General features: G+C 45.1%; 7 protein-coding genes, 3 long non-coding RNA genes and 1 pseudogene across 20 annotated transcripts; 8 read left to right on the forward strand and 3 right to left on the reverse strand.

Moving 5' to 3' along the window:
- Window positions 1–3,392: 3,392 nt before the first annotated feature.
- On the reverse strand, window positions 3,393–151,733 carry SEMA5A (semaphorin 5A). Of its 5 annotated transcripts, none has more exons than XM_081205962.1 (22): window positions 151,443–151,656; window positions 91,907–92,104; window positions 85,527–85,626; window positions 81,875–81,920; window positions 72,351–72,413; window positions 68,158–68,256; window positions 65,109–65,322; window positions 63,799–64,084; window positions 61,293–61,428; window positions 57,621–57,825; window positions 43,016–43,223; window positions 41,666–41,783; window positions 39,591–39,772; window positions 39,132–39,275; window positions 35,483–35,630; window positions 32,614–32,839; window positions 17,663–17,872; window positions 16,256–16,426; window positions 14,884–15,039; window positions 14,398–14,445; window positions 5,089–5,300; window positions 3,393–4,459 (listed from the first exon to the last, which is right to left on the reverse strand). In XM_081205962.1, exons 2-22 carry the CDS (start codon window positions 92,034–92,036, stop codon window positions 4,340–4,342), a joined length of 3,222 nt encoding a protein of 1,073 aa, XP_081062088.1. In that variant the 5' UTR covers window positions 92,037–92,104; window positions 151,443–151,656; the 3' UTR covers window positions 3,393–4,339. The 5 variants fall into 5 exon arrangements, with proteins under 5 accessions (XP_081062088.1, XP_081062089.1, XP_081062092.1 ...); XM_081205963.1 differs by lacking the exon at window positions 151,443–151,656 and adding an exon at window positions 137,589–137,718; XM_081205966.1 differs by lacking the exons at window positions 3,393–4,459; window positions 5,089–5,300 and adding exons at window positions 5,308–5,532; window positions 12,593–12,706 and having other exon boundaries at window positions 151,443–151,730.
- LOC308593555 (putative CENPB DNA-binding domain-containing protein 1) lies at window positions 69,283–71,194 on the forward strand. 2 transcript variants are annotated; one of them, XM_081206031.1, is made up of 3 exons: window positions 69,283–69,588; window positions 70,062–70,129; window positions 70,313–71,194. In XM_081206031.1, exon 3 carries the CDS (start codon window positions 70,326–70,328, stop codon window positions 70,845–70,847), a length of 522 nt encoding a protein of 173 aa, XP_081062157.1. In that variant the 5' UTR covers window positions 69,283–69,588; window positions 70,062–70,129; window positions 70,313–70,325; the 3' UTR covers window positions 70,848–71,194. The 2 variants fall into 2 exon arrangements, with proteins under 2 accessions (XP_081062157.1, XP_081062158.1); XM_081206032.1 differs by lacking the exon at window positions 70,062–70,129 and having other exon boundaries at window positions 70,309–71,194.
- Window positions 72,583–75,671, forward strand: LOC308593252 (histone H3.3A pseudogene; annotated as a pseudogene). Its single transcript has 2 exons — window positions 72,583–72,715; window positions 75,214–75,671. The product of its transcript is annotated as a histone H3.3A pseudogene (transcript).
- A 13,974-nt stretch (window positions 151,734–165,707) lies between the features above and the next one.
- On the reverse strand, window positions 165,708–181,717 carry ATPSCKMT (ATP synthase c subunit lysine N-methyltransferase). Of its 5 annotated transcripts, none has more exons than XM_081206027.1 (5): window positions 181,616–181,717; window positions 173,619–173,914; window positions 169,663–169,800; window positions 167,382–167,432; window positions 165,708–166,288 (listed from the first exon to the last, which is right to left on the reverse strand). In XM_081206027.1, exons 2-5 carry the CDS (start codon window positions 173,901–173,903, stop codon window positions 166,088–166,090), a joined length of 675 nt encoding a protein of 224 aa, XP_081062153.1. In that variant the 5' UTR covers window positions 173,904–173,914; window positions 181,616–181,717; the 3' UTR covers window positions 165,708–166,087. The 5 variants fall into 5 exon arrangements, with proteins under 5 accessions (XP_081062153.1, XP_081062154.1, XP_081062150.1 ...); XM_081206028.1 differs by lacking the exons at window positions 167,382–167,432; window positions 181,616–181,717 and adding exons at window positions 174,994–175,145; window positions 180,844–181,264; XM_081206024.1 differs by lacking the exon at window positions 181,616–181,717 and adding an exon at window positions 174,994–175,391.
- Window positions 167,445–169,583, forward strand: LOC308593564. The gene is made up of 2 exons (XR_014011009.1): window positions 167,445–168,682; window positions 168,713–169,583. It is a non-coding gene; the product is annotated as an uncharacterized lncRNA (long non-coding RNA).
- Window positions 181,718–182,511: 794 nt separating the features above from the next.
- CCT5 (chaperonin containing TCP1 subunit 5) lies at window positions 182,512–196,298 on the forward strand. The gene is made up of 11 exons (XM_081206006.1): window positions 182,512–182,728; window positions 183,679–183,739; window positions 183,830–183,994; window positions 186,730–186,928; window positions 188,745–188,937; window positions 189,367–189,516; window positions 191,122–191,241; window positions 191,324–191,509; window positions 193,187–193,324; window positions 195,191–195,371; window positions 196,048–196,298. The coding sequence occupies exons 1-11, from the start codon at window positions 182,624–182,626 to the stop codon at window positions 196,173–196,175; spliced, it is 1,626 nt and encodes a 541-aa protein (XP_081062132.1). The 5' UTR covers window positions 182,512–182,623; the 3' UTR covers window positions 196,176–196,298.
- Window positions 196,299–199,434: 3,136 nt separating this feature from the next.
- CST3 (cystatin C) lies at window positions 199,435–207,050 on the forward strand. Its single transcript, XM_081205723.1, has 3 exons — window positions 199,435–199,702; window positions 203,072–203,185; window positions 206,652–207,050. Exons 1-3 carry the CDS (start codon window positions 199,481–199,483, stop codon window positions 206,727–206,729), a joined length of 414 nt encoding a protein of 137 aa, XP_081061849.1. The 5' UTR covers window positions 199,435–199,480; the 3' UTR covers window positions 206,730–207,050.
- A 15,166-nt stretch (window positions 207,051–222,216) lies between these two features.
- CD93 (CD93 molecule) lies at window positions 222,217–226,299 on the forward strand. Its single transcript, XM_081206000.1, has one exon. It carries the CDS (start codon window positions 223,363–223,365, stop codon window positions 225,115–225,117), a length of 1,755 nt encoding a protein of 584 aa, XP_081062126.1. The 5' UTR covers window positions 222,217–223,362; the 3' UTR covers window positions 225,118–226,299.
- A 2,668-nt stretch (window positions 226,300–228,967) lies between these two features.
- On the forward strand, window positions 228,968–235,096 carry LOC308593561. Its single transcript, XR_014011006.1, has 2 exons — window positions 228,968–229,325; window positions 234,652–235,096. It is a non-coding gene; the product is annotated as an uncharacterized lncRNA (long non-coding RNA).
- Window positions 235,097–246,265: 11,169 nt separating this feature from the next.
- LOC308593557 lies at window positions 246,266–256,171 on the reverse strand. The gene is made up of 2 exons (XR_014011002.1): window positions 256,076–256,171; window positions 246,266–247,880 (listed from the first exon to the last, which is right to left on the reverse strand). It is a non-coding gene; the product is annotated as an uncharacterized lncRNA (long non-coding RNA).
- A 68-nt stretch (window positions 256,172–256,239) lies between these two features.
- THBD (thrombomodulin) lies at window positions 256,240–258,413 on the forward strand (the record flags this gene model as incomplete). Its single annotated transcript, XM_081206036.1, is given in 2 exon segments — window positions 256,240–256,294; window positions 256,297–258,413. Coding segments are annotated over 2 exon segments (1,770 nt in total), but the record flags the coding sequence as incomplete, so codon positions are not given.
- Window positions 258,414–287,728: the final 29,315 nt, after the last annotated feature.

Here is a 287,728-nt window from a genome sequence, read left to right on the forward strand (position 1 = left end):
TACAAGGTTGTCCTTAGACCAGGAAGCAAACAAACAAAGCAGATTCTTCTTTTAACACCTGCTTGAAATTCTTTGTGGCAGAACATTTTGATGTTAAAAGCAAAGGAGCAGTGCAAAAACTGGCAACTCCCTTGGATCTACCGTGATACTTCCTATAATTATTTCAAATGTGAGTAACTTCTGAAGATATTAAGGGAACAGCTCAGTCACCCCTGCAAAGAATTCTGTAGTTTCATTTCCCTTTTAGCATTGCTCTTAAAATGTTGCTGACACTCAGTTTAGGTGGTTTATGGATCTCTTATGCTAAAGCTGATGGATTTCTGATGACCTCTAGTTTTTATAGATGCTGATTACTGCATCTGTTAAGAACTCATAGAATTTTAAAAATGGAAGTGCTGTTGTGGGTTTTTTGGGCTTTCACTGGGTGATCAGTTTGTTTCCAGCTGCCACATGTTCCTTCTGTAGTTTATTGCCGTAGGTTTTCATCTTCCACCTTTGCTACTTACCAGGGTAGCACTCAGTGGAGCTATCACCATTCAAAGAATAATTTGAAAAAATGAAGCAGTGAACTCCCCACCCCAAGTTTAAAATGTGGAAGTTAACACACGCCACCCACATGTTTTCACCAGGTACCTTCCCAAGGAGAGTGTTCCATAACACTGGAATGTAGTGTAGTGTTCCTTCTCCCTGTGTTAGAGAAATGTGACTTGAGAGAAAGAGGACTTAAAGACTTGGGATAACTTTGTTAATAATCTGTTTATTTACAAATGTACAAGTTGACTGTGATGGAGGCACAGCAGTCCACAAAGGCAGTGTCACTTCCAAAGCAACCACAGGCTCCCCAGCCAGCCAGCTCTAAACAATCAAGACCAAGTCAAGGCTCTCTCCAGCGTCTCTCTTAGTTCCAGGCAAAGCAGCCTCCATCCTTGCACCGTCCTGGGCATTGCTGTCACTGTGCATGCTGTGTGCACAAGGCCAAGACAAATGTTCTAGGGGGGATTTTTAATTGGTAGTTGTGTATATACACACAGACACCTGCTCCAGGAAGGAGACAGTTGTCCTTTTCGTGACAATCGAGCTGTTCACATACTTGAAGGCACTGCTCAGCTGGCTTCAAATGTCCTAGGCAGGTTGTGGGAGAGACTCACCTTGCCCCACGCTGGTTTTATCGTAGAAAACATTCCAATAGAAACAACAGGAATTAAATGCTTATCTGCACACCTAGCAGCTATGTGCCAATGGGGAAGAGCACACTGGGCTGTACAAAACTCGATGGTGCATTGATACCGAAAGGCTTCCTAATGGCAACACAATCAAATGCACTGTTGTGTGTCCACCCTTTCACACTGCCCTGTGCCAGTCTTATGAGAAGGGGCTCTTGGGAAGGAGCCTTTCCCCAGAGGGTGGCAAGAGGAACACGCTTTGTGGCTTCTGCAGGCAGTGGGTGGGTTGAGAGCTGACTTCTAAACACAAAACAACCCTAAGCATGGGTGTAAAACATGAGTATTCCTTGATGGAGAGAAGGGAGGATGCAGTAAAGAAGCAGCATGAGATGGAAGGAACAGGAAACAAGGGCGGGGAGAACTGATGAGCAGAGGAAGGTGAGGCAAGCAGAGCAAGCACTGCATTTTCAGGTAGGAAAGAGCTTCTGCCTTGTTTTTTCATCCAACACATTTGAGGCATGTCTGTTTCTTTTTAAGGCCAGTTCTATGCCCAAAGACTTGTGGACAGTATCCAGCAAGAAAAGCATGTCCCAGGTTAGACAATGGAAGAATTCTGTTGGCTGAAGGAAAGTTCTGTCAATTCATGGATCTGGGGAGGTTAGGTGAGCAGAAAGAGGCAGGCAACCCCTTTTGCCACCGCAGAAATGGGCTTCCAAATCCCACAGTTGCATCACCACAGGAAGCACCAGCACAATCCAAGCAAGAGCGAGGAGTTTAAATACACTGAAATCCATGGCTGAAGGCACAGCTAACTCTGGCCCATAACAGGTATGACATTTCCTGTTCACTTAAAGTAAGCCATGGTTAAAAGTTCAAAAATTCCCATTAACCCTGGACAGGAATGTAAAATAGATAAGATAGGAATAGAGCCTGAAAAACTCAACCAGTCTTGCTAAAGGAATGGAAAATGTTAGTGGCCTCAGATCACTAATTCCCTCAGATGGAGGGAATCAGCAAAGTCGGGATATGATGAGAAGAGAAACGAGGCCAGAACTATAGTCATGGTACCTGCGTTTTGTGTGAAGAAGAAAAATCTCTCGGGAATCAATACTGCAAGATGGGGAATGCCCATAAATGAATATAAGGTTAAATACTGTAAATTAAGGGGTAGAAGTGGTTCCCTTTTGCAAAAGGGTTGGGTGGTGGTGGGCAGTAGGAAGGAACCCTATAAAAACGCCTTGAGCTTTCAGGCTTTTTATGCAATACAAGGGGTAATTGGCTATTCTTTGACAACAAAATGACAATGTGCATCCTATTGAACTACTTGACTCGCCAAGGCATTTTTGCATGGCTGCAGTCCTACAGCCACCCATCATGTCCCCCAGTAATCTCACCTGAGATTTTAGATGCTCTTTGCTCCCCAATACAGAGGAATCCTTTGCAGCTGCAGAGGGGTGGGGAACCCCAGAGGCAGAAAAGGACAGCTGCGGGAGGGGAGCCAATTCCCAACTTGTTTTAAGAAAACCATCAAGGGAAATTGTGTTACGTTTAACAAAAAAGGTGTACTGCAACTGTAAGCTCATCTCAAGCAGTGCCGATTAAGAAACCATTTGTGCAGCTGCCTCTGTGTGTTTACTCCCTCAAACGGTTTGGCTCTTAGGGAAGAAATGTGTTCTCAGGACCAGGTATGAAAAACAGGAAGGAAAAACACGAAAGAAACACAGTGTCTTCTACAGAGGCACAGAAAAAAATATCCACTATGCTTTGTGTTTCCACGCTGTAGCTCTTGCATTTCCTCTTAAGGCCTGACTACCGCCTTGTGAGTGTCAGTGGCCAATGGTCTCTTGCTTCAAAATAAGAGACCATTTCCATTGAGCCAATGCTCTCCGTTGCTCAAGACAAGCATGGGGTTGCTAGCTCAAGGTGAGACACTGAGCTTCAAATTTGTGTGCTTTGAGGGAGGGCAAAAGCAGAGCTAAAGAATCAAGCGCACATCCAAAGAGCCCTGGCTTGCGCTCTCCTTTTTCACTACCATGAAATGTTACATCATATTTGGTATTTACTTTAGCAAATAGAACATATACACCTGAGCTATACATGCTGTGAAACCAGCTGGCTGAAGCATTTAATGTAATAACTCTGACATTCCTTGCAACAGAATAGTAGTTTTTCTTTGAAAAAAGGCAAATCTATCATTATTGATAAAAGCAAGCAACAGCAAGAGGGCAGTGAAACTGGTACAAAATTTGGAGCCCCAATTTATTTCCTCTAGTTTGTCAACAAGCACTTCCACTATTTACATAACCAGGCATGATGAGAAATCTCACTTGGTGCATCAAAACTATTGCAATAATGCTTTGCTTAATACACTTTATGCTGTTTTTAACTTCATGAATATTAAAAAAGAGCCATTAAAAATAGAAGCATTTGTGCTTTCCATCTCCTTTCCATCCTAAGGGAGGCAGGCAAAGGGTGTGATGGATCTGCAAGCCAGTCCCGGGCCATCTTTCTGCTCTGGTGGCTTTGTGAATGTCCTAATGAACAGTCCAGGTGGAGTCCATGCAGATACATTGCAGGGGCCACCCATCAGGCAGAAGTAGATCCTTAGTAACATGTGAAAATAGTTTGACATGTCTTGTTTCACAGATACATGCCGGCAGATTGAAACAGACAAAGCATGCACATTTCTGATCGGTTCTATCACTCAATGGCTCCATTTCTCTAGCACCTCTTTTACCAGCTTCCCTTGTGCCAGAGGTAGCTTGTAGTCCTGCCATAAACTATTCCCAGTTTCCACAAGGTCCAAAACAAGTTCATGAGTCCCAAGTATCCATCCAAGAAGGTGCCAATGACCCTTGAAGGTGAGAAGGACTTGCTTCCATACAAATCAGGATCATTCCTTTCAATAATCTTATTTGTGGCAGGGAGGAGGCCTCCCAGTTGTATAAAAGTTTTCTCCTAGGCGGTCTCTAGCAATTAGGAGGATGGCAGCATGTTGACCAAAACAGATTGGCCAATGCAAAAGGACCCCATGATCTAATTCTACAGTACAAATATTGTACTGAAATGCAACATTTTAGAAAGTGAAACCTTTTACCCACACAAGTCAATGTTTTGTTGACGATGGCAGCAACATGATGTCTGAGGACGAATGTGAGTTATACAGATTTCCCCTCTTAATACTCATCATAGTGGTTCAGATCTGTAAAATAGGCATTGGAATATGCCTTTGCAGTGAGATGTGGATTAAAGTACTTGTTTTGCTCTTCTAGTATCAGGTTATTTTTGTTAAATGCCTGGGAATAAGAAAAGGGAGGGGGAGGAAGAGTTTAGAAAACACATCATTCAAACTGAAATAATAAAATGCAAAGCAGGGCAACTGATCACTAAAAGATATGCACACTTATAACATTCTCTAGGAGGAGGAGGGGTAGGGATGGCAAAAGCAACACCAGAGGTTGAAATTGGAGAGATAGCAAGAGGAAACTATTGGAAGAAATATAGATTTAAATGGATAAGGAAGGAGGTTGAAAAAGAGAACTGAAGTAGCAAGAAGATGTTCAGGACAAGAAGACCGGGAAGAACACAAGAGGAGGAGGAAACCCAAAAGGTATGACTTTGTAAATGCGTAACACCTTTGCAGCAGACACTGCCATGGTCACTCTTATTCACACAAGAATGACAAGGAAGTCTTCATGTGGAAATCTTTTCCTGTAGTCTCCGTGTGAGTAAAATAATGTGTGTGGTTTTTTGTTTTGTATTTTTGCCTCTCCCCCCCCCCTCAGTAAAAGTTTTGACCCATTAGAATACTGGTTCCATAAATCTGAAACATAACAGCAGCAGTCCCTTTTGGGACCACAGTAATTGTCCAGAGTATCTGCACATCTAACACCTTTAAAGAGCACCAGCCCTATCCATTCCTTACCTTGATGGCTTCTACAGAGTCGTACTTGTCCAGCTTGTTGATGTGATTAGTGATGTTGGTATTCAGAGGAGCCGGTGATACTGGGTGGATGACAGTTGCATCGTGCGACTGCTGCTGGTACCGTTGGCAGTAAGTGTAAACCAAAAGAGTCAGAAGGCACCCGAGAATGCAGCTGCTCAGCCCCACAGCAGTCATATGGAACATATTAAACTCTACAGGGTGGAAGAGGCAAAGCAGAGTTGGCAGGTTTTGCTTACATTTGATTGATTTCTAGACAACCTGCTTATGCATCGCTATGTCAGCACTTTGTATGCACCATGCAAAACAGGCCCAGCAGGGGAAATAGACAGAGTAAAACTACATACAGGTCTTTCTTTTTTAGTAGGCATGGCTGGGCAGTTCTCTCTCTTCATTCTTCATGCAACTTTCTGAGAATCTAGCATTCTTTTTAAAAAACAACAAAAGAACAAATATGTTTCTTGTCCTCATGATTGGGAAAGGCTGTGGTGTGGGATTAGGAGTTCCTGTGGTCATAAGCTGCTCTCATTGGAGAACTAGAAGAGTGTTACTATTCTTATCATTTATATACTTCAATTTATCCAAAGATCCCAGGGTGCTCTACAACATTAAGAACAGCCCCCCCCCCCCATATTTAACAGGCCATACATTATCTAACGGCCAAAGGCCTGGGGAAGGAGAAATGTGTTCACCTAAAGATATGCACGCCTCTCTGGGGAGAGCATTTCACAGTTGGGAGCCACCACAGAAAAGGCCCATTCTCATGTTGCCACCCTCCAAACCTCTCCGGGAGGGAGGACATAGAGAAGGGCCCCGTTGTGTCTTCTTGCCCGCTTTGTCTTCCCCCTGAAAAACTCTGCTGGAGAGCCTCCAGAACAACATGGGAGGGAGCACAGGAGGGGGAAGGGGGAAGTATTTCCTCCTGTGGGAGCCTCAGCTTGACTGCAGTGTCTTCCGCGAAGGGGAGGAGTGAAATCTCGAAGATTTTTTTTTTAAGTGGTGGAGGAAATAGCTTACCTATTTTACCAGCATTTTTAAAAGTAGAGAACTAGTGCAAAAGGAGTAAAAAGCTACAGGGAAAACAGTTCCCAAGAATACTGGGGAAAAGAACAAGCCAGTATTAAACTTAAATCTACTGCTGCTTCCTCTGGAACCCCTTTATTCACTCACTTTTTACAGTATAGCTAAATGATATTGCCATCAAACTGTTGTTCTCTTGTGTTTCCCCCATGCTGCTTTGTCTCTTTGGGGACAGACATTAATCCAACTTTTTTCTTTTTTATAGACAAACGGAACAGCAGAGCAATCTCTGCAAGTGGAGATAGCCTTTCCGTCCCTGGTGCTTTCTAGATGTTGTGGACTCTTAATAGTCCCAAAACATCTGGAGGGCACCTGGTTGGCAAAGGCTGTCTTCATGTTACTCTTCTGTCTGCTTAGAGGGGCATTTACAGTCACATTTTGGGGTGTTTAAACCAGGCCCTGAGAACCCACCTTTCCCATGATTGCCATTGTCGGAGGTGGGGGTGTTCCTTTTTTCATTCAATTGATGATGATAAACACTGCTACAATGTAGGTTTGCTTCATTTTCTTTTTAATTATTAAAATATTCATACAATACCACTTGAACATAGTTAATCGCTTTGGAATAAGTCCACAAATTAAAACAGAAGAATGGGGAAATGGTGGTAGCTAAGGGAAAAGCAATTAAAGGAGATGGGGCCAGAGAAGACCATTTCAGGAAATGGCCAGTTAAGGAGCCGGTTGCATCGCTGCTGGGAGAAGCAGGAGCTACCGTACTTTTCTGTGTATAAGACTAGGTTTTTTTACTTTAAAATAAGGTTAAAAATATGGGGGTGTCTTATACATGGATAGTGCATATGTCCATTTTCTAAATTTGGGGTCCCCAAAAGTAGGGAGTGTCTTATACATGGAAAAATACGGTACTTTCAGCCGCATCAGAGAAGATGCCTTCACGGACCAAAGGCTACAGTTCTAAGCACACCTTATATAATAATAATAATAATAATAATTTATTATTTGTACCCCGCCCATCTGGCTGGGTTTCCCCAGCCACTCTGGGCGGCTTCCACAGAAACCCAAAAACACTAAAATATCATACATTAAAAGCTTCCCTGAATAGGGCCGCCTTAAGATGTTTTCTGAATGTCAGGTAGTTGTCCATCACCTTGACATCCGATGGGAGGGCATTCCACAGGGCGGGCGCCACCACCGAAAAGGCCCTCTGCCTGGTTCCCTGTAGCTTCGCTTCTCGCAATGAGGGAACCGCCAGAAGGCCCTCGGCGCTGGACCTCAGTGTCCGGGCAGAACGATGGGGGTGGAGACGCTCCTTCAGGTATACTGGGCCGAAGCCGTTTAGGGCTTTAAAGGTCAACACCAACACTTTGAATTGTGCTCGGAAACGTACTGGGAGCCAATGTAGGTCTTTCAAGACCGGTGTTATGTGGTCTCGGCGGCCGCCCCCAGTCACCAGTCTAGCTGCCGCATTCTGGATTAGTTGTAGTTTCCGAGTCACCTTCAAAGGTAGCCCCACGTAGAGCGCATTGCAGTAGTCCAAGCGGGAGATAACTAGAGCATGCACCACTCTGGCGAGACAGTCAGCGGGCAGGTAGGGTCTCAGCCTGCGTACCAGGTGGAGTTGGTAGACAGCTGCCTTGGATACAGAATTGACCTGCGCCTCCATGGACAGCTGTGAGTCCAAAATGACTCCCAGGCTACGCACCTGGTCCTTCAGGGGCACAGTTACCCCATTCAGGACCAGGGAGTTCTCCACACCAGCCCGCCCCCTGTCCCCCAAAAACAGTACTTCTGTCTTGTCAGGATTCAACTTCAATCCATTAGCCACCATCCATCCTCCAACCGCCTCCAGGCACTCACACAGGACCTTCACCGCCTTCACTGGTTCTGATTTGAAAGAAAGGTAGAGCTGGGTATCATCTGCATATTGATGGACACCCAGTCCAAACCCCCTGATGATCTCTCCCAGCGGCTTCATATAGATGTTAAAAAGCATGGGGGAGAGGACGGAACCCTGAGGCACCCCACAAGTGAGGGCCCAAGGGTCTGAACACTCATCCCCCACCACCACTTTCTGAACACGGCCCAGGAGAAAGGAGCGAAACCACTGTATAACAGTGCCCCCAGCTCCCAACCCCTCTAGACGGTCCAGAAGGATGTTATGGTCGATTGTATCAAAGGCCGCTGAGAGATCCAGCAGAACTAGGAAACAACTCTCACCTTTGTCCCTAGCTCGCCGGAGATCATCAACCAGTGCGACCAAGGCAGTTTCAGTCCCATGATGAGGCCTGAACCCTGATTGGAAGGGATCCAAATGGTCCGCATCCTCCAGGCGTGCCTGGAGTTGTTCAGCAACCACACGCTCAATCACCTTGCCCAAGAATGGAAGATTTGAAACTGGGCGATAGTTGGCCATACTGGCCGGGTCTAAAGATGGTTTTTTAAGAAGCGGTTTAATGACCGCCTCTTTCAGCGGATCTGGGAATGTTCCCTCACAGAGGGAAGCATTCACCACCCCGCAGAGCCCATCGCCCAGCCCTTCCCGGCTAGCTTTTATAAGCCAGGATGGGCAAGGATCAAGGAGACAGGTGGTTGGTTTCACTCGTCCAAGCAGCCTGTCCACATCCTCGGGGGTAACGGATTGAAATTGATTCCATGCAACTTGACCAGACAGGGCTCTAGCACTCTCCCGCCCCAGCCCTGCTCCCACGGTGGTGTCTAGCTCCTTCCGAATATGAGTGATTTTATCTGCAAAAAACTTTGCAAAATTGTTGCAGGAGATCTTGGGGTCTTTACAAGGCCCCGATGGTAAAGGTGGTTCCGTTAAATATAGAGAGGGTTCATCCACACTTCCGCTTATCCCATCGCTTTCCCCTGGGAAAACCTGCTCTTTACCACTGAATTGGAGCAAATATCAATCGAGTTTCCCACAGATTGACGTTTGCTCTGATTCAGCGGTAAAGAGTGGGTTTTCCCAGGAGAAAGTGGTGGCGCAAATGGAAAGCCGCACGGGACAAGCAAAGTGCGGACGAGCCCTAAGTCCCATTAAACAGAAGGAGCAAAGATACTTTTAGGGAACTTGCTACAAAGCTGCCGGTCCCATCTCAGTACTGCTAGTCCACTTTTGCCTTTGCTGTGGTGGCAGAGCAGCGGAAAATTTCCATGGGAATAAAGCGCTAAGGTCCCAAGAACAATGCTCCAGCATCACTAAATGGCTCAGAGGAACATTCTGCAGAGAACACCTGGGGCTTCAGAGGAATCCTAGAACTGTAGAGTTGGATCTAGTACCTTTTGGTGTGTTTTATTGTTTATGACTTTTGTTATGTTGGTAATTATGTAAATCTTGTCGTGTTGTAAGCCGCCTTGAGCGTTGTTTTAACTATGGAAAGGCAGCATACAGATGATGATAATGATCTAGTCCAACCTCCTGCAGTGCAGGAATCTCAACTAGGTTGTCCATGACAGATTACAAGACAGCCATCCAAGCTCTGATTAAAAACCTCCAAGGAAAGAGAGTCCACCGCCTCTTGTGGAGGTCTGTTCCACTGTCAAACAACTCTTATTCTGGTTTGCTTCACTGCTGCAGTGCCCCCAGGCAGCAGCAAGGCAGCGCTGAGAAAACAGGACAAACTGCAGCAGAATGAATCCACCACTGCTGCAGCCTTTTTGGGTTAAGACCATGTTGCCAATTACACCCACAATAAAACACCAGTCCGGGGTGGTGGTTAATGTCATGCAAGAACAACAGCCTTAAAATTCTGATTTCAGGATTCTGCTTCACACGAATCTCAGTTTTCACTGTATTTTTTAAAAAAGCATGTTTCTAACGCTGTGGGTTAAACCACGGAGCCTAGGACTTGCCGATCAGAAGGTCGGCGGTTCGAATCCCAGCAATGGGGTGAGCTCCCGTTGCTCAGTCCCAGCTCCTGCCAACCTAGCAGTTCGAAAGCACGTCAAAGTGCAAGTAGATAAATAGGTACCGCTCTGGCGGGAAGGTAAACGGCGTTTCCGTGCGCTGCTCTGATTCGCCAGAACCATTTAGTCATGCTGGCCACATGACCTGGAAGGTGTATGCCAGCTCCCTCGGCCAATAAAGCGAGATGAACACCGCAGCCCCAGAGTCAGTCACGACTGGACCTAATGGTCAGGGGTCCCTTTACCTTTACCCCTGATTCTTATTTATACATGCTGTGAAGCCTGCGTTCCTCCAGTGAAACCTCCAGCCAGCACAAGGCAATAAGAGGCCTTCCTGTCCTTACCTTTCAGCGCCAAAAGGCAGCAGTGGAGACAGTGGGGGCTGCAGCCAACCCTTTCCAAGAGTGCAGTTGCCAAGTGAATGGCCCCATGCCAAGGTGACCATCCACTGGCGTGGGGACACCCTTGAGCAAAACTCCAGGAAGCCACACCCTCCCTCTCGTGTTGTGGTGTCTGGTATTCATCTGCAGCCACCAAATGTATTCTTTAAAGTGTAAAAATAATGTTTGCCAGAACCTTGGAAGTCAGTGTAGTTTCTCAGTAAGATTTGGCCCACAGAGCTCTTTGCCCTCCCCCTGACTAAGAGAAGCAGAATGAATGCTTCAAGCTAAGAAAACTCAATGTCACTGTTTTCCATAATTGACTCTTTTCACTTTGCATAACTGCTCCTGATAACATAAATCCAGCGTTCATTGGCTTTTGTAGATATGGTGCACACTTTAAATTTTAACACTGAATGCACACGATTTATAGTACAAATCTGACCCAACTTCCTCTTGAAAGGAAACTGAGTACTCTTTGAGGTATCAAGGACCCTTATGGAGAAGAAAGTTCTTTTCTGGCTTCCTTGTTTCAACCCATAATTTAGAAAATAGTGGTGTATGGATCTGTACATGGATTGAAAACAAACACTCTCCTTATATGGTTGAAATACCCCATTTCCTTCACTGACAATATACAGGCACCAATTCTGAGACATTGTAAATACTGTTTCCGGAGCTCAAGTCAGCAATTACATGCCTATTTTCAGACTCTCATTTAAGAACTTTCCTAGTCTCATCTGAGATGCACAAATCCCTGGGTTAAGTACTCAAAATGGGTATTGATGGTTTCTCTGATGATAAGGATGATGGCAACTTATGAGTGGGAAGATTCGTCCTTTCGGGACTCTGGAGGTGAACTGAAGATGATCTCTGGACTAGTCCTGCCTTGGAGAGTCTTCTTTTGCCATTCCTCCCCTCTTTGCTTTAAACAAATCACAGTCAAGTTGTTGTAATAGGCCACTGAAGGACCTTTCTCCTGTAAGGCTCTGTGCTCCCTGGACTTTTTTTTAAAATCCTGCTTTAAGTATAACATATGCACGGTAAGCAGCTGTGCCTAGTTACTCTTATTTTTACTATTTTTCAAAATGTATTCTGCTTCTGTTAGTCACAAGGAGGAAGGAGTGAGGAGATTTCAGCAGGCATTGTTTTAGGACTCCTGCATAGATTGCCACTTATTTATTTAAATTGTTTTATTTATGTATTCCTGATTTAAATTTGTACCCTGCATTTCCAATCAAAGCAATTTATACTGATCAATCTGCAAATGTACTAGTAAATAATATTATCTCAGACAAATGCCAAATAATAAAAGGTACTAGACAAGGCTGTCCCTTATCTCCGTTGTTCATTTTGACATTAGAAATATTGCAGCAGAATATAAGGAGAAACAAGGAACTCAAAGGAATAGAGGTGGGACTCAGAGCCTATAAATTAAGGCCATTTGCTGATGATGTGGTATTAACATTGGAACAGCATATGGTAAGCATTCTCAAAGCATTAGAAAAAATTAAAAGGTTTGGAGAAGTGGCAGGTTTCAAAATAAATACAGATAAAACCAAAATGTTGGTTAAAAACATGGATGAGCAGCCAAAAAAGGCCTTAGAAAAAATCTCTGGCCTAAAGAGGTTAAAAAGTAAAATATTTCAGGATTTGGCTGTGGGTGAGAAATCTCAACTTATTTATATTAAACTGTGGGAAGAGATTAAGAAAGAATTGGAGATTTGGGAAAGGATGAATAAAGTTTTCACTGTTAGGCAGAATTTCAGCCATTAAAATGAATGTACTACCTAATATGTTGTTTTTATTCCAATCTATTCCGATTGTAAATAAGTTGCCTCAAAGAATGGAAGATGGCTTTTTCTGGCAGGGGAAAAAAGCCATGAATCAAACAAAATCTTGATAGATGTAAAGAAAGAGGAGACTTTGCCTTGCCAGACCTATGAGGCAGCCTGTTTGTGTTGGCTAAAGCAATGGATCATATTGTAAAATGCAGGCATGTTGGATTTTGGAAGGCCATGATATAAAATTTGGCTGGCATGCATGTCTTTGGTATGAGAAAGCTAAAATTTATAAGAGTTTTACAAACCACATCATTAGGAAGAATTTATATAGAGTTTGGGAGAAAAACAAAATTTTGTTGGAAAGAAAAATACCTTTGTGGTTATCCCCTATTGAAGCAATTACAATTAATAAAATTAATATGGAAAGACAATGGGTGACAAATAGGGAACTGCTGGATTTTACAGGTAGGGAACCCAGACTGAAACCTATGGAGGAATTAAGGAGCCATGTTACGGGTTGATTACAGTACCACCAGTTACTTGATACGTTTAAGATAGATTCAAAAAATGGATTCCTGGACCAAAGTTCACAATTTGAAAAACAATTATTACAGAATAAGGGCAAGCCATTATCTAAAAACTATAACTTTTTATTAGAATGGGAAACAAAATACGAGCTAGTCAAAGCTTCAATGACACATTGGGCAATAGATGTAGGACACAATATAGACTTAAACGTCTGGGAGAAACTCTGGAAAAACAATTCGAAATTTACTGCATGCTATTAACTGAAAGAGAACTTTATGAAAATGATTCATAGATGGTATTTAACTTCAAGTAAGTTGGCTAAAATGCTTAAAGTCGAATCAGATATGTGTTGGAAATGTAAAGAAATGGAGGAAACTTTTTTTCATGTGTGGTGGACATGTAAAAAGGTAAAAGAATATTGGGAAATTATTTATAACAAGTTGAAAAAAATGTTCAAAACAACTTTTTCAAAAAGACTGTAGTCCTTTTTGATGGAAATAATTCAGACAGAAGTTCCTAGGTGTCAGGAAAAAAATATTTATGTACAGCATAATTATGTACAGCAGCTTGGGTTTGGTTGCTCAAAAATGGAAAGTGAGGGAGTTTCCAAGCAAAGAGGACTGGCAACTTAAGATGTTAGAATATGCATAACTTGTAGGTTTAACATATAGAATAAGAGAGCAAGAAGAACGTATATTTAAAGAAGAGTGGAAAATATTTATTGAGTATATGGAAAATAACTGTACACAGCTGAAAACGCTGGCAGCATTAAGATAAAATCAACAGTGTAAGTAATTTTGAGTGTTGTAAAAGTGGAGAACTGATTAAAATGGCTAGAGTAAAATATGCAGGAACGAAAGATAAACAGAATGAACCATGGAAGGAGAAGGAGAGAAGTTGTTGGATATTTAACAGTATGTAAAATGTTTATTTTGAACTGAATTAATTGAAAACTTAATTCAAAAAATGAAAAAAAAAATTGTACCCTGCATTTCCAAACAATCACTGGTGGACGAAGGTGAGGGGTCTGCCCCGGGTGCCATCACAGCTGTCCCTGGGATGCGTGCCACACCCCCGCGGGTGGCACACCACACCCCCGGGAATCTGTGCCAGCCACGCCCCCGCCTGTTCTCCGCTCCCGGGGCCAGAGCATGTAGCTCCGCCACGGCATGCAATATAAAATGATCCTAAAGCAAGAAGGTAAAAAACAAAACAACGACAACTGCCAGTTTTACTGAGTTGCAGACTTAATGTCTGCACATTCAAGGCTCAAATTCTGTATCATTCTACGATTCTTCCCCCCCCCTCACTTTTTTTAAAAACCCAAAGCAGCCTGAGCAGGTTGTGAATCTGGGCAGAAGAAGAATGGATGGAGAATTACCCTTCCCAAACGGCTTCTTCATCTGGGGTCATCTTCCCACCCCAGGCGGAAATGCAGCTTGGGGAGGTTGAACTGAGCACCATCCAGGCTCTTGCCTGATTGGACTTTCTTCCATGCAGGTTTATTGCTTTACATTTAAAAAGCAAGGAGAATGGAGGAAAGCATCACGTCCAGGGTAGCAGAAAACAGCACAGAAAGAATCAGGGAAAGAATGCAGAAAAATAATCAGGGATGGAAAGAAACCTGGGGAGGGGGGAGGAACACTTACCGCCACATCGTTGTTCTTTGATGCTGCTGGTCCTTGCTACTGTTATGTCTGCAACAGCAAATAATTCAATTATGCAGAAGTCATAAAGAAAAACAGCCCAATGTAATTCTTTAACATTTCTGTTCAAGTGTGAACAATATAAATATCAGTCTGGTATGAATAATTCTTAACTCAGCAAGAATGCTCTTCACTATCAATCACACACTTTGCTAATTTGCTGTGGAAAAAGAAAACATGCTTCATTCTGCAAACATAGCTGCTGGTGCCACATCTCCTGTGGCCCCAGTTATTTCCAGTAAATGCTAGCAGGACCCCCGTTTGTGAGACTTCATTGTGAAGCTCTACACACCTCCCCTTCCCACAAAGTGTTGGCAGAGCCCCACACACTGTAGGCAGCTTACGATTTTGTAAAATGATTTGTAAAAATTACACACTTGCTGGATTCCCGATTAGAAGACAGGAGAAAGAGATAAGCAATACCCTTACCTGGTATGAAATTGGAATCGGAAATACATGGGTGACTCTCAGTGGTATTTCCAGAACACTGGTTACCCACAGGAAATAAAACATTGCACTGGCGGGTGCGGAACTGGACGCCGGATGAATCGCAGCCAGACCACTCTGACCAGTCCGACCAGCTATCTGTGACAGCCAAAAAATAAAGAGGCACATGAAGGGGTAGCTCACACAGCAAATTGTTTTTAAGTGTTTTGTATACTTTTCCTACGAAATAATCCATTTTTATCGCAAAGTTGTCTTAGAAGACATCTGATTTTAGAAGACATCTGAAGGCAGCCCTGTTTAGGGAAGCTTTTAATGTTTGATGTATCACAGTATTTTAATATTCTTTTGGAAGCCGCCCAGAGTGGCTGGGGAAACCCAGCCAGATGGGCGGGGTATAAATAATAAATTTATTATTATTATTATTATTATTATTATTATTATTATTATTATTATTATTATCCTGATTCTGCAAGGAAAATCCATGCACACACAAAAGGGATTGCCTAACTTGAGGTGGTTACCATGCACAAAGGATGCTGTGAATGTTCAAGAAATGCACATCTAGACCTTGAGACTGCATGTGGGGTTTCCTCAGATGGACCAGGACTGAGTCAAAGCCAATCACCAGCTTGGAGGGCTGGGGGCGGGGGATGAATCCAGCTATTCCCTCCTTCAACCAATAGCAAGTCATCCAAGAGTACAGTGTACTGACAATTTGTACAATGAAGAGATGCTCACATCCAGCAACAAGCAAGGAAGCCACTGCTATGCAGGAGGTCACAGAGCCTGAGGCCCAAATGTGCATATTCTTTTGATTCTTGCTTTGAATAAGCAAGGCAGGCGGCATCTCTTACAAATCCTGTGGCTGCATAGCTGACCTACAGCGAAACCAGGGCTGGCACCACATCTCACATTCAGTACAGGAGGGCTGCTGTCACAAAAGGTACCTCTGTGTCAAGTTCTCATCCAGAAAGAATACGACCACAGACCCTACGACCTGACATCGGCACACAAAGTTTCATGGCCACTTCTTTGCATCACTAGCAGAGGCTCAACGCATGATGTGACAACATCACAATGCAATGTAAATGAGCCCATCTCTATAGGGGAGCACTGAACCTGAGGATGCTCTTTGTGGTGGCAGCTCTTAGTGATGTGTGGGGTCGGTCTAGGACATTGCCGGTATCAAGGCAGAGATTGTTTTACAGCCTGGTGTGGAGACTTGGCACCACCACGGAGCACCTGGGGGCCTCAGCCTCACCATTTTCACAGGGTTGTGGAGATAAAATGGGGGCAGGGAGCTATTTTGTTCTGCAGAAAAGCAAGTGAATGAATGAGCTGAGCTTTCCTGTACCTGGGCATTGCTGTGTATTGCAGAGTGCTTCTTCGGTGTGGAGTCCTAGGCAGATATCACCTCCGTAAGCTGGTGCTGGATTGCTGCACGAGCGAGTCCTCATATAATGGCCACTTCCACAAGTAGTGGAGCACTTAGACCACGATGACCAGCAGGACCAACCTCCATCAACTGGGAAATGACAAAACTACATTGTTTCTTTCCTCTCAATATGGAGATAAATAGTTGAATTAAGAACACAAGAAGAGTTTGGCAGACCAGGGGCCTTTGGGAACCCCATAAGCATGAGGGCTTCAGCACTCTTCCCCTGGTAATTTCCTGCAACTGGTATTCTGTGACATGCCACCTCAGACACTGGAGGTAGTCCACCAGGGGTCAGCAAACTTTTTCAGCAGGGGGCTGGTCCACTGTCCCTCAGACACTGGGGGGGGGGGGCAGACTGTATTTTGAAAAAATAATAACAAACAAATTCCTATGCCCCACAAATAATCCAGAGATGCATTTTAAATAAAAGGACACATTCTACTCATGTAAAAACACGCTGATTCCCAGACCGTCCGCGGGCCGGATTGAGAAGGCCGCATCCGGCCCCCGGGCCTTAGTTTGCCTGTCCATGTAGTACAAACTCATCATGGCCAACAGCCAATTAGAATCAAGGGTCATCTAGTTCAGTTCCCTGCAATGAAGGGATCCTCTCCACAGCCACCCCTGGGTGGGCTCAAACCACCAACCTTCCAATTCACAGCCAGATACACTGACCCACTGAATTATTTTCATAGCCAAAACCCCCATAAGTAATGGCAAGAGTCTTCAAGCAAAGAGTTTCAGGCATTTTTCTAGATTCCGAAAATTCAATGTTTTAAAATAGCCCCTCTAGAAAGAGATCACAATATTTTTATTGATATAGGACAGAGGGACAAAAGCCCATCCCAATGGTACATTTTCCAAAGTGGAGGATGATGGGCCTAGTGGCATCTGACAGAAAAATCAAGGAAATTTGAAGCCCTTTCAAAAGTAACTTTTGTGCATTCTTTCTACATTTCACTTAAAAAAAACACCCCAAAGAAACCACCACCACCAAAACCATCACAATTTAAATAATAAAGCAAAAGGAACAGTAAAACAAGTCAGCAATCCAACTGTAAAAATTAATATTTACACTGATTAAAAGACAGCAGAGACAACAAAGATACATCTCCTAATTAAAAGTCAATTGAAATAAAATGCTAAGCAGTTAGCTTGCAGTCCTATACACTCTTAGCTTGGAGTAAGTCCCACTGAAGTCAATGAGGCTTACTCCTGCGTAGACATGCATAGGATTACACTATGTGTATTAAATCTCTACTACTGTCCTTAGAAACTTTTTTAAAAAAAGAAACCCTTTTGTTCATTTCCTTGGCCACTTACCTGGGCAAGGGAGAATGTTGCATTCCTGGTATTCCAGGGATGGTCCCAGACACGGCAGCCCCCCGTACTTTGGCTCAGGGTTGTTGCAAATACGCTTGCGGTTTCGAATGCCTCTGCTGCAATCGCGGCTGCACTGGGACCAGGGAGACCAAGGGGACCAGGCACCATTAATGGTGTGAGCTGAGTGACGCCCAGAATGCAGGAATTCACCTGCAAGAAACGGATGCACATGGTACACAAAAATGTGCCTACTAAGGAACACAATGATGGTGTTTTGTTTTTTTTTAAATACTGTTCTGATTTAATTTGAATTCTCCCACCAGTAATTTTACTACTGAGATATTTAAAAAGTGTACACAAAAAATATAATTTGGTATCAAATCTGACTGTAGTGCAAAGCTGACAGTGGCATAGACCCAAAGTGGCCTTGCCAAAGTCATGGAAAACAGCAATCTGGAGGCAATTAAACAGGGCAGGGATAAATACTGAAAAAACCAACTGAAGCCCAACAAAAGCAGAATAGATATATAAAATTCAAGAGAGTTAATTTTAGTCAAATTGATTCTTTTCCAACAATCTACTGGGCGGAGTATACAACAAATATGGGGACCTGCAAGGCATATTTAATGAACCCAAAGTCCAGTCTACATTTATAATCAATTCTGTGCCCTTTTTATGAGATATTTCTGATGATTATTTTTGTGTAGCATGATTTGTGTATGACTCTTATGAAATGTGAAATAAGTTTTATTTAAAAAAAGGTTATTAACTGATTGATTGACTGATGCAGTGCTACCTCGAGTTACAAACGCTTCAGGTTACAAACTCCGCTAACCTGGAATAATTACCTCGAGTTGAGAACTTGCCCCAGGATGAGAACGGAAATCATGTGCTGGTGGCGCAGTGGCAGCAGCAAGAGGCCCATTAGCAAAAGAACGCCTCTAGTTAAGAACAGTTTCAGGTTAAGAACAGACCTCTGGAACAAATTAAGTTTGTAACTAGAGGTACAGCTGTAGATAGGAAACCATTTTTTATCACAGCCCTGTATACCTGTTTGCTTAGGGGCAAATCTCATTCCTCTCAGTAAGGTTAAAGGTAAAGGGACCCCTGACCATTAGGTCCAGTCGTGGCCGACTCTGGGGTTGTGCACTCATCTCGCTCTATAGGCCGAGAGAGCCGCCATTTGTTCGCAGACAGCTACTGGGTCATGTGGCCAGCATGACTAAGCCGCTTCTGGCGAACCAGAGCAGCGCATGGAAACGCCGTTTACCTTCTGGCTGGAGCAGTCCCTATTTATCTATTGGCACATGACGTGCTTTCAAACTGCTAGGTTTGCAGGAGTCATAGCGGTCAAGTGTCCCTTATTTGAAGGGACAGTCCCTTATTCCAGCGCCATGTCCCGCTGCTGTCCCTTATTGATGGATGTCCCTTAAATGTCCCTTAAATGATGTCCCTTAAATTTCAAAGGAAGCAGCTCCTCTCCCTCCCTCCCTGCCGGCCAGGGAGGAGGGAGGCTCCAACTGTGTTGCTTGGCTGTGTTGCTCACCTAATAAGAAGTCTAAGAACGACTGGGGGGGTGGAGCTTGCATGCCTTGTGTGTGGCTAGTTAATGCAAGCTGAGGAGGTTTTTGAATGCTGGACGCCATTTTGTTGCACGTGCTGCTGCAAAGTTTGCAGTGCAAAGCCAGGCCGGGGAGCCATCTTAAGTTGAGGCTGCATAGGCCTTGTGGTGCATGTGATTCAGATTCTATTCAGTTGAACCTCTGGTTACAAAGTTGGTTAGACAGTGTTCTCGAAGCTACCCAGGCTGAGTTTGACCAGACTGCAGGAGGACAGGAAGACTGGAGTGCCTGGAACAGGTGAGGTTGCAGGCCCCTTATTTTGGCTGCAGGTCCCTTATTTTCAAGGCTGCTGGTCCCTTATTTTCAAACCTGTAAGTTGACAGCTATGGCAGGAGTAAGGTTACTCCTATGTAAGTGTGCATAGAATTGCAGCCTTATGTATCAGATCAACCCCCCCCCCCGAACCTCTCTGAATGTATCTGTGGTCTGTACAGCGACATCCCTCCCTCTCATAGGAAACTCCCCCAGGGCCAGACTTAGGGTAGCACAGGTGGTTCCCCCACACAGGGCGCCAAGCTGAGGGGGTGCAAAATTGGGAAGATCCATTTGAGGGTGCCAAATTTTTGTACAGGGTGTCGTATTACGAAAGATAATCAAAGTTCCCACATGACACTTCCCAAAACTGGGCCTCTGAGAAACAAGAGGGCGGTACTGTCTTGTTCAAGGAAACACCAAGATTTGCAGAAGTCAACGTGTTTAAAGGAAAAGGACCCTAAAGATGCAACCCAAGAGTCCAGCAGGGACTGAGCTTGCTTCCTGGACACAGAATGCTGACCGGACAAGGAGAAGAAGGGCCTGGCTGGCTGACAGGAAACCTGAACAAGATCAGTTCACAGCATTAGCCTTTTGTTGCAGGCCCCAGTTGTGTGGACATTCACATATAGCAGATAAGAGATGTTCCAAGTATCTCATGAACTTTATCTCAATAATCCGTACAAAAAATCAGCAAGGTAGGCCAATAGTATTTCTCCATATTGTAAATGCTGGACGAAAAGAGTAGCTAGACTGAGACCACCTAGTGAGTTAATGACAGAGGCAAGATTTGAATCTTGGTTTCTTGGCTCAGTCTCCTAACCTGCACACTGGTTCTTTTTTGCTCTCTTCCCTCAATCTTAGAACTACTTTCATTTGCAGACTCTCAACCGTTGCAATTACCAGGCCATTTTTAATTAAGAAAAAAATCAAAGTTAAGGGAGACAATGATAAAAGCCTTTGGATATTTGGGATGCTGCCAGAAAAAGGAGCGTCTGCTGTTGTTGTCTCCTGGCCCAGAGTCAAGGATGAGCTGGAGTAATGGACAAGTTGTAACAACGTAAGTTTGGTGGAGCCTTAGGAAATGCTGCACAATGGCTACAATGTTGCTGCAGTGAAAGATCTGTCCTTGGGAGATTGTTTAAAAATGGGGCAGGAAGGCACTGAGATGAAGAATGTGGCAAGAAATGGCGCCGCAAGCATTTCAAAGCAGCCATATTTCCGCCTTGTACTTAAGAACTAGGTGAGAAGGAATTCCATGTGGGCAAGAGTGGAAGCGCTCCGTTCTCCTCTGGGCTCAGCTAAGAAACCCAAAGGACTGTCAGAGAAGGAAAGCCCCCTTCTCTGGGCTCCTTTTGGCAACCTATCTATTGAGCATTCATTCTTATTTACTTGCACAAAGCTTTTGCAGAGGTCATATTATATCAAACATTCGTTCTGATTTGTTTTCAGGGAAGTTAAGACAACAATGAGCCGCCATCCTGCGCTGCTCACACGGCGGTTATACATCTTCCCATTAATCATTTGTTCATTCCACACTTTTCAATGCCTGTTCCGAGCAGCAAAAGGGTGCCAGAGAGAGTCCAAACCTATATTTCCCAGAATGTGCTTGGATTCATCCCACAAAATAGTGACAGTCTTGAAGGGACCTCTGTTTGCAAGCTGCTATACTATATTCTGAATTTTGCTTCACAGACACATCATGCTTCCATTTTCACCAGAAATTCACCTGCCTACCTCTACACACATGCAAACAAGAATCAGAGAGCAAGGGAGCTCTAGCCAACACCGGCATGTCCTGTGGCAAGCTGCACTACAGCAATAAAAAACTGAGGGAAAACAGTGAGGATAGACTAAGCCCATTCACTTCACCTGTCTCAGTCTCTGGCTTTTAATAGCACAAAAAAGTACTACAGCTGTGTCTGATTTCAAAGGAGGGTTTGGTTGAGGGATAACCTGGCTGAATTGCACCTGGCAGTATTGCCACAGCTTCCAAAATGGAAACTACACCAATGCAATTCTGGGCTGCATCCATAGGAGTATAGCATCCAGATCAAAGGAAGTAATAGTGCCACTGTATTCTGCTCTGGTCAGACCTTACCTGGAGTACTGTGTCCAGTTCTGGGCACCACAATTCAAGAAGGACACTGACAAACTGGAACGTGTCCAGAGGAGGGCAACCAAAATGGTCAAAGGCCTGGAAACGATGCCTTATGAGGAACGGCTAAGGGAGCTGGGCATGTTTAGCCTGGAGAAGAGGAGGTTAAGGGGTGATATGATAGCCATGTTCAAATATATAAAAGGATGTCACATAGAGGAGGGAGAAAGGTTGTTTTCTGCTGCTCCAGAGAAGCGGACACGGAGCAATGGATCCAAACTACAAGAAAGAAGATTCCACCTAAACATTAGGAAGAACTTCCTGACAGTAAGAGCTGTTCGACAGTGGAATTTGCTGCCAAGGAGTGTGGTGGAGTCTCCTACTTTGGAGGTCTTTAAGCAGAGGCTTGACAACCATATGTCAGGAGTGCTCTGATGGTGTTTCCTGCTTGGCAGGGGGTTGGACTCGATGGCCCTTGTGGTCTATTCCAACTCTATGATTCTATGATTCTACACATTATCTCAGGTTCCCAAACTGAAGGGGAAGCTTGAAATCAGTGGTTGGGGGCAAAGGGTGATTGTTCTTCCTCTCTCCTATCTTCCCAACTGTTGTCCCCTCAGGCTTATTTAATATTTTGCCATCCAGCAGGAGATATGTGATTTTTAAACTCCAGGCAAGGAGCACTGGTGACTCTCCTAGAAATCTTTTTTAAAAGGTAGACTTCATGAAGCTAAGATTAGGTGGACACATGACATGCAGCTGACTGACAAGCTACCAAAATATTGGACTGGAACTAGGTACCAAATGCTATTTTGCAGGGATTTGTGGTGGGTGAAGCAGAATGTGAAAGAATGGGCTGCACACTCATCAAAGGAAAGGATGATATAAAAAACGGGGGAACTGCCAACTTTTTAGAGGTTAAGATACAAGTTCAATCCAATCTCAGACTTTCCAGCTGGGCAGACAGTATTAAGATGAAACCTATTAAGGGAAAATATAAAGTATTACTCACAGGGAGCAAAAATCAAATGCATGAGATGGGACATAACTGGAAAAACTTTTAAGTTTGCCAAGAGGGGTTTGGGATAAATAATGAATTACCAGGAGGCTGATGTTGTGGCAAAAATGGAATATGCCACTTTAACTGGGAAGCACCATCATCTCTGAATTCTGAGAAATTTCAATACGATTCTATGAAGTACTGGCAAATTGGCACACAATGTAAAGTTCTGGGTGCCACAACAGAAAGAAGCAGAAAAAACATTGAAAAAAATGCCCCTTTCAGATGAGAGCAATGAAGATGATTAAGGGGGAAAAAATCTAGACTGAAAATTCTAAGAATGAAATCAGAAGCCTGGTTATATTTAGCTGCAAGGAAGGAGACTGAAAGTTGAGAGGTTTCAAATATGTAAAAGATGTCAGGAAATGAGGAAGAGCTATAGCTTTCTACCAGTTTCAATGTTAGGAAAAATGTCCCAATGATAAGAGCTGTTCAGCAATCAATTCAGCTACCTGGGAAGGTTACAGAATCTTCTGTGAGATTTCCAAGGAGAGGCTGAGCAGGCACGAAGGCTTCCAGTGCATGATATATTGCATTACGGAAGGAGGCTGGGGAAAGGAAGGCACCAGATTCTGCCCAAAGTTCCTACTGTATATCACCACACTTTGGGACATGGTCTCCCCCGCAGCAGCATGTTCTCCTTTGCCACAGAAAGGAACGGCACCCGTTGACTGTGCAGTGCACGCGGGAGAGATGTATGTGCCACAGGAGTCAATAGCTAATTTACTTTCTTAATCCAAGAGCACAATGTCAAAGGGGAGCCACTAGAGATGGGCAAATTCTGCCACACTACTGATACTGGAATCATCAGTATCTGACAGAGGCAGTATGTTTGATCCTCACCTGAACTTTGTCCTTGAGAACAGCATGTGGTCCCTTAATCAGGATGCGCAGTAACAGATTTCCTGCAGTAGCAGGAAAGGTCTCAGCTGATGACCTTTGAGGACCCTTTTATGCCTAGGGACCCAATTCAGGCTGATGGCAAAGTTGGTGACTTCTTGGGGCGGGGGAGGTTGCTCCTGGACTGACGATATTATTGGACGCACCTCATTATGATCTTCCACAAAGCGTGTCCTGCTTTTGCCCACTGTGGCAATAGGTGCTTTGCTAGTGGTTCTATCAGTACCAACAAAACGAAAGTCACCTCCAGCCATAGCAATGGCAAGAAACCTAAGATTCTGGGACTTCTGGGGTGGCGCCCCCGGCAATGGCGGACTCCCTCTGAACTGGAGGGACTAGCTCCGCGGGAAACGGGTCTTCTCCGCTACGGCGAAGCGGGGACCCTTTTAAAAATCACAGGCGGATGAAGCCTGTGACCATGGGACTCGGCGGGCACCTTTAGCGCCCCCCAACCCGCTAAGGAACCCACTAACGGGCTCCGAAGTGAAGAGGGGGAAGTGGCGCGGTGCTGTGAGTCAACTGCTATTTCCATGGAGCGAAGCCGCATAGCCGTTGCCGGAGAGCGCTGCCTTTTTCCTGGGACAATTTGGACTTTAAAATAAGCACCCGTGAGTACTTAGACTTTGAATAATTGGACATCAAATAAGGACTAGTGAGCAGGAAAGAATTGGATTTTAAAAACCTACTCTAATTTGGTACGGAACGGGAAGGTCTAAACAGGAAGTCAGCCTTCCGTTCATTTGTAAACAGAATAAAGCAAAGACAATTTAAACTAGAGCTCAGAAAATCGCTTTTAAAAGATTGGATTTCACCATTTAAAATTGTGGAACCCCCCTTCGACAGCAGGAGAAGGGGGGAAAATCTTTTTGGACTGTTTAAAGTGACTTTAAAGTAAAGTATCTTTCCTCCATCCTGATCCTGGAGCGGGGTATCAGGACTGACGTTTCAAGTTCATTGACCAAAGACAAGTGTTTTTGACAGATAGCTAAAAGAAGAGAAACATAGGGATTCCACTGTTCCCTTTCGCATTTCAAAGGAATATATATGGACAAAGTATCTTAAAAAGGGAAACTTTGTCGCAAGAACAAATAGAAGTTTTCCCCCTAGAGGGAGTCTGTGAAACTGTAACTAACTCCAGGGAGCCGGCAGCTGTTACAGATTACAACCGTGGGAACAGGCATCTGACCTTGCAGGACAATGTATTCAGAAGCTTTGTTGTGTGCTCTCTATAAAACAAACGCCCTACTGGAACAATTACATGAGAAGGTGAATTGGATGGCGACTTCGACTAGAAATTTTGAACAGGCAGTGGGAAAATATGTGGAGCCCACTCAGGAATTAAATCAGGAGTGTGTCTTGACAGAACAGGCCCAACAGGAATATGATTTTTCGGATTTGACAAATGAACTTGGAAAAAGCCAGATTTGGAAAGGAAAAGTTTGGTTTGGCTTGGAAATGGGGGGCTGGATTGACCCCCCTATGATGGGATGTTTGGACTTTTCAAATATGGCAATGGGCCGTGAGATGTTTGGGACTGTGGGGGCTCTTAATTTTGGAGGGTCTTTGAAACATGCTGTCAGGGGTTCAGGAGCAGAGACGCAGAGAAGGGAGGAGACAGAGAGCGAGGGGGAGGAATACGAAGGAAAGATGAGTGGGGATGACGAACCGAGATCGCCGAGCTTATCCAGTGAGTCCGAGGATTCCCAGAAGGGAGCGCCAGCGGTCAGAGCAAGGGGGGAAAACAGGGGGACACCCCAGGAAGAAGGGTCCAGAGAGGAATCAGAGAGCAGCAGTTGGAGATCGGGACCCACGTACCCAGCCGGGAGCAGCGGGGAGAAAGGGGACCAGATATCGGGTTCCGGAGGCTTTCAGAAGGAGGGAGGGCATGAGTCAGGAGTAGTCACGCCCACCTCGGGGAGCGACGAAACGATCAAGAGGAAGGTTGAGAGTTGGGCGCGCGCGCCAAGTTCAAATGTAGCGGAAGCTGGCGCAGTAAGCAGCCCAGAGAGTGAGCCAGGTCCCAAAGCCCGCCGCAAGGAGGCGGAAGGGTCAGGGGGGTCCGCGTCAGAAGAGAGTAGGAAAGAAGAGACCCCGGGGGGCAGAAGGACCCAGAGACGGAAGGAAAGGCGCAGGAGGTGGAGCAAGGCTAGGGTATTAAGCTGGTGTGCTAGAGGCGGAGACTCAGACGGGTCTTCGCCGGTCTGACCTAGAAGAAGTAGGGCTGCACGTTGCAGTTTGGAAATGGAACCTGTAATCCAATAAAGACTCTTTTAACCTGAACGCTGGCTAACGTGGTCCTATGTGAGCTGGGACTGAGTGGCAGCCCTGACAGTAAGACCCGTCTCCTTAAAGCTTCGGACACCTGATACCTCGCAGCGGAGGCAGAAGCAGCGAGAGGAGGAAATTGGTGTTTGGGAGCGAGCTCACAACGGTTGGCAGAGACGACGGAAGCAGAGAAAATTTCAGCGCTGCAACAGGCAGTGACCCAATTGAACGCGGAGGTACAGGCATCCAAGAAAAGGGAGGAGGATGCGGCAGCCGCCTACAGAGATCTCCACGCCAGGTTTGAAGCATTGGTTAAGCATGGGCAGCCAGGACCCAGACCGGAGGGGGTTGGGTTGGCATGGAGAGCAGGAGGGCTTGTGGCTCACTTCGATGGGAATTTACAACAGTACCCCAATTTTCGAGCAGACGTAATGTGCGCACTGCAACTGCTGGCGAAAGACTTTAGGGATGAGGAAGAGAAAGTGGGGTTTATACTATCCCATTTGCATGGGGATGCTAAAGCGTGGCTACGCAATTTGTGGAGGGATAAAGATCCGGCGCTTCAGAATGCAGATGCCTTTATCAAAGCGATGGATGCGTGCTTTTTATCTACCATTGACGTGGATCTTGCCCGACGGGAGATTCATGGACTGAAACAAGGGAGGGCGAGCGTACGCCAGTATCACGCCCGCTTTTTTGCGCTGGTCAGTGCCTTGGAATGGGACCGGGATTCGCCCCCAGTCAGAGACCTATTCTGGGAGGGTTTGAGCAGTGCTGTTAAAGACGAAATTGCGAGGGGGGAGAGGCCCCGGAGCACGCAGGAGGTGGTCCAAAGGGCGCTGACTGTGGGGGTGAGGCTGGAAGAACGTCCGTGGTGCAGAGACGAAGGACGTGGAGGGCGCGAAGCAGCGAGAAGTTTCTCTTTCGTTCCCAGGGAAGCTGCGCGTGCGCAATCCACACCTCCGCCAGGAGGGGGAGTGGAACCTATGGAGGTGGGAGGCGCCCGGGCTCAGTCAGCTACCAGAGCCCCTGCACCGGCGGCAGTCAAGACTAAACCTCCTAGAGGGACCAGGAAGTGTTATATATGCGACAGCTCTCAACACTTGGCGAAAGAGTGTCCCCAGAGGAGCTCCAAGCACACTGCAGCCTCCGCAACGGTGAAAGCGGCCACGCAACACAGCGAACACCAGCAGGGAAACGACGATGTCTGGCTGGAGACAGAGGCACTGGGGCCCAGCCAGACGCATCACTGAAGCAGTCCCCAGCGATCTTGCAACCCACGGACCCCCTCCCACCCAAACCAGTAGTGCAACTCACAGCATCTCTCCAGCTGCCCGATGGCGTCACTATCGAAGTGCCGCTTTCTGTGGATTCTGGAAGCAACGCAGACTTTATAGCACAGGATTTTGTGGAGCAGCACGCTATACAGCTATTACCGGCCACTCTGCCCCTGCAAGTCGTCACAGTGGATGGCAGGGAGTTGCTGGGGGGGCAGGTGGTGAAGCAAACGCCGCCAATGGTGATGCGCCTTGGCAACCACAGGGAAGTCATCAGTTTTAACGTCACCCGACTGTCGGACACACCCATTGTGTTGGGCATGAGTTGGCTGGACAGGCACAGTCCGACACTGGCTTGGTACCAGCGACAGCTGATCTTCGGCTCCTCTTACTGCGCAGAACACTGCATCCTGCCCGGCCAGGAGGGAGAGGAGGAGGAATCACAACTGCAGTTGGGAACGTTGCAAGCAGTCCCCCACAAATACGCAGACTTTCTGGAGGTCTTCTGCGAGAAGGAGGCAGACAAGTTACCACCGCACAGGCAATATGACTGCAAGATTGACCTCCTACCAGGGGCGACGCTACCGAAGGGGAAGCTGTATTCCATGTCTGAGGATGAACTACAGGAACTCAAACAGTTCATAGATCACAATTTGGAGCGCGGTTTCATCCGGGAGTCCAGAGCAGTAGGGGGCAGTCCTGTTTTCTTTGTGAAGAAGAAGGACACGCCCCAAAAAAGGCTGGTGGTGGATTTTCGCCTCTTGAACAAGATGACCAAGCCCTCTGATTTCCCCATGCCCAGGATTGACGACCTACTGGCGACGGTGCGCAAGGGACGCGTGTTTACCAAGTTGGACCTGCGAGGGGCGTACAATCTCATCCGCATGAGGGAGGGCGATGAGTGGAAGACAGCCATGTTCACGCCTCTGGGCACCTACGAGTACAGAGTGATGCCGTTTGGATTGCAAAACGGTTCTCACTGTTTTCAAGCTTTCATGCATCATGTGTTGGCGGGACTCCTCTACAAGAAGTGCGTCTGCTTTCTGGATGACATCCTGATATTCTCCGAGTCGCAGCAAGCGCATGACCGAGACGTTCGGGAGGTGCTGGAGAGGTTGCAGCAGCATAGACTGTACGCCAAACTGGAGAAGTGCCAGTTCGACACGACGGAGGTGGATTTCTTGGGTTACAAGTTGTCGGACAAGGGGCTAGCCATGGACAGCGCCAAGGTGCGAGCGGTGTTGGATTGGAAGAGCCCGCGCAACCGGAAGGAGGTCCAGCGGTTTGTCGGCTTCGCCAACTTCTATCGCAAGTTTATCAAAGGGTTTGCGATGCAGACGGCGGCTATTACGGACACGCTAAGCTCCAAGAAAAAGAAATTCATCTGGACGGAGCAGGCGGAGCAGTCCTTTCAAGCACTCAAGCGTCTCTTCGCGTCGGAAGAGCAACTGCTGCATATCGACCCCAGCAGACCGATGCGGGTAGAGACGGACGCGTCCGATAGAGCAGTGGGAGCTGTCCTGCTGCAGAGGGACTCACAGGGGGTCTGGAGGCCGGGAGCGTTCTACTCCAGAAAGCTCAGCAAGTCGGAGCAGAACTACACCATCTGGGACAGGGAGTTGCTTGCCATTCATGCAGCCTTCAAGGCGTGGAGACACTTCCTGATCGGCGCCAAGCACACGGTGCAGGTCTGCACGGACCACAAGAATCTGGAGCACTGGCGCACGGCGAAGTTCCTGAACCAGAGGCAGATACGTTGGGCGGAGTTCTTTGCTGACTTCGATTTCCGAATAGAGTACGTCCCAGGCAACACCAACATCATGGCGGATGCACTGTCCCGAAAACCGCAATAACTCGAAGAGGCGACGCCAGCGGCAGCCATGCACATCTTCGCGCCAACAGCGTGGGCGTGCGCTTCAGCCACAGTAGACCTGGATGCGGTGCGGCGGGCGTTGCAGGACGACTCATTCGCGCAGGCGAAGATGGCCGAGGTGCACAAGGGCACGGCGAAGAGCGACGAGTTCCAGATACGGGACGGCTTGCTCTTACGTAAAGGGGCCATCTACGTGCCGGGAGATGAACTTCGCGCCAAGGTACTGCAGCAGTTGCACGACGCACCCACGGCCGGGCACTTTGGCACGGAAAAAACGGTGGAATTAGTCGCAAGGGACTTTTGGTGGCCCAGACTGAGAGGGGAAGTCGCGGACTACGTCGCGAGGTGCGACACCTGCCAGAGGGCCAAGCCGGTGCACAAACCACCGGCGGGACTGCTGGAACCGCTGCAAACGCCGTTTGAACCGTGGGAGAGGGTGGCCCTGGACTTTGTCACGGATCTACCCAGCTCGAGAGGCAAGACAGCTGTACTAGTGGTGGTGGACTTGTTCACCAAGATGGCACACTTCATACCGTGTGCGAAGGTGGCCACGGCAGAACAAACAGCCAAACTGTTCATAGATCACGTGTTCAAAGTGCACGGGCTGCCGCGGTCTATACTGTCCGACCGCGGTCGCCAGTTCATCTCGAATTTCTGGCAGAAGCTGATGGGCTTCCTGAACGTCAAGATCAACCTGACATCAGCGAGACACCCACAGACCAACGGGCAAGCGGAGAGGGTCAATGCCATCATGCAGCAGTACCTGAGATGCTATGCCAATCAACAGCCGGCGACGTGGGTGGATTACCTGCCGCTCGCCGAGTTCGCCTACAACAACACGAAGCACGTGTCCACAGGGGTGACGCCGTTCTTCGCCAACAATGGGAGGAATCCCAGAACCTTCCCGGGACTGGACAGAGTGGGGGAAGGGGAACCGCAGACGGCGGACGCTTTCGCGTCTGAGTTGCAGGAGGTCCACGATCAACTCCGACGGCAGCTGGAGCTAGCGAAGCACGCATACAAGGTGCAAGCAGACAAGCACAGGCGGGTTGGCGAAGAGATCCGAGTGGGAGACTGGGTCTGGTTGGCAGCCCACGCAGTGCCGACCAGATCGTTAGCCAAAAAGAAGTTGGGGCACAAGCAACTCGGTCCATACCAAGTCGAAGCGCAGATCAACCCAGTAGCTTTCAGGCTGGTGCTACCGGAGGGTTCCAGGATGCATCCGGTGTTCCACAGGTCGGTGCTCACTCCCTACAGGACACCTCACAGGTTCCAGGAACCAGGAACAGCACCGAGTCCGTCTCAGGAGCGGACGGAGGCGGGAAGATTGCCACAGCAGGACCCCATCAACGAAGTCACGGAGATTTTGGACTCCAGATGGGGGGAAGACGGAGTGGAATACCTCCTAGCCAGAGAGGGCACCCGGGCCAGTGCTAATAGCTGGGTGCCAGACTACGCTTTGGAGGAACCCCTGCTCAAGGACGAGTTTCATGCCCTTTTCCCACACAGACCCATGCCAGCAGGCTTCTTCGACGACTGGTTGTTCACGCCCACACTTTCCTCCAGCACGTTCCATGGCTTCGACTCGGACGGGGAGCCCGCACAGCGCGCACGTTCCCCAGAGGGGTCACCGGAGGGTTCGGCGTCCGACACCTCGTATTGGTGGGACGATCGGCCAGAGGAGCAGTGGCGCCGGAGGTGGCTGGGGATGCCAGGTCCAGCGACCGACGCAGAGACTGACATGGACGTGTGCGGGGAGGATCTCGGTTTCGAGCACGGCGGCACTGAAATGGAGGCGGAGCAGCTCAACGTTGACGAACGCGAGGAAGAAGACTCGGAGGTCTTCAGCTGGCGGCCAGCGACGAGGAGCGAACTGTATCCGGCATTCACTCCTGTGATGATGGAGCACCCAGCAACCACCCTTGAAAGTGGGGAGGGGGGAAGGGGGGGCTTCGAGGGGGGGATGGATGTCAGGGGTTCAGGAGCAGAGACGCAGAGAAGGGAGGAGACAGAGAGCGAGGGGGAGGAATACGAAGGAAAGATGAGTGGGGATGACGAACCGAGATCGCCGAGCTTATCCAGTGAGTCCGAGGATTCCCAGAAGGGAGCGCCAGCGGTCAGAGCAAGGGGGGAAAACAGGGGGACACCCCAGGAAGAAGGGTCCAGAGAGGAATCAGAGAGCAGCAGTTGGAGATCGGGACCCACGTACCCAGCCGGGAGCAGCGGGGAGAAAGGGGACCAGATATCGGGTTCCGGAGGCTTTCAGAAGGAGGGAGGGCATGAGTCAGGAGTAGTCACGCCCACCTCGGGGAGCGACGAAACGATCAAGAGGAAGGTTGAGAGTTGGGCGCGCGCACCAAGTTCAAATGTAGCGGAAGCTGGCGCAGTAAGCAGCCCAGAGAGTGAGCCAGGTCCCAAAGCCCGCCGCAAGGAGGCGGAAGGGTCAGGGGGGTCCGCGTCAGAAGAGAGTAGGAAAGAAGAGACCCCGGGGGGCAGAAGGACCCAGAGACGGAAGGAAAGGCGCAGGAGGTGGAGCAAGGCTAGGGTATTAAGCTGGTGTGCTAGAGGCGGAGACTCAGACGGGTCTTCGCCGGTCTGACCTAGAAGAAGTAGGGCTGCACGTTGCAGTTTGGAAATGGAACCTGTAATCCAATAAAGACTCTTTTAACCTGAACGCTGGCTAACGTGGTCCTATGTGAGCTGGGACTGAGTGGCAGCCCTGACACATGCTTTTAAATACTACATGGAACTCAGTGTTGAACATGGAAAAGGGGCTGATCTGTCGAGAAGGGTTAAAAACATTGTCTAGCTGGAGTTACCACGAGTAGGAGACAAGGGAAAATACAGTTACAAATATGAAGAAGAGCCGCGGAATGGACATGGAAGAGACTTGAGGGCCTCGAATATAAGGTTGCCAGGTTAATGGGCTAGATCGACAGGATAATAAGGACTGACAAAACCCAGAACCAGGAGGAAGGGACACTGGATGAAGATTGGATTTGTTTGTATCTCTTTTCTCTACCATTAGAACTGTTTTATAAAATTGATGAATGTTAGAAAAATGTTGGAATGAAATTACTTGGCTTTAGCAAAGATGTTTAAAGAATTATGAAAGAATATTATGGTTATGAGAAGTTGGTAAGGATAAGATTTAAGTTTTAAGCTTTAAGGTTTCTTTTATTATAGAAAGATAAGATTAAAACAGTTTAGGGTAACGCAATGACAGAATATTATGAAACATGGAAAGGATTTGCTGGGATAATTAATAACTAGGATACAAAGAAAGGGAGGAGGAGGAGGTCTAAGAAAGAAGGCAATGACAGTTAAGGATCTGAAAATAATGAATTTGTTTTTAAATGTTTTTAACGGTTTGTGATGTATTTTTGTATTTTTCTTTTTTTTCTGTCACTTTTTCTTATTTTGAATTTTTATTCATATGGTGGGAAGGGGTTTGGTTTTTTTCCCCTACTTTGTCAACTATTTTTATTTTGTACTTTCTTCTGCTTCTATTTTATTTTTTATTTTTTGTAACATTTTGAAAATTTCAATAAATATCTTAAAAAAAAAAAAGAAACCTAAGATTCTGATGCAAATGGCTGCTTACCATCTGTTGAGCATCCAGTGGTCCCGTCGCTGGAACAGTAACGCATTTCAATCCTCTGCCTTCCCACGTCTAACAAATTTGCATCAGGCAGCCGTGCCTTGCAGGTATATCGGAATCGTTGTTCATAGTGCCCCCCATTGTCGGAGATGTTCACCGGAGTCCATGGGGTCCAAGGAGTTGTCTTTTTCAACTCTGGGCAGGGGCTGGTGTTGCAGCCTTGATACTCCTGAAGGAAAGGGGTTGATTACCTCTATTTAGTGTCTAGCATGGCCCACAAACACCTTGAAACTTTGCATACACTCTCTGGGCCAAAGGGGTTTAGAAACTATAATACAATTGTTTAAACATGGAAATTAAGGTTATTTGGGTGCTCCTATACTCACAATGCCTGCATTAATAAAGCACAACCTTACTATAATATTCATTATGAGACAAACCCAAGAACTAGACCGTAGGATTCCGAGGCAGCAGCTGCTACTTTTGATGATTTTTAGTTGGTTTATTTCTTTATTGGATTTTGTTGGTGGTGGTGCTCCCAGAACAGCTTTTAGAATTTTTCTTGGCACCTGTCTGTCTCGAGGGACAACAGAGTGCATCCCCAGTGTGTGTGTGTGTGTGTGTGAAATCACAGCACCTGCTGTGGCTGCAGAAACTGGTAACTCATAACTGTTGCCTCCTGTGTTGTTTTTGCTGCATTACCAGCACTGAAGTGACCTCCCTGGGGTGCAAGACTGGGCAGTGTATATGAAAGTTCTGGGCTGCCCAGACGACAAGACCCTTCTCTTGGCCTCACCGATGGGGTCCAAAGGAAAGCAGAGCAATATGTTTGGCACCAGCTTGGCTGCAGGAATTGCCGGAAGGAGGCGTACAATACGCCATCCAACTGTCTTAGGGACTCAATACGCCATCCAACTGTCTTAGGGACTCCACTCTGAATTTGTGTAGGATTTACTCCTTAGCGAGGCTCCGAAAGGTTGGCTGACTCTTTTCTAGATTCCCATCCCCAAAAAGAGTTGTTTTATCGGGAAACAATGGATGCCACATCTTTCGTAAGCTCAGCCTGCCCCAATCTGGTGCCCTCCAAATGTTGTGGACTACAGTTCTATCAGCTCAGGGTTCTGCTGGCTGGGACTGATGGGATTTGCAGTCCAAAACATCTGCAGGGCACCAGGTTGGCAAAGGCTGCAAACCACTTTGTTCAAACCAGCAGCCACTGAACCACTCACATTTTACTACAAAGTCTTTTCATTTTTAGGGCCTCGGGTTCATGCTGCTCAGCACATAATCTCTGGCTTTTCCTTCTAAATATACAGTTAGCACGAACAAGCTATAACACAGCTTCAAACGAGAGTCATAATTACAGCAGCTAAAAAGAGAAGCATTTCCCCCCTTCTACCCTGTGCACTGCCATTGACTTTTCATGGGTAAATGCCAAATCACACCCTTCAATATAAAAAGCCACTTCAGGTCAACACAGGTCTTTGCTTGCGCTGTCTTATGACATTGTGCGCTCGCTCTCTCCGACCTTTTTTTTTTTTTAACCATTTGGAATTAAAGGTTCTCCAAGGAAGGTCAAAGTAACCCTTTCCACTCTGAAGACTGAAAGGGCACCATTCCAAAAGCCTGAATCTGTCATTCCCAGAGGCCACTGAGAAGAAGCGAGGGGATTGGGAGCAGGAGACACAGGTTGATCTCAGTTTTATTTATTTAATTTATGGGTCACACTTTAGTAAAGCTACGAGGAAAACATGCAAGTGAAACAACAATGAAAACAAGGACACAGAGTAGATCAACACAGCAGTGAAACTCAACAGAGCAGATCAAACAAACATTAAATCCAGCTTGCATTACATGCTAGAATGCCTGGACAAATGAAAACATCTTTCCCTTGGGCTTGAATGACGTCACGGTTGGCACCAGTTGAGCCTCCCTAAGGAGGGCATTCCAGAAGCAGGGGGCCATGACCAAAAAGTCCTTCTCCTTGGTAATCACCCAGCTCGCCTCAGGAGCAAAACAGAGTCGGTGCCGAGGTCTCAGGCCACTCCAGATGTTAGAGGGAAGCGTCAGGGCTTTGTGTTGTGCCCTGAAATGGACACGCAGCTACCAGCATTGTTTAAGAGCAGGTTTTGAATCATCAGTCCCAGTTAGTAATCCAGGCTGCATTCCTTGCCCTCACTCCCCTCCAGTGAGACTTTGCAGGTGGGGGAGTCACTGGAGCAACCACAGCCCAGCTGTTAATCGTGGCTGCTATGGAGGGTGCTGCTGCGGAGAATGACCAGGCCAAATCAGTGCCAGATCCTGGCTGATACAGTGATCAGCTCTAGGTTGGTCCCAGTGCCTCACCCAACAGCCAGGAGATCAGCTTAAGAGCCATGGGATCCTGGGCCAGCTCAGCCCCAACCCTCCTCCCCACCCTGGATAACCCCAGCATGTGTCCCTCCTACACAGTTGAGCAGAAAGACATCTCTGCTCAATACACATACACCGTCCGAGACAAAGGAAGTTTGGGTTGTTCTGCCAGTTGCTGCATTGTGTACCAACTGAAGTTTCTAAGAAGTCTTCAAAGGCAGCCCAACAAGCAAGGAATTGCAGTAGTTTAACCCAAGAGGTTTCCACACCTGGTCAACACAGGCCAGGCTCTGACTGTCAGTATACATCTATCTATTTATCTATCTATATATCTGTATCTATAGGTAGGTTGCTTGGTTGGTAGGTAGGTAGGTAGGTATTAGTTTTCACCATTACCAGTTTGTGTCAGTATCTCTGTCACAGCTTAGTATGCTACAAAATCACCTCATGAATACATATTAAGGTCATAAAAATATAAAATATGCATACACACATTTAGAGCAATTAATGTGTGACTCACCACGCTGCAGCCGGGGCAGTCAGGGCCATTCTCACAGGTTCTGTGGCGGGCCTGGATCCCGCCTCCACACTGGGATGTACAACGTTCCCAGGCACCCCAGCCAGTCCAGAACATGTGTGGAGAGCACAGCAGGTGCTCATTGCAATACCTGTGAGAAGGGAAGCAAAAGAGAAAAGAAACCGTATACCTGGTCACAGCTATTTGCATTATTTAAGAACAGGGTTTAGTGCTTTCACTATCAAGAAGGTACACATACATTTCTGAAGACCAATGTGAAGCCGAATATGATTGTGGTCTTACCATAATATTTTGTGGTAATATATAGGACTGGTCTCTGCCTCAAAAAGGTTACATTCAGAATTTTGAAAAAAAGGGCAAGATGGAGGATGGGGAGAGGCATTGTAACAATAAGGGATGCATATGAACAAGTGTGAGTAAAAGAACCTACATACACACATGGTGGGACTGTCGTCTTTTGAGAAAACACTGTGTAGTTATTTTACATATTTTATGTGCCATAACAAGGAACTTATTACCACATGTACCAGTGGTACCTCGGGTTACATACGCTTCAGGTTACAGACTCCGCTAACCCAGAAATAGTGCTTCAGGTTAAGAACTTTGCTTCAGGATAAGAACAGAAATTGTGTGGCGGTGGCACGGCGGCAGCGGGAGGCCCCATTAGCTAAAGTGGTGCTTCAGGTTAAGAACAGTTTCAGGTTAAGAACGGACCTCCAGAACGAATTAAGTACGTAACCAGAGGTATCACTGTATTCCTGTCAGGATATATTCCAGAGACCGTGACCCATCTTGATTTAGTTAAATTTTTGCTGGTAGCAGCTAAGATCTGACTTGCTAGATTTTTGAAACATGCAAATAGACCAACAATTTTAAAAGGTTGTCTGAGTTCTAGGCTATTGCAGCTATGGAAAAGAGGGAGTCTGTTCCGCTGTCAAACAGCTCTTACTGTCAGAAAGTTCTTTTTGATGTTTAGTCAGAATCTCCTGTCTTGTAACTTGAATCCATTGGTTCAAGCCCTACCCTCAAAGCAGGGGAAAACAAACTTGTTCCATTGTCTATGTGACAGCCCTTGAGATATTTGAAGATGGCTCTCATATCTCCTCTCAGTCTCCTCTTTACAGGCTAAACATACACAATTCCCTCCCCCGTTCCCCATAAGGCTTTGTTTCCAGAACCTTTATCATCTGGATTGCACACGTTCCAGCTTGTCAAAATTGACTATGAAGGCCTTTTCAGTTGTGGATTTTTCAGCTGCCAAAGTTTTTGCTGCTTCCCCCCCCCTGCTTTTTTCTATGTATTGTTGTTTGTTGTATGGCTTTTATTGTAAAGCATTGTTCTTTTCTCCTGGTGCTATGTTATGCTTTATTTTCTTATAGTTTTGTAAGTTGCTTAGATACTTTTTCTGTAGCAACCAACTTATAAAAATTAATAACATGATACCTGTCAGATGCGGGTGGTGCTTGCTCGTGAGTAACCAGGCAGGACTCTAACCTGTCTTTTACAGGTTTTATTGGTGCAAACTATTTGCAGTGCAGAACCAACAAGTTCATGTCCGTCTTAGTCACTTGCAGGATCTGGGGGTGGCCTCTTCTGGCTTCTCCCCAACATAAGAACTTAATCACCCCAAATCTCCACCTCCTCTCCTTGCGTTTCACCCCTCCCCCCCCCCCCGCGCAGGCTGGGCGATGGAAGTGGCGTGTCTGCCTCCTGGCCAGCCGGGCTAGGTGAGGCGCTTGGGCTCTCTGCAGCATCTTCCAGCCCCCTCCTCGCTTGGCTGCCCCCTTCCCTCTCTGCTCCACTGGAGGGGTGGCTTTCCTCACTGCTGGAGAGGAGCTGCTCCTCAGAAGCCTCATAGGCTCTCTGTATTCCCCTGCCTCCCTCCCCTCTTCCGATGGCAGTCCCCTGACAATACCCAACCGAAAATTGCCCCATATCAAGCACTACAAGTTCAAGGATATTGTCCCTACTGGCAGCTATGGAACTTCTCTCTCTCTCTCTCTCTCTCTCTCTCTCTCTCTCTCTCTCTCACACACACACACACACACACACACAAGCACAGCAGACAACTGAAGCCCAGTACATGCACAGGACTCTCGACTGCAGCCAGAGAGTTTGTAAAAACTGCTTTGCTTTTAATAAAACAAAACGAGACATGAAGCCAACTTCACATTTTCCTCCCAGTCAGAATGAGCCACAGCACACATGTTAAATTGCTGCACCAAGCAGACAAGCCCCAGGAGCCTCCAAGTCTCATTGTGGGGGTGATTCTGCTGGAACGCAGGATTTTGAGCAAAGTCTGATTAATCCTCTTTCTGGAAGCATTTCAAGCTAGCAGGAAGTGCTTTTCCCCAGATGCTCTTCCCCTGCCTGTTAATTTCTTCTTTTCTCAGGACCCAGAGGGCTTATGTTTTGCAGCGATTCTGCAAAACAAGCAATGCAAGGGTTTTAGATCTGTGAAACTGGAGACCTCTGCACTGACCCTGCGTCTGGAAGTGATGAGGGCAGAAGTGAGAGGGTGACATGGAAAAATTGCCAGGCCAGTGACACGACCCTCGATGCATCGACTGAGGCCACAGTCAATCTCCCCAAAGATAGCAATTGCTATTTGAAGGTGTGGAAGGGAGAGGGGGAGGAGCGACAGATGATTAAAAACACGCACACAAGCTGGTCCCTTCCCCCCCCCCAGCGACTCCAAACTCAAGCTTGTTTCCTGGAAAAGAATTCATTGTGCTCCCACAGACTTCATATTTCCCTCCATAGAATGGGAACAGGTGCTCGTTTTTATGGTGACTGAGCACCTCACAAACGCAACACCAGCACACTTACAGGGTTGGGGGCAGCAATCCTGGCGGTATTTGGTGATGGAGGCTCCCCTCCTTCTGAGAACTCAGCAAGAGTGGACAGCCTCCCCAAAGGGCAGCTCTTCCTCCATTATTACAGATCTTCCCTTGCAAGGAAGCCTTGGGCGTGTTCTGGGTTGCTTCCCCTGAAAACAGAAGATTTTGCAATGCCCCAGATTTTTGTGTCAGATGTGCTGGGGTCCGGAAGCAGACAGGTCAAGTTGTAAAGAGTATCCTGACAGCAGGAAATTTTAAAACCTCTGCTTTAAAGTGTGATGGAGCCTGTGTGGTGGAAGCATGAGGAACCCCAGCTCTGCCAAGCTGGAAGAGGTGAGCTTTATATAGCAATTAAAATACTTTTTAAGAATAGTCTGCTTTAATGTAACATAGATTGTTAGGCAGCTACAACCTTGAAAGCATTCTCTAGGGCTTTACAGAGCCTTAGAATACTCAGTGAAGAAATCAAAAACCAGCTGGCTAACAATCCAGTGCAGAGATCATACACTTTCCCCTGAATTGCAGGTTTCGAAGGCAGTCATGTGGCAGGCTAAAGGCACTGCAGGGAGAGGCAGAACTATGTGACAATGCTGATTTGGGGAGATCCCAACTAAGTGAAAACTGCAACTGAATTCCCCCCCCCCCCAGTAACAATAAGGATGCTACAAGCAGAAATAGCAGAAATTGGAGGAGCAAAGGCTGATTGACACAAAGGAGGAGAAATGAAAGAGGTTGATAGAATCAAGGAGACACCCAAAGGTTAAGTCAATGACGAGGAGAAAGCAGCTTACCTTTCTTCCCGGTTCTGTCCCACACACACGCGGCCTCCATGCCGAGGGCTTGGGTTGGTGCAAGAGCGCTGGCGGACTTGGAAGCCCATCCCACAGGAAGTGCTGCAAGGGGACCAGGATGTCCAAGGAGTCCAGCCTCCATTTCTAGAAGAACAAGGGAGCAGAACTCTGAACCTGCGTGGGAAACAGCTGTTTGGAAGGGATTGTGGAAATGTGGACTGAGGGGAAAGGACAGGCAAGGAAAGAGTTAAGCACCCCTTTCTCCCACTACTCCAGTGATTTTTTTCTTTTAAAAATTGCATCCTATACACGTCCATAGTTGACATTTTAAGGTTTATACCTAAAAGATCCTACATTTACACCTAAAACATGTATGGAGTGGCCCAAAGTGCGACATCAATACCCATTTGCAGAAACGTTCCCCACCCCTTCAGGTCCCCTCCTCTTTCTTTGGCTCACCTGGAGCAGTTGGCCACTTCTAGACTTGGCCCTTCACACTGCCGCCCTCCGCATTTTGGAACTGGGCTGTCACACGAGCGTCTTCTGCAGAGGCAAAAGCCCACACTGGAGCCGTCCACGTGGGAGCAAGACTTCCACTCTGACCAGGCTCCAAAACGGCCATCCACAGTCAGATTCCTTACCTAGAAAGCAAAAGGCAAAAAGACAAGCTCTGGTTGCCGTAGTTAAGGTAATAATCACAGCAGTCATGGAGCTCAGCTCTTGAATTATACTGCTTTCATATGCTTGAATATTTCTCACTAAAAAAACAAAAAACACTTCTGCATTTCAAAAATTAGCATGCCTGGGGAAAAGGGCTTTATTTCCCTGATGTGACAGCTTTCCATACGCAGGGAGTTTTTGCATATGGGGGAAATTTAAAGACACGGGACTTCCTCACTTTCATTATGAAGTGATACAGTCCTATGAGGACTGTACTATGATGCGATTATGCCGGCAATGTGTGTCAATCGCTGTCATTTTACCATTTCCTCAAAATTCTAGACCAAAAGGCTTTCTCCATCTTTTCTACAAAAGGGGAAATTATCTCATTGCACACAATACATTTTTCATTATGCATGTTGAGTATTTTTGCCTCTTCAAGACCCAACATGTACAACTGGAGCTGCTGGATCATGGCCACAGCGTGCCCAGAACTTATTACCAGCTGTCTCACACACCAGCTGTCTCTTAGCAGAGGCAGCCAGGGTTCATCAAGCCATTCAACACCCCGAACAGCTGTGCGATATGCAGCAATCTGCAGATACTATGATTGTGTATCAAAAAGACTGGCTTCCTGCTGCCATCAACATTACCTTAGGTTCTTCGGGGAAATTGTTCAGTTCACAGTTTTGCAATTCAGTTCATACATATAGACCAGAAATAAATTGAAGTAGATACTCGGTGCATTGAGTTGAAACACAGTCTTAAAAATAAATAGGCTGAAAGTAGACAGCCATTTTAAGTGTTGTGGAAGTTGTTTCAATACACAATCTCTACCTTAAAAACCAAACACCTTGGAAGGCAGTGAATGCATGTCAGAAACCCTTCAACCACCCAACAGCATGCCTGTCTCCCTTCATCGATAGTCCACTAGCTGTAATCATTGATGATATATGATTATGTGAATGACATTGGTCACCAATGCAACATACCTCAAGCTTAGAGAAAAGCAGTTGGATAACTAGCATTGACACAGATAGAAGGCTATCATGCAGTGCAAAGGTGTAAGAATGAAAGAAAATTAGTCTGGACTCAACAAACCTATCAGGCAGATCACCGGGAGCAAGTGTGACATGACCAAGTCCCATGAGCAAGTTAAACAAGGCTGGGAGCAACAGGCTCAGGAGTCCTCCAGCCTTCCTCCCATTTGCCTAGCCTGGCATTCCTGCCTCTCCAACCACAGCCCTCTGGGGCCAGCTTACAGCATCACTTGTCACTGGGCCCCATGGGAGGCTTCTTGGCAGTCTTCCTCCTTATCAACCTCTCCTGTCACTGAGCCCCTTTTCCTCAGACTCGGGCCCGCCTACCTAACTTGCTAGATTTTGACTGCTTAGCCCCCTGCTTCCTGTCTGAACTCTTCTGCCTCAAGACCCCCTTCTTCCCACTCTGCTCCAAACCTGCATTTCCCTGAGTGCCCTGCAGCACAGCCCTGGATTCCTTCCCACTTCCTGCCAACAGCACACATCTCTTGGGATGTCCCAATCCCTGTGCCAGGCTTCCGCAGCCAGCCTGACGTTCCACTTCTCTGCAACAACTGCAATTGCCAGCATCCTACAGCTGCAACAGACGGATCTTCTCTTGTTATGCATGTGAGACTGTTGGTGGGTAACTTAATGACTCAGACATACAAATCATGCTGTGTAACAGCTTGCAGAGGAAAGAAGAAAGGTTCAGCCTGTAGCTCAGATCAGAGAGACAAGAAGGCTTGAACTGACATTATTTGTGCATAATCACTTCCTTGACCCAAATGCTCAGACTTACTTCTGCGGGAATCACTTGGACTCAGGGAAAAGAAGAATCTGAATTGAACTTACTGGACACAATGAGATGCTTTGCTCCCACTGACTCATGCTCAGGCTTTCTTCCAGTGGTGTGCACTTCTTGAGCACCAGGTCCCAGCCGCAGTAAGGATCCTGGGATCCAACACATGCGCTGGAAACACAAACCCAAAACATCAGACTGCAGTATAATCGTGTACCAGGAAGGGCTTCAAGTGGGTCCACCCTCAAGAAGGCATGTGCTGTAGAGGGGCACAGAGGACTTGTCAACCTGGGAAGGGAGCCCATCTAGGAGAAGGAAAACTCTGATCCTAAATCTCTGCTGCCTTGTGACTATATTCATTCACGAGAAAGGCTTTGGGAGTAGACCTTGAGGAAAAACCTGTACCACCTGCCTTGTGGGACACATTAAGGAGAAGAAAAGGCTCAGGAGTGAACCCTGCACAAATCCAGAGTGGAGTCCCGAAGGCAGCTGGGTGGCGCCTTGTACACCCCCTTCCGGCAACTCCTGCAGCCAAGCTGGGGCCAAGCCTTTTGCTCTGCTTCCGCCTGGACATCAGCAAGGCTGAGAGAGGGGTCTTGTCATCTGGGCAGCCCAGGACCTTCATACATGCTGCCCAGCCTTGCCCCCCTGAGGTCACTTCAGTGCTGCTAACACAGCAGTTTGACTTTACCCCCGGACTTTACTCCATTGTCCCTCGAGACAGATGGATACCAACAACCTGTGCTTGAGAAAGAGCTGCTGTTTCTAGCAAAAGACCTATCACACGTGGCAAGTAGGGCAGAGTAGGAGGGAGAATTCTAGCCCTTCCCCAACTCTCCTCCCCATTCAGCAGAGAGGTCTCAGAGGTTGAATTTCCCTACAGATAATCTCCATTTGTTGGAGCAATTAATAGTTTTCTGGAGATGTTCTACTTTGTCCCAAAAGGAAAAGCACTGTGGATTATATTACTGAGAATAGATAATTATTAAACCTTTTAATTGGAATGTTAAACAACTAAAGCTTCAGCTGATTAATTGATAGGAGGCTATTTTGGATGGGTGCAATGGACCCCAACTGTCCTTGAGCACATGTGCAAACCAGAGAAACTGTGGCAACCATGCACATACCACAACTACATGCACATACCACACCACTTTCTCCTCAGCTAGCAGTAAGTCTTGAATTTTTGTTTTTTCCAAAACTCTTTATTTTGTGGGGGTTGATCTTCATAGATAATGCATCTTGGAGGAACCCCAACCCCCATTCAATTAATAGATTAAGTGGAAGTTGAATGATCAACTAAAATTCTTTAGGATTTGGCTGGTGGCCCCAACAGTAATGCGCTTTTACAAATCCCTGATATCTTTGAATTCTGCACTTCTCACAGTCAGCCAGCCAGATACCTGTGTGTTTTGTAAAACAGACATCTCTTCAGTGGGATCTTCACCACACTTCTCTGCAGGCCCACATACAGAGAACTCTGGCTGTGTGAAATCTGCAGACTCCTGATGGGCTCCCACTGCTTCTTTGGGAATATGTCAATCTCCTCCAGCAAGCAGCTGCTCGATGTTTGATTAACTGGAGCAAGTACTTTCTTAATAGTGCCATGATCTGTAACGGCAAGAGAAGGGAGTTATTTGTGAAAACAATGATGCAAGTAGAGGATGCATGCATTCCTTGCAACTCAAAGGAGACCTACGTTGCATGAAACTGACTGATACTGAATTGGCCAAATGGCCCATCTTGCAAGGTGTTGTGTAATCTGACTGGAAACAGCTCTCCAGGATTTGGACTTTTAGGCAGATTTCACTCCCAGTTCTGCGGCTTTCCGGTGCTAATTTAAGATGGATGGAGATGATGGGAGCCATAATCCAACAACATCTGGGGATCCAAGGTTGAAGAACACTGTTTCAGGTGATCTAGCAGCGAATTATTGCATCCTCACATATGCAATAATTGCTGTGCTGCGCAGGAGTGTAACTGTGCTCCAGAGCACTGATTGGCAACTAGTTTCAACCCAGGGCCTCTTAGAAGAAGGGATGGGCAATGGCTGACCAGGGTACTGCCCCAACTGGATAACCAGTAAATCTCACTCCTATGGCCACTATTCAATCCTTATTCTCCTCTTGCCCCAGGCTTCCAGTTGCTGATCCATGGGGTGGTGAACCTGCAGCACGGGTGCCACAAGTGATACTGGTATCATAGAATTGTAGAGTTCCAACTATAGAGTTGGAAGGGACCCCGAGGGTCATCTAGTCCAACCCTCTGCAATACAGGAATCTTTTGCCCAATGTGGGGCTCGAACCCATGACCCAGAGATGAAGAGTCTTTTGCCCCAGTGGCTGAGCTATCCCGGCTGTGACAGAATCAGGCCTGCACTTCTGCCTGCCTCTCCTGATGGATGCTCTCTAGATCAACAGACTACAGGCAAAATCACCTCAAGGCATTGAAATGATTCAGTGTACACTAAAGTATGCGTTAGAATGCTGCTCTCCCACCCTTTGGACCGGCAGCACACTTGACCAAAAGGTTAATCACAACTCAGGAGGCCTGAGAGCATCTCCTGTCCAGCGCCTCTTGTTGCCCAGTTAGGCCTGCAATTGTTGGATAAAATACCATGGGAATCATCTAGTCCAGTGAACAGGGACATAGACATAGATTAACTCCCACTCTTCTCTTTCCCAGCGCTTCCTTTGTATTGTGTGGAGGCCTAGATACCTAAGCTTAAGTCAAGGAAACATTCTGTTTGTTCTAATATCCCATTCTGTTCATTTCTGTTTCTGTAATTATTACCATAGATCATATTCTGTCTGGGGCTTGGAGGGAAAACTGCACTTTTTATGATTTTTTGATCGCTCAGATATGCTATCCTTAGACTATTACAAAGGAAAAGTTAATTTAAAATTAAATCAAAATGTAACACTGTGAAGATTAAATCTTTGTCAAGAAAACGCAACAGGTCTGGGCTGGAAGCAAAGTCATGAAGAAACACTGGAGTTCAGAGCCAGGGATTTTAGCAGCAGCCACAAAAAGGTGCAAGGTCAGCACACGATATCTAAAAATGGAAGGCAGGATGGGAGGCATTCAGACACACACCAAAGTGTCCAGAGTTAGAAAGCATCTTCTTGACTTTTCCTCTGTATTAAATGTCTGGTAAGCTTTTGTCAACAGACCAATGAAGGCAGATGCTGTGGGGGTTTCTAGCTCTGAAAAATGTACCTTTCTTTTTCTTCTTCTTCTTCTTAATAATAATAATAATAATAATAATAATAATTTTTTATTTGTATCCCGCCCTCCCCTGCCGGAGCTGGGCTCAGAGCGGCTAACATCATATTAATAACACAATATACATAAAAACAAGCAATCAACTGATTAAAATGCATCCCAAAATTAATTCAAATAAATTAAAATTAAAATCAAACTAAACAAATGGCAGTCCTCAGGTTAAATTGAAAGCGGTTAATTCTCACCAGGACCAACTGTTTCCACTGATATTATAAGGACCTGTGAGCAGGCTGGGAAACCTCCTTTGTGCTTGTTCTTATACAAAGAGAAAATGAGTCAGACTGAACCCTGACCAAAGGCCTGGCGGGACAGCTCTGTCTTGCAGGCCCTGCGAAAAGATGTCAAATCTCGCAGGGCCCTGGTCTCTTTTGAGTGAGTGTTCCACCAGGCCGGGGCCATGACTGAAAAGGCCCTGGCTCTGGTCGAGGCCAGTCTGACCACCCTGGGGCCCGGGATCTTCAGGGTGTTGTTATTAGCAGACCATAGGGTCCTCCCTGGGACATACTAGGAGAGGCAGTCCCATAGGTATGAGGGTCCTAGGCCGTATAGGGCAGGCTTCCTCAACCTCGGCCCTCCAGATGTTTTGGGCCTACAACTCCCATGATCCCTAGCTAGCAGGACCAGCGGTCAGGGATGATGGGAATTGTAGTCTCAAAACATCTGAAGGGCCGAGGTTGAGGAAGCCTGGTATAGGGCTTTAAAGGTTAAAACCAGCACCTTAAACCTGACCCCGTACTCCACCAGGAAACAGTGTAGCTGGTGTAGCACCGGGTGAATGTGATCTTGCGGCGAAGACCCCGTAAGGAGTCTTGCTGTGGCATTCTGCACCCGCTGGAGTTTCTGGGTCAGTCTCAAGGGCAGCTCCACATAGAGTGAGTTACAATAATCCAGTCTGGAGGTGACCGTCGTGTGGATCACAGTGGCTAGGTCCGGGCGAGAGAGTTAAGGGGCCAACTGCTTAGCTTGGCGGAGATGAAAAAATGCCGCCTTTGTTGTAGCTGCAACCTGTACCTCCATAGAAAGGGAGGCGTCAAAGGTTACACCAAACTCTTGACGGAAGGTGCTGGCACTAGTTGTGCCCCCAGCAAGGGATAGGAGTTGGCCCCCCAAGCCCATACCATCTCGACTGAGCCAAAGGACCTCTGTCTTCAAAGGATTTAACTTCAACCGGATCCCATGCAGCCATCCAGCCACGGCTTCCAGTCATCTGAACAGTGTCGTCGTCGTCGTCTTCTTCTTCTTCTTCTTCTTCTTCTTCTTCTTCTTCTTCTTCTTCTTCTTCTCCTCCTCCTCCTCCTCCTCCTCCTCCTCCTCCTCCTCCTCCTCCTCCTCCTAAAACAGCTTTATGTAGCCACTTAGTATGGCCTCCACTATTGCTCTCTTTCCCCACAACACATTGTATCATAAGTGTCTGGTGTTGGTAACAGGGAAGTTTATAGAGGGAGAATGCTACAAGTCTATATATAGTCTCGGAGGCTAATCAGATATAATCTTTGTCAATTTCACTCCTGCAGCAAAGGTTCTTGCCAGTTTCACTGCTGCTCTTTTCAGCCTTTGCAATGGGACTCGATAATGTGCAGCTGGCACTGAATTATCCAGGACTAGCAGCTAGGAACACAAGCCTTTGCTCGAGGCAGCTGGAAGGAGAACAGCCTTTTAAAGGCGGGAGACAGGCGTGTACATATTCTGTGGACAGAACTGAAAACAGCACCAAACTTCTGAGAAAACCAGGGGACAAAGTTCTACATATCTCTGCCTGGATCCAAAAAGTGATGAGTGGAAGGAAATAGTGCTCTTTTGCACACGTGCTAAGAGAGAGGACGCCACACTAACTATAAGGGGTAATGGCTCTAGAGCAATCCTCTTGTGAAAGGAGAACATGGATTTAGTTTTCCTCTTCTCATTCAGTGCTCTGAACAGCTCTTCCACACAAGGAAGAAGGGCATTTTGGGATCCATCCCTCCACTGCAGATCCCTTGCTTGTTGCAACCTTCCATGGGTCTCCACTTGCACACATTATAAGCTGGATCCTGAACACAAACTGGTTCTGACCTGATCTTCTAAAGAGAGAATTCTGAGTCTTCTGCTATGCTGCCATAGAAATTAAATCTGATGAGGACAGGAATGTTAGCATTGCAGCTGTACTGCTGCTGTAACTAGTTAATACCTAGAGTATTTCAGATGTAGTTATAGTCCCTTAGAAAGAGCTAATATGAAATATTTCAGTTAATTTCTTTCCTTATGCAACAGCATCAGGCCAGAGAAGCTGCGGTGAAGGAGGAGTAGAATTTGCAGTCTAGGAGCAGCAGTCTGGAACAGCCAACCGTTTCCCCTCTGCACCTCCCCGGCTCCACTTAAGAAGCAAGCTTACTTGTGGGTGTCCTGGCTGGAGGGGCAAAGGTGTGGGGGAGGAAAAGTGGCTGATGAGAGAAGTAGGCAGAGAAAGATTTATGCACGTGATGATCGATTAAAAATGTGCCGATAAGTGAATTCATTTGCAAACTCCTCAGATACATTAAAAGGCACCATCCAAAATGATAATTCATTTGAGTTCCTTGAGTCTATCTTGAGGACGCCATGAGACAATCCGCTGTACATTTTCAGAATCAAGTAAGTATTTTGACAATTGCTTGTCATGCTGTCCAAATGCTTATTCTACAGCAATAGGATAATTATGGTTATCTTTTCACATCCCTCTGAATGAGACCTCCCTCATCCAGCCTTGTCAGACTTGTGCTTTTAATGGCTTCATCTCTACACCCGGTGATTATTCAAAAGAAAAGGCTGTGCCTCAGTCAAAACAAAGAGTTTTGATGAAGAACAAAAGAATCAGGGAACAAAAAATTCTGTTTTCCTAACCACTCTATCATCAGACAAACCTGTTTCTGAATGGGATGTGACTGCCTGGGTTTCCTCCCCAAAATCAGGCAATGCACATGCTCATGAAACCAAACCCAGTCCAAGCACCACATCTCACATACCTAAGGACACCTCCCTCTTCTGGCGCACTATATCAGGCCTCCTGGAGAACGATCGCAACGTGTCAGTCTGCGCTATCAAACCTCTTGAATGGATGCAGTCCTATCACTCACTTGACCGAGACCAGGATGCTGAGTCCAATCAGCTAACAGTATCCCCAGAAAATTTCCCAGCCTGGCCTCCAGTAACTATAAATGAGGTCAAAAACCTCATTATGCAGCTTAAAAAGCAATAAAGCACCAGGCATTGATCACTTGCCTCTGGAACTCTTGAAATCCAATATTGATTGGTGGGCACCCCTGCTTGTGGTAATCTTCTCACTTGACTCATCTGGTCTACTCCCAGATGCCTGGGCCACAGCGGTATATTCAAAAAGGGCCTCACATCTGATCTGGCTAGCTACAGACCAAACTATTTAATTGCTCTTCGTCTAACATTGTGTATGCCATCAAATGCCAACAGTGTCCTTCAGCTCTCTATATTGGACAAACAGGCCAAACCTTACGCCAAAGAATAAATGGACATAAATCTGACATCAAGAATCACAAAACAGAGAAACCAGTAGGAGAACACTTCAATCTCCCAGGACATTCTATACAAGATCTCAAAGTAGCTGTTTTACTACAAAGGAATTTCAGAAATAGACTGGAAAGAGAAGCTGCTGAATTGCAACTCATTACCAAACTTAAAACCATGGAGAGACCTGGTTTGAACAAAGACATTGGATTCTTATCCCATTATACATGACTAAGCCATTTTTCACCTTCTCACCCCTTGCCTTTTCCTGTAAGACCTATTGCAGTCGTTAAGAGCCGTCAACAGGCTCATCTCAGCTATCTGCCAATCTCCCATTCCCACCACCCTCCTGAGTAATACCCCTCCCCACCTTCTCACTATATAGAAGGATCTGGCAACTTCTGTTTCAGTGTATCTGAAGAAGTGTGCATGCACATGAAAGCTCATACCAAGAACTAACTTAGTTGGTCTTTAAGATGCTACTGGAAGGAATTTTTTTATACAGACCAAACAGTTTGTTACCTATAACTAGTAAACTATATGCAAAGCACTCCTTTTTTAAAAAATAAATATTTATTAAAGTTTTCACAGTATTACATAATGAAAAAGAAAAAATACAAAATAAAAAACAGTTAAAAATAATTCCATCTTTTCCTATAACAAACTAGCCGACTGGATAGACGATGAGGCTATTCTCACCGAAGAGCAAGCAGGATTTAGGCAAGGCAGATCCACTCTAGATCATTGCTTTGTTCTAGCACATCTCATAGACAAGTAAGCTAAGAAACCACGTGGTGTGCTTTACACAGTTTTCATCAATTTGAAAGCTGCATTTGACTCAATTTCGCGAATAAGACTCTGGGATAAGCTGAACTCCTCAAGTATAGACAAAAGACTACTGTACTTGATCAAATGCTTATATGAAGATACAGTGTTGAAAGTGTGCTGCTCCACAAATGGACAACTTACAGCATCTATACAAGCCACAAAGGGAGTCAAGCAAGGGTATATCCTAGCCCCGGCACTGTTCAACTTGTATATAAATGACATTGTCCAATGTCTAACATCTCCACCCCTAAATTGGCCACAAAACCCATCTCAATACTATTATATGCAGATGATGTGGTTCTTCTATCCCAAACAAAAGTAGGCCTAAAAAGACTAATCAGAGCATTTTCAGGATATTGCCAGAGAGAACAGCTGGCCATGAATTATTGTATTTTTCGCCCTATAAGACGCACCAGACCATAAGACGCACCTAGTTTTTGGAGGAGGACAACAAGAAAGAAAAAATATTCTGAATCCCATAAGCCAGGACAGCAAGCGGGATCTCAGCTCAGTGATCCCGCTTGCTGTCCCGGCTTATGGGATAGCTGCGCGCAGCCTCTCCCGGGTAGCGGCATGAATTCTCTCCCTGCCCGGGAGAGGCTGCGAGCGGCTAGGGCTCCACCAAGAGCCACGCTCCCTTTAAAGAGCGCGTGGAGCGTGTGTGCGGCTCTTTAAAGGGAGCACTAAGCAGAGCCTCCCGCCTGCATTTGCTCCATAAGATGCACACACATTTCCCCTTACTTTTTAGGAGGGGAAAAGTGCATCTTATAGAGCAAAAATTACGATACAAGAAAACAAAAGTCATGGTTTTCTGAAGAAACTATAGGGCCCATAGATGGTGCATGGACAACCAGCTAATTGAAAGTTTTCAAATATCTTGGCCTTATTTTCCAGTCTACAGGGTCATGGGGAGCACACCAGAAATGTGCAAAGGAAAAAGTGTCCCAAAGCGCCAAAATTCTGACACGCTTTTCTCACACAAAATGTGGTAAACATATACTATCAGTCCTGGAAGTGTTCCAAGCTAAACCCCTAGCACAGTTGTTACATGGGGCTCAGATCTGGACAGGCACTCACCTTGCCTCTACGGAACCTGTCCAATCAAAGTTCTTAAGGCAAATTTTCTCTGTACCACCCTGTGTCCCAAGCACATCATTGCGCACAGAGGCTAATTTTCCCTCAGTAGAATTACGGATCTGGCCTGGGACACTTAACTCTTGGCTTCACCTAAACTCAAATCCCCCCAGTCTAATATCCCTAGTGCTGCAAGGTTGTCACCTGGACTAAAATTGTCTATCAAAAACTTCACTTTGGGTTTTAGTAAAGCAAACAGTCTAATTTGTCAGCGCCTAAACGATATCGAACGCCAGAACAACTTGGCCACAATAAGGAAATTTTGCCCATGGTATGAATATTTTCCACCTTCCTGTTTCGACTCTCTGGCCCCCTATCTGCATAACCTAGCAATTCTAAAATATAGACACACTTTTACTCTCACAAGATTGAATATATTGCCCTTGGCTGTACTTGAGAGACGATTCCAACAGATTCCACATGAAAAACTCTTATGTCCCTGTGGAGATAGCAGTCCCGAGTTGGTGGCGCGTGCCCTTCTGGCGTGCACTCTCAATTAAGACTTGAGGAATGAGATTATCACCCCTCTTTTATTGTCCATTCTAGGTCGCTCAAGCACTGCCACAGGGTCCTTTCTCTTGGCAGATCAAGATGAGCAGGTGACAGCAAAGGTTGCAAGGTTTTTAGCTGGGGCAATCAGAATAGGATCCACTATTTGACTATTGATTCAAAACCCTAAAATGTATTTTAGATAACTGACTTTTTCTTTCTATTCTTTGTATATTGTATTGTTGTTTTATTGCTATGGCCAATGGCTGACGCAAATAAAGATTCATTCATTCATACCCCAGAAGCTTTTGCTCCTTACAGCCTTCTAAAACAGGTTGCTAGAAGCAAGCAGCCAAGTGGGGGCCCTTTCTTGATTGATTTTGTCATTCTACAGTACCGAGGGAGAAGGCATTTTAAGACTGGTTAGGGTAAGTTTAAGACTGGTTAGGGTAAGTTTACTGGTTGTGGGAGTTTACTATAGATCCCCAAGCCAAACGGAGGACATAGATGATGCCTTCCTGGAACAGATGGCCAAGCATGCAAAAGGAAGGGAGATAGTAGTAATGGGGGACTTCAATTACCCAGATATTTGTTGGACGTCAAACTCAGCCAAGAGCATAAGGTCAAACAGATTCCTCACTGGCCTTGCAGACAACTTCATTGTCCAGAAAGTGGGAGAAGCAACAAGAGGAACAGCCATTTTAGATCTGGTCCTAACCAATGTTGATGACCTGGTTAGTGGGGTAGATGTGGAAGGATCATTAGGCGCGAGTGATCATGCTCTTCTGAAGTTTACTATACAGCGGAAAGGAGCAGCCAAGCATACTAGGACTCAATTTCTTGACTTTAAGAAACCCGACTTCATAAAACTTAGGGAAGTGCTGGGTGAGATCCCATGGACAGCAATACTAAAAGGAAAGGGAGTTCATGATGGCTGGGAGTTTGTTAAGAGGGAGATAGTAAAAGCTTCTATGGGTATGTTCGTAGCAAAAGGAAGAGCAAAGAAACAGTGGGGTCACTCAGAGGAGAAGATGGTGAAATGCAAACAGGGGACACAGAAAGGGCTGAACTCCACAATGCCTTCTTTGCCTCAGTCTTCTCCGATAAAGAAAACAATGCCCGACCTGAAGAATTTGGAGTAAATGATTCAGCAAAGCAAACACAGCCCAGAATAACTAAGGAGATAGTACAAGAATATTTGGCTAGTCTAGATGTATTCAAGTCTCCAGGGCCAGATGAACTGCATCCAAGAGTATTAAAAGAACTGGCAGATGTGATCTCAGAACCACTGGCAGTCATCTTTGAGAATTCCTGGAGAACAGGCGAAGTCCCGGCAGACTGGAGGAGGGCAAATGTTGTCCCTATTTTCAAAAAGGGGAAAAGAGAGGACCCAAATAATTACCGCCCAGTCAGTCTGACATCAATAGCAGGGAAGATTCTGGAGCAGATCATTAAGCAAACAGTCTGTGAGCACCTAGAAAGGAATGCGGTGATCACCAATAGTCAGCATGGATTTCTGAAAAATAAGTCATGTCAGACTAACCTGATCTCGTTTTTTGACAGAATTACAAGCCTGGTAGATGAAGGGAACGCAGTGGATGTAGCCTACCTAGATTTCAGCAAGGCATTTGACAAGGTGCCCCATGATATTCTTGTAAAGAAGCTGGTAAAATGCGGTCTTGACTATGCTACCACTCAGTGGATTTGTAACTGGCTGACTGACCGAACCCAAAGGGTGCTCATCAATGGTTCCTCTTCATCCTGGAGAAGAGTGACTAGTGGGGTGCCACAGGGTTCTGTCTTGGGCCCGGTCTTATTCAACATCTTTATCAACGACTTGGAGGATGGACTCAAGGGCATCCTGATCAAATTTGCAGATGACACCAAACTGGGAGGGGTGGCTAACACCCCAGAGGACAGGATCACACTTCAAAACGACCTTGACAGATTAGAGAACTGGGCAAAAACAAACAAGATGAATTTTAACAGGGAGAAATGTAAAGTATTGCACTTGGGCAAAAAAAATGAGAGGCACAAATACAAGATGGGTGACACCTGGCTTGAGAGCAGTACATGTGAAAAGGATCTAGGAGTCTTGGTTGACCACAAACTTGACATGAGCCAACAGTGTGACGTGGCAGCTAAAAAAGCCAATGCAATTCTGGGCTGCATCAATAGGAGTATAGCATCTAGATCAAGGGAAGTAATAGTGCCACTGTATTCTGCTCTGGTCAGACCACACCTGGAGTACTGTGTCCAGTTCTGGGCACCACAATTCAAGAAGGACACTGACAAACTGGAACGTGTCCAGAGGAGGGCAACCAAAATGGTCAAAGGCCTGGAAACGATGCCTTATGAGGAACGGCTAAGGGAGCTGGGCATGTTTAGCCTGGAGAAGGGGAGGTTAAGGGGTGATATGATAGCCATGTTCAAATATATAAAAGGATGACACATAGAGGAGGGAGAAAGGTTGTTTTCTGCTGCTCCAGAGAAGCGGACACGGAGCAATGGATCCAAACTACAAGAAAGCAGATTCCACCTAAACATTAGGAAGAACTTCCTGACAGTAAGAGCTGTTTGACAGTGGAATTTGCTGCCAAGGAGTGTGGTGGAGTCTCCTTCTTTGGAGGTCTTTAAGCAGAGGCTTGACAACCATATGTCAGGAGTGCTCTGATGGTGTTTCCTGCTTGGCAGGGGGTTGGACTCGATGGCCCTTGTGGTCTCTTCCAACTCTATGATTCTATGATTCTATGATTCTATGATTCTAAGGCAGAGGGAGCCAATGTGATACATTCGAGACATTATATTGGACTCCAGTTTCCACATCTTCCCCAGCCAGCATGGTCAATGCCCAGGGAAGACGTGAGCTATGGTCCAACAATATCTGGAGGACCCCACACTGGGGTATGGGCAAGGGGATGATGACCTCTGTGACACTGAGGTATTCCTCCAAAAGAAACCTTCTCCCTGCAAATAATGGGCTTCGGCAAGGCAAGGTGCAGCCTGTTCGTCTTCTGCTGCCAACCACAGATACAGGGCCCTTTGCCCATTCCCCAAACCACATGAGAGCCACTGTCCCATGGGGCTTCCATGGGGCAGGGATAATGTTCAAGTGACCCAAACACATAGACATGGACGGACGCCATAGTGACTTTAGCTTCCTATGGAGTTTCTGAACAGTACTCACGCACTGTCCAGCTATGGCATGTTTAAAACTGCTTTTAATACTTCCTTCATTTTCAAATGTGATTTGCTCAGTGGCCCACGAGGTCTCGGGTGAGAAACACTGGACCAGAGGTTATGAGCACAAAGTGCTGCTTTGTAGCCATGCCATGTATACTGATGCAGAAAGAAAGAGGGTGCAACTCCACAAAGAGCTGATGCAAGTATATATACTGATGCTTCAAAAGTAATTACTATGCACCTTTATGGAAAACTGGAGACTACAGGATAAATCTCTACAAGAAAATGTGATACTTAATTTTCTTATTTTAAAAAATCCTACGAGACTGTATTTGAGCACTTGGAAGGAGAGGGAGAGAGCAAGTGAGGAACAAGGCAAGACAGATAGAAATAGAGAAACCGCTAGTAGTGGCTCTTTCAAGATTTTTGTCAGCTCAAAGGTTCACTTCTGGTTCCTGCCCTGAGACCACACACAGACTAGAAACATCCCTGAGCCACATATCCAGACTTGCACATGAACTTACGGTAAGTATGCACAGTCCAAGCACAGAGAGATTTATTCTGCTGGACTGCGTGATAAATTGCTAATGGGCCAAGGCACAGATTTATATAGCATGGCAAACAAGTACAGTGGTACCTCTGGTTACGTACTTAATTTGTTCCGGAGGTCCGTTCTTAACCTGAAACTGTTCTTAACCTGAAGCACCACTTCAGCTAATGGGGCCTCCCGCTGCTGCTGCTGCGTGATTTCTGTTCTCATCCTAACGCAAAATTCTTAACCCAAGGTACTACTTCCAGGTTAGCGGAGTCTGTAACCTGAAGTGTTTGCAGCATCTGTAACCCGAGGTACCACTGTATATGTATTTGTGGCTGCAGAGGTGAACAATGGGAACCTGTCTCATTTTACCTACTGTATTTTTCGCCCTATAGGACGCACTTTTTCCCCTCCAAAAATGAAGGGAAAATGTGTGTGCGTCCTATGGGGCGAATGCAGGCTTTCGCTGAAGCCAACCGACCCCTCTTGCTCTCCAGGCTTCAGGAGAGCCCGACCGCCAGCCCCACAAGCTCGGGGGACAGCAGGGAGGCGGAACGCCGCCACCCCGCTGTCCCCCGACTTGGTTAGAAGGCTGGCGGGGGGGAGAAGCCTGCTCCTCCCAGTCGCCAGCCCCGCAAACTCGGGGGACAGCGGGAGAGGCGCAGCACGCCATCCCGCTGTCTCCCGACCTGGTTTGGGGGCTGGCGGAGGGCTTCCCCCTCCCCCAGCCCCGCAAGCTCCCAGAGCGATGCCAAAGCTGCATGCAGCTTCGGCATGGCTCTGGGTCCCGTTCTGGGGGCTGGGGGAGGGGGAAGCTCGGGCTTCCCCTGCCCCAGCCCAGCGCCTGGGGGGCGGGAAATAATTTTTCCCCTTTATCCCCCCCCCCAAATCTAGGTACGTCCTATAGGGCGAAAATACGGTAAGTCTGGCACTAACACCTTCCAAGCTTACCTCTTCAGGGTTAATTTCTCTTTTTTTGCTGCAACTCCCAGCCCCCCCCCCCCCGGCTGTTAGCCATGCTGGCTGGGGCTGATAATGGGAGCCACAGTCCAACAACAACTGGAGGGTAAGGTGTCGGCTACAGAGGCAGTTTTAGCTCAACAACTTTGGGTCTTCCTCCCTCCCAAAAAAAAGCTCAACAACTTTGGCCAATCCTATGGGTAGATCACTGATCACAGTCTCTTGGGAGCTGGACACCCCTGTTGTAAAGAATTATTGCTATCCAGAGTGTAAACGACACACCACTGTGTCTCCAGTTACTATGGGCAAGGACACGGTGGTTCTCCTAAACAAAAAACATACCCGTATACGAGGGTCAGGGAACATTCCTATATGATACAATGGATGAACATTCTTGAGCTCTGTCTGCAATTAACAGCAGCCAAGTTGAAAGAAATCCACATAATTACAACCTTGCTGCTGAAAAGACTTCTGCTACAGACACACTTTCCCAACTAAACACTTGTTGTGCAGCTCACTGTTAGTTATAAATAAAAATGAATGGAGGGAGAATTTCTGTACACTACAGTGGTACCTCGGGTTACATATGCTTCAGGTTACAGACACCGCTAACCCAGAAATAGTACCTCGGGTTAAGAACTTTGCTTCAGGGTGAGAACAGAAATCGTGCTCCGGCGGCACGGCAGCAGCAGGAGGCCCCGTTAGCTAAAGTGGTGCTTCAGGTTAAGAACGGACCTCTGGAACAAATCAAGTACGTAACCAGAAGTACCACTGTATTAGTGTTTTTAAAATCTTCAGAACTCAAAAGACATACAAAAGATCATGAGTTGCATCTGAGTAATTTCTGTCTCTTAGCTTTTTCCTGGTTCATACTGCATCCCTTGGCCCTGTTTCACTTGCTTCCTTTGCTTCCCATACTATTTAATGTTTCGAGGAATACATGCAATATGCAGATTCAAGGCTCTCCACTATAAGTCCTGACTCCATTAGTGCTGCCAGGTAGGAGGGTAAATATCTGCAACATTACACTGTCTGAAAGTGAATAACTCTGCAGGGTAAAATCTGGTTTAAAACTACTAAGCTGTAAATTATATATGACATTGTATTTTTAAAGCCCTGTTTTATGTATGCACACAAAGTGTGATGCATCTACAGTTATGTACTCATCATCTTTATGAATGTTATTTTATGAGTCATTTAGTGTGCATTTTGAACAGCTGGTTTTAAATTGTTGTGTTTTTATCATTTCATAAGCTATGTTGAAGGAGGGGGGTTGTATATCCTATGAAGAAGAATTTAAATGGGAAATAAATAAGTAAGATAAGATAAGGTACCACGTGGTTGCTTTGAATGAAGCACTTCAAAATTGTAAAAATATAAAAGCTGCAGCACACAGATAAACATGTAAAATTTGAAATAATATGTGATCCACATCTACCTGTCACAAGCAATGCCATGAAATTCCTATGGGGATTTTGAGATGGATAATGAAATCAAGGAGACTGCAGTAATGGAAGACTTCGATTACTCCAATATAGGCTGGGTACATATGTGTTCTAGTCACAACACAGAGAATTTTTTATTTGTAAGATACCCTAAATGAATGTACCCAGAACTTTTGGTGAAGGAACTGGCCAAGTAGGTGCACGTGTGTCAGGGTGGAGCACACAATCCTGGACTTAAGTGGTGTCTGGAACCTGGTGTGAGATTTAAGCGTTGTTGTACCAACAGGGAACAGTGACTATGCGCTATCAAATGCAACATGTATGAAAGTGGGTATTTGCTGGGAAGGTCAAACATGGTCACAAGTGATTTGAAAAGAGGAACTTGGTAAAAAGGACATTGAAAGGCAAAAACAAGGGAGTGAAGTTTCTCCAAAAAGCTTGGGGGTTATTTAAAACCATGGTAATAGAAGCTCCATTAACATGTATTCCACAACAGATCAGAAAAGGTACACTGGGGCCAAGAAGATTAACAAGCAGAGTCAGACTGGTTAATGAGCAGTCCCTCCCATCAAACACCTCCACCACCTCTCCCCCCCCCCCCACAAAAAATATCTGAAGCAGGGGATTTCCCAGTGCTGTTAACAAAGCATTTACCTGTGGCCAAATAGATGATGTGAAAAAGCATGTCCTTGCCTTGGACCACATCCACCACCACGTGGGAAAAACGGCTGTTGTCTTCCATGAAGTAAGGAAAGGGTGAGATGGGCTGGATCACTTCGTGCATCAAAATAAATTTCTGGGCATCTTGGAGATTCCTCTCTGTCAGATTCAGATATGCGCCCTGGTCCATGGTGCCACACTGAAAAGGCACAGGTTTTCTACTATTGTCATAATAAAAGATTTAGCGAATGAAGACAAACCCTTCATATCCCTAGATAAGAGAATCCCCAAGCTAGTTCTTACATAAATTTGTGCAGTAATGACTGTTATTGAGCTACACAATGTACTTCAAAGAAAAATGTTTTTCCACATTGGCAAGTCATTCATACTTCCTCTGCAAATATATGACAAAATAAATATAGCAAATAATACAATTAAGGGCAATGGAAGAAAAAAGGCAGGAGGAGGTTTTTTTGGTGGCCATATACACGTATCCCAAATATATGGGAAGAGAATGCAGGGTTTTGACAGATGCCGCCTCCTCCTGCAGCTGCAGCAGCAACTCCTCAAGGGCCTCTTCTCTGCCATGGGGCCTCGCCTGAGACAAAAGCCAGGGTGGAACAGGAAATTCCTTGCCAAGCTCCATCTTGCCAGACCAAAGAGCGCTGGCCGGAGGCAGACCGTCTTGCTGTTCTCTCAGGCTGATTAGGAAGAGGATGACCTACATATCCTCAAATTCCAAAGGGTCTAAAATCATGCTCAGGTTGAGGGTAGATTTGTCTACATGTTTCCACACCACCTTTCTCCTGCCTGTAGAAAGTTGCCTCCTTCCTTTCCACACAAGAGGCATGGAGGAGGATAACAAGAAGAAATAATTGTCCCCCCCCCCCTCCTGTTGAGCAACCTCAAGGTTTCCCTGCCTTCATGTTGCCTCTGGCACTTGTACTTAACAGCCAATTAGTCACTGATGACTCTGATGGCTCAGATAGGCCATCTTCCTTTTTTATTTTTCAAAACTGTTACTGGTGAGTTAGTTTAAAGTTATTTTTTAAGAATAAAATGCTGCATGTGGTTACATTTAAGCAATCTTTTCTTTTTTTAAAAAAAACCCCAACAACCTACTTTAAAGAACAAAATCAAGTTGCGTTGTTCTGAGGAGGGTTGGGGTTCATGATGTCATAAGGCAGCAGCCAACCCACAGTTTGAAACAAGACAACTGTTTCATAAAATAAAGTCTTTAAGTTCTCTTTGGCTTTTAATGCTCAATCATTTTGTTCTTTAAATGAGGACTGGGTGTCTTGTTAGACATCTGAAGGGGAGAAATTATCCAGTTCTGTATCCACTTGTGACTTCACTTGTGTTTGGACAGAATAATTTTGTCTCCACAGAGATGAAGTTGGGGAGAACTTGCTAAAGCCTCCATAATAAAAATGGGCATTCTGTGTTTGCACACTGCCTACTCAGATTCAATGATATTTTTCTAAGGACATTCCAAGAGTACCATGTCCTTTCAAAGTTTTTCTTGCATTCCTGAGTGGGGGCTGGGAGACACTTGCAGAGAAAGAGTTGTACTACTGGTCTCATCAAGCCTCATTCTGTTGCTCTTAACCTTCCTTAGAGGCTTCTCCAAAACAGGAATTTCCAAGATTACCTCAAGATTTTAGGTGACTTTTGATGGCAATTCTAACCCCAGGTCTTACCAACGTTGGCCACTGTTTTACCAATCCAAGACTTCCCAACCAGACGCCCAGTGTATATAAGAAGCAGATCCTGAAAGGGCCACCGGTAGGCAACCTAGGGCCCGTGGGCCAGATCCGGCCCAATTGCCTTCTCAATCTGGCCCACAGACGGTCCAGGAATCAGCGTGTTTTTACATGAGTACAATGTGTACTTTTATTTAAAATGCATCTCTGGGTTATTTGAGAGGCATTGGAATTCGTTCATATTTTCCCCACAATATAGTACAACCCCCCCCCCCACAAGGTCTGAGGGACAGTGGACCGGCCCCCTGCTGAAAAAGTCTGCTGACCCTGTGCGAGGCAGTGCTTTTTTCAGGAGGTACTCAAGTGTACACAGTCCTGGCACCTCTTTTTAGTTGTTAAAAAGTGTGGCACTTAGTGTAGCAACTTCATGGTGAGTGAAGTTTTTCTAGAAAAAAGCACTGCTGATAGAGCTATGCCACAACTTGACCCATTTAAACCTTTGGGGTCAAAAATAGTGCTTTTGGTGAGACAGAGCTTTTTTCTTCAGTTGTGAGCATGTTCACCCCTTCCCAACCCATTAACTATAATTGTTTCTCTGATTTTCTGTTACTTTGGATTGATTTTTTTATTTAAACATGTTTTCTTCCTGAGGACTGTTTTGAGGCTCTTAAATATACCTATATTGTTTCATTGGCTTCAAAGCTTAGCTCTAAAGAGAACTACACAACATTGCAACTTTTCAAACAGATTCTATTGAAAATTAATGGATTTGGTTCCTGACCTCAACTCAGGATAGATATGAGAAACAAGAATATGGCAAGTACACTGATGGAGAACAGTGGCTCCTCTTTTTAGGGCCATTTGTATGCACCCACACAGATGTCAATGTGTGACACATGTCACTCAAAATACCCAAATGAAGCTGTTTTTTAGCAGCATGTTATCATTAGAGGTGTACATCAATGCATGGTAAGGACAGAGATCACAATTGCAGTTGGACAGAAATATTTCCCTGTAGTCATAATGAGTACAGGGATATCTCCACTCTTGCAAAACAACTAATCCCATTTTAAATATCTTTTTTTATGAATTTATTCCCCCTTATTTTTTATCTCTGGAGTACACTATAGTTCAGAGTTAAAACTGGATGCACATTTCCAATTTAATGAAAAGATGTACTTGCAGGGTATTAAGGGTAATTAATATAACTAATGAATAAACTGAAGTGATGCAAACCAGTAGTTTTTGCTGCTCTAATCTTGCTCCCCTGATCACACGCTCCATAATGCCCAAGTTGAAACATGGCAAAATCACCAACCCTCGGGGTGGTCACCTGCCATGTGCGATGTGCTGCTTTGGGCGTGCTTCCTTCTTAGTGCAGAAATGCCCTCAGTGATCTCTGAGGATGGGACATTCTGGAGCTTGTTTGTATCAGGTGATAACATATCATTCATTCAACCCCTACCAATGTAGAGGCATGGAAGGTAATTACAAGACCTCAGAGGATGCTGCTTGGAAGGCCATTTGCTTAGAGCCTCGCAGAATATTCATCCATTTATCACTGTACACTAACACACACTCTCAAGTCACATTAGTGGGAATGATGGCTCGATCTGCTCATGTTTTATTCAGTCCACAGCCACATTGCCTGTGAGGGTCTGCTTTATTCCCTGGTCTAGATTAATGTCACCCATTACCAAGTGGCTGCTTAGGAAGATTTCTGCCCATTGGCTCAAAGTGAAGTTGGGCACACTTTGAAGCCTCACAGGCGCATTCCTATAGCAGTTTAGATAGAGCTTGTTCCTAATCATCCCATCATGACAAGGAAACTGGAAGTATGCTGGGCTGAGACACAACAATCCGCCCATCATCTCAGCTACTTTTTAAAATGCAACAGCAATTTAAAGACAATTCATATGATTCAGTACCTCCCCCCTGCCCCCACCCATTTCCCTCCAAGTACCTGAAAGTTGGGGTTAGGGTTGGGGTAAGGCAGCCATGCAGAGCGGGAGTTCTCTTGGAACTTAAATGGCCCACTGAAGACCTGAGTTATTGCAGTCATGTTGAATACACAAACGGCTGAAACTGCTATGCTGTTCCTTAAAAAAGAAGAAGACACACACACAAGCAACACCACACACAAACAAAAGATGAAGTACTTCCAGCAACCCTCTGAAATGCAACTCTTTCCCTTCATAGCTATAAAAGGGCACTGCTAGCATGTTAACAAAGAGGTGGGAAACCCAAGGTCCTCCGTGTGCTGCTGGACTACAGCTCCTGATCAACAGCTGGTTGGCAGGTGCTGATGTGAGTTGGAGTCCAACAATATCTGAAGGGCCACAGGCCACCCCTGTGCTAATAGCCACATGTAATTCATCTGTGAAAGAAAGAGGCAAGAATGATGTGGTTTGCTCATTGTCAATTTAGGGGTTGGCAGGGAGAAAAGGCATGCTTGCAGGTGCAACATCTTACTTCATTTGTTTGTCCAAACACGTCAAAATTCTGGATCTAAGGAGGGCTGAAAGCTCTCTCTACTTATCCAGGATTTTTTTAAACAACTATCACCCACTAACATAAATTGAAATAATGAAATCTGCCACTCTGAAACTAATAAAAAACTGTCTAGGTGGTGAGTTGTTCGATAAGAGATTGAGTGTTTTTTTTTGGGTGGGAGGCTTGTTTAATTTCATTTTACACAGGTTGTACAATGACAATAAAGCTGGTATTATTATTATTATTATTATTATTATTATTATTATTATTATTATTATTATTATTATTATTATTATTATTATCTTCCATTTAGTTCCGCGTCACTGCAGAGCAGCATCTCTATGCTTCTTGACTGACTAGCCTGTGTGTATCTTAAAACACATTAAACATTTGTTTAAGATCATCATTGCCCTGGGTCGGCTAATTACCCAAAGGTTCTGCCCTCCAGGGAAAGAAATGGCACAATGCAGAGCTCCTAAGCAGGAGCGCTTTCAGTTGAGTGGCTCAGATACAGGAGCAAATTACAAGCTGGTGCTGTCAGAAAAGCACAAGGAAAACTAGCTCAGCAGAACAGCAGATTGAATTGGAAGTTTTAAGAATATTGATAAAAAGTTTAGCTGAAGCAAGATAAAAGATCTTCAGTGCTGAGTGGAAGCAGATACGGAAGTACTTCAACTAAATAATTCATGGGGTAAAACACCAGCATTATATTTCTTTCTAAGAAAAGATGTAGACAGGAGTTGGTAGACTTTTACACAAAACATTCTGTTTAAGTGAAACTGTTAGAGCAATCCTACTCCCTAAAAAAAGTATTCCACTACCAACACTGGGGCTACCACAACTACCAGAAAGAAGTTGATTTATATAAATTGCATTGGCTTCCAATTCAATTCAACATGTTGTTCATTGCCTTTAAAGCCCCTCCCCCCAACCCCCAACTTAGGACCAAACTTCTTTAAAGGACTGCCTTCTCCTGCATGACCTTGCCTGGACACTCAGATCTTGGAGGACGGTCCTGTTATTACAGAAAAGGTCCTGTGCTGCATTCTCAGCAGGTGAAGCTCAGCTGGTGGGAACAGAGGACGAGGTCTTCTCCTTTGCAGGCTCTGGAACTTTGCACCCTGCCTTGAGAGGCCCTCATGGCTCCTCCTTGATGACATCTGAACAGTATTGCTCTTTAGGGCCTTTGGCCTATTATCAACTGCTCTCCCACAAAACGATAAACAACTACCTGACATTCAGAAGACATCTTAAGGCAGCCCTGTTCAGGGAAGTTTTTAATGTATGATATTTTAGTGTTTTTTTGGTTTCTATGGAAGCCGCCCAGAGTGGCTGGGGAAACCCAGCCAGATGGGCGGGGTACAAATAATAAATTATTATTATTACATGATCTTGATGCTGCGCTGTGGTGACTATAGGTGCTTCCTTGCCTGCTTGTTTTTATGCTTCTTTTGTTTTTAAAAAAGGATCTCATGATTGTTTTTAATGGACTTGTTAGTAGCACTGAAGATTCTTGATGAAGCAGAAAGCACAGGAGACAAATATTTCAATTAATAAATAACTGCTCCCTTAGACATATGGAATCATAGAATCATAGAATTGCAGAGTTGGAAGGGACCCCTGCGGTCATCTAGTCCAACCCTGCAATGAGGGGATCTCAACTAGATCATACATGACAGGTGGCCATCCAATCTCTGCTTAAGGAAGGAAGTTTCCATTTAGTTGTGTTAAACTAAAAACTCCATCAACAAAAGTTTTCTGGTTTGAGAAGTTTGCCTGCCCTCAGGTATCTGCACTTCTATAAGCAATGGACGGATGTATTTCCGTCAACACTTCCTATTCCGTTCCTCCAAGAGCCCTTGTCTCAGTTTTTCCCCAGTATCAACTCTATTTCCCAGGAGGAGCAGGCAGCACAACTCTTTTCTCTAATTCATTCTGAATATTCTAGAAATAAAAATATTTCATAAACTACATACATATTAGTGGTAAAGATCCCGTAGATTAAGTCCAGTTCTGGCAGGAAGAACGTACTCTGTAATTCATTGTAGTAAAATGGGATTTCTCCAGGGCGGGAGCAGTTCAAGCGAGCTTTCATGAAGGTGGTCCAGGTGTCCTCCAGCAGGAACCTGCCTCCAATGTCATTCTTGCAAACTCGAGCAGCTCGGGAAAAGACTATTTTGCCACAGTCATACTCCACTGCATTCTCTCGGAAGAAGAAATAGACGAAGTTCCCAATGTCATAAGAAGACACAAAATTTGGTTCTGAAATGCATCGATAGACAAAATATCAGAAAACAACTATTTTCAAAAGGAGAAACAAATGTTACACTGGACTGCTGTTGCTGTTTAAAAGCCACATCTACTTGTGATTGTGACAGTACCTATCTGTACATTTAAATTGTTGATGCTTTATTTATTATTTTATCCCTGTTTAGGGAAGCTTTTAATGTTCAATGCATCATTGTATTTTAATATTTAGTTGGAAGCCGCCCAGAGTGGTTGGGGAAGCCCAGCCAGATGGGCAGGGTATAAATAAATTATTGTTATTGCTATTGTTGTTGTTGTTATATCGTGCCCTTCCTCCTAAAGAAGCCTAGGGCATGACTTGAGAATATTCCAGCAGGGTGGTGCTTACTCCTCCACGCTCAGCTGCCTTACAGACACCTGCTCTTTTAACTGGTTCCATCCATTCACTCTTCAGGTCCTTCCTTTGGAAAGGTCTTCCGCTGAACCTCTTAGTCCTCATCCCCAATCGTAATCAAGCTGAAGCACAGCTGACGCATTTGTACACGTTCGTCCCTTGCCATCTTTGTCTCTCTCACCATGTTGTATTCCTCCATTTCCAGTTCCTTGGGGATCAAAGCCTGTCTTTTTTGCTTTTGCTCACTCAGCTCTGTAAATTGCCATGTGCATTAAAATAATAGTAATGAATTTAATGATGCAGTCCAAAGACTGAGAAGGAGTCCATGTGCCAAGGATCTTTATAGCTGATGGTGCAGGAGACTGAACCCATGACCTTCTGCTCACAAAACAAGCCCTCTGTGACTGAGCTGTGGACGTGTCCCTGCCTCTTCTTACACTCTCTCACCTCCTCTCTATGTTTTCCTCTCCTTTTCCTCCCCACTCACCCCCTCCTTCTATGCTGAACTGCCAACTTTAAACCATCAGTGGTTGAAGACTTTCCCAGAGAAACGGGCAACAACCTTTTCAAAAGCACCAAGAAAGGACTTGTGCTCCTTCAGAACAATATTTACTCACGTAAACAACCAGTTGTCTCTGCACTCACCATTAAGCCACTTAGAGTTGTACTGTGCAGTCCGGAGAGGAGGAAACACCCCCAAGCTGCGATAAATTGCAGGATCCCTTCCTGGGAAGTCCATGACTGTTGCTGCATATAGCTCACCAGTGCTTGCAAGCAGAGCGGTGGAGTTGTGCTGGGGGCTGTATGGACAGCGAGCCATGCCGCTGATCTGATCATGCGTCTCTTCCAGGTTATTTAGCTGCAGCGGAGGGAATTAAAACCATATTACTGAGCAGGAAACCATAAATCAATCTACAACATTACGTGCCACAACAGAGCGTGCATCTCTCAGTCCTCTCACACAGAGCAACAACCACTTTCTAGCTCTGTGGTGAGTATCTGAAAACAGAAGGCGGCACTCCCACTTGCACACTTTGCAATCGAAAGAAATCTAATAGAAAATCACTAGCATTAACTCTAATTGCATTGCATGGTTTCCCTGTTAATGATACCATCTGTGCATCAAATTCAAACAGTAAGAATGCAAAGAAAGGTGTTCTAAAAGGAACCTGCCCCATTAACTGGAGTACACTAATCTCAGCAGCCTTGTGGGACTAGCCTGTTTCCAGAGTTAACCCAGCAGAGATATGATGGGATATGGTTCTCTTTTGCTAGAATTCTTTTGCTTTCATTACCAGTCTCAAGCCTTCAGAATACAAGCAGCTTATAAATGAATACATAAATGAGCACAAAAATAAATAATTTCTAGCAGAAAATAAAACCAGGGGCAGAGTGATAAATCTCTTGGTGTAGGAAGGCTCTGCCATCAAACATGCATTCAGAATCTATGTTCTGCTATGTTATTTTTCTTCCCAAGTTCTAGACATTGCTCAAAGCGAGAGGCACAGTAGTGTAGGAAGCCCCCAAAGGACTTTTTTAAAGCTCCAAAAAAGTTACATGTTGCATTTAATATGCGATTTCTAGTGGATCCAGGGACTAGCAAATCATCACAGGTACTGAAAATATGAGAGGAGATGCTATACCGGGCCATCCTTAGAGTACTTATTTTTCCACTCTTGCTTCATGCCTGTCAATTTTCTGACTTCTGCAACATATTCAGACAAAATATGACTATTTATGCACTTTTCAACCTGATACCTAAAAACATTTGCCTTGTTAACTGCCAGTCCTGTACAGACATTCTGGATACTTACAACATGGTTGTTGGATCAACTAACTGCTCTTACTTAATATCCTCACAGGTATATAGAAAGAACCGCACACAATTCTGCTCCTTGTCTCTGAGCAGGTATAATTCTGCAAGGCATACGCACATCATGACCAAATGCTTCTAGATAGCATAAAGACTCCATTTGGTTGCAATCCAAAATGACTTAATTGTGATAGAAAGCAACTATAAATACAGGAACTTCAAAAACGGGAAATCTTAATTTAAATTGGCCTTATTTCTCGATTATTATTTTAAAATAATCTAAATTTATTTAATTTAAATTAACTAATTCTGACAACAATCAAACTCAGGGTCCTTCTCACCATCCCAACAGAACAAAATTTCAGTCCCTTTCCCTTTACATAACTTGCATAAAGACTCCTCCCCACGACTCATGAAACTCAGTGCTGGCTTGCAGGCTGAGGCTCAAGTGGGGTTGTAACCAACTGCACAGCCAGGGAAGGGGTTGATAATAATAAAAATGAAATTGCATGAATAGTATTGAGGTTAGCCCCAATATTAAAGCAAGCTCTCCCACAGATTTCATCTAATTTCAACCTATGAATTGCCATGAACAGCATCAGCTAAGCAACCTCCAGATATTTCCAGTTACCTCTGCATCTTTCCTCCAGCTGGCAGCAATAATCATGACTGCTTACCTACTTTGTCTCTATTTATTATATTTTATTCTATTTCTATAGAAGCAACACCTCCCTTTTTATGGATGCACAGGTTGCAGCTACAGCAAAGCGGCATTTTCCCACCTCCGGCGTGCTAAGCAGCTGGTCCCTTACCTTTCCCACCCTGACCTGGCCACAGTGATCCATGTGACGGTCACCTCCAGGCTTGATTATTGTAACTCGCTCTACGTGGGGCTGCCCTTGAAGCTGACCCAGAAACTCCAGCGGGTGCAGAACGCTGCGGCGAGGCTCCTTATGGGGCTCTCGCCGTGGGATCACATTCATTCAGTGCTTTACCAGCTGCACTAGCTCCTGGTAGAGTACAGGGTCGGGTTTAAAGTGCTGGTTTTAACCTTTAAAGCCCTATACGGCCTAGGACCCTCATACTTACAGGACTGCCTCTCCTGGTATGTCCCACAGAGGACCCTATACGGTCCACAAAGAATAACACCTTGGAGGTCCCAGGTCTGAAGGAGGTTAGACCAGGGCCAGAGCCTTTTCAGCTGTGGCCCCAGCCTGGTGGAATGCTCTGTCACAAGAGACATCATTCCGCAGGGCCTGCAAGACGGAGCTGTTCCGCCGAGCCTTTGGTCTGGGCCCAGTCTGACCCCCTTCTTTCTATGGGACCCTGTATGTAAGTGGCCTCCTTGGCTCTTTCTATCGGCCCATATGGGACCAGCACGGATGGCTGGGCCTGGTGAACTTTTAATTTTATTTTGATTTTAAATGTGATTTCGAATTGTATTTTAACTAATCATTTGATTTTGTGTTTTTAATGTATTAATATATTTGGTGTTAGTCACCATGAGCCCGATCTTGGCCGGGGAGGGCAGGGTATTAATAATAATAATAATAATAATAATAATAATAATAATAATAATAATAATAATAATAATAATATTTCAAATTAACTTTTATATTGCCACCATGCCCTCCTCCTATCTTGGAAACTGTAGTTTGGTACACACGCTGAAAATCTTCTCTTAACTTGCCAACAGGACCAGAGCCTAGCATGTAAAGAACTGCAAAAAGGGCCAGGTGGATCTCCCCAGAAAGGGCGTTCTCCCAGGCAGCCCTATCACCCTTCCGCCCCACACAATCCCAGTATCCAGGGCTCCCGGAGAAGAAGGAATGAGTTCTGATCCAGTTTAATTCTGCAGTGTGGATTTGTCCATATTCTTACCGTCCGATTAGTGCAAATGGGCGTAAACGCATTAGTTCCACATGCAAAGAGTCTGTCCCCACCAATGAGAAGGACACGGATATAATTCTGGCACTCTTCCTAACATCAAAAAAGAAAGAGAAAACAGGATCATCAATGTCCCATAAGCAGCGTATGCTAAGCAAAACCTGACCTGCTCTTCAGTATCCTATGGTATGAAACTATGTATGAAAAAAAGAGATAAACTATACCTGAAGGTGTGTGCAGATTATATTTACAATCAGTTCCTAATTACAAGAAACCCGTTGATCCTTTTGAGAAGCTCTGCTGCATCACTTTCTCTATGCTTTGTTGTAGCAGTTGACTCAACTGTGGCAAGGGCCACTAAAAAAATTAATGCAAGTAATTCAGGCTCTTTTTTCCTCCAACCTCCAACAAACAATGCAGTACCCCATTCTTTGCTGCATTGCACATTGAATTTTCTAAATACTAAAATGTCACAATGGTCTTTTCTAATTCTACGATTCCTTTCTTTACATGCGCTCACATTTTGCACCCTGTAACTCTTCCAGGCATTTTGGATTTGGTATAACTCTTTGGGGCCATACTATCTCAGGTTCATAAAGGAAGCTGTATGAAGCCCACCCTTCCCCATGAAAGAGGGAGGGAGGGGGAGGGAGAAAGGGAGTATTGTGGCAAACTCAGTTATTGATATGTGGGGGTAATTTCAGAGGAACAGACACTCCTTGGAGCAGGCACTGCACCATCCACACCTGGCGATGTAGAAACCGTCAAACATTCATAGAGTTGGTTAGAGGAATCAATCAATCTCCAAGTTTTTCTGCCTCTTTCAAAAGTATGATTCAAGGGTGCCTTGGCTGTGACTGTCAGTGGCGTAGTGTGGGGGGTGCAGGGGGGCCGGCCGCACCGGGTGCAACATCTGGGGGTTAGGGTTAGGGGGCGCAAATCCATGGGTTAGGGGGCGCAAATTACTTGCCTTGCCCCGGGTGCTGACAACCCACGCTACGCCACTGGTGACTGTGCTCATAATTGTGCAGCTGAACATTTTTGTGGAGATCAGCTTGTCCATACAAGAGCTGTGTGCGTTGTGGGCAATGCCAAGGCAACCCTTTGTGGTCTATACAGTGGTGCCCCGCAAGACGAATGCCTCACAAGATGAAAAACTCGCTAGACGAAAGGGTTTTGCGGTTTTTGAGCTGCTTCGCAAGACGAATTTCCCTATGGGCTTGCTTCGCAAGACGAAAATGTCTTGAAAGTTTGTTTCCTTTTTCTTAAAACCGTTAATACCCAGGGTGCATTGCTTGAAGAGGTGCAGTTGCGACTTGACTTCGAGGAGCAACTCATAGCACGCGGTGTGGTAGCCTTTTTTGAGGTTTTTGAAGACTTTGGTGATTTTTGAAGCTTTTCCAAAACTTCTTTTGCAGCCATTTGGTAAGTTAAACTTTTAAAACTTTTGGGGGGGGTGGATTTTGGGTTGGGGTGTTTGGAATTCAAGGACTTGGTGTTGGGGAGGGGTTTGCAAGAATCTGGAGGCTTGTGTGTTTTTTTTCTGCATTTTTATGATTTTTTGTGACCATTGGGCCACTCTGCTGTTTTTTTAAAAAAAAATCTGGGTTTGAATTTCTGTGTGGTGGGTGGCTGGGGGAACAGTTGAGGAGGGGTTTGCAAGAATCTGGGAGCTTGTGTGGGGTTTTCTTGTTTTTTTTTATTTTCTGTGACCATTGGGCCATGTTGTGTTTTTTTTTAAAAAAAATCTGGATTTGAATTTCTGTGTGGTGGCTGGCTGGGGGAACAGTTGAGGAGGGGTTTGCAATTTCTGTGTGGTGGCTGGGTGGCTGGGGAAACAGTTGAGGTTTTTGAAGACTTTGGTGATTTTTGAAGCTTTTCCAAAACTTCTTTTGCAGCCATTTGAGGTTTTAGAAGACTTTGCTGATTTTTGAAGCTTTTGCAAAACTTCTTTTGCAGCCATTTGGTAAGTTAAACTTTTAAAACTTTTTTGGGGGTTTTTGGATTTTGGGTTGGGTGTTTGGCATTCAAGGACTTGGTTCTGGGTTTGAATTTCTGTGTGGTGGGTGGCTGGGTGCTTTTGAATTTTTTGGATGTGAAGCACTGATTTTTTTTTTTGATTTTATTTTTTTTGAGTTTGCGAAGGTAGGAGCTGTGCTGCCATGGGACCCAAGAAAACTGCTGCTGCAGAGGCCGGCGAGAGGAAGAAGGAGAAGGTGACGCTGGAAATGAAGGAGATCATCCGGAAGCATGACGGTGGAATGCGTGTGACAGACCTCGCCAGGGAGTACGGGAGGAATCCATCGACCATCGGCACCATCCTGAAGATGAGGGAGAAGATCATGGCGACTGATGCAGCCAAGGGAGTCACCAGGATTGTGAAGAACCGCCCAGCTGTTCTGGAGGAGGTCGAGAAGTTGCTGCTCATCTGGTTAGAAGAGAAGCAGCGTGTAGGGGACACAGTGACTGAGGCCGTCATTTGTGAGAAGGCCAAGGCCTTGCACGCAGACCTCGTCCGGGAACAGCCAGGAACCTCAGGCGAGCCAGAAGTCTTCAAGGCAAGCAGAGGTTGGTTTGACCGGTTCAAGGCAAGATCTGGAATCCACAGCGTGGTCAGGCATGGAGAGGCTGCCAGTTCTGATGTTCCTGCGGCTGAAGAACTGAGGGACATTTGCCAGAAGTGAAAAGATGTGCAGGCTTTTGCACAGCGGCACCACCCTGACAAGGACCTGACACGTGACCTTGCGAACACTTTTGACACGAGGGTCATGTCGCCTTTCAGGGAGGTGCTGAAAAGGCGGATGAAGCAGCAGACCATGGACAGGTTCTTCAGCAAGAAGCAAAGAGTGGAAGAGGAACCTTCTTCGAGTTGTCCCCCAGAGTCTTAGAAAATGTACTGTACACTTTGTTGATTTTTAAATGTTTTTCTGTCATGTTTAGAAACTTAATTTATTGTTCCTTCAGTTTTTGAAATGCTCTTTACAGTATGTGTGACTTTAAAGAGCACTTAATAAACTCTTGTTGTACCAAATTTGGCTTTGTTTGGACTTTTTTTGACCATAGGAACGCATTAATTGAATTTCAATGCATTCCTATGGGATTTCGTGCTTCGCAAGACGAAAAATTCGCTAGACGAAAAAACTCACAGAACGAATTAATTTCGTCTTGCGAGGCACCACTGTATATGCAGCTGCCATTATATGTGGCATGAAACAGACCGACTGCAGTCACAGAATGCATCCAGCCCATAGCTTTGGGGTATGCAGAACAAAGAGTATTCAGATTTCTACCTTGAAGTACTATCTCAATGGGAATTATGGATTTTATAAGATTTGTAAACACCAAATAATCTCTGGTGTCTGTACTATATGTTGTCATGCAAGCAGGAAACAAATTTGGTAAGGCTTGTTTCTATTTTCATAGTCCTAGTGTTTTAAAATTGCATCTGCAGATTTTTAAACCTCCAGCCTGACTTTTTCCGGATGTAAAAATGCATTATGATTGGTTGTTATAACTGCAAAGATATGCTTCCTGCTTTTATCACTCTACCCCCCCTCAAAGGACTGAATTTGGAAACAACAACAAAGGTCTATTTGCTGTACCGTCCAGGTGCTTCCAGCAACCCAGAAAGTCTGCAGACAAGGCTGAGTGAAATTCAGTCTGGTTACCGACTTCGTCCCAGGACCAAAGAACAAAGCCTAAGGAGTTCACTGTAACTCAAAAACATGCACCCAACATGGTAAACATTAGCAGATTCCCATAATAATACAGCTCCAACTGTTCTGCTGTGGCATGAGAGCAACCACAGTACAAAGACTCTTGAGTGGGACTTTAAGCATGCATGCACAAAGGCGAACCCTCCAGTTCCTAAGCCTGGCAAGTGTCCATGCACTGGATGCAATATCTGCATGAGGTCTGTGTGTGGGGGTCCAAACTGGAGTTAACTCACATAGGACACTGCACAAATGTGCAATCCAGTAAGCAGATCCCAACAGGTCTTTAGGCAGGAAAGATGCAGTGTGGTCTTGTTCCTTCACTATGTACAGATGCTAACTTGGTTAGAACCTTGCTTGAATGAGTCTGCAATCCTGTGAACATTTTCAAGTAAACATGCATAGGCACAAGTGGACAGATGAACTTTCTCACTCGGATCTAGGAAATTAATTGTTTAAGAAGGAGCTACTCACCTTTGATTTGCCTTTACTGTAACAAGCCTTTGTAGTAGCTTCATCACAAGACCACTCCACTCCCTAGCACACAGAAAGAAATAAAGATTAGATGCAGAAAACAACAAGCCAAATGCCCAGGAGCAAGCATAGAGATCACTGTGTTTCCACTGAAATAAACAACAATGATTTAAAATTGCATGGGAGATAAAACATAATGGCTGTATTTGGGCATCACGGTAAACCATAAGTCATGGCTTGCTGGGCCCGAGTGAATCATGCCTGTTTCGCTTCTCCACGCTGGCACCGGGAGCAAGCAAACCACAAGCCCCGGCTCAGCGCGGCTTTTGAACCCGAAGTCGTGGGTTGTTTTGCTCCAAATGATGGTAACTCACAGTTTGCTTTTGTCTTAACAATCATGGTGTGCTTCTTCTGCACGCAAGAGGCAAGGAGTGAAGCAAGTAAATTCATTCACGCACAGGATGACAAAAGACCAAAATATAACTATGGAGAAATTAATTCAGGGCCACACGTAGCCACATTTGTTCACCTGTTTCCCTTGTTCATGTATGAGGTGTGGCTGGGGTGGGTGTGCGGTTCAGGGTCTTGTTTCAACATCAAAACCCTTAGTGTGCTGAACAAGCACATTAAGAAATAAACATTTTTTTATTATTTAGAATGGCCAAAATGTTTATGTGTTTATTTAAAAAATCTGTATGCTGCCATTCACCAAATGATTTCAAGACAGTCCAGGACAGCATACTAAAAACCATGAAATACTATAAATATCAAATAAACACCATAAGGGACTAAAACAAAACATGAGGATGCAGGATGGATAAAGATGCACATTAAAATCAAAGACATTTTAAAGACCCAGGTGGAAAAAAGCAGTACCTTGAAAGCCAAGGAGATGACGGCAATTTAGGTCCCAGGCTATATAGGGCATTGCTGGGAAACCTCCAACGGGTCATTTTCCCCAAACCACGTCCCCCTGCTCTACATCTGACATCATATAAGGTAAGGCTCCCTGTTGAAAGGAGAATTTGCAGGAGCCTCTGATCAGCTGATGCCTGCAAATCTTTGCCTGTGCAGTATATTGATTTCTGCAGTACTGCTGTTGAAGTCACAGAGTAGGGCATTTACCTCCCTGTTCTATGGACAACCTTTGAACATTCATTCCCTGCGTTCCTTGCAACCAAGACAGCGTTCATGTGAACCTAACCAGTGTGGTGTCATAGTTAGAGCACCAAATGAGGACTGAGGAGAACGGTGTTCAATTCTCTCTCTCCTGAACCATGAAGCTCACTGAGTACCTTTGGAGCGGCCAGCAACACTCACCCCACTTCACTGGGTTGTGAGGATAAGATAGGGAGAAGATAGTATGTGTTGCCCGGAGGATATAAATATTATATTTATATTTATATATTTATTTTCAGGGTTTCATTTTCCTCTCTAAAAAACCTTACACTATTCAGTCAGATATTAAAAGTACATAAAATTAGTATATTATTAATTATTTATCAATAATGCATTATTAATGTATCATTCTATATGATTAGAACTTCCAAATTATACTAAAGATTATTATACTAATAATCCAAATTATACTAAATCCCTATGTGGGACTGACATACCACTGTACTGCTCCAAAGGGTTCCTCCCTTGACAAAGGGGAGGGTTGAAGGAAGAGTTGAAGTCATCAATTCTTTGTCTGCTGAGGGACCAGTTTCCATGGAGACACAGCCGTCAGCTGAGACAGACTGGAAGAGGGAGGGAGACCCACAAGATGCTTTTCCTTTCCAGGCATGGGCTGGAAATCTGTAGAACCTTTGCAAGTTTTCACTTGACTTGGCTAGTACAATTGCCTCTACCTGACTTCAGCAACCCTACAATTGGCACAGAAACTAGAGCTGTGACTCCTTGATTCTTGTTTAAATAAATTCCCAAAGCCAAGAATCAACACTTGGCAGGTAGCATCATGCAAGCAGCTTTTCTTGGAACCTGTACTTAGTTTGCTGTGAAATAATAGGCGGGGGGGGGGGAGTATTTAACAGCAGGGATAATAGCTCAAAGATAATGTGGTTTTCCAAACTTTCTACTGTCAAGGAACCTTGTTCACATTGACTCGCATGCAAAGTAATCAAGCTGTGATTGTCCCATGTGTTGGAGAAACTGCCCCATAATATTCCACATTTCAGAAGGAATTGGTCCTGATTGATAAAGAAACTCATTGATGTACTGCATCTGAAAGAAACTCATTGATGTATTTCATTGTAAGTCGGGGAAAGTGTTTCCTGGGGTTTGGAGAGGGCTCGCCCTGAAATGTCAGCGCATCATTTTTAAAAAGTCTCCTTGAATCAGGGAGGGGAACAGCAAATTCTGGAAGCATATAAAAAGCAGACTTTCGGATAAAAGTCAACAAATTCACAGTTGCGGGTTCATCGGGGAAGGAGTAGGACGTGTACCTTGCGGCTGATAGGAGCGGAATTGTTTTTAAAGGCTCCGCTCCTGAAAGTGTAAAAAAGTAAAGGGAAATGGCCAAGCATACCAAGCAGCATAGCTGTCAAGCATCCCTTATTTGGCGGGACAGTCCCTTATCCCTGCGCCATGTCCCGCTGCTGTCCCTTATTGATGATGTCCCTTAAATAAGCTACTGAAGGTAATGAGGCCCTTTCTATGTCCAGCTGTGCTTTGTCAACAACAAATTGTTGCTTTTTTGTGTTGAATATATGCTATATGGTAATTTATGGACCTAATAGGTATCTAAAGCCATTTGCACGCAACAAAATATGTATTTTATCAAAGTAATTGTTGATCCCTTATTTTGGCTGCTGATCCCTTATTTTCGAGGCTGCTGGTCCCTTATTTTCAAATCTGTAAGTTGACAGCTATGCCAAGCAGACTGCCCATACGTCCACTGGTGGCAAAGCTCCACGTAAACAGCTGGCTACCAAAGCTGCTCGGAAAAGCGCTCCCTCTACTGGTGGAGTCAAGAAACCTCATCGCTACAGGCCTGGTACTGTGGCGCTGCGAGAGATTCGTCGTTACCAAAAGTCCACAGAACTTTTGACGCGCAAGCTTCCGTTCCAGAGGCTGGTAAGGGAGATGGCTCAAGACTTCAAGTCAGACTTGAGGTTCCAGAGTGCAGTCATTGGTGCTCTGCAAGAGGCTAGCGAAGCATATCTGGTGGGTCTCTTTGAAGACACGAACCTGTGTGCCATCCATGCCAAGAGAGTCACCATCATGCCCAAAGACATCCAATTGGCTCGTAGGATATGGGGGGAGAGGGCTTAAGAGGAGGAAGTTTTTATGGTGTTTTGTAGTAAATTCTGTAAAATACTTTGGTTTCAATTTGTGACTTTTTTTGTATGAAATTGTTTATAATATGTTACATTTGTACATAAATCATTCCATCTTTCACTCAGGATGAATGCTAAAAGTGACTGTTCACATAAAAACGCAGTGATGTGAGCTTTGTTGCTCAACAGTGACAAGTTGCTAATATGCAGATGGGATGGGTGATCTTTCTTGCTTTTCATGCATGTTTCTGTATGTTAATGACTTGTTGGGTAGCTAAAATTGTAAGGTACTAAAATTGATATAAATGTGTACAGGGTCTTTTTGCAATAAAACTGGTTATAAGGTAAATGGACCCCTGACCATTAGGTCCAGTTGTGACCGACTCTGGGGTTGCAGCGCTCATCTCGCTCCATAGGCAGAGGGAGCCGGCGTACAGCTTCCGGGTCATGTGGCCAGCATGACTAAGCCGCTTCTGGCAAACCAGAGCAGCACACGGAAACGCTGTTTACCTTCCCACCGGAGTGGTACCTATTTATCTGCTTGCACTTTGACGTGCTTTCAAACTGCTAGGTTGGCAGGAGCAGGGACCGAGCAACGGGAGCTCACCCCGTCGCGGGGATTCGAACCACCGACCTTCTGATTGGTAAGTCCTAGGCTCTGTGGTTTAACCCACAGTGCCACCCGCATCCCTAAAACTGGTTACAACTTGATCCAAAAAAAAAAAAAAGGCAACAAATTCTTAATTCAGGGCAAGCATACAAATAACCAGATTTAAACAATTATTAAATTCTGGTTCTTTTATTTTCTTGATTATGATTACTGGATTATTTATACAGTGGTACCTCATGTTACAGACGCTTCAGGTTCCAGACGCTTCAAGTTCCAGACTCCGCTAACCCAGAAATAGTACTTCAGGTTAAGAACTTTGCTTCAGGATGAGAACAGAAATCATGCTCCGGCGGCACAGCAGCAGCAGCAGGAGGCCCCATTAGCTAAAGTGGTGCTTCAGGTTAAGAACAGTTTCAGGTTAAGAATGGACTACCGGAATGAATTAAGTTCTTAACCCGAGGTACCAATGTACAGTCAAACCTTGGTTGTCGAATGTAATCTGTTCCGGAAGACCTTTCGACTTCCGAAACGTTTGACAACCGAGGCGCGGCTTCCGATTGGCTGCCACAGCTTCTTGCACTCAAGCAGCAAAAAACATGTGTGTGGGAGGCAGACCCCAGAGACAGCTCTTGAGGTTTGTTACAGTCTTCAACTGGCCTTTGTCTTTGCTTTGATCTGCAGCAATTAGCAGGTGATAGCATGTATCTCCATGCTATGAAAATGTTCACCTGCTAATTGCTGAAGATCAAACACTTTTAAAAGACACAGGAACCAGGGCTGGTTGAAAAGTTGACAACCCTGCCCTGTTCTGTTTCAGGACTTCTGATCTTCACTGTTCCACGTGGTTAGGACTAGAAATCAGAGAGATTGGCTTTTTCCTGCTTAACCTGCTTCCCAATTCAGTGAATGGTTCTATTGCCTTGAAATGCCAGATTTCAACATGAAAAGTTTGGTCCAGCTCTAGTATAAACTCTTGCCTTCTGTCTCCTGCTTTTCCCCAAACCCCTGCCTGCTCTAAGCACCAAATTCAGTTAACAGCAAGCCTGGTTTGTTTCTTTGTTTTTTGGTTTTTTTACCACCAGAAAAATACACATTTTACAGAGTAACATAAAGAAAAGGAGGGGGGGGGGAGACAGAAGCAGATCTCTGCCCCAAGGAGCTTACAATCTCAGTTTAGACAGAGGAGAAATGAAGGAAGGAAAGAAAAAGGTAACTGGATGAATGGAAGAATATAACTGAAGGCAGTTCAGTGGGTGGAGTCCAGCAAGTGGAGGCTATTTATTTATTTTTATTTAATTTTTACAATACACTTATACTGAAGTATACAACACCACCACACTTAAACTTATAAGTATTGTTTAGGCACCTACTTAGGAGAAACATCAGTCATGTCAAAGGTGTCGCTGACCCCTCTGCCGCACAGCAGCTCAATACAATACGTAACACAATATTTTAATTTAAGAGTTAATTTCGCGTGCATAGCGCCGTTGAGTCTGACAAGCCCCACTGTTGTGAATGACAAGCGCTGCCGCTGGCACGGCGTGTCTTTGGTAAATGACCGCAGAAAGACGAAAGTCTTTTGGTGAAACAGTAGGTATACATTTCAGTAATACCTAGGTATATATGTATTTTGTTTTTCTAGCTTAATCAAAATTATTTATTACTTCATAACAGGTAGATAGTTAAGAGCTTAGGCGGCTTCAGCGGCAGGTGTCCCCCAGAATTCAGCGCCCGGGTGCCCCGCATCCCTTGCACCCTGGGTAAAGACAGCCCTGCCCATAGGAGCTTTGGAGGAAGAAAAAGGAGGAGTTTGTGTATGGATGAAGTATTGCGCTGTTACACCCATTATGACACACACCAGACAGATACAGCAAGAACCTCTACCATCGCAGCTACTTCATACCAACAGAAATACATCTCTTTTGAGCCCCTTCCAACTCCACAATTCTGTGATTCTATGAACTTCTATAAACTAAAAACAGAAAACAAACAGAAAAGAACAAAACAAAATTCCAGACAGATGGCAGAGAATGCCTTAGGCAGATGGCTCTGGTAATTAGACACTGGCAAAATATAATATTTCCAAAGGTGGTTTGATTACACCGCCTCAGAAAACAGCTACATAATTTCATAATTCCATTTAGTTGCGTTTTTACTATTGTTATCTGTTTGCCTTCACATTTTATGCCATGTATTCAAACACCATGTTTTTCAAAGGTGCAATGCAACCAAGAATATAATTTGACAGAACCAAATGACAGTAATCAGTGCAGGCTTCAGGTCTGCAGGGCTGGTGAGGGGGGGGGCTCTGGCCAAAACCGTCATCCTCCACCCCAGGAGTTTGCTAGCTGATCAGGGAGAGAGAGGCAGTGGGGAAGCAGCTTCTCCCTCGCTGCCATTGCTACTCACTTGCCCCCCCCCCTAGGCCTGGGTTTGGTGAGCACGTGGGCAACGACAGCAAAAGGAGGAGAAGCATCAGGGGCATAAGGTCCTTGGCAGAGAGCCTCTGCCAACCTCTGACAGACACAGATTGACCGTACCCATGCGACAATGGAATAGCATCACTGTGCATCGTTCCAAGATGTGTTAGTTGTTGTAGCTACTGAATCATAGTCAGCGAACGGGGTTTATTGCTTACTGAAGGAACCAGGGGCGTTTTACCCACAGAGGCTAGTGGTGCGGGGCACCAGGGCACCAGGTTCTGGAGGGTGCCAGGGAAGAGGCGGAGGCTGGACGCAGCACCTCCCAGCATCAGCTCACCGCCAAAGCAGTGCCGCTCCCGGCGCCTTCTTCTGCCGTGGCCACCGCAGCACCAAGCGGCCAGTTGAGCCGGGAGGCACCGTGTCCAGCCTCTTCCCTGGCGCCCTCCAGAACTTGGCGCCCTGGTGCCACCCTCCAGCCGCTGCCTGCCACCTCCAGCCCCACCGGCAGCGCCATTCTCCCTAAACGGGGAGGGGGGAGCGGGCGCCGGAGGGAGCTTTGCACCATGGCGCCGGATATGCTTAAGACGGCCCTGGAAGGAACACACGTGAACATGAGAACTGCCTTGCTAGATCAACTCCAGTCATTTCTCCAACAACTGCAAGACAAGACAGCTCTGGAAACTTACAAGCAGAGCACAAGGGTTATGGCCAAGCCGAGGTTTAATTTAGCAGTAGTGGTTAACAGCAGCAACAGCCTCATCCTCCATTTAAAGCCATTCTGCTGCCTCCTGTGGTGCCTCTCATGGGGACAGAAGATTCTTCAATCCAGTGGAGGTTTTACTCAGTGAGTTTTGTCAATTCGTTCTCTCCTCTGCAGGTCCCCCTTCCCTCTGAATCTTATGTGCTGTTCTGAAGGGTCCCCCATTCAGGAATAGATGGGGGCTGCAGTGAGGACAAACTGGAGAAAATCTCCTCCTTCCTGGTTCTGCTAAAGCCTCTGCTGGATCAAAGTGTCTTCTGTCAGCAGACGGTCACCAGTGGATGCAACCCAATTAGCTAGTGGTGACTGTCACATCTAGCCAGACCCCCAAAAGGAGTTATGCACTTGAGACTGGTGAGACTTTGCAAAATAGGGTGGCCTGAGCAAGTTCTTTTTACCAGTTGAGAAGCAATTATGAGAAAATTCTTCAAGCTGTGTCAAAATGTGCTCAAACAAATTTGGCATTTATTTCCAGCCGTACCCTTTAGCAATGCTTGGCAGGATTTTTGGAATAATGCTGTCAAACTGGTAACATGTACTGTGGTCTTCTGTCAGACAAATTCTGTAATCAAACTGAGGCAGAACTGAAAGGATAGTGGTACATGCTTTAAAATAAAAGCTGATAAAAGCCAGAGTGTGTATGATATCAATAGCTGAAGAATCTATATGGATGGCTGTAGAGAAAGGTTAGTGAAATATATAATGTGTTGTGCTTTGCAAGCAGTCTTGCAGGGAACCTGGCATTACAGCAGATAAATAACTGTCAGGCCAAAAATACTATGAATTGTAGTTTCAATATTTCTGTTTTTTACAATTATAATTTCAACCTCTTTGAACTTCAGTCCTTGGTGAAGTAGCACATAGCTGCATTTGTTCTTACCTGTGCACACATTTAAAAGACATGTGGACATGCATGAATATTACCCATAGATTTATAACTCAGTCTTGTGCATGCCTAATCTCCAGTAATACCCATTAATTTCGCTCGTCTCTCTCCTAGGCAAGTATCCATGGGAAGCTCTGGTAACCACACAACAAAAATATTTGCCTGGCAAAGGGTGAAGCCGCCCTCAATAAATACCCCATATATGCTAGTATTTCAACTTCACTCACCATTAACCTCATTAATGCAGGGAGTAAAACACCTGCACGGCTATAGTGCGTGACCGTATGCCTCCTTCTCCCCCTTTCTTTAAAAAATTGTAGGTGGTTAATTTGGACACATTGTGCCCCAAGAGCACAGTGAAAATGGCCCTGAGTAGGTAGACAGACCAAGTTCCTCTTGTAGCGGGGTGGCTTCTAATTGGCTTTTCTGGCTGCAATAAAGGCCTTTGGCTGCCAAGGCAAGTAGGTGTTTTGTATGTTTTTTAAAGGCATCTTTACAAGATGGACTATAAAGGCAATTCAGTAACAGCTGAAACCCTCTGTGCAATAGGAATACAAAATACAAACTGCAGACTCAGGTAGGGATCATACGCACAATTAGTTTCCATGATTATGCTTAGCTTATGGGGAATTTCTGTTTCCCACAAGCAAAGAGTTGAATGCCATCCACGTCATGGCTTCACAAATTAAGAGCCAATTTATATGTTAGATTTTGAAGATAATTCACACATGACCTTTTTAGGTTAAGAGGAACATGTTTGGGAAAGTATTAGACACAAGGGCGTATTAGCAAAGAGCCAGGATTGGCTATAGTTCTCTCTGACATACTTGCTTGCCAGCCCAGGTTTTCTGTCAAATAATGGGTGGCAGAGGTGCTAAGTTGCGCCTAACATGGGGGGGGGGCACATAATACAGGTGCGCTGGGCTTCTCAAAGGGTTGCGTGCACACACACACACACACACACACACACACACACCTTACCTGGCTGCATAACATATGGAGCTAAGACATAACTAAACCTTATCTATCTATAAGAAATGTAAATACAAACCATCAGCAGTAGCAACCATATTGAGCATGTACAAGTCATGGTAGATACATTTGTCTATAGATCACTGTAGGTTGTACCCACTTCAGACTGCAGGTGGGAATTCACTTGATGAAATGCCCTTCCGTACCAGAGAGAGAGAGAAAACCCTCTGCATAGAAAACTAGCTATCAAGGACAGAAGGCAGCAGAACCACCTGCTCATAGTCCCTGAAATGCTAAGTGCTAGAAGAAAGATGCATTAAAATAAGCCTACACAACTTGTCCCAAAAAGCTGTTCTGAGATTTATTTTAAAATACTGTATAGTGAGAAATAAAATATACAAGAGAAGCCAATTGTGCGGATAAAATTCAATAAAAATGCTTTAAAGGGGATAAAAGAAGGGGGGAAAGAAACAAAAGTCAGTTGCACCATTTGACATCCTGAAGCTTTTTCACATCTTCACTGAAAACTTTTTAATGTCCATTTGTTTTGCTTTTTTTTTTAAAGAAGGAGGGGTAAAAGTTAACTGCTTACCTGGATGAGAGAAAGATCCTCACTATGTAGCCTGAAGAGGTAGTTTCTAAAAGAGGGAAAGGAGAAATGGCATCAGTTATGCAGGTGAACCAGGAGACCATGGCTCTTGGATATTCTTGATTTAGAAGCTTAAAAGCCTTCCACACTTTTTGTCACAGTAAACCTGGATTTGCCACTGAGAGTGCACTTGACAAATAGCCTAGCTCTTCAATAAGGAGTAAACCTATATAATGTATCTGTTAACTACACATTGTGTTTAGCTTAGCAGAACCAGGAGTTTGGAAGATTTCCTATTGAAATCAAACAAGCCCCTGCAATTTTGGAAATCTACTGCCTGCTGAAAACGTTTCTATTCTGTGAAGAAGTGTTGGCCACTTGTTCTGTATTTCATTATTTTATAGTTTTATGATGTTTCATGATTTTATTGTACACTGCCATGGTATTTTTCAATGAGTTGTCAATTTAGAAATACTCTGACAGAGAAATAAAACGTTTCAAAACTTGTTTGTCTTGTTAGGCGTTTCTAAGTGTACACTGAAACTTGTCAAAAGCAGAGAGATGTTTGATAATTTTACTGTAGGTATCTTACCTTAAGCAACTTAGGATATGAGATCTACATTTTCTTTCTTAGTTTCTCTAAAGTTTACTCCCACTGGCATTTTGAGTGACTAGGAGGAGGATATACAAATATCTGTGTGTCTGTTATATATCAAATATTTAACTCTATAGACTCTTGACATGTGGAGCATAGACAGAGAGGAAGTCCCAGAGCCCAGGGCTGTATTCAAGCAGCACTAAGTAGGAATAACCTAGGCTGGTACAATGTGACTCTCCTCCCCTACATCTTCCCCTTCAGGAGCAGTTTTGGGGGACAATGGGGGGTGCAGGGGGAGAAGGGGAAGGGAAGGGGAAGTCCCACTGCACAAGCAGAAGTCACTCTGCGCAATTATTTGGTTGAATACTGCAAAAGTCCTTTAAGGACCTTCCTTCTTTTCTTTCTTAATCTACAGGAGCTCATCTTTTCATACATTTTACATGAATATTTCTGTAGACTTTCCTGCAGCAAGCACAAAAATAAAATATTCCTCTAGTCAGCAACTAGATTTGCAGGAGAAGCTTGATAAAGATGGGATGAAAGTTGTTGGAGCAGCTTCCTCTCTCCAAAGTGGACTGTCAATGACTATCGGCTCAACCTTACATATCTTGTTTCTGAGTTGGCCAGATAATAGTCCTCAGAGAAGGGCAGTTTGGCCTATGGGCCTTCAGCGGCTTATCCCTAATTTATGCAGAATGGAAACACCGTTTTAGGAATTGCAAGGCTGAAGGTGTTTTTTTCAGTTGGACAGCCTCTCTCAGATTGCCTTCCTGTAGCAGCAGAGCATCTGCTGTTTTCTATTTGAGAAAAATGAAGAGCCAGCCAGGAAGTAATGACCTTCCTTTCCTACAGTAGCTCATTGTCAAAAACTTCTTTGAAATTTTCACCCTCCCGACTGTGGTCTCCATTATTAAAACTCCTATCTCTCTCTCACACACACACATTTACTCTGACAGCATCAGATCCGCAATGTGTAAAGACAGGACATCTCCAATGCAGCCATGAAGACCTTCTTATACCGGCATCCATATTCCAGTGGCACTTTGGATCTCCCATTTCCAAATCTCACTCGATCTTGGTTACAAACTTTAATGAAACATCATAAAAATAAATGTACTGTTGTGGCTGCTGGCTAACCATTATTTTTGTTAGGTGGTTGCTGGGTAACAGCCCAAGATAATCTGTTCAAGTTTCATTAATTAACATGAGTATCAGAAGGTGGTCTTTGATGCAGTCCAGTCATATAGATATTTATAAAATCTGTAATAGGAGTTAGGGAGGTTTTTTCTGACTTTGAAAACAATTCAAATTCAGGTTTGGCCATCATCTTGAACAACTGTGGCAATGATTAATGAGAGGAATTATTGCTATCTCAGTACCTATGAAACCAAATCTGAATTCATAAATTATTTTAAAGAGGCACTGCAATAACCTAAAATATTCCTTCACCTTCTGATGAGCAGCTGTTCCATTGCTTGAAGCCGTAAGGATTTAGAAACAAAAAACCAAAGCAACCTGCTTCAGCCCAGATCTGAAACACCATATTTTTCTTCTCTGCAGAACCAAACCACCACCACCTCCACAGATCTCTTTTGGTTGTTTATACAGCCAGGGCATGGGTGGTAGAGCTATATCAAAGGCAAACCAGGAGAGTACAAGCTGGGTAGGATTCATGGAGTATCAGGGCAGAGCAGGCGGAAAAATCAGCACGCAGGTTCATGGCACATTCCAGGAGTTCCAAGTGAGAGCTTTTCAGCAGCCTGCTAACATTCTCTTTCTACTTTCTTCTAGAGGGGCTGGTAGGAGCATAGCTGTCAACTTTTCCCTTTTCTTGCGAGGAATCCTATTCGGAATAAGGGAATTTCCCTTTAAAAAAGGGAAACGTTGACAGCTATGGGTAGGAAGCTCAAATGAACTGGCACTGAAAGGCAGGACTGGGCTAAGGAGCAATGTTCACCAATTTGATCAGAACTGAATTTTAACAAACATAAGAAAGAACTTTCATCCATGCACACTGCAGGTGGTGACATGACATGTTTTATTTAAGTTGCATTGCTTCATCAAAACAAAAACAACACTTTGGGGGTTAGCTGTTTATTTTTTTTGGGCAACTAATAAAACAAACCACCAGTCATCATCTAAGCCACTTCCTTAAAGCAGTATTATTATAGCTCAGTCTGACCCCAGAAACCGAGGACAGTCAACATCTGTAGATAGAGCCAGTGTGGTGTAGTGGTTAAGAGCGGTAGTCTCGTAATCTGGGGAACCGGGTTCGCTTCCCCGCTCCTCCACATGCAGCTGCTGGGTGACCTTGGGCTAGTCACACTTTTCTGAAGTCTCTCAGCCCCACTCACCTCACAGAGTGTTTGTTGTGGGGGAGGAAGGGAAAGGAGATTGTTAGCTGCTTTGAGACTCCTTAAAGGGAGTGAAAGGCGGGATATCAAATCCAAACTCTTCTTAGATAGCTGGAATCAAAAGCAGGATAATAAAAAGGGCAAGAATATTGCATGCTTAGGGCCACAACAGTTGTATCCCAAATTAAGATATTGCTGGGCAAGTTTAAGCATGTCTGACTCTTAACTGTTTGCAAGATTTGTTCGTTGGGATGATTTGAAACTAGTAAAAGTCTAGGCTCATAGCAGAGTGTCAAGATGCACTCTACTGCTAAAAAAATCCACTCTTGACAGAAATACAAAGAGCAGTAACAGACAGTGCTTTAACCTGTTGTGAGTCAGCTTCACAATTTGCATGAAAGGGAGAAACACCCACAAATCAAATGCTAATTCAGCCACTCCTTCCTTACTGTGACAGTCTAACCAGAACTGTATAATATGATTCTCTTGGCTGCATCACTGAGCTTCAAGTCCTAAACACTGCAAGGATTGCAGAATCTAGTTTTCTTAGAAAAGTGGTTACCAAGTATCACAGCTAATTTTGAAGTCCATAGCTTGTTGGCATGTTACATGGATATAAATGATGTATTTTAATCAAATATGCAATCAAACAAGAAAAATTAACCATCTGATAAGAGAGAATTTTTAAAAAGCATTATCTCACCTTGCTCCAACAACAAGTTCTTTTTGTCTTGGATCAAATGTTATCTGAGAGAAGTCGACAGCATTTTCTGCTCTGAATACATGTAACCAAGGAGCAATCTCTATACAAACATAAATTTGATAAATACATAAATTCAGATTATTAGCATTAAAAATATTTAGCATTTACATAGATTTTTCAATGCTATCAAGGAACTCTGCCTATCTTATTTCATGAAAACTTACAACAGCCTTGTAAGCTGCTGTTTCTTTAGCATAGTGCTAGCCTAAGGCAGTCCTCTGACTGAGAGGTTTCCAGGCACAGACTCATGTGCTTCTTTCTGTCCATTTCTCCTCAGAAGAACTGGAGGTGGTTTCAAGATCCACACGTTTCCTGGTTTTGCATGAACCTGGTCCCCTTATATAGCTACCTGGAAAAGCAACTTCAAGCTATGGTTGCCAACTGTGTGGTTTAGGGTGGATTTATGCTTCATGTAGGTGCACATGCATTGTGAAAATATGGTGTCATGGTTAGGGTTATCAGACATCCCCGTTTCCCGGGGACAGTTCCCAGATTTACAAATCTGTCCCCAGACAAAATCCATCCCCGGATTTCATTTAATGTCCCTGGATTTATATTTTAAGTGTTGCAGATTTATTAGTAGGGAATGAATGTTGCGTGATTGGTTCAACGGCACAAGACACATCATATGGGGACTTCTGGAAAGGCAAAATGGCGGGCACCTCGGCAGCGAGCAGCTCCAGAAGCCAGCCAGAGCCGACTGCGCTACTGCTGCTGCCACCACTGCCAAGCGGGAACTGGGGACGCCGGGCGCATCAACTGGGGGAGCCACTGACACACACACCCCGCAACCCAAATCGAGCCGGGAGAGAGAGAGCCCGGCCAACTGTCCAGAGGCACTCCGGGGCCAGGAAAACCATGGAGCCGACGCAGGGAGAAGGGGGAAAGGAGAAGGAGAAGGAAGAGAGAGAAAGAAGAAGGAGAAAGAAGAGGGGACCCCTGCTCTTGCCGCACCACCGCCGCTGCTGAGGAGGAGAGGTAGGAGAGAGCACCGGGAGGGCAAGGGCACGTGACCAAGCCCAGACCCGACCCGAGAGAGCAGGCAGGGGCCCCGAGGAAGGCCATGCAACAGAGGAGAAATATTACATTTTTATAATGTTAACGAAGAAGAAGCCATTTGCGTTCATGTAAATGCAATGCAGTCCAGAGTTAATACAGATTGGTGTTCCTGCTTTCCTTCAGTTGCCCAAGGCAATATTTGCTTTTGTTGTTCTTATTATGAGTTTTGTATTCCAACTGAAGTTGAAAAGTGTCCCCGGATTCACTGGGGAAAAATCTGGTAACCTTAGTCATGGTTCTCACACACCCTTTAGGCAATTCAATGAGAATGCAAGGAACTGGGTTTTCATTTTATAAATGGAAAGGCTAACCATGTAACAATCAGAGGAGAGAATAAGAACAGACAAAACCCCCTGTAATTTAGCAAGAGGACATTGTTTGTAAAATTACAGTCAGCAGGTTTTGGAGGGGTGTAAATAATAAAAGCAACACTAGTAGAGATGAAACAGAAGTTGCAGCTGAAGACTGTGACCAGTCAAGACATTCAATAAATTTAGATGAAAGAGAGGGGAAGATAGCAAGAATGAAAGGATCAATGAAACCAGGGAATATTGAAGATTGCTTACAGTTAAAAGGCACCCAAACAGACAAAAAGAGAAAAGGTTAAAATATAAGAGGAGAGCAGCAGGGTCAACTGACACCAAAAAATCAATAGGATTCAGAACATAGGAAGAGCCCTGCTAGATCTGACCGGGCACATCCTGCCCATTCTTCGCTTCTCACAGTGGCCAGTCCCTGGAACGCCTCAAGAGAACAAGGAATGAGCTGACCATTACTTTTAAGAAAGGAAAGAGGAGGAGACATCAATGGAAGGTAAGTGGTGGGGGTGATAAGGGAGGCAAGAAGATGAGACACATGAAGATGATGATGAAGAAGAAGAAACAAGAGATGAGTCAAGAGTGTGGTAGACATCATTGCTATCTTCCTGCATCCAGCTACATTCCTAGGTTATTCAACTGAGTTTTTTTCTGTTTTGTTTTTGTTTATTTGCTGGGCCTGCTGTTTTTTTCTGTCTTTCGTGAAACTAAAAACAAATATTTTTTTAAAAAAAGAAAGGAAGGAAGGAAGGAAGGAAACTTCATGCATAAAATAGTCAGCAGACAGGGGGAGAAAATTACATGGAAGAAGAAGGGCTGGGAAAGGAGATGAGAATTAATGTGGGGGAAGCAGGAATACAAGAAAGAGGAAAGGATTGATGAAGGAGGGGGGGAAACAGTGAAAGAAAAAAATGCAGATGAGGGAAACGCAGAGATTAAAAATGAAGAAAAAGCAAATGAGAACAAGGTTTCTGCCAAAGATGCTCAAAACTGCAAGAGATCACAATGGGTGAGGCAGTCATGAGCAGAACCTTGAATTGTGCTCTGCAGGATGCATTTATTCAGTGCATTGACAAAATAGTTAAGACACCCCCCACCCCCCGGAGATGAGCTGGTGATGCTCTGCCCCAGCTGAAGCTTCTAAGCAATCTTTGAGGCATGTGGTACTTGAAGAGTATGTGGACGCAATCTTCTCAATCTGCTGTTTCCCCCTCTAATTTTCTTGTGGCATCCATTTATATTCCACTCCTGCTTTATCTGTTATTGTTGTTATTGTGTTTTTTGGTTGTTTTTAAAATAAAGCTGGAAATTGAGTGCAGATGTTCTGTAACGCCAAGAAACTGAAGTGAAGTGGAAAGCTAATGCTTGGCACTCAGAGGATATGCCAACCCCCTTCCAATATAAAAGAATGTTCTGCAACTACAACATGAAGAGTCTAATTTATCATCTTCGTTAAGTCTATGTGCGCAATCAAAAATTCTGTTTCAAAAGGACAATGAAACAAGACACACAGAACCGCATTTCAAGCTACTCTCCCTTTCCATATGTCACTAGGGCAATTCCAGGAGGCTTGTAAAAGTTTTGCTACATTTGTTCTGCCTTCTGTTGCCGGATATGCTTATTCAATTAATCTTCATTTATGACAGACTGCAATCAGCCCATTTGTTGTGGACTTCATAAGGATCAGAGACCTGAGAGAACCTTTCCCCCCCAAAGGCCTTCTGTTTCTGCAAACTAGGATAATGCAAGTTGATTTACAGCTCACAGAGGAGTCTAATAGGGCTTCCTCAAGGTAAGTGTGCACAAGATTGTAGCCTGTCCGGTTTAAAGGGAGATGATTGAATGATATAAAACTCTGAATGAAAACTTCAAATTATAAATTCAAGGTGACTAAATGGGAAATCATTCTTTTAGGATTCTGGCCACAGCCCCTGATCCTGTGTTGGAAGCTGCACCGGAGGTTGTTCTGGTCCTTAAGAGTAGCTTTGGGAGAAAGATATGGGAAGATGCTGTAGGGAGGAAGAGCCAAACAGGTCCTGGTGCATGCAGAAGCAGCCTTGCGGTTCTCCAGATCCCAGCCAGAACCTGCCCTTCAGAAAATATTGTTCTTGTGCTGAATTTCAGATGGCACAATCAGTGGCTCCATTGTTCTTCCACAAACCCTTTTTTAACCCTTGCCTGGCCTGTGCCCTCCACTGAATTTTACAGAGCTGATTTCAGCAACTATAATTGCCAAGTAAGTAAATGAATCTATTTCAGCAGATCGTCATTACAGTTGCAGCAAGCAAGGGAACTCAGCTGTGTTTAGCAGTTACTTGCATCAGATTGTTGTGGTTTAATTCCTTGGGGTGTATGCTAGTTACGCAAAAAAAAAAAAAAATACTGCAAGAAGAAATTGGGGCATTATTTATTTGTTCGCCCTGCTGACTTCCTATCGTCCCACTGAGTAATCACTGTTTACTTTTAACAACATCTGTGCTGGTTAGTCCCCTCATTCATACATTCTAGTATGCCCCTTCTCCCGTCTGTAGCACCATTGCTAACTTTCGTAGCTGCTCAAATTGCCAATATGTTCACTGCTGGTACCCTGAAAGAACACTGGCAATTATGGCAGTCCCTGTGGAGAAAAGGAGGCTGATTAGCAGCAAAACCCACAAAGACATCTTTAAGTCTGGTCATTAAGCAGTCGTACGTCTGATCAGAATCAATCAGAAAGAAGAACAAGGAGTCTCAAGTACGAAGAATAAGGCCTCACACCTGAAAGCAGCTTACAATCACAAGTAAACACCACCTTTAAGTTTATGCAATGTTCTTTCTCTAGCTCCCTTTCATCAGGATTTAAAAGAGGTCATGGAATCATTTTCAGCTCCCTGCAAATGGTGGGAATGCAAAAAGCAAGTGGTTGTCATGAGGAGCAGTAGGTGAGTGGGCTGATGAATGCCAGCATTATTCTCCCTTGGTTTTGCCCTATTTTTGCTTCTTTGAGCCCCTACCTCATCCTACTCTCTGCCCCTTAGGATCAGATCTCTGTCTGCTTCCCCATGTTCCTCTGGCACTATCACTTAGTTGCATTTCCAGAAAGCAGTTGTGCTGTTTCTTGCTTTCATAGCCCTGCCTTAAACCTCAACATTTGGTTTCTAAGTCTGTTAAGTATGGCAGTCTGTCCCAGCATGAAGTGGGCTGGTTGCTAGGCATGCAAATAGGTGTGAAACGGGGGGGGGGGGGTGTGTGTGTGAGGATCAGAGTAATGGCTGCTGATGTCACAAAGTAAAAGTGCTGTTCCCATATGCAATCCCTTTAAAAAAAAAGTCCTTTGACATCTCAAATGAAAGCTTGCTAGTTTCTCACATACAAGTCTATCATCTTCCGCTTCCTCCTAAATTTCAAATGGTCTTGGGTCTTTCCTGACCACACCAGCAAAGAGGTTCAGGAAGAAAATGCAGTTAGGTTCATAAAGGTGTGAAATGCTATGAGTGTGTGCCATTTTCTTGGCCTAACAGAACGTCAGTGATTTTTGGCTACTGCTAAACTTAAATAGAACTATCATAATTAAACACAGTAATTTTGAAAATATAATAGTAGTGTTTCCTTTTTATAGCATTATGGGTTAAATTCAGATGTAGTACCCCAAAATTTCCACTCTCTGTTGACTCCCCTTCTTTGTGGAGTAAAAACAGGCTGTAGCTTGGCCTATGAATATATATTTGCATAACTTTTCTTGCAATATCTTTGGGGAGAAGCAGCTTCAGGACAAATAGATAGAGCTTTCTTTCCTGGTGCAGCAAAGCTCTGGTGCTTGGCTTTCAAAACCTGCTGGCATTTGGTCTTTTGCCTTTTTTGCTCACCCCATAGGTGCCCCCTTTCCACCCAACTGAACAAGAAGGCTGCAGAACGACAGGTAAGATTCAACGTAAGGGAATGAAAAGTGATGGTTGCTGAAGCAAAGAGTCATAACTCCACATATATACTAAAGTCAAAATTGGCTATAGCTCCACAGGAGATGGAGGTCTTGGGATCATATACAGATACAGATATAGGCACAGGCACACACGCACACCACACCAGGAAATAATGAAATCATTCAATTCAAACCCGGAAATGGTGAGAGAGAAATGGAGAGTTCTTGTGGCTCGTGAGGAGACCCTCCCTGGAGCCCGAAGAGGACGTCAGTTTTGCCTGACCTTGTTCATCTGAACTTACCCTCTGCTGGGTTTGACCTTGCCTCACCGGAACCTAACCCATGCTTGACAAGGCTCTGCTTCTTGGGTTTGGAAAGGATGCTAGCAGTATGTGATCTAGAGTCCCTGGACTCTGTGCTTGGGATAGGTCTCCCTTTGGCTAGAACCCCATTTGCTAGCTGGGGCTACTTTCCCGGACAAAACAATAGCAGCCTTTTAACAATGCTGGCTTGAGAGATAATGACTGTTCTTGGGAAAATAGTGCGCCAAACATTTTGTGGACTCACAGCAGTCGTTGCCCCCCCTTGGTGAGCATTTATGAACTAGCCCACTGATTCAAAGGAGTGAAAATTAAAATGCAGGTCAATTATGAGCAGAGATTTCCAACCAATCTGTTGCAATCTCAGATTTTCTTAATACAGACAGAGGTCTATAAGGCAACTAGCCAAGGAACAACAAATCAGTGCCAATTTTGCTATTCTTTGCCAGTGTGGTGTAGTGGTTAAGAGCGGTGGACTCGTAATCTGGTGAACTGGGTTCGCGTCTCCGCTCCTCCACCTGCAGCTGCTGGGTGACCTTGGGCCAGTCACACTTCTTTGAATTCTCTCAGCCCCACTCACCTCACAGAGTGTTTGTTGTGGGGGAGGAAGGGAAAGGAGATTGTGAGCTGCTTTGAGACTCCTGAAGGGGAATGAAATGCGGGGTATCAAGTCCAAACACTTCTTCTCTTCTTCTTTATTTGGAAATCGCCTTCTCAATCACTTACCTTCACTTGTAACAACAGGGTGCTCTACCCGCTGGCACTGGGAATCCTCTGTGGACACCGTTCCGAAGTATATCATCCCCAGACCTGTGACCAGTATCACCATCCAAATGCCATCCTGCACGTTAGCCATGTTTTCCTGTGCACCGGTCACATCTCTCTTAGCCGGGAACACTTCTTGTCTTCAGATGCGAAAAGGCCCTAGAGAATGTCACAACATAATTACAACTAAACCAACAATGACCAATCTTTGGTGACAGTTTACTCCTCAGATGTTGGCCCAAGGATCCAAAGTGTCTTTTGCCACTTGACTCAACCTCTTCAAGGGTGATCACCTGACACCTCCAAGTGTTAAGTGGTCCCTAATTTAGGCTACTCAAAGACAGGACAACAATTTATCTTCCCCTCTTATAGGAACTAATTATTCTTATTTTAAGAGATTTGTAGTCTGCTTTTTTAGGAGGAAGTCCTCTCAAAAGTGGTTTACTACATGCGTAAAATACAAATCCAACTCATAAAATGTTCTTAAAATATACTATCAACAGTAACAGCAGAATCAAACACAACAAAGTAGCAACAATAAAACTTAGCCATGACCCAATAAGCAGCCACTATTTATGACCTTGTGGAGAAGAAATCAGCATAAGGCCCACTTTAAAAATGTGAAGGATGGTCTCTGTAGAATGACCGCTCTTCCCATCAACCGGAGGGCGCCCTTTGCGTGGCCACGTGCAGCACCCCCAATCCTTTGAGACTCCCGGCAGAACGCTCCTGGTCCACCTCCCCACGTCACAGCCCTTGAGGTTCCCGCCAAACCTCAGTTCAGAATGAACCCATTGTGACGGGCGGAGGCGCAGCCAGGAGAGCTGACCAAGAAGGGGTAGCCGTCACTCCTTTGCATATGAAGGGGGGTGGAGCCTACTTGGGAGCCCCCAGTCGGCTCCAGAGCTTCACCCTCCCTACCCTCCTTTGTTTATGCTCTTTATTTCAGGTTAACCTCTTTACAGGTATGCGGGCGCTGCTATGGTTGTTCGATGGTTGCTGTTAAAGGACTGGGAAGGGATTTCCCCCGCACTGGCAGGTTTCTCCTTCCCCGTAGCAAAATGTCACAAATTTGGTGGTTTTAGGCCTTGGGTGGAATCCTTTAGTCTATCTTCCCTAAGTGCAGGGGGGAGGGGGTGTGTGTGAAGCGGTGACACATGCCTTCCCCCCCCCCACAGTGGTGATCCCATGGTTCCCTGTTAAAGGGGGTGTGTTGATGGGAGTCACTGGCCATATGCTGAAAGGTTGTCAGTGGACTCCCCTGTGTTGTGGCGAAATGGGGGTGGGCTCTCTGCTTAAATCCCCAGACAGATCTGTTAACCCTGATGTGCCCCAGATCCCCGGCTGGGGACTGGGAGCGATAAACGCCCAATGCCAAGGTCTAAGCTAGCTCTCAGAGTATGGGCTGGAAATATGGGTGCAGTCCTTTGAGTAAACTGGTCCCAAACATATAAAAATGTAAATATATGAGTTAAGTTTCTATTTTCATCATGTATTTAGGTAAGAGCACAGCGAATAATGCTGCCTGCAGTGGGAGAACCAGAAGAGGAAGGAAACATCCATGCAGCCTTTTTCTCCAAGAAACAAGTTATGGAAGCAGTAGCGAAAAAAAGTGTTGCGTTTATACAAGTATCACTCTTCTTTTAAAATAGTCTATAGAGGTCTTTCAGAATGCATGTGTTCCAGGGCAGCGCATCTCTGCTATGAATATTCTATGAATCCGTGCTCAGAGTTTCTATGTGAGAGCTTTGTTTCATGCATCTCTGTTATATATGTAGCAATGTTGTCATCCTTTTTATATAGATTGCCCAAGAGGAATATAAGAATAAATGAGACCTATTAGAGAATGCTGCTATTTGCACCAAGGCAAAGCTCCGTTTTATCTCTTAGCAGGAAATGATTCAATGTACTTTTCGTTTCTTTTTCTTTTTTCTTAGCCATGGCAATTGCTATGAACAGTGGCTTTGGGGCAGCGTCCTGGGAACCCTGGAGCTGCTTGGATGACAGGATGAGCGTGGAAAGCAAGCTTCTCCAAAAGACACAATCCCTTACAATGTGCAGGTGCACAAGGAACAATGGTGGGCCCCCCCTCACCATGAGGTGGCATGCACCCCTGCTGCTTCCCAAAGGGTGCCAGGACTGAGGTGCAGTGCCAGTGCAGTGCCAGGAGCAGTGGCTTGGCTCTGATGCTTGCTCCCATGCTTTGTCCCTTCTCCTGTCAGTGAGCGGCAGCAGTGCCTGCCACTGGGAACCCACAGCCAGAATTGTCCAAAGTGACTGGCAGCAGCTCTCCAGGGTTCATGGAAAGGGGCATTCGCTGCCCTCCAAATGTCAGTGAGATTTGTTTTACCCTATACATATCAAACCTGCCTCCATCACCCAGCCCCAAAGAAAAAGCCTCTATCCCCATGGCTTCAATATTTCTGGGAATTTTGTATCTCTGCAAGACTATTCTCAGTTTGGCAATTATATAACATTCCAGCTTTACATGATACGGACACGACATTCACTGCACTGTACTGAAGATGACTTAACAGCCAGCAAGTTCTTTCACCCACGCATCCAGGGCAGCCTCTGCTTGGAAATAAAAGGCCACTCAGACTGATAAACAGAACAGGGCAATCCCATAAAGCAGCATGGAAAAAGTCATGAGGCAAATAATGCTTTCAACAAATGCTGATTACCAAACATAATTGTTTTATCAAGCAGCAGTCAAGGAAAGATTAATTGCTATGGTCTTCCTAGAACTGATGTGCTAAACTCATAAAGTCTTCATTCCCCACCCCAAAAAGGTTAAATCAGATAAAATATATGGGCTGAGAGGTGGGGGGAAAGAAAGGGGAGAGGGAGAGGGAGAGGGAGAGGGAGAGGGAGAGGGAGAGGGAGAGAGAGAGAGAGAGAGAGAGAGAGAGAGAGAGAGAGAGCGCTAATAGCCTTGGAAAGCTATTTCCAAGATGTCAACTTATTCTTTAATTATACACAATAGGTTGACAGCCTGAGGAAACATTATGAGTTGCCTGTGAGAGCCTTATGACGGAAAGTTTACTTCTGAGAAAACTCCACTGACTTCTTCCTAAGCCTTCCACAGGAAGTGCTCAAAAAGTGCAGGGTCATCTAAGAGAGACCAGTCCTCTCCAGTCCTCTCCCTGAATTATGACAACTCTCTTAATGTCACCTGAGTTTACTGGCACCTGAGTTTATTTGCTTTCCTCTTTCCTCTTCATCCCTTTTTTTCCTTTTGTGTAACATATTTTATTTTATAAGCCTGAGAGCAGGGACCATTTTTGGGTTGGTTTTTTTTTATCTGTAAGCTGCTCTGGGAGTCCTGTCTGCTGAAGAAGGAGATAAAATACTTTCAGTAATTTATGTGCGCACAGAACTGCAATTTGACTGTCTCCATTCCACCAAGTATTACATTAAAAACAGAAGGTCTGGCGACACCGTTCCCGAGAGTCTGCCTTCCTCTGAATGCCACACCAGTCCCTGGGAATCACGTGTCCGGTTACAGTCCGGTTCTGCTTGCAGGGTCTCCGTGTGAGAACCAGGTGCTGGAGCAGACAGGGCTCATCTTTTGCTATGTTCTCAAAGCAACCTTTGAGACCAGGTATTTGTTCTGGAGCAGGTAAGAGGAACAGGAGTCCACAAACGCAGCTGCCCAGCCACCAGTGGCAACCACAAGATGAATTCTGCCAACGGCTAATACTGAATGTCCACGCACAGACAACATACCCCTTCCAAAGGAGCCTCACCAAAATTTGGGGCAAAGTGGGGAAACGTAGGAAAAGGTGTTAGAAATTAGCCAGGTGCCAGGCGCATTTTGCACACGCATCTCCTTTCCCAGGGCAGGAGCAATAAAACACAATACCAAAATGTGTGGATTTCTGAATAGGCAAGACTCCTGGGGGGCTCCAAAAGTTTGATTTAGGGTGAAGAGACCATCAAATGCTTATTTTCTATTCAGTTATTTTATAAACCACTTAACAGACGGTATCTCTAAACATTGCATATATCCTCAGCATCTATATATTGAACCAAGAGTTTGGAACTGGAAACTGATTTCAGCCATGCTTTTGACTTCTGGGGGGTTTTATTTCTCTGTGTCAGGCAGGGTTCAAATGGGACCCTCCAGGTCTCTCTCTCTGCCCAGGGCACACACCTTCTTCAACTGCTTTTGTGTGGCTGGAATGTATCAGAGAACTACAAAATAATAATGCCTCTTGCTTGCCAGGATGGAGAGACGTGCAAAGATTGTGTGGGGCTGGACTGCAGCCTAGTGCACAAATGAAAGAGCTGCACCTGTTGCTCTCCCCACTTTTGTCCATGGCTCCACCCACCGGGGGCATGCGGCCCCCAGGAAGTTTGCCCATGAATCCTGGCCAGTGGCTACTAAATATATAGGCTGTGGAAAAGTCAGCGAATTTCCCTCTTGCACTGGACAAACATGCACTACAGTTCCATGCACGTACGGCACCAAAATAATTCCACCTCTGCTCCCCCAGCCTCTACTATCTGTGCACATTTGGCATCAAGATGGAGTGCAGACATAGCAAGCAGGGCTGGCTCCCTCTAACCTCCACTCCCTATTTGTCTGTTTCCACTGTCTTCCCAGTTGATTTTGTACTCCTTCCAGCTGGAATTAATTCTCCATATAAGACACAATTAGATAGTTTACAGTTTATGCTATGAAAACTGAATAGAGAATATGAGCAACCTCAGGCAAATCAGTCATTATCATCTATTAATCTGGAAGGCCACACAGAATGACTAAATCAATGAAGAGGCATTGAATGGTTATTTAACTCCTTCTATTCTCTTTAACAGCATTTCACCCTCTTCTGAGTATGAATCACCCCTCCTGGTCAACATTTAATCACGAGATCAGTAAAGAACATATTTGTAACCCTAATGTGCAGAAGAGGTTCACAAAACAAGAGGCACTCAAGCTTTGACTCGGGAAATTCGTTTCTAAAAAGCTTTCTCATTTACATTCTCTCTGCCTGCACTCCTCTCGGGATTATATTGATGGTAGGTGGAGAGATGCAGTAGTTAGCAAAGCAAAGTGGACAACACAACCTTAACTAGTCATTCCTTATGCACAATTTCCCTAATCTCTTGAGAGACAGGTCAAAGTTATACTTCTAAAAATTTATAATCTATCAATTTGCGCACAGATTTTAACTATGGCCACAACTGATAACTCACTATAGAGCAGCCCCATTAAAATGGAAAATTCTGGAGAAAGTTGTGAATTCATCCTCTGCTGTTGCAAGCATTTGATGTCTTGTTTTTATTCACAAAATCATTTGTTCTCCACCTTTCTGGTTCAAAATGAACCACCAAAGGCCGCTAAAGAATAAGATAAATGCACGAGAATAATACAATTGAAAACACAAATGGCATAGAATCATAGAATCATAGAATCCTAGAGTTGGAAGAGACCACAAGGGCCATCGAGTCCAACCCCCTGCCAAGCAGGAAACACCATCAGAGCACTCCTGACATATGGTTGTCAAGCCTCTGCTTAAAGACCTCCAAAGTAGGAGACTCCACCACACTCCTTGGCAGCAAATTCCACTGTCGAACAGCTCTTACTGTCAGGAAGTTCTTCCTCATGTTTAGGTGGAATCTTCTTTCTTGTAGTTTGGATCCATTGCTCCGTGTCCGCTTCTCTGGAGCAGCAGAAAACAACCTTTCTCCCTCCTCTATGTGACATCCTTTTATATATTTGAACATGGCTATCATATCACCCCTTAACCTCCTCTTCTCCAGGCTAAACATGCCCAGCTCCCTTAGCCGTTCCTCATAAGGCATCGTTTCCAGGCCTTTGACCATTTTGGTTGCCCTCCTCTGGACACGTTCCAGTTTGTCAGTGTCCTTCTTGAACTGTGGTGCCCAGAACTGGACACAGTACTCCAGGTGAGGTCTGACCAGAGCAGAATACAGTGGCACTATTACTTCCCTTGATCTAGATGCTATACTATTGATGCAGCCCAGAATTGCATTGGCTTTTTTAGCTGCTGCGTCACACTGTTGGCTCATGTCAAGTTTGTGGTCAACCAAGACTCCTAGATCCTTTTCACATGTACTGCTCTCAAGCCAGGTGTCACCCATCTTGTATTTGTGTCTCTCATTTTTTTTGCCCAAGTGCAATACTTTACATTTCTCCCTGTTAAAATTCATCTTGTTTGTTTTTGCCCAGTTCTCTAATCTGTCAAGGTCGTTTTGAAGTGTGATCCTGTCCTCTGGGGTGTTAGCCACCCCTCCCAGTTTGGTGTCATCTGCAAATTTGATCAGGATGCCCTTGAGTCCATCATCCAAGTCGTTGATAAAGATGTTGAATAAGACCGGGCCCAAGACAGAACCCTGTGGCACCCCACTAGTCACTCTTCTCCAGGATGAAGAGGAACCATTGATGAGCACTCTTTGGGTTCGGTCAGTCAGCCAGTTACAAATCCACTGAGTGGTAGCATAGTCAAGACCGCATTTTACCAGCTTCTTTACAAGAATATCATGGGGCACCTTGTCAAATGCCTTGCTGAAATCAAGGTAGGCTACATCCACTGCGTTCCCTTCATCTACCAGGCTTGTAATTCTGTCAAAAAACAAGATCAGGTTAGTCTGACATGACTTATTTTTCAGAAATCCATGCTGACTGTTGGTGATCACAGCATTCCTTTCTAGGTGCTCACAGACTGTTTGCTTAATGATCTGCTCCAGAATCTTCCCTGGTATTGATGTCAGACTGACTGGGCGGTAATTATTTGGGTCCTCTCTTTTCCCCTTTTTGAAAATAGGGACAACATTTGCCCTCCTCCAGTCTGCCGGGACTTCGCCTGTTCTCCAGGAATTCTCAAAGATGACTGCCAGTGGTTCTGAGATCACATCTGCCAGTTCTTTTAATACTCTTGGATGCAGTTCATCTGGCCCTGGAGACTTGAATACATCTAAACTGGCCAAGTATTCTTGTACTATCTCCTTAGTTATTCTGGGCTGTGTTTCCTCTGCTGAATCATTTGCTCCAAATTCTTCAGGTCGGGCATTGTTTTCCTTATCGGAAAAGACTGAGGCAAAGAAGGCATTGAGGAGTTCAGCCCTTTCTGTGTCCCCTGTTTGCATTTCACCATCTTCTCCTCTGAGTGACCCCACTGTTTCTTTGTTCTTCCTTTTGCTACGAACATACCCATAGAAGCCTTTTTTGTTGCTTTTAACCTCTCTAGCAAGCCTGAGTTCATTCTGTGCTTTAGCTTTTCTGACTTTGTGTCTACACGTGCTGGCTATTTGTTTGAATTCCTCTTTGGTGGTTTCCCCCCTTTTCCATTTTCTGTACACATCCTTTTTTAATCTTAACTCAGTTAAAAGTTCTTTAGATAGCCACCCTGGCTTCTTTAGGTACCTTCCATGTTTCTGTCTCATTGGTATTGCCTGACGTTGTGCTTTTAGTATCTCCCTCTTAACAAACTCCCAGCCATCATGAACTCCCTTTCCTTTTAGTATTACTGTCCATGGGATCTCACCCAGCACTTCCCTAAGTTTTATGAAGTCAGCTTTCTTAAAGTCAAGAAATTGAGTCCTAGTATGCTTGGCTGCTCCCTTCCGCTGTATTGTAAACTTCAGAAGAGCATGATCACTCGCGCCTAATGATCCTTCCACTTCTACCCCACTAACCAGGTCATCAACATTGGTTAGGACCAGATCTAAAATGGCTGTTCCTCTTGTTGCTTCTCCCACTTTCTGGACAATGAAGTTGTCTGCAAGGCCAGTGAGGAATCTGTTTGACCTTATGCTCTTGGCTGAGTTTGACATCCAACAAATATCCGGGTAATTGAAGTCCCCCATTACTACTATCTCCCTTCCTTTTGCATGCTTGGCCATCTGTTCCAGGAAGGCATCATCTATGTCCTCCGTTTGGCTTGGGGATCTATAGTAAACTCCCACAATGAGGTCCCTGTTATTCTTCTCTCCCTTAATTTTGACCCAAATGCTCTCACTTTGGCTTTGATGTTCTAAATCTTGGATCTCTTCACAGGTATACACATCCCTGACATATAACGCCACTCCTCCTCCTTTCTTGTCTGGTCTGTTTCTCTGAAATAGATTGTATCCCCCCATTATTACATTCCAATCGTGGGACTTATCCCACCAGGTTTCAGTGATGCCTATTATGTCATATTTAGTTTGCTGTACCAAGAGCTCAAGCTCATCTTGTTTATTTCCCATGCTTTGCGCATTAGTGTACAGACCTGGCTTTTCATTGAGAGCAAAACCACATCTAATATAGGCGGCAGCCCTATTGCTGAAGCAAAAGTTTTCCTGACTGAAAGCATTTCAGCCTTGTTTAGAATGTGTCTTTGGTACTCTGTGTTGCACTCCAGGAAGGACTGGAGGCCCCCATCTCCATTCTTGTCAGGTGATCTAAAAGAAAGTCATAGGCAATGGTGTTAAAGCCACTGAGAGAGAAAGCGGAACAGAAGCACACTTCTCTTGCCCAGCTCCCAGGGCACATCATAAGCCAGGACAACCAAAGTTGTCCCAATCCCAAACCTGGGAAAGAAACCAGACTGAAACAGAACTAGCTAATCAGTATCGTCCAGAAATACCTGAAAACTGGGTCACCAGCCCTCACTTTAACTCCTTGCCCCGTGTTGGAATACTGGCGACTGGGTGGTGATTATCCAATAGAGCACCATCAAGAAAGGTCTTTTTAAAGCAACTATCTTACTCTTGCTTCTCTGCTGCCTTCATAAGCAGAAATGTACACTTGCTCTTTCGGTTATTTAATAACAGGAGACATGCACACCCATGCTTCAGGTCTGCACAATGAACAATCAAAGCAAAAGCCAAGCAAAGATGGAAAGATTTAAAGGAATTTTGTCCTAACGAATCAGTTCAAGCAAACCAGCAGAAATCAAAATCCGGCTATCCATTTTTGTTGAGATGTTATTATCACTCTTTTAAAAAACAAAACAAAAAACCCCAATAAAAATAGGAAGGGGTAATGTCAGATTCTTTCATTTAACCCATTTGTATGAACGATTGTTAAAAAGCAATATGAATTCCACACACACTGAAACATGTTTAGCCCCATAAAGTATAATGACATTTACCACACTAATATCATTCACATCAATGGATGGCCCATAAATTCCACAACTCCCCCTCCCCATTTTGACAACCTTCTCCAAGGAAGCTCATAAAAGAAGCTGATTGTTCTCTCCCCCAGCCCTTTCCAATATCACTTAATAGGTCTCTAAGGACTTTTACAGTCTTATTAAAGGACCACCTGGGCTTTACCATAACCGAGATGTAACCTGTGATTGATTAAGAACCCAGAATGTGGAAAGCCCTTTCTTTCTGCAGTGTAGTACAACTTCTGATCTCCAACAGAAAAAATACATAACATTTTTTTAAATTCATCTAAAAATACAGTAAACTAATTTTGTGTTTCAACACAGGAGCATTTAAGCAACATAAAGAGCCCATCAGACAATCCAATCCAGGGTTTAACAGCCAAATACTTATTCCTCTGGAATTTCCCCCTCACACACAAAATATAATATATTTAAAGCAGCTCTATCCATGCTACCATTAAGAGGTGAGACAGCTACAGTGATGTTTTTAAGATTGTGCTCCCATATTTCATCTTGAAGATTTTAAAAATGGTTTTGGTTTCACAGTCCCCAACCCACCCCATAGTTCCTGGGGCAAACATCAAAAGATGTCGTGGTTTTACTTCTCCATCTTTCCTTACGAATACAAAACAATGTACAGTGATACCTCAAGTTACATACGCTTCAAGTTACAGACTCCGCTAACCCAGAAATACTACCTCGGGTTAAGAACTTTGCTTCAGGATGAGAACAGAAATCATGCTCTGGCGGCGCAGCGGCAGCAGGAGGCCCCATTAGCTAAAGTGGTGCTTCAGGTTAAGAAAAGTTTCAGGTTAAGTATGGACCTCCAGAACAAATTAAGTACTTAACCTGAGGTACCACTGTAATTCACAAGGAGTAACAAGGCCAGATCAGGAGTGCCAAGCCTAATGAGCAGGCCAACTCTTCTCGGTAGGTCTTGCCCCCATGAGGCAGTTGTGGAGACTGAAGGTCTCCCACAGCTGCCTAAGCTTCCTCCTCTCCCACGTCCTTCCCAAGCAATCTGAGGCTGTGCCGGCATGCTTGTCTCTGCTCCTCCCGTTTCATGCCTCTCCTGGTCCTGGGAGACCAGGGGAAGAGCAGCTTGTCACAGCAGGAGGGGAAGACACCCTGCCTTGTTCATCAGTCGGACTCATCTCTGCCTTTTGGCTTCCCTCCTCTCCTGCTTCTGGACTTCCCTCTGCCACAGACTCTCCACCGTCTCGGCTTCAGACCCCTCCTCCTCCCAGGCGTCTCCTTCTTCTCCCTAGGATCACTTATAGTTGCGTCCTATCACCAATCCCTGGGCTCAGAGCCTTGGTTCCTGGGTGGGTCTCCAGCTGTTGCCTCCCACTATTCCACAGTGTCCAGCCAGTTCGTGACATTCGGCACTAATGGAACAATCTGGTTAGCACTATGTTGAATTCCTCCTACTATATTTTATGGTTAGCTGAGGTTTTGCTGAAGCAAGGATGTGCAGTATAATGGATGGACCCGGGACTGAAGGCGTGTTGCAAGAATAAAATTAGAGCAAAACCGTTTTATGCGGATGTGAACTCCCTGCAGGAAGCAAGAAGCATGAATGAACCAGCCAACCAGCCCTCGGATATCTACTGTATTTTTCCATGTATAAGACACCCCCATGTATAAGACTACCCTTGTTTTTTTGAAACCAAAATTAAGAAAATAAAACCCTAAAATAAAAGTGAAAATCTGGATGATTTGCGGTGGGACAAAGTTTCCTGAATGAGGAGCATGCAGAGCACCGTGGTGCAGCGGCAGAGGCAGCAGCTGGGGCACCCCACGCTCAGGGGCGTAGGGAGGGGGGGCGGTCCGCCCCAGGTTCCATCATGGAGGGGGGTGACAAATTATCAAGGAACAATTACTGCCCTACTAGGGCGGTTCATAGAAAACTTTTTTTTAAAAAAAAAAAAATGCATGCTCCAAAGGTCTTATCTTACTAAACTAGGGATTACCGTATTTTTCACTCCATAGGGCGCACCTGGCCATAGGGCGCACCTAGTTTTTTTGGGGGGGGAATAAATATATATATATCCCCCCCCAGCCTCAAAGAGCAAAGAAGCCTCAGCCTGCCCAAGCCAAAATCCCAGACATATGCTTAAATATTTAAAAAAATCCCCCTGGATGCCCATGTTCTGTGTACAAGATGACCCCCAATTTTTTACTAATTTTTTTAGCAAAAAACCTTGTCTTATACATGGAAAAATACGGTATATCCTTGATATACAGACTCATTTAGCATTATGCCAAGCCATACACAATCTTAACAATGGTTTGGCATGGGTCTGAACTGAAAAAGCAGTAGTTAAGATTGCTCTTTCTCCCAAGGCTGTTGCACTATAAAAATAAGAGCTGACTTAGGAAGCTAAACACTGCAAGGATGAAAAACAAGCTGAGAAGCTGCTGTAAGCCAAGGTTTGCCCATTGTGCATTTGGAAACTCAAACCATGATGTGGTTCTAAGCAAAAACAACCAACCCCATAATTTAGCATGGCAATTGTCTGAAATGCACCAGTGCTGCTATCAGAATGACTTGGGCTGATGTCAACCATACAGATCTTTCAGAAAAGTCCCTTTTCTATTGTTTGCATATGTAGGAGCACAAGTTCATATTCTAGCCATAGCTGGCATAATTGTATAGACTGACTGGAGCAATGGAATCAAGCCTTGTATTGCACTGGCAGTATCCTTAGTGATTTCGGGATGCGTTTTTAAAGTTCAAAGGCTAGGAAATTGGAGGGTGTGTTTTCAGTGTGGTAACACAGTACTTAAAATAGAAGGGCTGCACAAACACCCAAGATAATTGCTCTCTGAAATAACAGTGGCAGAAAACAACAGCTGCTGTTTGGACACATCAATGTTCAGTTTTTCTAGGATGTCCTCAATCTATGAAATGTTGAAATCAGCATTGCCCCTTCCCAACAACATAAAAAATAATCAACTTTTTCTTGTCCTGTGATCAACAGCCATCTCTGCCTTGGTTTTCATTTTTTTTAAAAAATAATTTTTTATTGCTTTTTTTCCAAGGTCAGAAAACATCGTCAATAACACAACAAAAGCGATTTTACAGAAAAAAGAAGAAATTATAAAAGAAAATTCACTTTTCCAGATCTATTTTCATAATCAACTGGACTTCCCCAGATCTTCCATCCCCTGCTTTCTTTACAATGGGAATAAACAGCAAATTGATACCTTATTTTATGTGTTTTTGTGCTTTCATTTAGTTATATAATCTGTAATTTATACTTTTCAAAATCATAACTTAATTTCCATCATTTATAAATCTCAATGCTGAAGCATGTTTTTCCCAAGAACTTAGCAAATTCTCAACATTCATATAACTTATAGTGTTTTTGTAAATAGTCCTTAAATTTTTTCCAATCCTCTTCCACTGCCTCTTCTCCCAGATCTCGGATTCTGCCGGTCATTTCGGCTAATTCCATGTAGTCCATCAGCTGCGAATGCCACTCTTCCAGGGTGGGTAGCTCCTGTGCCTTCCAATGTTTGGCTATAAGGATTCTTGCTGCTGTAGTTGCATATAAAAAGAAAGTTCTATCTTTCTTTGACACTCTCTGGCCCACAATGCCCAGGAGGAAGGCCTCTGGTTTCTTATGAAAGGTGTACTTAAACACCTTTTTCAACTCATTGTAAATCATTTCCCAAAAAGCCTTCACCCTCGGGCATGTCCACCAGAGGTGAAAGAATGTTCCTTCAGCCTCCTTACATTTCCAGCATTTATTGTCAGACAGATGGTATATCTTTGCAAGTTTGACTGGGGTCATGTACCACCTGTATACCATTTTCATAATGTTTTCTTTTAAGGCACTACATGCCGTGAATTTCATACCGGTGGTCCATAACCTTTCCCAGTCTTCAGACATAATGTTGTACCCAATGTCTTGTGCCCATTTTATCATAGCTGATTTAACTGTCTCATCTTGAGTATTCCATTTAAGCAACAAGTTATACATTCTTGAAAGCACTTTCGTCTTAGGTTCAAGTAGTTCTGTCTCTAGTTTTGATTTTTCCACCTGGAAACCAATTTTTTTATCCTTTTTAAAAACCTCTAGAATTTGGGCATAATGAAACCAGTCTCGCACCTTTCCCTTCAATTTTTCGAAACTCTGCAACCTCCAAGTATCACCAACTCTTTCTATTAACTCACAGTATTTTGCCCAGCCACTCTCCATGTTACGTAGTTTAATGGCCTTAGCCTCCGTCGGTGATAACCACCTCGGGGTCTTATTTTCAAGTAAGTCCTTATATTTAGTCCAGACAATAAATAGAGCTTTCCTGACAATATGGTTTTTAAACAGTTTATGAAACTTTACCTTGTCGTACCACAAATATGCATGCCACCCAAAAGCATTGCTGTGCCCTTCCAGATCTAGGACATCAGTGTTTTCTAACAGAAACCAATCCTTCATCCAGCAGAAGGATGCAGCTTCGTAGTACAATCTTAAGTCCGGCAGGGCAAATCCCCCTCTTTCCTTTGCATCTGTTAGTATCTTAAATTTTATTCGGGGCTTTTTGCCCTGCCAGACAAACTTTGTGATGTCCTTCTGCCACTTTCCAAAACACTCCACTCTGTCCACGATCTGGAGGGTTTGAAACAAAAATAACATTCTTGGCAGTACATTCATTTTAACTGCTGCAATCCTTCCCAACAAGGAAAGTTTCAATCTTGACCAAATTTCTAAGTCCCTTTTAATTTCAGACCAACATTTTTCATAATTGTCTTTGAACAAATTCAAGTTTCTCCCGGTCAAGTTAACCCCCAGGTATTTCACTTTTGTTACCACGTTCTCTGCCTTGGTTTTCAATTGAAAAACGTTTAAGATGAATAGTGCATTATAGAGCTAAAAGCAAACATATTTTAATATGGGAAAATTTCATGAAAATGAATCCACATTTTTTGAATTGAGTAGAATTAAAGGAATTTCCCACTTAAAAAAATAAATCAGAATTCCACACCTGTATTCATGAAACTATTTTCCTTTGAAATGAAGGACATTAAATGGAAGGTATTTTTGTTGTGCCAAGTAAAGAGAAAATCACTCTAGATGCTGTACAGCTAATAACTAAAGATATTCATTTCCCCCATCAATAGGAAAACTGACTGCAGCAATGTGGAATTGAGATCAAATGCAAAATACCGGGTGGAAGCTATTAGGCATGACTCCACTTGCAAGAAATCATCCCTTTGCTGAGACCTTCTCTTTTTCCAGTAGAGCAAAAGGTCAACAAGGTCAGCACAACCCCACAACATAAAACCTACTAGTTGTTAAGATTTTAAGAAAGGCATGACCATTATTGTGCATATAGCCAAAGTTTAACAAGGCAATAATGTTGTGAATGACTGGTAACTGCTTAGATTCAGTAGGTTGGTCTGACACAGTCAAAATATATATAAAAAATAAAAAAAATGTCCAGTAGCACCTTAGAGACCAACAAAGTTTGTTTTTGGTACAGTGGTACCTCGGGTTAAGTACTTAATTCATTCTGGAGGTCTGTTCTTAACCTGAAACTGTTCTTAACCTGAAGCACCACTTTAGCTAATGGGGCCTCCTGCTGCCGCCGCTGCACAATTTCTGCTCTCATCCTGAAGCAAAGTTCTTAACCTGTGGTACTATTTCTGGGTTAGCGGAGTCTGTAACCTGAAGCGTCTGTAACCCCAAGTACCACTGTATAAGCTTTCATGTGCATGCATACTTCTTCAGATACCAATGGTAAGTGCTTAGTTTATAAGCCCACAGGCAGAGACAGCTTTGTTTTAATTGACTGTATGCAAGTCACCCTGGGAGCAGGATATGAACAAACACCAAACAAATCTCACACTAACTACTTGTGCAGTTTATGCACAATCACTGTGCAGAACAGGCAAAACAGTTTTAATTGACTGTATGCAAGTCACCCTGGGAGCAGGATATGAACAAACACCAAACAAATCTCACACTAACTACTTGTGCAGTTTATGCACAATCACTGTGCAGAACAGGCAAAACAGTTACATGAAGCACAACACTGCTGTGATTTTCCACCTTTGTGTTAACCACAGAGAACACACAGTCCCCTTTTCTTGGTGTTATATTTTTGGTCATTACTGTGTTACGTATTTTTGTGCTTTTATATTGTAAGCTGCCCTGTAATCCTCGGATGAAGGGTGGTACAGAAATTTAACAATAATTTTAAAACCTAACATTTCCAAGACTGCCTCTCTTGGTGTTCCAGACGAGCTGGCCATGTGTCCAGACTCAAGCCTGGGCCTGATCAACTCGAGACCCAGGCCACCTAGGAAGAAACATTCTTGGGCGCACATTGTAGACAGCAATGCCCACCACATTTGGGGTGGGGGGGTGGGGACACAATTCATCAATATTTGACAATGAGTTTGGAAATGTGTCCAAGATCTTGAAAACCAAAAAATGCTGCAGCCCACACTTCTGGGTTTGTGGGCAAGGAACTCGGGGAGGGCGGTTCTGATTGTTGTTTCAATGTTAACAACCACAATCTGATTTTTCTTAGCTAATTTCCTGGCAAAGGAGTTATCAGGCGTTATATTCAATCCAGCAAACGTGCTGTTGTTTTCTCAGTGTCCAGATTCTGAGCACATTTTGGCAGCGCAAGATAGCTAAATATGCACTAGAATCATAGAACTGTAGAGAGTCCTTAGGGTCATCTAGTCCAACCCTGCAATGCCGGAATCTCAGCTAAATCATACATGACAGATGACCATACAAGCTCTGCTAAAAAAGAAAACCCAGTTAGAAATTCAACAACATGTTAGAATTACTTCTGCTTATCTAACGCTCCCTCATCCAGCAGGTATATAAATCCCATTGATTTATGTAGTGCCACTAGCACATGACATTTTACAGAGTCTTAAACAAAAGGAAGTCTGGTCTCTGCCCATGAAGCTTACAATCCAAACTAAATTTCAGTAAACTACCAATATAATCAGAAACAAGTTGTAGGATCCATTGTATATTGCATTACACTTCACTGCTCACCAATTATATAAGACATCTTACTCGTTACCTATTCATTAAATGTCTTCTGGGTCAGGGGGATAATGAGGAAAATGTCACAGGAAGAAAGGTGAGTTCCTCCTCCCCTCCTTGAAAGGCTCAAACGTAATTCCCAGAACAAATTGCCCGCACAGGAACATATATAGGATGGAACGGGATAGCATAGGATGCTCTGTTCTTGCAAACAGCAATCTGTTATTCACATTTTAATATCTTTAGTGTCACCCTCCAGCATAACATGTACAATTAAGAAGAAATAGAAAGATAACTTCCCCCCTATGCAAACGTTAAGATGCACACAGCACCAGAAGAAATTGCGTCAACCACTCAACCAACTTTAAACATTTTCATTAATCTTCAACACCTTCCGTCACTATTCAAATGCTAATTATGTGCAGTCTTTGTTTTTCCCAGCTAGCAGCAATTTCATCTGGAAATAGAAATGGAGTAATTATGAGAAGGGTAGCTCAGAAATGTGAGACTTAATACTTCTTGAGGACATGCATAGACCCCAAGACTGAAACGCAAAGCCCAACCCCACCTGCAACACATCTCTGTGTGTCTGTCTCAAACAACTTTCTTTTTCAACACAAAACACCCACCCAGGGACTTCAATCTTGAGTGGGGAACCAGTCAATTTGACGCTCAAAGTCTCTACTCCCCAAAGCTGCTTTTTGACTAACAGGAGGAAAGATGAAAATACCCAAATCTTTTTTTTATAAAAAAAACGTTCTCAAAGAGAAGCCGAGAACAAACCAAAAAAGGGGGGTTCTGAGTGGGAAAGCAGCCAGAGTACAAAGGGTTATGGAGTGCCCCTGCAGTCTCCTCCTCAAGACGGCAGCCTCCTATGGTTGCTTTTAAAGTCGGGGAAGCATAGGTGGAATCCACACACATATAAAAAAATGCTGTGAAAATGATTTTTTAAAAAAGTTTTGGAAAATATATTGAATTTGCCATAGCTCACCATCGCCATCTAGTGTCACATTTGTATATTATACTTTACAACACACTTAAAACATTTTATTCGCAGCTGTATAGCTGAGTCCATAGTTTCAACCTGAGAGGCTGTACTAAAATGGTTCTTTTTAAATCACTGTTCATGGACAGAATCAGCAAAGCATAAAGGATCCGAAAATTATTCCGTCCAATCCCTAAAGCCGACCCCATCAAATATCGATCAGTATTTGCTCCTCACTAAGCCCGTTACAGATTATAATCAGGGTGATTTGGGGGTAAAGAGTGCCTAGATTGGACAAGGCATCCAGCTGCCTCAGGTTCCTATAGGGATGTTATTCTCAGGAGACAATGAAGTGCACCTCTGGGGATGAAGTCAAACGTCTGGCGAATCGCAGCGCCTGCTGTGGCTGCAGAGACTGGTAACTCGTAACTGCCGCCTCCTGTGTTGTTCTTGCTGTGTTAGCAGCACCAAAGTGGCCTCCCAGGGACGCAAGCGTGTCGTGAGGTCCTGGGGTGCCCCCCTCTCGGCTTCACTGATGTGCTTGGCTGCAGGGGTTGCCAGAAGGAGGCGGACAAAACACCTCTCCAAATTTGTGCTGGGCTTACTCCTTCGCCTTTTCTTCTCCCAAAGGTGTCCCACAAGGCAGTGGGTGATCTATCCTATGGGGATAGTGTAGGTAAATAAACATGGCAGGCAAGTCACACGCAGCGTGTGCACCGTGGGATGTAATCCATTGGTGCAGTCAAATGCGACATTCCTTATTTCCCTAGCATGGGCACAGGCAGGCGGACATCCAGTCAGGGTAACACCCTCTTCCACTGGTCTGGAGCATCCTCCCCCTGCATGTGACCTGGGAGATGCGTCTGGCTCTGGCTGACTCCACAAAAGAGCCGGGTCACGCAGCCATTTTCTCACTTGCAGTTTTGTCTTGTCCTGTCTTGTGCTCTCTTTTGAGCCATGCTGCTTTCCTGCAGCCACTTTGTATTCTTAATGTAATTTTTCTGTCTGCTGGCTCTTAGCCAGTCTCCATACAGTGGCGGACCAAGGGGGTGCAGTGGGAGCGGAAAGCCCCAGGTGTCATCCCTAAGGGGCGTGCCACGCGCCCGCTGCACAAGCCGCCAGAGGAAGGGGGGAGCTGCGCCACTTTGCCAGCGGCCTTCTTGGCAGTTTGGGAGTCGCGGGTGGGATGTGTGTGGCACTCCCGGCTGGAGGCAGGCAGGCAGGGGAGAGGACGGGAAGGAGTTAGTTCCAGTAGTTCCAGGAATGAAACTGCTTGGAAGCAAATGGGTCTTCAAAGCGAAGACTGATCAAAATGGCAAGATAGTCAGACACAAAGCCAGATTGGTAGCCAGAGGTTTTTCACAGGTACCAGGAGAAGACTATCACAAGACCTACTCACCCACCGTGAGGTATGAGAGCATTAGGCTTATGCTCAAGCTTGCTGCAGAGGAGAATCTACACGTTTCTCACCACGACGTGAATACAGCATTTTTGTACGGATCTCTAGGTGAATCACTTTTTATGCTTCCACCTGATGGCATACAGGTAAAACAGGGATTTTTTTGTTCTCTGAAGAAGTCCCTTTATGGTCTCAAACAGAGTGCACGGTGCTGGCACACAAAACTCACTGAAGTATTGTTTTCTCTAGGTTTTCAGCAAGGGAAATCTGATCCATGTGTATTTGTCAAAGAGGAGGGGCAAAAGAAGCTGTATTGCTTGTTTTATGTTGATGATATTTTGTTCTTTTGGAAGGATGTCACAATGTACAATAACGCCCTAGCTCAACTGAAAGAGCACTTTGACATGAAAGATCTTGGTGAGGTAAACAACTACCTATCTCTGGAAATAGAGAGAGATCAAGATGGTAATATTCTAGTACACCAGGTAGATGACACTGAAGGAGCATTTTCTGACACTACACTGTACAGAAGTATGCTAGGCAAACTAAACTTTATTGCCAGATGTTCAAGACCTGACATTGCTTTAGCTGTAATTTGCTAAGCAGACAGGTCAATAATCCTACTGTTAAGGATTGGAAAGCTCTGAAACGCATAGCTCGCTATTTGAAAGGCACTATGCATTACAGACTGAGATCTAACAATCAGAAGTCTGGTGGTCTTGAGATATTTACAGATGCAAGTTTTGGAAGTGACACTACAGACAGGAAAAGTACGTCTGGAGTTTGCTATATGGGTCTGTTTGATTGGTCATGCAAGAAGCAAACAACAGTTAGCTTAAGTACTTGTGAAGCTGAACTGAATGCACTGTCTTATTCACTTAAGGATTGTGAATGGTTGTTACAATTGTGCAAAGATATGAAAATTCCTGTCAAATGTCCAATCCAGGTTTACCAGGACAACAAAGCATGTTTGGCTTTGCTGAATTCTGAAGGTTGTTAGCAAAGCACGAAGCATTTGCAATTGAAACTGCAACATGCTAGGGAATGTGTTCAGAAGGGACTCGTAACGGTGTCCTATATGCCAGGTAATGAAATTCCTGCTGATGTATTGTCCAAGATTGTATCAAGGGATCAACACTGTACCTATGTGCAGAAGTTGGGTTTGTACTGATATTGTACGAACATGCTGCCCAGTGATGTACACAGAAAGGGGGAGGATGTTGGTTTCTATTTCCTCACTGAGCAGCAAATGCTTGTCACAAGACATTGTTTACATTCCACAGTCAGAGTTACTGTTGGGTTCCCACGGGAATGGGAGACTGGATGTGACGTACACTGGTTTCCTGTTTTTCAGTGTTCTCTCGGTTTCTTTGTGTCGAGAGGAGTTGCTTCTCTGCTCTCACAGAGGCAAGATGTATGTTTGTATGCTCTCAGCATAGCTTGTAAATAAACTTCAGCATGTAGCACATTACCTGCTTATCCTTTCGTCTGCGGGACTACGCTCTGCTTGGGCTCAAGATAAGACGAGCCTGTACCAGCTCCAGATGGGCCGGAGCTGGTCAAATCTCACACCCGGGACACAGTCCAACACTGAACTGCATTAGAGTGGGGGGCTGCAAGGGGAGAATAGGCAGCCTTTCAAGGCAAGGAAAGAGAGCGTATTTCAAACAGAAACCCTGAGCATTTTTTAAGTACAAAATGATGTTATTTGGACATCACTCAATTTTTAATTGTGGCAGCTTAGCATTTTTTTTCTTGCACACCTGACATGGATTCAGGTAGGGTTGCCATACGTTCGGGTTTTCCTAGACATGTGTGTGGGGGACTTCAGGGAATATGGCAACCCTAATTCAGCGTTATAAATTAACCCCACAATCTCCAAATCAAATACATACAGGATTAAATAATAATTATTATAAAAACGGTCCATTTCCTTCCCACCCACTCATTGCTATTTTCAGCTTCCAGGCTCCCCTCCAGCTCCCCCACCCCCGTTCTCCAGGGATCATTCGTAAATCAAAAGTATATTGAAAGGAAAGTTACTATAATCACTGGGGGGGTGTGTGGATTTGCATAACATCTGCTCTATATAATACACAAATTGTTGTGCTGTTTTTCAGTTGCAGTGAAGGGCCCAAAAAGAAATTGGTTGTCTGTCTGTCTGTCTGTCTGTCTGTCTGTCTGTCTGTCTCTCTCTCTCTCTCTCTCTCTCTCACACACACACACACACACACACACACACACACATGCCTGAAAGGTGAAGCTTTCCCAATGTGAACAGCTGAAGCTTTCCCCATAATTGCATTTCCATGGGAGAAAAGGGCTTAACCTGTTGAATTTCTGCCTGCCACACATTCTAATAGGCACAAGAACCTCAGCTGTTTTTGTGCAACTCCCACCATCCCTAGCGAGCAGGGCCAGTGGTCAGGGAGGATGGGAATTATAGTCCAAAAACAGTTGGCAACCCAAGTTTGGGAAACACTGAGTAAACCATTGTACTGTAAGTTAAGGATACTGTACAGTGAATTCTTAATAGCATCCTGTTTGCTAGGAAAAAAGGAAGCACATACTCCTGAGACAGAAGGGGAGGGGCATCCCAAGGACCCCCAGGGAGCAGCAGTTCCCTGTCTGTGGAATGCCCAGCCTGACCCCTGGGGAAACTGGGCTGACTTTGGGTAGATGGGAGGGGGTAGTCAGACATCCCACTGGTGGGAGTGGGAAGTTGGGGGCTGGGAGGGTAGGACTGACCGACTGTCCCAGGGCCAAAACTAGGCTTTCTGTAAGTATCTTATTTTTCCTTCTTTTAATAATTTCCGGGGGGGGGGTTGACAAGAAATTTTCCGCACCGGGTACCACCTGACCTTGCTACACCACTGTCTCCATATGAGATGAACTCACAGTTTATTGCTTAACTACTAAGAAAAGCCTGCCTTTCAGGGATCAAATTGTGAACTGAAATGTGAGTAAACTTTCGTTACTTTACTCAGACTCTTGTGCCTTTATTCTTTTATGAGGAATTAAAGGGGACACCAGGAAATAATCTTAACTAAGAGATTCAAACAAATCTGCAAACTAGCTTCCAGCTATATTGAGGGGAATTTGCTCTGCTACTTCACTAGCCTGAGTGAAGGAAGGATAATACTTATTCAATATATCCTTTCCTACTATCTTTAACATTCCCACATGTACACCGTTACTAGCCAATCTGACAATGATAATTTTCCAAAGCAGTTCATTAAAGAAAAGGCACAAGGTTGGTTTCTTTATCAAGCACATCTGTATCTCACCTTTCCTTGTCAATGTAGTTGACATTATTCCCTATTTAAATAGCCAGAGTAGACCAAGGCCCCAGGTCCAACATCAATATTCTGCCAAGGACCCTGGGGCCTGTACTAGGGATCTTGGCCTCCAAGGCGGAGGACGCAGCCTACTAAGCCCTCCGAGATGGATGCCAAGTGCTCTTCAAGAACATGTGCCACCAGTTTCTCTGAGTGGTGTCCAGGTGGAAGCTTCTCGGCTGGCCGGACTCTCTCCTTTGGACATTCTGCCTGCTGCATTTCAGCACCCAGTAACTGACCTCTCAGGGATCCTGGTCTGGAAGCCAGATGCAAGTACCACTGCCAGTGATGCAGATATGTATTTTAGGCTCTGGATGCAGCGGTTTTGCTTGGGGTGTATGTGAACTCTTTAGATGGCAATGTGTACTGCTTATCTCACTTTGAGAGATAGTGTGGTGCAGTGGTTAGAGTGTGTCTAGGACCTGGGAGACCAGAGTTCAACTCCCAACTCAGCTGTGAAGCTCACTGGGCAATCTTCGGCCACCTTCATGGGATTGTCTGAGGGTAATATGTGGGGGGACAGAACTACATATGCCAGCTTGAGCTCCTTGAAGGAAAGGTGAGATACCAAAGTAATTAGACAGACAGATGTTTTATTTATTCAGACTCTTTTAATGGCGAGAGAGAGAGGTGGTGGGGGGGGTAACATTTTGCTGAGTGGGGCCCAGGATCCCAAAGCTCTTCCCTGATGGCACCAGTGACCACGGTTCTGGTCCTCCTCCATCATCCCTCCTCCTCCTCCCCCTCCTTTTTATTCTTGCCCATCATTTCCCAGCCCACTCTCATGCCAAGCAATCAAATGTCAGTCTAGGCCAGTCCAGGCAGTAGGCAGATCTACAGAGAACACTTGCGAAACAAAACACTGTCCTCAAAGGGCGGGCAAGCAAGCATGACAAGGTGGCAGGCGATTTCGCCTCCTTCCAGGCTGGACCCTGAATACAAAGGCAGCCACCTCAGGTGTGCTGAATTCATAATAAAATGCACTAATGAGACGGATTTCAGAACCCTCGGTAGGGTTACGTTCCCCGAGAAAAAGAAGAGCAGAAAGAGGCATGAGGAGAAAAGGGAAACTGAAGGGCACAGAAACGTCCTCTAGCAATTATAATGATCTCAGAAATTAAACGGAATGCTTTTCATCACAGAAATCAGTATGTAGATGGACGTGTGACCCCAGAGCTCTGTGGGTGCTTCTCTCCACTGACTGCAGGAGGTGGGGAGAACAAAGACTGGAGGCAATCGTTTAATTCAGATGTGTAAGAACGATACCCGCCAACAAAAAGAGAAAATCAATCCACCACAATTTTCCCAATTATTCCTGGTTTTAAAGGTCTTTGGATAGCACACCTCAAACTACTACGATGCCTTCGGCTTTTCACTGCTGTCTCCACAGCTAGCCAGAAATGTTACACGTGTATCGGAGCTATGTAAAGACATTACTAGAATTTTACTGCTGTATCTGGTAATTTCTGTGCCTGGACCTGGCTCTTAATTGCACCAGCCATTGGGAACTGTCCAAAACGCTGGTAGACCATAGAATCATAGAATAGAATCATAGAATCATAGAGTTGGAATAGACCACAAGGGCCATCGAGTCCAACCCCCTGCCAAGCAGGAAATCCCAATTTCTTGCTGCTCAGCAGCTTTAGAACAGTGTGGTGGGTGTTGTAGTTCAAAACATCTGGAGGGCACCAGGTTGGAAAATGGTGGTGCAGAACATCTGTAAGTTTTGAATCCAGCTGTTCTGTTAGGTTGCAGCCACCAGGCCAATGAACGAGGGCAACTGTGCCACTCTTGCCTTCCATGCTGCTTTCACTGTGCCTCTAAGTTGACAATGAATTTTTCACCCAACATCTTGAAGACAATCATTCCACACTCTAGATAAAACATCACACAGCATAGTGTACCCTTGTCCAGTTTTCAGCCAGAGGAGGTGGCCCTTTTATCCTGGCCTAATTACGTAGATTTTCATATTTTTTTGTACAATTACAGGAATTTTAGATGACAAAGCTCTACATTCGGGCTATGGGAGTCATGGCCCTCCAGATGTGGTTGAAGCACAATTCCCAATTCCTTCCCCCTTGGGCCAGGCTGACTCAACAGCACAGGTTCCTCACCCCTGCTCGACATCACCTTAAATTCTTTTCTAACGCTGTTTTTACACACTTGTCACTCCTTGCATATCAAGCGTTTCTTGCTGGAATTTTCTTAAGTGTTGATCTTATTTAAGTAGATAAAATACCTTGGTGTATTTCAGACTCCAAGCAGTACCAGTAATCTCATTTCTTGCTGCCAAAGCCTGGTTCTTAATTAAAATAAAATCCTCTTAGGTTTCAAGTTGAAACTTTAAGAGCCATTTCACTGCTCTCCGTGTTCCAATTAAAATATCTTCTCTGCTGCCTGCTATTCTGCTTTTTCAACTGTGTCTAACAGAACAGTATATAAGTAAAAGCAAGTAATTATTCCATGGGCTCCCTAGAAATGTGGAATGTTGTATGAAGTACTCAGCAATTCTCAACCACATTCCAAATGTTTACTCTGCCTATCCAGATCTCTTCAAGTACGGCCACTCAAACAATTACACCAGACTGTGCTAACAAACACTTACGATAAATAGTTGACTATACTGGTACAGTGGTGCCTCGCAAGACGAAATTAATTCGTTCCGCAAGTCTCTTCGTCTTGCGGTTTTTTCGTCTTGCGATGCACGGTTTCCCATAGGAATGCATTGAAAATCAATTAATGCGTTCCTAGGGAAACCGCCTTCAGACCAGGTCCGGGGACAGTCTGTCCCCGGACCTCTTCTGAAGGCTGGGGGGGGGGACAAGGGCTTTTCTTCCCACCCCCAGCATTTTAAAAAACCCTGGGACAGCGGAGGACTTCTCCGCTGTCCGGGCGATCTTAAAATGCTGGCGGGCGGCATTTTAAAATCGCCCGGGACAGCGGAGGACTTCTCCGCTGTCCGGGGCGATTTAAAAGCCCCTGGGAAGGCAGGCAGGGGGGACAAAGACTTTCGCCCCCCGCCCGCCTTCAGAAGGTGTTCCCGCCCCCCGCCCCGCTTCGGAGCAGCGTTCCGAAGCGGGGTGGCTGGGGTAGGTGTTCCCACCCCCCCGCCCGGCTTCGCAGCAGCGCTCCGGAGCCCGGCGGCTGGGGCAGGTGTTCCCGCCCCCCCGCCCCGCTTCGGAGCAGCGTTCCGAAGCGGGGTGGCTGGGGCAGGTGTTCCCGTCCCCCCGCCCGGCTTCGCAGCAGCGCTCCGGAGCCCGGCGGCTGGGGCAGGTGTTCCCGCCCCCCCGCCCGGCTTCGGAGCACCGGGAGAAGCGATCTCCCCGCAGCCCCTTGCTTCAAAAGAGGTCCGGGGGCAGCGCTTCCCGGAGCAGGGCAATTGTTAGTCATACCAGCGCTTCCCGGAGGCAATTGTTAGTCATACCAGCAAAGAGGTGAGTCTCTTTTGAAGCAAGGGGCGGTGGGGAGAAGCGATCTCCCCGCAGCCGCTTGCTTCAAAAGAGGTCCGGGCCTCTTTTGAAGCAAGCGGCTGCGGAGAGAAGCGATCTCCCGCAGCCGCTTGCTTCAAAAGAGGTCCGGGACCTCTTTTGAAGCAAGCGGCTGCGGAGAGAAGCGATCTCCCCGCAGCCGCTTGCTTCAAAAGAGAAGACCCGCTGTCCCCGGGGCAAGCTTCGTTTTGCGAAGCAAGCCCATAGGGAAATTCGTCTTGCGAGGCAACTCGAAAACGAAAAAACCTTTCGTTTTGCGAGTTTTTCGTCTCGCGAGGCGTTCGTCTTGCGGGGTACCACTGTATTTTGGTTACTGGGGGGTTTTCAAACCAGTTTCTCAGAAAACAGAGAATATGCTCCAACCTTGGGTCACTTTTCTGTAGCTGCGCTCCTCAGGCACTGGAGTCTTCCAACTCATGCTAATAAAGCTAAAAGATTTGTCTTTTCAATTTCTTTTATTGAGCTGGCAACAGATAGACCTCCAATGGGGAAGTTCCTGGTTAGAATCTGGCCTCTGCCATGAAAGCACTAGGTGGCATGAGGCAAGCTACTCAGCCGGTGCTCTTCTACAGCCTGAAGGTGTCCCACCTGGCAGGGTTGTTGTAGTCCCTGGCTTGCACTAGCCATTGAAAACGCCAGTGTTTGTGTGTCTGCAGGAACAAGTGGTCAGTTCAAGCATGGTTCCAGCTCACTCGCTTACAATTCAGATCAAGGCAAACCAAACTGAGATCATAAATGCAGCCCTGAAGCACCACAAAAGACAAAAGCCCACAACAATTTTTACTAGCTTACTTATTTGTCAGTCAGTCATACATGTCACTGATAGCCCCAAAGAACCACAATTGGTCCAGTTTACCAAAAAGTTCCCTTTCAGTTTGCTTGGAGGCAATTGTTAGTCATACCAGCAAAGAGGTGAGTCTCTATTTAATAGTCTGTACAGCAGTCTCTAGCTCCCTGTAAACATTACCTTGATGTATTTTCATGTAAAAAACTGGGGGCTTTTAAACTTTCTGATTAAGACAGCCAATTGGCAAAAGGAGATCAGAACGCACACATTAACTGTCAAATGTGTCCAACTCAGTCATGGCACCCTGCTAAGAAGCCAGCCATAAATGGCTATTCTTTCAGAAGTCAGTTTCCAGAACTACCAGTGTGGGTGGCGATGTAGGTTTCCTTGGGCCCTTGCAAACTCTCTTGACGCCCTGCATTTACATGGCTGGAAAAAGACCAGTTTCTGCAGTATAAACAACATCACCTCTTTTTTTAAATTATGTGTCCATGCATCAGTTACGAGGACAAGGGCAGCTTTGTGCAAGAGCCCCCTCGGCCAAACACGGTTTTACCTGTATCCACAGCAACCATGAAATCTGCACACAACTTTAATTTCAATAGGAGCCAAAGGCCAGGCAAACATTCATTTAACACATCTGAGAATGGAGCAGGGGGTCTCTTTGGTTTGTTTCTCTTTGCTGAGAAACAAATAACTCTCTGGCACATTTCACAAACAATGCAGAAATTAATTTGTTTTCCAACCAGGAAACAAAATTATCTGCAATTTATTTATTTATTTTGCAACTTTTGTATTAGTCACGGGAAGACTGCAATAGGTGTCAGAGGCCCTTCTGCAGCCACATTAGCAGTGATGGCATGCTGGAGGGGGGGGAGAGAGAGGGAGGGAAATCAGTATTTTCTAAGCAACACCATGACACTGTTTAAGGGAGCCATCCCACCCACTGGGATGAGCAAACTAGGGTCCAGCAGATCTGCTATTCTGTCTTAATTTAACCACATAGTTTAACCATAGTAGGAGCAAGTTGGGGTTTTTTTTGAAAATTTACCCTACATACCTTAACAACTACGTTCCTAGCCTAGGAACACTCTTCAAGCTATGCCAGCTTAACTCCCTCACCCTCTGCCCAGGAAGATGCTCTGGTCTATCTCCTCTATCCTGGCTCAGCTGCAAGCCTGTCCACGGGGCAGACTGAAGTGGTCGCCTCAAGCGGCAGAATCCCATGAAGCAGGGACATCCCATCTGCCTCTGCCACTGCTGGGTTGGCACAGTGGCGGCTTCCGGCAAGATCTCACAAAAGATCTGAGAGATCTCTCAAAATCTCACCAGAAGCTGCCACCTCACGGGCACCTTCTCATTTTAGAGTTGGAAGGGACCCCAAGGGTCATCTAGTCCAACCCCTGCAATGCAGGAATATGCAGCTGTCCCAGACGGGGATCGAACCTGCAACCTTGGCACCATAGAACCACACTCTCACCAACTGATCTAGTGCAACTTTGCTCCAGCTTACCTGACACTGGTTTGCTTAATGCCAGCTTATTGTGTATAGGACTGCTCCTTTTGTGTAGGTAAAATGCAGCAGTCCCTAGAACAGAAGGCACCTGAGAATTCCACAACAAATGTGCATTTGCTGCATTAAGGAAATGGTCACACTGCAAAGGCGTAGTGTCCAGAAAGAAAGAGAAAAAAGAATAGTCTAAACCACAAAGCCTAGGACTTGCCAATCAGAAGGTCGGCAGTTCGAATCCCCGCCACGGGGTGAGCTCCCGTTGCTCGGTCCCTGCTCCTGCTAACCTAGCAAAGTGCAAGTAGATAAATAGGTACTGCTCCGGCAGGAAGGTAAACGGCATTTCCGTGCGCTGCTCTGGTCATGCTGGCCACATGACCCGGAAGCTGGCTCCCTCTGCCTATAGAGCGAGATGAGCGCCCCAACCCCAGAGTCGTCCATGACTGGACCTAACGGTCAGGGGTCCCTTTACCTTTATGCTCTCAGAATATCAAAGGAAATGGTCTGCACTAATATAAACATGTGATCCATATACAGTGGTGCCCCGCAAGACGAATGCCTCGCAAGACAAAAAACTCGCTAGACGAAAGGTTTTTCCGTTTTCGATTTGCCTCGCAAGGCGAATTTCCCTATGGGTTTGCTTCGCAAGACGAAAACGTCTCGCGACTTTGTTAAACCGTTAAAACTGTGCTTCGCAAGACGAAAAATTCGCTAGACGGCAAAACTTGCGGAACGAATTAATTTCGTCTTGCGAGGCACCACTGTACATTATCTCAGTCATTTTTAATACAGTACTGACTTACTCTTTCACAGTTCTTGTCATGTGCCCATACTGCGGTGGAAGGCTGACAGCATAAAATATGGGAAGGTTGACAGCTATGCCCAAGGGTCATCTAGTCCAGCCCCCTGCAATGCAGGGATCTCGGCTAAAGCATCCATGGCAGATGGTGCTCAGTGCAGGGCCCCATGAAAAAGCCTTTTGAGTGTTGGCCCCGCCACTAAGAAGTGACTTGCCTCTGCATTTTGGTGACAGTTGCAGACACACCACTTTCATCAGGCTTTTTATTGGTGGAGAGTTGTGATTAGTGGAGTCAGTTTTCAGTACAAAGCTGTTACTCTGTTAGTTATGTAGCAGTTTTGTACAAATTGACTTAAATTGGCTGTATTATGTTTTGTTTTGTTGTATTTTATTTTGCTACACATTGCCCTTTCTCTGACTGTTATGGAGAAGGGCACTATAAAACTAAGTACAGTGGTGCCCCACAAGACGAATGCCTCGCAAGACGAAAAACTCGCTAGACGAAAGGGTTTTCCGTTTTTGCGTTGCTTCGCTAGATGAATTTCCCTATGGGCTTGCTTCGCCAGACGAAAACGCCTTGCGCTTTTTAAAAAAAGCCGCTTGAAGAGGCACAGTTGCGATGGACCGTGCTTCGCAAGACGAAAAACATCGCAAGACGAAAAGACTCGCAGAACAAATTCTTTTCGTCTTGCGAGGCACCACTGTAACTACACAAATTAATGGAAATAATGCCTTCTTTTTATTGGAACCCCCCCCCCCCGGCAAAATGTACAATAGGATGCAGTTATTCCTACAAGCAGCTATAGTAATGAAATCTGCACTGTGTGGTATAGTTGGCAGAAAGGCATATATATGCACAGGACTCAAAAAGTTAGCTTGCAGTCACAAAATCATTCTTTTCAACCAACAAAACAAAAGTTGCATAGTTCAAAAATCATCCACAACAGCTTCTTTAACGAAACTGAATGCTTAGTGGGTGGGTTTCTAGAGCCATAAATTCCAGTCTTGTCCCGAAACAGTAAACAACAACCTGACAGTGTGTTTCATCAAAACTACATCCATTATTAAGCAAGGGGGAGCACTCTCCTGCCCTGCTCTTCCACGAGCCCCTCTCCTCTCAGATGGCTCAGCTACATTCTAGAAGAATAGCAGAGCAAAATCAATATGGAATGGATGCACCTGCCCCAATCTGCTTCTAATTTGCCATTATCCCTCTCTAGTTATAATTAATTTTGTGCAGCCCCTTTTTGAGACTTTAATCTTTGCAAGGGAAAGGGGACAGGGAAGGTAATTTGCTTCCACTGAACGTGCATTTTTCATACCCCAGAGGCACATTTTAAAAAAAATCATCTCAATAGGTTCTGAAAACTTACAGGGGGGTTGCAAGATTGCTAAAATTCAAACCAAAAGAATATCCTCTAAGATTAGGCGATACTCAATGACTATGATAAAAGTTTCCGAGTCAGGCTTGCTTGCTGGCACTTTTGGACTGTTGCTATTTGGGATTCAATCACATGCCAGCAAATTCAGCTCACCCAGTTAAGTGGATTTTGAGCTCTTGCACAACAAATCCTCTTCCCTCCTAAAATTAGACTTTCTGTGACAAGGGAAGTAATAAATCGAAGCAACAAGTAATTTTAGAACTTCTTGGCTCTAGCTGGCCACTGCTGAACTAGAATGTAAAAATCACAAAATCAAACCAAAATAAGTAACTCTTGCTGGTAGACTTCTGTGGCTGAGCTCTAATGGGCTTCAGGCCACTTCAGAAGGAGAAAGGCACCAACTTCAGGCCACCAATAACATCAGTGAGAAGATATTTCTAATGCTTCTGCGGCTTCTGATCCCATTGGCCATGGAATCCTTCTGGAGTAGGTCAAGGAGGAGGTGCTTGGGGACATGGTCATAGGGATCATACTATTAATAGTGTTGACATCTTTTAGGAGGGAAAGAAATTGAGAGTCCCAATTAAGTCCACATTGAACAGAATCAAATTTTCTAATGTTTTAGCGGAGCGATGTCAAACTGGGTTCCCTCTGAAGTCTTCTTGCTGAATCATTCAGATCAGCAGCAGAGTATTCTGGGAGACTCAAATGTTTCTCACTAACAAAAAAAACCACAACTCACCCTCCAAAAGACACCTTGAATAATTTTGAATAATTGAATAATTAAGTCATCTGAAATCATAAGGTATTTTCTAAAGATATAAATCAATAGAAATAATGTAGCGTTGATAATGCAATAGACAAGCTTACACATTCTGCTGCATGCTTCTTTTGCTTTCTGTTTTGCAAAACAGTTTTCCTCCAGGAAAACAGATCAATATATTTTTATTACCTTGATTTCACGGCTCCCTTTTCTTGGGCCAATAGGATTTTTATATGCCTTCTCTGAAATTCAGATAAGGCTAGTTTCTAAAATGTTTTACTGATGCACTTTAATTTGCCCCATTCACTATATATTCAATTTTATAGAACAGACAACAAGGTCTAAATATCAATTTAATAGAAGTCATTACAAAATACCTGTGTTGCAGGTATCTGTTCATGAGAAACAGATGAGCAAGCACCAACGCAAACCCTCAGCAGGACATTGTGACTTATTTGCAAAACCCTGCCAATAAAATAGCTCACATCCCTTCCAACTTGGATCACATAATGGATAAAGGTCAAGTGCAGGAGGTTTCCTTAGACACCGTTGTCATCATTTTATGGGAGAGGTTCAGTTATTGCAGCCTGAAGATATGGGCAGGATATGGTCCAAAATTTGCCCTTCTTGGCTAATAGTGTCCGGCAAAGGAGGAGTGCCCAGCTGGGTTCAGCGAGGGGTTAATGACCTAGCAACTTGTAGGCCCCAGTTGGATTCAGTTTTGCTTCCTGACTCAGGTGGAGCATCTTTTAGAAAATAGTTCCACTGTTCTATAAGCAGTGGGCCACATACATCAATACTTTAAGTTACTAACATAAGTCAGCGTTATTTTGCCCACTTCTATTAATACCCCGGTATTATTATTATTAATGCCTCTCCTGGATAACAATAGTCCTGCCACAGTTATCCTTTGGAAACATCCAAGTTAAGAGTACTGTAACTTGTTGGCACTGGAACAGCCCATGAAAGCATTGGAACGCAGGAGCCAAGATTTTAACTGGGAGTCATGAAATCATAGCGCTAGAAAGGACCTTAAAAGGCATGAAACCCGCCCACCAACAAGTGATGCAGCAAATGTGTTGCTACATCATCCAAAATGGGAGGCCATCGAGACTCTGCTTAAAAACCTCTAACAAAGGGGAGTCCTTCCTGGTCGAGGCAGTCTATTCCATTATCCAACAGCTGCGCAGTCAGGAAGACCTTCCTAACATTTATTTGAAAACCACTTCTTTGCAATTCACTGTGTGGAATATTTCACCAAGACAGAAATAAATCCTCACTGGCTTGCAGCTTGTTTCCAAGCACAATTAATTGGCAGGCCTGCTTTCAACCCACAAAGCCCTAAATGACCTGGGATCCAAGTATCTGTAGGACCATCCTTCCCCACATCTGTCTGCTGGTGCCTGGAGAGACTAGCCAGGACCCTGTGGCATTCTGCCGAGGGAAGCCACCCCCACCTCCAGATGCACTCGCCTACTTCACCTTCCTTTAGGCATTGGCTGGAAAGGGTGTCATTCATGATTTCCGTTTTCATTTTCTGCTTTTGCAGGAACAGCGCTGAGCTGAAAGCAGTTCAACAACAATAATATTCAAATTTAGTAAACGTTAAAAGTAGGTAAACATTACCATCACTAAAAGCATATCAAAAACACAACAGCAAATAATACAATTCAATACAAGCTCATTGTGATTCAAAATATCATAAATGGGTGCTGAGCACCAACCCTGTGCTAGCTGACATCTTTCTCTCTGGAAAGAGGATTCCCTCAAGCTTTTGGCACCGTTTCATTTGGAGCTGCCCTAATACTGGGGTGTTCTGTAGTCAATTTATATTGTTTGTTTTGATCTATGTGATGCTATTTATGCAAAGTTGCAAGTCAACCTAGAGGCCACTGGGGTTCAGGGGGTTAAATGTCTTTAAAAATAAACACTACTACGAATCCTGATACACAAATTCCAAAAGCAATTCACTGTTAAAAGATCAACAAGCAAATGAAGAGATAAACCCACACCATGTTGCCAGAAAAGGAAAAGAAAAAGTTTTACAGCAAACAGTTTGCCTGAAGTATGGGAGAGGTCTACGGCTGAGCCAAGATTCAGTTTGCTCATATGCATATCTGATATTTCAGTTGCAAAACGGCCCTCTCCGCAACTCAGGAACATGCGGAATACACTCAGGCACAAGCTTTATCGTGATGAGCACAAGCAGCAGTAGCCAGGGTCTGGGAGATCAGGGTTCAAATCCTGATTCAGTCCTGAAGCTCACTGGGCGCCCTTGGGCCAGTCAGCCTAACCCACCTTCACAGGGCTGTTGTGAGGAGAACTTTGGAAAGGAATCATGCATGTTGTACTGAGCTCTTTGAAGGAACAGCATGAAAAAGCTATCATCTACTATATGTCTTTCTGTCTGCCCATCTGTTCTCTATGGGTTTGGCACCTCTTGAGATGGCACAAAATGTTCCCAAGGTGGAGGTAGTGGTCTTTGTTGACATTTGGGTGCCAGTTGCCATTTTGAATCAAGATAGTGGATTGAAATGTACTTTCTGTTGGCTATTTGCAGTATAGTAACGCTGCAGAGAGCTTGCTGGGGAGACCATGCATTAAAAAGGGACTCAAAAAGTACTTAAAGAAGGTTTTAATAAGAAAAACAAAAACTCCATTTACACTAAATACATCAACAAACCAGACCCAACCACCAACCCATCCCCCAGGGTAATGGGAGAGCTAGGTGCCTCTCCTTATATACTACACCCAAATGCTGACACAGCTTAATCAATACAACTCAGCAGGACCTGCTATGTTTCACAGCTGTAAAGCTGGCCCTTGTTAGTTTGTTCTGGCCCTTGCTCTGGCCCCTTAAAGACATACACATCGGGTGGAACAATGATGAACCTTTACATTTAAAGAAACCATTCAACACTTTCGGTATGGCTTTGTCTCCTTTCCTGGCACAGGCTAGATACCATCGCAAAACTTAGCAGGAGGGTTTCCAAAGGCGGGTGGCCCTCTCCTTTGATGTTTGGATGCCAGGAACCATTTTGAATCAGGATGGTGGACTAAAGGATGACTTTGGTATGATGGGTCCGAATTCACAAATCACAGTATTTGGGGGTTTCTACAAATTCCTGGGCAGCATCGAGAACTCCCCGCCAGCACACAAATAATGATTTTGGCAGCAGTGTTGTTAACGGATGTGTGCTTGCAACATCCTGTTAACTACAGTATTGTCAGGATTTAAAGTTTAGGGGGGGGGGGTGGAGATCACATTGTAAAGATGCTGAGTTAACAAAATAGAAGGGTTATCAAATACCAATAACTGTTACAGAAACTCTCAAGACTATAAAATGTATACAAGCTGACATTATATAGGGCACACGCTATCCAGGCAAATGTGAGCCGTTTTCAGGTCCCACTGATTGCTCCGGAACAGAATTAAGCTGCTGTTAATTCTCCTCCTGAAATGCATAGAGGAGAAAAGTGCTCAATATTGGCTGCATCATTTCCATAGTGTATACTTTAGTCCATTTATGCAAGCTTCATCCTGCCCCACAAGCATTCCTCTTCCTCTCTTTTAACATTCCCTGATATGCCGTTTATATAACCCATGGTTTCTTTCTCCGCAGAGAAAGCCACCCAAAGTTCCAAAACTCTAAAAATCCCACAGCTTTAAGTGGGGGGGAATTTAAGCACGTTTTCCCACTGAAATCATGAAAGCATTTAACTTAGACATGCATCACATGTTTTGTGTAGTAAGTTTTATTTAATGAATAATAATTTTTAAAAAGCATAGGAAGAGCCCTGCTGGATCCGACCCAAGGCCCATCGGCCGCAGCATTCTCTTCTCCCGGTGGCCAACCAGTTCGCTGTGGAAAGACCAAAACAGGACCTGCGGGCAACTGCTCTCCCCTCACTTTTGATTTCCAGCCCCTGGGCACAGATGGGCCCACTGCCTCTGACAAGGAGAACACAGCCATCCTGGCTACTGCCTCTGACAGCCCTGAAAATAGTTTTTAAAAACCGACAAGCCACCTCCTTTCAGTGCAGTATTTGCGATTCGTTAATCTTGCTCACCCAATAGCCTTCTTTTAATTGCCATTAATTTGAGCTGAAGTGGCTGAGTCCAGCTTGGAAAAGCATTTCCAATTCCTAAGTGCCCACTCACTTTTTTGGGGGGCGGGGATTACAAACTGGAGAATAAGCAGGTTTTTTTTTTAATGCACAAGCTGCAAATTTTGGGGTGCCAGGGAGACCAGGCACTCGGTTTTCCTCCAGCCTGAGATCTTAAGCCATCCTACATTTCCAAATTCCATTAAGCTGTTTGATGCCAGCCTGTCTTCAAATGTTAAAATGCATGTAACAGGTTGCGGTCTCAACTTACCGCCCTGCCCTGTTTCATGTTACCACAATATTAAAAATAACACACATGTAGAAGAATGCTTTTGTATACGGAAGTGTTAAAACCATTCCCGGCATAGATTCATTATTGATTCAGACATACGCCTGCAAAAAGTTAACCTTTGTGGAGCTTTACGCTGAAAAAGAGGCATGGTGGTTTCACTGCTTTTCTAATGTTACTGACAGATATATGTCCCCCAGATTATCCCAACAAATAACTCTACTTACTGCACTGTACTGTGTATATAGACATTGCTTCATATGACAATAAGCTCAGGAGAAATGAACTGTATCATTCATTTCCTGATGAATTCAGGAGTCCTGAGAACAATTAAAGACTTGGTAGAAGTAAAACAAAAGTCCCCAACACCAAATCTAATTCTTAGCATTTGGGTGCACTAACTGTAACACTTCATCTGTCTCCTGAGAAATCTCTGTGTTGGACAAGTAGCTACAGTTAGAACTGGATATGGACTTCCGGGTTGGCGCGATCGGGAAATGGCGGATTCCCTCCGAGCTCCGGAGGGAATCGGCTCAGCGGTGGATGGGTCTTTGCCGTGCCGGCGACACGGGGACCCTTAAAAACCGCAGGCGCGGAAGCCTGCGGACTGAAGACTCGGCGGGTGCCTTAAGCGCCCCCCCTGATTCGCAATGAGCCTTTTTAAAGGCTACGGAGGGGATACAGGGGACGGCGTGGCACTGAGAGTCGACCGCTACCGCCGCTGAGCGAAGCCGCGAGCCATAACTGGAGAGCGCTGACTTCCTTCCTTGAAATTCGGACTGAAAAAAGAACCCGTGAGTAATTTGGAACTGAACTTTAAAATTTTTACCTTCTGAATTTGAGACGACCGGGGGGTGTGTTAAAAGGAAGTCCCCACACCCCCCCCTTGCAGACGATCCAGAGCAACGAAATAAGAGCTAAGCTGGAGTGCCTACCCTGTAAAGGGTGAGTTTTAAAAAGACAGTAACTTCCAAGATTTAGAAAGGTAAATTTGAGCAGGAGAGTCGAGTGTTGGAAGAGTCTTTGTTTTGTGGCAAACAACCCTCCCTCCCGGGCCCGGGAGCGACCTGCTTTGGAGCCTGTATAGAGGAGCAGAATTTGACAGCTGTCAAAAGCTGTCAAATGGACTATTAATAGTGAAAAAAATTGCTGTTTAAGACCTCTCCGGATTAAAAGGAGTTACAATTGAACTAAAATTTTGGGAAACAAAGAAACAATAATAGGACAGAGGATTGTTGGAGAAAAGGTTACTCAGTAACCAGATTCCCTCTAGGGGGAAATCTGTGGAATTACAATGGCTGTGGGTGGAAAGATACTGAGAGAAATCGAAAGGATGTTCTCACTGGTGGGAACCTTACAGGAGCAGACTACAGCTATGAGTAAACAATTGACGACCTTGGATTTGGAAACAAGTAGTTCTGCTGAAAGTAATGAGGCTCTGAGTGAGAAAGAACCCACAGCTGAATTTGAAACAATAAACAAAGAAGAGGAGAAGACAAAACAAGAAAGAGAACAAGTTATCTGGGAAAGTACTAACCAGAAGCCGACATCTGGAGAATATAAGCAAGGAGACTATTGGATTAAATCCACTTTAAGCCTACGAAAGATACAGAAGACGAAAGTGGAGGCCCTGGGACTTTATGGAATTCAGGAACTCGAAATAAAGAAGTACAATTGGGGCCTCCACATAGACTTTGATTTTGACTATCAGCAAGACTTAGGCCTTGTGGAAATTCCTCAGCAGTTGCCTTTAAATATGGGAAGAGACTATGGACTGATTGGATTGATTGTTAAGGAAATCTTTCGAGACTCGATGACAGACAAAAAGGACTACCAACAAAACCGGCGGAGAGGGACTGAAAGAGAATTGAGAGCCTCGGATGTGCGGAATCCAGGCTAAAAACTGTTATTTTGGACATGTCTTGGGAAAGGACGCAAAGCGGGGATGGGAGGGAGGGAAGTATTAAATTTAAACAACACTCAAGAACAGGGGGTTTAGTAATAAGAAAATTATGTAAGAAAAAATGAGAAATCGAGGGAAGAGAATTGGGGTCCAACTTAGGGAAAATTTATTTTTGTTTTTTATAAAAGGACTAATATTAAGACGGAAGAAATGCCAACTTGCTGACATAAATTTGGGAATAGGGATGCAGGGGAGGGGGTGGGGGGAAGTCAAGGACTAGGGTTAGAAAATAAGATTTTCGGGAACTATTCATGTTCGTTGTTTTTTATGTTTGTTTTGGTGTGCTGTTTGTGTTTATATAAAATGTGAAAACCCAATAAAAATATTAAAAAAAAAAAAAATACAGTTAGAACTGGATATGAAACAACTGATTGGTTCAAAATTGGGAAAGGAGTATGACAAGGCTGTATATTGTCTCCCTGCTTATTTAACTTATATGCAGAATTCATCATGAGAAAGGCTGGACTGGATGAATCCCAAACCGGAATTAAGATTGCCGGAAGAAATATCAACCACCTCAGATATGCAAGTGACACAACCTTGATGGCAGAAAGTGAGGAGGAATTAAATAACTTCTTAAAGAGGGTGAAAGAGGAGAGCGCAAAATATGGTCTGAAGCTCAACATCAAAAAAACAAAGAACATGGCCACTTGTCCCATCACCTCCTGGCAAATAGAAGGGGAAGAAATGGAGGCAGTGAGAGATTTTACTTTCTTGGGCTCCATGATCACTGCAGATGGTGACAGCAGCCACGAAATTAAAAGACGCCTGCATCTTGGGAGAAAAGCAATGACAAACCTAGACAGCATCTTAAGCAAAGACATCACCTTGCCAACAAAGGTCCGTATAGTAAAAGCCATGGTTTTCCCAGTAGTGATGTATGGAAGTGAGAGCTGGACCATAAAGAAGGCTGATCGCCGAAGAATTGATGCTTTTCAATTGTGGTGCTGGAGGAGACTCTTGAGAGTCCCATGGACTGCAAGAAGATCAAACCTCTCCATTCTGAAGGAAATCAGCCCTGAGTGCTCACTGGAAGGACAGATCCTGAAGCTGAGGCTCCAATACTTTGGCCACCTCATGAGAAGAGAAGACTCCCTGGAAAAGACCCTGATGTTGGGAAAGATGGAGGGCACAAGGAGAAGGGGACGACAGAGGACGAGATGGTTGGGCAGTGTTCTCGAAGCTACCAGCATGAGTTTGACCAAACTGCGGGAGGCAGTGGAAGACAGGAGTGCCTGGCGTGCTCTGGTCCATCGGGGTCATGAGGAGTCGGACACAACTAAACAACAACGAACTGTAGAACAGATATGGGATTGTTATTGAGAGCGAAAAATTAACTCTGAAACAAAAAAATGGGGATTGTAGGCCACATTGCAGGAGTAGAAGGCAAGCTCACAGAGCATACTACCTTTCCCTCTTGCTGCTGCAGGGATAGCCCTCCAGAAAACTCCCTTGCAAGATTCCTTGTGCTCTGGGATAACACAGCGTGAAAAGGTTCCGAGACGAGACACATAAACCCAGTTGTATATTCATAGGGAGGGTAGGAATGCACCAGAACAATCTATCCTACTTCTGATCAAATACTCATACAAGAAGCAAGCAGTTCTAGGAGATGTGGTTATCTTTTTAAAAATAATATTTTTATTAATTTTCACAATAAATAAAATCATTACATTAAAGAAAAACATAAGACATAAGATAAAACATTTAAAACAACTGTGTACACACTTAATATTAAATCCACATTATGGGATTATTTGAAGAAGAAAAAAACCCGATTTCCCTCCCCTGGTTCCTTTGTATTATCTTCATTTATGCATGTCAATAAAGTCTTTATTTCTAATTACCTCCAAATTGAAACATTATCCATAACATTACAAGTGTTTTAAAAATCCTGCTAATGCATTCACTTCCTTGCAATGCTTTTATAAATATACAATAAACATTTCCCATTCTTTTTTATATTTGTTATTGTCTTGATTTCTTAGTTTCCCAGTTAGTTTAGCCGCATATTCCATTAACTTCCTCATATTCCATTAACTTAATTTGGCAATTTTCCTTAGTGGGGACTTTGTCTTCTTTCCAGTGTTGGGCTAGCAATATTTGAGCAGCCGTTGTTGCATACATAAACAAATTATTGTACTCTTAAGGTAGATCCATTCCTGTAATTCCTAATAGAAAAGTTTCAGATTTTTTAAAAAAGATTATTTTAAAACTTTTTTTTCAGTTTGTTATATTTCATTTCCCATTTTTTTAGATAACCTTACATTGCCACCACATATGACAAAACTTATCTTCCAATTCTTTACATTTCCAACACTTATTTTCCCTTGTTTTGTACATTTTTGCCAATTTAACCAGTGTTAAATACCACCTATACATCATTTTCATAAAATTCTCCTTAAGTAAAGCACAGGCAGTAAATTTTATATCATTCTTCCATAGTCTTTCCCAATCTGCCATTTGAATATTATGTCCCACATCTATTGCCCGCTTTATCATAACACACGTGACCTCTTCATCCTTAGTTTCCCATTCCAACAATACATCATACATTTCTGATAATAATTTATTATCATTTTCTATTATTTCTCACTGGAAATTTGAAATTTCATAGGGGAATCCTTTCTTTTTAACATTTTTAAATACTTCATTTAACTGAAAATATTGTAACCAATCTGTTACCTTCCCTTGTATTTCTTGAAATTCCTTCAATTTTAGTTGATTATCAATTTCCGTTAACAGCTCTCTATATGTTGCCCAATTAGTTTTCATATTTAATTTTTTCATGGATATCACTTACTATTACATGTTCAATTCTGTTCCTTTTTCTTTTATTGTTTAATCCATTTACATTGCAGTTTAATATCCTCAAGTCAGCCATATTTAGTTTAGTTATTAAAGTCTTGTCTTGTCTTGTCTTTTTTCTTTTTCTTTTTCTTTTTACTCCCTTTCTCTTCTTCTTCTGTGCTATTATCTGATATTTCTTGCTCCTGCCCTCCTACTGCTCCCTCTCATAAAGGTTCAACTCCTCCTAATTCTTTGTTATATCTCCTCCAAAATTTATCAGCTTCAACTGCGTCTCTAAATCTGAACTTTTTCTCTTTATATGTAGAGTCCTTCTGGAAACTCCCATCTGTACCGTGTGTTATTTCTTCTTAAAGCATCAGTTAGGATTTTATAATGAATGCATTTCTTGAGAAGGCAAGCAGGAATCTATTTAAGAAAAATGATATTTTGGCCTTCAGTCTCTTACTATAATTGGTCTGAAAAATTCTGTCTTTAATGGATCCAGATTTTAAAAATACCAGGCAATCCCCTGGCATCTTCTTTGCCAATTTAGATCTAATTCTAAAAATCCTGTCCATTGAATTTCCCAGGATTTCTTTGTCGATTTCCAACCAGGTTGCTAAATCCTCAATTAAATATTCTTTTAAATCCTGCTCACCTTCTTCTGGTACTCCTCTCAGACGGCTCACCAGTTCTTTCTGTTTCATCTCAACCACCAAAGCATCCCACGCCAATCCCTGAGATGTGGAGACTGTCCACATCTACCTTTAGTTTTTCCTGTTTTCTTTTCACACCTTTCACCTCTTCCTGCATTCGTTTAGTTTTCTCTTCTACCCTTTTTAGGACAGTTTAAACTTTCGTAGTTCTCACATTTAATTCCTTCATTTGTCCCATCACCTCTAGGACCGTCTTTGGTTTTTTTCACTTTGGGTAGCTAATGCGCCTACAGTTTCTTTTAAAGCCTTGCCTATTTCATTTTAAATTCTGAAAAAAAGATCAGCAAGTTCAGATCTAGTACCTTCTTTCAAGTAGGCTTTTCTGCTTGGTGTTGGCGTTAGGACTTTCTTTGCTGCCATTCCTACTCTTAAATTCTACACCAATAATTTCTCAAACTTGACCACTTCCTTTCAATTTCCTATTCTCCCTTAACAGTAAGTTTCAAAACAAATAGCCTCTACCACCAAGTGCCAAGCAGTTTGGCCTTATCAACACTTTGTCAAGGTGTTTCCATGGAGGCTGGAAAAATACTGTACAGCTTTTTGCTAGTTTCTCTTTGTTCTAGCCCCTTTACCAACCCCAGGTTCTTAGCCTGAGTACTATAAATGATTTACAAATCAAAATTTAAAAGAAATAAAAACCTTACATACATATATACTTTGTCTTATTTTAAAGATATAAAAAATAAATATGAAAGTATGATATGTAGAGAGAATAAATCAAGAAGAGGAAGAGATGCGTAAGTAGCAGTCTTTTCACACAGAGCTATTTAGTACAGTGGTATGTCTGGATGCGAACGGGATCCATTCCGGAGCCCCGTTCGCATCCAGAATAGAATGCAACCTGCGACTGCGCATGCCATGATTCGCCACTTCCGCGCATGCGCGTAACGTCATTTTGAGCGTCTGCGCATGCGCGAGTGGCGAAACCCGGAAGTAACGCGTTCCGTTACTTCCGGGTCGCCGCGGAGCATAACCTGAAAACGCTCAACCTAAAGCATATTTAACCCAAGGTATGACTGTATATAAAATAATGTAATCCAACAGTAGAGTTTATCTCAATTCCAGATGATTTAAAAAATAAAATAAAAAATAAACCAAGGAGTTAGTTCCACTTGTTGTTGCTTCAATGTCCAGTAGAAATAAATTTAGGTATTTCAATATAGTTTTAATTCTATAATAATCCAAAGTAATTTTGCCAGAATATAGCTATGATCCACTTTTTTATTCTTGAAACTTGACACAATGTTTAGTCTCAGTTGTTTTCTCCAATATCTCAAGCTTCTTTGAATATGAAAGTATTAATAACTTCCCAAATTAATCAGAGTCAATTAATTCCACCAGGTTTGTTCCAAAAATCAAATATATATGTCCAAGTTCAATACTGATGTAACTATAATCACAGGTCAAGGTCAAGTTTAAATACAGTCTCAAGTTCAGGTCAAATTTAATTCAAGTTAAAAGTTTTAAAAATCCATAAAATATCCAGATTGGTATTTTAAAAGCTATGTAGATTCCTTGTCCATTAGCTGGCTTTAACTCCAAAAATTAATCCACAGTTTTTTCCACTTGTAAAGGTTCTCATGTGCTATAAAATACCCACAGACAGGAGTAGACTTCCTTTTTAGCCTCCTGTTTTTTGCTGGATTAATTAAATTAAAAGTATTATTGAGAGATTGTTCTCCTCACCTTTGTAATTTGGCTTGGCGTTATTTGGAATGATAGTCTGCTGCTGGCTGGTTCAGAGGCTTCGCTCTGCAGAGTCGCGCTGGTGCCTAAACCACTGGCGTTTTGCTCAGCTCCCCCCCCCCCCACTTCCCGCACCTTTCGGTACAGGGGCAGAGACCAGAGCTACCGAGCTGCCGTTTGCGGTCTGCAGGATCCCTCGACACCTCAAACACCCTTTTGAGGCTTTTGGGGGGATACACTTTGCCTCAGAGCTTCCCCCGATCCTCTGCAGAGTCCGAGTTTGACAGAGCTGTCAAATTCGTGGTCCATCCGCCATTTCACAGCTATCTGGAAGTCTAGAAGATATGATTATCAATGTTCCCTGTCCTGGGGCCCTCCAGATGTTTTGCACTGCAGCTCAGATTCTGAACCACAGGTAATGCCGAATGGGGCTAATAAAAGTGATAATCCAAAACATCTGGAAGGCGCCAGGTTGGGGAATGCAGCTCTAAATGCCCCTTCACCATATACAAAAATGTGTGAGTGCAGTAAGCAAATGTAGCAGAATATGTAAACACATGGAAAGCACGATTAATGTTTGGGTCTGATTAAAATAGTGACTGCACTAATAAATTCAGCACTTGTGATGCATCAATTAAATGGGAATTAAAAACATGCATGCATGATAATTTGTTTAAAACTAATTATACTGGTTGTCGTTTATACTGAAATTAATAAAGCATAATGGGAAGGGGATGCTTATTTGATAAAGGGTGCATAGACCATTATCTTTGCCTGCGTATAAAAGGACTCATCTGTCCTTAAATATGGCCATGATGAAACCAGAAATCAAACCAAAGTAGCCACAGGGAGGCATATACGGAAGATGGCTCCTGCCTGGGCCTCCGAGTGTGGGGCCAGCAGATAAGCCAGCGCTGGGCGACCCATTTATCATACGTGTAGAAAGGTAAATGTCATAAAATGGAAGCGGCCGTCTCCCAAGAAAACAGGTTTACACTGCTTATTAATGGCTCTCAGGAATTCATTCACGTGTGGTTAATTAAATCCTGACACCAACAAGCTCTTTAAAGAAATGAATGGATTCAGTATAAACACAGATAGTTTAGCACCACAGGGATCTCTAACATTCATCTTCCATGAAAAAGATGTGCTAATTGCTCCCTTAATCATCAGGTTCTTAATGATATTTTGACACAAGGAAAATCAGTGTGTCTTCACAAAGACATCTGCAGTAAAAAGAATAGTCAATGAAGAAACTGAAAGCCTACAGAAGACACTTTCCAATTGCCTCTTATGCTGCAGCACAGCAGAGCACACCTGGCTCCATCGAGGTCCCACAAACCCCGCCAGTCAAGGCCTTAGCATCTCCTGAGGACCCCTCTCTCCCAGCTGGAGAGCTGTGGAACAGGCTGACACAGTGCAAGACTAAGGGCAATGCTCAGTCATTCTGGACACACTTCCACGGGAAGTAAACCCCAATGAAGTCATAGAACTGCAGTGTAAAGCAGTATCTTCAGCAGGTGTATCTCCAAACAAGCCTCTTCATCTGCAAAAAAGCACTGGGTTGCCCTAAGGCGAACAAATCACAGATTCCCTCTCTTCTATTAGCTACATTCACACTATTTAACCATTTTTTCCAGCCTCCAACCTGTCATTCTCAGCTGGCCACCAGTGCCCTTCAGCACTGCAATCAAGCTACACAAAAGCCTAAAGAGATGAAAATCTCTTCCCTTGAAGCAACACAATAGCATTCAGAATAATGTAACAACCTAGTACTCTAGCGCAGCCCTGCAATCAGGGAGGGAGAGCAAAGAAACCTCAACTCAGGAAGCCATTTAAAGACCCGAGGGGGACAAGAGACCAAAAGGAGCATACACAATTTCAAGCACGATAAGGAGGACTTTGGAATCTTTCTCCACTTCAGTTACTATGAATTGTTGCTTTTTCCTTCTTCAAACATCACCACCACATCTCTGCTTCCTGCAGGTGAAGACACTCCCTCGCCTACCTGCCTCCCTTGGCAGTTCAGCTGCCTGAGGCTAGAACTCTAGGCAACGCCGTCAGAGAAGCATAAAACTGTAGAGTTGGAAGGGACCCCCAAGGTTCATCTAGCAGGATGGATTTGATTTAAATCAAATTGATTTAAATCACTAGTCAGTAAGACTTGATTTAAATCATTTTTTACAGGAATCTTTTGCCCAACATGGGGCCCAAAGACCCTGAGATAGAAGTCTCAATCTGACAATGTTTAACTCTTCCCCTTTGGGATTCTACATAAACACACAAACAGTCAAGTGAAGCAGAAATTTTGTCCATTTCACCAGTGTAGATTCTCACCCTCCCCGACATTCTCTCTCTCTCTCTCTCTTCTTCAAAAGGGCGGGTGTCTGCACTGGTGCACATGCTAACGTTTTGATGAAGAATGACACAGATGAGGAACTGGGGAGATTGACCTTAAAAGTTTCACCCTGTGGAGACCAGAAAGAGGGAAAGTAGAGAAAGTGGCCTTGCTGTAAATGCTCATGGAATGGAGGAGAAAGGGCATGAAAGGGAGCAATGCTCAGTCAAGAGGCCTTTAGAGCAAGGAGGCATTTCTATACAGGAAGAAGAGTTTAAAATGTGAAAAGAACTTCCCCAAATGTGTCAAACTCTAACTTACAAACCTGATTTAAGCACATTTAAAACTGTATTTAAAACTGTGGCAGGTGTGAAATTGGTGGCAGCACACTGTTCACGCAGCCCTGATGCCATTGCATTGTATCGCTGGGATCTACCAATCAGGGGGCAGGGGGGGGCATACAGACTTTCTTCATCTCTAGGAGTGGTGGTGTAAGCCCCCCCGAAAGAGCTGGACATGGATCTCAGAATTCCCCGAGTCATTGCTATGTATTTTTAGCTATCTGGTGCCTTAAGCTCTGGTTTCAAACCAAGTTGCTCGAAGAAGAAGAAGAAGAAGAAGAAGAAGAAGAAGAGAGGAGGAAGAAGAGAGGAGGAAGAAGAAGAGGAGCAGCAGCCAGGAAAAGCGACTTAGGGAGCAGGTCTACCACTCCGTGGGCCAGTAGGGCGAGGATGCTCCCCTACTTTCCTTGGGGACCCATTTGCCTTATCTCGGGTGTTGGCGGGACCAGAAGGAGATCCTCTGAAATGGAAGGGGGAACCTGGGAGATGCATCCCCATCCCTAACCATTTCAGAGGTATGTACTGTAAGGGGAAGAACTCTGTGGATCAAGGTCAATTTTTCTCAGGCAATGTTGTAGCACAACATTTTGAGATTCCCGTTTTGCAGGGGGTTGGACTAGATAACTCTCAGGGTCTCTTCCAACTCCACAATTCTATGAATCTATGTAAAACAGCTCTCCTGTGAGTGGAAGTTGCCTTCCACATACACAAGGATGGCTTTGGACAAAAGTCTGCTTCCAATTTCACATTCCATTTCGTTCTCTCCCCCCACCCCCCATAAACACACACTTGCAGAATCGAAGCATACTCACAGCCTGAAATATATCTTTTCTCTGCACTGCTGGCAATACTGAGATCGCTTCCCTCTGGGGTCCCCTGTTTGTGCTGTTTCTAACATTACGCATGTCTAGAAATGACAAAAGCGCAGGCACCAAAACGCCACAGAAGCGAGTCACAACAGCAGCACTATTCCATGGAGATCATAACTCTTGATGGTGTGTGCGTGAGCCTCAGCTGCATAAATTAGCCTTCTCAATGCAACTTTGTTTTTTTCTCCCACTCCAACTTGTCTAATCAGATTCCAATCATACAAAGAAAATTACACAGCTGCTTAACATTCCTGCTTCCATTGACTTCAATGCAGACAAGGCGTCCGCTGGCTAAATATCTTCCCTGTTGGTTTATGTTGGATCAGGGCATTAGGTCAGTGTCAGCCTCTCTGAAAGAAAGGGGACTATCAGCTCTCTGCGTGTGCACAATAGACCAATCCATGCTGATAGAGATCCTGGCATAAGCAACCAGACACTGAGACCGCCTTTAACTCCTGCCATTGTTACATAGGTGTCACTGACAGATATTAAAGCTGACGGGAAAGGTCACAAAACCTCCTCAAAGCTGGCTGCATTTGCAAGAACTAAAGGGGCCTGTAGTCTAGACACACCAACTTCTAGTTTAGGAGCTCACATCTGCCTTTTCATTTTTCTTCCATTTGGGCCAGGCATGTTCAGAATCCAAGAAGTCTCTTACATGGACACAAGTTGAAGCACCCCACTTGTGGGCAAGCCTTAACCATGCCGAAATAGACTCTACCCTGAAAAGTCACGTAACCAGGACGTTTTCCAGCTGGAACTCAGTTCTGGCACTTCTCATGTGGGCGCCATTGTCTTTATAAGAGAGCAAGGGAAACCTTCATGGTGAGTTTCGGAACCTCTTTTTCTTTTCTTTCTTTTCTTCTTCTTTTTCCTGCAATCAGATGTTATTATTAAAGTTTTCTTGGTTTACAAAGGTATGCGCAATGTCTCTTTTTCAAGCTAGGAACCTCTTTTCTCTCTCTAGAAAAATAGCACTGTGTGTAACCAGAGACCATCCTCTGCTGTGAAGTGACACATTTGTTTGTGAAATTTGTATCTTACATTTCCACCATAAGACGATCAAGGCAGCTTACAAATATAAAAAAGGGAAGTGAAAAACCAAGCAAATCAAACAAAGCCATCCAGAATTGTCCCTGGAAAGTCACTTTTCTTCTTTAAGTTTTCAAAGTTTTTAACCTACCTCAAGGTTGTCACCTGAACTAGCCAGATGTTTAACTGATAATCAATCTGAGTCAGTTCATCATTTGTAAAATAAGACTTGAGAGCTGTCTTGCTCCAAAATGTCAACTGGACATTCTGCTTTGCCAACTGTAACCTTGGTTTAAGGAACCATTTGGCCCCTTGCTTATATATCGGAGTTTCTAACTCTGTGCATCAACCTTTTTATATATACTTCTTGCAAATTAATCTTATTAAACATTTGTTTGGGGTCTTAAATTTTTTTTTGGGGGGGTAATGTTCGGATGTCACAAAGGCACTCCAATCTGTGCTGAGCCAAGCTACCTTCTGCTGGAAAAGAGCTGCATTGGTTTTTTCCTAAGCCAAGTCCTGCAGGAATCATTGTGGGCTTGGCCAAAGCAAAACTGAGTGCAGCTCCACAGCAACCTGACTGCTGTCCCTGTGCATGTCTTTATACGCCCCCAGTTTTCAACAGAACAACTCCAGCCCACGAATGCATTTGCAAACAAAGACGTTGAGTCCTACACAGTTAATATTAGGACTTTAAAATACTGTGGAAACTGATAAGCCGATAACAGTGTTTACAACAGATAGCACTGTAATTTTTGCAATTAAAATGAATACTTCTGTTCTATTGTGTCCTTTCACAAAGAACGTTTCTGTATATAGAGTGATATCTTCTGCACTGGCTTGCCTACCATCAGACAGGGTCTGTTCTTAAATACAAAATAACCCAATAACTTTAACAGCTGCTGATGTTATCACAGTACTGGATAGGTCTTATCTTGATTTCATGTCTGCTTAAATTTTAACTATTCTTCTGGAGCAACTAGGGGGACAAATATTGGCACATTTATGTGAAATTTCAGAAACCTGGTTCTGGATCCAACCCTCTCATTTTGAAATATACTATTATTGGCATGTTCACCTCTGGGCAGATCCCCCAGGGACAACAGAACTGTGGCAGGCGTCCTCCCTTCAGAGGCTGCCCAAAGAATTCCAAAAGAAGGTGTAACCTCTTGCCAATAAATAGGTGCAGCAATTTTAGGATTAGCCAGGACTTGAACTGGGAGCCTCCTGATCTATGCCCTGGTGTCCCTTGGGATGAATGAGTGACCTCCCAAGTCTCTGTGTGGCTCCCACCCCGCCTGCCCAATCAAGTTAATAGTTGGACAAATCTATCCATTTGGGTTTCTCTCAGATTATCACTTCTCCGATCTCAAATTCAATTTGTCACATTTCCACATCAATTTGCCATTTTCAAAAAAAAGTTTGCATGAAAATTTGCATGCTAAAATGCATTTTGGTATGTTATTTTAACTAATTATACATTTGTGTATGAGCTTTCCCCTATTATTATAAAAACGTAACTGATAGAATTCTACAGGATGTGGTATTAGTGTGTGAAAACAGTCCCAATCTGATGATTCCCCAGATGCTGGAGATATCAGGTGCCATCCTGGCGCCCAGGCATCTTCGCTTGGTCACAGGTGCCTAATGCTCCGGGCGCCTGGCTAATTTCGACACTGGCTGCACAGCAGCAATACATGTTCACAGTTAAACATAAAGCGCCAATGAAAACAGTAGAAAATAATCATTCAAGTGGCAGGCTGCAACAGCTGCAAAGGCCTCTTGGCCTAAAAAAGTCTTCCAGAGACACCTGAAAGTCGAAAGGCAGAGTGCCTGCCATTTCTCTGCTGGAAGAGTGTTCCACAGCATGGGATCAGTGGCAATAAATGCCTGGTTTCTTGCTGAGCCAAATTGGGCCTCTGTAACTTTGAGATGACTAACAGCTCTCCTCTGGATGATCTCCAGGATCTGGCTGGGATGTCAGAGCTGGGATTCAAACCCCAAAATCTTGGCACTAGAACTCCCGGCGAGGTTTGGAGCTTTGCCTCTGGCCTTACCTAGGTGCCACATAACTCAGCTTCATTAGGGGGATGAAATGCCCCATACTGGCATTTCCAGAGGAAGGTCTCCTTTAAAACCCCCACTAAATTTGGCATAACATTGAAGGGGGAAAAGAAGGAAAATGGAGAGCAGGGATTCCTCATACCCCAACAGCTTATAGTCAGTGTCCTGAAGTGGTACCTGCAATGAGGCTGGGGTGGGGCAGGAACCCTTCCCTGCATTAAGTGGGGAACGTTCAAGAGGGAGGAAAGTAACAAGGAAACATTTCCCCCTTCTACTCTCCACAAACCTTCTCTACCCATAATTTACATTGCTATCCGAACACAGCAGGGAGAGGGGATGTGGGGAAAGTGATTTTTCCCTCTGTCCACATGCCTCGCTTCTCCTGAGCACCAAAACCAGGGTGGCGTAATGGTTGGAGTGTCTGATGAGGACCTAGAATAGAATCATAGAATCATTGAATCCTAGAGTTGGAAGAGACCACAAGGGCCATCGAGTCCAACCCCCTGCCAAGCAGGAAACACCATCAGAGCACTCCTGACATATGGTTGTCAAGCCTCTGCTTAAAGACCTCCAAAGAAGGAGACTCCACCACACTCCTTGGCAGCAAATTCCACTGTCAAACAGCTCTTACTGTCAGGAAGTTCTTCCTAATGTTCTTCCTGAGAGAGCAGCGTTGGAATCCCCACTCAGCCATGGAGCCCACGGGGGAACCTGGGGCCAGTCACCACCTCTCAGCCTAATCTACCTCACAGGGTTGTTGCGAGGATGAAATGGGGAGGAGGAGAACCATGTACACCACCTCAAACTCCTCGGAAGATAAAGTCTACAAATGGAAGAAGCCCTACTGAAAGCCTCATGTTCCAGACTAACTGGGTCCTTGAGGAGGAACACACCTGTTTTTTGAATGGATGGGGAACCCTTTTCATTCCCATCTGCACTACCTGCCAGGGGTGTGGCCAGGGCAAAAGAGGGTGGAGCAAGGAAGGTAAATCCCACCTTTGTTTCTACACACCTCCTCCAGGCAGATAAGCAAGGGCATCATCATCCAGCAAAGAAATGAAACAAAACAAACTCAGGGTGAGGGGGGAGCATGGCCTGGGGAGACTGCTGAGGGCCAGTTAGGGAGGCTTGGAGGGCCACATCCAGCACTAGGTTGCCCACTTCTGTGTTAGGGATAGGAGTACACTGCAAAACATTGTCAGAGGTCAGCACCTGTAGCTAAAAATAACCACAGATAGGGGTGCTCCTGAGAAACGAAACCACATGTCACCTGCATTATTTGCACACATTATTTTGCAACAGAAATAAGAGGGATAGCACATTAAAAAAGAAACATATTGATAGATTCCACAGTAAAAAGAAAAAGAAAAAAGAATGGTGCACAAATTCATCACATTTCAACCACAAGCATTATCATTCCCATTTCAACTGTGTCGCTAAAGTTCCATCAAATATTATATGCAGAGGCTGGGATCAATGAAACCACAAGAAGAAATCCATACTCATCTCTGCCCACAAAAAAAGGTGTCCAAACAAGATTTGCCCTCCCCGTCCGCTTGCCTGCTTGAGTGTTGGTGGCCTGGAGGCAGCCTAGATCAGCCTTCCTCATCCTGCTGCCCCTCCAGATGTTTTGAACTACAACTCCCATCAGCCCAAGCTGGAGGGCACCAGGTTGAGGAAAGGCCAGCAGAGAGCAAATGTACTACAGGAGAACATGTTTCTTACCAGCTTGTCTGCCAAGGAAACTCTATTGTGGCTGCAGAGGCTTCTAATACATCCAGGGGAAGTTGTTCCCAAGCTTTTCCCCCTCATGGACCCCTCTGAAAATTGCTGACTGTCTTTGGAGGGGCACTTAATTCTTTTTCTGCCTGTTGCAGCAATTCTAATGTGCTGTGCGAGATGCTGTATGATTTTTAATTGTATTTTTATTGCTTCTCTGTTATCTATTGTATTTTATTGCATTACAATCAATGCAACGCAATTCATGAAATAAAAGCAGCAATAAAAATACAATTCAAATCAATATGAATATTGGATGCAATGGATGTGCCACCCCGTCTTCAGCTACAAATCCCACAACATGCTGTGCACCACCTGAATGAAGTTCACAGAACCAACACCCTGTGTGAAATGAGAATGCCCCAACCGAGAGCAAACCTCACACTTCTCTGAACTGCAGCTAAACCCTAGAGAAGGAAAACTGGTGAGCAAACCATTTTCCCGGGAAATTTGTCTGCTGTTACTGATCTTCCAATCCATAACCTTGCAGATGAGCAATGGCGCAGTCAGGTAATTTTAGCCTCTGGAACCCATGGTCTCATGACAGGAGGGAATGTATATTACCACACTTACTTCAAAATGTGGCCAGCCACCCCTGCTACATTTTGAGAACTCTCTTGTTGGTTCTGCCAGGACCCTGGCCCCAAAGACCTGCTCCGATGGAGTCACTGTGGATCAGTCTCCAAACAGCCCTGGCATTTACCAGAGCAGTTTGAAAGCGGCTGAAGTAAACAAAGTTCACAGCTGAGAAGAATCAAGAGCATGGTCTTAGTCGTAAGAGCATAAAGGGACAGAGCAACCGCCCACAAGCAATCTTCAAGGGCCATGTCTGAACCAAAACTCCTCCGTCGCCTCCCTCACTCCATGGCAGCACCTGATCCCACTGCTACCCTCCAGTTTTCTTCTCATATCCATAACTAATTTCCTTTCCCCACATTTTATTCACCCTTCCCTCAGGCTACCAGGACCTTTTGTCTGCCTTTGCTTTTTAAAAGGTGTGGGGGTTTTCCTAGCTGTAATTATAAAACAATTAAGATATTATATTACTTTTGAAAAAACAGCATGAGACCAGCTGCCTTTTGCTCTGTCAGCTAGCAGCAGCTTCCTGAACTATCCCATCCTAGCTAGTCATTATAAGAACTGTAACTTGAAGAGTTGGCGGCCAAGTTTCTTTTTTTCTTTCTCCACCGCCATTCCCCTTTCCTTTTGTGCTATGTATTTTAGATTGCAAGCCAGGAACACTCTTGGTTTTTATTGATCTGTGAATGTGAGAAAGCTTTAAATAAATCATAAACAACTATAAAGGCACAATAATCAAGATGCAATTAACATTGCCAATTAGGAGAAAGGCATGCATTTATAAGTTACATGGACCACTGGAAATTGCAGAATGCACAAAAAAGTATACATTTCCTACGACAGAGACACAAAACCTTTGACCAAAGAGAGACCCAAATGTACAGAAATCCCCATCTGCCTGCATAGCTTCACACCTAATTTTTACAAAGAACTACCGGTAATTTTCAGCGTCAATTGAGGATATTTTTAAACAAATGCATGTCTTTTTTTCTGTTTCCCTGGAGCATTTGGGCCTTCCTTCGCCACTTGCTTTTCAAGAACAGCAAAAGCCCATCTGCCCAGGAAGTGTACCAGCAGCTCCTGCAGTCAAGGATTCCTTGGGGCAGCTTTCCAAAGCTGTATAGGGCTGTTTGCTGAGGGGCACAAGAGAATGAGCTTATCAGGCAGGGTGGGGAACTTGGCGAAAGGCTGTGTCTTCAGTACCTAATTTTACCTGCAAAGGCCTGTTTGGGCTCCAAGATTCCTCAGATTTTTGGAGGGATTCAGAAGAGCAGACTGCCACCTGTTCCTGGCTGGTCAATCCTGCAACGCTCCAGGCTAGATGTTTAAAACTAGTCTACCATGAACAGCTGGCAAAAACTATATGTCACAGAGAGGTCAGTTTGAAATATGTTTTGGCACGCCTGATAGAACACTCATTCTTTCAAGTCAGCAATACTTTGCAGAGACAAATTGGAAAAGACAAAACCTATGAGCCTTGTGTTTTATAGCCGATTTCACAAGAGAATGTAAAGGAGAGTAGCATGGAAGAGAAAAAGCCAATTGATTCTCTCTAGCATATTTTTATCTTATTATCATTATTTGTTAAATTAGTTTGTGACTTTATCTTGCCCAATGCCATATTAAAGAAATACAAATACATATACTGAGGCATTTGAGAGTGTGGGAGGATAAGAATCATGACTCTTCTTTAGCAATATATTTTAATGCCTTGCTCATGTGACAATACAACAAGCGCTCATAATGTTGATCAGACACTCAGCTTAACTGCTAGACTTTGTCAAGACCTGCCAGGACTCAAATCAGGAGCCTCCTGCTCTATTGGCTGATGCTGCCTGCTGAGCTGGTCCTGGAAAATCCTGAGGTCTGCAGTTCCAGAATGGGGGTTGTCCTCTGTGACGGAAGAGGCAATGCTCGGACGTTGAGATGGAGGGCAAATAAGGCTACACTGCAGACTGCAGCATGGGATCATTCACAAAAGCCACAGGCTCTCCCTAAGCTGGTTTGGAGATAAAAGCTCATGGAAATGGCTTTCTGGCCTGAGAAACGGGCTACCTTTGTCCCTCGCCCATCTGGCTCACTGTCTCCTTGCGCTGCCTCCAGCCTGCTTGCTCCACTGCCCATCCCTACAACCTCCCTTCATCCCACTCAGCTCAGACCAAACTGTGTCTTCTGCCTTTGCCAGTGCATGGCATGGCCTCTGGGCACCCCTTTCCATGGGATGCCTTGAGCTTCTCCTATGGGATGCCTGACTCTGCCATGGTTGCCTGCATGGGAGTGAGGAACCTTCAGACCGCAAGTCCAATTCACTGGTGCCGTCAGCAGATGGCCAGGAGCGCAGGGTTACATCCTGCCTTGGCTGCACACATCTTTTTCCATGATGGAACAGGCATGCTCAGCCAAGGTGGCAGGATTTAATAGCTGCTCATCAAATGTTTTGATCTCATCTCATCAGTAGCAGGTTTTTGAGAATGAGGGAATGAGTCTTTGGACCAAGGTAGCAGCATGCAAGTGCTTGGCCAGCTAATGCAGTCTTGCACAGAAGCACAGCATCCAGATCCAGATGGAAAGTAAGTCATCACTCAATGCTGCAGTCACTTAGACACATCAGCGCATGTGTGATCTGGCCCTTAACCCTACTTCAGAAATTATATGTCTGACCAAGCCCATGCGGAAACAAAGTGCTGCTTGCTTGTTGGTTATTTATTTACTTGCTTGAAACATTTATGCCCCACTGATTGAGTAAAAGCCTCCCATAGCAGTTAACATAATTGCACATTTAAAATAACAACTCCCTCCAAAAGCAAACTTGAGTGCAGAGTGCCTGCAGTTTTGTGATGAACAGTACTGAGGAACAAGAGGAAGGTATCAGCATGTTCAGAGTAACTCCAATGTCTACAGGAGATTAAAAAAAATATTTAGGAGGGAAAATCTAAGGGAGCAAAGAACTTGCCCAAGAGCTCAGTTGCCTAGAACAGTGTTTCCCAAACTTTTTTGGGCAACGGCACACCTGTTTACTGAAAAAAAATCTCGCGGCACACCACCATTAAAGCCCCGCCCCGTGACGTCAGCGCGCAGCGTCACGCCGGGAGGGACGCACGAAAGTGAAAGTTTTTTCCCTCCCCCCTCAGTCCCTCGCTCGGAATTCAGCTCGTTTGGGGCATCGCTCCGGCTGCTCCCTCTCCCGCCGCGCAGGAGCGATGCCTCTCTCTGGCTCTCCCTCCGCGCAGGCTGAGGGAGGGAGGGAGGTGCGCGTGTGACCCGTCTCTGCTGGGAGACCAAACCCAGCGAGGCAGAGTCGCGCGGAGGCGCCCAGGCAGCGCTGCCGGCTGCGAGGAGGAGCGCCAGGCAGCAGCAGGAGGCGCGGCCTCTCCTCGCCGCCCCCGCCCCGCCTCTCGCCGCCCGACTCGCCCGCCTCCCTCCAGGCATCTCGCGGCACACCAGCCGATGTCTCACGGCACACTCGTGTGCCGCGGAACACCGGTTGGGAAACACTGGCCTAGAACATGGTGTTGATAATGCCAAGGTTTCAGGTTCAATCCCAGGAAGGGGCAGCTGCAAATTCCTGCCTTGCAAGGGGGTTGGACTAGATGATCCTCAGGGTCCCTTCCAATTCTACGATTCTAAAAAAGAAAAGAAAAGAAACCACCCATCCCAAATAGCCGAATGAGGCCTGAGTACACTCAGTGACCATGAAATAGTGAGACTCTGTTGGGGAAACAAGAAAGAAAACTGGAAGAGATGGAGAATATGCTGCAGTGCCCTGAAGGAAAGGATTTCTGGAAGAAACCCTAAAATGGAATGCTTCACACTGCAACAGTTAGTTGCAGTTCCCACTTGTAGTGATATAAAAGGGATGTAAAACAGAAGTAGCAGAGGAATCAGCCAAAACCATGGGTGGCAGGCAACTATGTCTTACTCAGAGTAGGCCTATTGAAATTAATGGCCCCAACCGAGTCATGTTCCCTTCAGTGGGTCTGCTCTGAATAAAACATAATTGAATATGTTGACAGTGTTCGACAGTGGAATTTGCTGCCAAGGAGTGTGGTGGAGTCTCCTTCTTTGGAGGTCTTTAAGCAGAGGCTTGACAACCATCTGTCAGGAGTGCTCTGATGGTGTTTCCTGCTTGGCAGGGGGTTGGACTCGATGGCCCTTGTGGTCTCTTCCAACTCTAGGATTCTATGATTCTATGAATACGACCTACAGAAAATTCAGCATTTTAAAAAAATATCCACTCTGCTCAAATAAGAGAATAAAAGGTGACACTGTTTATTTGTAAAACAAATTTGTCCCATTTGTAATCTTTGAGGAGATCCTACTGAACATGCGCACAGTTTGTACTTTGCATCTCTGAGGTGCTTCAGAGAAAGAAGGAGCGCACATAATACAGTGGTTTTCTCATCAGCTAATTCAAAGAACTGCAAGAATATATGCCCAGAAGGAGGGAAATTATAAAATTTAAATTACCACCTATCCAAAAACTCAAGCACCATCTCCAAATGCGTGAGCCTCATGTTTCATGGAATTTACTAATGGGCTGTTTGAATTATACAGCTTGACATTTAAAAAAATAAAAATCATTCTGCCCCAAGCATGTATGCTTTAATAGAATGCTATTTAAATCTGAACACTTCAGAAATATGTGGTTCTTATAACCACCCCTTAAAAAAACCACAACCACTTGTTTCTTAAAGGTTCAATTATTTGCTTCTAGAAAACGTTAGGATATTGGCTAGATATAAACTTATAAATCTAGCTAATCAAGTTGTTTTCTGGGATATGCGAACCAGCACATTTTCTGTCAATTAAAATGCCATAAGGATTCTTTTCTGTTTAAATTTAGCATTTACACTTGGCAACAAACCGATACTCATTTATCAGTTCAGTACTCGGCACAATAAGGACCATTTGCACAATACGTCAGGTTATTCTCTGAAGATTTAAAGGCCAATAAATCAAAACAGTCTTTGGGGCCTCTTACACAAGGAGATACCTATTTTATGAGCAAGCAGAACCCAGCTGGTATTCTGGCTTCAGATGGTGTATAATAAAAGTTATTTCCCACATTACACAGAAACAAAATTGTGCGCTGGTAGTAAGTATTTACTCAAACAAAGTCCTGCATGCAGACACAACTCCATGACAAGAGTTCACAAGCAGTTGTTTGTCAAAGCCACACATGGACAATATCTATATGGGCATCTTCAACTGAACCCACCGAGGGAGAATACAGGAATCAAGCGTAAAGCCAGCCACTGGGACGCATGCATGCATGCGCTAACACATGTGCTTGGTGACACAAGATACATAGGCTTGAAACTCCACAGCATAATATGCAAGCAGTAATTCACTATTATAATATTAATAATAATTTATCATTTATACCCCCGCCCATCTGGCTGAGTTTCCCCAGCCTCTCTGGGCGGCTCCCAATCGAGTATTAAAAACAATACAGCATTAACTATTAAAAACGTCCCTAAACAGGGCTGCCTTCAGATGTCTTTTGCTCGAGGGTCACACAACTAGTTAGCATGTATATTAAACTTCACAATACATGTAAACAATGAAGCATGGCTTTTAAAATGCCAGCACCCAAATCCCATCTAGTCCACCCAAGCAGTGTTTGAAATTAGCCAGGTGCCGGGGGCATTTTGCCCTGGCTCTTAGCCGCCTGCAACCAAGCGAAGATGCCTGGGCGCCAGGAAGACACCTGACATCTGGAGGTGCCTGCCTGGGGATCCTTGGATCTGGACTGTTTTCACACACTAGGACCACATTCTGTAGAATTCTCTCGGTTATATTTTATCTGCACAATCAGAATGAATTTCAGGAAACAAAATGCTTCTTCTGTGCAGCCTGAACAGAAGCACTGAACGACGTTATAGTTAATTGTTGTCACTTGTCTTCACTTACCCTGCTCACAGTTGTGAAGAATATTTATACATGATGAAAGGTCTGTATCAACGTTAAGAAAAAGAGGTCAGAACAGGCCGATATATATGTGGACTGTCCCTGGATCAAGTGACTTTTCTTCTTTGAGTTCTCAAAGCTCTTAACTGAGCTCAAGGTTGTCCTCTGAACTGGTGAGATGTTTAACTGAGAATCAATCACAGTCAGACCATCATTTGAAAAATAAGACTTTAGAGCCGTCATGCCCCCAAAGGGCAACTAGACATTCCGTTTTGGAGACTGTAACCTTGGTTTGAGGAGCCATTTATTGCCTAGCTCATATATCTTGGTTTCTAACCCTGCACCCAAGACCAAAAAAATGCAGCCAGGAAAGGCCTGCCTGAGTCTTTGCCTGTTGACTGATCAAAAGTATGCTGCTTTAAGGATAAATGGACTCTTGATAAAAGGATTCTTCTTTCTAGAGTTATTAATTTCATGCTACTGTGATAGTTTTTCATAAACAGTAATGTCTTCTTATTTAATGTTTGATGCAAGTTCCCCAATGAATCATTTTAGTTAAAAGGAAACAAACACAAGTGTGGCGGAATCAGGTGTAACTAACCTATTGTGTTTTTAATATTCAGTTGGGAGCCACCCAGGGTGGCTGGGGAATAAACAATAAATTTATTTTTATTGTTTTTATTATCATCATCATCATCATCATTATTATTATTATTATTATTATTATTATTATTATTATTATTACTACCCTCCAGATTACAGCTCCTACAACCCCTGGCAATTGGCTTACCTGGAGGTCCTCTGTGCTACGCCTGTTTTCAAGAAAGGACTATCAAATGGGCCAGAGTCAACCTGCAAACGGAAAGGGCTTTGAATTTTATGGAATTGTTATAATAGCAACATATGCCCTCTGATTCCTCTAGAGCAGGAAGGGCCAGAGCTCAGTGCATCTGCTTTGCATGTCAAGGGCCCCAGGTTCAAACTCCCAGACAGGTAGTGGATTCCAGGTAAGAGAAGGCTGGAAAAGGCTCCCTGTCTGAAACTAGGGGCAGCTGCTGCCAGCCTGTGTAAACGCCACTCCGCTAGATGGGCCAGTGATGGGACTTGCTCTAAGGCACTTTGCTATGTCAGACTGAAGTAAATAGGACAGGATTTTAGGTGCTGGTTGTCTTAGACCGCAACACTAGGAACAAGCCCCAAAGAGCCTAAGCTTACTAACTTCTTTTAAACTGTCTTGTAGGTGGGTTCACAAAAGTTACAAGGCTGAAAAATAAAAACTTCCAGAGAAAAGAAGCTCCATTGCCTGCGGTCAGCATAGAAACATAGGCTAGTAGGCTCTTAGTAGGGTAGTAAAAAGAAAATAAATTTGCCTTCTCCCAAGTGGATCCCTCAGTTGCCTGCAAGGAATTTAGCAATTCCAGTTGCTAAATGCAAGGCACAGGTTTCTATCCTTTTGCTTAATGAGCGCAGCATTATAGAAGCCAAGTCAGAAATTTAACTTGATTCTTCAAAGGCAATTTAGCCAGCCAAAATCTCCCTTCTCCTCAAAGATCAGAAGTGCCAGATAACATCAAGGACGGTTCTGCATAATGGAGAACATCTGCGCAAACCCTTTGGCTTTTGACTCCACCACCTTCCCTCTCAAATCAATCTGGGTTTTTGGCGTGTGTTTCCCCCCCCCACACACACACACAAGGTGCCCAAGGAACCTTTTCTGGAGCCTTCCTTGGGGCGCCCCCTGCCGGTCAGGGCGCAGACTCCCACAGCGAGAGTCCAGAATGTGCAGGAAATGGTAAAGTGAAAAGAACACCGACGGCGCGACCTCCGAAGCCTCCGCGGAGCGCAGGGCACAAACACGCCGCCTCGCCTCCCCCCCCCCCCATCGCGAGCAGCTCCCCTCTGCTCCGACGTGCTCTCCCGCCAAGAGGAACCGGCCACACAAGGGCCCCTAGTCACCGCGCAACATCCGCGGCCAGAGACCGCTCCTCGCGCAACGCAGACGCCCCTTGCTTCCCGCCCCTCCTTCCCCCGCCCCGTCGGGAGCAGGTTTGCACTGGGAACGCCAAGTTTCCTTTCCACACGAGAGCCCCCCGCCCCGCCCCGCGCGCTCCTTCACCTGGCAACGCCATCCAAGCTTGCAAGCCCAGCCAACTCGGTGGGGCTTCCGGAGCGGGAACACTCGCCCGATCAAGCGAGCCTCGGAAAGGGCTACTCACGAGTAAACCCCGCGGAAATCTACCGGGCTTGCCTTGCGAGCAATCAAGGAAGGTAACTGAAATGGTCCGACGCCGCTTCCCGCGAAGAAGACCCCGGCCCCCAGGAAATTGCCTGCATTGCAGGGGGTTGGACTAGATGACCCCGGGGACCCTCCCCACTCTACCATTCTCTAATCCCAAGGATGTACTGAGACGGGGGTACGGACGGGGTACTTACCCCAGGGGAAGCACCATAGCGGGGCCCGCGCCGCGTGGTTGTCGCCGAAGGGCAGATCCGACGGCAGCTGCGGAGAGCCCCGGGGGCAGCCCCGGCAGCGGCAGCAGCAACGGCGGCGGCGGCGGCGCTTTCCGGACCTCCGCGCTCATAAAGCGCCCGGCGGGGATCCTGGCGAGGCTCGGCGGGTGGAAGGGTCGAGGCGGAGCAGCGGCGGGAGGCGCCGTCCGGAGCGGGATCCGCGGGGCGCGAGCGAGCGGCAGCGCAGGACCAGGCGCGCCCGCAGCAGGTCCCGGCGGAGGCGGCAGGGAGGCTGAGGCTGAGGCTGCTGCTGCCGCGGATGCCGCTCCTCCTCCTCCTCCTCCCCCTCGGGGAAGCTGGAGCCGGCGGAGCCCCTTCCCGCCCCTCCCTCGGGCTCGCCCACAGGGGCGGCCCGGCCCGCCCTCCCGCTCCGCCTCCGCGCCCGAGGTCCGCGCCGCGCGCTGCTCAGAGACCTCCCTCCCTCTCTCCCTCTCTCCGGCTAGGAGCCAGTGACGTCTGCCTTTCGTGCCCGTCGCGGCTGCCGCCTGCTTCCCCGGGAGACCGGGCGTCTCTCCCACGTGCAGCGCGCCCGCGGGCTTCAGACGTGCTGCGGGTTACGGAGTAGGGTTGCCCCGTTTCAGGGCGTGAAGGAAACTTTCGCGGGGAGGGGTAGCCTTCTCCCCAGAGGAGGAGCCGGGGCGCTGACAGACGGCGGAGGGGAGACAAGGCCACCAACACATCCAGATACTTAGCTGTCATTTAAAAAGAAAGTCAATCAGACATTTCTGAAGAAAGTTAGAGCAGACCCCGTGGAGAGACAGCGCGAGGGCTTTGGCGCTGGCCAGAGGGCGCCGTTGCTAAGGACACTTGATCGCGGTTGCTAGGCAATCGGAGGATGGGATGCTGACACTCCTACCTGGAGTCCCTCCCAGAGCACCAGGAGAAGCTGGATGGATGGAGGGGGGGGGGGAACATGTTTGTTAAAGCACTTTCCTGGTGTCAGCATGATTTAATTCACTCCCAAGTGTGCTTCTTTCTTTACAGAATGAAGCACAGTTGACTGGATTTTATTTGTTTTACTTTTCCAAAGTAACTCCCTGGAAATAAATGGTTTCCTTCTTACTGGCATTGCCTCTGATTTTCCATAACAGATTGGCTGTCTGTCGTGGATGCTCTGGTTGAGATTCCAGCATTGCAGGGAGTTGGGCTAGATGACCCTTGAGGTCCCATCTACCTCTCCACAACCACTACTGGTCTGCTTGTCATCAGTGGGCTGTTATTTATTTATATACAGAGAGAGGTGTGTGTACTTAGGAGGGGGGGGGTAAGAATAATGCAAAATGAATTGGCAAATGCACCTATAAAATAATGAAATACCTTACAGCTGCAGCAAGTTAACATTCCTAAAAGCTGTACTTTAATACAAGGGGTTTTTGTTTTGTTTTTTTGAGGTGGACAAAATGTTTTGCATGTATATATGTGTTTTGCTGAGAGTTGTGAAACTGCACAAATTTGTTGCAACTTGCTGTATATTCTTGATTTTCTTGATTTCCCACCCAGCTTGCTTGCTTGTGTCAAGCTTGCTTGTGTTTCCCCCCACTCCCCACTCTTATATTTGCAACAGCCCTGTGAGGTAGGCTGGGCTCAGTTAATATATGTCCATAAGCATCAGGTCTCATCACTCAGTAGGTTGTGGGATGTGGGGATGCAGGCAGCCCAATCCATATGTAGCGCAGCCGGCCCAGGAAATCCAGCTGACGTCCCTGGGAAGCAGTTTGTTTCCCCCTGTCTTATGTGGTGGGCGGGTAGCTCAGCTGGCAGAGCACGAGACTCTTAATCTGGGGGATGTGAGTTCGAGCCCCGTGTTGGGTGAACTATTCCTGCATTGAAAGGGGTTGGACTGGATAATCCTTGTGGCCCCTTCCAACCCTATGATTCTGCGTATGGTGGTGGGAACTCTTAGGCAACTCCACCAGGTTGCAGCCCCTGCTAGGTGCCCCCTTTTAGCTCCAGACTCCAGCCAGCATCTCAGGCTCTGGGGCTCAGGAGAGGGAGCAGTCATACCTCCTCTCTCCCACCCTCACATCCCCTCTTGTCCAGGGCCCTGAGATGGAGCCCGGGGACCAATTTAGTGGCAAATCATCCAGGAAGGAGCATAAACTGACTCTCTTGTCTGCTTCCACAGGTAAATATAATGTGAATGACATGGATGAAGGTAAATGCCCTTCTGACCCTGCATTAGTGTCAGAGAAGAGATAACGGAAATTGGGAATCTTGTGAAATCTTCCGTCTTGTTTCACCCAGTTATTCAGCTTTTTGTTCACTTGTTAGATAAAGTGCTGTATCTGTTTCCCAGCTTCCCTGCAGGTCCCATGGATATTAATTTCTGTCAACAAGGAGAGCTGTTCCCAATTATTTTGTTACTTGAAAAATTCCAGCCCTCTTAGTATCATGAGAATCCTCAGTCTGTGTGTTTGGATGGCAATGCCTATGTAGTCCAGTCAGTTGTAGGCATTACTTGGCCCTATTTTACGCTTTTAAAAATACCAGCCATCTAACAGCCCTAAATCTTACATTGGACACTTGGGACTGATCACTCTGGAATATAGCTGTTATGGAGAAAATCTCACATTATTTTGAGATTTCATAGAATCGTAGAATCGTTGAACTGTAGAGTTGGAAGGGACCCCCAAGGGTCATCTAGTCGAACCGCCTGCAGTGCAGGAATCTCAATTAAAGCATTCATGGCAGATGGACAAGGACCTCCAGACACTTTTTATATGATTTTGGCATCATTTCCAAGACAACCCTCGTCACAAGGCTGGCAAATCTGGAACTAGACTTGAGGATCTGATAACGTCTTTACTTAGACTTTGTTAAAATATGTGCAACTACTCATTCTATGTGCCTATTTTATAGTTTTGTTTTTCATCTTTCATTTTTTGTCTGTGATAATTGTTCTCTCTGTTTTATATACATTATAAAATGAAATAATAATAAAAACCTTTGCCAAAAAACATCTGTCTCAGGATATCCATGGATGGAACGAGGGTTGGTGGAATCAATTAAGAACCTGGTGGACGCTGACTAAGTTTTCTGGTTTTTTAGATCTCAGTAATAGTTATCTGATGAAAGATAACTTTATTGGTCAGACAATATATTTGAATTCAATAAATCTGAATGAGCTTTTGCAAGTCAGAACATCTTTAATCTGACACCATTATGCTTAAGGGGCCTTGCAAGGAAAAAGAATCAGATTGGTGCAGTTTTATTATTCTGATACTCTCATGACAGAGTTTCCCACATTTGGGTCTCCAGCTGTTTTTGGACTACAACTCCCATCCTCCCTAGCCAGCAAGGACCAGTAGTCAGGGATGATGGGAATTGTAGTCCAAAAACAGCTGCTGTATGTTATTGTCTTTTACTCTCTACAGAGGACGGACAGAGAGATTGTAAACAAAGCTTTCCCTGAAGATTTTTGTCAGTGAAGAGGGGGCTAAACCATTCTTCTTAAACAAGATTGACGCATTTTATGTGCGGACTCTGCAGTGCAACACAGCTACCAGGAGTCCAAAGCATTTCTTTGTCCCACCTTGAAACTTCTTGCATAATGCAACCAAGAATTCCATTCAAACTTTGTGCAGCTAACTGAATCACAATAGCTTCTTCTACCCATTGTATACTCACTATGCTACACTCACACTTGTTATATTTGACCAGCATACTCTACTTTTAGTGAAACTGTGAATACCTACATCTGTTAGCTTTATCTTGGAAAAAACGTAGTATGAAAACTAGAGCTCATACAACATTTTGCAAACATTAGAAGTTTGGGAGTGGGATTCAAACCATGCAATTTTTCCTTTAATTTACACATTTGAATGTTAGAAATTGGTATTTAACATCATAATTCAAAATTCATCAGACCTGGTTTTTCCATCTATATTCAATGAGATGTTTCCTGGTTGGTTGAATGAAGATATGAAGCTGGTTGTGTTGCAAGGCAGCTGCCAGACACTGCCAAACACGAGAGGAATGCAAGTTTCCCAGATGACTTGTTGCCCTGAAGAGCACCAGCAGGCTTGGAAATCGTTATAGGTAGAAGGGAATGGTTGAAGGTCTCATCCAGAGAAGCTTCTGCTTGTTGCCTTAAAGAGCCCCCCATTTTCCCCACCCTGAAAGCACAGTGGTAAAGGAGGATGGTTGACTCCTGGGATAGCTCAGTCAGAAGAACACTAATTTCAGGGTCCTGGGTTCAAGTCCCACTTTGAGCAAAAAAATCCTGCATTTCTGACCCTTGTGATCCCTCCCAACACTAGGATTCCTCCTGCTCTTCCAGGGTTTTCTTGCTGCAGTGAATGGTGAGGGAGGACCATCCTCTGCGTACCAGGATATTAATATTATCCTGCTGTCTTGATATTCTCTCTCCTCTTGGCAAAGCAGGAAAAGTCAAGAGCATCCTTAAAGCCACTTCAGTGAATGGAATTTAATATGTATGCAAAGCATTTATCTCTCCCCCCCACCAGTTCATTGTTAGCTCTTAAAATACTAAACCTATGCCAATACAGATACACACTCTTCAGATTAATACATTTATAAGCACTTCCCTCTCATCAGAGCTGTCAGCTGTTTCTGACATGTTGCTGCAGGGCTATCTAGTTTATGTCAGAAAACTAACTGATGCACTCTAGGTGAAGCAGATGCAATATTCCCCCCAGGAAAGCATAAAGACATAAACAAAGTAATCCTATACTTTGGTGGTGGGGGCGGTGTGTGTGTGTGTGTCCAGATATACACCACTGCTAAAGGCAACGAGAGCTCAGCCCATGGCAGAAAAGGAAAATGTGGCAGAAATATTTTTTTCAAAGATGCTGCTAAAATACCGGTCAGACCTCCAGCATCCTTGACATCCACACAGTACCCAGCCCATTTGGATAATCTGTGGGAGTGGCCACAACACCCACAGTGCCCCCATCAAAGGAGTCCTAGTGTTGCCCTAGTATTGCAGGCAACACACACACAGCTCCCAAGCGACCCCAGGAAGAGGTCCAAGACCCCAACTGCCCTACCTCACCCTCAGGCAGAAGGATCCAGCCTCAAGGGCCAATCGGCTCCCCCCTGGAAATCCTCACCCACCCCACAGCCACTGGGCTTCTTTTCCTCCTAGCAGTCCAGCCCTCTACGGGGCTGCAGAACACAGGCCAGTTCCAGGCATTTTGACCAATAACACTTCCGTGCTGCATATCAAGAAGTATGGATTTCCAACCGGCAACCAGTGACTGAAAAATTAATAATGTCACATGATTCTGTGAGGATTATCCCTAAACTTTAAGCCAGTAGAGGCTTAATGAAGAAGGCTCTGTCAGCAGGATGAGGTCCACGGCCAGCTGTACAAGTGCATAAAGCAAACACATTAGCAGTTGAATCAAACAAAATATTCGGGTTCTCTTTGGAGCTCAATATTCAAAATTTGCAGGCCCTACACTTCTCATTCTTTAATTTGCAATATTTGCATTTGGTATCATTTTTCACATCTGCTTTCCACACAAGAAGCACACAGGAGCAAGAGATCAGTTGTCCAAAGCAAAACCTGCAATACAGAACTTCTGTCCGTGGTGCTGGGTCTATAGAGGGTCCTTGGCAACTCGGGTACAGTGGTGCCTCGCAAGACGAACGCCTCGCAAAACGAAAAACTCGCAAGACGAAAGAGTTTTCCGTTTTTGAGTCGTTCCGCAAGACGAATTTCCCTATAGGCTTGCTTCGCAAGAAGAAAGCCCATAGGGAAATCTCCGGGGACCTCTTTTAAAATGCTGGCGGTCGGGAGCAAAGACTTTTGCCCCCCGCCGGCCTTCAGAAGAGGTCCAGGACCTCTTCTGAAGGCCGGCGGGGGGCAAAAGTCTTTGCTCCCCCCCCCCCGCCTGCCTTCCCGGGACAGCGGAGACTTCTCCGCTGTGCCGGGCGATCTTAAAATGCTGGCGGGCGGCAGCGAAGCCTTCGCTGCCGCCCGCCAGCATTTTAAAATCGTCCCAGAACAGCGGGGGCTTTTAAAATGCTGGCGGTTGGCAGCAAAGCGCTCCTGTCCCCGGAGCTTGCGGGGCGGGAGGTGGGGAGAAGAGCTTTTCTTCCCACCGCCAGCCTTCAGAACAGCCTTCTGAAGGCTGGCGGTGGGAAGAAAACCCTTGTCCCCCCCCCCCAGCCTTCAGAAGAGGTCGAGGGACAGACTGTCCCCGGACCTGGTCTGAAGGCGGTTTCCATAGCAACGCATTGATTGATTTTCAATGCATTCCTATGGGAAAGCGTGCTTCGCAAGACAAAAAACTCCCAAGAAGAAAAAACTTGCGGAACGAATTAATTTCGTCTTGCGAGGCACCACTGTATATTGCCACTTGCTGCAACAATTGTCAAATGATGAACAAAGACAACAGACTTAGGCAACTCATCCAAGGTGGGGAACCTTCTGTGTAACCTTGGGAGTGCCATACCTTGTTTTCTGGCACTGCATTGGTGTAACCAGAATGGCACCTCTACCTAAGTACCTGTGTGTTTGTTGTGGAAGTTTCAGGGTTGTGTCAGGTGTTCTACTACCAGGATCAGTTTCCATGAAAGTTTGATCCACTTTTCTGTGCTGCCTTCCTGGTCTGCTTCCTGGAGGCTTCCTGGTGGGGGGCTCCCCATGGACATCATGTGGGGAGAACTGGGTGCTGGACCAGATGGGTCCCTGGTCTGGTCCAGCTGGACGCTTCTTGCATTCTTAAGGAACCTGCTCATGCCTGATGACCCTTGGTTGGATCCAGCAAGGCTCTTCTGGTTTTCTTAGTTAATCTAACAACTCAACCCTAGTATTTATTTTTTATTTTTTTAAAAAAAACCTAATAAAAGCTAAGGAGTGTGAATAAAGCAAAGAGTGAGCATATTTCTATAAAACCTACTCTATTGGTCAGAAAGAATACCATCCAGTAGATATATGAATGGTAAATTCCGTTACATTTTTCTCACATCCTCAATCAAAATGATTAATGAATTAATAAACTAATTATTGTTACATCTCTCTCTCACGTCCTCAGGCTCCCTCCCTTATGACATACCTCTTGGCTGTAAACTTGTGTGGTTTCGTAATCTCTTATTTAACCATAACTCTTATTTTTGAAAGCAAATGAATAGCTATAAGTATATGTTCATAAATAAGCCCAGTTCAATTCAGTGGGACTTATTGCCACCTAAACAGGTACAGGAGTCATAGCTAAGGCTACCTATTGCATGCACACCTACCTAGGAACAAGGGCACTTTGAACTCAAAAGAACTTATTTATAAACAGGCACCTGCAAAATTACACAGTAAGTGAATTTTATAGGTGGTCTCAAGTGAAGCTATACTCGGAGTAGACTAACTGAAATCAAAGGACTAAAGTCATGACTTACTGTACTTAAATCTATTGATTTCAACGGATCTATTCTGCGTATGACTTACATACGACCAATTGTTTCATGTCCTTTGCCAATTGCAACTCCAGACTCTAAACTATTTCAGACTCCTTATCATACTGGCAATTCATAACATGCTGCTCTTAATTTCCTGCAATGAAACGGCATTGATCTGGCTTAAACATGGGGAACAAATGGACTCTGAAATATTAAGATTCCTTTGAGATAGCTGAACACTTTATTCACTGCATTTTCCACACTCCACTCAATCACTGCAGATAATTCTTCACTCTCTAGGGCAGGGGTGTCAAACGCAAATTCATCGGGGGCCGCATCAGCAGTTTGGTCACCCTCAAAGGGCCAGTTGTATCTATAGGACTCATTATGCGCTCAATATAAAACCAAGTGGAGGTTTCCTGAATGCATGTAAAGTGGAGGTTTCCTGTGTAGAACGGCCGGCGCCGCTAGAGGGCAGACGTTCTCTGGCTTGTAGGCTGCTGCGCATGCGCTGTAGAGGCGGCTTTCTTGTGTAAAAAAAAAAAAAAGCGAGAATAAAAGGTGAAGGCTGGCGGCTGGCGGCGGCTACACGGGCCACATGACGAGGTCTGGTGGGCCGGATTCGGCCCACGGGCCTTGTGTTTGACACCCGTGCTCTAGGGTTAGAAGTAACTCCAAATGCACATACTTTATCTACTAGCAGGGCCAGCCTGATAAGGAATAAACAGCAGCAGGGGACGGAGATCTACAGTGGGGACAAGGGTGGGAGGAGACCAGCAGCACCTCCGATTTGCCAAGAGGTTGCTTTGAGGTGGCATGAGGGGGGGGGGCTGAGGAGGAGGCAGGTCCAGCCTTCAGGGGGCAATGCATTCCTTGGAGACAGGATCTGCTGCCCCTGTGAATCCTGCCTCCTTAGGTAATCTCCTCACCTTTCCTCAAGGCTGTGTGCGTGGTTTTCCACCCTCATTTTATCCTCACAACAACCTGAAATAGGTTGTTCCTGAGAGAAAGAGTAACTGGGCCAAGATCATCCAGTGAAGTGAGGATTTGAACCCAGATCTCCCCAGGCCTAGTCCAAAATTGTAACTACTACACCAAATGTTTTGCCCGTCAGGGAGTTGAACCATCAGCCTTCTAAGCTTTAACTGACATGGATACTTAGCATTTGAGTAGCACCTTTTCTAGGGCTCAGAGTACTTCACAAACATCATCTTTTGGCCTGATGACTACACTGTAAGCTAGACCAGACTTATTACCCTAATATTGCAGTTCTGAGGGTGAGATACAATGGCTTGCCGAAAGTCACCTAATAAATTCAGAGCAGAGGTAAGATTAGAACCAGGGGGTTCTTATTAATGGTTTTAAATGGTTTTAAATACACCTGGTAAACACACTTGCCCCATCAAACAAAATGAGACTTCTGAGAAACATGCCCAGGAATGTGCCATCAGTCACAACACTATGCTGTGTCTGCAAAGTGTTATCTGGTGACAGTTTCAAGTCATCACCTGGTCAGATTAATCACTGAACACTGTCACAACAACGCAAAGTAAAGAGACAATCATCTCAAGAATTGTATTATTGAAAAGTACACAAAAGAGGAAAGTACAAATGTACATAGAAACACATTAAAGTGCACAAGATTTTTTAAAAAGCATCATGGGTAAAGGAATTTGCAGCAAAATCCATTTGATGTGTCTGTAACCTGGAAAGGAGGCCATGTGAGAGAAAAGAGCCAGTCTGAATTTTGGCCATTTGAATTTGGGCAAATACTTCTTTGGGGCTTGCTGGCAAGAAGCAGGTGTGTGTGTATGAGGGGGTTTGTGAATGCTGTTGTTGTTATTTTGGGATCGATGTTATTAGTGCAGCTGCCTGCCATATATTCCTCCTTGCTTCCCACCTGCTCTTTCCGTACACGTCCAGTATTTTTGCATTGCAAAGAAACTGGCACTGGAAAGCTGCCTTGGAACTTCTTAGCACTCAGGGAGCAGGAAACAATGCAACACACTCCTCTGAGAGGCTCTGCTGGTAGCAAATTCCTGGGGAATGAGAGCAAACACAGAAAGAGGAAGGGGGAAATCACTGCCCCCACACTGGCTTTCTTTTTCTCAAATGCAGCCCCCTTTCATGGACTGCACAAGCCTTCCAGAGGTCACTTTTCTCAAAACTGTTTCAGAACTAATAGCACAAACCTAACCATACCAGAAATAAGTCCAGCTGAATTCAGTGGGGCTGCTGCCAAAGCAAACAGCGTTAGGATTACAACCTAAGTTGTTACGTCCTTTGATATCCTTTTTCTTTTTAATGCCCACAAGTATAAAGTCCAGCAAACATAAACCCGTCATTGTAGGCATTAATATTGTTGTTGGTGGTGTTGTTTAGTCGTTTAGTCATGTCTGACTCTCCGTGACCCCATGGACCAGAGCACGCCAGGCACTCCTGTCTTCCACTGCCTCCCGCAGTTTGGTCAGACTCATGCTGGTAGCTTCGAGAACACTGTCCAACCATCTCATCATCTGTCGTCCCCTTCTCCTTGTGCCCTCCATCTTTCCCAGCATCAGGGTCTTTTCCAGGGAGTCTTCTCTTTTCATGAGATGGCCAAAGTATTGGAGTCTCAGCTTCAGGATCTGTCCTTCCAGTGAGCACTCAGGGCTGATTTCCTTAAGAATGGATAGTTTTGATCTTCTTGCAGTCCATGGGACTCTCAAGAGTCTCCTCCAGCACCAGAATTCAAAAGCATCAATTCTTCGGCGATCAGCCTTCTTGATGGTCCAGCTCTCACTTCCATACATCACTACAGGGGAAACCATGGCTTTAACTATACGGACCTTTGTTGGCAAGGTGATGTCTCTGCTTTTTAAGATGTTGTCTAGGTTTGTCATTGCTTTTCTCCCAAGAAGCAGGCGTCTTTTAATTTCGTGGGTGCTGTCACCATCTGCAGTGATCATGGAGCCCAAGAAAATAAAATCTCTCACTGCCTCCATTTCTTCCCCTTCTATTTGCCAGGAGGTGATGGGACCAGTGGCCATGATCTTTGTTTTTTTGATGTTGAGCTTCAGACCATATTTTGTGCTCTCCTCTTTCACCCTCATTAAAAGGTTCTTTAATTCCTCCTCACTTTCTGCCATCAAGGTTGTGTCATCTGCATATCTGAGGTTGTTGATATTTCTTCCAGCAATCTTAATTCCGGCTTGGGGTTCATCCAGCCCAGCCTTTCACATGATGAATTCTGCATATAAGTTAAATAAGCATGGAGACAATATACAGCCTTGCCGTACTCCTTTCCCAATTTTGAACAAATCAGTTGTTCCATATCCAGTTCTAACTGTAGCTTCTTGTTTCTCAGAAACTGAAAGATTTCTCAGAAGACAGATGAGGTGATCAGGCACTCCCATTTCTTTAAGAACTTGCCATAGTTTGCTGTGGTCGACACAGTCAAAGGCTTTTGCATAGTCAATGAAGCAGAAGTAGATGTCTTTCTGCAACTCTCTAGCTTTCTCCATAATCCAGCGCATGTTTGCAATTTGGTCTCTGGTTCCTCTGCCTCTTCTAAATCCAGCTTGCACTTCTGGGAGTTCTCGGTCCACATACTGCTTGAGCCTGCCTTGTAGAATTTTAAGCATAACTTTGCTAGCGTGTGAAATGAGTGCAATTGTGTGGTAGTTGGAGCATTCTTTGGCACTGCCTTTCTTTGGGATTGGGATGTAGACTGATCTTCTCCAATCCTCTGGCCACTGCTGAGTTTTCCAAACTTGCTGGCATATTGAGTGTAGCACCTTAACAGCATCATCTTTTAAAATTTTAAATAGTTCATCTGGAATACCATCACTTCCACTGGCCTTGTTATTTGCAGTGCTTTCTAAGGCCCATTTGACTTCACTCTCCAGGATGTCTGGCTCAAGGTCAGCAACCACACTACCTGGGGTGTACGAGACATCCATATCTTTCTGGTATAATTCCTCTGTGTATTCTTGCCACCTCTTCTTGATGTCTTCTGCTTCTGTTAGGTCCTTACCACTTTTGCCCTTTATTATTAGTACTAATAAATATGCTGCCATGCTGAAATTCTATACCCACATGAAGCTACTCATTAAAAAAGCAATTATTTTTGAAAGATTTGTGGAGCACTTCAGCACCTGCTAATGAACATGGTTCCATAGGTGGAGCGTGCTTTCCTGCCCACAGTAAATACAATCCTTTTCTAAGAAAGGTACGGAAGGAAGAATAGATTAGGTGTGTGTAGAAAAAGCTTAACAACAAAAGATGGACCATGCCTACAACTTTTTAGTCAAATTATACATACACCCTCACAAATTTTTTATGTCACCCATCTTATTCACATGCACACAAATGCTCACATTAAAAAACAACACCCTGAGTTTTGAAAGGGGCCAAAAAGCTTATTCCCTCCCAGTGGCGTAGCGTGGGTTGTCAGCACCCGGGGCAAGGCAAGTAATTTGCGCCCCCTAACCCCTAACCTGCCGCCGCTGCCAGCTTCTTCTTGCTGCTGCCTGGTCTGGTCTGGTGTAGTTCTCTCCCGTACTCAGCGCTGCGCTGGGCGGCCGCTGCACTGTCCCTCCCCCAGATAGTCCCTCGCTCTCTCTCCGCACCGCACGCCTGGCACCCACCCCCTCCACAGTGGGCGGCGACCCAGCGGCTTGGATCGGATTCGCACAGCCAGCACTGCAGTGAGAGAGAGTGAGTGAGCCAGGTAGGGGCAGAGAGCTGCGAGTGCGAGCGCCCCCCCAGATGTTGCGCCCGGTGCGGCCGGCACCCCCTGCACCCCCCACGCTACGCCACTGTTCCCTCCCCAATCTTTCTTTCTTTATGCTGGTTCACAGCCCCAGAACAATGCTGCTTTAGGACACAGGTCTGCTTTAGGACTTCTTTGCTGCGGGTGATCCATACCAATCAGGGTTCATATAGTTCATATTAGGTTTGGTTCCTGACAATGTTGCTATGGCCAAATAAAGCTCTCACATGCGGGGAGGGGAAATGGTCCTTGTTGCCAAGGCAACCGCAAGATGCTCCCCATCTTGTTGTGTTCACAGATCCATTGCCTGTGCATGCTGCACAGCAAGACTCTTGCCCGAATTCCACTCTAGCTACATGCAGTTCTGCATGACTAGATGTAGCAGAATATGAATGGGATTGTGTTGCTGGATGATTATCCCTGACACTGACATATGAAGAACATTATATAGCAACTCATTAACAATCTGTGATTAGGTTGTATGCAATGTCGCCCAATGTCCACTCTCTTACAAACTCTTTTGTACCCTTTCACAGATATGGAAAATAAAAAGGAGGGACTATCTCAGGACAGGGAAGGACTCAGGGAAAGCAAAAAACACCTACAGTGGTACCTTGGGTTAAGTACTTAATTCGTTCCGGAGGTCCGTTCTTAACCTGAAACTGTTCTTAACCTGAAGCATCACTTTAGCTAATGGGGCCTCCTGCTGCTGCTGTGCCGCCGGAGCACGATTTCTGTTCTCATCCTGAAGCAAAGTTCTTAACCTGAAGCACTATTTCTGGGTAACCTGAAGCGTATGCAACCTGAGGTACCACTGTATTTGGGTTTAACACTAATGCTTCAGGGGAAGAATCAAACTTAGTACTGCCTATAAATTCTAATGAAAAGCCTACAGTCCAATATTTGGTTGGTTTCTTCAAAGCTCCAATTTCTAGGCTCTTATTGCTTCTCTGTACTCTTTTCTCTTCTATCCTTGAACTTTCCTAGTTTTTTTAATTTCTTCTGAGACTATCATCCACAAAGTTACTTCTGTCCCAAGAGCCTGTGTGAAGTTGTATTCCCAGCAACAAATCTGACAACATTCCCTTCCATCACAGAAGTTATAGCACAAACTTTCTGACAGCTTTGCTCCAGGGCAGTTGTGATGGTCATGAATATTTTGTGCCATACCACCAGCTTAGCCAATTGTGTTAAAAGGTTCGCAAACACAATAAGACAAGAGGGAAACTTTGAAGGGGAGGAGCTATGCCTGGTTTATAAGAGAGCTAGCGTACTTGATAGCAGTGCTGGCTTCAGGTTCCATGTGATCTGCATATTTCTCCATTTGCTGAAGAAGTATGAAATGAGGTTCAATCCTGGAGATCTCATCCTGCTTCATCTGAGAGTTATGTTATTGGTTATATGTGCAATGAGACTGGGATGACCTACAAGCACTTGGCACTTCTCTGTATTATCATTACGCTGCCTTTTGTTAAAATCAATTGCATCATCTTCATTTCAACATACTTCATGGCCTCAACATTCTCTGAGTACTGGTTCAAGGAGCTGTTGCACTGGAGTAAAGGCAAAAATAATGGCTCTACAATATGAAATCCAGTGCAACGGATGCAGAAGCTTGCTGTGCAACCAGAAGTGTTGGGGCTACATCAATCTGCTATACAACCAGCCAGAAGAACCGTGCTGGCTTCCTTCCCTTCCCTGGTGCAACTGGTATACCGCTTAGTAGTATACTGCACTAGTATGCTAGTGCAACTAATACACTGCCAAGTGACTAACTTAGCATGATGCTGAACTCCTCCCATTGGCTGCTTCTTCTGATGCTTTGTACTGACTTGTAACTCCAGTCACACACCCCCCACCCCACTGTGCACTCTTTCTGTGGCCCTGCACCCTGGCAGGCACTTTAAAGATCTGTCCTCATAAAATGTGGCAATACAGTTTCTTGTTCTGATGAAGTGGAAGTGTATTGAGCAGGAAAGGGGAGGCAGAAGAGCATGCAGCGAGGGAGAGACCTGCTTCAGAGGAAGGGTGTCTAAGGTCTTCATCTAATCGTAAAGCACAAAGAATACTCAAAGGAAAGTTAGCTGTATCAGACAGCCAATTTTTAATAAAACCTTGTTAGATATTACAATTGATTATGCATTAGAGTGAAATACACATATAACTGAGGACACATTTTACCAGTGCATTTTTAAGAATTGGTAAGTCATAATTCTGTCATTTACTTTTTAAATTAAAGCTATATCCCACCTAACCATGACTAGGGTGGGGGGAAATTGTACAAGCATTTTTCATGGCTGAAGCCCTCCTTGGCAAGATACAGGAAATATTCAGGAAGCATTTAGTGCTACCACTACCGAAATATTCTCCCACCTGCCTAAGAGACACAATACTATCTATAAGATGCCCACATTCACAGTTTAAAGGCACCAGTGCAATACTTCTGGAATTTAAACTAATTAGAAAGAATGCACTTAGTCTTAATCAAATCATTTTCTTCTTTCATTCCAAAGGATTCTGAATCATATGCCCACACAGCATCAATGCCCTCTCCAAAGCTGTGCTTTGGTCTCCAGTGCGGGAAAGGAAAGCGGCAGGCAATGACCCTGGCATCTGACGCCAGCTCTTCTCCAAGCTTCTTCTCTAGTTGCAGCATCTGTGAAGGAACAAAACCCCTTCAGACGGTGGGGAGGACATGGTGTTCAGCACTAGGATATGTACACGAATAACTAACTGAGTATATAAAACATTAGCTTTCCAGTGCTTGACAGAGAACATCCAGGAACTGCCAATTCATTTCGAAGTTAGGCAAGGGACGACCTACTGTGGAACATGCATGTCAAACAATGTATGGAATTATAAAATCAAGTGAGGACTAAATGTCAGAAGACTTCGGCAGAACCTTAGAAACACCTTGGAAGACTTCAGTGGGCTGGTAGAGGGATGCAAGAATTAAAAGAGGTTTGCTGAGTGTGGAATAAGACACTGGCTGTACAGAAATGTTGATAGCAAATGAGCAGAAGACACAACAGACGTAGTCTGCGATAAGCACTCTGTAGAGGGAGGAAGGCTCTATGCACTTGAATGGTTGCGGGGAGACTTCTGGAGAGTTTCACATTTTAGCAGCAGTTTCTACCCCTTTTTAAATTTTTATTATTAATGATTTTCATGCTTTACAAAAGGACATGCCTTGTCTCCTTTTTCAAGTTGTACAGTCTTTTCTACTGATCAGTTACATTTGTTATGGGACATTAGTGTTGAGTACAGTATAAGGACAGGAAGAAGAGGGGGGAAGAGGAGGGGGTGACATTTATTTTTTTTGCAGTGTACGTGAGGGGTTTTGTGTCTATTCGCTGGTTACGTTTCCTTGGTAGTGAGAGGCTGGGGGCCCAAGGAGTGGTTGGTTGTCTGTGGTTGCCTGTGATGGGATTTGTTTGCCTTTGTGGGGAGAGGAGAACTTGTTGGGTCAAGGAAACCAGATTGATTTGTATGCTGTCGGCGGGTTCTTGTCGTTGTCTTGTTGGGCTGTGTATGTGATAAAGGGGAGCCATACTGGAGCGAAGACGTCCTCTTTTATTTGTCCCCGTGTCAGTTTCAGTTTATTGATTAGCTTTTCTAATAAGCAGTTTCTACTCCCACCCCCCAACATAAAACAAGGATTCTGTCCTACCTATTCATTAAAAAGGTTCTACTTGATTTCTATATACCAACATTCTAGATAATTTTATGATTCAATAACAGAAACTTACCATTTGAGGTACTCCAAATATAACAACATTTGTGTACTGGGAAAAACTGACCTATTAAAAAAAAGGTAGTCATAAATATTCATCCTCTAAAAATTCTGTTTGTCTGTCTACTTAGTACAGACCATATGTGTGTAACGTGATGAAAAGGTACATCTAGTTCTTTCTTTTACACTCTAAGAATCAGAAAATCTGTATTTAAGTTAAATTAAACATTTTGCTCCAGCTGTCTAATGGCAGCAATGCACTGCAGTGGAGATCCCTGCTCCGTTTCTACATATGGACGACAGAAGGAAACTGGTGGTGAGTTTTGCTACTTTGACTTGCCTGCCACTAAAAAACACCTATCTGAATTTCTGCTGCATAAGCAAATGAAAGTCTCATTTTCTAAACTTCTAAACAATTCATTTTGTGTGTTCTTCCTAGGCTTTACTTCAATCGTAAGAAGCCTAGATTGGTCTCTAAGCTGGGATACTGATCATATTACACTCAAGAACAAACTTTCTAGGCTAAGGTTTCTTAAGAAGAGAGATATTTCTAATATTTAACAAGGAATAAATAATTTGGTAGGCTGGTCCAATATTAAAGATTCCTGTTCCTGTCTTTTTATGTTTCTCTTTCATTATATTTCCATGAATTTCAAACATAATTACAGTATATTAAATGAGAGGAACTGCTTAGTCTACCACCCTCTGAATAGCTCCTGTTTCTTTTAAAGTCACAGCCATCTAACAACTAACTCTCATGAGAACATATCAGATTAACAGTGAAAAGATAACCTGCTTATTCACTAACTCTGATGGAACTTGTATTCCAAAACAACCTGTGGGTTCTGGGTTTGGGATGGCCAATTAATTTAAATACAGCAATGAAAAGAGTCAGATCAAAACCAGGAGATAAAGAATTCAAACAACTGGGAGCAGCAAGGAAGAAATGGTGAGGTTCAGTAGTGGAAATTAATTTAATTCCTTTGAAATGTTTGTTAGCTGTTTTCCCCAAAAGCTCAAAGTGGCCTACAATAAATAAAATAGCAAGACAACACCATGAAATCCCAGTGTTACAAACACAAAAGATAACAGCATTCAAAAACTTCCAGTTCCCACAGCTCAGATCATAACTTTTAGCCAGACAAACAGAACTTTTTGCCATTTGGGCTTCAAAAGGACAACGAAACAAGATTACAGAATACAAGGAGAACAGAAAAAAGGAGTCTTGTGACCATTAAAGATGAGCAAAATAGATTAGGCAAGTTGAATTCAAGACAGAGGAAAGAGAGAAGACACCAAGCAAAGAGTCTTGAAAGAGTTATAGGAGAGAGAGAGAGAGAGAGAGAGAGAGAGAGAGAGAGAGAGGTTTAGTTGCGTTAAAGGAGAGTAAAGGATGTCTTTTATAGACATTACCAAAAGGGAAAGCAACAAGACTTCGCACTGAATGAATGTGGGCTTGTACATAGATAAAGCCAGAGATAAACCCAGTCTTCTATGTGTCCTATCTAAAGAGCAGCACAGTGCAACCACCCCACCCTGCAAATTCAGATTGTGACAGGTGCTGAGAGGTGGCAGACCTAAAGACCCACCTGCTCTTATGACCTCTAGTCAGGGCCGGCCCAAGACATTTTGGTGCCTGAGGCAAACCACAAAAGAGTGCCCCCTTCACCATCAGGGAAGAAGGGGTGAGTGAAGACCTACATCAGGAACAAGGAGGGGAGAATCAAATTTACCTGATCTGATGGTTGAGTGGGAATCAAAGGCCGTCACAGGGGGAAAGGGCCCCACTCTGAATCACGCTGTGCAGGTGCAGAGTTGAGAAGACCCTAGAAGGCAGCCCCCGCCATTTCCTCCCTAGGCGTAGCAGATCCGCAGCCTATTTGCCAAAAGGCCGCTGTGGAGGTGGCATTGAGGAGGTGGCTGAAAAGGAGGGGGCAGATTTCGCATCAAAGGAGGAGGATGCAGCAGCAGATGATGATGCCTCCCTTGGAGACCAGATCTGCTGCTCCTGAGGATCTTGCCGCCCAAGATGGTCGCCTCACCTTGCCTAATGGGTGGGCTACCTGGCCTCTAGTCTGGCCCAGACAGACACAAACAAAAAGGTTGAAGAAAGGGGGAAAGGAGAATTGCCATTTTGCCTCTGGTTTTAATTTAACTTAATATGTGTGCTCCAATTCTTATTTCCCATTGGAATTTCAAAATTAGTATGCAGCATTTTTTTAAACGTTAAAAGCCATATTCAGTATTGCAACTGACCATTTTACTAGCATCGCTGATAGTTGAAAATGTTCTCGTACCTTCCATAAGTCTGAAATGTAAAATTTGGTATCCTGATGAACTCCTTCTCTCCAGGCACAGTACCTGGAATACCACACGAGCCAAGGATTTAATTCATAACCAACAGCTTTGAATCCAACTTTTGCAGCTGCTATTACCTGCAAAAAGATAAATCAGTCTTTGTTCAGTAAAACAGATTCCTTGGGACACTGAATATTAGAACTTAGTATTCTGTGAAAATACAGAAATAATTTAAATAAGGCAAACATACACCAGGATCTTAGGCATGTATAGCATTGTATACAGAGTTCAATGGGATTTAATTTTTATTGCATGTACAGGTGAAACTTGAAAAAATAGAATATTGTGGAAAAGTTCATTTATTTCAGTAATTCAACTTAAAAGGTGAAACTAATATATGAAATAGACTCATGACATGCAAAGCGAGATATGTCAAGCCTTTATTTGTTATAATTGTGATGATTATGGCGTAAAGCTGATGAAAACCCCAAATTAACAATCTCAGAAAATTAGAATATTAAATGAAATCAGCAAAACAAGGATTGCAAAATAGAGCAATATTGGACCTCTGAGAAGTAGAAGCATGCATATGTACTCAGTACTTGGTTTGGGCCCCTTTTGCATCAATTACTGCCTCAATGCGGCGTGGCATGGATGCTATCAGCCTGTGGCACTGCTGAGGTGTTATGGAAGACCAGGATGCTTCAATAGCAGCCTTCAGCTCTTCTGCATTGCTCGGTCTCATGTCTCTCATCTTTCTCTTGGCAATGCCCCATAGTTTCTCTATGGGGTTCAGGTCAGGCGAGTTTGGTGGCCAATCAAGCACAGTAATCCCATGGGCATTGAACCAGGTTTTGGTACTTTTGGCAGTGTGGACAGGTGCCAAGTCCTGCTGGAAAATGAAGTCAGCATCCCCATAAAGCTCATCTGCAGAAGGAAGCATGAAGTGCTCCAAAATTTCCTGGTAGACGGCTGTGTTGACCCTGGACTTAATGAAGCACAGTGGACCAACACCAGCTGATGACAGGGCTCCCCAAATCAACACAGACTGTGGAAACTTCACACTGGACTTCAAGCATCTGGCATTGTGTGCCTCCCCATTCTTCCTCCAGACTCCTGGTCCTTGGTTTCCAAATGAGATGCAGATGTTGCTCACATCAGAAAACAGGACTTGGGACCACTGAGCAACAGACCAGTTCTTTTTTTCTTTAGCCCAGGTAAGACACTTCTGACGTTGTTTCTTGTTCAGGAGCAGCTCGACAAGAGGAATACAACATTTGAAGCCCATCTCCATGATCCATTTCTGTGTGGTGGCTCTTGATGCACTAATTCCCTCAGTCCAGTCCTTGTGAAAGTCCCCAACACGTTTGAGTGGTCTTTTTCTGACAATCCTCTCCAGGCTGCGGTCATCTCTGCTGCTTGTGCACCTTTTTCTTCCACACTTTTCCCTTCCGCATAACTTTCCATTAATGTGCTTCGATACAGCACTTTGGGAACATCCAACTTCTTCTGCAATTACCTTTTGAGGCTTTCCCTCCTTATGGAGGGTCTCAGTGATGGCTTTCTGCACAACTGTCAGGGCAGCAGCCTTCCCCATGATTGTGCTTCCTACTGAACCAGACTGAGAGACCATTTAAAGGCTCATGAACCCATTGCAGGTGTTATGGATTGAATAGCTACTGCACCTTTTCACAATATTCTAATTTTCTGAGATTGTTAATTTGGGGTTTTCATCAGCTGTACGCCATAATCATCACAATTATAACAAATAAAGGCTTGACACATCTCACTTTGCATGTCATGAGTCTATCTCATATATTAGTTTCACCTTTTAAGTTGAATTTCTGAAATAAATGAACTTTTCCAAGATATTCTCATTTTTCGAGTTTCACCTGTATATGCGATAGGAATCATAAAAGGAATGTTTTCTTGTTGAAGCAATTATCTGCTCAATTGCAGATCTCAGCCTTGCAAATATCTGAATAAATCAATTTGGCTATTCACTTTAACGGGAATCTGTCAATTTGTTCATAACATGCAGGTAATGCAATCATTTGGAGCCACTTACTATCAGGGTTGCCTGATAATGTATTTTCTCCTGCAATGGTGTAAAAAGACAAGAGCTGCAACTTCTTCCATCATGCTCCACCCTTGGTCCCGTTGCCCATATGCCTGCTGAGAGGTGGTCAGAGAAATCCAAACCACCCTTCCTCCAGGGCTCTTCCAGATGAGCTGGTCTCCTGCCAGCTTCCAAATGAGGCATTCCCGGGGGGGGGGGGGGAGCAGGCAGGGCTGAACCACTCTAGGATCTGATGAATCTACCTCTCTTCTAAATCGGAATCAGTGAAGGTGGTGAAGGTCCTGTGTGAGTGTCTGGAGGCGGTTGGTTGGAGGATGGATGGTGGCTAACAGATTGAGGTTGACTCCTGACAAGACAGAAGTACTGTTTTGGGGGGACAGGGGGCGGGCTGGTGTGGAGGACTCCCTGGTCCTGAATGGAGTAACTGTGCCCCTGAAGGACCAGGTGCGCAGCCTGGGAGTCATTTTGGACTCACAGCTGTCCATGAAGGCACAGGCCAATTCTGTGTCCAGGGCGGCTGTCTACCAGCTCCACCTGGTACGCAGGCTGAGACCCTACCTGTCTGCGAACTGTCTCGCCCGAGTGGTACTACTCTGTCATGCGCTCTACATGGCTCTACATGACTACTGCCATGCACTCTATATGGAGCTACCTTTGAAGGTGACCCGGAAACTACAACTAATCCAGAATGTGGCAGCTAGACTGGTGACTGGGAGCAGCCACCGAGACCATATAACACCGGTCTTGAAAGACCTACATTGGCTCCCAGTATGTTTCCGAGCACAATTCAAAGTGTTGGTGCTGACCTTTAAAGCCCTAAATGGCCTAGGCCCAGTATACCTGAAGGAGCGTCTCCACCCCCATCGTTCAGCCTGGACACTGAGATCTAGTGCCAAGGGCCTTCTGGTGGTTCCCTCCCTGCGAGAAGTGAAGTTACAGGAAACCAGGTAGAGGACCTTCTTGGTAGTGGTGCCCACCCTGTAGAACGCCCTCCCACCAGATGTCAAAGAAATTAACTATCGGACTTTTAGAAGACATCTGAGGGCAGCCCTGTTTAAAGAAGCTTTTAATACTAGATGAATCATTGTATTTTAATATTCTGCTGGAAGCCGCCCAGATGGGTGGGGTATACATCATCATCATCATCATCATCATTATTATATCAAGCTAGTCTCACAGTCATCACTGGCTTAGGCCTGATCTCAACCCAACTGCTGGGCCCGGCTGGACCTGGCACAGGGACGAGGCCCAGCCATCATCATCCCTCAGCAACCAGCCTGTGACTGCAGCAGCACTGCTCTGCAAAGCCCTGCCAGGCTGGGGGTTAGAATGGAAGCCTAAACCAGGAAGTTAAGCAGTCACAGAAACTCTGCCTCCCTCTCATTTTTCCTCTTGTCCTTTTGTCCTAGGACGTGGAGTCCCAACTGCCAGAGCAGCAGGGAGTGTGCAAAATGCCTGGGATGGTGGACAGGGCAGGAAAAGTCAGAGGTGCTTCAACACCCGACTTAGCAGCAGATTTTAAAGTGCCCATGTGTGTGTGGCAGGGGACACTGGACTGCAGCTGGCAGCTCTACTGATGTGCTTTATAGTTCAAATGTAATGCACATGATTGGCAAGTCAACCGGAAACATCTCCAATTAAAGGATTTAGGTAGCAGGACTGGGAAAGAAACCTCTGCCTGGGAGCTGCTGCCAATGAGACCAAACAAGACTGGACTGCATGCGCCAATGGATCCGTCAAAGCAGCTTCATGTGTTCCTACGTCTCACCCAGTCCTAGCCCTGTATGAAAGCTACATACACTTTGAGCACAGTGCCACAAAGGTCAACATACACTAGCATGGCTCCAACAAGAACACAACCTGACTTTGACTCACAATGCGCCCATCACCACTACCGATATCAACTAGGGGTCCATTTCTGTCCTTTAGCATCTTCAGGACATTTTCAACCTGCTTTGAAGTTGCAGGGACATATGGCAGGCAATGCCTCCTCAGCGCAGGGGCAATAAATGGCGTGGCAACAGAGTACAGGGCCACTAATGTCCCACCAATAACGCCGGTGACCAGTAAGCCCCAGTTCCTTTGTTTAGGGCCCTCATCAGAGATCATCAACGGCATCATGTCTTGTGCTGTGTTGCCTCCAGAAAGTTCTTCCGGCATACCAAAAATACCTAGAAAAGGGAAAGCATTTATTATACAAGAGAATATCTATTAAGCTTATATTCTTACACCCCAATTTCAATAGGAGATATTATATGAGAAAGAGCCCTGCTGGATCAGGCTGTCCAATCTTACATCTTGTTTCCAACACAGACAATTCAGATATACCGTATTTTTCGCCGCATAGGACGCACTTTTTCCCCTCCAAAAATGAAGGGGAAATGTGTGTGCATCCTATGTGGTGAATGCAGGCTTTCGCTGAAGCCTGGAGAGCGAGAGGCATCGGTGCACACCGACCCCTCTCGCTCTCCAGGCTTCAGGAAGCTATCCGCAAGCCTTGCAAGCCCGGCGGGAGGTCCCGCAGGGCACGCGAGGCTTGGGGCGGCAGCCTGCCGCCCGAAGCACGGGGAGCCCTCCGGAGGGCGCCCCGTGCTTCGGGCAGGTGTGCGCAAGGCTTAGGGCGGCAGCCGGGGCTGGGGGGGGGGGAGGAAATAATTTTTTTAAATTCATTCCCCCCCCCCCAAATGAGGTGCGTTTATGGGCCGGTGCGCCCTATAGGACGAAAAATACGGTATTTGAGAAGGCATAATGGCAACAGCCCCCCTCCTGCTGTTTGTCCCTCACTAACGGGCATTCTGGTCCATGGGGTCATGAAGAGTTGGACATGACTAATCAACTAAACAACAACAAACTGGCATTCAAAGGTATCCAGACTCTGAACAAGGAGGGTCCATTAAGGATTAGATAAATTTACCATTCACAAATTTATCTAATTCCCTTTTAAAGCTGTCTGAGCGATGGGCCGCCACATCTTGTAGCAGCAAATTTCATTAGTTAATTATACATGAAGTTCGTGTTTAAATCTCTCGCATTCACAGCAGCAGGATTTAAAAATTCCTGGCTTTGGGAATATCATGCCTCTGCTTTCTAATTTAAAACATCAATTTCCTTTCTGGACTGTGCCTCTTGTCAACACTGCCTCAAATTGTATTAACAAAAATGAATTATGAGAGAAACTGAATTATGCCTCACTTCGGTTCTCATTTAAACAGTACAAAATACACATACACAATCTAGTATTAATACATACGACCCAGTCTCGCAGGATCTGAATAATGAAGGATGATCTCTCATCAGAAATATTTCCTTTGGCATTTCTACTGTAACGTTCATTGTGTTCTAATACTTGAAATGTTAATGTTCCTTCATAAATTGGATTCTATTTGCAATGGGAAAAAACATCTGGAAAACACCATATGATATATAAGCTCACTATGCAAATATACTCCTTTTGAATACATTATCAGAATCACTGAGAATTCAGAAACATTCAGCCTGATCCTAAGCTTGTTTATTCAGAAGCAAGTCCAACTGATCTGAGTGGGACTTACATGTGAGAAGAATGCATAGGATTAGGCTGCTCATTTCACTGCAAGTTCTGCAACGAAATGAGCAGTCTAACCCTGTGCAGGCCTACTCATCCGTAAGCCCCACATGCTGCAGAATATGCCACAAGCCACATTCTTTAGACCAGAGACATTTATTTATTTATTTATTAAATAATATTTATTAAGAGTTTCAGGATTACAGAAAAGAAGAAAAAATAGGAAACAACACTACAATACATAAAAAAGAACAGAAAAAACACATAAAAACCAATATAACAATACCACAAAAAGAAAGAAAAAACACAAATCCCATATTACATATCTTTAACTTCCATTTGCTTGTTTCATTGACCTCCTCACACCTCCCTTTTTGTATTCTAGTTTAATTAGTTATTTCAGCAAATTCTTTCCATCTTTCTCAATTTTTATTGAATAATTTATCTTAACAATTTAACCTATTAACTCAGCAAATCCTTTCCATCTTTCCCCATATTCTGTTATTCAAATTGCCTTGATTTATTTAACCTTATCTTACCGTAAAATACCTTAGAGCTTGAAACTTAATACTCATTTATACATGACTCCTTATATCATTTCTACTAAAGCCATATAGTTTCATTCCAACATTTCCCCTAATATTCATTAATTTTAGGCTAATTCCCTAAATAAATTTTTTTCTTTATAAATTTTCTTCCAATCTTCATCCAGCGTCTCTTCTTCCTGGTCTCGGGTCATGTCAGTCCTTACTGTCCATTCCATCTAGCCCATCAACCTGGTAATCTTATGTCCGAGGCTCTTAAATCTCTTCCATGTCCCTTCTGCAGATCTTCCTCTTCTTGTTTATACCTGTACTTTCCCTTGTCTTTTGTTGGTCTCTTTCTTAATTTCTTTCCTTTCTCATTGAGGAGTAGGTCTCTGGGAGGTTCCAGCCCAAAATTGTCTCCATCTCCCTTCATCAAACCAGCCCATTCCCTACAGTCCCACTCCCCACAGTCATCAATGTAATCCAAAAAATATTTAAGAGCATATTTCAAAGTCCCTCCGAAGTTAAGAACCTCTTCAGCTCCAGACTCCCCCTGGCCCACTCCAACTTCAATCTTCAAAAACAGCGGCTTATTCTCCTGCAGGGCCTCGGATCTCTTCATTTGTATTATTTGAGGTGCAACCGCAACCTCCTCCATTATCTTCTGCACTTGCCCAATCAATACAGGTTCCTGAGTTGGTCCCTGAATGATTTCTGTATCAGTATTCCGTGTTTGTCCGCAGTTATTGACCACAACAGTCATCAAATCCGTTTTCTCATTCATCAAATCCATCTTCTCATGCATCTGTTCCAACAAAGCACTTGTCTTGCATAAAGCAAGCACCAAAACTTCCTCCCAGCACATTTTTATTCAAGGTCAAAAGGACTGGTCCCACGATCTTAATCTCACAGCTGTAAAGTCCCCAAGTAGACTGCAGCAACAATTTAACAAGCTCCCTCTAGAGGAGACAATTTCTATTTGTATCCATCTTTTTAAGGCAAGTCCAACAAAGGAAAATTACTTTCATTTTTCAGATATTTTGTTTCTTTAGAATGCAAAAGGCAACATTGGAATCAGTTTATTTCTCTTTTTTAGCTATCTGTCAAAGTGTTCCATTCGCAGTCAATGAACATCTCCAACAATTTCTGTCTCTGACACCCCGTTCCCAGGTTTGAGACGGTGGAAACTTGTCTTTCTTTACTCCCTCTCCTGCAGGCTTAAACAGTCAAAGCCCCCCCCCCTTTTCTCCTGCTTCCAAGGGGGTTTTAGTGGTTATAAATGAAGGAAATTTAGACTTTTATGAACGACTTTCCAGGCTTTAGCTTACAAGGTTTTTGCTTCAGTCTATATACAAAAAGCGGAGACCAGAGACATTTATTGAAGGCCATCTGCTCTACCCTATGGAGAGTTAGGCCTGCTGATTCCAACAGCCCATGTTATCCTCCATTTTGCATAGGATTGGGCTGTGAATATTCATGATGTGCACTGTATGGCATATGAAAGAACCTTTATAGTAACAGAACAGGGGGGAGACAATGGCCACAAACAGATATGCAGCAAGATAATAGAATGTAATACAGTGGTACCTCGGGTTACATACGCTTCAGGTTACATACGCTTCAGGTTACAGACTCCGCTAACCCAGAAATAGTGCTTCAGGTTAAGAACTTTGCTTCAGGATGAGAACAGAAATCGTGCTCCGGCAGCGCGGCAGCAGCGGGAGGCCCCATTAGCTAAAGTGGTGCTTCAGGTTAAGAGCAGTTTCAGGTTAACAACGGACCTCCGGAACGAATTAAGTACTTAACCCGAGGTACCACTGTATTGGAAGTCAAAAACATCTAAGCCTGGCCTGGAATACCTTTTATCAGCTTTTGCTGATTTGCCAACTGCAATCCTATCTACATGGATTTATCTGCTTTGGTTATCCACGTTCTGGTAATCTACCCTTTGGACAAGTTCAGTGCAGCATTTGTGGTTCTGCCTTTGAAAACAGGCCACAAACTTCAGCTTGTCCAGAATAGGGTTGTAAGACTGTTAACTGGGGCTGCTAACCATATTAGCTAAAGGTAAAGGACCCCTGGGCGGTTAAGTCTGGTCAAAGGTGACTATGGGACTGCAGTGCTCATCTCGCCTTCAGGCCGAGGGAGCTGGCGTTTGTCCACAAACAGATTTCTGGGTCATGTGGCCAGCAGGACTAAACTGCTTCTGGTGCAACAGGACACTGTGATGGAAGCAAGAGTGCACAGAAACGCCATTTACCTTCCTGCCACAGCGGTACCTATTTATCTAGTTGTACTGGCATGCTTTCGAACTGCTAGGTTGGCAGGAGCTGGGACAGAGCAACGGGAGCTCAGACTCAGCGGTTTAGACCACAGTGCCACCCGCGTCCTTATCATATTATGATAGTGCTGTCATCTGCACTGGCTTCCAGTCTGTTTCCAGACCCAGTTCCAGGTGCTGATGCTGACTTGTAAAGTCCTAAACAGCCTGGGACTGTCTCCTCCCATATGTCCCAAGCCAGATACTGAGATTATCTTCCATCAGGGAATGGGTATCTCTTTTTTTGGGGGGAGGGGTACACTTTTCAGAATCGGGCAAAATGTTTTTCTTTTCCTGGGCTTTTTAAACTCTCAAGAATCCAAGTAGTTGTTGCAGCTTCTGGTTCCAGTTGCCTCAATGGCGCAGCTCCCACGACAATGAGAGTTTGTTGGCGAAGGAATGAACAAAGATGAGTGAGGGTAATTATCTTTGTAAACTCCCCCAACCCTGGGGGAAGTTTCACTCGCAGATCATCTCGGTACCTGGCTTTCGCTCCGACATGGAATGCGGGAAGCAGGGATGCGCTGAATGAAAAAGCACTTCACCTGTTGGTAATCCTCCAACAGTGCCATTAAGAAGGAGCGGTTCTTCTGTTCATTAAGAATTTAATTAGGATTAATGCACAGATTAATGCACAGATGTGTGCTGGTAATGATGGGACAAGATTAAGGATTGCTGAATTGAAATACAGTGGTACCTCTGGTTGCGAACGGAATCCATTCCGGAGGCCCGTTCGCAACATGAAAAGAGTGCAACCCACAGTGGCGCGTCTGCGCACATGCGGGTTGCGATTCGCCGCTTCTGTGCATGACATCATTTTGCGTTTCTGCGCATGCGGCGAAACTGGAAGTAACCCTTTCCGGTACTTCCAGGTCGCCGCAGGACGTAACCTGAAAGAACGTAACATGAAGCGGACGTAACATGAGGTATGACTATAGCTACAAGGTCGTACAGATTTAAATTCAAATGATGACTTCATTCGATCTAAAAAACGGTATGTGTTGCAGAGGGAAGCCAATGGCTTCGTTATAAATACTTTGTTACATAAAAGACTCAGCAACGCCCCCAAGAAAGCCCCCCCCCCAATTCTTTTTTCATATAGCAAGTGAAGATGAAGGGAGAAGGGAATATAGATATGGATTACAATGACAAATGGAACTGTGTGAGGAAAACATAACAGTATGGAATAATTTTTAAAAGACTGGGAATCTACTGAGTTAATTCTTATTTTTCCCCTGATTGAGGGGAGGACAGATTGGACTTTGAGGACTTGCCAAGGCTTTGGCGGGGCACCAGATCACTCTTCTACGAGTAATTTTAGCTAATTTCTTCAGTTGGACAGAGAAGGGAGAGCTTGGAGGCTTGCCAGGGCTTTGGCAGGGCGCCAGGGAAATCCCCTCCTGGGACTGAAAGTAATGGCGATGGAATTTTATAGCTGCAATCAGAGGGGCTGGAGAACAAAAGAGGAGAGATCTCTTTAGAGTGACACCAAGTCAACAGCGCCGTAAGGCACGAAGGAGACCAGGAACAACCAAGATGGGCATAATATTTACAAAGACATAAAAGAACAATTGATTAAGATTAATACCTGAAACAGGAAGGATAACTTCACTAGCGAACTTATATATTACTAAATGTGTTAATACAAATTGAAGTTAAATCATTGTAACTGTGGTATAAGGGATTTTATCAAGATTGGATTGTAATTGGATTGAGTAATAGACTGGAAGCAGAATTAAAGGGAATTAGTAGACGTTGAAGTACAGCATGCAGGGGGCCACTTAAATTTTATAATTGGTTATGTCAGTGTTTCCCAACCGGTATTCCGCGGCACACTAGTGTGCCGCGAGACGTTGCCTGGTGTGCCGTGGGAGGGAGGCGGGCGAGTCGGGCGGCGAGAGGCGGGGCGGCGGCGGCGAGGAGAGGCCGCCCAGCGCGGGGCTCTCGCCGTCTGCCTGCCTGGCTGCCTGCGTGGCGCTGACGTCACGGGGCTGTAACGTGCCCCACATAGGCACACGCGGGGCGGCGAGCGAGCTCCCTCCCACATCCCATCGCCGCTCGCTTCGGCCGGCCTACTGGGCTGTCGCAGGCGGAAGGCCTGCACATGCACGAGGTTTTCGCGCCTTCAGGATTCCCTTCACGCCTTCCTCCTCCCGGGTCCTTGAGAGCGCGGGAAGCGGCAGCGCGAGACCGGCGTTGAGCCTGGTAGGTATTGCGCTTGCCAAGGCAGTCATTTGGGAAATGAAAACTTGCAAAGCAAGCAACCAGTTCAATCTGAAGTACGTGTATGCTTAATATCCTGTATCTGAAACCTGTTCTGCCCCCTCCCCCACACTTGGTGCCATTTTCATCTACACATGCAGCAGAGTAAGTTGACCCAGAATAGTACCAATTCAGATGGCAGATGGGAGAATGACAGTGCTGAATGCTTTCCCATGTAGAACAGTCCCTGCAAATAAAAACCTAGCATATTTGGAAGAGGGATGCTAGCCTAACCATTACCTTCTATGCTGTTACTATTTTTTTTATTTTTTTTTACATAAGTAAAAAGTGACCTTTCCCCATCTGGCATGGTGGTGTGCCTCGAGATTTTTTTTATGAAACAAGTGTGCCTTTGCCCAAAAAAGGTTGGGAAACACTGGGTTATGTTATTGATTTGTATTTGAATTGGCATTGTAATTTGGTATTGATATACAGTGGAACCTCTACTTATGGACATAATCCATTCCGGAGGTTCTTTCGCTGGTTGAAATGGGATGCTAGAAGAGGCATCTTGTGCATGTGCGAATTCAGCGGCAGCCACTTCCACGCATGCGCGAATCACAGCAAACCTGGTGCTTACTTCCGGGTTTGCTGCGGATGCAATTTGGAATGTCCGCAAGAAGAGGCTTATGTAAGTCAAGGCTCCACTGTAATAAGGCCTATACTGGATTTCTGCAAATGAAAATTAATAAAACTTATTTCCAAGTAGTTGTCCATGCACTGTTGCTTCAGCAGAAGTGACTGCTAATGCAATTTTTGCAAATTCTTTCTCCCCCTGTCACCTCCCTGCACTCCAAATATCTGTTCTGGACAGTTGGCGGAACACTCCAAAATATGTTTTAAGATGGATGCAAGGGGGAACTGGCAAAAACTGGGGGTTGGCAAAAATTGGGGGTTGGACTCGATGGCCCTTGTGGTCTCTTCCAACTCTATGATTCTATGAAAAACTGCTTGCCCTCCCCCTCCATTAGCAGACAACCCTTGCCTGCCAGAGTACCAATTGGATAAAGCCCTTTACATCAAAATCTAAACCCTGAGTTCGCATGTGTTGGATTTTTTTTATTCTGATTTTATTTTCCTCTTTATACTTAGTTTATAGTTGTATTATATTGCACTGGAAATCGCTCATTCTTGCAGCTTGTTACTAGACAGCATGTAAATACAGTATTAAGAAAGGAGTTGTTGTCGGACCCGTGGCTTCGTCTAGGTCAAACCTTACCTGGCCATTTACCACAATTTCGAAGAAAGAGGGAGAAGGGCGGCGGGGAAAGGGAGCAGAGGGAGGCACAGAAGGGCCGCCAGGAGGGAAAAGAAAGGCGCCGGGATTCCGAAGCAGAACTCCCAAGGCTCGAGGCGGGGCGGGGCGGGAGGGACGCCAGGCGCGCCAACTCCGGGCGGAAGCCTCAGGGAGGCCGCCACTCCGGGCAGACGGCGCCATTGTGGTCCCCGAAGGGGGGGGGCAGGGCGTCCCCCGGAGTGAAGGGATTCCTTGCCTGCAGCCACTGCAAAGCCAAAGGATACCGTCGCGTTCAGAAGAGCCTCCGCTCCTCGAAGCGAGGCCGCAGGGGGAAAGGGCAGCCTCCGCTTCTGAATTCAGGGTTTCCCTCCCCCGCCCCGCCTAGGCTGGTTGGCGCATAGAGATAGAAAAACCGCAGAGGGGCACAACAAAAGCTTTCAGGCTCGCCAAGCCCTGGAGGAGGGAGGGAGGGGGAGCTGCCCGCAGAGAACATGGAGAAACCCAGGGCTTTAGTGGGGCTGAGACGGGCGCCCTCGCCCAGAGAGAAGGAGTCCATCACCTCAGATGACGGAAGAGGCGCTGACAGGGGCTTGTTTTTGTTGGGACTTATTTGTATTGGATGCGGGTCCTTTATAAGAACTGCGACCTTCGTGGCGCATGTTGGTTCGCTTCCTTGTAAACCGCCTCGCGTATACCAACACAGGAAGGCGGGATACAAAAGAAACGACGTAGATGGGTTAAACACGTAGCGTAGAGAGGCTTTCGCTCTTAAGCCGGAAGTTCAGATGGTAACCCCTCCCTCTATCTCTATGACGGTCAGGCGTCACCGGAGCGCATGCGCGCTCGCGCCTCTGCCCCAGACGCTTCCAGAACCGTTTGGGCGAGGTGCCGGTCGGGAGGTTCTCGCGAGACGGGAGCGGCAGCGGGAGTTGGCGTTTCCCTCACGCGGCCGCTCCGAGGCCTCCATCCCTTTCTCTGCCTGCCGCCGCCATGTCGGCCATGGGGACGCTGGCCTTCGACGAGTACGGGCGGCCCTTCCTCATCCTCAAGGACCAGGAGCGGAAAAGCCGCTCCACCGGCATAGAGGCCCTCAAGGTACGCGGCGGGCGGGCGGGCGGGCGGGGAGGCCGGCCGGCGCTCGGATTCTCGGATGCAAGAGCCGCCGGGCGGGCTCAGGGCGGCGCGCTGGGCTCTCGCTGCTCCTTGGTGGGGCATCTCGGAGCCGCCGCCTCGCTCCGACCCCCTCCCTGTGGCGCGTGCTCGTGCCCCCCCAGCCCCCCCCCTTCGGGAGTTCGACCCCTCCCCCAACTGCCGCCCCTTCTCCCTGCAGGCCGCCTTGTTTTATTTCCCCCGGCCCTCCTTCTACAGCAGACGTTTTCCGCCGGGCCGGTCCACCGTCCCTCAGACCTTGTGGGGGGCCGGACTGCATTCCTATGCCCCACAAATGACCCAGAGATGCATTTTAAATAAAAGGACACATTCTGCTCATGTAAAAACACTGATTCCCCGACAGTCCATGGGCCAGATTGAGAAGGCGATTGGGCCGGATCTGGCCCCCGGGCCTTGGGTTGCCTACCCATGTTCTACACCTTATTTCCCCCTTCCCGTCCCTTTCTGTTTTCGTCTCTCTTTGGAGCGTTTGACAGAATTGATCGGGATCCTTGACGATCCAGAGGGACAGGAATGTCGTCACGCTGCACTAACCGTTTGAAAGCTTTTTTGGGGGGGGGGGGGTGAACGAGAGAGCTCCTTTCATTTCATTTTGAAAGGAAAGGAGCTAACACCCTGCCTAACAAATACTCTCCATGTTCTTAGAGACACGAAAATGATGCAGTCATTCAGGTTGTATAATTCATCTGTATGTACAGATTCAATTACAGAAAGAATTATATGAATTGTTACATTTCTTGGTGACCCTTATGTTATATGTCTATTCCATTTAGCTAATGAAATATAAAAAATTAAAAATTAAAAAGAGGCAGCACTGTCTCCATCTCTGTTCTTGCAAGATTTTGTAATACTGGTTCTGTACTTGTGTTTTATAGTCTCACATATTGGCAGCTAAGGCAGTAGCCAATACTCTAAGATCTTCGCTTGGGCCCAATGGTAAGTATAATTATGTTATAAACCTTTAAATCTTCTGTGTTGCAATGCTTTTCTATTCATACTGGCATTTTGTTTCAATGTTTGTTGCAGGCCTTGATAAAATGATGGTTGACAAGGATGGTGATGTGACTGTGACAAACGATGGTGCCACCATCTTGAATATGATGGATGTGGACCATCAAATTGCTAAACTTATGGTTGAGCTGGCGAAATCTCAGGATGATGAGATTGGGGATGGGACCACAGGTGTTGTGGGTAAGATTACTGAATCTTATGTGTTGAAATTTTGTAACTTTAAAAGTGATTTCAAGTTCCTTATAAAAAATGCTAAGTTTGACAGTAATGACTAAGTATCATATGTAACTGGTACCTCTGTTTTTGAACACTCCTCGGAAGTCGAACATTCCATGCGGCTTTCACTGAGTGCAAAATCCTGAGGCCTAGCTGTCGGCTATTGAGTTTTCGGTTTTCAAACATTTCAGAACTTGGAACGGTCTTCCAGAATGGATTATGTTCGAAAACCAAGGTACCACTGTATTTAATTATACACATTGCCACATTGTGTTTTTGTTTATAAAAGAGTCAAAGCTACAACTTATAGCAGTTGATCAGTTGCCAGTGCATAAAACTTTAACCCTGTTGAGTAGCATAAAATCGCATTATTTGCAGTAACTGCATGGATTGTGCACCTGGACCAGTTTCTTTAAACTAAATACTTTTGCACATTTACTAGAGAATGTGTATTCAATAGGGATTCCTCCCAGTGTTTGTAAAATTGCATGATAGGTCTTAAATTGTGGTACTCCGTTTTTATCCACACTAGTATTTGAGGTGGTAAAAGTGGTTTTATCATCTCTGCTCATGATGAAACTTGCTAAGTACATGAAATTAAAAGGTTAACATGATAAGAGGATATATATATATAATGTCCAGTAGCACCTTAGAGACCAACTAAGTTTCATACCCATTGAGTCAATCACCCATCTCCTACTACCCTCCTGAGAACCCCCCCCAACTATATATAACTTCTGTTTCAGTGTATCTGAAGAAGTGTGAATGCACACAAAAGCTTATACCAAGAACAAACTTAGTCTCTAAGGTGCTACTGGACAATTTTTTAATGTATTTTGACTGCGTCAGACCAACACAGCTACCTACCTGAATGAAAGAGGATACTTTGAAATAAAATGAGTTTTATTTAATGTCCAGTATGCTCTATAAAGGGACGCGGGTGGCGCTGTGGGTTAAACCACAGAGTCCAGGACCTCTTCTGAAGGCTGGCGGGGGGCAAAAGTCTTTGTCCCCCCTGCCTGCCTTCCCAGGGGCTTTTAAATCGCCCCGGACAGCGGAGAAGTCCTCCGCTGTCCTGGGTTGATTTTAAAATGCCGCCCGCCAGCATTTTAAGATTGCCCGGACAGGGAAGAAGTCCTCCGCTGTCCCGGGGTTTTTTAAAATGCTGGGGGTGGGAAGAAAAGCCCTTGTCCCCCCCCCCAGCCTTCAGAAGAGGTCCGGGGACAGACTGTCCCCGGACCTGGTCTGAAGGCGGTTTCCCTAGGAACGCATTAATTGATTTTCAGTGCATTCCTATGGGAAACCGTGCATCGCAAGACGAAAAACTCGCAAGACGAAGAGACTTGCGGAACGAATTAATTTCGTCTTGCGAGGCACCACTGTATTTGAAAGTAATGCAACCAATCATATACATGTTCTTTAACTTGTTCATATGGTTTCATTTTCCATTTTCCTCCTTTAAATATCAATTGACCATATGTGATCCAACTGCCTCTCATGTTAATTTTCTTTACACTCATAACTTCTAATGGGGATACTCTAGATTCTAATAGGTTTTTATACCTATCCCAAACTTCAGTTAAAGGACCTCGGAAGATGTGGTTCTCAAAACCTTTATGAATTTTCTTCTTCTCACACCATAAGTATGCATGCCATCCAAATCTGTTATCAAACCCCTCTAAGTCTAATAATTCCTTATTTTCTAATTTTATCCATTCTTTCAACCAGCAAAGACATGATGCCTCGTAATATAATTTCAAGTCTGGCAGGGCAAAGCCTCCTCTTTCTTTTGCATCTGTTAATAACTTAAATTGAATTCTCTCGGCTTTTTGCCCTGCCAAATATATCTTGAAATCGTTCTTTGCCACTCTTTGAAAATCCTAATCCCCATTCTATATAATATTTCATTAACTATCTCATTAAAAATGGTTTTTGGAAATTATGAGACTAGGGCAACTATTACTTTGAATTGGACATCTTTAGTCCTTCCACCCTATTTGGCTTCAAAACCATATAAATACCTGTTTACCTGATCATCTGATTGTAGCTGGTAAAATGATTTCCAAGTTATTGTTCAATATCAAGTTCTTGTAAAACTGGAAGATTTAGGTTTTTCAGTTAGTTGGTATTCTTCAAAATATTCTAATTGGCGTGTGTTGGCAGGTAGATTAATAAAAATATTCGTGGACTTGCTTGCACACAGCTGTCTGTTTCAGGAACTTATCTTTAGGTGCCAGGAAAAACATTCCTCACCTCACAATCTTTTGGCTAATTAAACCGTGTACAGTGGTACCTCGGGTTACATACGCTTCAGGTTACATACGCTTCAGGTTACACACTCCGCTAACCCAGAAATAATGCTTCAGGTTAAGAACTTTGCTTCAGGATAAGAACAGAAATTGTGCTCTGGCGGCACAGCGGCAGCAGGAGGCCCCATTAGCTAAAGTGGTGCTTTAAGGTTAAGAACAGTTTCAGGTTAAGAACGGACCTCCGGAACGAATTAAGTACTTAACCTGAGGTACCACTGTATTGTTATTATGGTATGTAGTTTTGTGGTTTTATATTGTAAACCACCTTTCGATCTTCGGATGAAGGGCAGTATAGAAATTTAATAAAGGTAAATTTAATAAAATTTTACAGAGAGGTAAAACTGTCTATTAAAGAGGTAAAACGTTTTTGTTATAACTTTGCTTCTGCAGTTCTTGCAGGTGCTCTATTGGAACAGGCAGAGCACTTGTTGGATCGTGGTATTCATCCTATCAGAATAGCAGATGGGTATGAACAAGCTGCTCGCATTGCTATTGAGAACTTGGACAAGATCAGTGACAGTTTTCCTGTTGACCCAGAGAACCTAGAGCCTCTCATTCAGACAGCAAAGACTACTCTGGGCTCTAAAGTGTAAGTACACACTACTACTTTTTAAAAAAATAATACTCCTAGGTATTGTAATTCTGCAGGCAAATTTCTGTTTGAGCTTATGGTTACTGAGAGTTGAATTATGCATTACATTGAGCACATGGTGTTTTTTTTAAAGCAAAGGGTAATATTCAGCCCAATTACATTATACAGAATAGATTCATTGTAATCAACGGACTTGAATGATTTAAGTACAATGTTCATTGGGTCTATTGAGTATAACTAGCATTGGCTATTGCCCAATGTGCTTAACACTGAGCCTTGTTTTGAAGGAAAACCTGCTGATTTTCAACTATTGCTAGTGAGGAAAGATTATCAAACAGTGAACTGCCACAGAAGCAGGAATGCCCCAGGCTGCCTCTGCCCTGCCACCTTTGAGAGGAGCCAGAGGAGGTACAAGAATGAACACAGCACCCACACCTATCTGCTTTTGCTCACCCTTCCTTAAGAGAAATGTGTTTGCTCACTTTCTCTTCTCTCTGGACGTTGTGGTGCACCAGATTAATCAAGGAAGGAGCAGTTACTTAATTCACTCACCAGTGTTCTACAGGTGGTGACAATTGAACCCAAGCCTCCACTGAATGCTACCCATTGATAGAAGAGGGTGGGTGAGAAGGAGCAGCAGCTGTTCCTTGCTGCTTTCTTGCAACAGCAAGGACTGGGGAAGTGATGATTGCTGCTGCTTCTGATCACTCATTTGCTCTTTTCATCTGGTAGGCTATACCTGCTTGTGTGCTCGTTGTTTTGGTGAGCAAAAGTACGTAGTTACTGCTTTTTGGAAGAGCAGCTGCCAGAGCGGTGGACTCGTAATCTGGTGAACCAGGTTCGCATCCCTGCTCTTCCACCTGCAGCTGCTGGGTGACCTTGGGCTAGCCACACTTCTCTGAAGTCTCTCAGCCCCACTCACCTCACAGAGTGTTTGTTGTGGGGGAGGAAGGTAAAGGAGATTGTTAGCCGCTTTGAGACTCCTTAGGGTAGTGATAAAGCGGATGGATATCAAATCCAAACTCTTCTTCTTACCTGCTTTTTTGTCCTTTTACTGTGTGGTGTATTGGGTAGCTTTGGGCTCATCAGGCCCACTCTCCACCAGAGTTCCATGCAGAGGGAAAACAAAGGTAAACAAGTGAGAAGATGAAGTAACTGCCTCCATGATGAACCACCTATGTTGTGTCACCCAAAGAAAAGAGTGAGGAAGCAGAGACAGCTGCTTGCAATTTCTCTAGGTCAGGCATGGCTTCATTGACAGGTTAGACACCCACCTGATGTTAGGTCACAAAGTTCAGCCAGACTTGCAAAAGAAAATTGTTCCTTTGCAGCCCCAACTTTAATTCAGAGTCAAGACATGGCTGCAAGGAAAGAATCAGAAACACGCTTAGAGTGCGCTTCTGATTCTTCATCCTTTAGTTGCAGCTTGAAGTTTTCAGTGGTGGCTTGATGTTTCCTATGTCTGACATCATACAACATCAGGCCATGGAAAGGTGGCTGTGGTTAGCTCAAAAAGACCTTGCAGACCTGAGGTTCTTCACTCCTTTACAGTTTGATTTTCTCTTCTCACTGATTTCTGCTGATAAGTTATTTTTCTTCAAAATAAAAGTGGTGGCGTTGAGGAAAAGTGCTTAACATAATATGCAGTTTGATCATAAGTTTAAAGTGAGCTTGTGTCAACATAGTTTAAAGATTTATATTTATTCTGTGAGTTCTCCAAAATCTTCAGTAAGCTATTCGGATCTACAATGGTTGATTTTTATTTTTTTTAATTACCTGAATATTTTATAATGAAACTTCCTTTCATTTTTAGAATTAATCGTTGCCACAGACAAATGGCAGAAATAGCTGTAAATGCAGTGCTAACTGTGGCAGATATGGAGCGCAGAGATGTTGATTTTGAGCTGATAAAAGTCCAGGGCAAGGTCGGTGGTAGACTGGAGGACACCCAACTAGTAAAAGGTGTGATAGTAGATAAAGACTTCAGCCACCCACAGATGCCTAAAGTGAGTGACCTTGTTGATTTGGTAATGGCATTTTTTCTTTGTAAACCTTGAGTTTTCTTATTGCTGCTTAAGTCCAGCTGTTTTTTTAAATCAACTCAAAATGTATTATTACAGTGGTACTTTGGGTTACACACACTTCGGGTTACAGACTCCGCTAACCTGGAAGTAGTACCTAGGGTTAAGAACTTTACCTCAGGATGGGAACAGAAATTGTGTGGCAGCAGGCCCCATTAGCTAAAGTACTATTTCAGGTTAGGAACGGTTTCAGGTTAAGAACGGACCTCCGGAACAAATTAAGTTTGTAACCAGAGGTACCATTGTATTATCATTATTATCTGGGGTGGTTTGTTCTTGAGGAAACCATTAATTTTTAATCATTAAAACTTGAAAGTTTATTGCCCACTTTAACTCTAGCCCTTATTTTCCCAGGAACTTAAAGATGTTAAAATTGCAATACTGACTTGCCCATTTGAGCCACCTAAGCCAAAAACTAAGCATAAGCTTGATGTAACATCTGTGGAAGACTATAGGGCATTGCAGCAGTACGAGAAGGAGAAGTTTGATGAGATGGTGAAACAGGTTAGAATGATACTTATTTGTTTTAATATGCTAAAAGGCTTTTGAAAAGTGTCATAAAAATCTTCACTTGCATTTGACAATTAACACTCTTGCCAAATAGTACTGAAAGTGACCATTGTATTCAGTGTTGTATATGTTGCTGTTGTTTAGTCGTGTCCGACTCTTCGTGACCCCATGGACCAGAGCACGTCTTCCACTGCCTCCCGCAGTTTGGTCAAACTCATGCTGGTAGCTTCGAGAACACTGTCCAACCAATCTCGTCCTCTGCCGTCCCCTTCTCCTTGTGCCCTCCATCTTTCCCAGCATCAGGGTCTTTTCCAAGGAGTCTTCTCATGAGGTGGCCAAAGTCTTGGAGCCTCAGCTTCAGGATCTGTCCTTCCAGTGAGCACTCAGGGCTGATTTCCTAAGAATGGATAGGTTTGATCTTCTTGCAGTCCATGGGACTCTCCAGAGTCTCCTCCAGCACCAGTGTTGTATATATTCCACTCCTAAAGTTTATATTCCACATGCAGGTTATTCAAATTCTTTATCAAGGGAAGCCAAATAATATAACCCATATATAAAAGCAGTTTTTGCATAATTCTGGTATTCCTAATCGTGGGTAGGGGAAGGTGCTGTGCATGGCACTGAAACTTTGTCCCCCTGCCACTAGATAGCTTATTTATCCACCTCTGTGGCTTGTGAAATTTGTCTTCCAGACTTCTAAGCATAGTTTTGCAATCTATGTTTAAAGTTTCTAACGTTTAAAGAGAGGTGTGTGTGGAAATGCACTTCTGCAGAATTTCTGTATGCACTTAGCCCAGATTATACTTCTTGCAATACTAAAAGGAAATTGAACAACATTTCTGAATTTCCTATTTACAGCAAGGTGATCTTGCATAAAATCAGAAGTTTAATGATGTCAGAGAATGGTCTTGGAGTAGCTTTGAAGTGGATATGCACTTGATTAGGATTTAGAAGTGAGGCTGATGTAAGTTGCACTCAGAGTTGGAATCCAGTGTACTGTATTCACTATTCATGACTAAGTCTCTTGATTTTCAGTGAGTCTGTTCTGAGTTTTGCTTTGTTGGATACCACTCAATGCTTCTAAAGCTGGGAATAAAATTGTGAACCAGTGCTTCCCTGCCCACTTCTTACTTTTATGTACTTCTGAGAAGCTCAAAACTAACATTTCAAGTCAAAACGGAAGCTGACCAGCATGTGTGAGTCTGCACTTTTTTGAGATCTATGACTCCACCTAGCTGTGATTGGTCAAACTATGGCGCAGGGCCAATTCATGTTTCCTTTTCTTCCATCCGTCTTCTGTGTAACAGTGGTAGGCTTTAAGCTTTTGAGCCAGGCCTCTACCGTTGCAGGAATGTTAGCATGAAGGCCCTTCCAAGCTGCACATTTATTTGATGTGCACCACAACCGGGGGCAACCCCCAAACCAGCTAGGGAGACAGCTTGCCATAGTTTTTAGCACCTCCATGGGTGGTGAATGTAACTGGCATCTGTTCAGGGCTGCCCCTCTTCATGTTACTTAGTGTAACAACTTCATGGTGAGTTCCAGCAACTAATTTTCTTGGAAAAAAGCACTGAATAAATATGTATGTATGTATTTTAGATCAAAGACACTGGTGCAACCCTAGCTATTTGCCAGTGGGGATTTGATGATGAGGCCAATCACTTACTGCTTCAGAATGAGTTACCTGCTGTTCGCTGGGTTGGTGGTCCTGAAATAGAAGTAAGTATGAGTCACTTGCTACTCCTTATTTTTCCTGTGTACTTCAAGGTTTGTCACTCATAGCTTTTCTGATTGCTTTCAGTTGATTGCCATTGCAACTGGAGGCCGCATTGTACCTCGTTTTTGTGAGCTCACACCTGAAAAACTAGGATTTGCTGGCATTGTCAAAGAGCTCTCATTTGGAACCACAAAAGACAAAATGCTTGTAATTGAGCAATGCAAAAATTCCAGAGCTGTGACCATCTTCATTAGAGGTGGAAATAAAATGGTGAGTGAGCTAATTTAATCAGATAGTGTCTGCAGTTGGTTTTTTTCTGTTAAAATCTTTGTACTGTTTTGCTTTGATCTGCCTTAATAGAAATTCCTAAGTTGTGACAAGAACAAGTAGTAATCATTTGTATGTATTAGTATGCCCTTATTAACCTTGGAAATAGGTGATGTAAGAAAAGTACCGTATTTTTCGCTCCATAAGGCGCACCTACTTTTTTGGGGGGGGGGGTTCAAGGAAAAAAATATGCGACTCTTGGGGGCTTTTGCGGAAGGTGGGGGAAGTGAGAGAGCCTCGCTCTGTCCCTTCCCCCACCTCCCGCAAAAGCCAGGGATAGCTGCGCGAAGCCTCCCCAGGGCAGCTGGATGAAAGCTCCCCACTGCCCTGTGGAGGCTTTGTGCCGCTAAGGCAGAAGCTAAAACAGCTAGAAGGGAGCCCTGCACAGCACTCTCTCTAGCTGTTCTGGCTTCTGGGGTAGCCCGCGAAGCCTCTGCAGGGCAGGGGGGAGCCTTCATCCCGCTGCCCTGCGGAGGCTTCGCGGGCTACCCCAGAGCTGCTCAGGAGCTTGTCGGTGCTGGCGGGGGAAGCCCAGCTTTTCCCCAGCCCCAAAAAGCGGGTCGGGGAGCAGCGGAAAGGCTGTGCACAGCCTTCCTGCTTCTCCCAGAGCTTGGCGGGGCTGGCAGGGGAAGCCCAGGTCCCCCCAGCCCCAGGGACCACACATTCGCTCCATAAGACGCACAGACATTTCCCCTTAGAGTTTAAGTTCAAGGAAAGTTCATGGCAGAGCATTAGAGATGAGGAGGTCACCCTTTCTTTTAATATAGTATGGGTTGATAGTTGGCTCTTAATTCTGGATACCTTAAGGGTTCGTTTAAACACAATAGGTTGCATTAACATTGTGTTCTGCTTGCACAACAGATTTTCACTTTTTCAAGGGAACTTTTCCATCCTTGCCTTTGCCCTGCAGCCTCCTGCACACCCTCAAAATTGTGATTACCTTTTTAATGTCATCAGCCCTTTCTACTGCTTGAATGTACCTGTTCTGCTCTTTACATGTTTTACTCCCACATGCACATCATGTTGAAATTAAAGAGTTTTATTTGTTTCACTGTGTTGTGAGCATAATTTTTATCCCTCTTTTTGTCTTCAACCAGTGAACCTTCTAAAACTAGATTATCAAATTAATTTTGCCACTTTGAAATTAAGTTTGTAGACCTTCAGTAGAAGCATCAAAACTGAATAGTAGTGTTGTTTGCTCATCCTGAGTTGGACAGGAGAACTGCTGTCCAAAAGGAATTCTTGGGAGGCAGGAAAGGGCTGCAGTTCATACCTTTTGTGTGCTGTCGCTTCTGATACAGATAGAAGTAGCTGGAGGAGGGGTTGTGTGGATTTTTAGAACAGCAGTCCTACTCAGAAGCAAGTCTCATTCTATTCAGTAGGGTTTACTCAACCGATAAATGGAAATAGGATTGCAGCCTGTTTTGATAGGATTTTTGGGTAGCTGTGCTTTTTAATTTTAAGCTACTAAAAAGAGTGAAACTGGGCAAATGACAGCAGTATAATTGCTAGTGGAATCTGCTGCTCAAATTTTGTATGCTTGTTGGATTTTCTGTTTATTGGAAAAGTGCTATAACCTTAACTTTCTTGTGTGTCTGCAATTGCTTTGTCTAATTGAAGATAATTGAAGAAGCCAAACGATCCCTTCATGATGCATTATGTGTGATCAGGAATCTTGTTCGTGACAACCGTATTGTTTATGGCGGAGGTGCTTCTGAGATCTCTTGTGCACTGGCTGTTAGTGAAACAGCAGATAAGGTAAAAAAGAAGTTAGTTGATATGCCATGCTGACCAACTTTACATTAAGCTTTCGTAGAACTACGGATGCTGCACTGCAGATCCAATTTTGTTTCTACTTGTGGTTTCTAGTGAAGCACCTGCAAATGGCAGCACCCTATTCACTTCAGTACCCATAAGCAATTTTATGCTTATGGATTGATAAGGGTGAATTGTTCCCAGGCTGATAAAACTGCAATATTCTTCAGATGTGTAGTATCACTTTCAACCTAAAAATAGATGCTTGCGTGCTCCCACACAAGAAATCTTCAAATTATTGGCATCTAGGCCCATCTCTAAAATTCAGTCACTGTAGTATATTGGAGTGTCAGACTTGAACCAGAAAAAAATGAGTTTAAATCCCATCTCAGTCATGAATTTGAATGGATGGCCTTGGACCATTATTTCCCCTCTCATCCTAAGCTACCTGACAGATTGGGAAAAGGACTGGATGCATTTTGATGGCAGTGGGAATGCTTTCTGGAGGGTCACATCATCATTTCTTTAAGGGGAGGAGAGTTGCTGCTTTTCCTTTCTTCCTTTTGTTTTGTTTTTGGAGCTGTTCTTGAAGTATAATTATACTAGTTTTGTCTTTAGCAGAGTTATCTGTTTTCCACATTTATTGGGCCTGGGCTGTTAGCCTGCATGTATACAGACACCTCCTTGGATTATTATTTGTACTCCTTGCAGAACTGTTGAGTTGCTCATATAAGTTGAACTCACTTGTCCTCATTGGCATAATCACCCAGCCAAATATGATTCATTATATGGCCTCATGACATTATATTCACTATGTGAGTCTTGAGTGGTTTGTTTTGTCCATGTAGCTAATATGGAGGTGGAAGAGAGAAGAAGCATCGGGGGGGGGGGGCAGAGTACCAAAGCAGTTGCAAAGGGAAACTGGATCACTAAAATGACAAATAGGCACACAGTCTAAAACACTAACAATAAACAAAAAAAAGAGACCACAGTCCTGTTTCCCATAAAGTGAAGATACAGTGTAAAAATATATAAAACGGGGCTCAACAGGTTATGCTCAGATACATGTCTTTCTGATCACAGCGTCTAACAGCACAGCTGTTCATGTTTACCTAGCTGCTCCTTCTAACTGACTTATAAGGCTTCATATATAAGCAGTATAGCTGATGGCCGCTGCTGCTGGGAGCACTGCTGCTTCTGTTGTTCCTCTTTGGGGTGGAATGCAGAACTGAAGCAGCACTTCCTTAGACTTTGCTCTTACTTCATGCTGTTAAACTTTAGGATAGATGAAATAAAAATGTTGGGTGAGGTAAAGCCAAAATGATGTGATAGATGAGGAGTGTCAATATAAATTTAATAAATGGAAAAAAAAGTAATGGTCACATGAAAAATACAAGCATATTCAGGGTAATAGTGACTGGGTTTATGCACCAGAATTCAGGTTTATAAAAGTGAGAGAATCTCTTGAAGCTTTTATTCTGTATCATTCAGCATCTGAATTCCCCACTTATTAATAGTTAATATTTAATACAATAACTAATATCAAGTTTAGATGTAGTAGCTTTGGTTTTGAGGGTAGGGAAGGAAGCTATTTTTTGTCAGCTGGAAAAACTAATTCTCTGTATAATGTCAGTCCTCACTCTGCAAAGATGGTTACAGCTACAATCCTGTTAAGTGGAGAAAGATATAATAAAGTAGGCAGTTAAGATTGAAAGGCACATCTCATAAGCAGGTTCTTGTGCAGCCTGTGTTCTGTTTGGTTGTTTTTTTTTAAAAAAAGAACAGTATATATTTTCAGGTAAACAGTTATTAAAACATAAAGCAGGCTCTGTTTTCGGACTTCTTATTCTGTGTTACTTGTTCTCCTAGTGCCCATCACTGGAGCAGTATGCCATGAGGGCTTTTGCTGATGCCCTCGAAGCCATTCCAATGGCACTTGCTGAGAATAGTGGCATGAATCCTATACAGACAATGGCTGCAGTGCGGGCTCGGCAAGTGAAAGAAGAAAACTCTGCTTTGGGTATTGACTGCTTACGCAAAGGGACAAATGGTAAGGACCACAAGTGCCAGCATTATTTTCAGATAAGTGTCAGTGAATGTAATGATTGTTATTCTACTGCACGTAATTTCTTAGAAACACCTGAATGTCATTAATATGCTGCGCTTGCCACCCACTCCAAAAGATGGGCTCTTCAATTGGATTTAGTGAAATACAGTGGCATCCCTTTTGTGCCATTGACATTCCAGGAGAGATTCCATGGAGAATTGGGCTATGCCTTAGGCCATTTGTCTCTGAACACCAGCTGTTGGAAATCGCACACGGGGAGAGTGCTCTTGCTCTTAGGTGCTGCTTGGGGGCTTTCTATAGTCATCCGGTTGGCCACCTGAGAATCAGAAGCTAGCCAGGATGGGCTCTTGGCCTATTCCAGGTTCTTATAATCCCATACAATGTGATCTTCCCTTTGGGTCCTTCTAACTCTTGATTGTACCAGCCATTGGTCCTAAGGCACAGGCTGGATAAATGTTTCTTGAGTCTGTAGGCAACTCTAGTTCTGCTAGTTACTGCTCTTACCACTGAATAAAATGAATTGTTGTAACAAGAACATACATAGAAATCTATTCCTTGCTGATGCATAGAACAGATCTGTTTTCTATCTTGTATTGTGCTGGGAATGTTAGATAATTTAAGTGAATGCAGTACATTTACATTTTCTTTCTCTTGGCAGATATGAAGGAACAACATGTTATAGAAACTTTGATTGGCAAGAAGCAGCAGATCTCTCTGGCTACTCAAATGGTTAGAATGATTCTGAAGATTGATGATATTCGCAAGCCTGGTGAATCTGAAGAATAAAAAATTAAACCTGACATGTTTCAATTGCAGTGGTCCCATCAGTCCAATTCCAGTGTTTTCTCGTAGGCCGTTTCTGTTTGATATACTTATTTACATCAATAAATAGCTGTTGTGGTGTCAGTACTTTTTCAAAAGTTTCATTGTTCTTTTTCTTAAGTTATGCTGGGTCCCAGCTCCTCTTATACAAAGATACTGTAGAAATAGAAACCTTAAATTGTTCACATTATCTGTAGCTTTTAATCTACTGCTCTTGTTTCCTTGTGGTGTTAGTACAGAAAGTACATTAGTACCTTCAGTACATTAGACTTGTATAACACTGTTGCCCTAATTTTTGGATTTTAGCATGGATTGTATTAAAGTGGGCTTTGTGGAATTGTAACTGGGAGGAACTCGAAATAAAAAAAGATGTGGGTTTTGGAAGAGCAGCAAAACAGAGTGCTTATGGTTCTGGAAAAGAGTCTCATCAATATACTGATAACCAGATGCTTTCTTTTTTGCCAGATACTTGCGGTCTTTGTTATTGCTTGGTGCTGGAAGAATTTTAGTGACACCATAACTTTATAGATAGGCTATTGGTGTACCAAGAGATTGTACATTACAAATGGTAATGATTGGAGGCCAGTGGTTGTTAGGCTGCAGGGTTCAGTTTTTAACATCTCAACATAAAATTGCTGAGTAAGGTTAGCTGGGAAAATATAGTGTGCCGATTACACCCAGCTCTGTTTCTCATTTTTTACAATTTAATGTGGGGAAGGCTGTAAAAGAGCTGAAGCAATGTCATGCCAGTAGCTGACTGCATGAAGGCTAATAAATTGAAATGCAGTCTTGACAAGGCAGGCTCTTTTGGTGGGTGGTTTGGCTCACCAAGGAGGTTGTTTCTAACTTCTAGATGTGGTTACAGTTTGCCTGAAGTACCTTGCTTGTTTGGCAGTCAGTGATGTTGGGGTGGAAACTTTTCCGGTGTTTTTATTTTATGCTGCTGATGAGCTTACACCGTGAACGGATGCTATTTGCAATTATTAAGGAAGCTTGACAGTATTCAAAACCATAAACCAACTGGGGGATTGAACGTTGAAGCCTTCTGGAATAGGATTATTCACACACATGCACAAAGAGGCCTGTGATAAGTCCATGGGTTATTTTGAAGTATTAATCACCCATTATTATTTTTAGCCATCTGGGATGACCCAGGTTTTCTTCTGGGATGAAAAGTCCCGAGTTACTTGCCTGTGGTTGCATTGGCAATTGTTGGCAGGGAGGGAATTGTATGTGTCAGGGTCCTACATGGAAATGAAGCTAGGGGTCAGACGCAGTGCTCAGGCACCCCACAGTGTCAGCTTCCTACGTGGCAGGTGTATACCGTAGTCTGGCGTATAAGACGACCTTTTAACCCCGGAAAAGGTTAAAAAGTCGGTCGTATTATACACCGGGTATGGGCGGCACAGAGCGGAGCCTGCCTTCCGCTGCTGCTGCGGCGGCTCTGAAGCAGCACCAGCCAGTGGCGGGCTTCGCTCTGCGCCGGGAGAAAGCCGCCTGGCACAGAGCCCGTCCCCCGCTGCTTCGGAAGCAGCAGCAGCGGGCGGTGGGCTCCGCTCCACGCCAAGCAGCTTTCTCCCAGTGCAGAGCTGCCCAGCGTAGCCAATTTGGGGGGTCGTCTAATATGCCCAGTCACCTAATACGCCAGAATCTATGGTACATTTTGGGATGGGCCAAGTCATTGAAAAGCCTCCGTCCATAGGTGGTGGTGTACCATAGAAGATTTCTGGTAGCAGACTCCCCCACAAGGAAGCAGAGTATGGGTATCTGTTTGCTTTACACTACACTCTAGTCTTAGCCAAGCCCTGCTTTTCCAAAGCCAGAAGGGTTAGAAAATTGCCACCCTGAGCTGAATAAGAATATGATAGCCTTATGCAAGAGTAGATTATACAGATGCCCCCCCATTTATGCAGGGGTCACATTCTGGACCCCTGTGGGTATACGTGAAGTCACATTAAGTGGGGAGCACCCACTAGAAACACTCTTAAAAAAAAGACAATCTTACTCGGCTATGAATGATTGCTAAAGAAGATTTTTAACTATAGCTGTCAGGTTTCTGGAACAGAAAATGGGTACAAAGAGTCCGAGAACATTATGTACTTAGACGTCAAGCAGTTTCATGAAAAGTAGATTGAAATTAATTTTTTCTGCTCCTCCCAGTCACATTCCCAGCATATTTTTTCTGCTTCTCCCTCCTTCCAACTCCCCCCATCAACTACTTGGATCTTTTCAGGACAACCTTCCGAAACCAGACCTATAATTAATTGAATTCAACACAGATTCCCTTTTCATATTGACAAAAGTACCAAAACTCTGCAACTAAAGTCCTGAAATATTTTGTGGTTTTCTGTCTTAGCAATTCCTATCAGCTTGTACTGAAAATGTCTCACATAGTCCCTCTGCCTCATTGGATAAGTCCAAATGAAAGTAAGGATCAGACTGTGTCTTCCCATACTCCATATTGCCCTAAGCTGTGGCGGAGAGTGCTGTATGCTGCTACCAGTGCTGAAGCGAGATTTAACTAAATGTGAAATAGGGATGGCATCTTGTTCTGAGCCTCAGGCAGGAAATTTTATTGGACTGGCCCTGGAGTTCAAGACTATAAGACAGTAGCGGGTCCAATGGTCAAGAAGGTTGTTTCGGCCTGTGCTGCAGAGGGAGCTGAGGGGCTCATCAGCCCATGTAGGTGAAGGAAACCTGGAAGGTCCCTTTGGGGCTGCTAAGGCAGCAGGTAGACTTCACCCAGCAGGCGCACTCCATTGCCTCTCCAGACAGAGGCGTGACAACCATTAGTTTGGTGGCCCTCACGGCCTCCTGGGGGAATGGATTCTTTAACTATCAAGAAGGCTGAATTCCTCCCCAGGCCTTGAAGAGGCTCCTGGACTCTTGGTTGCCAACAAATGGGGAGCCTTAGCAAAGGCAGGGAAGAAACGCTGCAAACAAAGGAAGCGCAAGGGCAGCTGTGTAACAAAACCACGCCGTCGGGCGACCTGTGAGGGCTGCGGGAAGGCTTGCCAGGACTGCCAGGTAACTTTCCAGCCGGGCACGAGGCTGCCCGAAGCGGGAGACGGGGAACCGAGGCAAGCCTGAAGCCAGGCCGCCGGGGGGGGGGGGGAGTCGGCTTGGCTTTCCGCTCGAGGGGCGGAGCGGGGCGGGGCGGCGGGACGAGGAAAAGCGCCGCGCGCGCCCGAGCCGCCAGTTCCTGCGCAGCGGCGTCGCCCAGCTTCGGACGTGCGGAGGAGACCAGCGAGCGAGCGAGGGAGCGAGCGATGGCTTCGTGGCGGTGGCTGGTGGCGTGCAGCGCCCTCCTGCTTTGCGCCGCGCCGGGCACGGGCCAGCAGCGGCCGCCCCTGCTGGGGGGCGTGCAGGACGCCTCGGTGGAGGAGGAGGGCGCGCGGCGGGCGCTGCAGTTCGCCATGAACGAGTACAACCGGGCCAGCAACGACAAGTACGCCAGCCGCGTGGCCGAGGTGGTCCGGGTCAGGAAGCAAGTGAGTGTGCCGGGCGGGCGGGCGGGCGGGTCGGACTAGATGACCCCGGGGAGTCCAGCCCAAGGCCGGGGCGGGAGACTCCCCCAAGAAGCAGCTCATTCGGCCCGTTGCGCGGAGCTGCTTTCTCCTGCGCGGGACTTGGCAGCCTTGAGGGCAGGTGGGAACCCGACGGTCTTTTCTGCTCTTCCCTGGTCAGGGGGCGAAGGACGGGTCCCCGCGCTCCAGGCAAGGCCTTGGTTTCTTTGCCCAGGGAGGAGAGTTTCCTGTTTTCCTGGGACTAGGAGCCCCCAGGAAGAATCGCCGCCTGGGAAGCTGCCTGCCCCTTAAGAGGTCGAGCTGAGACGCAAGCAGGCGGCGGCAGGGCTCTTCTCTCCCGTCTCCCGCCTCCCCTCCTTTCGCTCCTGTGTTTTTAGCCGCAGCTCGCTGCACATATATATTCTGAGTGCTTACATGGGACTAAATTTGTGCGCTCCGGGCTGCCCTTAAAGGCACAAGTGCAGGAGCAAGGCGAGCAGTTGGCAGCCTGACCCGGGAGCAGAGCAGAGCAGCTGGCTTGTTCCAGGCGCTGGGGGTCACTCCAGCTTGACTCCCCCCTCCGCAGGATTCCAGGGGAGAGGTCAGTCTCTTCTGCTTACATAGCCAGCAGCCAAGATTATGGCTGCTTGTTGTTGACTGGAACAGCCTTGACCTAACTAGGACATGTTGGTTTTTAATGTGTGTGTAATTGATTTAAAAGAATAAAGGTCGAATTTCCTAGTTGCCTAGATCCAGGTTTGGGGGCGAGTCCCAGCAGACTTTTAAAATCAAAAAACACGAAGCAAAATAAAGCATGGAAATATTGGCAGATAGACCTCCCCTTACTTCCCCTTTGGCATAGAAAAAGGCCACACATTTAGTAAGTTAAAAATGTTTTGTTTTCAAACTCTTCAAAGTTCAGTTTTATGTGCTTTTCCATGCAGCAGAAAAAAAGCAGGCAGTTTAACTTGGTTTCAGCCCTGATGTCTTTTTGGGTTGGATTCATATGCTGAAGGATAATAAATAAAGGCTTTGGTAACCCTTCCTCCCAAGGTGAGGGGGCTTGACCTAGTTAGGTTTGGCAGGACTGCCTACTCTAGGTCTGAATCCCTTCATGCACTCACTAGAACTAAGCATTTGGTTATGTGAGGCTGATATTTATCCCACAGGACAAAGAGCGCTTCCCTGATTCCTTTCCTCCAATATTGCTTAATTCAGATATGCTGCTTACAGTTTTTGGGTGTAATTCAGCAGGAATCTGGGCTGTCCAAGTGCCCTTGAAAATTTCAGCAAATTGGGGCTGCAAAAGGTCACATGAATTGGTCTTTCTTCCATCTTTACACTGGTAGCAGACGTGTAACGTGTGTCCAGATGCATTCTGTTAACCAGAGCTGTACTGAGTTAAGAACCTAAGAAGAGCCTGCTGCAGGATCAGGCCCATGCCCCATCTAGTCCAGCATCCTCTTCTCACAGTGGCCGACCAGCTGCCCCACAGAGAAGCCCCCCAGCAGGGCCAGGGGGAAAGAGCATCTCCTCACTGGCAATTCCCATCAACTGGCATTCAGTGCAAGTTCTGCCACTTCTGCACAGCTGTGTCCTTTGATGCAGTTTGATTGACAGCTAGTTGGTTGCCATGACAAATGACAGCACTGTCAAAATAGAAGGAAGATGTTGGCCTGAGCGTCGGTATCCTGCAGAGCCAGGCCTCTTTACATTTCCTATTGCTATTTGTGTCTGGCTGGTCAGTGCTATAATCTTTAGGGCTCAGCCAGCAGTTTCTCTTCCCCCAAGCTTGACTTCCTCTTCTCTTTTTAACTAAAAGATGCAAACATTTCCTGAAATTTAAGGAAGTAGCTTTCTCTAATTTGTTTGCATCTTGAAACAAGTGGTGGTATCCTGATTTTCTAGGGTTCAAGTCAGCTATGCAAACATGCAGTATAGCTACCTAGGCTGGCATGATTCTGTGGGGGAATTAAAAATTTGAATCCCTGTGGACCCACATGTGTGGGTGAACAACAAAATAATCGGTTGGGTGCCTAGATTCAAAATGCAGGGCTAGAATATAGGTTGTTAGACCCTTCTTATCCCTTTTACAATTCTCCCCTCTTTCTACTCCTGTTGCAAGGAACAGACCACATAAAGCTAAGCAAGTTTAAAATGCTTTACTTACAAGGTCAGACTTCAAAGGTCTGATACCTTCATTGTTCCATGCAGCTGCAGGAGAACATAGGCAGAATACTCTTGGGTAGGAAAATCAGAATATAGTTCCAAACACATGCTCCAAGCTTGGGAGCAACCTTAGCCACATCCTCCCTGGTGGGTTACGTGTCTTGGAGGGAGAGAGAGAAGGTAGAAGAAGAAGCGTCACTTACTCATGGAGGTAAGAGAGTATGACCTAGCTGAGTCTATGAATCTTAACCCTGCCGTCTTAACTCCTTCATGCACTAACTAGAACCCATGCATAGTTATGTTTGACTGCAATTTCCCTCAGATTCAAGGGGTGCCATTCCTTGCAGGCAGCACACCAGAACCTGGCTTCTCTTGCTACTTTCAGCATAAAATGTGCAGAATCATGTGAACTCCAGAATCAACAAGAAGCCTACTGATTGAACTATTGAGTTGGCTCAGTTCTCCCATCCTCGTGTAGGGCATTAAAAAGACATTAAATTAATCCCCAAATGCACTCCAAATCTCTTAAGAAGCTTGACTTTTTATGTAGTAGAATTTTCTCCTGGGTAGTCTTAATGCAGACCAATCCCTCCAAAAATTTGTCCTGTTTTTCTTAAAGCCATCTATGCCAATAGGTGTCACCACATCTTGTGACAGTGACTTGCGATAACCAAAGCCTATTAACGTTAAGGGATGCATTCAGCATGCTCTGCCCTCCTATCATGGAGATGTGTCGCCTTAAGGTCAAGGGTCTGCTATTGGTGCCCCTGTTGGATATGGTCTGTGTGTAGGGGTGGGGGTCACTATAATCGCCTATCTTTTCCCCTTGCAAAGCAGGGCTGGGCCTGAAGCCATGAAGCTCCATAAAGGCCTGGATTTGGACCTGATGTCAACACCGGCTCTCTTCTTGTTCCTTGGTGTTATAGTAATGCCAGTTGTCATCTCTTTGACATAAAGAAATAACCCAAATGTCTATGACGCAGGCAGATTTATAGCTCCTCTCTAAAAGGAAAGGCTAAGCACAGGCGGTTCCTGTGTCCCTCTCACTGTTTTCCAGGGGGGCAGCCTTGGACAATGTTCACAGATGAATCCCAGTCTCTCTTTTGTGATTAGAAAAGGCATCGGGTCTCGTGCAATATACTGAATATTCTCTCTAGTAAAGGAGCCATTTCCCACATCTTACAGATTGTCTCTGGAGTCCTTTATTTTTTCGATGTTAAAGTTGGGCGAACAACTTGTCCGAAGTCAGTAGCCAGTGTTGAGAACTGTGCATTCCATGAAGCACCAGAGCTGGCAAAGGTATGTAGCAGAAACAAGGACATTGCTTAACAGTGCTAAATATAATAATTGGCAGTAAAAATGTCCCTCATTATGAAGGTACTTGTGCAGCACTATTTTGAACTTGGAAGTGAATGGTTGCTCAAAAAGAAGAAGGAAAGAAAGGCAGTGCATGGGGATATCCTTGTGGTGGGAACTAAACCTGAGGAACCTAGTTTTTTGGGGAAAATACATTTTCTCTCTAAACAGTCTGCTTGACTGTTTTTACAGGGTCAACCTGTATCTGAAGAAGTGTGCATGCACACGAAAGCTCATACCAAGAACTAACTTAGTTGGTCTTTAAGGTGCTACTGGAAGGAATTTTTTTATTTTGACTATGGCAGACCAACACGGCTACCTATCTACTACTGGAACCTTTACCCTGTAAAACTCAGTAAACATGTAAAACTTTGCCTTCTTTCTCCTAGTTCCACTCTGGATTATGTTGTTTTGGGGATCAGTTCTGATAATGTTTTCCTTAGATGTTATGGGCATGAATAATGTACCAGGAAATTCTCTTGCTGAAGCTACCCTATAATGAACTGGAGCTGTGCAAGAGCTCCAAAAAATATCTGTGGGGCTGATAAAGGGATTAGCCTGTTTTATCCCCAGTAGCCCTGTGAGGGCCAGTTGAGACATGATCTTAAATGTGTCTTTGCATTTTGTGTGCTGCTTTTTTAAAAACAATGTAAGTGGGGGTGGGGTTGATAATGCCATCAGAGCAGACAGATACTAAGAATATTCTTCTGAAGCAGGAATGGAGGTATTTTTCTACAAAGCAAATATTGGCTTTGGAAAGCATTTTATCAGGATGGCAGCTGGATGGGGGAGAAAGGCTCTTATCTCATTAATGATTAGCCTCACTCCAGTTTGAAGCATCTGCACAATGGATGCAAAGACACACTTAGTTTGGCCTTGAGAGTTAAGGAGTTGCCTAAGGCTTCCCATAAACCTTCTTGGCTAAGTAAAGATTTGAATGTGGGTTTCTCTTCTCCACCACTTCAGAGCCTGATCCTTGTAGCCCAGTCCTGTGCATATTCACTCTGCACATGTGAACCTCTGCGCAACCCATTAACTTATTTCCTCCATAAATGTGCCGAGGATTCCCCTAAATATGAGGACTGAAGTGCAGCCTTCTTTCTCTGGTTTGGTGCAGGGGGGGGGGGTCTGTGGAGTAGAGGAATGATTTTCTTGTGTCCTCACACCACAAGAAACATCTTGCATCCATTCATTATAGCAACTAGAGCACAAAGAATTGCCAAAATTGGCTGATTACAAAGAAAAGCAAAAAAAAAAAGAAGAAAATATTTAGCAACCACCAACAAATGACTCAGGAGCCAAAAAGAGTAAAACGCCTGGGTTTTCCAGCAGCCTCCGTTCAACACACAAAGAAGCCCTTGTGTTTTCTGTTTGGGGGTGCTGTTGCCTAGTCAAAGAACTCAAAACAGTTGCTTGGTGACTTGGAAGACTTCTAGCTGAGCACAGCACAAAAAGCCTTCTGTCCTTAACTAGTTCAAGTTCCCTTTTCAGTAGTTTTGCAGCATCAGCAATGCCTGTCTGTGCAACTATCTAAACTTCGTTATACAAGTTCTCCCCACCCCAAAAAAAAGTGAAAAGAAGAACTTGTCTTATTCCAGTTAGCTATTCTTATCTCCTCCATGATTTCACGGTGGATTTCCTTCCAAGTAAATACACTTACGGTATGTTTCTTCTAATAACAGTCAGCAGCTTTGGGCTGTCCCATAATTGCGTAGTATTGCACATTTTAACATTTTTCATGTAGTAAAGCTTAAAATGGTACCAAACCTAGTACAAGTATATGTAGCCTGATTCAGCTGAAGTTCAGTGCTTTGGCCCCATTAATGTCAGGACTGTATCTGAGACTGTATTATCCCATTGGGGTAGAGCAATGGGATCTCCATGAGCTGAACGGAAATCTCCCTGAAAGGCAGTTTTCAGTCTTCTGTCACAGTCTGCCATGACAAGCAAGGGAGCTTAGGATGGGGTGATGCAGCTGCAGGCTTCATTCCCAGGGCCGCCACAGGAGCCTTTCTACTTTTCCTCAGATGGAGGAATGACTGGCATTTCTTCTGACTGGGAAAATGTACTTGGGATCAAGGTTGTGGGAAAGAGTCAGGTGCTCTTTGGTGGGAAACCTCAGGGGGTCATCTGGCTATAATTTATCTCCATTCCAGAATGCCCAAGAAACCGGGGGTGCCAATAAGGGGCTGAGCCTATAGAGACAAGGACCCATTAAGTGATGTGGGGCGAGTCATTGGGCTACATGGTCTGGGGGACAGCTGAAGAGAGACAAATTGTATCTGACACCCTCCCCCCCGAGGCACCATTCTGTGCTTCCCATTGACTCTTCCCTCTAGGAGAAAATGATAGCCATTCAAACTTATGGCAACATGGCATGAGGTTTTCCCTTTTGATGAGGAGACCATGAGAGTGGCTCTGTCCATTTGGGTCCTGTGATTATCCCTCAAGAAGTGCAGGCCTTCTCTTCACTTACCTTGCTTGTTGTAACACTGAGCATTTTTATTGTTTGTATTGTCCACCTGTGCTTACCCCACAGCCAAAAGGGTCAGTTTATGCTCATATGTTTGCATTTACTGTGATTTACTATGTACATTTACTGTACATTTACTATGCTTGTGTACTGCATAACAAGTTGAGAGTAGAGCAGACTCTTATTACAACACATATTGTCTCAAAACTCGTTGTAGAACTGTGGATAAATGAGTGTGCAAGTGGCATTGCTGTCAGTAGCAGATCTGTCCTGTTGGGGACCTGCATGTATGAAGATAAATGGAAAGAGCTCAATGAATGTTGTTGGTGTTTGGGGTGGGGAGGGGTCTCTCTTGGTGCACAACAGGGGATTTGTTGTATCCCTAATGATTGAAAACACAGAAACATGCATGTCCCTCTGCTAAACAGAGACATGAATTCATGCTTCACAGAGGGACTAAAGATGGCACATGTATAACTTCTGTGCTGACACAGGATGCAATGCACTGGAAAAATCCCCTATGAAATCTCCCTTTATTACAGTAAAGATTGTGCAGCAATATTTTCCAGTGTTTTGTGCCCATGCAATCTACGCCACGTCTTCATAGGCTGCTATAAAACAAGGAGCACAACACAGACCAAGTTAGCATTTAATTCCCTTTAACGGACTACAGGTGCAATTCTGCACACCCTTACTTGGAAGTTAGTCTCATTAAACCCAGTAAAAATTTACTGCTCAGCACACAAACAGAAGCGCTTCACTTTAGCTGGGCCATGTCCAACATGAGGATGTTTCTTGGGGGTTGGGGAGGGAACTATCACTAGGATGCTTATAACATTAAGATTAACTTTTAATTAGTAATGTTCTGATTTACCATGGATGCAGTTCATATTAGTCATATTAATGGGTTTTCTTTCTCTCATTCCCTGCTTGTAGCATGTGACTTGCAACTTTCAGGTGTATTCTGTTCCTTGGACAAACCACATCAGCCTGAAGAGAAATAATTGCACCTAAATGCCTGTTTGCTTCATCATAGCTGTTCTGGTGGTCTTCTCCAGATTCAAGAAGAGCAATAATCCAGATGTCTTCTCAAGCAAATGTTACTAACTCTGAAATTCTGACATATACTTACAGGATACAAGCAAATCATGTAGTTTTCCTTTAAAATGTATTTTCTAAACTTTCTCTTTGTGATTTATCATTAGGTTTGTAATCAATGTTTTCATGCTGGATTAGTATGAAAAATAAAAACATACCTTGTCAGAAACTGAGGTTTTTAAAAGACTTGTGCCCCATGTATATTCATTGCTAAGAATAAAGTACCATTATTCAGTACTGGCTCATGTGATTACTAACAGTGGAAAAAACCACAAATCATAGCTTTTGTCATATTTTCTGAGCATCCGTTCAGGCCCTACTCTCACCACCAGTCAATCAGCACTATTCAAGACCACCTGACTGGGTTGTGATGCCTTTGGAGATTAGAGTTTACAGCCTTAGGAATTGCACACCCAGTAGTTTTGCCAGGTTGGTTCCTGGGGTGCCAGAATGAAATAATATGCAGGGCCATGCTAAGCATGTTTACATTAAAGTAAAGCCCACTGAGTTCTAGAGTCTTGGGGACTATGCACACAGCTCAGCTTCAAGTGGATCGCAAACCTCTTGCACCTTCATTAATTCCCCCCCATCCATTTGAGGTTTTCCTTCAGCTACTACTGCCCGACACTTTATCTCCCCACCACCACCCAAAATAAATAAATAAATCTGGAGATTTTCTGTCCTCCGGAAATCTGAAAAGGAGATCAGCACCATGGTGGGCATAGCAGGAAACAGCATTTCATGGGTGTGGACAGAAAATCTGGGTCTGAAAACATATTTCATCTGTGCAAACATTGCAGCTTTCCAGAAAGAAATATTCCCTTCCCCTGTGCACTGTTAAGAGAGGTTGTCTTGACCCCCAAAGAGCCAGTTGGGGGGTGCAGGGGGTCAGGTGAATGCCATGTGATATTTGAATACAATCCCATTTGGATATGAGCTGCCACGGAAGAAAACAATTGGGGGAAATGCGGATTTTGTGGGTCCTTTCCAATAAGGTTGCAGACTAAAAGCACACCTGGAAGTAAGTGCCACTGAACACAATGCATATTTCATAGAATCATAGAGTTGGAAGAGACCACAAGGGCCATCGAGTCCAACCCCCTGCCAAGCAGGAAACACCATCAGAGCACTCCTGACATATGGTTGTCAAGCCTCTGCTTAAAGACCTCCAAAGAAGTAGACTCCACCACACTCCTTGGCAGCAAATTCCACTGTCAAACAGCTCTTACTGTCAGGAAGTTCTTCCTAATGTTTAGGTGGAATCTTCTTTCTTGTAGTTTGGATCCATTGCTCCGTGTCCGCTTCTCTGGAGCAGCAGAAAACAACCTTTCTCCCTCCTCTATATGACATCCTTTTATATATTTGAACATGGCTATCATATCACCCCTTAACCTCCTCTTCTCCAGGCGAAACAAACTGGAACGTGTCCAGAGGAGGGCAACCAAAATGGTCAAAGGCCTGGAAACGATGCCTTATGAGGAACGGCTAAGGGAGCTGGGCATGTTTAGCCTGGAGAAGAGGAGGTTAAGGGGTGATATGATAGCCATGTTCAAATATATAAAAGGATGTCACATAGAGGAGGGAGAAAGGTTGTTTTCTGCTGCTCCAGAGAAGCGGACACGGAGCAATGGATCCAAACTACAAGAAAGAAGATTCCACCTAAACATTAGGAAGAACTTCCTGACAGTAAGAGCTGCTTGACAGTGGAATTTGCTGCCAAGGAGTGTGGTGGAGTCTCCTACTTTGGAGGTCTTTAAGCAGAGGCTTGACAACCATATGTCAGGAGTGCTCTGATGGTGTTTCCTGCTTGGCAGGGGGTTGGACTCGATGGCCCTTGTGGTCTCTTCCAACTCTATGATTCTATGATTCTATGAAACATGCCCAGCTCCCTTAGCCGTTCCTCATAAGGCATCGTTTCCAGGCCTTTGACCATTTTGGTTGCCCTCCTCTGGACACGTTCCAGTTTGTCAGTGTCCTTCTTGAACTGTGGTGCCCAGAACTGGACACAGTACTCCAGGTGAGGTCTGACCAGAGCAGAATACAGTGGCACTATTACTTCCCTTGATCTAGATGCTATACTCCTATTGATGCAGCCCAGAATTGCATTGGCTTTTTTAGCTGCCGCGTCACACTGTTGGCTCATGTCAAGTTTGTGGTCAACCAAGACTCCTAGATCCTTTTCACATGTACTGCTCTCAAGCCAGGTGTCACCCATCTTGTATTTGTGCCTCTCATTTTTTTTGCCCAAGTGCAATACTTTACATTTCTCCCTGTTAAAATTCATCTTGTTTGTTTTGGCCCAGTTCTCTAATCTGTCAAGGTCGTTTTGAAGTGTGATCCTGTCCTCTGGGGTGTTAGCCACCCCTCCCAGTTTGGTGTCATCTGCAAATTTGATCAGGATGCCCTTGAGTCCATCATCCAAGTCGTTTTATTTATTTAAGGCAGTTATACTCCACCCTTTAGCCAAAAAGGCTTCCATAGTTCCCAGAGACTTCAAACCTAAGAAGACACACACATATTGCTTTGTACATCATCGAGCCTACCTAGTGGCAGTGAAGGATGCAAAGAAAAACTACTTTCCTGCCTCCATTGCATCCTCATTGTGTCGGCCAGCAGAGCTTTCTGGGTGGTGCAGGACCTGTTACCGCCTGGCCTAAAGGAAGTGGCAGAACCGACAGCAGCTCCATGTGATTGTTTGCAAAACATTCTGAGGATAAAACCACTTGCCTCCATCGAGAACTTGCTTCCACTGTTACAGCAGATGAATCTCAAGGGGTGTGCAGAGCACAGTCTGGTCCTGTGGTGTTGGACTGCTTTGTTTGCCCTGTATGATGACCTTGGCCAAGAGAGATACAGAGGGAATATGTCCTCGTTAATTCTCAACTTCTCAGTGGCTTTTGATAACATCAAAAATGTATCTTACTGGAATAGCTGGCTGAGTTGGGGATACATGGCACTGCTTTGTGGTGGTTCTGGTCCTACTGGATGCAGGGGCGCGGACTTATAAAAAATATTGGGGGGGCCCGGGAAAGCTCATGAATAATAAATAAGCTCATGAATATGCAGATAAAGTGGCGCCGCCTCCTCGTGAGCGAATAGGGGAGAGCGTGCTGCGCCTATTAATCAGCTCCGAAGGAAATTGGGTGGAGCTTTTGCTCGGGAGGGAGGGCAGGAGGCATGCAGTCCGACCCTGTGCATTTTGGGCTGGGGGAGGGGCGGCGGTGGCGCTCTGCTGGAGGGGCGCCCGAGATTATTGGGGGGGGCAGAGCCCCCCCAAACGAATTTTTGAGGGGGCTCGGGCCCCCTCAGGCCCCATGGAGTCGGCGCCTAAGACTGGATGTTGTGTTGAATGAGTTTCAGTTGGTAAGGCTGGAGGATGTGAACAAGGTCCTTGGATCAGTCAGGACAACCACTTGCGCTCTGGACCCTTGCCCCTCATGAGAAAAGCTAGCAGGGAGGGGGCAGCTGGCTGGGTGATCAATGCCTCCCTACGAGACTGGATGGTTTCTGCCTGCTTGAAGGAGGCAGTGGTAAAAACACTCCCTAAGAAACAATCCCTGGACTCAGAAAATTTAAATAACTACTGGCCAGTTGCTAATCTCCCCTTCTTGGGCAAGGTTCTTGAGGTTATGGAACAGATCCAGGTGCTCTTGGAGGAAACTGATTTTCTAGATCCATTTCAATTGGGGTTTAGGTCTGGTTTTGGCACAGAAGGATCTAGAACATGTGCAGAGGAGGGCAACCAATCTGATCAAGGGTCTGGAAACCAAACCTTACAAGGAACGGTTGAGGGAACCAGGTTTGTTTAACTTGGAACAGAGGAGACTGAGAGGAGATATGAGAGCCAATATCTAAAGGGCTGTCATATGGAAGATGGCGCAAGCTTGTTTTCTCCTGTTCTGGAGGCTAGGACCCAAACCAATGGCTTCAGGATGCAAGAAAGAAGATTATGGCCAAAACAGCAGAGATAACTTTCAAAAGTGAAACAGCCTCTCTCAGGAGGTTGTGGACTCTCCTTTATTTGAGGTTGGGTGGCCACCTGCCATATATGATCTGGCTGAGATTGGGGTGCCATTTCCTGGACATTCCCGGGATGTCAATGCCGGAATTGATGTCTACGAGGAATTTCTAAAAAGTTGTGCTTTGTCCTGGATCTTATGCAAGTCAATTGAAAAATCAGGTGACTTTTTGGTGTGTGTTTTTTTTAAAAAAACCTCAACAACATTTGGGGTGTCCTGGTCTTTACTTTTTGAAATATGGCAACCCTAACCCTTGGGATCCCTGTCAACTCTATGCCACTTTTCTTCAAAATTTGCATAGAGATGGGGAGGTGGCCTTCAATGGCCACATGATGGCACCAGAGAAGAGCAGTTAGTCCCAACCAGGCCAGCCGAGGGGCCTTACTGCCTCCCCTCTCCCGGAGTAGCTCTTGATGGCTTTATGTTTGGCATAGCTGGCATTCCTTTCAGGGCCCTGGTCTCACTCTGGAATAGTGAGATGGAAAGAACCCTAGACATATGCTCTCCTGCACAATAGAGCTTGATTGGTTTCTTAGTTTACTCAGGAGATAGTGGTAATTAATCAGGCAGGGAGATTTCTAAGTGCAGATGGCAGAAGTCTCACAGTGAATATGACCAAATAGAAGTACAAAAGCATTATCATATTTACTTGTGACAGTGATTGCTGCAAAGCTTTCTCCTTCCCCAGTCCATCACCCAACAGTTGTCTGGTAGAGGGTTTTCTAGGTGGTTATTACTTCCAGAACCTGTGGGATCAGAACAGCTCAACCAATGGAAGCCAGATAACTTTTCACCTCTGTCACATTGGGGTTTCTAGAAAAGGTTTCAGGATAATTAGTACAAAATCCTTTACAAAGTATTAGATTGCAAATGAGCCGTACTTTAAAAGTACTTGTTGAGATTACTATTCTTTTAATATGTCATGACAGCTAAAGAGGGTTGTTGACACTGGATATGCAAACTTGCAATTTTTAAAGCAACAGGATTTGTGCCTTTCACACGTTCCTAATAAATAGGTTCATTGAATGATTGATAATGATATTTGCTCAGTATGTAAGAGGAAAAGTGATCTGGAAAGAGATATAGGTGCTCTTGACAGGTGAGCTTTGCATTGGTACCAAGAAAGGTCCTAGAACAGATGAACAGTTGGTCTGTGAGGACTTAGAAAAGGATGCTGTGATTACTAAGACCCAGCATGGGTTTCTCAAAAACAAGACATGCCAGGCAAATCTCATTTCTTGGTATCTGGGAATGCTGTGGTCTTAACTTGATTTCTGTAAAGCTTCCAACAAAGGCCTCCATGGTATTCTTGTGGAGACGCTGGTAAAATGTGGGCTAGATGAGGTAACTGTTAGGTGGATTTGTAGCCAGTTGACTGACCCAAAGGGTGCTCATTAATGGTTCCTCATCATCCGGGAAGAAAGTGTCAAGTGAGGTGCCACAGGGTTCTGTCCTGGGCCCATTGTTCTTCATCATCTTTATAAATGACTTGGATGAAGGAATTGAGGGGAGGCTGATCAAATTTGCAGATGACACCAAACTGAGAAGGGTAGCTAATGCCACAGAAGGCAGAATCAGGATTCAAGATGACCTTAGCAGACTGGAGAACTGGGCCCAGACTAACAAAATGAATTTCAAGAGGGGGAAATGTTAGGTTATACACTTAGGCAGGAAGAACCAGCTGCACAAATATAAGATGGGGGACACCTGGTGTCAAGTACGGGAGTTCCCCTCTCCCTTCTGGTAACTCTCTGATAAGAATTAAGGATCATTTGGTAGATTTATAATCTTTCTATTACAGTATCATATTGCGGACACAGACCCAACTTTCTGCAAGCACAGCAGTTGCTCATTCTGACTCCTCCCCTCTACTTCCGCAGCAAGAAGTGCGCCAGTGGGATGTCCCTCCCCCGCTGCATTTCCTTTGTTCTCTGACATGCTCATACTTCTGAGTTCGGGGGGAGGGAGTTCCCCCCCACTCTTGATTGATGTATCACCCAGCTGCTCCCTCCCTTCTGATTGCTTAGTTACTATCTCAAACCTGGGGAGCTCCTCTCTCAATTGTGCAGCCTCTGTGTCTGCCTGCCTCCTTGCTTCTGGAGACGCTGGACTCAGGGAAGGTGAATATTCCCCCTCCTCTTCTGTTAGGATCTGATCTTCCTGCAATTGCATTCCCTACTCTTTCAATCCAGTCCAGCCCCTAACACCTGGCTTCTCTGTAGCACACAAGAAAAGGATCTGGGGGTCTGAGCAGACCAGAAGCTTAACATGAGTCAACAGTGTGATGCAGCAGCAAAAACGTTAATGCAATTCTAGGCTCATCAACAAAAGTTTAGTGTCCAGATCATGGGAAGTGATAGTACCACTCTGTACTGCCTTGGTCAAACCATACCTGGAGTCCTGTGTCCAGTTCTGGGCATCACAATTTAAGAAGGATATGGACAAGCTGGAATGTGTGTGGAGGATGACCAGGGGTCTGGAAACCAAGCCTTATGGGGAATGGTTGAGGGAATTAGATATATTTAGCCTGGTAAAGAGGAGATATGATAGCCATCTTCAAATACCTAAAGGGCAGTCACACAGATGATGGGGCAAGCTTGTTTTCTCCTGCTCCAGAGCCAGAGGGCAGGACTCAAACCAACGGATTCAAGTTACAAGGAAGGAGATTCTGACTAAACATCAGGAAGATCTGTCTGACAGGAAGGTCTCCCTTGGGCAGCGGTGGACTCTCCTTCCTTGGAGCATTTTAAGCGGAGGTTGGGTGGCCATCTGTCAAGGATGATCTAGTTGGGATTCCTGCATTGCGGGGGTTGGACTAGATGGCCATTGAGGTACTTTCCAACTCTACAATTCTATGATTCCATGATTTGGCTTGAAATATGAGTGGGGACACGGAACCCCTTTTCCTGAATGGTGTCCCTGAGTAAAGCCCCACCCCACAGCTCACCAAGACCCTGTCACAGGAAATTAGCCTTGGAACAATGGGATTTATAGCTGCTTCTGCATTTGCCCTTTTCCCTTAGCTGAATGTACTTGGGAAACACTTCAAGGGATTCCTTGGAGAACCCTTCTAGTAGCATAATAATGGACAAGCCCAGACATTAGGCCCCAACTTACTTTAAACAATATAGTTGAAGGAGACCCGAGTGATTTCAGAGGCTCTGTTTCTCAGCCTTCCTGCAATTGAAATGCCCCAAAGCCCCATTTCCTTGAATAAACATTAGAGATGGTTTACAATATACAAAGCTCATCTGATGTCTGTAAGAATGAAAAGCTTATTGCCAAGATAAATGCTTGAATGCAGAACATTGTTCTTGGCTTCAAACCTCACTGCACTCCAATCTTCCCACCCAACCCCACCTTGCTCTATAAATTCAAAATTGGTTTTGATGCTATATAATGTTGTCATTGGCCACTTCCAGGCAACCTGTTTATTGAGCATTCATCCTGATCCGCTTGCACAAAGTTTGTGAAGAGGTACTATGATGTCTGCTGTTTATTGAGAATTAATTCTGATTTGTTTGCTGGGCCCAACATTTCACCAAGCAACACACTTTTTAGTGCATTTTCTTGTCTCTTTATTTCAACAAGTCAGCCTTTTTGTGTGTGTTTCTGCAGTGGGTTTTCTGTTGCAGACGCGAAGGAAAGTTTGCCCCTTCCATGACCCCATCCCCAACATCCTACCCCACAGCTAAGAAACTTAGTAAAAAAAGGTTCCCATTGGTGCTGCAATAGCAGTCAGGGACCTCCATGGCTGTAATTAAGAAAAAACAAGAGTTTGACCCTGTCTGTATATGACTCTACAGGTTGGTTGTTTGCTTTCCTATTTGTGGTTAACAGAAAAGGAAGAGATGTAGCTCTAGGGGCACATTAAATGATTGAAGTCTCGTCTTTATGCCTATGGGATGTATGTTTCTCCTGCAGTTCAAAAAGCAGTTGGGTGTGTAATTCTAAACCCAGAAGGCAGCGGTGTGGGCGGCAAGGGCTGGGTGCCACAACAGGCTCCCTCACCCTGCACTCTCTGCATACGCACACGCCAGTCCTGGGCATGGGAACTCACACTCTGCTGCTGGTTTATTCGGTAAACATTAGGAGAGATTTGCACCAAAGTGCTGAAGAAGTTTCAAAAGGATTTTTTAAAAAATAAATGGCTACAAAATGTAGAGAATTCAATTTAGGACTGAAAAAATGAGAAATGGGGAAAAGTGAAATGACCAGATCATTCCATCTGACTTGAGAGCATTCTAACTGGCATTGTAACTGGCTGACTGACCGAACCCAAAGGGTGCTCATCAATGGTTCCTCTTCATCCTGGAGAAGAGTAACTAGTGGGGTGCCACAGGGTTCTGTCTTGGGCCCGGTCTTATTCAACATCTTTATCAACGACTTGGATGATGGACTCAAGGGCATCCTGATCAAATTTGCAGATGACACCAAACTGGGAGGGGTGGCTAACACCCCAGCGGACAGGATCACACTTCAAAACGACCTTGACAGATTAGAGAACTGGGCCAAAACAAACAAGATGAATTTTAACAGGGAGAAATGTAAAGTATTGCACTTGGGCAAAAAAAATGAGAGGCACAAATACAAGATGGGTGACACCTGGCTTGAGAGCAGTACATGTGAAAAGGATCTAGGAGTCTTGGTTGACCACAAACTTGACATGAGCCAACAGTGTGATGTGGCAGCTAAAAAAGCCAATGCAATTCTGGGCTGCATCAATAGGAGTATAGCATCTAGATCAAGGGAAGTAATAGTGCCACTGTATTCTGCTCTGGTCAGACCTCACCTAGAGTACTGTGTCCAATTCTGGGCACCACAGTTCAAGAAGGACACTGACAAACTGGAACGTGTCCAGAGGAGGGCAACCAAAATGGTCAAAGGCCTGGAAACAATGCCTTATGAGGAACGGCTAAGGGAGCTGGGCATGTTTAGCCTGGAGAAGAGGAGGTTAAAGGGTGATATGATAGCCATGTTCAAATATATAAAAGGATGTCACATAGATGAGGGAGAAAGGTTGTTTTCTGCTGCTCCAGAGAAGCGGACACGGAGCAATGGATCCAAACTACAAGAAAGAAGATTCCACCTAAACATTAGGAAGAACTTCCTGACAGTAAGAGCTGTTCGACAGTGGAATTTGCTGCCAAGGAGTGTGGTGGAGTCTCCTACTTTGGAGGTCTTTAAGCAGAGGCTTGACAACCATATGTCAGGAGTGCTCTGATGGTGTTTCCTGCTTGGCAGGGGGTTGGACTTGATGGCCCTTGTGGTCTATTCCAACTCTATGATTCTATGATTCTATGATTCTATGATTCTATGATTCTCAAACCCAGATTCAAATGCAGCTTCTCCCAGCCTGACCTCAAATAGCACTATCAAGTTGTTCTTCAGCACTGGGTGGCTTCCTACAGCTCATCCCACTCCACCCTCTTTCCTGGATTCTCTCCCAGAAGATAACCATAGAGATGGTGAGATGTCCGGAGTCAGGCTGGTTTTCCTTTGAGTAAATCTTAGAGGAATGACTGCTGAGTTGCACTATCCTGTGATTTCTCTAAGATAGATATGCAGTGCCATTATGCATGCCCCCCCCCCAGAGAGAGAGAGTTATTGCAGTTGCCAAGCCAAATGTTTACAAGCTTAGCTTAGCAGATAGATGAATGGTTGTTTCTTTGCCTTCCCTTCTGCATATTCATCAGAATGCCTCCTCTAAAGGCAAGTCAACATTTGTCCTATCAGGATTCTGTAGTTTTGCACAGAAGAGACCAGAGTTCATTGCTTACAAAAAGGGCAGGAAATTACAGTTCAAAATAACATTCCAAAATGATGAGAGTTTTCCATGTCTAAAGCCAATCCAAGTGAGCCTTCAATAACTCTGCCCCATTTGAGACAGAATATTATTTTGAAGCACCAATTGTGGCAGGGTCACTCTTTCTTTCTGAGTCATTCTTCATCCCATAGTTCATGAATTGGTTACTTCAGGACTGGATTACTGCAATACACTGCATGGGGCTTCCCTCAAGCTTGATCCAGAGGCTGCTGTTGGTGCAGGATGCTGCAGCGCAATTGCTGACGGGAGTGAGGCCCTTTCAGGATGCAGCGCCTGTGCTCAGAGACATGCCCTGGTTGCTGATCTGCTACCAGGCTGAGTTCAAGGTGTTACTATTAGTATATAAAGCCCTTAACAACTTGGGCCAGTTTACCTACAAGATTCCCTGCCCCCCCCCAATGATCCGACTTCTGCTTCAACTGGCAGAATTGGCTCTACTAAACATGCCCCATAATCCCTGTTCCACATTTGTAAGAACTTGATCATTTAGTGTGGCAGCTGCCACACTTTGGAACTCCCTGCCTATTGAGATCAAGCAAGTGCTTTCACTGTACGCTTTGGGGTGCCTGCTAAAAACATTCTTGTTTTGCCAAGGCTGCCCAGCTGTCTCTACAGCCACAGCTGGAGCTGTAAACTCTCCAGCGGTTTGACGTCACCCCCAAAGGTACACCCTTCTATTGTCTCCCGAGACAGACAGTTGCCAGCCAACCCAGATGCTTAGAAAGCTGAGGTAATTATAATTTGTTTTAGGTTTTTAACTTTTGTATGTTTTAAAGCAGGGCTCTGAATTTGTTCTTGATTTTCTTGTTTTATCTTTTTTGTAAACCGCTTTGAGGGTTTGGGTTTTTTTTTACAGCCAAGCCGTATATACATTTCATGAAACAAACAAACCAAAGTCCCTCTTCCTGTGGGTAGCTCAGCTGGCAGAGCAGGGGACTCCTCAACTCAGGGTTCTGGGCTTCAGCCCCCATTGGGTGAGAAGATCCCTGCTTTGCAAGGGGCTTGACTAGATGACCCTGGTGATGCCTTCCAACTCTGCAATTCTATGATTCTAGGAAACAAACATAGCAGCCTGCCTTAGACTGTGAGGCAGACCGTTGGTCCGGGTAATCTGTCCAGGATTTCAGAGGTGGAGATGTTGAGGACTGAGGCTGAGCAGAGGCTCTGCCACTGAGCAATGACCCTTCCCCAACTCAGCTGTAACCACAAATGTCTTTTAAGCTCCCTCTGGGGTTATAAAGTTTCATCCACCTTTTCCACTTCCCTGCCTCCGTACAATCAGCACAATTTATTTCCTTCTTTCTGGGTCATCCGTAGACTTCTTCAGTTCAGAATGAATTATCTCCTCCCTATTCTCATATATCCTTTTCTCCTTTCTCCTCCCTCCTCAAAGCTCTTCTTGCTTTAACCATTTTTGGCAGCTCACTTTGAGAAGTTCTTCTCCTGGCTTTTATCCTGACACCCCTCCATTTACTCCATACCATTTGCTTAATGGACTCTGCCTTAAGCCTATTGGTGCAGCAGTTAGTTGAGATCTGCAGCTGTGCTACCTTGTTCTGGTTTAAGACAATTATGACAATGCTGTCGTGCAGGTGCTGCACCAAGTCACAAAGGGAAGTGGGGAAAGCCAAACTGGTAAAAGTTAAAAACCCACAAAAAGTGCAAAAATATTTATTCTCATAACAATGCGGTAAGATTATTTCAGCACATTTTGAGCTTCTGCCACACTTTATCATCAAGGCAATCACTGTAGTGAGTGATTACTGCCCAATGGTAGCTTGCCAAGGCTGCTTTTGGACAAAAACAAACAAGCAAACACAGAGCAAAGCAGTATGAACTCATATGGTTTTGCTTCAAGACTCTTTCCAGTTCTGTGGACTGAATCATGGCTGCCCTGTGACACCATGGAAACCTCCCCTCATAGCTCCAAAAATAGTAGCCTGTGAATGCTTGGTGTCTTCTTGGAGACCTTCCCAGTCGCAAGTGGAGGAGATGCTTGAACAGGTGCATGTGAGTGAAAATGGCTTGCCCTGAGAGTATTTAGATTAATCCTCTCTATTTCTAAAAGGTGATTGGAGCTAGTAATATGTTCAGCTGTATATGCAGGATCTTGAAGCACTGGTTCTTGGTTCTAAACGCGGGTTTACCAGCTGCACTCACCCACCCCACACGCTACAGAATGACACCTTTTTTGCATGTGCATGGCCTAATGTGGAAACACAGTTCACACAGTTGCTTTTTAAAGCAGGGATTGCCTAGCATGTACTGAGATGGAACTGATGAGCATGAAATCTCGGTGCTATACATGTATCTGCAATGAAGAAGATAGAAAGCCTCCCAAGTGCATGCAGGGCTTTAGCCGGTCAGACAGCCAACTTGAACTCGGGACTCCTTGCGCATGCACCAACAGACTGCCTGTATGGGAAAGTGCTTCCCCATGTCTGCAAACAGCACAGTACATATTCCTCTGTGTCTGCAGAAGTGCTTTCAGCATCAAGATGGATGAAAAGGCTTGTCCATGAGACTGCTCCCTGTAAGGGCCAAAGCATGTGGAATTTTGGGCTGGAGTCATTAGCCTTGGCCTCACAGCAGCCCAAGCTGGGACTGTAGTAGTAGTCAAGCTTGCAAAAATATATCACCTGTCTGATAATAAATGCTGGAAATGTAAGGAGGCTGAAGGGACATTTTTTCACCTCTGGTGGACCTGTCCAAAAGTGAAGGCCTTCTGGGAAATGATTTATAATGAGTTAAAAAAGGTATTTAAATATACCTTTGTTAAGAAACCAGAAGCCTTCCTCTTGGGCATTGTCGGCCAGAAAGTGTTAAAAAAGGACAGAACCTTTTTTATGTATGCGACTACAGCAGCAAGAATACTTATTGCAAAACATTGGAAGACACAAGATTTGCCCACACTGGAAGAGTGGCAGACGCAATTGATGGACTATATGGAGCTGGCTGAAATGACTGGCAGAATCCGAGATTTGGGAGAAGAAACAATGGAAGAGGACTGGAAAAAATTTAAGGACTATTTACAAAAACAATATAAGCTGTATGAATGTTAAGAAATTGCACGATTTAGGAAAATGTGGCTCCAGTAACCTGAATTTGAGATACTGAAAACTAAGTTATAAGTAAGAAAAGGTTGAAATTTAAAGAAATATTATGTTCAATTCAAGGTACAAATAAGTTGACAAAAACTACTTTAAATTTAGAAATATAATATTTGAAAAGTACAAAATAAGGTATGAAACAAGGTAATAATTTGCTGGTATTTTTTATTACAAAGAACGCAGGGTTAGGGAGATGCGAGGAAGTCCAGTTAGTTATATAAAAAAAATGTGTTTTGAACAGTTGGATTTTTTCATTTCTTTTTTTCTACATTGTTTGTTGGTGTATTTGTATTTGTCTTTTATGTTTGTTATTTTCTTGGTGAAGGGATTTTGTGTGTTCACTTTTTATCTTGTGTTTGAAAACTTAATAAAATATTTTTTTAAAAAAAAACACAACATCATCCAAGTCGTTGATAAAGATGTTGAATAAGACCGGGCCCAAGACAGAACCCTGTGGCACCCCACTAGTCACTCTTCTCCAGGATGAAGAGGAACCATTGATGAGCACCCTTTGGGTTCGGTCAGTCAGCCAGTTACAAATCCACTGAGTGGTAGCATAGTCAAGACCGCATTTTACCAGCTTCTTTACAAGAATATCATGGGGCACCTTGTCGAATGCCTTGCTGAAATCAAGGTAGGCTACATCCACTGCGTTCCCTTCATCTACCAGGCTTGTAATTCTGTCAAAAAACGAGATCAGGTTAGTCTGACGTGACTTATTTTTCAGAAATCCATGCTGACTATTGGTGATCACAGCATTCCTTTCTAGGTGCTCACAGACTGTTTGTTTCATGATCTGCTCCAGAATCTTCCCTGGTATTGATGTCAGACTGACTGGGCGGTAATTATTTGGGTCCTCTCTTTTCCCCTTTTTGAAAATAGGGACAACATTTGCCCTCCTCCAGTCTGCCGGGACTTCGCCTGTTCTCCAGGAATTCTCAAAGATGACTGCCAGTGGTTCTGAGATCACATCTGCCAGTTCTTTTAATACTCTTGGATGCAGTTCATCTGGCCCTGGAGACTTGAATACATCTAAACTAGCCAAGTATTCTTGTACTATCTCCTTAGTTATTCTGGGCTGTGTTTCCTCTGCTGAATCATTTGCTCCAAATTCTTCAGGTCGGGCATTGTTTTCTTTATCGGAGAAGACTGAGGCAAAGAAGGCATTGAGGAGTCCAGCCCTTTCAGTGTCCCCTGTTTGCATTTCACCATCTTCTCCTCTGAGTGACCCCACTGTTTCTTTGTTCTTCCTTTTGCTATGAACATACCCATAAAAGCCTTTTTTGTTGCTTTTAACCTCTCTAGCAAGCCGGAGTTCATTCTGTGCTTTAGCTTTTCTGACTTTGTGTCTACATTTGCTGGCTATTTGTTTGAATTCCTCTTTGGTGGTTTCCCCCCTTTTCCATTTTTTTGTACACATCCTTTTTTAATCTTAACTCAGTTAAAAGTTCTTTAGATAGCCACCCTGGCTTCTTTAGGCACCTTCCATGTTTCCCTCTCATTGGTATTGCCTGACGTTGTGCTTTTACTATCTCCCTCTTAACAAACTCCAAGTTAGTTTGATGTGCAAAGCCAAGCCCAAATAGAGCCACCGCCACCCCTAACCCCACTAGGACAGATTGTTGAAAAAGTCTTGCTACACCCATTAGGCACTAGTTCTTGCCTTCACGTATTTCACCCTGCTGCCTACTAGGGTATCTTACTCCATGGGATTGTCAGGAACTAGGCAGATGAGGAAGACTGGCAGAGACCTCCATCCCAAGAGGCTTCTGGGCAGGAGGAAGATGACAATAGTATGGACTCAGCTTCATGGTGGTGGCGAACAGGGCAAAACCCAGAAGAAGAAGCAAAGAGATGGGCAATAATGGAGGATGAGGAACAGGAGAAAGCGAGTAGTTGCCCTAATCCTGAACAGAGACAGGACTCAGATGTGGGAGAAACAGTAAAGCAGACACCACGTCAATTGAAAGCCTGGTAGAACCTCCTCCTTCTCTGAGGAACAGGCAATTCCTTCGTATCTTAGAGCAGAGAGCCAAACAGAAACAGAAAGATTCCGTTGCCGGCCACCATCGGAGTAAGGAGGGGATTGGAAGCTAGGAAGTAACACAAGGGGGTGGAGCAGGCACTCTGAGAAAAGTCTTGAGACCAAGGGGAGCATAATTCACCACCTCTCTGTGTATTCTGTTGATTTAAATAAAAGAGCTGGAAGAAGCTCTCTATGTCTCTGATTTCACTAGGCAGCCAGCCTGTGAGTCATGACAGGGACTGACTTCTGGGTAAGTATGTATAGAATTGTGCCATGAGATATCTGTTACTTTTTGTCTAGTTAGATAGATAGATAGATAGATAGATAGATAGATAGATAGATAGATAGATAAATAAATAAAGCAAGCAAGCAAGCAAGCATAAGCCTGTTATGAAGACAAATTGCTATAGGAAGAGGAAAAATTTAGGCTGCAATCATAAGCAAACTCTGGGCTCATCCAGAGGTCCTTTTGTGCTGCACTTTCTGGGCTCAGATCCGTGCTTTAAAGCCGTGTGTGTGTGTGTGTTTAATCCTGGTGCTTTCCCTGGGAAAACTCATGTCTTATTGCGGTAAATGACAATCTACAGAAAACCCAGTTGCCATTTGCTCCAATTCAGTTGGTGAAATACATGTTTTCCCCAAGAAATTGGCAATACAATCCAAAAACCCTGCTCAGATATGGAGTTTTAAAGCGCAGACCTGTGCCTAGAAATGCAGTCCAAACGGAAGTTAGATGAGCCCTTACTTGGGAATAAACACAATTAAATTACACTTACCTCTGAATAAACATGCATATGATTGCCCTATATGTATATAATTCATACATTAGTTTACTCATTCAAAATTAGATTTACAAAATTCATTTTGGCTGATAGGCTGATACACTAAACCAGTTGCACTCAACAGAAATTTAGGCCTATCAACTTTATCTGAATCAGGACTTTATGCATGTAGTAGTTGGTTTAGAAGTTGGCTGTCTTTAAAGCTTAGACATTCCCATGACCCATTTTCTATTTCAGGGCTTCTGTGCCTATTTATAGATAACAAAAAATGTGAGATTAATATTGTGAGGGAGCGATGCAGAACAGTATGGCAACTTATCTCCAGATCACACGATTAAAAATAAAATTACAGTGGTGGCTTGACAAACCCAAGGCCCTATTTGGATTGTTTGGAAGCTTGAGGATGTTTCACTACTATAAAAATAGGAAGAGAAGGAGTATTCCAGCAAGATTCTCACACGAAGTGAAAAGGCTAGGTTAAAAATAAAAAAGCAGAAAGAGGGTATAAAAAGAAGGATGCATCCAATAATGATAGGTTAAACCAAATGGTCTAACAAGGTCTCCCATGAACAATAACCCTTTTCTCAGGAAACTCAAGTCTCCGGTGATAAATAAGAATCACAACAAGACAGGATGCATATGGACCCAGCTGCTGAGCCGAAGGGATATGGGAGGCAAACAATCTGTGATCCATTGTCTTAGCATGTCCTTTGCAAGACTTATTTGTGCAATTTGAGCTTGCAAGGGGAAGATCACGAAGTTCACAGCTCCTTTGCTCCGCAAAGATGGAGATTCTCCTCCGCATCTTTTGGCAAGGGCTGCTTTTGGGACTGATGGTCCAGCCCAGCAAAACGGGGGAGGTCCTGTGTTCTGGCACTGCTTGCTACACACTCCACTTTGGGAGGCACAGCTGGATGGAGGCTCAGCGAAAGTGCGAAGACAATGGGGGCAACCTGATGACTGTGAAGAGCCAAGAGGAGGCATCGCTGGCCTGGCAGCTGCTGGACAAGATGCCCAAGGAGGGAGCTGGCACAGACGTGAAGGTAAGACTGTGGATCGGGCTCCATCGGGAGATGGGCAAATGCTACCAGCAGCATCAGCCACTGAAGGGCTTCAGCTGGGTGAAAGGAGGCGAGGACACCAAGTACTCTAATTGGGAACGGGAGCCCCTTGGAACATGCACAACCAAGAGGTGTGTGACCCTTCAGAGGGCTCCTTCCTCACTTCAGGAACTGGCCTGGGTAGACAGCCACTGCAGTAGTTCAGCTGTCGGGATGTCTGGCTACTTGTGCAAGTTCAGCTTCCAGGGGATGTGCCGCCCGCTTGTTTTGGCAGGGCCAGGTGTTGCCAGATACACCACCCCTTTTGGCATAGCCACTGCTTCCCTTGTTGCTGTGCCTCTTGGCTCCACTGCTGAAGTGGCATGTGGTCCTCAGAGGGAGGAGGTGCCGAACGACTTCCTCATGTGCAAGCCACACTCTAACAGCAACACCTCGGAATGGAGCAGCCCAGGCCCCTTCTGTGCTTCGCCCACTTTGGGCTGCAGCTACAGCAACGGGGGCTGCGAACACAAGTGCCTGGACTTGGGCAGGGGCTTGTTCCAGTGTGCTTGCCACGCCGGATACCAGCTTGCAGCAGACCGCCTTTCCTGCGTCTTCGTGGACTATTGCAGCTCCAGCCCATGCCAAGGACAGTGCCTGCCACGCCCAGGCAGCTTCGAATGCCTCTGCCCTCAGGGTTACATGTTGGCTGACGATGGGCTGCACTGTGTGGATGTGAACGAATGCAGTGCTTCCCAAAGCCCGTGTGGACAGGTCTGTGTTAACACGATGGGCAGCTTCACCTGCCTTTGTAAACCAGGCTATAAGCCTGCCAGTCCTGATGGCCAGGAATGCCAGGACATCGATGAGTGTGCCAGGGACATGCCATGTGAGCAGCTTTGTGTAAATACGCACGGCTCCTTCCTCTGCTCCTGCTACCCAGGCTACCAGCTGGAGGGTATCAACAGCTCTTCTTGTCTCGATGTGGATGAGTGCCTGGAAGAGCCTTGTGAACATATGTGCATCAACCAGCTGGGCAGCTATCGGTGCTCTTGCAGACCAGGCTGGACTTTGGCAGACAATGAGATCTCCTGTGCCCCTGATGTCATAGGCAAGGCCCCCTTCCTCCCCACCCATGGAGAGAAAGAACTGAGAAGGCCAGCTAACATCCATCCTTCTTCGGAGACACCAACCTTGCTGCCTCAGTCTTCAATTCAAGCTGAACTAGAAGGATCTCAGGATTTTACCACCCACCCAAGTGTGCTGAGCACACCACTAGGTGCTGAAAATCAGGCTGGAGACATGATAGACCATGACAGTGGCAGCTCCAAGCAGCTCCTATATTATATCTTGGGTGGCATCGCTATTTTGCTACTGTTGGCGCTTGCCCTGTCCTTGCTGACCTACAGGAAAATGAAGGCCAAGAAAAGCAATAAGAAATCGACAAGTGCTGCTGATAATTACTCTTGGGTGCCAGATCAGGGGGAGACCGGGGCGTGACACTGTGTTTCTGTTGTGGCTGTCATTTTTGAGATGGAGGCAGGGAGGAAAGAAAAGATCTCTCTCTCTCTCTCTCTCTCTCTCTCTCTGTGTGTGTGTGTGTGTGTGTGTGTGTATAAAATGGTGCAAGAACAAAAATGCATATATGGGGAAACGTACAACAGCAACATTCTTACTGGGCCATCTGAAACTCTAAGGGTTCAGGCAGAAGTAGGATTTTAAGAGCAACCACGGCAGGCTCTGCACTTGTAGAATAATTCTAGCTAAGCATTTCACTTTAGAGAGATACGCAGCAGCAAGCTGAATGCTGGATCAACTTGACCTCACCAGCTTCTGGTACCTTGATTATTATTATTTTTAAAGAGCAACACATAGAATCGTAGGATCATAGAACAGGGACCCTTCTGTACATTTCTTGATATGTATATGCCCATCTATCACTTACTCCCCTGCTTACAAATCAAAACATTTAGGAACAATGGTTGCAAAATTACTCCAGGGATTGGAGGAAGGAGACCTGTGGGTGATGTGATAGGTGCTTGCCCATAGGTATCTTTTCATGGTGTGCTTTTTCTTATTCAAGCAGAATTACTCTAAAAGCCTTGCAGAGACAGATCAGCAGAGGATCCTCAAACTGTCTCCACAACTCTTAAACCATTGCTTCTATTTCACCCTAAGTTAACAAACTTGTGACCCATCCTTAGGATACCCTATAAGGCTTGACTTTGACTAGAATTAGATGAATCAAAATCCTATAACTATAGTTTAAGCAGCCTGTGAATTAGGTTTGAATAAGTTGAAATCAAAGCAGGACCACAAGAAGATTAAGAAACACATTTAGACTGCCCTGCAGTCTCTGCCATTCGGCATTCTATCCAAAGCATTTAGGATAGGCTGAAACATTCCTTGGAGATGACTGGGAATCCCACTGTAGGTGCAGAATCTGTGACAGCCTGGGGTCTTCTTCAGTATCAAAGCTAGGATGTTCTTGGGGACCTCTTTGGGCTGCTTCAGGGACCATGTTGTCATAATAAGGACCAATATAATAAGGACCATGACTGGGTACAAAGAGGGAGGTAGTTCTGGGGAATACCAACAGAAGATTGAAACCTAGGGAAGCAGCCATTGTGAGATTAATTGTAGTAAATGTTCAGTGCTGAGTAAACTTTGTTTTTGTTCATGCTTCAGTTTCCTGTTGCATCATTTTATGAAGTCTGTAGAAGCAAATATTAGTGTTGAGTTTCTTTTATTTTTATATTTGATTTTGGATTTGCAGCATTAATTATTCTTTAATAATAAGCCCATCAACAAACTGCTTAATGTACTCTAGGGATGGGGGTGGTGGTATCCAAGGTATGAAGCGATGTTCAGACCTTCAGAATCATCCAGGTCTGAACAATCCAGGTCATTACAGGGACAATGAGAAAGGTTTTCCACCCCACTTTATTAATGCATGTACAGCCTGGGTGATTCTGAAGGTCTGACCATGGTCTTATTGTGCAGGCTTTGACAAATGGCACAAAGCTTTGTTAAATATTTTAAATGCCACACAGATGTAATCCCCACCCCCTTTTGTATTATGTGTGTGAAAAGATCATTTTTACTGCCGTTGTTTTTGTCACATTTATATCTCTTTGTATGACAATACAAATCTTTTCAACCTAGATTTTGAAAAGCAGCTTAGTTTGGGGGTTGCAAAGCTGCTTACAGTTTTCTTTTTCTATCTTGAAATATTTTTACAGAACATGTTTATGGGTTACTTAAAAAAAACTGGTCATATATATAATTTCAGAGAAATAGATGGTAATAGTAAAGGTAAAGGGACCCCTGACCATTAGGTCCAGTTGTGACCCACTCAGCGGTTGCGGCGCCCATCTCACTTTATTGGCCAAGGGAGCCGGTGTACAGCTTCCGGGTCATGTGGCCAGCATGACTAAGCCGCTTCTGGCAAACCAGGGCAGTGCACGCAAACGCCGTTTACCTTCCCGCCGGAGCAGTACCCATTTATCTACTTGCACTTTGACGTGCTTTCAAACTGCTAGGTTGGCAGGAGCAGGGACGGAGCAATGGGAGCTCACCCTGTCGCGGGGATTCGAACCACCAACCTTCTGATCAGCAAGTCCTAGGCTCTGTGGTTTAACCCACAGCGCCACCCACGTCCCTATAGATGGTAATAAAGGTAAAGGTAAAGGTACCCCTGCCCGTAAGGGCCAGTCGTGTCCGACTCTAGGGTTGCGTGCTCATCTCGCTCTAGAGGCCGTGAGCCGTCGCCGTCCGAAGACACTTCCGGGTCACGTGGCCAGCGTGACGAAGCTGCAGCTCGCGAGCCAGCACCAGCGCCGCACACGGAAACGCCGTTTACCTTCCCGCTATAAAGTGGTCCCTATTTATCTACTTGCACTTTGACATGCTTTCGAACTGCTAGGTGGGCAGGAGCTGGGACCGAATGACGGGAGCTCACCCCGCCGCGGGGATTCGAACCGCCGACCATGCAATCGGCAAGTCCTAGGCCAGGGGTCTGCAACCTTTAAGACAAAAAGAGCCACTTGGACCCGTTTCCGAAGGGAAAAAAAACTGGGAGCTGCAAAACTTGTCATTATAAAAATAACTTTTTTGTCACTTTTTTATTATTTCTTTGTTTGACCCCTCAGAATTACTCCTCCTCATAGAAATTAACGTTAAATTAACAAGTTACCTTTTTGTGTGTGTGTGTTCTTCACTCCCCTTCAAAACAATGACCAGCATACATGCCCCCTTTCAATGCAGTGGCCAGCATACATGCCCCTTACAATGTAGCGGGCAGGCGGGCGGGTAGGAAGGTGACGCCGGGACGGTGCGTGACTAACGCATGCACCACCCCCATGTGACGTCACAGCCAGTACAGCGCCCGCCACAGTGGGGAGTGTCGGGGCGCACAATGCGGAGCCGTGGCAAAGGTGTAAAAGAGCCACATGCGGCTCCGGAGCCGCGGGTTGCAGACCCCTGTCCTAGGCACTGAGGTTTTACCCACAGCGCCACCCGTGTCCCATATAGATGGTAATACCACTCTTTAATTTCACCAATGAGTACTAGGCATGTGATCTATAAGGTCCAAATGGAGAGGATATACATAAACATCTGAGTGGGGGAAACTAATCGTGAACATCCTCACAGTGCTCCTGCAAAAAAATATTTGCAGCCACAGGTATTTTTATGTTTTTGTCAATAATTGCATTTGACACTGGGGCCCTATTCAGTAATAGCAGTTTTGGTGCCTGGACAGCTGCCCTCCCAGGTCTTCCCATGGAAAGCCATTTCTATAAATAATATTTCTATCAGTAATTTATTTACTGAAATATTCATAAAGCCAAGTGAGCATTAGTATAATGGGATTTATGTTTTACCATTAAATCTACATGGTCAATGTTTTTGTCAGCACTGTTATATGCACTGGGCAAAATTAAGCACTTCAAAGGCCACTTGATTTCTACTGCAGATAATTAAACACATGCTTAACTTGTTTATCAGAATCCATTAAACTGACTTCATGTGGCTTGGATCATTGCCATTCAGCTGCTTAAGGTGTGTTTAGCACAATAAAGTTTCTAATGGCCCAGCAGCTACATCCTGTTTCCTACTGTGTATAGGAAAACGTTTTCTTGCTGTTTTTCCTCTCTGTTGGCCCTATTGTGAAATCAAGAAAGTATTAAGGAAATGTTATGACTCTTAATGTCTTAAAGGGGTACCATTACCTTATTTGTGTATAACTGCCAATATTGTACTTTGGCAAAACAGAATATGAAAACACTCCCCATTATAGCCAACTCTATGATTCTATTCTATTCTATAGCTTAAATCAGATGCTTAAATAAAAAATTAAAAGATGTACTTATGAACTTTTCTAGGAAGTGGGACATGCTGATTTAGAATCATGTCATTCAGGATGTCCTTTTCATAAACTTGCTTTGTATCTTCTTATCATTTTAATTCTATTACTGTTTAATTACCTTTAACTATTACCTTTCTATGTTTTTAGGTTTCTGGGTTATATCTTCTTCTTTCTTTTTTTGTGTGAGTTCTGGGGGAAAACACAGGGTGTTATTATCCCTATGATTATTATTCACAACAACTGAGCCAATGATGGACATGTTTCAGTGCTCCAGGCACAGGTGAAGGTTGTCCCCTCCATGATATAGCCTACAGTTGGCACTCCAAGTGGTGGCCCACAGGTATGGAGACCGGAAGGCAAAGTCCTATGCCCTTTTAAAATGTGGAGGGTTTTGGGATGTTGGACTGAAAATAAGTGGTGTTAGTAATAAGATCAATAAGAATATGTAAATTTGGATTGATAATGATGGAAATTATATTTTGACTATAGTTTAAGATGTTGAGTAAGGTTAAATGACAGAGGGTAAGGATTTGCTGAACTAAATATTTGAATTGGAATACAAAAAGGGAGGTGTGAGGAGGTCAAGAAACTAGTGAACAAAATATAATATATGGAGATACAGTTTTTCTTTTTTCTTTCTTTTTCTGGGTGTGCTTATTGGTGTTTGCTATGATTTTTTTTTCTTTTTTGTCTTTTTACTGAATATGTTTTGATCTGCATTTCCCCCCCTCTTTACTGCTGTATGTATTTTATGTTTAAAACTTGTTTAAAATTTGTTGATTAAACCTTAATAAATATTATTAGGAAAAAAATAAAATAAAATGTGGAGGGTTTTTTGGGGGGGCATTATTGGGTTGCTGTTTCTATTTTGATTATGCATTTTGTGGTTTTATATTTTGATTTTATTCTGTGAACTACCCCTTCCATTTCTGAAATGCAGTGCAATGAAGAATCTGCGGCTCTGCAGATGTTGCCACTTGCCAGACTACAGTTCCCACCACCTCTGGCCATGGACTATGTTGCTTGATAGGAGCTGCAAGTCTGTTAACATCTGTTTTTTTTAAATGATATTTATTAAAAGTTTAACAATTACAAAAAAAGAAAGAGAAAAAAAGAACAATAAAAAGTTACAATACATCAAAAAATAAAATAAAAAGCAGAATAAAAAAAGAATACAGCACAACAATAATAAAAAACAAAAAACAAAAACATTTAAAAACAAAAACATTTAAAAACACATCCAGTATTTCCATATCATTGTCTTTCATTTACTTATTTCATCGACCTCCTCACACCTCCCTTTTTTGTATTCTAATTCAATTTAGCTATTTCAGCAAATCCTTTCCATCTTACTCAATTTTTGTTCTATAATTTACCTTAACCCAATCTGACCTTATATTTTACACTTTGGCCCATTAACAATCCATTTTTACTTAATTCTTTATAACATTTCTGCTAAAACCATGTAACTTCATTCCAGCATCCTTCTAACATTCATTAATTTTGCTATATTTTTGTAAATATACTTTAAATTTTTTCCAATCTTCTTCCACCGACTCTTCTCCCTGGTCTCGGATTCTGCCAGTCATTTCCGCCAGTTCCATGTAGTCCATCAGCTTCACCTGCCATTCTTCCCTGGTGGGTAGATCTTGTGTCTTCCAGTGCTTTGCAATAAGTATTCTTGCTGCTGTTGTGGCATACATGAAAAAAGTTCTATCCTTCTTTGGCACCAATTGGCCGACCATGCCCAGGAGAAAGGCCTCTGGTTTCTTCAGAAAGGTATATTTAAATACCTTTTTCATTTCATTATAGATCATCTCCCAGAATGCCTTAATCCTTGGGCACGTCCACCAAAGGTGAAAGAATGTACCTTCAGTTTCATTACATTTCCAACATTTATTATCGGGCAAATGGTAAATTTTTGCAAGCTTGACTGGTGTTATGTACCACCTGTAAATCATTTTCATTAAATTCTCTTTTAAGGCATGACATGCCGTAAACTTCATACCAGTGGTCCATAACTGTTCCCAGTCAGCCATCATAATATTATGTCCAGCATCTTGTGCCCATTTAATCATAGTGGATTTCACCGTTTCATCCTGAGTGTTCCATTTCAACAGCAAGTTATACATTCTTGACAAATTCTTGACTTTAGGATCTAACAATTCTGTTTCCAATTTTGATTTTTCCACCTGAAAGCCTAATTTTTTGTCCAAGTTATATGCCTCCATTATTTGATAATAATGGAGTCAATCTCGCACTCTATTTTTTAATTTTTCAAAACTCTGCAGTTTTAGTCTATCTCCCTCTTTGCAAGTCTGTTAACATCTGGAGGGACCATAGCAGGACCCCCTAGATCTCTCAGAGGGTACAGTTCTTTACTTTGGTTCCTGATAACATTCTTATTTATGGTACGCTCAAGGATTTAGGGTGTGCAACCTTTTTCAATTCCAGCATTGTGGTCCACAGTGTAACCTGGATATCGTAGTTTGTGTTGAGGAAATTCCAGAATCTGTTTCCTGGAGTCCCTGACTGTGTGTGTGTGTGTGTGTGTGTGTGTGTGTGTGTGTGTCTGTGTGTGTGTGTTCCTTCTGCTCAGCAAAGGAATTCTCCCCTTCTATATATTCCTCATCTAGACTCTAATCTACTCTAGACTCTATTCTCTAGTTTATCTCGAATCTATCTCGAATCTCCTGGAAGATTCTTGCACTGGTGGGGGGCTATCCAGATGTTGCTAGACTCATCCCCAAATGGTCAGGGATGATAGGAATTGTAGTTCAGCAACATCTGGAGGGCCACGGGTTGCCCATCACACTCCTAGCAGCATCTCAAGGGAAGTTGGCACAGTATAAGGGCCTATCAGCAGTTAGCCTTGAGAAAGGCCCGTGGCATTGGTGGCCACACTGTGGATCTCCCTCCTGATTCACGTTCACCTGATCTCCACGCTGCTTCCCAGGTTCAGCCCATCCCATCTTATCAGCATTTGCATTTTAGTTGTTTTTGATGCTACTGATTATTGGGTGACACCTGGCTTGAGAGCAGTACATGTGAAAAGGATCTAGGAGTCTTGGTTGACCACAAACTTGACATGAGCCAACAGTGTGACGCGGCAGCTAAAAAAGCCAATGCAATTCTGGGCTGCATCAATAGGAGTATAGCATCTAGATCAAGGGAAGTAATAGTGCCACTGTATTCTGCTCTGGTCAGACCTCACCTGGAGTACTGTGTCCAGTTCTGGGCACCACAGTTCAAGAAGGACACTGACAAACTGGAACGTGTCCAGAGGAGGGCAACCAAAATGGTCAAAGGCCTGGAAACGATGCCTTATGAGGAACGGCTAAGGGAGCTGGGCATGTTTAGCCTGGAGAAGAGGAGGTTAAGGGGTGATATGATAGCCATGTTCAAATATATAAAAGGATGTCACATAGAGGAGGGAGAAAGGTTGTTTTCTGCTGCTCCAGAGAAGCGGACACGGAGCAATGGATCCAAACTACAAGAAAGAAGATTCCACCTAAACATTAGGAAGAACTTCCTGACAGTAAGAGCTGTTCGACAGTGGAATTTGCTGCCAAGGAGTGTGGTGGAGTCTCCTTCTTTGGAGGTCTTTAAGCAGAGGCTTGACAACCATATGTCAGGAGTGCTCTGATGGTGTTTCCTGCTTGGCAGGGGGTTGGACTCGATGGCCCTTGTGGTCTCTTCCAACTCTATGATTCTATGATTCCCCTGAATTAGAGGTGTTTTTTTTTAAAATGATTGGCTTCACCCTCTAAAATGACACATCCTACTGAGCTCTTCAGTATAATAGGATTAATATTGTCCACAGAATTGTAGAACCCAGCCCCTGGAATGCAGGAATCTTTCACCCAACATGGGGCTCATCCTCTGCCAGCTGAGCTATCTCAGCAGTCATAATTCACAATTGCACATTGTGAAATATGGAGGGGTAAAACACTAATTATTCCAACTGAATGAGAAATTTGGCTCTGCATCACCAGATTCTTTGTTGTTTAAACTTCAAATGAGCATTCACCAGTGATTCATCTCCATCTATATTAGCAAATTTACATCTTGCATCACTATTGGCTTTTGCTTTGGAAATTTTTGTTGTGGGTTGGGTTTTGTTCCTCCCTCCCCAAGGTGCCAACCTTTCTAAGAAAAGCCAGAAACATTCCAGAATAATAACCATCCTGCTTGAACTTATTGTTGGGAATTGGAAAAGAAGAAACACAGCCTCTAGCTATATATTATTCCAGATGCATGCTTGGAGGGATAAATATGTATCTGGAACCCTATGTGAAGGATTGGGGAGGAGTACAGTGGGAAAGTGGTGAGTAGGGAAAGGGTTAAGCGCCCGCTTTCCTGCAAAACTGATTCTCTCAACCTGTGTTTCAACATGCACATTTGCATATAATGTGTAGTTTAGTCCTAAGAATCAGGGAATTGTAGCACTGGAAGGAACCCTGATGGTCATCTAGTCCAAGCCCCTGCAGCTGATCCTTGTGGGGATGGAACCTGCAGCCTTGGTGTTAACAGCACCACGCTCTAACTAAAGATGCCCAGTAGGGATTGCCCTCCATGCTTTGGTGTCCTGGAGGACAGCAGCACCCACTTATCAAGGGCTCATAGTCACCTTTTGAGAGTCCAAAAAACTAGGGCCAATCCTGGTAGTGCAAAACAGCAGAAAACGTGACCAAGAAAATCCTGAAATCTCTACCACCTGTTCCAAATTTGTGCAATTCTCATGTAACTTTTGACTGTCCAAATTCTAATGGCTTTCTCCCTTATTTATGTTGAGAATGTGATGTTTAGTTGCGAACAGCATTTTATAGATTGCATTTTTATGCTATGAATTTCCTCGGGATCAATGGATGGAAAGCAGTATAGAAATTTAATAAAGAAAACAAACAAACTTCTGTCTGGGTGTTTCCCATGTGATGGCAGGAAGCAATCGTGAGGATCAGATGCTTGATGTAGTTATTCCAACACCAAGACGCCCAACACCAGGGCTTGGCAATGACGGCAAGGAAATTAACTTGCCAGGTTCGTACAAATGCTTCCAACACACATTTGTTGGAAATCCTTGATGGCGGTCCCTGAAGCATTTAAAATGTGTGTTCTTTCTGCTGACGTCAAAAAACAATACATTTTGTGTATCCTTCTCATTCCTCCTACTAATCACAGTCCACCCCTTGCTGAACACACAGCTTCTACAGCACAGGTACCTAGGAGGGGGGGGGGTGGATTGTGCCACATTTTAGTCAGTGACATGGAAAGGAAAAGCTGGTCTTCTAAAAGAAGAAGGGCGAGATCCCTAAAAGCCAAATCTGACCAAAATATTTTCTTCCCACTGACAACATAAGAAAAGTGATTTATCTCGGATTCCTGAGTATGCGTAAAATGCAAATACAAAGATTGTGGCAAGGGGAAAGTGAGAGGAAGGAGAGTAAGAAGAACACTGTCTGTGTTTACAAGCACAGATTTCTGAATAGTCACAGCAACTGATACCCCATGTATACATACATACAGACATGCAAAGGAGGAGCCAGTGGGTGGACCCCAAGGCTTGGGCCTGGGGCAGGGGAAAGAAGTGTGCAGACAGACACACAAGATCTCTATCTCAGGTGTGACCAGTGGATCACCGAGTTTTATCTGATTTGTACCTTTAGGTGGAAGAATAATTCCTGGAAGCTCCCGTGACTCATCGCTTCAGCTGATATGGAGGCTAGTCTCACCTTCAGTATCAGACTGTGCCAAGGGATAAGGGTGGAATGAAATTATCTCCTTAAACCCATCTTAATAAGATATTATAGGATTACCCAAACACAACCAATATATCATTTTTATTGCTTATTTGATTGATTTTGTTCTCTGCTGTGTATTAACTGGAAGATCCCTCACTTTACCTCTGGGCTAAAATCCTGCCTGCGTACTCCTAATTCCAAATAAGACACGTGTGTATGGGAAGACTCAGCAATTGGTGGAGCACCAGCAGAAAGGAATTCTGAAACTGGAGCAGTGGAGAACATCAACTAAGAATGGCTCTTCGTGTATCCTTGCTATGTATTTTTTTTAAAAAAACATTTGTATTAAAGATTTTCTTGGTTTACAAAAGTACATGCCTTGTCTCTTTTTTCACGTTGTACAGTCTTTCTTACAAATCAGTTACATTTGTTGTGAGACATTAGTGTTGAGTACAGGATAAGGTTGGGGAAGAAGGGGTGGGAGGAGGGGTGGGGTGGTGAGGCTTTGGATCGTGTCCGTGTGGGGTTTTGTGTCAGGGTCAACTGGGTGGGTTCTCTTTCTATTTGTTTATTACATTACCTTGGTAGTGAGAGGTATTGGGGGGGCAGGGTGTGGTTGGCTGTCTGTGGTTGGACACAGTGGGGTTTGTTTGCATTTTTCGGGGGGAAGAGCTTGTTGGGTCAGGTAAATCAGATTGATTCGTATACTGTCGGTAGATTTTTGTCGTTGCCTTGCTGGGATGTGTATGTGATAAAGGGGAGCGATAATGAGGTGAAGGCGTCCTCTTCTATTTGTCCCCATGTCATAAGGCCCTCTGCCTGGTTCCCTGTAACCTCATGTCTCACAGTGAGGGAATCACCAGAAACCTCAGATTTAGCAAAGTTTACAAATGTGTTCTTTAGTTAAGGTGGTTGGTGTGTTTATGGGGTCTGGTGTCGTGACCATCTGGTCATCTGCGAAGAGCCCTTAGTTTGTAGGTTTTACCTTTCACTTCCACACCCTTGATATCTGGGTTTGATTGGAGTCAGATTGCTAGGAGTTCCAGGGCCAAGATGAATAGGAAGGAAGACAGTGGGCATCCTTGTTTTGTGCCTCTTTGGATTGCTATGGTATTGGAGCCCATATTGTTAATTCTGCATTTTGCGGAGGCTTGGGAGTAAATTTGTTTGAGGGTTTGTAGGAAGTTGGGGCCAAATTTCATATTAGTTAATAGATCATAGAATAGAATCATAGAATCATAGAGTTGGAAGAGACCACAAGGGCCATCGAGTCCAACCCCCTGCCAGGCAGGAAACCCCATCAGAGCACTCCTGACATATGGTTGTCAAGCCTCTGCTTAAAGACCTCCAAAGTAGGAGACTCCACCACACTCCTTGGCAGCAAATTCCACTGTGGAACAGCTCTTACTGTCAGGAAGTTCTTCCTAATGTTTAGGTGGAATCTTCTTTCTTGTAGTTTGGATCCATTGTTCCGTGTCCGCTTCTCTGGAGCAGCAGAAAACAACCTTTCTCTCTATTTCCATTCTAAGCAATCAAAGGCTTTAAGGATGTCTAGGGACATGATCGTCAGTAGGAATTTGGTTGTTTTGCTGTGTTCTGTCAGATTCAGTAGTTTCCTAATGGGGTTTGTTATGCTGTGACCAGGGACAAAGCCGGCCTGATCCGGCGTGATTAGTTTGTATAGGAAGATTTTTAGGCGGTTAGGATTGATGTGACTATCTTATAGTCTTAGTTTATCAATGAGATTGGGCAGTGTGATTCTGTTTTGAGGCTATCTGAAATATACTCAGAGTCGCAAAGTGATTTCATGCTCTTTATTCAGCTCATAGGGGTGAGGAGGAATGAATGAAAGTCCCCTCAAGGTATCTGCTTTATATACATTATTTACACAATGGGCTGCACATGATTGGTTAATTCTGGAATTCTACTGAAAGCCAATCAGGTTGTGGATTCACTTATATCTGGAGCATGATTGGGTGGTTCCTGCCAACCAATCATACTGCTGCATTGTTCTTGGACCAATCAGACTGCTGCATTCTGAATCCTATTGTTCTAGGACCAGACTGCTGCAATTTGGATCCTATTGTTCTAGGACCAATCAGACTGCTGCGGTTTGGATCCTATTCAACTCAGTACATAACACCCCTCCCCTCTAAGTTCCAGTCCTGCCCGGGAGGTCGCATTCATAGTCCTCGAGGTATGCTGGCGGCCTACGTGTGCGTTGCGGCCTGGGGTGTTCCCTGGTCCGGGGTTCAGGTTCTGGCTCGTGTTCCAAGGATGCTGGCTGTGATGGGGCCGTTTGGTCTGGCGCAACCAGCTCACTCAGTCGTGGTTCTGGTTCCGGTGTCCTTTCGGCCTCGCGGGTCCTCTCTGTATTTACTGATTCTGCCTCTCCTGCTGGCCCCTCCTGCTCTATGGGCCTCACTGCCCCTCTGTTCCCTTGGGACTCCTCTGACCTTTCCTCATCCTGGTTTTCTCCCGGGAATCGTCGCCGTATCTGGTCGCAGTGGCGACGCCAGCATTGCTCCCCATCCGTTAGCACCTCGTACGACACGGGGCCAGTGACCCTGGTGACTGTGGCGGGTACCCATGCTGGGCCTGCCCCAAAATTCTTTGCGTACACTGGGTCCTGGGCCTCGAAGGTCCAGGGGTTCCTGCCTTCCCCCACCACTACCTCATCCTGAGCTCTATCGGGGTGAAGGCGGTCCAATCTGATTGCAAGGCGCCGACCCATTAGTAGTTCAGCGGGGCTCCGGCCAGTCGTTGAGCTGGGGGTGCTGTGCTAGGAGGAATGTGGCAAGGCGGTACTCCCAACCCCCTTGCGTCATGCGGCGAAGGGTGTCCTTGGTGGTCCGCACCATGTGTTCTGCTTGGCCATTGGTGGCAGGGTGGAATGGCGCCGAACGGATGTGGCAGATGGCGTTCTGCGCTGTGAAGGTTTGGAATTCTCCTGACGTAAATGCAGTCCCGTTGTCTGAGACGAGAGTGTCAGGGAGCCCGTGGGTTGCAAACAGCCTGCGTAGTACCCGGATGGCTGCGGATGTAGAAGTGGACGGTACCAGTGCGACTTCCAGCCATTTCGTGTAGGAGTCCACCACTATGAAGAATGTTTTCCCCTGAAAGGGGCCAGCAAAGTCCACATGCAGGCGTGACCATGGTGCTCGGGTGGACTCCCAGGACTGGACTGGGGCCCTTGGGGCATCTGGGCGGGATTCTTGGCAGGCCTGGCAGTGTTTGACCCAGGCTTCTATCTCTCCGTCGATCCCTGGCCACCACACATAACTCCTGGCAAGGGCCTTCATTCTTACTACCCCTGGGTGTGTCTCGTGTAGGGCTGTGAGGACCCTTTTGTGGAGGGGCTGGGGAACAACGACCCTGCTTCCCCATAACAGGCACCCCTTGTGGGCCGACAGTTCATGTTTGCGGGTTGTGTAGCCAGCGAATTCTGGCCCAGGGCTGCTGCTGGGCCATCCCCTCCACACCCAGTCCAGGACCCGGGAGATGACCCTATCTTTCTTGGAATGGTGTGCCACTTCTTGTGCCTGAATGGGGCAATCAGGAAGCAGTTCCAGGCTCATAACCTCTTGTGCAGGTGCTGGGTCGGGGCCTGTTTCCGGTAGTGGTAGCCTGCTGAGGGCGTCCGCATGGCCCATTGCCTTCCCCGGGCGGTGAATCAGTGCATACTGGTAGCTGGCAAGGAAAATTGACCACCTGAGGACGCGAGGAGACAGCACTTGGGGGGTCTGCTTTTCGGGGGCAAACTAGCCAAGCAACGGCTTGTGGTCAGTCACCACGGTGAAGGGCCACCCATACAAGAAATCATGGAATTTTTTTACTCCCTTCACGATTGCCAGACCCTCCTTGTCTATTTGCGAGTAGTTCCGCTCGGTTGCGTTGAGTGTCTGGGAAAAGTATGCCACCAGCACCCCTCTTCCATCCGGGAGTTGGTGTCCTAGGACAGCGCCAATGCCATAGGGTGAGGCGTCGCATGCTAGCACCACCGGCAGCCTCTAGTCGAAGTGTGCCAAGACCGAGTTTGAGACAAGCAAGTCCTTGACTGCCTGGAATGCAGCCTCCTGGCGCTGGCCCCACACCCAAGGGGCCCGCTTGTCCAGGAGTCTGTGTAGGGGCTCTGCTACCGCCGCCTTGTGGGGAAGGAAGGAATGGTAAAAGTTCAATAGTCCCAAGAAGGCCTGAAGTTCAGTATTGCTCTTGGGTGCTGGGGCATCACAAATGGCCCGTACCTTGTCCCCAGTCGGGTGGACCCCTTCTGCATCCACCATAAATCCCAGAAAGTCCACCTGAGGCACTCCTAGTAGACATTTTTCCCGCTTCACCTTGAGACCCGCCGTCTGGAAACGGTGCAGAACGGTGCGGAGGCGGTCCTCAAACTCCTCTGGTGTGGGCCCGGCAATCAACACATCATCGAAGAAGGGGGTGACGCCCGGAATCCCTTTAAGGAGCGAGTCCATTAGATTCTGGAATATGCCTGGTGCCACACTGACACCGAATTGCAGCCGCTTTACCCTGAACGCTCCTCTGTGCGTCACAATCGTCTGTGCCTCTGCTGTGGCCTCATCTACTGGCAGCTGTTGATATGCTTGGGCCAAGTCCAGCTTGCCAAAAATTTTCAACCCAGCCAGGGTGGCAAGGACATGGCTGACCACTGGCACTGGGTATGCATGGGCCGTGAGGGCCTTGTTTATGGTACATTTGTAGTCTGCGCAGATGCGGACCGAACCATTAGGCTTGACGGGTGTGACGATTGGGGTTTCCCAGGGGGCATTAGGCACCGGCTCCAGCACTCCTTGCTCCACGAGCCGGTCCAATTCCTCATCTATACGGGGTTTCAGGGCGAACGGGACCCGGCGGGCCTTGAGCCTGACCGGTCGTACTGCGGGGTCAAGCTGTAGAGCAATGGGGGGCCCCGTATACTGTCCCAATTTTCCGTCGAAAACCCCTGGAAATTCCTTGCAGATGGCGTCCACGTCCACTTGTAAGGTAGTGTGGTTCACCCCGGTGATGGCTAGCCCCAGTGGTCCAAACCATGCCAATCCCAGTAAGCTAATGTAGGGGCCCTTGACCACGAGCAAGTCCAGTTGCCGCGTCCGCCCTCGGTATTGCACCCTGAAGGTCCCCACCCCCATTGTGGGGACCTTACGTTTCTGGAAGTCCCGGAGGGTGAATGGGGCCGGCCTGAGTTTGGGACCCCCAGTAGGACAGTTTCCTTAAGGTCCTTGCCGAGATTATGGATAGAGTTGAGCCCGTGTCAAGCTCCATGCGGCATGGGGCCCCCTCTATCTGTACCTCTACATAAATTTTCTCTACGTTGGGGTGGGGCAACTGGTATACCTGGAAGTCCGTGAGCTCTGTAGAGTTGCCTTGGTGCGTTGGGCCCCGGGACCTGGGGCTCTTGGATTGGTTATCTGATGCCTGGCATCGGGTGGGCCAAGCTCGACACACCCGGGCGATGTGTCCCGATTTTCTGCACTGCCTGCACTCTGCGTTGCGGAAACGGCAGGTCCTCCTCTCGTGACTTTCCCCGCAGCTTGCGCAGTTCCCTCCTTCTCGTCGAGGCAGCTGTGGTATGTGGGCTGCTTGAGTGCGCTGCTGTACTCGGTGCACCTCCTCCCTGTCAGATCCTGAGTCGTCGGTGAGGTCTTCATGGTGGACCCTCGGTTGGGGTGGCAGGCTCAGCCGTGCCTCTTGCGTCGACCTCTTGGCAGCTTCCGTTGCCAGGGCCTCCTCCAGAGCGACCTGGAACGTTAGGTCCTTCTTGGCGTAGAGGCGTCGTTGCAGCTTCTCATCCTTCAGGCCACCGACGAGGCGGTCACGAAGCATGTTCTCCAGCTCTGAGAAGTTGCAGAACCGGGCAGCTTGGCGGAGAGAGGTCACAAACCCAGTTATGGTTTCCCCAGGGACTTGCCGCTTTGCGTAGAAGGCATTTTGACGAGCCACCACTGAGGGCTGCGGCGAAAAGTGCCCCTTCAGCTGTTCGATTATTGTTTTGTATGGAACAGTAGCGACGTCTTCAGGTGCAAGGAGAGCCCGGGCGATTTCAAATGTCTCCTCTCCGCAGATGCTGAAGAATATCGCCCTCTTCTTGGCGTCTTCTTCATCGGTGACCCCTTTGGCTTCTAGGAGGAAGGTGAAACGGGAGGCATACGCTTCCCAGTCTCCAGATGCTGGGTTGAACGGCAAGAAGCTGCTGTTGGTTGCCATTCTGGGTTCATTGTGTCCCGGAGCTGAAGCCTGGATACACGGTGCGAGGCAGCGGTGTGGCAGGTGGCAGTGCTGCGGTGCTGTGTGTGGCAGTCAGCTCAGCGGGATCCCATCCTCGTCGCCAGTGAAATATACTCAGGGTCGCAAAGTGATTTCATGTTCTTTATTCAGCTCATAGTGGTGAGGAGGAATGAATGAAAGTCCCCTCAAGGTATCTGCTTTATATACATTATTTACACAATGGGCTGCACATGATTGGTTAATTCTTGAATTCTACTGTAAGCCAATCAGGTTGTGGATTCACTTATATCTGGAGCATGATTGGGTGGTTCCTGCCAACCAATCATACTGCTGCATTGTTCTTGGACCAATCAGACTGCTGCATTCTGAATCCTATTGTTCTAGGACCAATCAGACTGCTGCAGTTTGGATCCTATTGTTCTAGGACCAATCAGACTGCTGCAGTTTGGATCCTATTCAACTCAGTACATAACACTATCTTTGAGTGGTTTTGGGATAGAGACTATTTTGGAAGAGGTCCAGGTTTGGGGGATATCATTAAATAGGCAGGTCATGTAAGGCATCAGAGTTTCTTTGATTTTTTTGTAGAATTCTGCTGTATAGCCATGCAGGCCTGGGGCTTTGCATGGTTCCAGGTTTTTGAGTACCATCTCCATTTCCTCTGGGGTGAGAGGGCAGTTAAGGTTGACATGGTCAGCCTGGTTAGGAATCTTCTGATTTCCTGTTCAGGTGGGTTGTGGGAGGTGTATGGATTGGCATGAAATTCAGCAAATTCTGAGGTTATTTCTTTGATGGAGGATGTTTTGTTACTTTTTTAGTGACACAGTGTCTTCTTGTTTTGAGTGATTCCCCCCCCCCTGCATCTGTTTGCTAATAGTTGGGAGTTCTTCCCTCCTTATTTGTAAAAGCGTTATTTAGAATATAGGATGTTAATCATATTGTTTTATTGATTTCTAGAGAGTCACTTTCCCTTCTTTTTTGAGCTATGAGTTTAAGGAGTTTTTGGGCTCCTGTTTGTTTGACGTGTGATGAGAGGCTCATAATGTCTTGTTCTAATTGACCAATTTTTGAGGTTTGTTTTTTAATAGATGCCCTCTCCTTTATGCAGGCTCCTCTGGTGACCACTTTCATTGTGTCCCAGAGGAGGGGGGTTGTTATGTCGCCCACATCATTATCCTGAAATTGTTTTGGAGAGTTTTCAAGAGACTCTCTTTAGCTAGTTGGTTTGTGGTTAGGATGGGGCTGAAGGACCATGCTAAAATAGTTTGTGCGTCCTCTCCTATTTTCAGGATAGCTTCTACTGGGGTGTGGTCTGTGATTTTAAAGTTACCAATGTTTGTTGTGTCTACCAGGAGGCTCAGGCCTTGTGTGAGCAGAATGCTTTCCAGTCTGGACACTGTGCTGTGGCATCCAGACTGGAATGTGTGGCCCACCTCCCCAGTTGTCACATTGGGCACCCTGATGGCAGCGGTGGCGGCAGCAGTCTTGGCAGCGCAGGGACCAGCCAGGCAGCACAGTTGGTGCTGGCGGTCCTCAGAAGCTCTGCACAGCCATCCTTGCTATGTATTTCTGAGAGTCAACGATAAGGGGAGAAAAACGGTCTTGCGGGATCCATCTAATCCAGAATTCAGTTTTCACCAGCGCTCAGCAAATTGCCAATGAGAAGGCTCACAAGCAGAGCACACAGGTGGGTGATGGCCTTCCTCTGGCGTCTGTAACCTGAATGATATACTGCCTCCGACCATGGAGGTTCTATTTGAAACATGAACATGAAATTTATTATGGTCAGAGACCAGTTTATGAAACACAAATAGAACTACAATCCCAGAAGCAAAACAAACATTTAAAACAATATCCAACAATGGATTTTAAGTTTAAAAATGTCGTAGGCATATAAACACAAAACTTTAAGATAGATTACCATAGAGAAATGACCCAGAGTTGCCTGTGGATCTGAGTTTGGGAATTTTCTTAACAAACTAGATTGAATTGGGGGGTGGTCTCTGCCTACAGATCTGTGCACAGAATCTGGCGACCACCCGGGTCATCTTGTTATCTTTGCCTAGCAGGAGATGATCAAATTTTTTTGCTTTACTGGGAAGTCAGCAAGTTTCACCAGCAGGGGGTCAATGGTTTCTCTACATGCCTCATCGTAAAAGGGACATTTAAAAAATATGTGTTCAGGGCTTCCTATATCCCCCAATGGACAGGCACAAATTCTCTGGTCATATGGGACTTTTTTGAAGGATCTTTCCAAGACTAGCGAGGGCAGAGCCAAGCTTCTGGAAAGTGTAAAAGCCCTCTTGCATTTTTGGATACAAGAAAAGAGAGATATGCTGCTGGTGCAGCTATATCTCTCTCGATTTCTACAATTTTGTAGTCGGGGCACCTTCAGCAGTCCTGTTGTCTCTTGGTGTCTATAATTCTTTGCCTAACTGTATCTTTTGCCTGGCCCAAGCCCAGACTTAGAAGGGCAAAACCCAGTTTCTGAAGAGTGTTCAGGATTGCTGTCTGCCATCCTGACTGGAACTGGTTGCAAAGGATCAGTGGAGCTATACCACGGGGGAGCAGTTTCAGTGACAGCCATTTATAGATTGATGTTAGACTGATGTGAGCCTCCACTCTCATCATCCTCGTTTCTAGTCTGATCCATGCGTTTGATACACATTTGGGGACTTGTAGGAGGGCTCTAAGGAATTTGGATTGCACTCTCAAGGGGGGAGAAAGCAGAGGATGGCAGGCCCATAAAGGAGCTGTGCCAACATTTTGGCCTTGTATAATTTTAGGGCCGCGGGGACAAAAAAGCCCCCTTGGGTTCTAAAAAATTTGAGGATACAATTTGCTGTTTCCCCCTCAGAGCTTCTGATGGAATTTATGTGTAGTTTATTGGATCCTGAAGCCTAGGCCACCATTCCTAAATACTTAAGAGTTTGAGACTTGTTCTAGTTTATGGCCTTGGAGTTCCCAGCTTCTAAGCTTTGGTTTTTCCCCAAAAGCGAGAATCTTGGTCTTTTGGTAGTTTATATTAAGACAGTAAGAACTTCCTGACAGTAAGAGCTGTTTGCCAGTGGAATTTGCTGCCAAGGAGTGTGGTGGAGTCTCCTTCTTTGGAGGTCTTTAAGCAGAGGCTTGACAACCATATGTCAGGAGTGCTCTGATGGTGTTTCCTGCTTGGCAGGGGGTTGGACTCGATGGCCCTTGTGGTCTCTTCCAACTCTATGATTCTATGATTCCATTTCACAGTGGGCTGCAAGCTTTCTTAATGCTCTTTTGAGCCCAATCGGGGTTCTGGATAGAATTACCGCATCAGCGTAAAGCAAAACCGAAATATGCCGATTTGCTAGCTTCGGGGGTGGAATTCTGGATTATTGAGAGTGGTTACTGAGTTATTGAAATAAAAATTAAATAGTAGGGGGGCCAGAGGTTCTATTTAATTATCACCATTGAGAGAATGACTTCTCATAAAAATAACAGTGAGGAGGATAACAGAAGCTTCGTACTCATGTTGCTCCTCCATGCCCAGGTACGGTTTCAGGGTAGCCAAAACCAAGAAGCCTTTTATGGGACCATAAAGACCACAGTAGAAAATGATTAAAGCATTAGCCTTGGTCAAACTGTGGCAAATATAGACAGTGGACAATTGTTGCTGTCTATATGAAGAATTAGAGGGACGCGGGTGGCGCTGTGGGTAAAACCTCAGCGCCTAGGACTTGCCGATCGCATGGTCGGCGGTTCGAATCCCCGCGGCGGGGTGAGCTCCCGTCGTTCGGTCCCAGCTCCTGCCCACCTAGCAGTTCGAAAGCACCCTTAAGTGCAAGCAGATAAATAGGTACCGCTTTATAGCAGGAAGGTAAATGGCGTTTCCGTGTGCTGCTCTGGTGCTGGTTCACCAGAGCAGCTTCGTCACGCTGGCCACGTGACCCGGAAGTGTCTGCGGACAGCGCTGGCTCCCAGCCTCTAGAGTGAGATGAGCGCACAACCCTAGAGTCTGTCAAGACTGGCCCGTACGGGCAGGGGTACCTTTACCTTTATATGAAGAACTGGTGCTTGGTGGTGCCAAGACTGAGGCTGTAAAAGACACCCCCCCCATAAATGCAGTGGACTCCCTCCCAGCATCCAGAGAATGAAAGCAAGAGACGTAGGAAGCAGAAGCTTGATGGCATTAACTGCTAAGTGTGGGGGAAACTGGCCACATGGCACTCTTCCTGTCTAGACATCTACTGGAAAGAGGGTTCTGCAGTGAGAACCCTTCTAACTGTCTAAAATGCTACAGGAAAGGAATGAATATATGAGCTGCATATACATTTAAAGCACCCCCCCGCAAGAATCCTGGGACCCATTGTCTACCCTCTCGCAGCACCTCACAATTCCCAGCCCCCAGTGGAGGAACTGGACTTTAAACGTGCTTTAAAAGTATGGCATGTGCAGTCTTGGACTTAGATGTGCCATGGCATTATTCAGCATTTTATCTAACAGCACTGCTCTCTGTCCTGGTGAGATGCCAGTTCCCTCTCGGGTGTTGACTGCTTGCTTGCACTTTTGGGAGGAGTGCTCGCTCCTTGGCAGTCCTTGCAGCTCCTATGAATCACTCCAGACCACCTCGCCCTTGGAGACGGAGGGGGGATTCCGAAACTTCAAAATTCTTTTTCTTTCTAAAGGTCTACAAACTGACGCAGGCAGCTGTTTCTCCTATTGAGAGTGTCATGCTCCTATGAACAGCATCTTACAAAAAGCACCATTTACTCAGAGGGTGCCATGAGGCATCTTGGGAGGCAAAAAAGCATCTCTGCCATTGCACAAGAGGGGACTGAGGGCAAATGTGACAAGCTCCACAGCTGCTGCTGCTGCAGAGGCTCTGGCAATGAGAAACACCGGGGTGGGGGTGGAATTACATTTAGCATTAATATCACAGCCAACAGCTGCAGCATTAAGAGCCAACATGAAGCCAAGTGGATGTATTGTGCAAGACTTTCTCTTGAAAGTGTTACTTCAGGCAGCAATTATGTTTGTTGCAACTCTCCTAATGCTTGCTGTAAGATGTACACATGTAATACTCCCTAGATCATGAGACTCTTAATCTCAGGGTCGTTAGGCAAATGATTCCTGCATTGCCAGGGGTTGTACCAGATGACCCTTGTGACCCCTTCCAACTTTACAATGCTATGATCCTATGTGCAAATGAATATATGCATCCCCAAACATGCAGGGAGAGGACTCAGAAATGCACATTTCCCCTTCATACTTTTATGAGAACATTGACGCGGCAACACTCACCGTTACCACGACAAACACAATGTGTAATGTAATGTTGTGTAATGGATGAAGTATTTCTCTGGATTCCCTTTTACAAGATTACATCTGACAATGAAAGACACATAGCTATTCTGTGCACCAGAACTTGGTCTGCACTGTGGTGCGTATGCACTTCCCTCACTAATAAGAGGAGCTCTGATGGATCAGGCCAGAATCCTGTTCTCACTGCAGCCAGCCAGATGCCTGTGCGAAGCCCACAAGCCGGACACGGAAGCATGCAGCCTCAGATCCTGGAGGGGGTGTAAAACTGTAATGAGTAATAGCCATTGATAGCCTCATCCTCTCTGGACTTGTTTCCACCCCTTTTTAAGCCGCCCGTCTTTCTGCATCTTGCAGTAGTGACTTCCACAGTTTAACTATGCACTGTGTTAAGTTCTTCCTTTTGTCTGTCCTGAATCCTCCAATATTCAGCTTCAGTGGGTGGCCCCTGACTTCCACTATTATGAAGGACAAATAGACAACAACTCTCCAGCCACTTTTCTCATGCTGTATATAAACGCCTTCCTCTGCCCCAGCTGCAACAAAACATGTCAGGCGGCAGGCGCTGCAACCTTCCAGCGGCTTGACCTCACCCCCAAAGGTGCGCTCCTCCACTGTCTCCTGAGACAGACAGATGCCAGCACACATAATTTGATACATCTCACCATGCCCTGCCTCTTACTTACTTTTTCTCTAAACGAAAACCCCCCAAATGTTGTAATTTTTCCTTGTAGGGGAAACAGTCAGCGTATGCTCTCTACTGCATCCCATTTTCACTAGCAGAAAACCTTTCTGGCACATGCCCCACATATCAAGTCTAGAGTACGATGCTTCCCTAGCATCAACTGCAGTTCTCCCTCTTGTTGCCTTGCTGTGGTTCTACGTCTGACCTTGTGCTCAGGCCTTTCTCTGTTTTGTAGTCAAGTCTATGGGCTTTGCTGCTCCCATTCATCCAAGAGCATCATGGGTCACCCTGTGATACTATCAGACCAGCCCAGTTCCATTTGCCTTCCTCGTGTGATGTGTCCGGTTATCACCTATGATGTTCTCTGACTCGCTTTTCAAAAGCTACTGAAAAGGGAACACAGGATGCTAACCACCAATTTTCCATGGTCAAAACGCAAATGACTCTACATCCCATTTCTTTAAATGCAGCTGTGATAGTCTTTAACATTTCGTACATTTAACGCACATGACTGCCCCCCGGGAATCCTTGGTTCTGAAGTGTCTTCTGTAGGGAGTCACTACCAGCTGTTACTGGCAGCTGCATTCCAGGACCCCTCCCTCACTGTCACCCCAAATATATCTACTTCTCTACTTCCTGTTCCCACAAGAGTCTTGGCTGCTGCTGGGAAGTCACTGCAAAATGGCCAAGGTCCTTCCTTAGGAACAGGCCAGGAAAGTGATTGATGAGATTCCAGCTCAGGGTCATCTCTGTTGTTTACTCTTCCATCAGCTCCCGATGGAAGTGGGAAAGCAGGGCCCAGCCGGCAGCCTCTTCCATGCAGAACCCCTCGTGGTTAATGCAAGGGAGCTGAGCCAGCAAGATCCAAAGCGGTTTTATGAGTTCCACTGCAATGTTCTTGTTGATGGATGCAGTTTGGCGCTGTGCATTTCCACTGGGGAAATAAAAGTGGGTTACAAGCTGAATGAATGAGTGATATATTTATAGTATACTGCTTTTCAGACAGACCTTACAAAGTGGTTCATGCAAGGTTATTATAAGAATAAGCATCTTCTTTTTTTTTAAAAAAAAGTTACAGGAAAATGGAAAAGAGCCTTAAAAAAATCTGTTACTGCTTCTTCTCCATTTCCCAGGGCAAGGTGGTCCTACAGATGCCCCTGTGATGGCAGATGGGGGGAGGCAGGGGCCACTCTGGAAGGTGGTGGCAATTTCCTAAGTTTCTTTCTTTTGCACTTCCATATATTTCCCATGGGACGTGGGTGGCGCTGTGGGTTAAATCACAGAGCCTAGGACTTGCCAATCAGAAGGTCGGCGGTTCGAATCCCCGCTACGGGGTGAGCTCCCGTTGCTCGGTCCCTGCTCCTGCCTGCCTAGCAGTTCGAAAGCACATCTAAGTGGAAGTAGATCAACAGGTACCGCTCCGGCGGGAAGGGAAACGGCGTTTCCGTGCTGTCAGGGGTTCAGGAGCAGAGGCTAGGGCAAGGGAGGAAACAGAGAGCGAGGGGGAGGAGGCAGAAGAAAAGATGAGTGATGACGACGACCCGAGATCTCCGAGTCTTTCCAGTGAATCAGAAGATTCACAGAAAGGAGCACCAGTGGTCAGGGCAAGGGGGGAGCCTAGGGGGACACCCCAGGAAGATAGAGCCAGAGGGGACTCAGAGGAGAGCAGTTGGAAATCGGGACCAGCGTCACAGCCAGAGAGCAGGGAAGAGGAAGAGCGCCAGAGATCAAGCGCTGGCAGCTCGCAACAGGGGGGAGGGCACGAGTCAGGAGTGGCCACACCTCCATCGGGGAGCGAAGAAACGGTCAGACGGAAAGTGGAAGGTTGGGCGCGCGCGCCAAGTTCAAATGCACAGGAAAGTGACGCAGTAGGCAGCCAGGAAAGGGAGCCAGGTCCTAAAGCCCGGCGCAAGGAGACAGGGAGTTCCGGGGGGTCGGCGTCAGAAGAATCCCGGAAGGAAGAGACCCCGGGGGGCAGAGGGACCCAGAGGAGAGCAGTCAGGCGGAAAAGGTGGAGCAGGGCTAGGATATTAAGTTGGTGCACAAGGGGCGGAGACTCAGACGGAGCTTCGCCGATCTAGCCATTAGACGTAGAGTTGCACGCAGCAGCTTGGGAATGGAAACTGTAACTCAATAAAGACTTTTACTTAATGACCGCTGGCTAGCGTGATCCTCTGTGAGCTAGGATCTTGAAGCAGCTCTGACAGTAAGCTCCGTCTCCAAATTGTGGGCATCTACAGCCTCGAGGAGAGGAGAGAAGCAGGTGCCTACTAGCTAGCTCACGAACGGCAGACAACATGACGGCTGAGCAGCAGATAGAGGAACTCAGAAAAGCAGTGTCACAACTGAATGCCGAGGCTCTCGCATCCAGGAAGAGAGAGGAGGAGGCAGCTGCCGCCTGCAGGGATCTCCAGGTCAGGTTGGACATGCTTACGAAGCACGGGCAACTGACACCCAGACAGGAGGGAATTGGGTTGGCGAGACGAACAGGCGGTCTGGTCTCTCACTTCGATGGGAACCTGCAGCAGTACCCCAACTTTAGAGCAGATGTAATGTGCGCACTGGAACTGCTGAAAAAAGACTTTAGAGATGAGCAAGAGAAAGTGGGGTTCATCATGTCCCATTTGCATGGGGAAGCTAAAGCATGGCTGCGCAATTTGTGGAGGGATAAGGATCCGGCGCTCCAAAATGCGGATGCCTTTATTAAAGCGATGGATGGGTGTTTCTTATCAAGCATTGACGTGGATCTTGCTCGGCAGCAGATACATGGACTGAAACAAGGGAGAGCCAGCGTAAGGCAGTATCATGCCCGCTTTTTCGCTTTGGTCAGTGCTCTGGAATGGGACAGGGATTCGGCTCCTGTAAGAGACCTGTTTTGGGAGGGATTGCACGGCTCTGTTAAAGATGAAATTGCGAGGGGGGAGAGACCCCGGACCACGCAGGAGATCGTTCAGAGGGCGCTAGCCGTGGGGGTGCGGCTGGAAGAACGTCCGTGGAGCAGGGACGAAGGGCGTGGAGGGCGCGAACCAGCCAGGGGCTCCTCCTTCCTTCCCAGAGAAGCAGCGCGTGCGCAATCCGCGCCTCCGCCAGGAGGAGGAGTGGAACCTATGGAGGTTGGAAGTGCAAGGGCTCAATCAGCAGCCAGAGCCCTAGCACCGACAACAGTGAAAGCGAAGCCTCCTAGAGGGAACAGGAAGTGTTACATCTGCGAGGATCCAGGGCATATGGCGAAAGAGTGTCCCCGGAGGCTCCACAAGCACACTGCAGCCTCAGCAATGGTAACTGCAGCAACGCAACAAGGAGGACCACAGCAGGGAAACGACGATGTCTGGCTGGAGGAAGAGGCAATGGGGCCCAGCCAGACGTGTCAGTGAAGAAGTCCCCGGAGATTTCACAGCCCATGGACCCCCTCCCGCCCAAACCAGTAGTGAGGCTCACTGCATCGCTCCAGCTGCCCAATGGAATCACCATGGACGTGCCGCTCACCATTGACTCGGGAAGCAATGCGGACTTTATAGGGCAAGACTTTGTACACCGGCACGCTATACAGTTGCTGCCGGCCACGATGCCCCTGCAGGTGGTCACGGTGGATGGCAGGGAGCTGCTAGGGGGGCAAGTGGTGAAGCAGACGCCACCAATGGTGATGCGCCTTGGGAATCACAAGGAAATCATCAGCTTCAACGTCACTCAACTATCGGACACGCCCATTGTATTGGGCATGAGTTGGCTGGACAAGCACAGCCCAACGCTGGCTTGGTACCAGAGGCAGCTGACCTTCGGCTCTTCCTTTTGTGCTGAACACTGCATCGTCCCCCGGCAGGAAGGAGGGGAAGAGGAGTCACAGCTGCTGCTAGGCACGCTGCAAGCGATTCCCCACAAGTACGCAGAATTTTTGGAGGTTTTCTGCGAGAAGGAGGCGGACAGGCTACCCCCCCACAGACCATATGACTGCAAAATTGACCTGCTGCCGGGGGCGGCGCTGCCTAAAGGGAAGCTGTATTCCATGTCTGAGGACGAACTGCAGGAACTCAAAGAGTTCATAGATCATAATTTGGAGCGCGGTTTCATCCGGGAGTCCAAGGCAGCGGGGGGCAGTCCTGTATTCTTCGTTAAGAAGCGGGACACGCCCCAAAAAAGACTTGTGGTGGACTATCGCATCTTAAACAGTGTGACCAAGCCATCGGACTTCCCCATGCCCCGAATCGACGACCTCCTCGCAAAGGTACGGAAGGGCAGCGTGTTCACCAAGTTAGACCTGCGAGGGGCGTACAACCTCATTCGCATGCGGGAAGGGGATGAGTGGAAGACAGCCATGTTCACGCCGCTGGGCACCTACGAATATAGAGTTATGCCTTTTGGATTGCAAAATGGCTCCCACGTTTTTCAAGCGTTCATGCATCACGTGTTGGCGGGGCTCCTCTACAAGACGTGCGTCTGTTTCTTAGATGACATCCTGATCTTTTCGGAATCGCAGCAGGAGCATGACAGACACGTCAAAGAAGTGCTAAGCAGGCTACAGCAGCATAGGCTCTACGCCAAGCTGGAGAAGTGCCAATTCGACGTGACGGAGGTGGATTTTCTGGGCTACAAGTTGTCTGACAAGGGGCTCGCCATGGACAGCGCCAAGATTCGAGCGGTGTTGGACTGGAAGAGCCCACGCAACCGGAAGGAGGTCCAACGGTTTGTCGGCTTCGCGAACTTCTATCGCAAGTTTATCAAAGGCTTCGCTATGCAGACAGCGGCCATCACGGACACGCTTAGCTCCAAGAAAAAGAAGTTCATCTGGACAGAGCAGGCGGAGCAGTCCTTTCAGGCACTCAAGCGTCTCTTCGCGTCGGAAGAGCAGCTGCTGCATGTCGACCCCAGCAGGCCGATGAGGGTGGAGACAGACGCCTCGGACAGAGCCGTGGGAGCAGTCCTGCTGCAGAAAGACCCGCAGGGGGTTTGGAGGCCGGGAGCGTTTTACTCCAGGAAGCTCAGCAAGTCCGAACAGAACTACACCATCTGGGACAGGGAGTTGCTGGCCATTCATGCAGCGTTCAAAGCGTGGAGGCACTTCCTGATCGGCGCCAAGCACACGGTGCAGGTCTGCACGGACCACAAGAATCTGGAGCACTGGCGCACGGCACAGTTCCTGAACCAAAGGCAGATACGTTGGGCTGAGTTCTTTGCGAACTTCAACTTCCGAATAGAGTATGTCCCGGGGGACACCAACATCATGGCGGACGCTCTCTCTCGTAAGCCACAATATCTGGAGGACGCCAAGCCAGCGGCCGCCATGCACATCTTCGCACCAACAGTGTGGGCGTGCGCTGCGGCAACAGTGGACCTGGAGGCGGTGCGGCAAGCGTTGCAGGATGACTCCTTCGCGCAAGCGAAGATGGCAGAGGTGCACAGGGGCACGGCAGCGACCGACGAATTCCAGCTGCGAGATGGATTGCTCATTCGCAAAGGGGCCATCTACGTGCCGGGAGACGAACTTCGCGCCAAGGTACTGCAGCAGCTGCACGACGCGCCCACTGCCGGGCACTTTGGCAAGGAGAAGACGGTGGAATTAGTCGCCAGGGACTTCTGGTGGCCCGGAATGAGAGGGGAGGTCGCGGACTACGTGGCGAGGTGTGACACCTGCCAGAGGGCCAAACCGGTGCACAAACCGCCGGCCGGACTGTTGGAACCGCTGCAAACTCCGGTCGAACCATGGGAGAGGGTGGCCCTGGACTTTGTCACGGATCTGCCCAGCTCGAGGGGCAAGACGGCCGTGCTGGTGGTGGTGGACTTGTTCTCCAAGATGGCACATTTCATTCCGTGTGCCAAGGTGGCCACGGCGGAGCAAACCGCCAAACTGTTCATAGACCACGTGTTCAAGGTTCACGGTCTGCCACGGTCTATTCTGTCCGACCGGGGGCGACAGTTCATCTCGAATTTCTGGCAGAAGCTGATGGGCTTCCTGAACGTCAAGATCAACCTGGCGTCGGCGAGACACCCGCAGACCAACGGGCAGGCGGAGCGGGTCAATGCCATCATGCAGCAGTACCTGAGATGTTATGCGAATCAACAGCCTGCGACGTGGGTGGATTACCTGCCGCTCGCCGAGTTTGCCTACAACAACACGAAGCACGTGTCCACGGGGGTCACGCCGTTCTTCGCTAACAACGGGAGGCACCCCAGAACCTTCCCGGGACTGGAAAGGATGGGGAGGGGGAGCCGCAGACAGCAGATGCGTTCGCGTCGGAGTTGCAGGAGGTCCACGATCAGCTGCGGCGACACCTGGAGCTGGCCAAACATGCATACAAGGTGCAAGCGGACAAACACAGAAGGGTTGGCGAAGAGACCCATGTGGGAGACTGGGTCTGGTTAGCAGCCCACGCAGTGCCGGCCAGGTCGTTGGCCAAGAAGAAGCTGGGGCACAAGCAACTGGGGCCCTACCAAGTCGAAGAGCAGGTCAACCCGGTGGCTTTCAGGCTGGCGCTTCCGGAGGGTTCCAGAATGCATCCGGTGTTCCACAGATCGGTGCTCACCCCCTACAAGGCACCGCACAGGTTTCAGGAACCCGGAACGGCACCGAGTCCGCTCAGAGAAGGAACCGGGCACGCGGGAGTGGCACAGAAGGAACGCATCAACGAAGTCACGGAGATTTTGGACTCCAGATGGGGGGAAGAAGGGGTAGAATACCTTCTCGCCAAGGAGGGCACCCCGGCCAGTGCGAACAGCTGGGTGCCGGGCTACGCCTTGGACGAACCTCTGCTCAAAGACGAGTTTCATGCCCTCTTCCCACATAGACCAATGCCAGCAGAATTTTTCGACGACTGGCTTTTCACGCCAACGCTTTCTGCCAGCACGTTCCGGGGGTTCGACTCGGACGAGGACCTGATACGAGACGCCCGTTCCCCGGAGGGGTCACCCTCGGGATCTGCCTCAGAACCCTCGTATTGGTGGGACGATAGACCAGAGGAGCAGTGGCGCAGGAAGTGGCAGGAAGGTCCAGGACGAGCAACGCCGCCAGGAGGAAGTGAGGGAGAGACGGACATGGACGTTTTCGGGGACGACCCTGGTTTCGAGCACGGCGGCACAGAGATGGAAGCGGAGGTGACCGTCGTCGACGAGAGCAGGGAGGCAGAACCGGGAGACTTCAGATGGAGGCCCGCCACGGGAAGCGAACTGTATCCGACGTTCGTCCCTCTGACACAGCAGCACCCAGTTCCCGCACCGGAAGGAGGGGAGGGGGGAACGGGGGGCTTCGAGGGGGGGATGGATGTCAGGGGTTCAGGAGCAGAGGCAAGGGCAAGGGAGGAAACAGAGAGCGAGGGGGAGGAGGCAGAAGAAAAGATGAGTGATGACGACGACCCGAGATCTCCGAGTCTTTCCAGTGAATCAGAAGATTCACAGAAAGGAGCACCAGTGGTCAGGGCAAGGGGGGAGCCTAGGGGGACACCCCAGGAAGATAGAGCCAGAGGGGACTCAGAGGAGAGCAGTTGGAAATCAGGACCAGCGTCACAGCCAGAGAGCAGGGAAGAGGAGGAGCGCCAGAGATCAAGCGCTGGCAGCTCGCAACAGGGGGGAGGGCACGAGTCAGGAGTGGCCACACCTCCATCGGGGAGCGAAGAAACGGTCAGACGGAAAGTGGAAGGTTGGGCGCGCGCGCCAAGTTCAAATGCACAGGGAAGTGACGCAGTAGGCAGCCAGGAAAGGGAGCCAGGTCCTAAAGCCCGGCGCAAGGAGACAGGGAGTTCCGGGGGGTCGGCGTCAGAAGAATCCCGGAAGGAAGAGACCCCGGGGGGCAGAGGGACCCAGAGGAGAGCAGTCAGGCGGAAAAGGTGGAGCAGGGCTAGGATATTAAGTTGGTGCACAAGGGGCGGAGACTCAGACGGAGCTTCGCCGATCTAGCCATTAGACGTAGAGTTGCACGCAGCAGCTTGGGAATGGAAACTGTAACTCAATAAAGACTTTTACTTAATGACCGCTGGCTAGCGTGATCCTCTGTGAGCTAGGATCTTGAAGCAGCTCTGACACGTGCGCTGCTCTGGTTCGCCAGAAGCGGCTTAGTCATGCTGGCCACATGACCGGGAAGCTGTAAGCCGGCTCCCTCGGCCAATAAAGCGAGATGAGCGCCGCAACCCCAGAGTCGGTCATGACTGGACCTAATGGTCAGGGGTCCCTTTACATTTCCCATAACTGACATGAGTGAGCTGGCGTTATGCAGCAGCAAAGAGACTGATCTCCCCACCCCAGTACCAAACCTGTTCTGTCATGAACTCAGAAGATGGTCTTTGGCAACGCACGTTCTATCCCATCCCACCGGAAAATTGGGAATAGTAATATTGCCTAGTTCTTGTGCTATGTCTGCCTCATGGCCTGTGCCCTGTCTCAAGTGCTGTTCCTGGTCATGTTTTGAGAGACAGAGATATATGAAGTACAACCAAATCCATTCTGTTAAGCAGCCTTTTTGAAAAGGAAAGTGGTATGATCGGTCCACTCACTGCTTCCGAAGTCAGAACACCGTTTTAAGAGATTAAAAGCAGCAGCAGCAGAACCTTCCTAGTGGACAGGTGAGGTAACCTCTGTTGAGAGCATACACACATTAAATATACAAGCAAGACCTGATGTTGTATACTGGCTCATCCAAACTTGCCTTTGCGCTGCCTTTCCCTGTCCAAGCACTTTTTTCTTTTGCCTGGCCTTTCCCCACAAAACCCCACTCTTTGCTGCTGAATCAAAACAAACAGCAATCCATGGAAAAACTGAATTGCCCTTTGTTCCTATTCAGTGTTAAAGAGGTTTTCCAGGGGACAGGGGCAGACCTGATCTTTCAAATTTCAGTGGTGCTCTGAGCCAGGCCAAAATTGGGCATCCCTGCCGTTCGCCTTCTGTTCTGTGCCTGCCCTAGGCCATAGTTGCAACGCCCTGCAGCCCCTCCCTCAGCTCAGCACACAGTCAGGCTCCCCTAAACCCACCTCGGCTTGGAAATCAGTGAGGCAAAACAACACAAACCAAAAACTCCGAGATACAGACTGGGAAAGTGCGGGCCTGCGCTTAAGAAGGGTGGACGGCTCCCAAGGTTGTACATGTGGCGCAAGGGATAGGGAGCGCAAGAGAAGCCGAGTCCGCGCTGCCACCCGCAGCCAGACTCACTTTTCTCGCGCGCTTCCCCACTGGAACGCAAACACGTGTTGAGCGGCCGCCCCTCGCGGAACTCCCCGCTGCAAGTCCGGGCTGCACGTGTGGCCAGGGATGAGGCGTCTCTTCGGGGCGCTCGGGGTCTCCGTGAGGAGGGCGGGTCGGGCGCGGCGGGGAAGCGGGAGCCGGGGGCGGAGGGCGCGGCCGGGGCGCGCTCTTCGGCGGCCCTTCCTCCGCGCCGGGAGCCCCGCCTTCCGCCCCCTCCCGTGACTCCTCGGCCCCGGGAGGTTTCCTCCCGACGGGCGGCGTTTCCCTTCCCTTCCCGGAGCCGCCGTCCCCACCCAGCCCGGGCCGCCCGGAGGCCGTTATAAGCGCGGCGCGCCGAGGGCGGGAAGCTTCGCCCGCCAGGATGCGGCTCCTCGCCCGGCTCCTGCTGCTGGCGGCGGCGGCGCTGGCCGGCCGAGGCAGCGCGGTGGCGGCGGCGGCGGCGGCGGTGCCTTCGGGCGCGCAGTGCCTGGGCGCCGTGTGCTACGGCTTGTTCTGGGGGGCGCGCAGCTTCGCGCAGGCCAGCGAGGGGTGCGCGGCGGGCGGCGGGCACCTGATGACGGTGCGCTCGACGGTGGCGGCCGAGGCGGCGGCGGTGCTGCTGGGCGGCCGCGCGGGCGGCGCGTGGCTGGGCCTGCGGCTGCCCGACGGCTCGTCGTGCGTGGAGCCGGCCAAGCCGCTGCGCGGCTTCCTGTGGGTGACGGGCGACGAGCGCACGGACTACGCGGCCTGGGCCGAGGCGGCGGCGGCGTGCGGCCCCCGGTGCGCGCTGCTGACCGAGCGGCTGAGCTGGGAGGAGCGCGCCTGCGACGCCGCCGCCGCCGGCTTCCTCTGCGAGTACAGCTACCCCGGCGGCACGTGCGGCCCGCTGGCCCTGCCCGCGCCCGCCCCCGCCGTCTCCTACCTGACGCCCTTCGGCGCCCGCGAGAGCGAGCTGCTGGCCGCCCCGCCGGGCACGGCGGCCGAGGTGGCCGGCCTGGAGGCCCGCCTGGAGTGCGGCGCGCCCGGGGGCGGCCCGGCGCGGTGGGGCTCGGCGGCGCCCGGCGCCTGGGACTGCCGGCTGGAGAACGGCGGCTGCCAGCAGCACTGCGTGGCCTCGGCCGGCGACCCCCTCTGCATGTGCAGCGTGGGCTACGCGCTGGGCGCCGACGGGCGGAGCTGCCTGGACGTGGACGACTGCCGGGCCGAGCCGAGCCCTTGCGAGCAGGAGTGCGTGAACACCCAGGGCGGCTTCCAGTGCCGCTGCTATGAAACCTACGAGCTGGTCGAGGGCAGGTGCCTGCTGAAAAATCGCAAGTGCGAGGAGTTAATGTGCGAGCACGAATGTGCAGCCGTCGAGGGAGAGTATGGGTGTGTCTGCTCTGAAGGATATGCGCCCGATCCCCAAATGCCGAATAGGTGTGTGATGTTCTGCAATGAGACCAGCTGCCCAGCTGAGTGCGACCCCCACACCGGGGACACCTGCTACTGTGCAGATGGCTTTATCTTGCAAGACGACCCAGATGGGACAAAGGTCTGCGTGGATATTGATGAGTGTGATTCTGGAAGTTGCCAGAAACTGGAGTGCATTAACGTGCCAGGCAGCTATATGTGTCTCTGTCCAGGCGGGCAGTTGTGCAAGGAACCACCAGATGAAACAGAGTACTCTGGTGACGCTGAAACTTATTCCACACCCTCAGTTCCCTCCTTTATCCCACCCAAGGAGGAAGATGCTGGCAGAAGCCAAGGGGTATTGATTGCTATCATTGTTAGTACCACATTGATGGTTATAGCGTTAGTAGCGATTTTGTGCTACTTGGTGAAAAAACACTGCACTTTACCCACCGTAATGGATTACAAATGCCAACAACCCGAGACTGGGGTGCCATTGCAGCAAGTAGTCACCCCAAACAGCGCCTCTTCCTGACGGAAAATGTGGACCTTCACATGTGGAGGGAAAGAAGTGGGAATGGGGGAGAGCTAAATTATTTGAATACTGGATGGGAAATGCCTGTGAATTCCCCTCGGAACCGCTGTGCAAACACCGCTTCTTGAGAGTGGTCCTACAAAACTCCATGCATTGAGGTCAATGTCAGTGTGTGACACTTTCCTGTACATGAATCCCAAGGCAAGAGAGATGGGGCAGCAGGAGGGCACCTGGACTGCATTCAGCGCTAGGACTTCTGCTCCAGATGCAGCATTCATGATTTCTTTTTCTCTCTCAACCAGACATGAAACTAACAGTGCCTTTCTTATAAAAATGACTTTTTGTTAGTTTTGAAAACTTGGTTACCTAAAATAATAAATAATAAAAAGGGGCTGTATTTTATTAGCATTGTTTTACAATGTATTGATACTGGTGTATTTACAGTCTGCTTCATGCATCTGATAAAAGGTGTTTGCTACAAAGCTTATGCCACATCAACCACTTAGGATACAGAACTACTGTGCAACTCTCAATTTATTTTAATGGTCACTGTGTCAGTAGAACTGTTTTACAATCTCATTTTCAGGCTGTGGGGTTTTTTGTTTTTGTTTTGCAAAACAACAAATTATTTAACATTGCCAAATTCAGAAACATAATCTGAAGATATTCAAACATTTCTTTTGTCTTCATCCTATTTTCTTTTCCATTGCAAAATTTTCACTGATGTTTTTGAAAGTGGGTTCATGCCCTTTCCTCTTGCTCCTCAGTATCATGGTGGGGAAATCTGTATTATGGTGTTTAATGTCTTCATTTCGGACTTTTTTTATTAAAAAGGTAGTAAAATAGACTTCAGATCCAATTTTAAAACCAGTTCCATATCAAATCAAGCCTAGAGCATTAAGTTAAGCGCTTCACATTGGAAGAGCTGAACACAAATCTGAACTTCAACAGGACCCTGAAGAAGAATGCTTTAAAGATTTATCTCATCTGTGCCTTTTGTGAGTTATGACTCCAGCCTCGCACTGTGTTCTTGGTAAAGAGTGAGCAATCCTACAAAAACTCTAGCTGAGTTTAGGCTTTTTATTTGCTTGACACAGTTCTGACTAAACAACCTTGATATTTCCGATTGTGTTAAAACGTGACTTTTTTAAAAAGTGAAAGTGAGTGGGAGAGGTATTTTTCATCAGCTGCTTTGTAAACTTCATAGTTGCAAGTATTTATTTATTTATGGGATATATATCATTGCAGAATAATGGTTCCATCCCATGGGTGAATAATAAAATTTATATGTAAAGTACAATAGCCTTCAGACGCTGGACACAGGCTTGTGTGCCAGTCCACCATATTTCACTTGACTGAGACTGCAGTCCCGTCACATCTGGGAGTAAGCCTCTCCCAATTCAGTGGCACTTCCACCTGAGTAGGCTGGGTTACGACTGCAGCCTGATGCACGGAATAGCCAGCCTCCCCGCAGTTGGTCTGTACAATTATGAAAAACAAAGTTAAATAAAACCACGTTAGCTTGATGCCTATCCTTAAGTAATAATGCTGTGATTGTGACAATACTGATTATACAATAATGGTTCTATAATATGATAAAATTTCTAAGGCCACAACTGTATGCTCGCCTGGAAGGAAGTCCTGTTGAACTTAATGGGGTTACTTTTGAGTAGACACATGGGACTGCACTGTTAGGATTAAGAAGAAACAGGGTGATAATCCAGCAACATTTCATTCATGGCTGATGCTGAACTGGTTTTTACTGCTAGATGAATCAACAAAAGCTTTAGTTTGTTGATCAGTGGAGACAAATTTAAACTGGTGGGACTTGAGTTTGCATTTTATTTTGAGGTTACTTTTGCCCTGATATGTTACGGTTAATGGAGAAAGAAATACTGTACTAGGGTAGATATGAACTTTTCCGCTAATAAACATGACTTTAAAGCTTTTTTCATTTATATTATGTAATATAAGCATCATAGGTGCCAGCTCCCTTGGGCCCTGGGTGCCCAAGCACCCGCAAAATTACCCATGAATTTCAGCACCCACTGCCCTGGGCACCCACAGGCGCAGGGCCACGCTGGCACTCCTGATAAGCATAATGTAGAATGAAACTAAGCACATCATCACATGAAAAAGGGGGAAATCTCAGAATTCAAGTGATACAAATCAGAATTCATGATTGTGAGAGTATTTGATTATATAATTAGCAATGGATCCCTGAGCTTTAATAATTGATTGATTCTGTGCAATAAAAATTTAATATGCTGTTAATTTCTAAAAGCTAAATAATTCCAAAACTTTTTCTAAGCTATTGCATTTGCAAACATATATGGCAGAGAGGTTCAGGTGTGCTTATAGGTAATTCTGCTTAAATGAAGGAACGTTATCCAGGTATTAGCTGCTTCAGAAAACTCAATAGCTCCATTTAACACTGTTTTCCAAAAATTTCCTCTGGTACTGTTAGCCTTTTTTTTTTAAATCAAATCGTAAGTTATCTTCAGTATCTCAAAAAGCAACCATATTGTGGGGATTTGGTAATATTGCAATTCATCCCTAAATTTATTCAGTTAAAGCCAATTATTAATCAACTAAATCTTCATTTGGTTGTTAGCCTCAATTTCATTATATACACAGATCACACCAGAAAGCCCTGTTTGTTTTTAATACCAGGATACCCAGATTTGTGACTTGCTGTGGTGTTTTTTGCGTATGCAAATCATTTTCAGTAACATGGATCAGTGTTCAAAATAAAAAAATTCCTTCCAGTAGCACCTTAAAGACCAACTAAGTTAGTTCTTTGTATGAGCTTTCGTGTGCATGCACACTTCTTCAGATACACTGAAACAGAAGTTGCCAGATCCTTCTATATAGTGAGAAGGTGGGGAGGGGTATTACTCAGAAGGGTGGTGGGAATGAAAGAGTCGTCAACAGGCTCATCTCAGCTATCTGCCAATCTCCCATTCCCACCACCCTTCTGAGTAATACCCCTCCCCACCTTCTCACTATATAGAAGGATCTGGCAACTTCTGTTTCAGTGTATCTGAAGAAGTGTGCATGCACACGAAAGCTCATACCAAGAACTAACTTAGTTGGTCTTTAAGGTGCTACTGGAAGGAAATTTTTTATTTTGACTATGGCAGACCAACACGGCTACCTATCTGTAAATGGATCAGTGTTGTAATTACCGTACAGTGGTACCTCAGGTTAAGTACTTAATCCGTTCTAGAGGTCTGTTCTTAACCTGAAACTGTTCTTAACCTGAAGCACCACTTTAGCTAATAGGGCCTCTTGCTGCCGCCACACCGCTGGAACACGATTTCTGTTCTTATCCTGAGGCAAAGTTCTTAATCTGAAGCACTATTTTTGGGTTAGCGGATTCTGTAACCTGAAGTGTATGTAACCTGAAGCGTATGTAACCCAAGGTACCACTGTATTTACTTGAATCTAATGCTCACCTTTTTTGGCCAAATTATGTTGCAAACATTAAGGTTCGCATGAGATTCGATGGCACAATTACATTTGCCAGCATATACTTTTTTCGTTTCAAGGTTCTGAAAATTGAGGTGTGCATTAGATTCAGTGGCGCCTCAGACTTGAGTAAATATGGTGCTTACCTTCCTCATCTCCTTTCCCTTCCCTGGGATCTGGTTTACCTAAAAACAATATAAAATACAACCAATTTTAATAAAAATTCCAAAAAACAAAAGATAGAAAGAAAACTAACGCAAAACACTGATCAAATCTCTCTCTTTTAAAAAGAGCCCTCAGAAAAGGATAACATCAAAGCAGCCAATTTGCCCATATCAAAGCAGGCGAATATAAACATATATGAGCTCATGGTTAGAATCATAGAGTTGGAAGAGACCACAAGGGCCATCGAGTCCAACCCCCTGCCAAGCAGGAAACACCATCAGAGCACTCCTGACATATGGTTGTCAAGCCTCTGCTTAAAGACCTCCAAAGTAGGAGACTCCACCACACTCCTTGGCAGCAAATTCCACTGTCAAACAGCTCTTACTGTCAGGAAGTTCTTCCTAATGTTTAGGTGGAATCTTCTTTCTTGTAGTTTGGATCCATTGCTCCGTGTCCGCTTCTCTGGAGCAGCAGAAAACAACCTTTCTCCTTCCTCTATGTGACATCCTTTTATATATTTGAACATGGCTATCATATCACCCCTTAACCTCCTCTTCTCCAGGCTAAACATGCCCAGCTCCCTTAGCCGTTCCTCATAAGGCATCGTTTCCAGGCCTTTGACCATTTTGGTTGCCCTCCTCTGGACACGTTCCAGTTTGTCAGTGTCCTTCTTGAATTGTGGTGCCCAGAACTGGACACAGTACTCTAGGTGAGGTCTGACCAGAGCAGAATACAGTGGCACTATTACTTCCCTTGATCTAGATGCTATACTCCTATTGATGAGGCCCAGAATTGCATTGGCTTTTTTAGCTGCCGCGTCACACTGTTGGCTCATGTCAAGTTTGTGGTCAACCAAGACTCCTAGATCCTTTTCACATGTACTGCTCTCAAGCCAGGTGTCACCCATCTTGTATTTGTGCCTCTCATTTTTTTTGCCCAAGTGCAATACTTTACATTTCTCCCTGTTAAAATTCATCTTGTTTGTTTTTGCCCAGTTCTCTAATCTGTCAAGGTCGTTTTGAAGTGTGATCCTGTCCTCTGGGGTGTTAGCCACCCCTCCCAGTTTGGTGTCATCTGCAAATTTGATCAGGATGCCCTTGAGTCCATCATCCAAGTTGTTGATAAAGATGTTGAATAAGACCGGGCCCAAGACAGAACCCTGTGGCACCCCACTAGTCACTCTTCTCCAGGATGAAGAGGAACCATTGATGAGCACCCTTTGGGTTCGGTCAGTCAGCCAGTTACAAATCCACTGAGTGGTAGCATAGTCAAGACCGCATTTTACCAGCTTCTTTACAAGAATATCATGGGGCACCTTGTCAAATGCCTTGCTGAAATCAAGGTAGGCTACATCCACTGCGTTCCCTTCATATATCAGCCCTTTCTGTGTCCCCTGTTTGCATTTCACCATCTTCTCCTCTGAGTGACCCCACTGACTACTACTACCCCACTGGTTACAACTACTACCAATTAATTGTGGGGTTATCTTGACTACCAAGATGGCATATGCAGAGCTCCCTAGGTGACTCTTAACATCCAGCAGCAAGAACTGACTAAACCTGCATTACTGATACAGAAGAGTGACTTTACACAAGAATATGTTAGTGACTTGACAGATGCTTTTCAAAAAGTTGAACATTGTGTGGCAAAAATGAGAGTGGAAAGGATGTAGTACTTTTCCATCCAGGAAGAAGTGACTCTGCAATTGGAAGAAATTGCCTAGCAAGAATGCAAAATGTATGTCTTAGCTAAAGAAGATTAGCTAATCTATCCTTGCAGATATGGAAAGGCTACTTCTGCCCTTTCGTAGAGAACCTTTACACTGATTTATTGACAGAAAAGAAGGTGACTTGGCCGCAAAGGCTGGCAACCACCTCAGGAGGAAAAGGTGTTGCAGCAGACACCCATGCCTTCTGAAGAGGGTCATGTCTTGGAGGAGGAATTGCCTGGAAATTCAAATGAATGAAAATAGCTGTTATTCTCTATATCCCTTTGCTGAGCTAGAGGTGCTGTGCTTTGCTCCTCCTTCCAGGAAGGAACCCAGTTTCCTCAGGGAGCATTCAAATGTTGGCAAGCTTCTCTTAGACATATATTCTCACCCCAAAACCTCGCAGCAGGTCAATGCAGCTGCTCTTGCCAGGCAGCCTTGTCGAACCAAGGTGGTGATCATATTTCTTCATTCCCCCACACTTCCTTGGCTGCACTCCTTTGCTGTGTGACCATTCCTAGGTATTCTCACTGTCTGCATGGGTCATTTTATTGCAAAAATAGAAATCTTCAAACACTGTCTGAAAATGCACAGGGCAACACAAAAACTACTGAATGATGATTTGACAATGCTGTTGTCTGGATGCTTCATAAAAAGCATGAGAAGACTTCCGCGGAGGCAGTTCAAGTTAGTTGGCTGGAATATTGTTGGATGCCGGTCATGGCTGTACTATCAAAGGGCTTAAGGGTACCTCTCTGAAGAGATGGAAAACCTATTTTCTAAAACAGACATGGCTAACATGTCCCCCTTCAGATGTTATACTACAACTTCTCTCAACACGAGGGCATTGTGTTGGCTGCTCCTGCTCTAAAGGTTCCTATGCAAGTCTTTGGGTGAAATGTCATATGTTAGCCAGGCAGGAGTTACGCAGTTGGTATTCTCTGTTTTTCTCCACCAAATGGGCAGCTGAGCATTTTGTAATGGCATTGTTTTAACAGCTGGCAGAGAAAATATTTTTTTGTAGGAAGACTGGATTTTTTTATCTTCATGTAAGCTTTGGGGTTTAGATTAGTTTTAAAACATTTGATTGCAGAGAGTTAACTATTGTCTCTCTATGAATGCATGTTGGTTGTCCTGTGTGCATTGAGTTCCACCTGCCAGGTGCTTTTCTTGCACCAGCCCCACGGAAATGAGTGGAAGCTGCCTGCCTGTGCTCTCCCATATCACCCCCACCTCACTTTTCACTATATTCACAAAATGGCATACAAAAAGGAGAGAAAAGAATAAACATACGGGATAGAACATTTGAAACATCAGAAAATAGAAAAAACGACAGCTTTCATAGTGCAAATTGTTGTTGCTAATTTATTTATACCCTGCTTTCCCCCCTGATGGGACTCAAAGTAGCTTACAGATTAAAAACAAGATGCAAAGGAATCTTGAAAGTGTTTTAAACAAAAGGCTGCATTGGAAGGCTGCAATTTTGACCTGATGAGCCACTGGGGAAGGGTGGTCTTAACATCATTTCCCACTTAAAATCACTTCACCAAACTGCTCCTTGTCCCTTTCCTGCCCCCTGAACATCTCTGTCCCCCCCCCTTACTCACCATCCAGGGCATGGAAGTAGCCAAGAGGGGCAGGAGAGCAGCTGCCCCCTAAATCAATAAAAATCTGAGGATCTGCCCCCCCAAAAAAACAACCCCTGGCTATGCTCATGGTGCAAAGTGTTGCTGGTGGTGGGATTGGGTCCAACTGAAATCCTACAGTTCCGCCGGGTGGCTGAGCCATCCTCTCCCCCTTCCACTTGACCATTTTTCTCCACAGGCATTTGGTGGGGGTGGGGATTTCCTTGTGCATTTCCACTGACCACAAAAAAGCATTTTTTAGTAAAAATAAAATAAAAGTTACGCTACTCTTAGATAAAAGCACACACTAGATGTTCATCTTGACCTAACACAACAACCTGTTTCCCAAAACATGCAGCGCAAACAGAAAAATCTTTCCTGAAAGCCACCCCAGCAAAGTCTATGGAAGAAAACCATAGACCACTTGCTGAAGTATCTCATCAAACGTTTAACTTGTTCAGAGTAAGCCGTTTCTTACCCTTTCTACCTCAAATTTGGCAGGGGTTCTCCCCATACTTACCACTCCCACATGTCCAAGTTTCAAATTGGTCTGTTGAACCGCTTTCTAATTGTGAGCCATATAACCTACTTCCCCCCACCCGATGGCTCATGCTGAATTCACCCTTAACGTGGGGCCATTACTGCATTTAAAAAAATCCAACTAGGGCTGAGTATTTGGGTGATGAATACTTGCTCAACTCACTAGTGAAATGTAGGTGAAATATTTTATTGTGAAATAATAATGGTCAAGTACTTACAATGTTAACTTCGTAGAACCGTTAAAGATGAAAAGAGAGCCAAAGACATGCAGTGCTGACCAAAACCTGGAGTTAGTTATTTGAAGCTTGAATCCTAGAGTTGGAAGGGACCAGGAGGATCACCGAGTCCAGCTCCCTTGAACTTGTAACCCCGAGAGCAACAGTCTCATGTTCTATCTCTATCTTGAAAATCTAGATTAATAAAATTATGGGTTGTTTTTTTTTTTTTTAATGCTCTATCTCATGAGCTGTCCCTTAAGAAGCATCATTCTAAATATTTGCTGTCAGTTACTATTTGTAGCTAACAATGTTGTACAAATATTAAAGAAAAGGATCTGTTCTTAGCTGTGATCCCAGATCCTTCAAGATAGCCAGGGGTAGAATGGCACAAAACCAATACTTGGCAGATTCCTTCACTCAGTTTTTCAAGGTATGAAAAATGCCAAATTGTCAATATTTGTGACACAAAGGCACACTTTCTCATGCCTCTGGTCTATTGAAAATGTCAGCTTGTCAACATTTCCATCCACCTTAGGCAAAGATTCTGACCAATGTAGACAAAATAAGCAGATTTTCTGTTGCTAAGAAAATAAAAAATTACTAAAACACATTTTTAGTCTGCTGTTCTACCCTACAGAAGGCAAGGTTACAGAAAATAGACCAGGACTTTAAGATGCTAGAGAAGTAAAACTTAGAAAAGGAGAAGTTTAATAGAAATGATTTTCAAACTGATATTCTATCAGTAAGATAAAGTCTTCTTCAAACAAAGTGATTTTTCTTCTTGATGGCATTTCCTGTACTTTTTGTTGGCACCTGTCTGTCTCAAGAGACAATGGAGTGTGCCTCAGGGGGGAAATCAAACTGCTGTGTTAACAGCACTAAAGTGGCCTCCCTGGAACACAAGCCTGGGTAGCGGGTATGGATGTCTTGGGCTGCCCAGACCTACAAGTATATCAGGTATTAAAAATGAAAATGCCATGGGGTACTTTTTGGGCACATTGCCTAATCTTGGATCCTCTTTCTCCTAATTTAGACTTATTTTACCACATTTCCTATAGGGTTATAAAAACTAATCACTGGTGTGGATGGAAAAAAGCAGGATACAGAGTTTCAGTTGCTGAAGTGGTGCTTTGTAGTGTTAAAGTGGGCAGATCAGCCAAATATGATTTTTGTTGTTGTTGCAGTGGCCCAATTTTAGTGGCAAAGTAGACAACTGTAGACCACTATTCCAAGTGTGCCTGCCTGCCATTGTTTGAGGAGGGGGACAGAGTCAGCTAGGTAATGTCTCCTTCTTTGTAAAGGGCAGGACGGAGAGCCTTTTGACCTCCACCGGCTGCCTGGCCCATAGGCACACCTAGAAAGGGACACCAGGAAAAAGTGACAGACATTAAGAAGACCAATGAGAAAATAGTGTTTCAGTGAATTGTTGATCATCAGCACATGAGATTGTTGTGCTGCTCAGCATATAATGAGACACAGGAGTGGGGAACGTCAACATTTTAATTTGCCGCAGACAACAACAACAAACTCTTGGGCTGGCACCCAGGCTAGCTTAAACAATGACAGATGCAACTGGGAATGCCTTTGACAGATGGTGACCTACATCTTTAATTGAGCTCTGATGCTGGCTGACAGCAAAGGCACGAGCAAGACTCTGCAGATGCTGGATAGCTCAGTTGCTTAGCGCATGGTGCTGATAACGCCAAGGTTGCTGGTTTGATCTCGTAAGGGACAGCTGCCTTTTCCTGCACCGCAAGGGGTTGGACTAGATGACCCTCAGGGGCCCTTCCAACTCTATGATTCTCTGCCCCCCCCAGCCCTGCAGGATTCTGGATACACACATACATGTGCCAGCCTCTATATATATGTTGCTATCTCTTTCTTTTTATTTTGGAGAAAGGCCACATTCTTAGGCAGTCCAAGTACAGGTGTGGAGGATTTTAGTTTAGTGCTGTTAATCACTTGGCAAAATGATCAAAGCATATATCCATTTAAAGTCAGCTTGCTTGTTGCCAGACGCTGCAGAGGAAAGCAAAAAAATCTCATCAGGAGGGTGGGGGCAAATCCTTGTTGCTATCACAGCACTTTCTTCTGGATTTTCCACTTCACACTATTCCATTGTAGAAATATCACCTTTTAAAGCACTGAATGTGCTGTATTTGTCCTGGGAAATTGCTACTTTTTTCTGCAGGTAGCACAGCCACACCCAGTGCTATAGCAATTTGCTATCTTTTCATGGAGAATGTGGAACAGTTTCACATAGACAAAATGTATCAGCTGCCTATGCTTGCTGAGCACATGAGAAACCTCAGAACTTCAATTGCCTTTTCAAAAGATGAGGAAGCCATTAAGGGCAGGGCATTCTGCTGCCTGAGGCGAAGGCCACCCCAAGCCCAGGTACAGAAGCAGAAAGGAGTGGCAGAAGTTGATGATGGCAGCGAGACAACATCCTTCGTCTTGCCCCCACGCCCTGTCTCCCAACATCAGCCACCTGAGCCACTTGTCTAATTGTAAGGCTCAGCCCTGACAGGGTGCAATTCACTGAGAAGTTCTCTTTAGCAGTTTCTAAAGACAGAGCAGGAACAGGCACTTGGTGCAGTTGGAGGAAAAGTAAAGTAACTACATCATGGCTCTGCAACTATTAAGCTGGAATACTAATGGTCTCAACTCCCCCAGAAAAGGAAAAGAGTTTTTCATTTATTAAAAAAGGAGCAATTGGACTTGATTTGTCTACAGGAAACAGATGTGATAAGGCTACATAGAAAAGTATTGATCAACAAAAGATTGGGTCAGGAGTTTATCTCATCGGACAAAGTTAAAAAAAGAGGAGTAGTGATTTATGCAAAGGAGAGACTATCACCGAAATTTATCTTTAAAGATGACCAAGGAAGATTTGTGGCAATTGAAATTCAAATACAAGGAGAGAAATTTTTAATAGTAGGAGTTTATGCACCAAATGAGGGGAAATCTGAATTCTTTTAAAAGTTGCATGAGACCTTGATGGACTATTTGGACTATAATGTGATTTTGATGGGAGATATGAATGGAGTGGTATCTACAAATATGGACAAGGCACAAAGACAGGTAGTCACTAAGGATGGTAGACTACCGAAAACCTTTTTTGAGATGACAGACAACTTGGGCTTAGTTGATATCTGGAGAACAAAGAATCCCTTGGCTAGAGAGGGAACCTTCTTCTCTGAAGCCAAAATGACATGGACAAGAATTGACCAAATATGGGTAACTAGAGGAATGGCACCAAAGACAAGAAAAGTGGAAATTTGTCCAAAAACCTGCTCTGACCATAATGCTGTGAAGATGGAGATTAAACTAACACCAACTGGCTCTTTCAGATGGAGGATGAATGACACCTTATTTAGAGATGAAGAAGTGATAAAGAAGGCCCAAAAAACCTTGAGAGACTATTTCGAGATAAATATGAACACTAATGTTGAAAAAAGAGTAATCTGGGACGCAAGCAAAGCGGTTATGAGAGGGTTCTTGATACAACAGAATGCAATAAAGACGAGAATTCAAAATGAGAAGAAGGATAAAATTTTGGAGAAAATAAAGGAAAGTGAAAAGAAATTGAGAGCAAAACCAAAGTCGCAAGAAATCTTGAGAGAAATAAAGTTACCGTATATCAAGTACAATACATGAAAATGATGAATCAGGAGATAGAATGGAAAATTAAACAAATGAGACAAAAGACATTTGAGTCAGCTAATAAATGTGGGAAATTGTTGGCCTGGCAAATGAAAAAAAGACAAAAGTTAAACACTATTATAAATTTAGAAGTGGAAGGAAAGAACATACAGAACCCAGTCAAGATTAGAAACTGTTTTGTAGACCGATTTTTGAAAATAAATGGATTACAAAAAATCTCTCAAGAAAATAAATTAATGCTGAACTATAAAATAACTGAACAGGAGGTAGAAGGTGCCATTCAGAATATGCAATTAGGTAAATCTCCAGGACCGGATGGTCTGTCTTCTAGATACTACAGATCTTTAAGAGAATGGTTAGTACAACCTTTAAAGGAAGTCTGTAATGAAATAATGGATGGGAAAAGGGCACCAGAGTCGTGGAAGGAAGCGTACATCACACTTATACCGAAAACAGAGACTGAAAAGACGCAGCTTAAGAACTACCGCCCCATATCACTGCTTAATGTGGATTATAAAATCTTTGCAGACATTTTGGCTAAAAGACTAAAAAAAGTGTTAGTGGAAGAGATTCATAAAGATCAAGCAGGCTTTCTCCCGGGTAGACGCTTGTCTGATAATATGAGAAACATAATATTTTAGAAAAATTACAAGTGAATATTAATACCAAGGCAGTTTTGATATTTGTGGACGTGGAGAAAGCTTTTGACAACATTTCTTGGAGTTTTATGAAGAAGAACCTACAGGGGATGGGGGTAGGTCAAGGCTTTGGAAACGGTATAAGTGCAATTTATTCAGAACAAAAGGCTAAATTAATTGTTAATAACGTGGTGACGGAGGAATTTAAGATAGAAAAAGGGACACGACAAGGTTGCCCAATCTCCCCATTGCTTTTTATATCGGTCCTGGAGGTCCTGCTGAATATGATTAGAAGGGACCAATTGGTTAAAGGTATACAAGTTGGAGCTAAACAGTACAAATTGAGAGCATTTGCAGATGACTTAGTATTGACATTACAGGAGCCAGAATCTAGTACCAAAAGAGTTTTGGAACTGATTCAAGAATTTGGTCAGGTTGCAGGATTTAAACTGAATAAGTTAAAAACAAAGGTCTTAGAGAAAAATTTAACAGCGATTGAGAGACAGAGGTTTCAGAATGAGACAGGTTTAACAGTGGTTAAGAAAGTGAAATACCTGGGGATTAATATGACAGCTAAAAATGGGAATTTATTTAAAGACAATTATGAAAAATGCTGGACTGAAGTGAAAAAAGATTTAGAAATCTGGTCAAATTTGAAGCTTTCACTGCTAGGCCGTATTGCTGCGATAAAAATGAATGTATTGCCTAGAATGTTGTTTCTGTTTCAAACATTGCAAATTTTGGATAAAATGGATTGCTTCAAGAAGTGGCAGAGAGATATTTCTAGATTTGTCTGGCAGGGCAAGAAGCCTAGAATAAAATCTAAAATACTAACGGATGCAAAGGAAAGAGGTGGATTTGCCCTGCCAGACCTTAAACTTTATTATGAATCAGCAGGTTTTTGCTGGCTGAAAGAATGGCTGCTCCTTGAAAACACAGACATTTTGGATTTAGAAGGCTTTAATAATGTATTTGGATGGCATGCATATTTGTGGTATGATAAGGTCAAAGCACATAAAGCATTTAAAAATCATATTGTCAGGAAAGCATTGTTTAATGTCTGGATAAGATATAAGGACCTACTTGAAAATAAAACCCCAAGGTGGCTGTCACCGATGGAAGCAAAGGCTCAGAAAAAGCTCAATATGGAGGCCAAATGGCCAAAATATTGGGAGATTTTGGAACAAGAGGGAGACAGATTGAAATTCCAGAGCTTTGAAAAACTAAAAAATAAAGTGCGAGATTGGCTTCATTATTATCAGATAATGGAGGCATATAATTTGGACAAGAAAATTGGCTTCCAGGTGGAAAAATCAAAATTGGAAACAGAACTGTTAGAACCCAAAACTAAGATTTTGTCAAAGATGTATAACTTGCTGTTGAAATGGAATACTCAGGATGAAACGGTGAAATCTGCTATGATTAAATGGGCACAAAATGTTGGACATAACATAATGATGGCTGACTGGGAACAGTTATGGACCACAGGTATGAAGTTTACGGCATGTAATGCCTTAAGAGAGAATATTATGAAAATGATATACAGGTGGTACATGACCCCAGTCAAGCTTGCAAAATTCTATCATTTGCCCGATAATAAATGTTGGAAATGTAATGAAACTGAAGGTACATTCTTTCACCTTTGGTGGACGTGCCCAAGGATTAAGGCTTTCTGGGAGATGATTTATAATGAAATGAAAAAGGTATTTAAATATACCTTCCTGAAGAAACCAGAGGCCTTTCTCCTGGGCATGGTTGGCCAATTGGTGTTAAAGAAGGATAGAACTTTCTTTATGTATGCTACAACAGCAGCAAGGATACTTATTGCAAAATATTGGAAGACACAAGATTTACCCACTCTGGAAGAATGGCAGATGAAGGTGATGGACTACATGGAATTGGCGGAAATGACTGGCAGAATCCGAGACCAGGGAGAAGAGTCGGTGGAAGAAGATTGGAAGAAATTTAAAGATTATCTACAGAAATACTGCAAAATTAATGAATGTTAGAATGATGTTGGATTGAAGTTAAGTGGTTTTTAGCAGCAATATTATAAAGGAATATGTAAAAATGGATTGTTAACAGGTGATAACCTAAAGTTATAATATATTAAGATAAAAGATTAAGATAAAATTAAAGAGGGAAAGGATTTGCTGAATTAACTAATTGAATTGGAATGCAAAAAAGGGAGGTGTGAGGAGGTCAGGGAAACAAGTAAATGAAAGATAAGATATGGAAAGACTGATTTGTTTTAAACTTTTTTATTTGTATTTTCATTTTCATTTTTTTGTTTTTTGTTTTTTTACTTTTTTCTCTTATTTTTGTAATATGCTGAAACTTTAATAAATATCTTTTTTTTAAAAAAAAGAGAGAAGTTCTCTTTAGCAGTTTCAAGTTTGGTCTTTCAATTTTTCAACAAGACATCTGTTTTTCATAATTGAAGTTAGCAATTTTTTTGGGGGGGGAGGGTTGCAAGTAGTTAGCCATACTAGGGCACACAATAGCCTGAACCAGCGCTGCATGTCCCTCTCAAGACTGACCCCCCTCCCCATTTCTTGGTCTCCTTCCTTACCACAACCTATTATCCCCCAACAAAGCTTTCTGGGCTGGGTTCTCCTCCCCTGCCTTGTGTAAGTTTCTCCTGATATGACAGCGGAATCAGGCAGAAATATTTAGTAGGAAGATAAAGACTGTGAAGAATGGAAGGGAGGGAACCTTTCCTGTTACACTTTTTGTCTGTGTTTCATGCCTGAAAGACTGTGGAAGGGCGAGTGTTTCCGGAGTTTATCTTGAGTGGCATTTAATCTGAGCCAGATACAAAAGGAACAATCAATGCTGAATCTTTTTCAGTTGGAAGAAATGACAAATCCTGCATTTTCATCACGTCTCTTCCAGCAGTATTGCTCAAAGAACTGCAAAATATCACCTCTGGGGCAACATCTGGAGAAAAGGTCAATCTTGAGAGGCCTGAGCCAACTTGAGAGCAAGAGGCACTAACCTGCCTCTTGGAATTGGTGCCAAATCCATTGTTATCCTATCTTGAGGTTTCTGGTTCACTTTCCTGAGCAAAAATAGTAAACTCGGGGCATAATAACAATAGCATAATGACTTCCTCATGAATACCCATTGCACTTGGCAGAGTAATTTAAGCAAAGAGACAACAGGCCTCCACCCTTTCACTGTTGACAACGGAGGAGAGCACAAAGGGAGAGGAGGAGAGAGGGAGGCACCTGGGAAGAAGAATATGTGCAAATGCAGTGACAAATCCATACCTTCTCTTGAGCTGTATTTTGATCATATAGCACAGGGGTTGGCAAACTAAGTCCCACAGGCCAGATCAGGCCCAATTGCCTTCAAGATCTGGCCCTTGGACTGTCCATGGATCAGCGTGGGGGTTCTGTTCATTCGGGCTGCGCCATTCCCCCCCACACACCACGGCGGCGCCTCCTCCCTCCCTCCTCCAGGCTTCTACTCGTCCTGCCTAGAGGAGGAAGGGGGCTGGGCTGAGCTGGCTGAGCCCTTTCACACCATTCATATTCCCTCCGCTGCTGCTGCCCTGGTGCTCCTGTGGGCCAGAGAGTGGAGCGGACGAGCTCACTCTGCCTACCCACGAGGAGAAGCAGCAGCAGCAGTGGCGGCAGCGGCAGCAGCCCCTGGGGAGGTAAGCGCAGTGGCTGTGGGTGGGGGGGTGGGGAGGAGGACTGCTTGCTCCCCTCACCTCTTCTTCCAGCCCCTGCCCCGGGGCCGCTTCTCTGGCCCGCCACAAGGTCTGAGGGATAGTGGACTGGCCCGCGGCTAAAAAAAATTCCGACCCCTGATATAGCACACTGACTAATTCCCCTGGGTCCAAGAGTTTTTCTGGTTGTTCCATGGCTGAGCCTTGTGAAAATCTGATCTTATCCACTGAATGGAAGCTCAGTTAAGCAAATCTCTCTTTGGATTATCTGTGCAGCTGGTAAGATCCAATTCAGTGGGAATGATTGGATTTTCACAAGAGGCAGCCATGGAAGAAAACCACGGCAGTTCTCCTTCTGAAATTTGGCAGATGGGGCCAATGTGCTTGCAAAGTCTGGGCTGTCTCTGTCCAGGGAAGGGAGCAACCAGCACAACAGCGCAAGCTGGTTGGTGGCATTCCATGCCACAGTGGAAACTTACAACTGCAGCGGGTGGGAGGGAGGGAAATGGATTAATGCGACCCTTACATTGTGAATCTGTTCCTTCTGGAGAAGAACAGCCCAGTTTAGCATTAACCCAGGGAGAAGATCCATCCACTAAGAGAATCTCCATCTTGTCTGGAATCATTACATTATTTTATAATGTATATTTTGGAAACTTTCTTTTCTTTATATATGGAAGTTCTTGAAAAGAAGCTGACATAAAAGAACTGATTTACTGAAATCTATAATACTCACATTTTATGTACCCCACTTAAGAGAAATATAAATCCTGTTAAATAAAAAAGAAAGGCGTGGAAGTCACTGAGCTCTGGAAATGCCCCGGGGGTGATGAAACCAAGCAATCACAGTTGAATAGGCATGAGACTGGTTGAAATTTGTGGGGTGGAAACGCTGTATCTTTCCACAAAGTTTCAGGCTTTCTTCGTCTATCCTCTTGGTTTCTTTTCTCCTAAACATGTATCTACTTTCTGCTCAAAGATTTGCCTTTAGTGTGACACTCCAATCAAGCAGCTAATTTCTGAAGTAACACTTGCCCTTTCTCTGCAGTGTAATCCTGTGTTTGCTCAGAGTTCAGTGGGTCTTACTGAGCAAAAGTTTGTAGCCCTTGTTATACTTGACCAAAGAAAGCAGGCTGTGGTGTGTGCGTACCCATCCCACCTTCCACTGATCCCTGGGGAGACTTTGAGCTGTAATTGAACTCAATGGGACTTGCTTCATAGAAGGTATGCATAGAATTTCAGCCTTCGTTGCTTTCCTTGTTGCACTCATACCAGTTTGTGAAAGGACCTAATTAGTCCGTGAAAATCTTAGAATCATTAAGATTTCTTCCCATGGAAGCAGCAAGCTATTGCTTACCTTTGTCACCAAAAGTCCTTTGCCAGAGTTCAGCAGCCGCCCACTGCCCTCTCCACAGTGACGCATGACGGCACGCAGGCATATCAATTTCTTACAGGATGTGCTGCCAGAGCTCATGTTTTTAAAACACAATTTTATGATCTCAGTTCTCGGATAACAAACGACCCCACATATTGTGTGGATGGAAATCTCATGAGATTGAATTCCTCACTTGTCTGAAACATTTTAACCTCTGAGGCAAAAACCTCATGCTGGGACTAGGATCCCATGGATAAACATTCCACAAATCATTTGAACATTTTAATAACTGCAAGTTTAATCATCCAGATGATGATTAAAATGTACTTGACCCCAAAACACACTTGAACAAATTCAGGCAAGAGGTCTTTCACAATGTGAATACTATTATTATCACTGTTATTACATTCAGTAAGCAAACTGTAATGTACACCATTCTGACTATCTGGGGTGAGGCTCTGCCATAGTCTGCTCACGTGATTAATATGGGGTGTGCGGTGGAAGGCCTCTGTCAACAAGGGATGTGACCTGGGGAGGATAATATGACAAGGGCGGGTGGTGTTTTCTTTCTCCATGCGCCAAGTTTTAGTTAGAAAGAAATATTTAAAAATACACAAAGGCAACTGTTAAAGCAGAGGTCTTGGGAGGAAATTAATACAAACGGCACAAATAAGCATATTTTCTATTTCCAAATTTCAAAGGAGAGTGCTCACCCTTATAACGGAAGAGGAAGGTATTGGCAGGGGAACTCTGAGGTTGCTGCTAGATAGGAGAAGGGGGTGGTGGTGAGCTGAGCTGGAAGTGGTCTGGGAGCTGGAGACAGAGTGACCAGTGCTTTCTGGGTGCTGGATCCAAAGCTGTGTCTAGTGGAGAAGCAAGATGTGTTGGGGCGTTGATGCTATGAGCTCCTCCATCTTATGCTCGGGTTGTATATATGAGACAGTACAACAGCCCTGCAAGATTATCAACTGTTTTTATCCAGCAGTGGCTCATGAGGGGAGGGGGGCAGAGCAGAGTGCTGCAACCCATCAGAACATACCTGCAAGCAGCACGTCCAAACTGCAGACCTGCTCCTTAAGGAGGAATACAACCCTTTCCAGGGCTGGCAATAGGCCCATTTCTGGGACATAGGAACCACTCCTCCTGATGTCCTGATACAAATCGGGACATTGTGCGTGCAATCCCCCCCCCCCCCCCGATCTCCCTCACAAATTGGTGCCTCTGAACCACTGTAACACAAGTGCCCTGATTTTCCATCCCACAGAACTGGTCCAGAAGGATACCATAGTCAGTGGCACCAAAAGCTGCAAAGAGATTGAGAAGCAGCAGCAACTTCACACTGCTCTTTTATTGCTCTTGGTAAAGGTCATAATCTGGACGACCAAGGATAACTCAGTCCCATCACCCGGCCTAAGACCAGGCTAGAATGGGTTTAGCTAATCTGTGACTTCCAAGAATGCCTACAGTTGCCACACCATGACTCTCTCCAACACTCTCCCTAGGAAGCAGGTATTTGAAGCTGGTTGGTATTTAGTCTAAATCATGGGGTCCAGAGCCAGTTTCTTTAAGAGTGGTCATATCACTGCCTCTTCCAAGGACCACCCGCTCTTACAAGGAAGGATTAACCACACTCTGAACCCAACCAGTCCATCACTCTCTTCTAGATTTAAGAGGGAAGGGGTCGAGAGGCACAAGCACCTTGTCCACCTCCTGACTCTTCCTGCAGATGGGCATGTGATTAGCTGAACCCACCGATCAACAAATGAGTAATTCCTATAAATGAAATCGGCAAAGGCCAGTATTAAAATTGCCATCCATCATACCATGTGAATGATTTGCCATTTGCAGCTAAAGGGGAAATTATTAGCAAAATCACAGGCAGTTATGTAAGGATGTTGGCTGATTAATACGTTCATCAAAACCAGTAATGAAATGAAAATGACCCTGGGATCACAGCAATGGGTGGCTGGGATTTGCAGAGACACCAGAACTCCATTTAATTGCCATGGTGCTTCTCATGGAATTATGGGAGTAAAGAAAGACAAGCAGTTCCATTCTCTGAATGCTGCTCTTTCACAGCTTAAACATGGACCATGTTCCTTCTCCTCTTTATTGAGATGACAGCTGATGGGCTGGATAATTAGATTTGCATGAAGGCACAGGAGGCCACCACCTAGCTGAAGCTAACCAGTACCTGAATGGGTGATCACCTGGGAATCACATGCAGGGTGTCTTGGGGTCCGTAATGGAATAAAGGTGATTTTATATCCTCATTTTAAAGGTTGATATAGGTATATAAAGGCAGTATGTATTTGAATAGAATTTAAGCCTCACACAGAGGAAGGAGAGGCGAATAAACTTGTCTCTTAAAGGGGCTGCCTAACAGTGGTGGTTTGCTATCAGCCCAGGGATTGAAAACAAAAAGTCCTTATTGTGCAACCCACCTAGGAACAAGTTGGGACCTACCAGAATCAAAGAATTGTAGAGTTGAAAGCAACCCCAAGGGTCTTCTAGCCTAATTCCATGCAATGCAGGAATCTTTTGCCTGATGTGGGGCTTGGACCCATGACCTTGAGATTAAGAGTCTCATGCTCAATAGACTGAGCTATCCCAGGACTCTCAGAGGAGCATGAGCCATGCTTTCATAAGCACTGCCTCCCCACAGAAGCTTCTGAATTCATAGCTCAGTGGTACAGCATCTGTCTGGCATGCTGGAGGTCCCAGGTTCAGTCCTGAAATCTTTAGATAAGGCTGGGATATACTTCCTGTCTGAAACCCTGGAGAGTCGCTGCCAGTCACTGGAGACAATAGGGAGCTAGGTGGACCACTGATCTGAATCAGCACAAGTCAGCTTCCAGCATTCCTGTATTTCCTGCAAATGCCCCCTGCCCCTGCCTGAGTTTTCTGGAGTAATGCCTACATTTAGTGTGAATGCATGTTATATCATGCCTTGTGTCTTTAAAAAAGAATTCTTAATCATCACAGAATTGTGCTTCGATTGTTAATGGTCATAAGATTGGTACTGTACTAATAAGTCATAAGGTTCACAATCACAATCAACCACAGACGTGAGGTATCTGGCCCAGATTCCTGCTGTTTTGTAAGCAGGTCATTTGCAACAGCCCCTTGGGCGCTCTCTGCCTGCAACTGTCGACAGAGCGTTCTTTTCTTGGTAATGCTGCCTTTGGAACTTAAACAAAATAGATTTTGTCATTATCACACAAAATACAAAAGCCGGCTGAGAGATTAGATTTCATAACAGGTTAACATTCAAAGTATAAAGTCATGGAGAACAATTGCATGACTAACCATGGAACCAAACGCAAGGCAAGTTCAGAATGGATCTTCAGCCAGATGGGCGGGGTATAAATCATCATCATCATCAACATCATCATCATTCGCACTTTACTGAATATCTCTTGAACTTATTACAGACTCGATCCCAAATGCCACACAGAATGTAAGTGTGTAGCTATTTAAAGAGTGACACACAGGTACATCGGAACCAATGACAGACTCACAGGGATATCAGAATTGTAACACCACTTATTTGCCTACAGGGAACTTAGAAAGTTAATACAGTAGTTGGTCAACAATGACCTGGGTATTAGGAAAAACTGAAAATGGGACATAATAATAATTTATTACTTATACCCTGCCCATTTGGCCAGGCCTCCCCAGCCACTCTGGGCGGCTTCCAACAGAATATTAAAAACATGATAAAACGGCAAACATTAAAAACTTCCCTAAACAGGGCTAAAAGTCAGATAGTTGTTTATTTCCCTGACATCTGATGGGAGGGCGTTCCACAGGGTGGGCACCACTACCAAGAAGACCCTCTGCCTGGTTCTGTGGAACCTCACTTCTTGCAGTGAGGGAACTGCCAGAAGGCCCTTGGCACTGGACCTCAGTGTCTGGGCTGAACGATGGGGGTGGAGATGCTCCTTCAGGTATACTGGGCCGAGGCCATTTAGATAAATTTTTATTAGTTTTACAAAATTTTTAAAACAATACAAACATATAAAAAGACATACAAACACATATAATTTCATGACCTTTTTTTTCATAAACCTTGTTTCTCGGACTCCCCCATACCTCCCCTTTCTGCATCCCAATGTCCAAAATTTTCCAGCAACTTCTAAGTTAGTTCTGTCAAACATATGTCTTCTTAATCTTTCCTTCAGTCTATTCTTGTATCACTGTAACCCTTTCTTTCTCAAAACCTCGACATTCTAACATTCATCAAGTTTATAATAGTCCTTAAGATAGATTTTAAATTTCTTCCATTCTTCTTCCGCCGTCTCCTTCCCCTGGTCGCGGATTCTGCCAGTCATCTCGGCCAGTGTCATATAGTCCATCACTTTCATCTGCCATTCTTCCAGAGTGGGTAGATCTTGTGTCTTCCAATACTTTGCGATAAGAATTCTTGCTGCTGTCGTAGCATACATAAAAAAGATTCTATCTTTCTTTGACACCAATTGACCGACAATGCCCAAGAGAAAGGCCTCTGGTTTCTTAGAGAAAGTACATTTAAGTACCTTTTTCATTTCATTATATATCATTTCCCAGAAAGCCTTAATCTTCGGGCACGTCCACCAAAGGTGATAGAAAGTACCTTCAGTTTCTTTACACTTCCAACACTTATTATCAGGCAAATGATATATTTTTGCTAGCTTGACTGGGGTCATGTACCACCTATAGATCATTTTCATAATATTTTCCTTTAAGGCATTACATGCCGTAAATTTTATACCGGTGTTCCACAACCATTCCCAGTCAGCAAACATAATATTATGACCAAAGTCCTGTGCCCACTTAATCATAGCCGATTTAACTGTTTCATCTTGTGTATTCCATTTCAGCAGCAAATTATACATTCTTGACAAATTCTTGGTATTGGGTTCTAACAATTCAGTTTCTAATTTTGATTTCTCCACCTGGAAGCCAATTTTCCTATCTTGTTTGTAGACCTCCATTATTTGATAATAATGGAGCCAATCTCGTACTTTAGGTTTCAATTTCTCATGACTTTGTAATTTCAATTTATCTCCATCTTGTTCCAAGATTTCCCAATACTTTGGCCATTCGGCCTCCATATTGCGTTTCTTCAATGCCTTAGCCTCCAAGGGTGACAACCATCTAGGGGTTTTGTTTTCCAACAAGTCTTTATATCTTATCCAAACATTAAATAACGCTTTTCTGACAATGTGATTTTTAAAAGCCCTATGCACTTTGATTTTATCATACCATAAATATGCATGCCAACCAAATGCATTATTGAAACCTTCTAAATCCAAGATATCTGTGTTCTCGAGGAGCATCCACTCTTTCAGCCAGCAAAACGCTGCTGCTTCATAGTACAGTTTTAAGTCCGGCAGGGCAAATCCCCCTCTTTCTTTTGCATCTGTAAGTACTTTAAATTTTATTCTGGGCTTTTTGCCCTGCCAGACAAATTTCGCAATGTCTTTCTGCCACCTCTTGAAACAGTCCATCTTGTCAAGAATCTGCAAAGTTTGAAACAAAAATAACATTCTAGGCAATACATTCATCTTAATAACTGCAATTCGGCCTAACATTGACAATTTCAAATTTGACCATATTTCTAGATCTTTTTTAATTTCTGACCAACATTTTTCATAGTTGTCTTTATACAAGTTCAAATTTTTAGATGTCAAGTGAACCCCTAGGTATTTCACCTTCTTAACCACTGTCAGACCTGTCTCTTCTTGAAATTTCTCCTTCTCCATGACTGTTAATTTTTTTTCTAAGACTTTAGTCTTTTGTTTGTTCAGTTTGAATCCGGCTACCTGGCCAAATTGTTGAATTATCTCCAACACCCTTTTCGTACTAGTGTCTGGCTCTTGTAAGGTCAATACTAGGTCGTCTGCAAAGGCCCTTAACTTGTAATGTTTAGCTCCGACCTGTACACCTTTAACCTGCTGGTCATTTCTAATCATATTTAGCAACACCTCCAGAACAGAAATGAAAAGCAATGGGGAAATTGGGCACCCCTGTCGTGTTCCTTTTTCTATCTTAAGTTCCTCAGTTATCACATTATTTACAATCAGCTTAGCTTTTTGTTCAGAGTATATCGCACCCATACCATTCTGGAATCCTTGACCTACCCCCATCCCATGAAGATTCTTTTTCATAAAACTCCAAGAAATATTGTCAAAGGCTTTCTCCGCGTCCACAAAGATCAGCACTGCTTTGGTGTTTATGTTCACCTCTAGCAGTTCCAAGATGTCTATTATATTCCTTACGTTGTCTGACAAATGCCTTTTTGGGAGAAAGCCTGCTTGGTCCTTATGAATCTTCTCCATCAACACTCTTTTAAATCTTTTTGCCAAAATGTCTGCAAAAATTTTGTAATCCACATTAAGTAATGATATTGGGCGGTAGTTCTTAAGTTGAGTCTTTTCAGTCTCTGTCTTTGGTATGAGTGTAATATAAGCTTCTTTCCACGACTCTGGTGCCTTTCCCCCCTCTAAAATCTCGTTGCAGACTTCCTTTAACGGTTGAACCAACCACTCCTTTAAAACTTTGTAGTATCTGGAAGTCAGTCCATCTGGTCCTGGAGATTTGCCCAGTTGCATGTCCTGAATGGCACCCTCTATCTCTTGTTCTGTTATTCTCTGGTTTAAATCCACCTTGCTTTGATGAGAGATTTTTTGTAATCCATATTTATTGAGGAATTCATCTATGTCCTCTTCATTTTGTAGCCCTTGAGAGTATAGTTTTTTAAAATAGCTCAAGAAACAGTTTCTAATCTCGTTGGGTTTAGATATATTCTTTCCATCCACTTCTAGGCTTGTAACTGTATTTAGTTTCTGCCTTTTCTTCAATTGCCAAGCCAGAAGTTTGCCACATTTATCTGCCGATTCAAATGTCTTTTGTTTCATCTGCTTTATCTTCCACTCAATCTCTTGATTCATCAATTCCATATATTGTGTTTGATATAACTTAATCTCTCTCAAAATCTCCTGGGACTTTGGTTTTGATCTTAATTTTTTCTCTCCTTTTATCTTTTCCAAAATCTTTTCCTTCTTCTCATTCTGCTTTCTCTTTTTTATTGAATTTTGTTGAATCAGAAATCCTCGCATCACAGCTTTGCTTGCGTCCCAAATCACTCTTTTTTCCACATCAGCCTTTAGATTTATTTCAAAATAGTCCTTTAAAATTTTTTGGGCCTTCATGTGGATCTCCTCATCTCGAAACAGGGTGTCATTCATCCTCCATCTAAATTGACCAGTTGTTGTAAGTTTCATTTCCATCTTCACGGCATTATGGTCGGAGCAATTTTTTGGGCAGATTTCTACTTTCTTAATCTTTGGAGCCATCCCACTAGTAATCCAAATTTGGTCAATTCTGGTCCAGGTCATCATTGCTTGAGAGAAAAATGTTCCCTCTCTCTCAAGAGGGTTCCTCGTCCTCCATATGTCTATTAGGTCCATATTTTCAGTCATTTCAAAGAAGGTCTTCGGAAGTCTCCCTTCCTTGGAGATTGTCAGTCTTTGTGCCTTGTCCATATTTGTAGAAACCACACCATTCATATCTCCCATAATTATTACATTGTAATCCAAATAATCCATCAGAGTTTCATGAAGCTTCTTAAAGAATTCCGCCTTGCCTTCATTTGGTGCATAAACTCCAACTATTAAAATTTTTTCTCCTTGTGCTTGTATTTCAACTGCCAGGTATCTTCCTTGTTCATCTTTAAACATCATTTTTGGAGCCCATTTCTCTTTTACATAAATCACAACTCCTCTTTTCTTGACTTTGTCCGATGAAATAAATTCTTGTCCTAATCTTTTGTTTATAAGTAGTTTCCTGTGTGTTCTGGTTATATGGGTTTCTTGTAGGCAAATCAGGTCCAATTGTTCTCTTTTCAAAATATGAAACACTTGGCGTCTCTTCAAAGGCATGTTCAGCCCATTACAATTCCAACTAAGGAATTGCAGGGCCATCTTGTTATTTTTCCGTTACTCCTCCAACCGCTCCAAGTTGTTGCTCTTCCTCTGATGGTGGTGGGTTGAGTCCAAACGGTAGGTTCAGAATATCTAGTGCTCTCCTTTGTTCTGCAATTGGATCCACCATTCCCTTCTGTAGGTCCTCTTGGTTTCTCTCCAAAAACTTCTCTTTATCTTGAATTGTCTTTATTTTCACCTTCTTTCCCTTGTAGCTAAAGGACAGTCCTTGTGGGAACTCCCACCTAAAGAGGATGTTGTTCTTCTTCAGCAGGTAAACCAGATCCTTGTAGAAGGTTCTCACCTCCAAGATGTATTTAGGGATGTCTTTAAAAATTTGTATAGGTGAATTTTCAATTTCCAAGGCCTTTTGGTAATGTAGTTTTAATATGTTGTCTCTTTCTTCCTTGGATCTAAGGATAATCAGGCAATCCCTCGGGGTCTTTCTGTTCAGTCTCCTGCCCAATCTAAATGCTGTTGTTATCTTAAATTCTTCCTCCTCCAAATCTTCCCAAAAGTCAGCAAACTTTTGTGTTAGGAACTCCACCAGGCTGTCCCCTTCGCTCTCGGGAATTAATCTTAATTTCAGGTTTCTTTCCTTTCTCTGTAATTCCATCAAAGACAAAGTTGATCATGTTCATAAACCTTTTTAGCAATCGGTTCTAGCTTCTCCAAGGCCATTTAGGGCTTTAAAGGTCAGCACCAACACTTTGAATTGTGCTTTGAAACATACTGGGAGCCAATGTAGGTCTTTCAGGACCGGTGTTATGTGGTCTTGGCAGCCACTCACAGTCATCAGTCTAGCTGCCGCATTCTGGATTAGTTGCAGTTTCTGATTCACCTTCAAAGGTAGCCCCACATAGAGCGCATTGCAGTAGTCCAAGAGGGAGATAACTAGAGCATGCACCACTCTGGTGAGACAGCCTGCGGGCAGGTGGGGTCTCAGCCTGCATACCAGATGGAGCTGGGAGACAGCTGCCCTGGACACAGAATTGACCTGCACCTCCATGGACAGCTGTGAGTCCAAAATGACTCCCAGGCTGCACACCTGGTCCTTCAGGGGCACAGTTACCCCATTCAGGACAAGGGAGTCCTCTACACCCACCTGTCCCCTGTCCCCCTAAAACAGTACTTTTGTCTTGGCAGGATTCAACCTCAATCTGTTAGCTGCCATCCATCCTTAGCCGCCTCCAGGCACTCACACAGGACCTTCACCACCTTCACTGGTTCTGATTTAAAAGAGGTGGAGCTGGGTATCATTCACAGACTAATGAACACCCAGCCCAAACCCCCAATGATCTCTCCCAGCAGCTTCATGTAGATCTTAAAAAGCATGGGGGAGAGGACGGAACTCTGAGGCACCCCACAAGTGAGAGTCTAGAGGTCTGAACACTCATCCCCCAACACCACTTTCTGAACACAGCCCAGGAGGAAGGAGCGGAACCACTGTATGACAGTAACCCCAGCTCCCAGCCCCTCTAGACTGTCCAGAAGGATGTTATGTTCAATGGTATCAAAGGCCACTGAGAGATCCAGCAGAACTAGGAAACAGCTTTCATCTTTGTCCCTAGCCTGCTGGAGATCATCCACCAGCACAACCAAGGCAGTTTCAGTCCCATGATGAGGCCTGAATCCTGATTAGAAGGGATCCAAATGGGTCTACATCCTCCAGGCATGCCTGGAGTTGTTCAGCAACCACCTGCTCAATCACCTTGCCCAGGAATGAAAGATTTGATATTGGGCGATAGTTGGCCATATTGGCCGTGTCTAAAGATATTTTTTTTTAAGAAGTGGTTTAATAACCACCTCTTTCAGAGGGTCTGGGAAGGCTCCCTCACAGAGAGAAGCATTCACCACCCCTCAGAGTCCATCACCCAGCCCTTTTCTGCTTGCTTTTATGAGCCAGGATGGGCAAGGATCAAGGAGACGGGTGGTTGGTTTCACTTGTCCAAGCAGCCTGTCCACATCCTTGGAGGTAACAGATTGGAATTGATCCCATGCAACTTTATACAGGACTCTCCCACCCTGGCCCTGCTCCCACAGTGGTCTATCTCTTTCCGAATCTGAGCGACTTTATCTGCAAAAAAATTTCGCAAAATAATTGCAGGAGATCTTGGGGTCCTTACTGGGCCACAATGGCGAATGTGGTTCTGTTAGATTGCAAACCACCCAAAAGAGTCTCCTGCTGCTGTTTTCTGCAGATGCAATAGAGGCAGTGAAGACGGTCCTCTTCGCTGTCGCTATCGCCACTTAGTAGGCTCAACACTGAGCTCTAACCAGTGTCCTGTCAGCTTCTGAATGAGTTTTTCACCACCAGCGCTCTACCCGTCTCAGCAATTGTTTCATCACCCTCAGCTCTGGGGAAAACCACAGGGCTGTCTGGGCTCCATGCAATCGGAGAGGGCACTTCGGAGCCAGACAGTCGATAGCCCTGGTTAACTCCACATTCCAGCGGGCCACCAGGGAATCAGCTGAAAGGCCATCAGCATGGGATAAAGCATCCCCTACCGCTCTCTGGAAACCATTTGGATCCATTAAGTGGCGGGGGTGGACTATCCGAATCGGCCCCACTTCCCTGCAGAGGGGAAGGGTCATGGAGAAGTCCAGACAACTTTTCCTCTAGAGTGTGGAGGGCATGACATGGATCCCCCTATAGTTAAAGCAAAAAAAAAAAAAAAAAAAAAAAGGTAGAGGTAAAGGACCGCTGACAGCTAAGTCCAGTCACAGATGACTCTGGGGTTGCAGTGCGCATCTTGCTTTACAGGCCAAGGGAGCCGGCGTTTGTCCACAGGCAGTTTTCCCGGGTCATTTGGCCAGCATGACTAAGCCACTTCTGGCGCAACAGAACACCAAAACCAGAGCAGCGCACGGAAACACTGTTTACCTTCCCACTGGAGTGGTACCTGTTTATCTACTGGCACTTTTTGGCATGCTTTCAAACTGCTAGATTGGCAGGAGCTGGTACCGAGCAACAGGGATTCGAACTGCCGACCTTCTGATCAGCAATCCCAAGAGGTTCAGTGGTTTAGACCACAGCGCCACCCATGTCCCAGTATTAAAGTACAACCATACAAACCCCAAATACCTAAAACATGGTAGACACATATGGCCCCAAATTCCCTGATTGGTCAAAAAGTCTGAAAGCCAATCAAAGACCATAAAAACAGAAGGTGAAACAGAAGCACCTGCAATACCACTTTGTTCCCAGGATCTACTGACTAGACATTCTTGCTCTTAATATAGAGGTTGCAGGTGTCTGCCGTAACATGCTATAATAAATAATGATTTGCCTTTCTGAACCCCTTGATGTTTAATATATCTAAGCAGTGTCAAAAACATAAACAGTAAAACAGTGTCATACAGAAATAAAAATAGATATAAAGTAATACTAATGTCTCACTTTATGGGTCAGTGAAAATCTTGGCAAAAATATATGTTTTTAAATGATGTCTGAAGAGCAAGTGCTGGATGGTGCTTCTTGTATGGCTGTGAGAGGAGGCACTGCAGACAGCAGAGCCCAGGCCTTCGCACTACGGACTGCTTTACCCCAGCCTTCATTCCAGGCCCACCACAACGCCCCTGAACAGATGAAAGACAACGGGCCTGCAGGTAAATTTTACACAGTCAGAAGCTATGTGCTTCAACACCCCTCCTCATGCCCCAAAAGAGATGGAACAACATGAATTTCACTCTCTCAGAAAAATAGCCATGATCCAAATGATCACACTCCCAAAATTAACCTACCTATTCCAAACCCTCCCAATTTGGATCCCCCCAACCGAACTCCGCAGTTGGCAGAGAAAACTACACTCTTTTATCTTCTCACATAAAAAACCAAGAATAAGCCCCAAATACCTGCACTCCCCACCTCAGAAGGAGGATGGGGAATCCCCAACATAGAAGCATATTACATTGCCAACCAAATATTCCATATAATCCCATATATATTAGAAGATGAGAGAAAACAATGGGTACACCTAGAGAGGAAAACAATTGAAATACCTGCACCACAGCATACCCACTCCTCCCAAACAAACTAAAGAAAATTCCCACAACACTTAACAGGTGCACACAGACCATGCTCAAAGCATGGAAAACACAAATAGGCAAACTATCCCCAACCCCATCCCCACTAATCCCCCATTATTCCACCACGCAGCACAAAACCTCCAGATAAAAACCTGGCAAACCAAAGGCTTATATCGCCTAATAGACTTTTATAAAAATAACAAACCTTTGTCAACTCAAGAAATACAAGACAAACTAGAAGACACCCAAATGCCCTGGTTAACACAACACCAACTGCATGCCTTCTTAAACAACCCAACAGTAAAATCAGCAGCAACTAGGCCCCTGACAACCTTCAAAAACCTCCTCCTAACAACAAAGGGAAACGGTAAAGGGATGGTATCCGCAATATACAAAATACTACTCAAAAATCCCACAAACCCCCTAGACGCAATCAAAAAAAAATGGGAGAATGACATAGGCTATGAGATTAACCCCACTCAATGGACCAGAATGTGGTCTAAACCCCCCTTTAAATCCATATCAATGAAAAGAAAAGAACTCACTCTGAAACTCACCTACAGGTGGTACCTAACACCAAGAAAACTAGCGCTAATATGCCCAGAAACCTCACGAAAATGCTGGAGAGGGTGCACCTCC

The sequence above is a fragment of the Podarcis bocagei genome, assembly GCF_964188305.1.
Source record: "Podarcis bocagei genome assembly, chromosome: 8".
Lineage (NCBI taxonomy): Eukaryota > Metazoa > Chordata > Lepidosauria > Squamata > Lacertidae > Podarcis > Podarcis bocagei.

Coding starts and splice junctions, on each gene's coding strand:
- LOC308593555 (XM_081206031.1), top strand. CDS start 70,326: ATGGGACCCAAGAAAACTGCTGCTGCAGAGGCCGGCGAGAGGAAGAAG.
- SEMA5A (XM_081205962.1), bottom strand. CDS start 92,036: ATGGCTAACGTGCAGGATGGCATTTGGATGGTGATACTGGTCACAGGT. Junction 68,257..72,350: donor ACAGTAAAGGCAAATCAAAG/GTGAGTAGCTCC, acceptor TTTTGATGTTAG/GAAGAGTGCCAGAATTATAT. Junction 14,446..14,883: donor CGATTCCAATTTCATACCAG/GTAAGGGTATTG, acceptor TTGCTGTTGCAG/ACATAACAGTAGCAAGGACC.
- ATPSCKMT (XM_081206027.1), bottom strand. CDS start 173,903: ATGCCGGAAGAACTTTCTGGAGGCAACACAGCACAAGACATGATGCCG. Junction 169,801..173,618: donor GTAGTGGTGATGGGCGCATT/GTGAGTCAAAGT, acceptor ATCTTTTTGCAG/GTAATAGCAGCTGCAAAAGT. Junction 167,433..169,662: donor ACATTTCAGACTTATGGAAG/GTACGAGAACAT, acceptor TTTTTTTAATAG/GTCAGTTTTTCCCAGTACAC.
- CCT5 (XM_081206006.1), top strand. CDS start 182,624: ATGTCGGCCATGGGGACGCTGGCCTTCGACGAGTACGGGCGGCCCTTC. Junction 186,929..188,744: donor ACTACTCTGGGCTCTAAAGT/GTAAGTACACAC, acceptor TTTCATTTTTAG/AATTAATCGTTGCCACAGAC. Junction 193,325..195,190: donor TTAGTGAAACAGCAGATAAG/GTAAAAAAGAAG, acceptor TTGTTCTCCTAG/TGCCCATCACTGGAGCAGTA.
- CST3 (XM_081205723.1), top strand. CDS start 199,481: ATGGCTTCGTGGCGGTGGCTGGTGGCGTGCAGCGCCCTCCTGCTTTGC. Junction 199,703..203,071: donor TGGTCCGGGTCAGGAAGCAA/GTGAGTGTGCCG, acceptor CACATCTTACAG/ATTGTCTCTGGAGTCCTTTA. Junction 203,186..206,651: donor AAGCACCAGAGCTGGCAAAG/GTATGTAGCAGA, acceptor CCCTGCTTGTAG/CATGTGACTTGCAACTTTCA.
- CD93 (XM_081206000.1), top strand. CDS start 223,363: ATGGAGATTCTCCTCCGCATCTTTTGGCAAGGGCTGCTTTTGGGACTG.